We start from the raw sequence: 204,545 nt of genomic DNA, 5'->3' as shown, positions 1-204,545 counted from the left end.
TGTTTAAGTCCCATGAATTTTTGCAAAGGAAAACAGGGTAACGCTGAAGTAAAGTCTTACAGTTGTTAACAGGAGGATGAAAACAATGGGCTTTCTCTAGAGAAGATTGGCTTGGATTCTGTGGCTGGAGATCTCCTGAATTACAACTCATCTCCAGATGGCAGAGATCAGTTTCCCTGGAGAAAATGGCTACTTTGGAGGGTGGACTGTATGGCATTATAACTACTGAGGTCCCTCCCCTCCTAAACCTTGCCCTCTCTGGGATCCACCCTCAAAATCTTTAGAAGGGAATTGGTGAAAATTGTCCCCTCTTCTGTTAACAAAATTTTACCATGGGGTCCACAATGTGTACCTCTCCATGGATAGATATGTTCTTGGAGGACAAAACAAACTTATGTATTCAGATTTTCCTTTCAAATGGGGACTTTAAGTGGCTTACAGTATTGTTCTTCTCTTCTCCATTTTTCCTCATAATAATTCTGTGAGGTTAGGTCAGTGTGATGCGGTGGCAAAAAGGCTAATTCAGTCTTGGGTTGTATCAAAGGGGCCATAGCGTCGAAATCGCAGGAGGTCATAGCCCCTTTCTATACTGCCTTGGTCAGGCCACACCTGGAGTGTTGTGTGCAGTTCTGGAGGCCTCACTTCAAAAAAGGATGTGGCCAAAATCGAGAGGGTGCAGAGCAGAGCGACGAGAATGATCAGGGGTCTGGAGACTGAGCCCTACGAGGTAAGGCTGAGGGCCTTGGGAAAGTTTAGTTTGGAGAAGAGGAGGTTGAGGGGGGACATGATTGCTCTCTTTAAATATTTGAAAGACTGTCATTTGGAGGAGGGCAGGGAGCTGTTCCAGTTGGCAGCAGAGGGTAGGACCTGAAGCAATGGGCTTAAATTATATGCTCAAAGGTACCAGTTGGATATTAGGAAAAACTTTTTCACGGTCAGAGTAGTTCAAAAGTGGAATCAGCTGCCTAGGGAGGTGGTGAGCTCCCCCTCACTGGCAGTTTTCAAGAAGAGGCTGGATGAATACTTGTCAGACATGCTTTAGGCTGATCCTGCACTGGGCAGGGGGTTGGACTAGATGGTCTGTATGGCCCCTTCCAACTCTATGATTCTATGACTGTGTGTGTGTGTGTGTGTGTGTGTGTGTGTGTGTGTGTGTGAGAGAGAGAGAGAGAGAGAGAGAGAGAGAGAGAGAGAGAGAGAGAGAGAGAGACTGGACCAAGGTCAGTCATCTTGCTTCCATGGCAGAGGGGGGATTCAAACTTGGATCTAACCACTACACCATACAGATTGGTGACTGGTAATAATGAGAGATATTTTTCTGTAGAGTTTCTGGCAGCGTATGTTGGTTTTCTAATTTTTTGGGCTCAATGTTTGCCTAATGTGAACTACTTACTTCTGCCACTAGAAATATGGATTTGTTTGGTGGAATTTGCCTTGTGGTAATGAATATACCCCAAATGAAATTTGGGTATTTCACAGAACAGATGAAGGTTAAAGGAGATCTGTATACTTTCTATTCTGGTAGAGTTATACATAAGCAGTTACTGAATGAAGTGGACAGACAGCAAAGATTTCAATATAAAATATATATAAAATGCAGCTTCATGTGTTCAGCTTTCTTTGTCTGGGCTAATATAAGCAAACTGTATCTTGTGGCACCTTAAAGATGAAGAGACTGATGCAAGTGTCAGCTCTTATGGGCTAGTGTCCACTTCAAGCGATCCACATAGCTGATTCTCAATCAGCAGTTATAGATCTATAGCAGAGGAAAGAAAATAGGAAGAGAGGGATTAAAAGGCCAAAACCATGCAGGAAATTCTGTTTCTGCATTTCTATGGAAAACTTAAAAGATATGCAAGATCAGCAGAGGAATCATTCACAATAACAGTGTCAGGCCTTTTCTTCAGCTGGAACGTGGTGGAACGGAGTTCCGGAACCTCTTAAAAATGGTCACACGGCTGGTGGCCCCGCCCCCTGATCTCCAGACAGAGGGGAGCTTAGATTGCCCTCCGCGCCAGAGCGGCGCGGAGGGCAATCTCAACTCCCCTCTGTCTGGAGATCAGGGGGCGGGGCCACCAGCCATGTGACCATTTTCTCCGAGGGCAACCCACTGAGTTCCACCACCTCTTTTCCCAGAAAAAAAGCCCTGATAGTAATTGTTAATATCCAGCTACCCCAGCTCTGATAAGCAATTTAAAATCCTTAGTGGTATAGAAAGGTGTCAGGTATGTTTAACTTCTGCTGGATCCAATCAAACCAATTGATAAATTGACTAGTTTCTTCTTTGAGTTTCCCTTGGAATTTCATTTGTTGAAGAATAATGACTTTCAGGTTCCCAGCGGCGGGTCCAAGAAGACTGAAATGTTCCCCCGCAGGATTCTCAATGCTGCCATTCAGAAGTGGGCCCACAGAAGCGTCTGCTTCAACATACTGACTCTTCTCTAAGATACTACAAGACTCTATTTTGTTTCCCGCTGCAAAAGACTCTCACGGATTGATAATAGAAACAAATTGCTCTATGCTTATTTGGCATAATCACAAATTTGCATGTTCTTTTTGGCAGACCTTTATAAATGGTGCTCACATTGACGCAAAATCTCCTGACTGGTCATGTTGCTGACAGCAAATATTCCAAATTGTAGCCAACAGTGAACAAAAGCAGACAGATTTGGACCCCCCACCCCAATATTTGTGAAAGTTCTGCTACTAGTGTTTTGAACACTTATAATCACGGCTCAAGTCAAGACAGTTCTTCTGAGCTCAGTATCAAATTTGTATACAGCCCTTCAATGGGGGTGGGATATGATCCTCACAGTACAAGCCCATCCAACATTACTCCAGTTTAGCCACATTAATTTAAATGGTTTTAAACTGGAGTAATTCTGCATAAGACTGTACTTTTAGCCACATGATGGCCTTTCTAAGCTCTTCGTGGGTTCCCCTGTTATCTATGGCTTTGTTTGCAAGGATCTCTTCCCTCACTTTTACACTACAGTTGTAATCCTTTCCCCATTGTTGCACAATTCCAACAACTTTTTTTTTAAAAAAAAAGAAAAATTGAGAGCACAATATGGTGCAGAAAAGATTCATGCATTATTTTTTGAACTCTGATTTAAAAAGTGACACTATTTTAATAACAAAATATACACGATCATTTTCATAACTGAATGGTACATTAGTCTGCTTTCTCCCAGAAGCACTGAAAGAAGAACATTAAGTTCTGTGGTTATTATAGAATGCCTAGCCATTTAAATATATGTGCATAACAGTCCGATCTCTGCATATACATTGCAGTTGAAACTTGCATCTGACAAAGAGAATTGTGATTCTTGAAAGCTTATGCTACAATAAAGTTGGTTAGTCTTTAAGGTGCTACTGGACTCTTTTTGATTTTCCTTTTCAATGTTTCACAATAAATAAATGTTAGCATTTGTGATTACTTCTGAGAGTAATTATTAATCTTATTGAACAGCATTTTGATATTTTGATGCCATTATAAAAACACAGGAGCCTAGACTAGTATATTATTGTATGGGCAGCTTTTGACTTTCTTGCCCAACTGATTGCCCATTATGACCATTGCATTTTTCCTTCCTCCTTGCTAGGCGGTAATTAAGTGATAATCACAGATAAAGATTGCATGCCTGCTGCCACTTCAAAGACCCCCGCAGGTTCATTCATTCAACAGGCTTGCTTCATTTTAACCTGAAGGATGTGAACTGCATAGATTTGTATATTAAAACCCCAGATATTTGGACAATAAAGTGGTTTACAAATGAAGATCATGGGTTATATCATGATGCTTGGCTTTATGGAGACACTACTTGAGTGATGTATCTTGTGTGTCTATTCAACAGGGATTGAATCTACTGCAATCTTTGCTCCAAAGGTGTGTTAGGTGTCTCTTGACCTCCTTGTTTTCTGCTTGCTGATTCCTGGGAGAGGGGGCTGTGGCTCATTGGAAGAGCATCTGTTTGGCATGTAGAATGTCCCAGGTTCAGTCCAGTCAAACTGGTGTTTCCAGTTTTAAAAAAGGATCAAGAAGTAGGGGATGTGAAAGACCTCTATTGGAGACCTAGAGAGCAGCTGCCAGTGTGGGTAGACAATACTAAGCTTGATGGAGCAACAGTCTGACTCAGTATAAAGCAATTTAATGTACCAGATATATGCCTAAAAATCCAATACATTCTTCAAGCATGCACACATGTAATGTAATTTAACATCCTTCCAATCAAAGTGTGAAAAGTCTCTATCAAAAAGCACCATCCCAGGTAGGAAATTTCGGCTGTGGGCCATCTATGATGGTTTCTTCACACATGCAAATCAGACATATGCATTGTTAAATCTGCCCTTACTACATTTCAGTTTCAGTTTTCTGAATTGTTAATATTGTGTGTCTGTGTGCTGTCAAGTCACAGCTGACTTACAAAAGCCCTGTAGGGTTTTCAAGGCAAGAAATGTTGAGAAGTAGCTTGCCATTGTTTGCCACTGGCGTAGCAACCCTAGCCTTCCCTGGTGGTCTCCCATCCAATACTGACCAGGGCTAATCCTGTTTAGCTTCTGAGATCTGACACGATCCGGCTACCTGGGCCCTCCAGGTAAGCATCTTTAATATTAACAAATAACATTTTCCTTCATTGTAACAGAGCTCTTGTTGAATTTGAGTGCATGGGAGGGGGAGAGAAGAGCACTTAATTTGATTTTCACAAATGATATTGTGTTTCCCAACCTCTGACATTCTTATATTCACTAGAGCACACTTTAAAATTCAAACTGGTGCTCTTCCAATTTCTAGCCAGCCGTACAATTGACACCCATTTAGCAAATAATAACTTGTTATGTGTTACATCTGTCTGGGGTTTGAGGCACAGGCCCCAGACTTACCGGGAGGAGAGGACGGGAGGCAGCTGGGGGACAGCTACTCAGCTGCCCTGACAGACACCCAGGTCTCGAACAGGCCGGCAACAGAAGGGGGAAAAGAAGCAAGCTGCAGAGGGTCAGATGGGGCAGGTGGGAGCCAGCTAGCCCCACCCTCTGGTGGGAGCCCAGGAGCCCAGGCAGGAACCAGACCAGAGGGAGAAGGCATAGGAAGAGGGGACAGCCAGGCATCATCAGGCCAGCCAGCAACCTTACCGGCAGTGGAAGAAAGGCAGCACAGGGCCACACCCCAACCTGCAGGCAGGCTAGAAGGGGTTAGCAAGGACTAGGTGAGGCTGGGAGCAAAGCAACCACAGGTGGGGCTGCCTGAGGCAATCAGCAAAGAAAGCCCGGCAGCCAGCAAAGAAGGCACAGGTGTGGCTGCCTAGACCTCAGACCCCAGACAGAGAAAGAGAGAGAAAGAAGCAGAAAGGAGTGACGTCAAGAGATGAAGGACAAGAGGAAGAGCGAGCTTGGAGGAGACAAGGAGGACGGAGGCTCTGGAAGGTGAGGAGCAAGGGGAAGCAGCCGAGATTTTGTCAGGTTGAGCAGGCATGCGAGTGGACTGAGAGAGAGCAAGGGTGATGTATACCCTCCCTCCTTCCACAAAGCAAGAATCTGCAGTCCCTGATGGCTTCCCAGAATCGAGGTCAGGTATGCCAGCGCCCGATATAGCAGGGCCCATGGCAGAACCTGACAACATCTACTTTGAATCCTGCTGATTCCCTGAGGAGCTAAAAGTGTTGTATGTGGTTCTCTGCTCTGCTGTTTTATCTGCACAACAACCCAGTGAAGTAGGCTGGAGCAGATGGGAGACAGGAACTAACCCAACATGCTTAATGGGCTGAGTGGAGATTTGAACCTGGGCCTCCCCCGGCCAAGTTTGACATACTACCCACTAAACAACACTGCCTATGCTGTATGTAAGTATTTCAGTGCGTTTTTAGCAGTGGGTTTGGAAGGGTTGTTTGGAACAACAATTTGTGTTGCAATGTCCTGAATTTCCACACACAGTGAAACTCATGAGGAGATGGCCCTGATTCACATGAAGAGTTGCATTCAATGACAGGGCCAGGAAACTTGCTCTGGAGTGGCCAATCTTCTCTATAGTGTAACATCTGGAGATGCCAATCTCGTGTCTAGTGGGATGTCTGTGTAACTCCCATGAGCTAGTTGGTTTAGCCCAGCAGGGTGGAGTCAGCATCTGAAACCGAGCTATGAAGGAGAAGACTGCTTGCTGGAGGCTTGACAAAATGTGATGTGCTCTTATCATCTTGAATATGGTAATGGGAAAGGTGTTGTACGTGAGAAAACTAATGACTAAAAAGGAGGAGGAGTTAAATTTAGTTCGGTATTATTATTGGAATCATGCTATTGTTGCAGGGCTGTAATTTCTAAACTGAAGCCTGAAGCCTGGCTTCCAGTTTGTTCCTTTAATCAAGAGGACTGTGTCAAAAGACTGGCATTTGGTGGATCAGGAAAGCTTTTAAATTACCTTTGCTTTGCAAATTTTGTCTCCAATTTAACCCCATAGAACCTATACAGAAAGAGGTTGCATCTGCACCCGCTTTCTTAGCATCACTGGTAAAAATGCACTTGGTGCCCTTGCATGTTCCCAAAGGCTTTTCATACAATTTGGATTTTGCAGAGAGAGAGAGAGAGAGAGAGAGAGAGAGAGAGAGAGAGAGAGAGAGAGAGAATGTGGAAGTGGGGAAATGGCATCACAGCCTTCTCCCAGAGCCTCAAAACATCAACTTGTTCCTGATAGATTGGACTACTAATTCTTGGGCCTCTGAGCTACCCACCTCAAAGAGGACTACCATTCACAGCCTTAAAAGGCAATAGATCCAGAGGAGTTAGCCATGTTAGTCTGTAGTCACAAAATAGTAGTCCAGTAGCCAGGCCCGGCGTACCCATTGAGCGCTGAGGTGCTGAAGGGGGCACCGGAGGGGGCATTGGAGGCGGGGGCGCATGCCACGGAGCTGGCGTGCCTGGCCCACAGCTGCTGAAGCTGGCCAGCCCCGCACTGCCGCCGCCACTACCACACGCCCCCGGCTGGGCGCAACAGTCGCGGGCCAGGCACGGTAGGTGTCCGGGGCAGCATGCAGAGTGTGAGCAGCTTCCACGCACTGTCCCAGCCTCCTGCTGGCCAATGGGACCGGCTTTGCTGTGTGATGATGTCATCATGCAGTCTGGGGGCATGCACACACTCTGTGCACGTGCACGTAGGGGCAGCCACTGGCACCAGAAACCCTGGCGCCGCCTCTGCCAGTAGCACCTTTATGATGACTAACCAACTTTATTGTAGCATAAGCTTTTGAGAACCACAGTTCTCTTTGTCTCTTCGGCAGGGAAAAAGAGGAGTCTTTTGTAGGGTTGCTAGCTCCAGGTTGGGAATTTTCTGGAGATTTGGGGGTGGAGCATGGAAAAGGTAGGGTTTGGGAAGGGAGGGACTGCACTGGGGTAGAATGCCATGTAGTCCACCCTCCAAAGCAGCCATTTTTCCAGGGGAACTGATCTCTATGGCTTGGAGCTCAGTTGTCATTCTGGGAGATTTCCCGGCCCCACCTGAAGAAGGAAGCGCTCACTTGCGAAACTCTGACAATCTTGTTAGGCTCTAAGGTGCAAACCCTGCTGGCTCCACCAGAAGGTTGCCAACCGTGCCTTCGAGAGAGAAGCAAGTAGTGATCCAGAGAACGGCCCTCAGTGGGGTATAATGATATACAGTCCATTCTCCAAAGCCGCCATTTCTGCCAGGGGGACTGCTCCCTCTCTGCTCACTGAATGTCCTAACTGTGGTTCATTATTGTATGTTGCTCAGTGAATGTCCGGCTGTTGATTATATCGGATTTCCCTTGCATGGGTCTCAACTAGAAAGGAGGGCTGTATTGCAGGGAGGTGATCTCATATGATCTGCTAATGAGTTAGGAACCATAGACCTCGCCACTATTCTGTACTGGATTCCTACTAATGCTATGTCTTTGTGAACTTGTATCTTGTATCTATTTACCCTGTGGCATCGTTTATGGAAATGTTCCTGATACTGACTGTACTAATCTCACACTGTGTAATCCGCCTTGAGTCTTAGTGACAAAGTTGGACTATAAATGATATAAATAAATAAACAAATCCAACCCCGTGGTCTGGAGAGCAGTTGTCATTCCGAGAGATCTCCAGCCACCACCCCACGGTTGGCACCCCGGCGGTCTCGGCTGGCCCTGAATGAGCCCCGTCCGGGGAGCACCCGGTTGTTCCTTCACCCCCGCTGCGCCAGGAGCCACCAGGCAGGGCGCCGCTCAGTACAGAGGCCGGGCCGGGCCGGGCCAGGCGGGAGGCGGCGCGGCCCCGCGGCGCTTCCCAGCCCTGCCCGCCCCTCGGCTCACGCCCCTTCCCCGCTTTGCCCGCCGCGTCCCCGGCACAGACGCCGGCAGAGCCAGGCTGGGCGCGCCTTATGCGCAAGCGTGGGCCAGGCAGGGGCGGTCCGCCTTCCGCCAGCAGCCCCGTCCTCGCCGCGCTCCTCTCGCCTCCGCCGCCCCGAGAACTTCGCCGAGCGGCGGGCGAGCCTGGCCACCCTCCCCTCGGCGGGTCTCGCCAGCGGCAGCCCGGGCGAAGAAGGAGCGGGCGCCGCGCCGCGCCTCGCCGCCAGCCTCCTGCCCGAGCGGGGCTTCGCAGCCGCCTCTTCCCGGCCAGGCTAGCGGATGGGAGCCCTGCCCGAGACCCCGATGGTCGCCTGAGGGTGAGTCGCTTTCCCCGTCGGCCGGCGGCTCAGCTGCGCCCCCGCTTGGGATGCGCGGCTGGGCGAAGACTCGCTGGGCTGTCTGTTGTTGCCCGGATCCGGCCAAATCCGCTCGCCCAGCTGGCCGCTTTCTGCCAGCGAACTCGAGCCGGGGCTTAAGTTTCTGGCGAGCGATTGCAGAACTGCGTGCATGTGCGAGCGAGCTCTTCAGCTACGGCTCCAGCCTGGGGCAGCCGGGTGGGTCTGCAGGAGGAGAGCAAGATTCGGGTCCAGTAGCATCATCAAGACCCAACGGGAACCCCTGGGAAATCTAGCGGGACTTTAAGGTGCTACTGGGCTCGAATCTAGTCCATTTACTCCAAGGAGTGTGTGTGTGTGTGGGGGGGGTGCTTAGTGTCTGGCTGGTTGCTTACTACAGAGGCAAAAGAAAAAGGGAAGCGGATTTCGAGGCTGCAAAAAGACTCTGGCTTCCCTCCTGCCTGGCGTTCAGTTCCCTCCTCCCAAAGCACCCTGCAGCCTGTTGGGTCTGAAATGTGTTTGGACTTGCAGCTCCGTCTCCCGTTGCTTCCCTCCGAGTGCCTTTGAAGAGTGCACTGAGGCATGGATCTGGGGTGTATGAGAGGCTGTCTCCTTTCTTTGGATGCCCTCTTGTGGGGTGATGGGGGGGTAGTTGGGTTCTCCCCTCTCTGGGAGGAAAAACCACCCCCCAGAGAGCTCAGCAGAAAAGAAAACCTTCAGGCATGCCATAGCTGCTGAGTGGAGAAAAGCAGAGAAAAGCATCTCTGATATGTTGAACAGCAGGATTTGAGTCCAGCGGCACCGTAGGCACCAAGAAGATTTTCAGGGTGTAACTATTTGAGAGTCAAAGTTCCCTTCTTCAGATACCAGAGGAGAAGGAGGGAGCTTTGACTCTTGAAAGCTTGCACCCTGAAAATCTTGTTGGTTGCTAAGTCGCCGCTGGACTCAAATCCGTCTGTTCTGCTGCAGACCAAGACGGCCACTTACTTGAAACTGTCGGATACATTGGTGTGTATGGTGGGCATAGCTGGTTTTTCTGTGGAAAGACCTTCCAACCATGATGAAATGAGGGGGTATCATGGGCGATTTCGGAGGCATGTGGCAACAGTGGCGTGCATTTTGGAGAGAACAATTTGTTGACATCTGAATTCACAGGATCCTCATAGCTAAAACCTGTTTTTTTAAAAAATAGCATATTTAGGGGCACGGCCAGCTGGCAGGTGGTTGCTGGAAGATTTGTACGCCGCCTTGCCACAAAAGCTACTTGAGGCATTTTCATGACACAAACAATGATACTTTAAAAAAAACAAAGAATCCTATCAAATTAAATAGAACCCTGGTGCACACACACAGCTCAGAGGCCTAAGTAAGCCAAATGGCATAAAACTCTCAGCTAGCGTACAAACTGCAAAACATGTAAGAGGATATATAGAAGTGAATTGGGAGAATTTCAGTCAAAGCCTGCTCAAATAGAAATGTTCTGACCTGGCGCCTAATAGCTACTGGGTAAGTGGCTTGCAGGGCATTCTAAAGATGGTGAACCACCACTGCTAACGCCCTGTCTCTCTAGTTGTCATCTGCCTCACCTATGCAGAAGCATAGAGCAGGTATGGAGTAACTGCTGAGCAGTTGAGGAGAGCAGGGGATTTGGTCCTTGTTCAAGGAACCTGCATGGCCTCTCCTAAACAGTCCATTTCATTTGTGTCCTACTCTGGCTGCTAGGAGTCTAGCCTCCGTTTTTATTCTTACAGCAACACCGTGAGGTAGGTTGTAGGTAGGTTTTTTTTTTTTTAAGTTTGAGAGAGTGACTGACTCAAGATCACCCAGTGGGCTTAATGGCTGGGCGGAGTTTCGAACCTAGATCTCCCCAGTTCTAGTCTAACACACTAAACATTGAAGCACGCTGCCTCTTATTTTTTCCATAGGTTGTTGGTGCGTCGACTCCTTATCAGTATTTGTAGAGCTGCCAGAAAACACAGTCTCTGCCAGGTGGTTTCCTAGATCCCTTTGTGTCCCACTGGAGTTTTCAGAGTGGGTTCTAATACTCAGCGAGGGGGCAAAATGCATCGCCCCTGTTTTAAGGGGAGAGGATTCAGAAGAATTTTCTTCTATCAGATCTCATAGGCTAGGCTAGGGTAGCTTCTGTTTATCAGCTAGACTGCTGTTTCCCAACCTGGGGGCTGCAGACCCTGGAGGCCGGGGAATTATTGGAAGGGGTCCGTGAATCTAAATGCATGCCTAAGCATTGTCATTTTGACCTTTTTGTCATTATGTATTTTCTCAGTCAACGGATACTAATAGTGCAACTCCTATTGTGTAGGGCGTCTGTAAAAATCCTTGATGTTAAAAAGGGGTCCTCCCACTTGGAAAGGTTAGGAGCCACTCAGCTACACTTTCCTGTCTATTCCCTGTTCATTTAGGCACTTAGCAATATTGCAGAATGCTTTCCTCTCTATGCTTTGGTGGTTTCCTCAGTTTTTACTGGACATTGCATTCCAGCTTCTTGGAAATACTTCCAGGATTTTTAAAAGCTTTTCTGTACCCCTCCCCCACAGCATTCTACCGCACAAGTCTCAACTTTGGAGCCCTCCAGGCTTGCTTCAAGCTGGTCTGCTTGCAACTTCTCCACGTTCATTTTCGCATGGCAGAGCTGCAACGGTTGCTTGCCACATTGGCCAAGTTTCGATTCTTGGGGGAGTGTATTTTGGTCCAACTTTTTTTTTTGAGTATTTACACACATTTTTCATTTTAGTTCTGGACCATGTTTGTATGATCCCAGGAAGTGTGTTTTTTATTATCGGTGTTTTCATACATACTTACAATAGTGCAGCCAAGGAAATTGATGATTGCAAAGTAAATACAAAAAGTAAAGGCATGATTTTGGGAGGGGGTATTATTCTTGAAGCTGGTACATAGAAATCTGATGGATCGTGTCTGCTTTGGACATTCTACCAGCCTCTGTTGAGTGCCACAGTTGTTATGCCTACTTCTCCTATCATCTTCTGTACCCCTATTTCTTCCCACTGCTCAGAACTTACAATAACTTGCTCCTGCTTCTATAGCATTCCCTTCCTGCCCTGGTCTGTGTTAAGGAAGGTGAAGAGGATGTGTGTCTGCACCATTAACTGGAAGGAAATAAGGACTGCAACTTCCATTTGCATTGATAAAGGGGCACTGGGGATATATGCAGAACTCTGTGCCACCACCTTGCATTCCATCATAGGGGGAAAAGTGGTTTATAAAGTTTATAAATAAAATTGAGTTAATAAATGCATGAAGCTGCCCTATACCAGCTCAGACCACTGGTCTTTCAAGGATGGTATTGTCTGCTCTGGCTAGTAGCAGCTTTCCAGGGTTTCAGCCCTTTCACACCACTGACTTGGTTATCTTTTTAAATGGAAATGCCAGGGATTGAATTTTGGGTTTTACGTATCATAAATATATAAATACGAGTATGAAAAATATATATTCAAACAGTGTGAAAGTGCAACAGTGCATACAGGTATTTCAAATACATCAATTAGTTAATCCTCTGTACAGAAGTTAATAGTCCAATAAATAGAATGTCTATAAGCGGCATTGGTTCCGTCAAAAAACTGTCTAGGTACATCCAGTGAATAATTGAAACTGGCACACACAACATTGAGACGAGCCCTTGAAAAGGCACCCACGGTGTGAAACAAGCTGAGCTAGCTGCTTGTTGGGCGGAGCAGCGGCAGACAGCTTCCAGCGGGTAGAGCTGAAATTAAATAGAAAGAAAAGAGTTAGAAAGTTTATATATTCTGTACCTCTGTTCCGAATGGGAGCCTTTGACTGAGTTGGTTGCAGATTTAGAGAACAAGGAAAGTTCATAACGAATTGCATTGTATGCATGGAATTAACCTTTAAGAACTATTCTATCTTTTGGACGGATGTAATGCCGAGTCAACAGCATTTTTTACATGGATTATACCTTTAATATTTGTTGTTGTGGATTGTAAAAATTTCTGATAGACATTCTATTTATTGGACTATTAACTTCCGTATAGATGATTAACTAATTGCTGTATTTGAAATACTTGTATGCACTGTTGCACTTTTATACTGTTTGAGTATATATTTTTCATACTTGTATTTATATATTTATGATATTTATTGACTAGGGGGAATTTGTATGTCTAGATCAGAAGGAGAGTTTTAGATCCTGTTCCAGATATTAACTATGTGGATCAGTAGCTTGGCCGGGGTCGATCAAAGAAAGAGATGTGTTGCATGTTGTTTTTACCTTATATCTCTTGCTTTGGATTTGACATTAAGAATTTTAAATGGCAGCAAGTTGATAAACCATTTCAAAATATGCTTAACTTTGTGTTGTGTTCTGTCAAATGAGTTGCAGCACCGAAGGGAATTGTTTGCTAATGCTGTGAGGGTTTGGTTGTACTCTGAAATGGGTTATAAACTTGAAAAGTGTGTGGTTTAGTGGCATGTAGAAAATCCCAGGTTCAATCCTGGCACCTCTGGTTAGAAAGGATCATGTAACAGGTGATGTGAGTACCCTTGACTCAAGACTTTGCAGAGCTGCTACTAGCCAGAGTAGGCCAAGGGTCTGACTTGGTATGAGGCAGCTTTGTGTCTTCCGATAAAGGAGTGCCCAACGTGAGAGTGGTCTTATAAATGGGTAGGAAAGTGATTGGGTGTCTCTGAACTGAGCTGTTTGGTCTGAACTTTAACATATCAACTTATGTTCACCTCTTCAGGGTGGTGGTGGTGATTCCAGAGATGGCTTTGATGCCGTTAACTTGAACTGTCTGGTAGTGCAGTTCTCTGGTAATGGCACTGCATGTAGAAGGGCCCTTCATTCAGTCTGACTAAATAAAAGGTCTTGGGTGATAAGGCTGGGAAAGGTTTCTACTTAAGTTACTGAAGAACTATTACTGGTAGGAGTAGATGGACAAAATGGCCTGACTGTGTACAAGACATCTTGGATGTCTTGTAGGATGTTTCTGCCCAAGATAACAAATTTGCAGTCTTTCATTTAGAGCCTATAAAGACCTCTCCACTAAACAAGAGGTCAAGGATGAGTGAAAATAATACCATTAGACCAGGAAGCTCTCTTGCTCACATAATTCCTTTGGAATTATATAGTAAACCGTATTTATTTGGGGTTCAAATACTCATGCTTGGCAAAAGACCTGTGGCCTGTAAAGTTTGCATAGAGCTCATGAAGGTGCAATATACTGAGTCAAACTGTTGGTCTGTCAAGATCAGGACTGGCTACCCTGACTGGCAGCAGCAGATTTCCAGGGTTTCTAATGAAGGACTTCCTAATTAGAGATGGGCACGAACTGAAATACGAACCAAAGTTCATGATGAACCAGGCTGGTTCGTGGTTCGTGAATCGGCGGTTCGTCAGAGCCCATTTCTGATGAACCGCCACGAACTTTAGGCTGGTTCGTTTAGCTCAGTTTTTGGTTTATCACTGCAGACAGCCTGGTGCCAATCAATCAGTTTCCTACACAACAGGGGATGGACTTCCTGCAGACCTTCTGCTGGCCTGGAAGTGGCCTTCTGCTGACTTGGATGTGACATTTTCACGAACCAAACAAATTGGTTCGCGAACCAGGGCAGGTTCGTGAAAGTTCATGGTTCGTGAAATGTGATGAACCACGGACCGCACGGTTCGTTTCCCCCCCCGCTTTGTGCCCATCTCTATTCCTAATCACCTTCAATGTGATTCTATGATTGTCGAGTCCAGGGACGGAACCCGGGACCTTCTACATACAAAGCAGATGTTCTGCCATGGCCAATTTGCCATTGTTGTTGTTCATGTGACAACATCCAACCTGAACCTCCTACATCCTAATCGAGCCCTGGGCTTATTGTGCTACACTTGCATATCTCAACGATACTGGCTATAATTGGCTTCCATTGGGTTGAATGCATTGGGCTGTGTGCCTGCATCGGTGCCAAAATATCCCCTATATACAGGGCCATTGTTGATAGTGATAAGCCTTTTCTGACATTGGCTTGGATCCACGTTAGCATTTTCCTGGGATCAAGTCCATGTGCCTGCAGAATATGATTCCCACCCTGTCTTATTCGGGGGGAGGGTCCTCTCTGCCTTCAGAGCAGGGTTTGGGGAGGGTATTTTGGCCTCCTGCAAGGACTTCTGTGGAAATACTAGCATGGATCTGAACCATTAGCTTTGCAATACCAGAAAGATCCATATTGTGAACTCCTGCAGGAGGACCTATAGCTTCTTGCATTATCTTTGTGGCCTGTGCTGAAATGGCTGCCACTTTGCAAAGGTAATGTTTGACATGGTGCTGTAGAACTGTTCTATACATTATCTCAAGAAGTGGATTGGTTGCCCCACTGAATTAGAGCCAATTTATGTATTTTTCAGAATGGCAGTAGACTGGGGTAATTCACATGTTGCAAAGTCCTTGAGTCTCCCATATGCAAGATCAGCAGATGTGGTCTGGAAGTTCTGTGCTCAGAACTTAAATCCCAGGGGCACGCAGGTGGGAGATTTCACCCTGTGGCATTTTCATGATCTGAAATGGCCCAGGATAGCCACTGTTTGGCTCTTTGGAGAAACCTACACGCATTATCTGCACTCCCAGACCATGTTTGACTGGTGGGGCTTATGGGGGGGACATGAGAACTTTGTAACTTGAATTGGTATTTGTATGTTAAACCTTTCTCCCGTACTAGTTAATTGATTATGCGCAGAGCTTTTTTTTTAACCATGTGGGAGCATTCATAAATGATACCACCAAACTTACAACCTGCGATGAAGAATTCTACTATCTTGGTCTACTGCTTTGTTGTCTGTAACTGAGCTCTAATTTATTGGAACAACTGATCTATTTGTTGGGGACCAGAACTCTCAACATATGTATGGTTATGAGACACGACAGTGTTGTGAAGTGGTTGATGTGTTGGACTAGTATCTGGGAGATGCAGGTTTGAATCCCCACCTTGTCACAAAAGCTTTCTAGGTCACCTTGGGCCAGTCATACACCCTCAGCCTAAACTATCTAATAGGGTGGTGGTTGTAAGGATAAAATGAATGTATATATAAATGAAAATGAAATGTATATGTATGTATTTTAACATAAACATGTTAGGATGTTTATATATTTATAATTTTAAACTGTGTAAATTGTTAGATGTATTTCAAATGTATATAAATTGTAATCCGCCCTGAGCCTGCTGGTGTGGGGAGGGCGGAATATAAATCTAATAAATTAAATTAAGGAGAAGAGAATGGTGAGAGCTGTTTTGGGTCCCACTGTGGACAGAAGAAAGGTTTACATGAAATATATAGTAAGTAAATGAATGCATAAATAGTGTCACACCAGAATTCTGGTATTGGGGTCTAGCTTTTAATGTTCATTTGTATAAAACTCCCTGAAAATAGAAAACTAGCACAACAGCAAAAAAAGGGTGTAGAATCTTTTGCCTTGTGATCTACATTTCTGTTTGCAGGGAGTTATTCTCATAAGGAATCCTTCAAAATGTCATTCTCCACCTGCAGCCTGATCAGTCCCTTATGCCACTTCCTTCTCCTGCCTTTGTGAACCACATCTTAGTCTGTCCAGGACTAAAAGGTGTGTTAAGAGTATCATTTCACGCTTGAGAGGAAGACTGATAGTCTTGTGTCTTGTTTTAATACAGTTCAAGGTTGGCTGCAGAATGAAAGTGGCACAATCCCGAGGAAGTAGGCAGAATGGTACCACTTCACACTGCAGGAAAGGAATTAGATTTCTAAATGCTCTGTTACGCTAAAACATGAACACTCCACAAGTGGAAAGATAGCACAGCAGGGCATTGGCTGGGCTTGAAGCTTTCTCCCTCCTGGACTGGTTTTTTGCTTGCAAGGAGTCTTTTCCGTGGGTGGGCATGTTTTTATGGCACCCCTATCTGTAGTCCTAAGTGGTACACTCTGTTCTACTAGTGCGCTGTGCAGCCCTGATAGATTAGGCTTTTGGTAGGCCCAGGAAGTGGTAAACTTAGCAGTTGTCAAGGTTTATGACTAATTCGAGAGGTGGAAAGAGCTGCTTTCTTGAGATGTTTTTTTTGCCACTGGAGAGGGCGGGATTTAGAGTCCGTTATAACTCTGGGATGTGGGTAGATCATTGCCCAGAGTGATTTATAAGATGAAACCTGTTGGCCTCCCACAGGAGGTGTGTTCTTGCTTTAGGTTAAGTTTCTCAATCACCCCTCTGCATTTCTGACTTTGGGCTGGGTCTTGGAGCAAGTGTTGATGCTATCCATCTGCCACAGAGAGCCTTAGGCCTCTGAGCACGAGCACAGTGCGTCTCCTCTACCAGTCCAGAGGGTGTAAGATCCAGGCAAGCCAGGGTCTCTAGTAGTGACCACTGACCTGCCCCATTCTTCCTTCTGATGAGGGATGAGAGGGCTCCTTCCTCAAGTGCTTTGCTGAAACCAATTTGTCTTTACTCCGGGCAGACTGTTCCTTGGCCCCTGGTAGGGCTTTGTGTTTTAAAGCCATCCTGATTCCATTCCAAAGCAACCAGCATTGAGAAAAGTGTGATAGTGCAGTTGGACTAGGAATGGGGATTCTGGGGCTCAACTGTGCAGGGGTGTTATGAAGGTGAAATGGAGGAGGAGAGAATAATGTAGGTTGCTTGGTGGCTAAAGATGTTACAGAAGAGGATGGACTTTCATGACCTGCAGAAATGTATGCAAAGTATGCGCATTTTATTTTGAACAGGTTATTCTGTGATTTAGGGGGACACAACAGGGAGTTCAGAAAGGCCACGCAATCATGGGAAATCTTCATGAAACTTCTGTACTTTCTAGCCAATGGTTTGTCTAGCTCAGTGTTGCCTGCTTTGGGTGGCAATGGCTGTTTCAATATTTGAAACAGAAAGCACTTTTTCCTGGCCCAGCTGCGATGTTCTAACTGATAATGCCAGGTGTAGCCCTGAGACCTTCTGTGAGCAAGCCTGAGCCATCACCTGCCTCTTAATCACCACGTACAAAACTTTCATATTGCTTAATCTCAGTTAAAAACACAGTAGCTCTTGGCAGAGGCAGTTTCCAGAGCTATTTCTCTGGCTTATAGAATTCACCCGCTAAGCCTACAGGCTTCCAAGCATACTTCCCCAGCCATAAGGACTAGAAACTTGGTTTTTTTTAAAGATAGTTGAATGTTTAACCAACATCACATTTCGTGACCTTTCTAATGCTTCTGCAGAATCGCAGCGTACACAGTGTCCTAGTCTCGGAGAAGTTTTAATCTGTAATTGGTTTATTAAGCCAAGTCTGGTTTAAGTTGGCTTTATAATGCTATTTTACATTCCGTAAGGATTTTTCTTGTGAACTGAAATACCCAGCCCTGCCAGTTTTTTTTTTCAAAAGAAATATAGTCATTTAAATTTTTTCATATGTTTGGATGTTTCTTAAGGGCTTATTCAGACATGCCTTTGAATCCCTTGGACTCTCATTGGCAAAATATGCAAGACCTGGTTGTTCTCTTCCAAATTTGCGAATGATCTCTGGAAACGTCTTATGTTTTGAACTGGGCTTGAGTGATGTGAAATTTCACACATGCTAAAAATGCACTCTCAATCCACTTTAGCAATCATTTACGAGTGGATTTTCCTGTTTCACACCATAAAATCCACTTTGCAGCATTATTCAGCATGTGTGTTCTGTGTGAGATGATTGATTGACAGCAACTCATTCATACTATGAAGCCATCACTTGATCCTACTTGCCAACAAAGCATACTTATATATTTTTGTCTGAGATATTTCTTCCCAAGGGAGGCCCCAAAGAAGCTTACAGCATCATTCTTCCTTCTTCCACTTGTCCATTGGGACAACAATCATGTGAGGTAGGGTAGAGAGAGTGCCTGACAAGAGGTCACTCAGCGAGCTTCCGTGGCAGAATGAGGAAGTGAACCTCGTGCTGCCCAGATCCTGGTATGGCACTCCAGCCACAACAACATGCTGATTGTATGTATGAATCAACCCTTGGGTGCCGAATGCCCAAACAGTTTCCCACTGTTTTAGGGATGGTTTGGCCTTTTTTGCATTATCAGTACTTAGGGTTGCCAGGTCCCCCTGTACTCCCATGCACGCACACCCCCGGACCTGCGCAATGATGTCACTTCTGGGAAGTGTCATCATTACGCAGGCCATGGCTGCCCCAAGAGTGCTCCCGCACTCCACGGGGGGCCCAAATCGGCCTGCATTGGCCTGAAACAGGCTGCTGTCAGGCAGGGAAGCACTCCCCTGGCCAGCAGCAGCCCAATCCAAGCTGTTTTGGGCCCAAATTGGGCCGAATTGGGCCCAAAATGGCGTGAAATGGGCTGCTGTGGCATGGGGGTGCCTAAGCAGCCCACTATGGGCCGATTCAGACCCGATATGGGCCATTTTTGCTCATATCACACCCATGAGGCCTGTGCTGCCTCTGCCATCCTCCAGGTAAGCAGGGGCAGGGGGTGGAGGGTGGAAGCAGGGGATCCCCTGCTTCCAGGGGATGGCAATCCTATCAATATTGCCTCACAAGACTGTCAGGAATGCCAAAGAGATGCTCCTCCCTTCACCTACCTCTTCACCTCTTGACCACCTGAGATTCTACTGATGCAGTATCTCGCTTCTTCCTCTACTCTGCTGTTTTTCATATTTGTATCTTGACCTGTGTTGGAACAGACCAGCATCCTGTCATATCTGTTTCTCTCCTCTCCTCCCGGCTCACTAAATGGCAGAATCAGTCCTGGAGTCACCTGCTGTGTCCTAACAACGCTGGTTCTAGGTTCGCCCCTACTCTGCTTTCTACTAGACTAGTGAAATGTCACTGGATATGTGTGGCAAATTACAGGAACCACTGGAGTATACCTGTGTGATGCCTCTCCACTGGGCTGTCTCAGGTCTGTTGAGCATCGGAATGGTTAGACTGATTGCACTTCATTGCGGATGTGTCCCCTGAGTGCAGCTCCTTTTCTCTGTAAAAGCGAGTGGCAAGCCGTTACAGATACGGAAGTGAGCCAGAGGGTGAACTCAGAGCATCGGTGTGGTGGGAGTTAAACCTACACCGTGTCTCCTTCCCTGTGAGCCAAGAATCTGGGGCAACCCGCCTACCAGTCTTGTTCCGGTGTGCAACCCATTTACTTTGCACCATACACCGCAGCAGAAACCATTCAAAGCAGAATCGATCCTGCCTGCATAGCCAGTGCTCAGTTCCTTGGTCATGTCATGGTGTGACAGAATGTTTCTAAGATGTAGGCCATGTTCACATTGGGGAGAGGGGGAGGGAGGGGGGAGAGAGAGAGAGATTTCTCTCTCTCTAAAGACTTGAATGAAAATAAATTCGTCTGTCTCAGAATATACTGCATTTCCTCACGCTAATCCCTTATTAACCTGCCTTCTTAATTTCCTTCAACTCACCCCCCCCCGCCCATGCAACAACGAAGCAGGCCAAGCGTCTCCTGGCATGAAGGTAAAATGAGCAAGGAAAGGTGCCCGGTCTGTCAGCAGTTATAGGATGCTGTGATATGTAGTGATCTGCGTTGCTGTTTGTGTCCCCTTTGGAATGCTGAGTGTTGCGTGTGCTTGGCCATTTGTTGGTCCAACCCAGTGTGAAAATTCCTTATCAAGACCGAGCACAAGAAAAACCTGTTTGGTCTTCAAAAATAACTTTCTGTTTTTGGCTGAGGCGGGTTAATTGGACTCTGAAATTGATGTCCTTGAGAAGAATGCTGGAATTCCTGTATCTGAAAGCAATCTGTGAGTTGCTTTGTTTAGTCTGGAATGGAAGAACTTTGTCTATTATCCGAGGTGTCCTTTATATTAGTGGGATAGTGTCCAGCCATGGAATATTGTTTTGTTTTTTTAAAAACCTGTCTTATGAGACAATGTATAAATTGTCGATATAACAGAATTGGCATAAAACAATATAAGTAATTAAAAATGATGAATAGATGTGATAGGCATGCTGAAAGATAAGACGTTTACTTCCACGTGGATTCTCTATTTAGCTCTGTAATAGAAGCAGCACCTATATTTATTTAACTAATTATATCCCGTTTTAATAATGAATAGTATTAAATAGGATAAAAATAGCTTCGTCGTTCTCCTTTCTTCCATTTTATCCTCACAATCGCCGTAGCCTGGTTCACATGCTACAGCCATCTCATGTACAGCCTGCATGTGCGTGCGTATACCTGTGTGTGAGAAAGAGCCAACACATGTTCAGTCTGCAAATAAAGCCAGGCACCAGTACCTGGATAAATGTTGAGTTTGTATCGCACATTCATCTGTGTGTGCCTTTAACATAAAGTGAGAATTACTCAACGCATGTATAAAGAAAAATCAACCATACACTGTAAATGGATTGTCCGTGCATTCACTGTAACTTGTGAACAGGGCTCCTGTGAGGTAGGTTAGGCTGAGAGTGTGTGACTGGCCCAAAATCATGTGGCTGGCTTTCATGGCAGAGTGGGGATTCAAACCAGGGTCTCCCAGATGCTGATCAAAAAGGCTAGCCACTTCGCCACCTTGACCTCTCAGAATTTGTTGCTTTCCATGTTACTACTCCCAGTTTGTGAACTATGATGCACCTAGTCAGGGCTTTTTTTCTGGGAAAAGAGGTAGTGGAACTCAGTGGGTTGCCCTCTTTGAAAATGCCCTCTTTGTCCTCCACGCCGGAGGGCAATCTCAACTCCCCTCTGTCTGGAGATCAGGGGGCGGGGGCACCAGCCATGTGACCGTTTTCAAGAGGTTCCGGAACTCCGTTCCCCCGCGTTCCCCCTGAAAAAAAGCCCTGCACCTAGTTCAGATCTTACTTTTGCATGAGTTTTGTGGATGTCTTCAGGCTTGCCGCCATCTCCCTTATGAACCTGCCTTATTCTGCATCAGACCGTTGGCATGCCCAGCTTGGTGTTGCTTACACTGACTGGCAGTAGCTCTCCAGGGAAGCTGCTCCTGAGAACCTTTAGCTGGAGATGCCCAGGATCCAACCTGGGACCTCTGGGTGCAAAGCAGGTGTTCTACCACTGAGCTACATCCCTCTTTAGGAGCTGCTTGGGTCCTAAGAAATTGCTGTCTGGTGCTGTATGCCCGTCTTAGCCTTCCAAACTGTGGTATTGGTCTACTGGCCTTCTTTTTATTGACTGTTGTAAAGTTTACACAGTGATAACTTCGAGCATTAAAGGAAAAACACAGTGTAATTACTGTTTATATTAATCCCAGATACTCTCTGTAGCTGATTGCATGTAGGAAATTGACTTCATTATATAAACAATTTGTGGCAGTCGTCTGGCAAACCTTTCCATATTTTTAAAGCCCTGCATAACAGAGTTTCTCCTCTCTGGTTTGGTGACTGATTTTTGTTTTATAAATTGCCTTTGATCCAATTCCTGTTTTTATTTCTTCTTCCTGTATTCTGGGAATCGGTGAATATCAATTTTATTGAATCTGGTTATGGGTTCCGTATTGTGAGCCATTACTGTGTACATGTGAGGCAATTATCTGGGAAAGCATGCCAAGTGATAAGATTATCAAAAATTGGATAAAATAAACAGGAGACTTGTGGGACTTTTAAAGATCAGTAACATTTTATTCCAGAACAAGCTTTCACAAACTAGAGCCCTCTTCAGGTGCAGTGAGTGGATCCTTGCTATGTTGTCGTTGTATGTAGGTGGTATTTAAAAAATCACCCAGAGGATAGTCTTCGTTTTTCTTGATTGGATCTAAAGTTTGTTATTACATTTCACCTTCTACTTCCGACATTTCATGGCCCCTTGATCCTGCTGTTTATTTTTTTCACATCTGCTACATAAAATTTGTGCATAGTGAAGATCTGCTCGCTGCATCCATCAGGGAAGCTTATGGTGGGATATAAGCTTTGAGGTGCCACAGGACTCCTACTTATTTGTACAAAATACAAAATACAAGATAAGTGATAATTTGTAAAATTCAAATATAATTCAATTACAGAGACCGTTCATAACAGCATTGCTTTTGAAGAAGCAGCCTCTGGTCCTCCATGGAAGCTTAAGCAGGGATAGAACTTGGTCAGTCTTAAAGGTGCCAAAGGGTCCTGCGTATTTTTGATGCCACCTCAGGGAGTGTGCATGAATGAACAGTGGGTGGTCTTACCCATTTGCAGGGTGGCACTTTCAGGAGTTGGATGTTGCCTCGGAGGAAAATGGCGACCCTTGTTTTATTTGAAATGAGCGCAGAGATGGTTGTATTGAAATGAAGGACCAATTTTGTTTGCTTATTTCAGTGCTGTGGATTCTGGGCTCATTTATACTAAATCAAGAACAGCAGTTTTCTTCTAGGCTAGCTCAATTGCCAAACACGACTCCGTCCGTGAAGTCTTCTTAGCTTGGCTTCCATTGGGCTGTTAAGTACCACGTGTTTTAAGTTTATACAAATAAGAGTCAGTTAACTATTTATGTATGCATTTGCTTCGTTTATTCATCCCCTTGTCTCTGAGAGTCAGGGAATATCACACAATTAAAAACAAAGCAAGTAAGGACAGTGTGATATATATAACCAATAATGGAATAAAACTGGTTTACAAAGTTAAGAGTGCGACAAGAACAATGTGATACATACAACCAACAATGCAACAAAGCTGGTTTGAAAAATTATAGAACGCAATAAAACTGTATAACATATACAATATGCAAAGCAATTAAAATGCCCTAAAATTTTGAGTATGTAACTGCCTAAAATATATGAAGAGCCTGGGGGAAAGGAGTGTACTCATATTCCCGTTTCTCTGAGCCATTTCACAAGGTTTTGCCTTAAAAAAAAATTCAGTATCCTGAAGAGAACTGTTCACCTTTTGATCTCATTCCTATTTACTCATTTCATGTAGTGCTCACTGGGAACCCTCAAAACCACTAACAGTATAAATTACTAAAAGCACACACATATTAAACTGATAAAATGTTTCTTAAAGATTTCGCTTCTCAACTATTAAAGCCTATGCGGGCTGAAATATAACCTGGAAGGACTTGTTCAGCTGCCCCTTGAATGGAAACAATGGCCCTCCTGGAGCTCAACTGCTTCTGATCCTTCTCTTCTCTTTATGGTCTGAGAGCAATTAACAAATCATAGAAAACTCTACTCTTTTGTACAGATGCCACATCGACAAAACCATCTGGCTGTGTCTTCTGTTGGCAGCTAGACGCTCTCCTTTTATCCATGTGGCTGACCTTTTGGGTCATCTTCAGAAATGAACTGGCATTAATGTTTTACCAGTGGGTCCTTAGCTTATGGCTTCAGTGGAAAAAAAAGATCTCATGGGAATTTATGGGATCATCGCCTTCCTTGCCACAGTGTCTGGCTTTTTGGGATCTTGCTCCAGCTTGGAGGTTAGCCTTGGTACAGTGTGATCAAACAAAGATGAGTCAAGCTCTCAGGAAAGCCTTGAGCACTTTGCATCTGCCAATTTAGATGTGATGAAGCTGATTGTCATTACTTGGAAGTGAGGGAATAGTACTCTGTATAAACTAAAGGTAAGAACAGATCATAAGTCAGTTGCGGAGTTCATTATTTGCATACAGAAAGCCCTGAGTTCAGTTCCAGACGTGTCTTGGGTAACAGGACTAGAGTTAGGGTTGTGTCACTGAAGCCAGGGTTGTCCTGATAAGACATCCACTTGGCGTATTGCAGGAGAAAGATCATCTCATTGAGAAACCTCTGATAAACTTCAGAGGAACCCCAGGGATTTCCCAGAAGACAGTTTAGAAACCACCATTCTACTATGTCCTATATTGACTTTATCCTTGCATTCTGTTGGGGCCAGATTTTTTACAAAGGGATATTTTCTGGGTGAGAGGGAACTGATGACTTTTTAGGAGAAGATATGCTTTGCACTACCTAATGTTTCTAAAATGGTTGGGCAAAATGCCCATCGTGCAACTGTGATCCCAGCTAGTATCTGGGCCTCTTGCTGGCTTTGATCCATGGATGGCTGGACTTTCCCTAATCTGTAAGTTGAAAATGGGGCAGCTGTAGGATTAGGAAAGTCTTCTTCCTGAGACCTGAAAAGCAAGCACTAGTTGGAAGAGCTTTCTGCATCCCTGATGGTCCAGTGGCTTATTTTGGTATCAAGTCATCCCTCGTAGCTATAAGTCCTAGTTTGAAATCCTGGTTTGTTGAACTGCTAAAATAGTAGGTGCAAGTGTATAATAATCTCAGACCATTGTCAGCAGTCAGCAGAGTCCAAAACTGACATCAGAAGATCAAATTTTGATTGTTCTATTTTTGGTTCTTAGCCAAAAACTTTCTAGAATATCAAGTTTTAGCCCTTCAAAAATCCATCAAAACTTCTCAGAGAAGTTGGTTTCCACTATTACATATTATTTATTTATTTACGTCATTTATAGTCCGCCTTTCTCACTGAGACTCAAGGGGGATTACACAGTATGAGGTTAATAACAATCAAGTATCAAGTAAGTACATTTCAATACAATACCATAAGGTAAACATATACAAGTTTAAAGACATAGCATTAGCAAGCATCCAAGACACCCTACAATACAGCCCTCCCATTTGAGTAAAAAGCCTTTTTGAATAGTTCGGTTTTGCATCATTAACGGGAGTGGGGGCTCTTCTGACTTCCTCAGGCAGGTCATTCCACAGGATAGGGGCCACCACAGAGAAAGCCCTTGTATGGGCTGCTGCTGACTTCACCTGTGTGCAGCCTGGCACCTACAGGAGACCCTGGGACCTCTGGGTGCAAAGCAATAAGCCTTCCGTAGATTAGATTTGGGATCTACTGTGGGAAGCCGTAGGGAAAATCTAAACTCTGGATGTTGCCATCTTGCCCTCCCATCGCAAATCTAGAAGCTAAAAGTTACAAGAAAAGTGGTGTATTTTAACAGAACCTGCTGATAGAAAACTTGGTCTTGATTTTCTTCTCTTGTGGCACTCTAGGAAAGCAAGATGTCAACGAGGTGGATTAACATCTTCATTTATTTTCCTATGTGGTAAACTTTAATTTAGTATTTCATACCTTTGTAAACTGGACTTGGTTCTTCCTCTGGCAGGAAATGGCTTTATAAACTTGTTACCAGTACCCTATCACAATAACAGACTTCATTAGTTTAAGGGCCTGTTCTAACCCTGAAATCAGAACAAGTAATTCTTTTTGCTTTTGAGCTAAAGAAATAGGAAATGCAGAGACGTCACTGCTTTTGGTCTAGTTGCTGCTGGTTTTTGAAGATGTTTAGAATGTCTGGTGATCTGTGGTGATTTGGGGAACTGATTAATTCTTAGGGTTGCCCACTCCAGGTTGGGAAGTTCTTGGTGATTCGAGTGGTGGAGCCTGGAGAGAGTGGGGTTGGGGGAGGGGAGGAACCTCCCCAGGGTATATTGCCATAGAGCCTACCCTCCAAAACAGCCATTTTTTCCAGAGAAATGATTCATGTGATCTGGAGATCAGTTGTAATTCTGGAAGATCTCCAAACACTACCTAAAGGTTGGCAGCTCTATTAATTCTTCATGTTCGTGTAAAAGTGTGAAAAAATCCACTTCCATCCTCAAAAGAAAAGAAAAAATATCACTGTTTTACATGGAAAAATTGTTCACATTTGAGTCAGGGTAATGGTGTACAGATACCAAAAGCAGCTTAATTGCTTAGTTCTGGTTCCTGTACCTAATTTCCCCTGCCAGTTGTGACTTCTTAGAATGATACGTTCGTCAGCAGTTGGCTATGATAGGGTCTCATGTTTTCTATAATGCTACTTAAGAGTTGCTCTGTGGAGAGAGAATGTTGTAGACAGACAGTGCTTCACAAAAGAAGCTTTCTGTCTGTGAGATTCATACAGGAAATGCTGTGGTGAAATAAGAAACAGGATGAGGTAACGGTTAAAAGATGGTTTATTTTTCCCATGTTGTACACCACTTGGATACTAGGCAACCACAGTTGGTGGAACACACATGGATTCTGAAGGACTTCTAAGTGTGCTAGACTCTTGAAAATCTCTTCTGACATAGAGTATGTGGAGAAAACTGCGGCCCTACTTGGCTCGAAAACGCTTGAAGGTGGTCTGTCTGAGTGGTTCGAAAGCCACAAAGTGAATTTTAAAAAGCCTCAAATGTCTTCTGTTTTCAAATCTCACAGTTTCCAGTCTACTGTATGATTCTAAAGAGCTTGTCTCATGTGTTTAAAGAAATACCAAGCTTTTAGTTGTGGCCCAGAGCTGAAATGCATGACTAGTCAGAGGAAAATGCACATTTTCCAAAATGTCAGGAATTGTTTTGTGGAAGTAAATCGCCCCAGTAGGTACATGATCTTGGTTTGCCATTGTGAAAAGTGGAAAAAAGCTTTATTAAGCGAGGGCTCTGTTAATGGGGGAGAAGTGTTTGATCTTCTGGGAGGGTTCATAGCCTGTTATAGGACTTACCGCACCTTCTAGAAACAGCATCTTCTAGAAATGAGGCAATGGAAAAGCTGCACAGGAGGTGGGGTGAATTTTAAAGGAAGCAAAACATGGTAAAGGTACGTTTCCATTCTAACAAGTCTTTTGCAAGTAGACCGCGGGTAATGGAAAATGGGTCAGTGTTTACATGAGCAAAATTGGAGGTAAATCTGTAAAGGATATGTGGGCTAGATATATACAGTGTTTGATACGGTGCTGTTGGAATTGTTTGCCTCCTGAATGTTTGTACATTCACAGGAAAATCCAGGAGGAAAATTATTACAACGGTGCACTAACCAATGATCAGTGGATCCAACCATAAATTATAAACCTCCTGAGCTCAGCTCCTTTTCATGCCATTTTCTGAATTAAGGTGGGAGGAGTACTAAGAATGGAGGCCTTTTCCATTCTAGTGCCTCATCAATGCGATGTTCTCCCAGTACTTCTCCACTTGATGCTGAACTGGATTCTTTTTGGACACTCCTTATTTGCTTGTTAGTTCCCCCCCTCACTCCCCAGTTAGATAGAAATTTGCATTTTAATGCTTTGACCCTTGAAGTCTTTTTGTTGTTATGCTGTTGTCTCCCTTGATCCAAATCAACTTATACATTGGATCATATTTTTATTTTGGCTGTCTAGGGGTTTCCTCTGTTGTTTGCTGGTGGTGGTAGTCTTTTCCATTCTGCTACTATATATGGTCTGTATTTAGCTATTGGAAAACCACCTTGGAATTATAAAATAAGTGATCTGTGAACATGTTAAGTATCTAAAAAAAATGGGTATGGCATGAATTCGGGTCATGCTGCCCAGAGGTCTGGTGTTCCATCTTTGGAAAAACAAAGCACGTTCTCTTAAAGCTGTGTGCGATGCTTGCAAACAGCCTTAATTTTCTGTTCAGCTTATGTTCTGAACGGGCAGAAAGTTTGTGGTGCAGAAGAAGATGAAGAATCAGAACTGCCTCTAAACCTGTTAACACAGCTCCGCTCTGTGTGTGGAGGGTGGGGGTGGGGGGAGCATAAAGAAAGAAATAGATAGCAACTCCTTTGTATTAGTATGTGAGCATTGCTACCATAGCTGGATGAAGCCCAGGAAGAGGTGGCACTTGTCACAGTAGTGGTTCAAAAGCAGTAAAAACTCCTCCTCCCAGCAATGGCATTTCTATCATCATCACCATCTGTTTTGGTTGTTTGTTTTTTATTAGCTTGAACTTGTGAATAAGATAGGCTCTTTGTTAACCTTTCTACAAAATGTAACAAAATGGTTCAGAAAGATACTTGAGTAAAGGGTTAGGGACTGTTATCTGTACTACTGCATATAGCTCATAATGGCTGTTGCTGTAGGACCCTATAGTGTAATTTTTGCATCTTTTTAATACTCATGCTTTGCTTCATTTCTGTTCTCAGATTTCTGGTTGGTTCCAGATTTCTACCATCTAGATCCTATTGCACTGTTTATTGGATGTTCCAGCCTGTTGATTGTATTGACTTACAGTTTTGGACGTTCTGTGCTGGTCCTTGATTGTATTAATAAACTAACGATTGATTGACTTAGGCCGTTTCCACACATCTTACTGGCCTCCAGGAGTTTTGTGTGACATCATTTCTTCCTGCGAGAAGATGCTATCTTCCAGGTGTTTTGCACAATGTTCCAGAGGGGAAAAATGGGATCAGTTCAATCATGGAACTCCCTGAGCTCTTTGGAGAAAGGATGGGATCTGAATGTGCGTGAAGCATAACCGTAGTGGTTTCCCAACAGTGTTCTGGAGTTTCCCAGTAAGAAGATGGCAAAGGGAGTTTCTCCTTAATGATTGTTGCTCTTCTTCTTCCCGATTGCATGTTCTCAGTTCACTTGGCACAGACCCTAAAGGCCTGCATGCCTTAAAAGTGCCCCAAAGCCTTCACGGTGGTACATGTGAGCTGACGTTCTTCAGCAAATGAGCCAGAAGGTTGCAAAGAGTTCCCTGACAGGAAAAAGCTGAGAAATTAGACCTTCATTTCCAAGATGCTTTGCCCTGCAAAACAAAAAGCAACCGGGACCTTTTCAAAAATACTTTCTTTAGTCTTTTATCCCTTTACATGACAATAGAATTAGATTCCTTCTGTTCTCTCATCCTGTGTTACGCATCTGCCACCTGGGGCAGGTAAGGTTTTAAAACTTGCCTGTAATGCATTTGAGAAACTTAGTTAGAAAGTGTTGCTGAAGACCAAATTACTGAGTTGCCTGCTATGCTTCCTTCTTGAGCATTGATAGCAACTTTAACTTGCCTCTTAATTTGCATCCATCTTGGAGATAGTTTTGAAATGGAAAGTGCACTCATCAGAGGCCCAATCCTGGCCATTTAGGGACCAATTCTGGCTGTTTTGGGCCCGATTCTGGGCATTTTTTGCCCAGTCCAGGCCAAAACGGGCCCCAAATGGCCGAAAATCAGGTGGGCAGGGCTACCTGACTACCGGAACGGCATTTCTGTGCATTCCCCCTCAAAATGAGCCCTGCATGTAACTGCTTTATATGGAGTGAGATCATTGGCCCATGTAGCTTGGTATTGTGGCTCTCCAAGGTCTGTCTTTTTTCCCTCAGGTTGTCTTGTTAGCGTTCTTTATCTAGCAGTGCTGGGGACTGAACCCACGGCATTGTAAAGGTCCTCTGCTGCAAAGCTGCAGCACCTTGCAAGAGGCTTGCCATGTGGCCAGCTGAATTGCAGAAGCATCATCAGTGTGGTCAGGCCACTTCTCTGCTAGCCTTCCTTTCTTTGTTTATAATGTTGCTTAGCTCTGATTTGCTGATTTATCAGCCCCCTGCGGCCAATAATTCTGCAGCTTAAAAGATTGATCATTGTTGGTTTGTTCTTCCATTTAAATTACTAAGAGCAGCTCTCTTTAGGGTTCATATTGTGCTTCTTCTTGGGGGGTTTTGAATGCTACATGATACTTATTTTAGTTGTGTTGCAATTGGAGCCAGTGGCTATTTTTAATTTCTTGCTGTAGACTGACTTCAGAATGTTTTAGACTACTGCTTAGATTTGTTTTCAGGTATTGCCGTTTTTAGTATCGTCGCCTTTTTTTAAAAGAAATACTGTATGTTGCTTCAGATGTGATGTATTTCATTTCCCAGATTCTGCCCCTTTCTCATTATTTAAAGTCTGCCTCTCTCCCTGGGGCTCAAAGTGGATCACACTAGTCAATACAGTCAATACTATGGGGCATTCATCCAATGAACAATGCAAGAGGATTGTAGAAATCTGGAACTATCAGAAGGCTGAGAACAGAACCGAAGCAAAGCAAAAGTGTTAACATGATGTGTGAAATGATGCAAAAATTACATAGGAAGATCCTACAGCAGTTTCTCTGTGCAAAGCTGTTTTGGATTAGGGAAGAATCCCAAACCTGGTTGACTTAATCTACATTAGCAAGAGTGATAACTGGATTCCCATCACAAGGTCCTTTCCAGCAATGTGCTGTGATAGAAGGAGGTCTTATGAGTAAGTTAACAGTTTTCTCTGTATTACAAATGCTTCCCGTTCTATCAAGCTAAATAAAGAGCTCCAGGATAAGCCTTGCTTCCTCTCGAAGTGTTGACGCAGTGCTGAAAAGTAACTCTTTCCAGTGTTGGATATTTATGTTGTTTTGTTCTTTCCTTATCAAGTGACAGACTTCTTCGTCTGTATCCAACTGACAGGCAGCCCTTTTGCCTTTTAAAGGAAACTCGAGGAGAGAAAATAATTTAACATAGGCGGTGGCATCACTTGGATGAAGTTTAGCTATCTAATGAGGTATGGTTGGTATGCCCATTCTGCCCACGAAGGGGGTGGGGGAGCAGACGTGCAGTAAACTGTGAACTAAGTTTAGAATAGAATAACTTTATTTTTTACTTTCTTTTTCTAGATACTGTTCTTAAATGTAGGCTGTATTGTTTTATGATTCTGTGTTGGTATTTAGTAGTGAAATAAAACTTCTTTGCTTGTTAAAATGAAACAGGATTGCACACTGTGACCTCCCCATAGTTCTGAAGGCTCATGCTACACTTTTCTTCTGCCTTAGTGTTCCTCCAGGCACTAACGGGTTTTGAGGAGGGAAATAAGGGAAGGGGTGGCAACTGATCAACTTGGCAAACACAACTCTGGCAAGGGTTTGGAGGGTGGAGAATTAATCTCATGGGGAAGGCTAGGATTCATTGGTGTGACATCAGCTCTCTGGGCCAAGTGAGGGCTCTCCCAGCTCACTGACTTGTTGTAAGTGGCAGGAAAGGGAGAGAGAGAGAGAGAGAGAGAGAGAGAGAGAGAGAGAGAGACTCCATATGGCTGGAATGCTGCATATGCTAGTAACCAGGGCTTTTTTTCTGGGAAAAGAGGTGGTGGAACTCCGTGGTGGAACTCAGGACTGCACAATGACGTCACTTTGGGTCAGCTGGAACAAGGGGGGAGTTTTTTAAAGTTTAAATCGCCCTTGGCAAAAATGGTCACATAGCCAGTGTTCCCACCCCCTGATCTCCAGACAGAGGGGAGTTTAGATTGCCCTCGGAGGGCAATCTAAACGCCCCTCTGTCTGGAGATCAGGGGGTGGCACCACCGGCCATATGACCATTTTCAAGAGGTGCCGGAACTCCTTTCCACTGCGTTCCGGCTGAAAAAAGCCCTGATAGTAACTATCATTACACGGTAGGAGTTCCAGATTATTGCCTAGCCTTAGTGGGAGATTTGGGGAGCAGAGCAAGATATCACATGACATCACATCTGGCTGAAAAACTGGATGTGCTATCAGCACATGGGGGGGGGGGCGGTGTTCTGGCCATCCCAGAAAACTTCATGGCCAGAGTGTCTGCTGCACTCGACTAATGGTCTCTTGCCTTGACCAGGGCCCTGGAACTCTGTGACAACTCAGACCCAGGGAGCTTGCTGTCATTCTGACGGGCCTGTAAGACAGACATGTTCTTTCAGGCCTTTGGTGGTGGAGGCAAGTGGGTCTCCTATTCGGTCTTCTGCCAGAGGGGAGCCATGTCCCCTCCCTGGTCTTTGCTTTTTTCATCTGTTGACTGTCACCTGCCCCTGTGGGCCCAAAATGACCATATACAGTATTGTGCAATGTGCGCTGCTGAAGTTGGACTTGTGAAATTGTATTTGCTTCTTTTATGCTACCAGTTTTTACTTGCTTTTATGTCTTTTAAAATGATGTGATCTGCTCTGAGCCTGCTTAGCAGGGAGAATGGACTATAAGTCCAATAATATATAAATAAATAAATAAATGTGCTGACATCACATCTGGGTTTTTGGCCAGATGTGATGTCACATGACACCCTGTCCTCCCAGACATTTCTCCCATAGGCTTGGTGAGCAAGAGTGGGAGGGCAGGCCTGGCCAATGGTAGCCTTCCTGCTGCTAGTGGGTAAATGGCATTCCTGCTAAATCCACCAGCAATGAAGGCAACTCATTGAGTGGAGGTACTTTCTTTTTCTTAAGAAAGCTCAACGGCAGTGCCGTACGCCTTTAGGACTGTGTGGTTTGATCCAGACCTCAATTAATAATTGATATCAATATCTAACACTTGGCAGACTACAGCCAGGAGTATAAAACTACAGATTCAGGGAAACTTAATTTTAAAATGTTTCCTGTCAGGATTTTTACATAAAAGCCTTTTCAAAAAGAACGGCTTATACAAAAAAAGGTAAGAAGGAAACAACTCTCTCTTCATTTAAAACATTTCACCTTTCCATCCATGGGGATTCTACTAGGCAATGAAAAACAATACAAAACGAGCAGTTAGAATAGAACTGAATAATAAATATTTGTAAGAATAAGAAAGAAGAAAGCCACAAACAGTGGGTTGGATGCTGTGAACCATAAATGGAAGGAGTTCACAGAATGGGTCTTGCTCCCTATAGCGCCCCCCCCCCAGTTGCTTCTGAGGGTTGGGGACCCGGAGAATAATATGGTTGCAGGCTGAGGGAAAGAAAAGCAGTAAAAATAACCATTCTTTTGTCTTGCATGATCTCTTCCATGAATAGAACAAGAAAAGAAAAGGGGCAATTTCTGAATACTTGTGGTATATCATAACAGTAAGATCCAGGGGTTATTTCGTAGAAAAACAGCTGGAGGAACTCATTAGCATAACTCATTAGCATATGCCACACCCCTTCCCATCACCAGAAGTGGTTCATTAGCATAACTGATTTGCATATGCCACACATCCCTGGCATCACCTATCCTGGCTGTTTTGGACCCAATCCTGGCCATTCAGAGCCGGAATTGGGCCCAAAATGGCAAAAGGGGGCTGAAAATGGCCGAAAAGCGGCGCAAAATGGTCAGGATTGGGCCGCTGCTGAGTGGGAGAGTGATCCGCCACCCGTCAGAGGCCCGATCCATGCCGTTTCGGCCATAATCCAGGCTGAAACAAGCCCAAAATGGCCGAGAGTCAGGTGGGGGGAGCCACCTGACATGTGACCTCTTTGGGGAACTGCCGGAACTGCATTCCTGTGCGTTCCCCCTCGAAATGAGCCCTGGTAAGATCTATTACAGGAAGAATAGAAGTAATCCTAAAAACAGTGGCATGGAGCTTATATTAACTAAGCTCCACCTACCTTTTGATAGAAGCTGTGACCATTTTGCCATAGCAAAAATAAAGCCCTTTTGGAAAACCTACCTGTTGCACAGCAGGGAAATTGGGGGGGGGGGCGGAGAATGGCAATCCAAGGAGGAAAAGGATACAGAAAACTCCTTTGTGGACACTACGTTGTCAATGGGAATGCCTTTGCATTCTCAGTGGCAATGGATGTGGAACAGGTAAGTTTCAGAAATGGCTACATCGTCAGACAACAAAAAAAGGTTGTCTTTTTAGCATTCACTTACTGAATGAGGAAGGTGAGTGTTTTTTTGTCGGAAAAGACTACTGCGACCGCCCCTCTGGGGCAACTGCTTTCGTGAATAATTTTTCCTTGTCAGAAATACTGGCTCTAATGAGGTGTGAACTGCTACCCTGCAGCTCCAAGAACCATAATCTGAGCATTTGTTTATGCCACGGAAAGTCAATGTCCCAGTAACTACCAGCAAGGGTATCCCTGTCATGGTCTGAAATATATTTCCCCCCTTTCTTCCTTATCTTTTTGTACTGAACATCTGGCCCAATTAAGAATTCTGGAGAACTCAAAAGCGTGCATATTTTTGTGTGCTATTTTGGTTGATCCTAATGAAAGATATTGTGTGTCTTTTAGTTTGAGAATATAGCAGAGTTGTAGCTAGTGGTGCCTGCTTCTGGTGGTGAGGCTTAATTCGATGCTAAATGAACGTTGTAGTGGGGGTAGATGCCAGGACTGGGACTGGGTGGGGTCCTCTAAGTCACAGCAAACAGTGACAGCATTTGACTGGTGGAGTCTTTGTTTTTTTAAAAAAATATTTCCAGCTAATGGGGGTGAACAAACCATTTGAGTTTTGATTCTGAATGTGGCTATCTAGTACAAGCCCTCTCCGGGGAGACCTGATGAAGAGTTCATGTCTAGACTTTAAAGTGAGAGAACGCTGTAGTTTTGTTCATTCTCTCTCTCTCTCTCTTGGAAAAAGGAATGCAACGGCATGTATTTTGGCAATTCTGCTTACTGCTGAGACAAAGAGGGGGAGCCTAGGCCATGCAGGCAACCCCCTTTCACCCAGGGCCTTTTTATTCTGAGCTGCTGGGCACTTTCCACCACAATGCAAGCCTGAGCTCTTTGCCTAACTGATATCCATTCCACACAGTCACACTGAGAAAACGAGTCGGAAAAGATGACGGTAAGAGACCCAAAGTTGAGGCCTTCATCTCCCAAGTATCTGAGTGCACAGCCTTGCTCAGTTCTTGGGTGGAGTGCAGAGCGCGCAGAGTTGGGTGTGAATGTTTATACAAGCCTCCTGAGTCACGTGTAGCGTGAACTCATTCTCATTACGCTGTGTTCATTCAGATGGAGCAGCTGTCGTCCTTGGATTCTACTGTCTGTCTACTTGGAGATACAGATTAGAATCTCAGAGCGGAACTACAAGCGACAAAAGGCACAGATTGGACACTTGTCAGCTTCCTTCAAGTTTTGATGGGAAATGTAGGCGGCTTGGTGGAATGTTGGACAAGTGACAGTTGAAAAGTCCATTGGACAGCAGTCGGAGAGCCAAGCTGCAAGACCAGGACGCCTACATTTCCCATCAAAACTTGAGGGAAACTGACAAGTGTCCAATCTGTGCCTTTTGTCACTTGTAGTTCCGCTCTCAGTTTCTCTGATCCTTTCCTTCGGAGCTCCACTTCACTCACGTACTGTGAAATAGTAGTAAATCTCCTCATTCTCACTCTTGAACCATCTTGATTGTGAACAGGCTGGGAGGTTGGGCAAAATGACCTTGAGAACATGCTCCTGGATTGCACTGGAATACACTGGCAACTCAGACCCATCCAGAAATGCCCTTCCTGGGCACATAATTGGTTGTGTGTAATGGCTACTGCAATTGTATGCCTTTTCTGAAAAGTTTGGGTCATGGCAGTAGAGGTTGCTGTTCCACTTTTCTCGCTGTGTCTCAAGGCGGATTAAATGGTGTAAATAAACATGAAGAAAGGAATCAGTCAATGAGATTGTCTTGGGAGATTGTCTTTAATGATTTGTCTGCCGTTATTCTAGAATGTGGTAAATACCACGTCGAGTAGAGCCAAATCTCAGCTTTGAGTGTTGTAAATGGAGTCTTCGTGAAAGACGAGAAATTCTTCTTTCTGGCCAAGTCATGAATGAATTAACTGTACTGACTCACACTGTATGTAGTTCTCCTTGAGTCTCAGTGAGAACGGATATAAATAATATAAATAAATAAATGTGTGGGTGAAAACTGATTTTTTAAAAAAATAAAAAAGGAATCATTTGGGGGGATTCTAGTCAATTTGGAAAGGTTACACGTCATGGGATTTCCAGGGCATATGAGACAATCTTTTCTTCTCTTTCATTTGTGTAATGACTGATTTTATTCCGTACTTGTGATTTTTTGCATCCCATGACCTGTGAAGCCACGGGAGAGGATGGAATGAATAAAATTTGCAGCTGTATACAAACCTCTTTACTGTCACAGAGGTGTTCAATGTAAAATATGGATTGAAGAGTAGGCTCTTATTGAAAAGGGCAAACTTTGGGTGATAGTAAACTCCCTCAGGGAAGCTCTTGATATCCAGGGTGTACCCTAGCACCCCTCTAGCTTCTCATCCATGCTCTGCCTGTTTGTAACACTTATTAATAAAAGGTTTTTCATAGTACTTCAGAAGAAAAAAATATATCCTTTGAGCACAGACAGCTCTATAATGCCACCTTCAGTTGTCTTTTAAAACTAGAATCAGTCTTCGTTCTTTGAGGAGTGAAGAAGGTGGGGAATGGGGTTGTTGTAGGTCCTACATCATTCACAGTCAAGGCAATAAAGATTGAATTGCATACTGATACCTTGTTCTGACAGTTGCCATTTTGTAAGTATCCAGATGTCATTGAGCTGCTGTAGCATAGTGATTAAGTGGTTCAGTTGCAAATCAGCGCTCTGCTGGTTCAAATCCCACTACTGCCCTGAGCACAGCAAGCAGCCTCGGGTAAGCCAGTCTTCTCAGCCCCAACTGCATTGTGGGGATAATGATAACACTGATTTTGTTCAATTCTCTAAGTGGACACTAATTCGTCTGAAAGGGTGTTACATACGCACACTGTCGTTATTTATTGTTCTTATTCATTTTCCGGACACAGGAGTGCCTTTTGAGATGGCACAGAACATATCAATATGTTTGTCTGTTGTGCTGGAGAAAAAAATGTGTGTTGTGCTGAAGATAAACTTTGACCCGCCCCCCCCCCCGGTGGGAAAATCAGGCTTAGCCCTCGCCCCCTCAAGCTACTCACTTGAGTAGCTTTGGGGCAAGTTGCTGCACCTCACATGACCTACCTCACAGGGCTCTTATGAGGAGAAAGTAGTCAAGCACTCTGTACAGTGGGAAGTGCTAATGAAAATGATGAGATGGTTCCTGGAAGCAAAGGACCTTTTTATATATAAATAGCTTGCACTTGTATTGGAACAGCATTGTAAATGTAAAACTTGTATTAGCTGAAATGTGCTTACAGTTTTTCCCTGCATTTCCCCCTGTGCTGATGCCATTCATACATAGTGCAAATATCAGGCAGAGCGGGGACTCGAATCTGAGTCTGATACGCTAACCCCTACACTGCAGTCTATCCCATTGTGGTCTAAACCCTGAACAATTGATGAGGAAGTACTTAGTTGAGGTCTGCAGTAGAGCAGTAGACTGTCTCAGAGTCTCTCTACATGAGACATCTTACCCCAGGACGCTCAAATACAGGGAGATGCAATGTTTGCCAGGAAGCATAGTTTAAAAAGAGCCGCTGAGATCACTCCTCAAAGGGTTTGTTAATTTCATCTTTGTCTCCCAGAAGGCTCTGTCAATTTCACCTCCCCTTCGCAAGGCTGCAGTACTGAGGCCTGTGACCTAGATGGCTTCAATGGTCTTGACCAAGAATTACTTAGGAGAGGACCCTTTTTCTGTTTTGTATGGGCTTGTGAACCAGGGCTGCCTTGCGAACCAGGGCTGCTTTTCATCCATTAAGGGACTGGTTTTAATGTGCCTGAAGCAACACTTTCCCATTGCATCATGTAAAGTCCAGTTCTGTTGGAACGTCTTCAGTCTGGTCACCAAAAATGTGAGAACTGCTGATATTGAATGTAATGGCTAACGTTGCCAATGTTTCCTTTTGGAGAGAGTGAAGGGTGGGATGCCGGGGCTTGGGGCCAAGCCTGCCTTGGAAGTTTTGTCCCCTAGCCAGGTCGTCTACCTCATTGGTGAAGTCAGTAAACATTCTTGTAGCCTCAGGCTTTGCGAGTCAAGCGCACTGTTGCTACCTGACATGATCCAGGGCTGAAGAAGGCATTGAGAAAAGATCCCAGAGCTCAGCCCTAGCCCAAGATAAGTCCTGCGTAACTGCTGGGACACTAATGGAATTGGGAAGAGGAGAGTTGTGTGTGTGGGGGGGGGGATGGATATTTTACATTGTTACAAAATTGAGCTCTAAAATAAAAGAAACGATGGCCCTGCTTGCATTGTAGTAAATTCCTTTCTTCTGTTTCTCTTGAAACTTGTTAAACTGACAACATGACAGTAATCCTTGTATTTTTGCTCCAAATTAGTCATTTTATTTCGGGAGAATAGCTTTGCTTTCAATTTTGTGTGTTTGTTAAAGCTTACAGCTTCATTCCCCTTTCTAAAACTGTCTGTTTTAACCTGAGCTCACCATATTGGAATTCTATCCTCTGGATGGGTGAGGCCCTTTATACCATAATGATTAACATCTGTGGCTTTTCTTTGGATGCTCCTTTTGCAGAAATGTCTCTGTCCCCCCCCTCCCCACCTGTCAGCCCCACCTTTTGAGGGCACTATCCCAGAACGATGGCTTTCTTGTGAGAATTGGCCAAACCTCTTAGGGCAAGGGAAGGATGTGAGACATGAACTGTTCTTGCTTGAGAGACAGAGTGTGTGTGTGTGTGTGTGTGTGCAGGGTGGAGAACTATTACAATGAAGCAAACTCTTTTGCAGTAACTAACTTAGAGGAAGGGTCAGGATAGAGAGAAACTAATAAACCTGCAGGGTTTGAGTTCAGTGACACCTTAGAGACCAACCATATTTTCAGAGTTAGTCTCTAAGGTGCCCCTGGACTCAAATCTTGCTGTTCTACTGCAGACCAACACAGCTGCCCACCTGAAGATAATAAACCTATTCCCCCCCCACCCCATCCAGTTATGCCAAGTGGACAGCCAGTAAGACACACTGCAAGAGGAGGCAGTCATCTGATTAACTTTCTTGATTCTGAGCTGGCCACTTAATGTTCCCCAGGGCGCCAAATTTAGCCTCTGATTGCTATTCCTTAGTATAGGCTGCCATGGCTGTTGAGGAAGTAGAACGATCATATGATAGAGAGGGGCCATGTGATAGAGCATCTGCTTGGCATGCAGAAGGTCACAGGTTTGATCCTTGGCATGTCCAGTTTAGAGGGTTAAATAGTAAGTGATGTGATAGACGTCCACCTGAGACCCTGGAGTGCTGCAGCCGTTTCCCCCCCTCCCAATAGTACTGACTTAGATGGGCCAATGGTCTGATTCAGTATGGCAGCTCCATGTGTCCATGGGAATGTGGATGCTTGCGGTTTGAGGTTTTGCATGCAATCAGAGTTCAATTTTGCTCCCTGGAAAAAGGCATGCTAAAGTTACAGTCATGGGCCAATAGCGGGAATTCTATCAGGCGTGTTTGAGAGCTTGCTTTGCCTCTACACTCATCCCCAGCACTCGTGGCAAGAGAGACGTGTGCTTTATGGTTCAGTAGGAGCTCAGAAAAACCACAAAATATGGATATAGAATTGCTCTTCCTGAAAAATCCGTCTTCATAAAATTTTTTTTTAGCCCTTCTGTCTTCCAAAAATATATTTGTCAGTAGGAGCAAGGTGTAATCTTGGAAGCCATGGGATGGTGAAATAAAGTTTTCAAATACAGAGGGTGGAGTCCAGTGCACTGTGTCTAGATCTGGACCCCTCCCCTGACCATTGAAACTAGAATAAATTTTACCAAATAGGCATAACTTTCCTTATTTTCCTTATTTCTTTATAATCTGCACAGGACAGCACAGGCTTCTTGGGACTGTATTTTTCTTGCCGTGGAACTTGGATTGTCTGGGTGCAAAATTTTGCCCTGAGAGCTTCCATGTATAGAGGCAGTTCTGGCCACAGGGGAAGGTTGGTGCTTGTGGGCTCCTTAGAGATATCTGGGGAAACAGCTTGGATAACCCAGTAGGGCTTTTTATTTTTTAATGTGTGGCCTCTGACCCCTGAAATACATGCTGCATAGACATGCCATTAGTTTAGTGTGCAAGTGGTGTGGGGCTAAAACTGCAGCTGATCGTAGCCTTTCGCTGCAAGCTGCTATTGGCTTCTGTTCCTTCCTTGACTTTAGGTCCATCTGGCGCCACCCCCCCCTTCTCTTGGATCGTGTCTCATTTCTCATTTCTAAAGAGATTTATCATCACCTGCCAAAACAACACGCCAGGGTGGATGAGAAAGTTCTGGGCTCGGTTTCCGCATTGTTACAGAGACTGGATTCTTTAGCAGTAACCATTCGTTAGTGTTCCTTCCGTTTGCATTTTGCTCCTCTGGGTGTGCTGGAATCCAGACGGAGGTGGGTGGGGTTGATCGCCGGCCTCACAAATGGTCTTAATTGCTCTTAAAGTCTCCACTCTAAGAAGAAGCAGGACAGGTGCTCAGCTTTCCTTAGTTTCTCCATCTCTTTTATTTTCCACCCTGGAATTGTTTCAGTGGGCTTCATGTGCTGGACGCTTGCTAACCGTACTGCCTTGTACCTCTTTATACATTTGCATGGAGAAAAGAAGCAAGGCTTCTGTGTGTGACCTGAGCTAGCTTAGGAGTACTGTTGCAGGCAGAGTGAATTGGTAACTTTTCAAAGCCCTTCTATGGGGGAAAGAGCTTGCAGGAAGGGTGGATAGGCCCATGTTTACCAGTTCAGTTTTTTTGTTAATTTCACCCTCATACTTGCATTTTGTTGCCCTTTAACAAAGACTTAAGGGTAAATCCACAGATGGTCCTCTAGTCCGTAACATATTTTTACTAGTCTAACTTCCACTCATCTCTTCTAATTGTTGGTGACTGAAAAGGAAGAAAAAGCCAACTTCGGTGAAACTTTTATACCTGATTGCCCTGGGCAATTTTTTTTTTTGCTATTGGTGGTGGATAGTGGCTATCTACAAGTCTGTTTGGGTCACTGTAGTCATCCCAATAATCTAGCAAAAGCTAGGCTATAGATTAAACATGCTGAGAAAATGCAGTACGGTGTGATTGGTGGTCCTCACCAAGCATATCTTTTTATCTATTTATTTCTAGTACCATGTACTGGTTAGAATGTTGGGCTAGAATCTGGGAGACTCAAGTCTGAATCCCCATTGTGCAGTGGAACCTCGCTGGGTAGCCTTGGGCCAGTCATACTCTTTCAGCCTTGCCTACCTCACAAGGTTGTTGTGATGATAAAACAGAGGAAAGATGATGTAAGCCACTTTGAGTACCCCGCTAGAGAAAGACAAGATAGAAATGAAATGAATACATAAGCCAGTTTGGTGTAGTGGTTAAGAGCGTGAGACTCTAATATGGAGAATGGGGTTTGATTCCTCACTCCTCCACTTGAAGCCAGCTGGGTGACCTTGGGTCAGTCACAGCTTCTCGGATCTCTCTCAGCCCCATTGACCTCACAGGGTGATTGTTGGTGTGGGGATAATAATAACATACTTGAGTGTTAAGTCATCCTGAAGGGCGGTATATAAATCAAATGTTGTTGTTGTTGTTATTATTAATTTGGAAATTATGGATACTTTCACAAATGGTATAAAATGCCTTCCGGTCTAGAATGTGTCACGGATGGATTGTTATTGCTACCATTTAAAAAACAAAAGAAAAGAATTTTAAAGTCAAATGTACATTCTCTGCTGCTGTCAATTCCTCATTCACTTTTTAAATACTAGTGCTCTGATCCAGTGAGAAAATGGCTGATTCTGCACATGTTGGATAATGCACTTTCAATGCACTTTATCAATCGTTTGAGGTGGATTTTTTGTTCCGCACACAAAAAAATCCATTCCAAATGATCTATAAAGAGGATTGGAAGTGCATTATCCAACGTGTGCGGAATCACTCTTTGTTTCACTTGCTGACTGGAGATAAATCTAATGTACCATCCAAATATGTCCCCAGAATGAGCATATGACTACGGTTGCTGTCTGTTTACCCTGTACTGCTTTCAGCGGGATGCACCTTTGAATGTGAATGCCCCGTCCCCATTGTGGCACAGCTAATCATGCGCTGAGACTGGTGGTAGCTCAGTGGAGGAGCACCTGCTAGGTCTGCCAAAGGTCCCGGGTTTAGTCCCTGGCATCTCAGTTACAGGTTTCCAGATAGTCGGTGCTGGGAAAGCGCTTCTCATCTATGAAAGCAACAAGTGGGGCACCTGTGAGGGCTTTCAGGAAGCATCTCATTTCCCCCTGTATCCAACTCCCTACACTATTTCCTCTTTCCCTCCCCTGCCAGTCCCGAAGGCCTCTCCCCTTTCCCTGCTTCTTTCTCTCCCTCCCGCATAGTCAAGATTTCAGTGGGCATTAATCTCTTAAAGCTACAGATACTCATTCCATTATATGGGGCTGGGGGTTATTCCCACCATTTTTAAAAAATTATTTTGGAATGTTCTGCAAACATCAAGCTTTCAATGGACTTGGAAGGGTGTAACTCAGCTTACGAAGGAACTATTAATCACTCCATTTTAAACAATACTGCACCCCTCTTTGTAATGTTTTGTTGTATTGTTTCCCCTCTTTGTGACCCGCTTTATGGATGCTGTCTAAGCGTGTACATTCCTTGTTGCTACTTGAGCTCTAGGCTGCTTATAGTCCATGAAAATCTTTTATTTTAGAACTCCTTTCTGGGTTACAATTCTAGCCTTCATTCCCATTTGCCAGATGGAGATGTGTACATTCTCAGAAGACTGTTAAGTGGGCTAAGGAAATACACTGGAATTGAGATGCTTCTTGGGTTGCCAGCTGCCTGGAGAAAAAAAAATCCTGTCCTTTTAATAGAGGCTTTTAATAGGTTGTCGTTCACTGCATGACATCATTTACCTCTAAAAGATTCAGTTTGCCATTTCCCCAAATGAAGCCTCTATTAAAGGGAAAGGATATATTTTTTCCAGGCCAACTGGCAATCTCCGGCCCCACTTAAAAGCAACTCATATATGTATGTTTAATGACTGTAACCCCAAGAGGTGAAATGTGTGTGTGGATGACTCATGCCTCAGGCTCCACAGAAAGACTCTTCTTATTGCCTGACACTGCCTGTTGCCCAGTCAAATTCAGCAGAGTTGGTTCAGACATTCAGCTGTTAATCATCAAGTGGTTCCCATGTGTGTTTGAGCTAAGGAATCGGGAGAGCTTAACTTTTAAATGCATGTTTCCCCATTATCTAGAAATACATATAATTGTGTAGTTTTCATACCATAGATTTTTGTGTATATTCTTGCAGACAGGGCTTTTTTTCAGGGGGAATGCGGGGGAACGGAGTTCCGGCACCTCTTGAAAATGGTCACATGGCTGGTGGCCCCGCCCCCTGATCTCCAGACAGAGGGGAGTTGAGATTGCTCTCCGTGCTGCTCAGCTGCATGGAGGGCAATCTAAACTCCCCTCTGTCTGGAGATCAGGGGGCGGGGCCACCAGCCATGTGACCATTTTCTCTGAGGGCAACCCACTGAGTTCCACCACCTCTTTTCCCAGAAAAAAGCCCTGCTTGCAGATATGACTCAAGTCTAGTTCCTAAATAAATCATCGTCTGAATCTCCATATGTGCTAGCCAAGGGTGAGTCTGGCGCTGAAGTAAGAAAGAATGCCATTTTGTCAGATAGAGTATATAGAATTGGATGATGTACTGAGACGCGCTTGCAAACTGGCTCAGGGCTTGGCAGTCTTTATTCTGTTTTTCTCACTCAGATCACCTTGTGGGACAAGGTGCCGCTGATTCCATTAAACAGTTGTAGTTTTGAGGCAGGGACAGTATGGCTTGGCCTAGGCTGTGCGGCATGTTTGTGTGGCAGAGATGGAAGCTTGTCTTTAGACCTGCGCTTTAACTCTGTGTGTACTGGCAACAGAAGCACACAAAAAGGGTCTCACAGGTCTTGCTAGAGCTAATTGTCACTGCTAAATCTCTCAGCATAATGCTTACTAGCAAATAAAAATGCACACAAGTATCTAGTCCATGACAAGCTCCCTATCCCACCTGTCTCTGGAAAGCTCTATTAGACATTTGTTGCCTAAATGGCGAAGAAAACGAGTTTAAGAAAACATCCTTACCAGATTGCTAGGAAGCACATCTTTCTTGCCATGGAAGACCAGGGAAGCAACTAATTGCAAGTCTGCTGTTAGCAGGTCTGCTAGCAGGTCTAAATGGCAGCTTCTAGTGACAACAGAATGTAAAAAGTCCTGAAGAGCAGCATGTTGTTTTGCTCTCCACTGACTGCTCGTTTTCTTTTTGCAATCTATCCACTTTTGCCTAAAGTGGAATCCTTCCAGCCGGTTAATACTCGTCTCTCCTGCAGTGCGTGTTTGTTCTGTGTTTGCGCATCCTCTCCGTGAAGCACCCAGCATGCGGGACTGCAGTAAAGCCGAAGAAACTTTAGAGAGACAGCTGGAACCTGTTAAGAGCTGCAGTGTCCACCCTAGTGGCTGATGTACGCAGGAGACAAATACAGATGACTGGAGAAAAGAAATCTTGAGCACCTGCTTGAGGGGAATTACTTCTCCATTTCAAGCCCATTTAGTCTCTCGATGCTTGGAAGCCATAAGGGGCTTGGGGAGGGCCAATAAATTGAAGGGCAATCCAGATAAGAAAGAGGTGTTGTTGACTGATGGGGAGTTGCGGAGCCAGCTTATTCTGAAGGGGGTGTGAGTGACTCTTAAGGGGCTGGTTTGTAGTTTGGGGATAAGGTTTCCAGCCCAGCGCTGGCAGCTGACAGGAGCTTTAGGGGGGCTAGGACATGCAAATGGGTGGTGTGTCATGCCACAATGTCAGTTTTTCCATGAACCTGGATGTTAGCCCTTTGGTGCAATAAGATGAGGTAACTTCCAGGTTCACCCAGGAAGTGATGTTGTAGTGTTGACGCAATGCCTGCTCCCCTCTTCCCCCTGCACTGGGCCTGCCAGACAGGAGGTCTCCCCCTGTAACAGGGGTCATGGCCACCTTAGAATGCCATTATTTTATTTATTTACTTCATTATGGGTCTGCCTTTCTTGCTGAGATTATAGAGGTTAAAAACATACAAACAGTACAATAACCGGACTGCAAAATTAGATAATGCGCTAGAAAAATTCTATATATGACATAATAAAGCAGGAATGCAAAGAGTGAAGTAGAATATTAGTCCTTTGTAGAACCAGCTTTGGGGTTTGCACACTTTTTAGAGAGGTGTGATTTAACTACCATCACTTTATGCACTGATCATATTTAGGATGGACTACTGCAATGTGCTTTTTATGGGCCTGCCTTTGAAGACTAATTGTAAACATCAGACAGATGAAAAGGGGCAAGATTGCTTGCAGTGTTTTTATAATAAAAACCCTCTTTGTATTGAAATTCTCATAACGTTCTCCAGTTTAGGTTGTCCAAAGATAACTATATCCCTTAGTGATAAAACAGGATGTTACAATATAGCATGAGGTGACAAATTTCAGCAAATCAGTCAGATGTAGCAAGAACAGAGTAGTGTACAATGTATTCGTTATGTCACAGATGATGTACGTCACTGTGATGTACGTAGATCAAGATGGGTAGCCATGTTAGTCTGTCTGCGGCAGTAGAAAAGAGCAAGAGTCCAGTAGCACCTATAAGACTAACAAAATGAACTTTTGTATCTGAAGAAGTGAGTTGTGGCTCACGAAAGATCATACCTTACCACACATTTTGTTTGTCTTATGGGTGCTACTGGACTCTTGCTCTTTTCTACAGTAATGCACATAACATTATTGAAGACAAATAGGCTGAATATTTTGTCTCTTGGTCTGTCTTTCAGGGAATGTGCCAATTTTTTTGTGCTGCAGTTTTAGGAAAGGAATGAGTTTTAAGGACTGTATCTCACCAGCCTCTCTAGTTGTCTTTTAACTTTAATAGCCAGCAATTAAAAGTGCATATTATTATGTAGAAAGCCCTGAATTGTCTGGGATCAGGATTCTGGAAGAGTTGTTTTGTGATTCTGCCCCATATCTTCAGAGGACTTGCTCTGTGCACCCTTTCAAGATGGTAAGCCACCAGGGATTTCCCCACTGTGAAATGGTCAGTCATTTAGTCTCCAGGAAAAACATGTTTATTTTCAAAAAGTATCCACTCCATATGAAATTTTCATTTTGTTTTCCTTTGCTGGTTTTCATCTGGTGCAGTTGTTTCTGTGGTTAGGCTCTTCTGTTTGATGCTCCTATTAATAATTGTTTGTTCTGTTCTGCTTTTATGCCACTGGTTTTTGAAGGGGGCTGTTAAGAGTGTTATTTTTTAATTGGAAGCTTGCAATCTGTTTTGAGAATATTTTTATCAAGAGTGCAGGATATGAATATTTTAACTGTATAACAAATACATGAACTACCCTGTTGTCTGGGCTGCAGAGATGAGCAAATCTGAACTTCATTGTGGGGAGCCGGAACACACCCCCAGATCTTTCTCTTAACTGGTAGAAAATAATGTGTTATTTTTTGCATTTTCTCATTTTAATGCTAAACATATCTAAAAGCTGGACCTTGCTAAATTTTGCATCATTGGACCATTGAAATCTCTCCTCCCTTCTCTGTTTGAATCTGAAACAGGACACTGCTGTGATTCTTCTAATCCACCTCTTTCCCGCATCAGTGCCCAGAATGTCCCAATCTAACCTCAGTTGCAAAAGGATCAAAGAGAGGAAAATAAACATTTCTGTGTGTGTATAAAGCATCAGGGGAAACTGAAGCAACAATGACATCAGGTCTACAATTTTCCATGGCGTCTCAACCCTCTAAGCTCATGCTATCATTATGGAGGTGCTTATCAGCCAGTGGGCTAATCCGGCTGCTTTGATAGGCAGCAACTAGCAGTTAAGTACAGGCTGTGGCATCGTGCTGAAGGCTTAGCATTCATTGCGCATTTGATTGTGTGTGTGTGTGTTGTGCAGTTGATGTTTCTTGTTTGTTAGAAGTGGGGGAGGGATATTCTCTAGATGTGAAGCTATCTCTGGAGCCTCACCTGCCATTTTGCCAACCAGTCTCAGCCATAACATCAGTAATCTCTGCAGCTCCAAGAGAACGAGTGGTAAGGTTTTTGGATAGTGTACTGATGGATGGTAGGTGTGGCAGAACAGGGCCTTTCCTCCCAATGGTAGACCCCACTCTATCTACCCCTCCCTTTCTGCCTCTGGCCAGGCACCTGAAGGGGCTGTCTCCCTTTCCTGTCTCCGGGTAGTTGCTGCCACCACTGTCCCTGTATGGGGTCCTGGTTAGGTGGGACAGCCTCCTAACCTCTGCTAGTGGGCCCAAGCAGTTGGGGGACTATGTGGAACAGAAGAGCTTTCCTCCGTCATCAATTCCAAAACTCATTTATTGAACTGCTAACTATACACAGGTAAATAAACAGTGAACGGAAGGACTAATAAAACCTAAACAGAAACTCCTACTCTATCTCCCTCATGCCCTAATTAGATGTCGTGTAGGGCAGGCCCAGTCCTTTGATACCTGGAGTTACACTAGATCTCCCTCTCCTCTCAGAGCCATCTCTCCCTCAACTCTCCAGCCACCAACTGTCGACTTCCAACTTCCACTGACTCGCTCTCCCTCCAATCACATTCCACTCCAGAACTCCCCCCTCCCCTCTGCAGCCCATAGAAAGGTAACTCCAGAAACCACAAGGGTGTTTCTCCACAGTAGGAAAAGGCTGAAAGATATTTTCCTTTTGTGAGAAAGGGGCATCAAGGTGCCCCATAAAGATATTTCTTCCTGAATGCAAGACGTGGTGATAAATAATAACTATTCTGCTGCTTCTGAAGCCACTGATAACTGTGATCATAGAGTTACATCAATGGAGTGAATTGGGTGGATAGATGGGTTATGAGCTAGAATGGATTATGGCCCAGAATGCTGCTGGACAGAGTTAGCTGTGTTTGGAATTGGGCACTTGGACTAGGAACATTCACAGGTTATTTAAACAGCTCAGCTCATGGTCGGTTTCTGAAACCTCATTCTCCACCTTCCTTTTTTAAAACAGTTGTTCATCATTGCTTCACAAAAGTATGTTGGATATACTTGTAGGCTCTGGCATATCTTGAGTTTGATTAAGGAGTGAATGAAGAGAGTTTATTCAGGAACTACAACTTTGATAGAAAGCAGAGAAACAGAATAGTTACTAACTGCCTTACTAAACTGGGAGGGAGGGACTTCCGGGAAGAAGCAGAAAGTAGCCTAAGAATACCAATCTGGAGACATGCAAGAAGGACCAAAGAGTGGAGGAAAGAAGGATCTTATTTTGCTATCTGACTGTCAGATTTGCTGCCCCCTGCAGGAATTCTGTGTCTTCTGCCTTCTCTGCACATTGTATTTCCAACTATACTGATGTATGGGCCCAGTTGCTTGCTGGAGACAATCCAAGTATGAGGCGAGATGAGCTACTGACTTGGAGGGCAGTTCTGGGGGCGCCTTTGTAGGCCATGGAATATGAGGCATACAGGTCTGATTTGAATGGGACAATCTGTTGGGGTGTTCCTCTGTGCATTCCAGTTGAAACAAATGGAGGTTGCCCAAGAACTTTTCTGTGGAAACTTCCCAATGGATTATGTCTCATGTAAACAAGTGGAAGAAGTTGCCATGGGGATTTTAACCATTTTTAACCTGTTGCTCTCAGCAATTGAACCTTTTAAGCTATATTTTTTGTTTGCATTCATTTGTTCGGCTGTGTTCTATCCTTCCTTCAGGAAGGTCAGGGCAATTATCTGGGTGACAATTCCAAATAATTTTTTTCTTCTAGTTGTTGGCTGTATCTTTACCTTTGGTCAGTTTTTTAAAAAATTAACTCATATAAACAATACAAAGTAGAAGAAACTGTGAAACTGAAATACAGACATGAAAAAAAATCATAGAATTAAACAATAAAGGAAGTAATCAAAACAACACTCAGCAATCTGTTACAAACCCAAGAAGCACAATAAACAAGCATCTAAACTTGGTTGCATTGAGAGGATTACATCTTTAGCACATTAAAAATCCAGAACTGGTTTCCATATTTTATCAAACTCAAATAAAGGAACTACCATACGTAAGCCCCCCAAAAACGGATTATGCAGAATTCTTCCCATCAAATATTGCTCCCAGATTGTCTGGTACCATTTTTTTTTTTAAGCAATGATCCCATGAGGGATTTCCAGTTCCTAGCAATGACTAAGCGAGCAGAGGCAACCAATATCGAAACAAGAGATTTAGTATTTATATCCAGCAAAGAATCAGCCCAGAAATCCAATAACAAAAATTCCGGAGAGTATGGCAGTGAAAGACCCGCCATGTTGGATATCTTTTTATGAACCGCCCTCCAAAATTCTTGAACTAGATGGCATTCCCACCACATATGTAGGGCCTTCCTGCTTACAAGATCTCCAACTTAGTGGGCTCAAAGACCTGTTCATCTTCATCACCTTTGGTCATGAAGCTTCAGTCAGGTTCCATTAGACTGGTGGTCTTCAGTGCTTGCGTTGGGATTGTCAGGTGGGATCCTCCCAGACTAGGTCACGCCCCTATAGATCTGCCATTTTTGGAAGGTCTTGTTGAATAGAGAGCGGGGGTACCATGCTTCCTACTTCTCATTGCATGCACACTAAGAAGAAGAGCCGCAGTACAGGAAGGTGAGATCACACATTTCTGGAGGAGAGGATTCTTCCGTGGGTCTGACTGTTGGCATGTTCCTAATTATGATACACCCAAACTTCAGCCCTGACCTGGAAACATTCTTACTTATCTCTGGCTTCTGATTGTTCTGTTTGTTCTTTCTCTGGGTTTGGATAAAAACATTAAACTGTACTGGCAGGGAAGGAGAGCTTTTAAATTGAGCATTTTCATACTTGATTGTAACAGATGACCTCAAGCAGGGTCAGCACTAGAAATAGCCCAGGTTTGCATAATAGCTAAGAGACTGAATCATAACATCCCCATGTCAAAATCTTGCTCAGCCATGAAGTCACTAGAAGATGGCCTTACGAAAGCCTCTTGCACACTTCCTGGTTGGTTGGCATGGTTCGTCCTTGCACAGACGAGCCATTATATGAACTGAATCCTTGGAGTCATCTGCCTCCTTTTCCCTTTATCTATAATTCCAGTTAAAGATTTCCATGGCAAAGTTTGGCAAAGCATGTGAGCCGGTAGCCAGAGTTAAGGATCTTGATTTGGAGGGCAGAGAACAATCCATAGTTTTGTGGTTCAAATGTAATGACAAACAATGGTTTACCACAAAGCAGAAGTTTTTAATAAGGTCAGTGCATGCAAGGGGAAAAGGAGCATGCCAAGACAGCAGATTCCCTAGCCTTGGTCTCATAACCAATTTTGGTTTGTTGTTACTCCTGATGTGTGCCACAATCTTTCAATGTCTCGCCTCCCCATCTACTATGTCACTATTATTGTTACTTTTGTGGTTACTGTATAGGATTGTTAAAAGGCTTGTTGAGTTTTGGAGTAGCCTGGATCTCCACATTGGTATGTATATGCTAAAAGTTTGGGAAGGGAAGGAAGAGGATGCTATTTGGGTGGAAAGGTGACATAGAAATGTTTTAAATAAATTAAGTGCAAAGGTGAGGACAGCCTGACTCAGTGCCTGTTTGTGTGTGTGTGTGTGTTGAGGGGGGGGGGGGTGGCGGCATGCTAAATGGGAGTGAAGTTCCTGGTATTCTCCTTTGGTTCCCTAAAAATTACTGGTTGCAATCACATTTGGCCCACATTTTGCACATTTGTACCATCAGCTGTACATCGGGAATGTTCTAGCAGGTTTTAGCATATATATGTAGCCTGTAGAGATGGGCACGAATCAGATTCGGCCCCAAAAAATGCATGAACCAGGCTGGGTTTGCAGTTCGCGAACCAGTGGTTCGTGGAAGCTCGTTTCCACGAACTTCCACGAACTGGTCTACTGGTTTGTTTAGGTCATAAAGGGGCAATTTAAATAGCCATTTTCCCAGGGAAATGGCCATATAAACTTCCTGCGGCTTGCAAGCAGCAGGTCCCTTTAAACTATCAGCTGGCAGGCGGCGGGGGGGGATCCCCCCCTTGCTGCCTGCTAGCTGATAGTTTAAAGGGACCTGCCGCTGCAAGCCCCAGGGCCCTTTAAACCGCCCAAACCCCAGATTTGTTTAAAACTTTTATATATAAAAAGTGTGTATAAAACTTTTATATATGTGTCAATTCTAAGTGGCTTTTGGGATGGAACTGGCACTTAATAGCTTGATGTCTGAAAAGTCTGAAATATTTTTTTGACCCTAAAGAAGATAGTAGGGTGGGGGAAGTCCATGCTTTTCCTGCTGGCCCAGTCAAAATATACATACGCATGAAGTCATGAAGCTGCCTTATATTGAATCAGACCATTGGCCCATCAAAGTCAGCAGTGTCTACTCTGATGCGTAGTGGCTCTCCAAGTTCTCAGGCAGAGATCCTTCACATGTCCCCTTAACTGATCCTTTCAGCTGGAAATGCCAAGGATTGAACCTAGGACCTTCTGCATACCAGTCAGATGACCTACCATTGAGCCACAGTCTGTGTCAAGCCTCATCAAGCAACTGGCTGGGCCTGACTCGCGGTTTAAGCTGATTCCACCCAGAGTTTGTTTCCTCATTTATAATGGTAGTCTATATCCCTTGAAGACCTTGATGTTAACTCCCTGTGCCAGCAAGTGCTGGTGGGGAAGAAGATATTAAACCTTTTTTAAAAAAGAGAAAAAGAATAAATAAACAGAGGCAAGTCAGAGCTGTCTCATGGGACTGTGTTGAAGCCTGGCCAGGAGCGAAAAAGACAAAGCAAGTCTTTTTTTGGTATCAGCCGCATTATACTGGCAAGATACCCTTCTCTTCCCTTTTATGCTGTAGATAGAAAGCCTTCCACAATGTTGCTTGAAGTGGATAATTGATGCCCCTGTGCAGAGAGAGAGAAATTCTGCTTCACAAATAAGACTTCTTCTGAAAGGACACCATTTATCTTATGTTTATGACATTGCAAACAATTGTAATCCCTCTTTTCAATTCCAGAATTGGTCAGGATAGCAAAACAAACAAACAAACAACAAACAAAACCCTAACAACCCAATAAGGGCAATAACAACAGAAAAAGGAAGGAGGTGGAGGCATGAAACAAATCTGTTGTTCAGAGTTTAATCCGTTGCCTAACTATCAGTAAAACAGGTGCTGGACAAGTGTCAGGAAAGATATTCCATACTCGTGGTGCCACCACAAAAGAGACTCTGTCTTATTCCCTCGGATATTTCACGTGTTTTGTTTATCATGAGGATCAGTCCTGAACTGCCTGTTTGACAGCACTAGACACTACTGAATACCCTGCTCGGCCTCCCGCATGCTGTATTATTACTGTCTGCCTGTCCTCTGATTTAACAATCTTTCCCTAAAGATATAGCTGAAAAAGTAATTGCCCTACAGTAAGTTATCAATGGATTGAAATATACTTTGGCAACTGCAGTGTATGAAATGGTAGACTGTGCATTCCCTAATGCCTTAGCGTTCATGCACATGCATTTATATGCATGTGTATTAGAGAAAAGGTGCATGCGCAGGCACACTCATGTTCATATGCCGACCCTCATTTTTGAGGATGGTAAATGAGGACAGTTTGCTTGGCATTCATTGCTGGCAATGACACTGAATGGGGAGCTCATTTAAAGATTTTAATTGATGGACAGGTGTCTGTTCCATTATGGTCATCTGTTTGGCCAGCCCGCTGGTTCTACACAAGGAGTGGCTATTGTTATGGGTAATCAAATGACAATTTTTACAATGGCTTCTGCACTACGTAAGTGATGTCGCCATGGTTATTGGGAGGCAAAAAAAAAAGGAGTGGCTTGCAAATATCATCTTGCTCTCCTGAGGCAACTGGGCAGAGAAATTTCTGTAATGTTGAAGGAAGTCTGTACCTCTGTTCCTGTGGGCCATCAATGTACTGCAAATCATTATACAGAGCCATTATGAGGAACAGATAAGAGAGTTGGACTAGGACTGGGGAAGCCTGGATTAGAATTGGCCCAGACTTGAAGCTGACTGGGCCAATTTGGGGCCCGTCATGCTCTTTCAATGTACCATACCTGACAGGGTCCTTGTGGGAGTAAAAGAGGAGGGGGGCATATAACCATATTTGCCGCCATCAGGTCTTTGGAAAAAGGATGGGATAAAACTGTTACTCTAGTAGAAATAATTACATGCTGGTTAAGTAAATTGCCAGTTACTTAACTGGGTTTTAAAAGCAATTTTACAGCAACTTTTTTTTTTGGTTGAAACTGTTTTTGCCATTTGATCTTGAGTTTGTTCAAGAGACAGGGGCCTTTGTTTTGCCTTGCTCAGGGGGATCATGAAATCCGCTCACGCTTCTGAAACTAGGGTTGCCAGCGCCAGGGTTGGAAAGTTAGTGGAGATTTGGGGGAGAGGGGTGGAGCCTGGGGAGGGCAGGGCTTGGGGAGGTGAAGGACCTCAGTGGGGTATAATGCCGTAGAGTCCACCTTCCAAAACAGCCATTTTCTCTAGGGCAACTGATCTCTATCACCTGGAGATTACTTGCAATTCTGGGAGATCTACTACTTCCTGTAAATTGGCAACCCTATCCGAAATTGAATCCCTGGATCTTGTGTAGCCTTTGCAGTAGATCTCTCTTGCCCTCTTGCACACTCTCTCTCTGTTTATAACACCGTTTTAAAAAATCTGTACACTCAATCAAATCTCCAGTGGCTAGCAGATTTTTCTTACGCTTTGCAACCACTGATTGGCTTCCTTGAACATGAAACTTTCCAGTTAAACATGACCAAGGTACCTGCTGCTTAAATCCCAAACAATTTACGTGTGCTATTTTGAGATTTGCAAAAAAAACCCAACCACCCTCTGGATGCGTTTCTTTCTTTGCTTCGATGCAGGCAAGCCTTCTGTTGAAAGACAGCTTTAATTTTGTTTAGCATTTGGGAGAGGGGGAGGTGAGCTGTTTAAGACTTCTGGAATTATCATAGGACTGATTACAAGATCAAAAGCCCCACAGGGTTGGTCAGGTGGTTCTCTTTTCAATGTTGTGGGGGAGGAGGAGCACAGAGCAAAGGAAATGGCCACCGAAGAAGAGAAGGGGGAAAAATGATTTAAACTGGGTCAGCTGGAGTCTATTCATGTGAATGGGAGAGCTCCCTGCCCGTTCCGCCCCTCACCCTCCCAGCCTCTTCTAGCTCTCTGTACTGAAATGTGGCTGATAACAGATGACTTTGGAGAAAGCAGAGGAAGAAAGAAGGTTGGGGGGAGGGAGGAGGAAAAAAACCTGTTCTGATCAAGGCACGGAACTTGCTTGCTATACCGTTCCAGTGGGGAAGCTGTGTTAGTCTCTGGCAGCAAAACAAAACTGGACTTGCTGGATGACCCATGAATTAACAGGGGATGTGGGGCCATCCTGTGGGTTTCGCTTTTGGCCAGGAAAGCTGCAGATCTTAAAAGCTGTGTAAGAACAAGCTCGTCCTGAACCAGGGGCCTTGGGACTGGGGTGGGTGGGTGAGGGGGGGGTCATTGCTCCAGCAGCCGAGTGGCATGCTTGTTTTATGTGTTTGGTGGGTGATCGTCAACCTTTTCTGGATTGCAAGATTTTGGTCCAGCACCTGATTCTTGCTCTTCTACTTCAGACCAACATGGCTACCCACCTAAAACTTTTCTAAGCTGTAGCCCACCTTTAACTCAAGCCTGGAGTCTGGGCCTCCTTGTTAAAATCTATGTATATTGTCACCTCCTCTCTCTCCTCTCCTCTTCTTAAAACCTGTTTTTATTAAAAGGCAAAGATGGTGTAGGTAGGCACTATCCATCTTGGCCAGTAGAGTTGCAGCATCTATTGCTTGGTTTTCCATCCCTTATTGGGTGTGTGGAATCCCTAGCATCTGTTCAATTGGGGGGCGGGGTATGTGGGTAGGCATGTGCATGAAATGTTGGCATGGTTCCTCATCATGTTGGAAAATTGTCATCTAAATGTCACAGTGACAACCCATATAAACAGAGGTGGTTTGCCACTGTGATATTTTTTTCAATTTGAGCCAGATAAAGGAGACATGGAGGTAGGAGGACATTGCATCTCTTATGTTTAGATTTAACAATAACAATAACAATAATGATTACAATAATAATAGAGAGGCCTGAATGATTACATCTGTAGAAGTACAGAAAAATTTCTTCTAGCTGTGAAAACAGAGAACATATTAAAAACAACCAAAACAAAGGCTGAATACAAGAAGAAACAGTTTGAGAATAGATTAAATGGCTGGAAGAACAAACCCTTACGTGGGCAACATCTAAAAAATATTGAAGGAAAAAGTGACAACAGCCTAACTTGGGCATGGTTGAAGATGGGTACAACCAAGAAAGAAACTGAAGGTCTGATCTTCGCAGCACAAGAATAAGCATTGCAAACGAATGTTATGAAAGCCAAAATTAAGAAAATCAGTGGAAATCCAAAATGTCAACATTGCTGGGAAAAAGATGAAACTGTGTCCCACCTTACCTCTGAATGCAGCAAAATTGCACAGACGGACTACAAAGCTAGACATGACAGGGTCACAAAGCTGATTCATTGGTCATTGCGTAAAAAGTATAAATTGCCAGTATCAAAGAATTCATGGGAACATCAGGTGGAAAAAGTGCTAGAAAATGGCCAAGTCAAGATCTTGTGGGGTTTCAGGATTCAAACTGATCAGCACCTTGAACATAATACACCAGATATAACAGTCGTGGGAAATCGAAAAGTCTGGATAACCGACATTGCAATTCCTGGGGATGCCAGAGTCGAAGAAAAAGAACAAGAAAAAATGATTAAATATAGAGATCTGGCAATAGAAACCACCTGACAGTCCCCATTGTCATTGGGGCACTGGGAACCATCTCGAAAAACTTTGCAATTCATATGGAAAAACTGCAGCTTTCTGACATAACACAGAACTGCAAAAGACGGCACTACTTGGAACAGCGTACATATTACACCAATATCTGGTTGATACTTAGGTCTCCAGTGGAAACTTGTATCAGCTTAGCAAGGCCAATCAATAATAACATGTGACCTCTGCTTATTGTTGATTGTGTTTTGGATAATTTGAATAATAGTAGTAATAATAATAATAATAATAGATTTATATACCGCCCTTCAGGACAACTTAACATCTACTCAGAGTGGTTTACAAAGTATATTATTATTATACCCACAACAACAATCACGCTGTGAGGTGGGTGGGGCTAAGAGAGCTCTGGAGAGCTGTGACTGACCCAAGGTCACCCAGCTGGCTTCAAGCAGAGGAGTGAGGACTCAAACCTAGTTCTCCAGAGTAAAGACCTGCTGCTCTTAACCACTACACCAAACCAGCTCTCATTTTGCTCTCAAATGTCAGGAGATAGCTCTTTCTTCAAATATTCTTTCTGCGATGCTGTCCTCAGAGTATAAATTTTTCAGGGAATTTGCTGTGGCTGTGAGTAATAATAATAATTAATCATAACATTCAATTTATATACCACCCTTCAGGACAACTTAATGCCCACTCAGAATGGTTTACAAAGTATGTCATTATTATTATCCCCACAACAAAACACCCTGTGAGGTGGGTGGGGCTGAGAGTGCTCCTAGAAGCTGTGACTGACCCAAGGTCACCCAGCTGGCTTCAAGTGGAGGAGTGGGGAATCAAACCCAGCTCTCCAGATTAGAGTTCCGTGCTCTTAACCACTACACCAAACTGGCTCACTAAAAAGTCTGGCAGAAAACAGTTCAGGTGTTCATGTAGGCACATAGTCTGATCCCTCAGTATACAGCATCTATTTCTACTGCTTTGGGTACCAGTCTGGAGTCTGTCATTTATTACAGAGGGCAGCTCCTGGCCTATTGAAAACAGCTGGTTTCATGCAGCCTGTGCTTCTGAGCAATCGCTTGGATGTAGAATGCCGGGTTGGGGGTGGGGGGAGTAGTGGTAAAAGCAGGAAGTGGAAAGTTTTCTGTGATTGCAAAAGTTGGTCATACTGAATTGTTTTGTTCCAGTCTCTGAACTGTGCCCTTTTATGGACAAGGGTGCCCATGCTTCGGAAACTGCTAGCGCCACTGTCTGGTGCCCAACAATACATCTGTTGACATCCTGTGAACTGAAGCCGGGCAACATGTGGGCCACCCAGTGCTGTAATTGCTGATTTTTAAGTGGTGAATTGGCACTCTTAAAATGAACAGAGGCTATGAGGTTTGGTAACTGTTTGACACACAGAAATCAACACGTATTGCTTTCCCCCGTTGCTGCAAAGAGCTTTTGCCTGTCTGGATTCTTTTTCTCACACAGCAGTTGCAGGATCTCTGTGTTATAAGATGATGGTTCCCCTAGGATTGTGTCATGCTGCTTTATAGCCAAAATGTGCTATGCAGTGAAGCGAAAAATAAACTAGCAATGTTTGGAAGAGCAGCCAGGGACCCTTTCCTTGAGAGGCTGGGTCAGTGGGTACTCAAGGCACATGTGGATATGCGTGCTGTTAGAATCTCTGCAAAGCAAAGAAGAGAGTCAGGATGTAAAGGATCAATGCTAAAGAACCCTGCAGTTCTGCTTGATCCTGTAGAAAGTGCTTTTGCAACCTGCAAGTTCCTTCTTGAAGAATAATAGTAAAGAGTCCAGCGGAGACGAAGAGAGCTGTGGTTCTCGAAAGCTTATGCTACAATAAAGTTGGTTAGTCTTAAAGGTGCTACTGGACTCTTTACTATTTTGCAACTACAGACAAACACAGGTAACTCCTCTGATTCTTGAAGAACGAGGCTCTCTCTTTTTTACAAAGCCGTTTTCTAACCCTCGCTGCAATTCATTAAGGTATTGTATCCTGATATTTATACTCTGTTTTTCTCCCCGGTGGGAACCCTAAGTGGCCTGTAACTTCGTTAGGACATTTCTATCCTGTCCTTCCTCCAGGCAGTGCAGACTGGCAGATGTTATTCTCTCTGCCTTCATTTTCTCTTCACAACAATCCTGTGAGGAAGGAGAGCCAAGAGTATGACTGACCAAAGGTCACGCAGCAGACTCCCCTGACAGTCTGGGGATTTGAATTTGGGTCTTCCAGATCGGCGTCTGACTCTCTAACCACTATACCCTGCTGGGTCCCCTGACTGGGCTTGATAAACACAATGTATCTGTCGACTCTGCATTTCCCCCCTGACTGCTAAAAGGTTTCTTTTGCAAATCTATATGTACGTTGTATACAAATATTTCAGTAGTGCCTAGAACTGGCAGCCCATTTTGGCAACCTGTGGTTTTCAAATCTGGGAGATGGCCCAGGAGCCTTCTTGCAAACTTGAGTGTTGGGAAGAACACATTTTCCCTCTAGTTTATAGAGGAGAAAAAATCCTCTGCTGGGACACAAGACCGTTCTTTCCGGACCAGTCGCCCATTCTATAGCTTCCGTCTCTCACAATGGCTGCTTGGCACCATGCTGGTCCTGCGGCTGTTACACATGTTCAGCTCCCAAGTGGCTCATGCCTGTGTCACAATGGGATTAATGTGGCGGGATGCAGGAAGTGCACCGTGAAATTGATTTCATTGCGGGGGCTCAGATGCATGGGATCGGCGGGAGGCGCTGGCTGCTTCCATCCCTGATTTTGTATCCATGAGATTAAGCAATGTAGCCACGCAGGGCAGAGTTTCTTTAAGATGGGGGAAGCTGAGGAAGTAGTAAATGTATTGCTGCTACTTAAAATGCTACAGGTACTTTGTTGTCCATAGACTAGAAAGAGGGGAAGAGAGCAGGATGCAAATTCTAGCCAGTTTGATGTAGTGGTTAAGAGTGGCAGGGCTGTATCTGGAGAGCTGGGTTTGATTGCCCCACTCACCTCACAGGGTGATAGTTGTGAGGATAATAACCTACTTTGTAAACCACTCTGAGTGGGCATTAAGTTGGCCTGAAGGATGGTATATAAATCAAATGTTGTTAATGTTATGACACCCAAAGGAATGCAAATAAAGGGACATATCATAAAACAATACAGCAGGGGTTTCCCGTCCTTGTTAAGCCTGTGGATACTTTCGGCTTTTGAGAACGCATAGGAAGCGCCACCAGGAAATGTGGAGCCAACCAGTCACAAAAATGCTGGGAAGTTCCAAGCCAAGTGTCATTCTAGGATGGAGGCAGATATTTCAGAATTCCAGCTTTCTGTAGACGCAAAGGTGAAGCCTCCTGGGATTTCTCTGAAGCACTTCCTGCTCCAAAGAGGTGATGGAAAGCCAGAATCAGCTCTTGGCAGAGGAATGGGGCACCTGGGCACCTGTAGGCACCAGGACAGAGATCACTGCAATACAGTAACAAAGCAGCATGCCAGCCTAACAAAAATGCCCATCTGTGCAGACTTGTTAGGTGTAGGAGTGCATTTAGGAAGGTGTCCCGCAACTGTGGCACCCTACTGAGAGAGCTCTGCTCTGTGTTGACATGCTGGGCACAGGTACTCAAATCAATCTTACGTAAGCTTTGATTAGCACAAGTGCATTAATACCCTTATTACTGAGTCTGTCTACACGAGACATCTGACGTGAAGAATATGTGTCTGGAGATGCAACGGTAGCCAGGAGGGGTAGTATACCCTCTCTGGGCTCTGGAAGGCAGCTCCAGCCCATTTCCATTCCTTGCTGCCCTCTGGTTGCAATCTCACACCAATGTAGATGGGAGAGGTGAAATTGACAGAGCCTTGGGGGAGGCAAAGATTAAATTGACAAACCCTCTGAAGAAGGATCTCCTCTATCTCTTAAAACTACGCTTCCAAGCTAACTTTGCATCTCCCTGCACTTGACAGGCACGCACCAAGACGTCTAAGGTAGAGAGACTCTGAGAGTCAGGACTAACATTGGTATAAGAGGCCATTTAGAGCAGAAAAGGCTATGGGTGCATGAGATGTGCTTCTTTTTCTCCCTGCCTGCTGCTTTCCCCCTGCAGCTCCTCCCACCCCCACAGGTCCTTTCCCTCCAGACTGGTTTTAAGGTCAGCTTTCCCATCAAGCGGTTGAAAGAAGAATGGGTGCAGAAGTAATACAGGGAGAGCAGGAAGAGCCTCCTGCCTGCTGTGTTTCCCCTACAAATTACCCCTCCACACACACATACTGTGATTTGCACACTGGAGATGAGCACATACTGGATTCTGGCCCAATACCATCTGTAGGAAATGGTGTGGTATAGTAATTGAAATCCCCCTTGTAACATAAAGCTGGGCTACCTTAGGCAATTGCAGACTCTCCACTGATCTCGCAGGGTGATTATGAGGATAAAAGCGGTGGGAGGGGGGAGTGAGCTGGTGGGAGGAAGGGAAGGAGAGAAGTGTAATAAATTCTAAGTACAGAGCAGCAGTTTGCTTGCAAATCCATATATTCAGGAATTTCTCATAAGTAGATGTCAGCAACTGGCTAATACTCTTTTATTGGCACCAATGTAATAAGCAGCAGGCTTGAGCAATAAAGTGCTTTCTAAATAAATGCTGGCATCTTGAATATTGCTTAGAAACATGCAGAAGTCTAGAGAGAGAGAGAGTGTAAAGTGTTGTATTTTTATTTTAGAATAAGAAATGGAGGAACCGCTGCATGGCTTTCAGGGCAGAAATTGGCCCAGACTCAGACGTTCCTATGGGAACGATGATAGTGTCTGGTCTCATAGCTGTGCTAGAGCTAGGCTGTTCCTACTGAGCTTTCTTACTGCTTGGCTCAGACCTACAAGAGACAATGTACAATTTGTAAGTCTTGAATTATGGACAACTGAGTCTCAGCCGGCCCCTAAAAACTGGTATACAGCTGCCAGCCTTGCTCCTTTTTCCCCCTAAGTGGTCCAGAATCCTGGACTTCTGCAGACGGAGTAAGGCTAAGGCAAAGTTGGAAGGCCAGCAATTCCAGAACAATCACAGTGAGAAGTCGAGGCTTCTGTATTTTTTAAAAAAGATTTTCACTTGAAAGATGACATACGTCTCTACATCCAGACTTAACAAGATTTTTTTCTAGAGCAAACTTTTGAGAAGAATAGATCCCACTTCATCAGATGCGGTGCCATTATTGCTGTTGTGAACAGTTTCTGTACTGTCTTGATGATATTTTAATATGGCATAATTACATCTCAACATGTACTTAGTGCAGTAAAAATAATAATAAAAAATGAACAGCGGAACCTTCAGTCCTCATAAGTTTTCATTCAAGCATGATTTGCTTATTCGTAACATAAGTATTGCCTCCGTTGAAGTGGACCCTAGTCTACCCCTTAAGTTTCTAATGCTGGAATAAAACCTTGTTATAATCTTTACGATGCCACTGAATTTATGATTATCTCTTGCTAATTCACTTTACTACTTGAATCTGATATTACTGAAGACATATAACTTGACTAATTATGTTACCAGAGGCAGGTTGCAAGTTTTTTCAGGATGTGAATTAGAATGCTTCCTTCCAGCATCCCCCCCACCCCATCCATCAAAGCACGCAGGCATTCTGACTGCACCTTTTCAGCCAGCAGGTGAGGAGGCATAGAGTGTTAGCTGACCTGCAAAAGTGTTCCCAAATTGCTGTTTTAAAACTGGCCCATATTGCAGATGGAAATTTTGCCTGGTGCAGTAATTTCAGTATATCAGGAAGGCAAAAATTCGGTCAGACCAGTTTCCAACCAGTTGGGCAAACCTGGGTACCAACCTCTCCCTGGAGGGGGAAAGGCTTGCCTCCTTTTTGGGCATCTGTGGTTTAAAAGAACAGCTGTTCTATGTTATGTAGACTATAATGTTTGCTCAGATTAGCTTGTTGAATAATAATTTGGAAGGCTGGAAAACCTGAATATGTTACTCTTTGAAAGAGGAATGAGGTGAGAGAAATTCAGGTGTCATCCAATTCAATTCAATTCAGTTCCCTTTATTGGCATTAGAAATAATAATAGTCTACAATTAGAGATAGGGACAATCAGAGACAGGGATAGGCAGAAGCATAAACAAGCAATTAGTAACAGTTAATAATAAAATTAATAAACATTCAGCAATCTGGTGCGGCTATATGCTTGGATTTAACTTTATAAACTTCTGCTAGAAATTTTGCAACACTTAAAGTAACACAAGGGTTACGATCTTCTAAAAGGTAAACTAAAATTCCTCCTTTAATAGAATTATTATACTGAAGGTATTCAGTTAAAAATTGTTATAATGTGGGACAATGAGTCGAGGACTCCTAATTCGCAATGACATACCCTGTTTTGAAGGGGTTCTTGCCTGAACCTGCCAGAGAGCATCATTGATGGAAAGGCGTTTAAACGTGCTAAGGTAAATATTCGGCCCTGAGTTGGGATGTCCAGAGCGGAGAGATAATGTGGCGAGGTGTCCTCCTTTAGTAGCCTGGCTTTTTCATTTGACTTGTGTTTTCAGTGTGAAATCCAGTGAAAACAGTTTTTTTTCCCCAGGCAAGAGCAAAGTGTTTTTAGAAACTTAAGAATAAAAGCTGGGAGTTCTTAAGAGGTGATCTGGTTTAGTGTTGTGAATCCCAGACAGTGGATGTCTTTTCTCTCCCGTTTTCTCAGAAAGGTCACAAGGCGTATCTCCTGCTCAATAGCAGCTTTATAGATATTCATGGTGCACCATGAGCAGTTTTACAGTAGTCCTGTGAAGTTACACGATTATAAGGTCTCAATGATTTTATTGAGGCTGGGCTATCTCTGCAGATGATGGCATTGTTAGGGAGTTAAGTATGTACTTGAAGCATTTTTTCTCTTTCTTCCAAGAAAGTGCGGTGTTAAAATACTTGATGAATTTGTATATTGGTGGGAGTTGTTAAATCTGTTTTGCCATTTTATACTGTTTTGTCACCAGGCTTGTGCACATAGAGTGGGTGGTGATGTTGTTGCCAAATGCTGAAAATTATAAATAAAAAATAAAAAAGTGTCTTTAAGACAGTAGATCTCCTAGCAAAGAAAATCCATTTCCTATATGGCAAATGTGGGTCTGAATAAAGTTTCCAGTATCTGTTGAGTACATTTTTATCCCACTTCCTCCGGGGAACTCATGGTGGCCTACATGGGTCTTCCTTCCCATAATATCCTCACAACAACCCTGTGAGGTAAGTGACATCAAGATAGAGCGACTGACCCAGGAGCACCCAGCAAAAATAATGGTTCAGTGAGCATTTGAACATGAGTCTATCCTAGGTCGTTTCCTCACATCCCAGCTTAGCGCTAAACTCACGCAACGAGGGCGTCTTCCTGGAGCGATTTCTGACGTCAATGCGCCACAATCCCATTTTCGTGGTGTGACAACATCAGAAATCGTGCCAGGAAGACGCCCTCGTTGTGTGAGTTTAGCACTATACTGGGACGTGTGGAAACAGCTGCATTAACCACTATATAATACTGGCACTCACCTTGTAAAACAACGGTTTCTATTGTGTGTTCTTGGCTTTCCCTGAAAGTGTATTAGGGTTCCCCAGCAAACAGAAAAATAGCTTGACCGCCTTGCGAGGTGGCATTTCAAGGGGGCACTGCCCTCTTATTTCATGCAGAGCATCTCAGAAGCCTAGCCAGAGCCTTTCAGGAATTATGCATCCTAGTATGTGACCCAGGATTTTTTTTGCAGTTTGAGTGGTTTTTAAAATAGATGGCCAGGGGTTTCTCAGTGGGCAGGTTGATCTTGAACGAGTTCCATATGGGTAAGAAGTTTGAAAACCATTGGCAGAGTCCTTGTTGGTGGATACACTTAGGGAAACAGGGAGTGGGGAAGGGGCAAGGATTACCCTGATACAGATAAGGAGCATGTGAAATGGGTTGGATATCCAAGTTGCATGAAGCAGAGAAAGAATGTAAGGTTGAAGTGATGTATGAACATACACTTTTTTTAAAGAAAGAAAAAATAACCAAAATGATCAAAGGAAGACCTATTAGGTAGAATACTCAGGTATTCTTAAGTCTTATTTCAAATTTTTCAGCAGTTCAAATGGTCAGGAATAGAATGCATGCCGCTTTGAACGTCTTTGGGTACCTGGAAGTCATCCACGGCAGAACATCCAGCTGGGTAGGCAGTTTGCCTCTTAAGATCTTGGACAGTATTTGTTAAGTGTTTGCTTTCAAGAAAAATGATGAATGGCTGTGTGATTGCATGTTTGTTGTTGGTCAAGAAAGCTTAATGAAAATTAAATAAAAGTAATCAGTAGCAAAAAAGAAGAGAGAGAACTTAGAAGACGTGGCTTTGTGGACTGAGGAAGCAACTGTGAAGAAAGGTGGGGGAGAAGAGCCTTTGCTTATATACTTGTTTTCTCTCTTTGTTTAAAAAAAGTGACTGGTTCTGAGCTTTTTTTTAAAATGGGGAACTTGTCTAGAAGTGTTTTTAAAAATAAATCGACAAGGATGTATATCCCAAGCTTGCTTGAGTTTGTATGGTAATAGTTGAGAAAGGAATACTTGTGTGACACAACAATTCATCAACCAGCAAGTGCAGCAATCTTTTTTTTTTAAATAATTTTTTTAATTAAGCTTTATAACATACAACAAATAGAAATCAACGATGAACATCAACTGTAACACAACAACTAATCAATAATAGTTTACAAGTTTTGAAGAATATGAACAAGTGCAGCAATCTTCAAGGAGATTCTCTTTGGGAACTTCTTGTGTTTCCCTCCTAATTGGACCTGAAAGGCTTGAGGGAGCAGGTATTCCTGCAAGGTATTCTTTCTTTTCTTCATAGGAGCTTTTGTCTCATGGCCTGGCTATCCCCCCTCCTCTGTGACCCAGGTGACTGAAATGTGATGCCGGGGCTGACTTGGTGGCCCGGCTCGCCTTTCCTTCTGGCCTCTGGCTCCGTCACAGTGAACCTCTCTTTGGGGGTCTTGGCAATGTCCCTAGAACTTGCTCTGTTTGCCAGCAAAAGGTGAGAAGGAGGGGAGGTCATGCAGGGGGCACAAAAACGGTGTGTTCTGTTGCATTTGGTTTTGATGAAACATCCCTTTCTATGGCCTGTGCCACCCCACGCCAACCCTGGTACTCCCTCAGGGGCTGCAGGTCTCTTACCAAGAGCTCTGCAGGTCAGGCCCCACATCCCTTGTCTCTGCATGTCCGTTGAATAGAGAAGGGAATTGCAGTGGATTTTAGTTGTAGTATTAAGGGCCAAATTACATACACCCTGGAGTTCCATGGCTGGAACTCCTCATGTGTAGTTTGAGCCTAATAATCAGGTACAGTTAGGGATTCCATTCTCCCAGTGGGGGCAGGGGATTCCCCCACTTTCACCCTCTGCCCCCCGCCTCCACTTCCCTGGCCAGCAGGGGAGAGGAAGGCTCGGGAACAGGCCACCTGGGTATGCTCCCAGGGTAATGTATGATGTCACTCCTGGGAGTGACATCATCGCGTCACCCCGAGAGCGCTCCTGTGCTTTGCAGTAGGATGATTTTGGCCCCAAATGGCTTTGCACATGTGCGAGAAGCATCTTGAACACAGCAAAAAGGTAAGTGCCAGGTCCCCTGCCTCCCACTGGGAGGCTAAGGAGACCTGGCACCCTTAGCTGTAGTGTTTGTGTGTGTATATATATGTAATCTGGTTTAGCCACAGCATTGGGGGGACAGTATGAAGCTCAATCCATTGCTTCAGTGGAAAATCCATCCCCCTGCCATGTGAATTCAAGACAGATGTCTGTCTGCATTATGCCTCTTGTTCTCTACTGGAACTGAAAGAATCTTCCGGGCCTGTATTTCTGATAGTAGAAAGGGCTCTGGTGGGGAAGCGTTAACCCCCTTTTCCTTAGTGCCTCAGCCCCAGTCTAGATTACCCTCCAGGTCAGAACTTCTGATCACAGAACTCCTTTTATTGTTGGGCTGTAATACTACAGGGCAGAAGAACCTGGGTTTGAAGAGCTGTTTTTTCTAGTCTTTTGTATTTCTTCAGTTTTGACAACTGCGCTGAGGGCATTTTCCATGGTGTCTTCCTGTCACCTGTCTGTACTAGGTTGCCTCTTCAGCCAAGAACACTGATTCTTCCAGCATTTGGGCCTGGGCACCAAACTGATAAGCGGAGATTGTGAGCTGCTGGTGCAGTTCTTGTGGGGCTTTAAGGTCTCAGGAATTCTGACCACAACCAAGGCTTAAAAACAAAACAAAACATCCACGAGGGACCATTGCTGAGAAAGACAATCTCTTTGCCTAATCTGACTCCCATACTATACCAGGATTGCTATAATTTTCATAATATTTCCTTTTACTATATTGTTTTAAAAGAGAGCAGCAGTTTCCAAGCACGTATAGAAATGCTGTGGCAAAACAGATACTTAAGTTGTACCAATGATCATAGTTTCTTCTGCCCCCCTTTACCTCTCTGAAAAGGAAACTGTCATCTATGATGTAGCCCTTACTAATAAATTAGGCACTTCACATCAGTGCTAAGAGTTGTACCATAAACATATTCTGGAAATGCTGAGGAACAAAGTGTACCAAAACACCTGGAGATGAGTAGCAGGAGTCAAAACGTGTTACTAGTAAGCAGGACTTTTTTTCCGGTAAAGAGGTGGTGGAACTCAGTGGGTTGTCCTCAGAGAATATGGTCACATGGCTGGTGGCCCCACCCCGTGATCTCCAGACAGAGGGGAGTTTAGATTGCCCTCCACGCCGCTCAGCGGCGCGGAGGTCAATCTAAACTCCCCTCTGTCTGGAGATCAGGGGGCGGGGCCACCAGCCATGTGACCATTTTCAAGAGGTTCCGGAACTCCGTTCCCCTGCGTTCCCCCTGAAAAAAAGCCCTGCTAGTAAGCATCTTGCCTCATCAGGATAGCTGCAAAGTTGTGATCAGACATGTCTGTTTCCTCGCTGCTTTTTCCTTTGCTGGCTCAGACAGAATATGGTTTTTCATTTGGTCTGCAAAGACCGTGGTTGTCTGATTCTACATCTGCATGAAATTCTCCCTGTTTGTCTCCTGAGATGGATTGTGATTCTTTTATTCCCTTTTAATTTTGCTTAAAAGTTGTCTGTGCAGCCTGACAGCAGCTGTCTATAGAATCTGAAGTTGTAGTCTCTCCCTCTTGCTGTTTGGAAATGAACAAAGTTAATACAAATGCTCTTGAGGTGGCAGGACTGTGGCTAGCTTTTAAAGACAATTTGGAATAACCTCTAGAGTTATCGAGGAGCAGAAGTTTCTTGTTTGCGGTCAGGAGTGGGTGAAAATGTGAAGACACAGCTGCCAGACTTTTTATTCCCTTTATTTGGCTACGAGGTGTGATATTTTATTGTCATCTGCATGAATGCAAACCAGAGGGAAATCAAGTTCTGTGACAACAAAGAGTGTCGTTAGTACAACTGGGAAGTTTTTGAAAGCGCTGCATGAACAATCCAGTGTTGGATCTGTCTCTCTTAGACATTGAGATGAAACAAGGGGGAGAACTAGAACCAGCATGAAGGAAGTTTGGATTTTCCCAGTCCCATCAACAAAGCAGCCATTTCCCCTGCCCCATCCCCATTTCCCCCCTCCTGCCAGTGGGAGGCTTTTAAATTTTTTTAATCAGCAAATGAATATCACTCGAATGTTATAACAATCTGTACATTAGGCTCTGTGAATTCCCAGTTTTAATTTTTTAGAAAGTAAGTTTCTGGCTCCTTGACTTGCAGATATATAAAGAGAATGGTGCATCTCTGCAATTTTTTTAATGACAGCTGGGAATTCATAGAACCTGATGCTCAGATTTTTATTATACTGAATTGCTCATTAAAAAAAAAAATTATAAAAATGGTGGCATGGAGAATGGGGCTGGCCCCGTCAGGAGGGAATGCAGGATATCTTTCCGTGTGAAAGCTTTGATGCTGGTCACTGTATAGACAGCCACAGCAACAATGAGAAAACCACTCAAGCCTTTCCTTTTGTGGAAAACACTCAGGTCTGATGGACAGCGATGAGCAGGGCTTTCTTTCGGGGAAAAGAGGTGGTAGAACTCAGTGGGTTGCCCTCCGAGAAAATGGTCACATGGCTGTTGGCCCCGCCCCCTGATCTCCAGACAGAGGGGAGTTTAGATTGCCCCAGGGGCACAGAGGGCAATCTAAACTCCCCTCTGTCTGGAGATCAAGGGGCGGGGCCACCAGCCATGTGACCATTTTCAAGAGGTTCCGGAACTCCATTCCACCGTGTTCCAGCTGAAAAAAAGCCCTGGCGATGAGTGTATCCAAGTGACAGTGCTTGTTCAACCAAGGCCCAAAGGTTTGTACACGCTCTAAAGCCTCTGACTTCCTCCACGAGAAACGCTACTCCATTTTTTATTCATTTAATTAAAAAGATTAGGAGACCATTTCACTTATTTCAATAGTTGTACATGTTGAAAGTGAGAAATATGGATGATTATTCCAGTTACACTCACATCTTTACTACTCGGTAGATTCTGGAAACTTATTGTCGTTCCAGAAATGTAGATGCGTGTTGCTGTCCTGCAGGTGATGTCATTATCTGAGGCTTATGTTACTTACCTAAAAATCATACTGTAGACAGATTCATATCATCCATGATCCCTTGCTCTTCTTATGCGCTTGGCCTACTGAGTATTGAGTTTGTGATTTTGATAGCTTTTCATTCCCGGGAAATTATTGCTGGCCTGTTTGTGAATGGCAAATCTCTCCCGCTGTATTTTCGGAGATGGTTGCCATTTATCCCATGATTGCCGTAATATCTTTGATTCAAGCCATGATGGACTTTTTAGCATGTCAGGGCATTAGGTATTGATGAGGAAAGAAATCGATGACAATTTCACAGTCGTTTTCACAGCTGAGACAATAAGTTAAAATGGTGTCATCCTCCTCTGGATTTCATTTTTAAAAAATGACAGGAGTGAAAAGGGGTGGGGGGGGGAGAGGGAGCAAGTGTATGGGAGAGGAAAGATGGGAGTGACACCCCCTCCAACATCTGCTGTTTGAAACATCTGCTTTATTTTGTCTCATAATAGGAACCAGCCCTGGGAAGATTATTTTACTGGTGATGAATGGGTCACCAGCTGAAAGTATTCCTTTATTCCTGGTTAGATGCTGCAATGAATAGATGGTTACCCTTCCGCCAACAAACAAACAAACAACACTGCAGGTTTCTGGATTACCCAAAAAGCAAATTCTTTTTGTTGGCTTTACATTAGTGCTATGGTAATACTAGCCTTGATATAATGCAACATTCACTTTACACAATAGATAATACTCTGCAGGAATGATAGCTGTGCTGGAGAAACTTAACACTCGCCCCTCTTGCTGTGACGGCAGCTCCCGGTGCTGGTCATTTCATGTGAATGTTGTCATCTGGCTTAGATCACATGGTGCAGTGTGTGTGTGTGTGTGTGTGTGTGTGAGAGAGAGAGAGAGAGAGAGAGAGAAACTACCAGCACTGCAGTGAATTCATGTATCTTCCAACTTACCTTCTGCTTTGTTGTGATCTTTCCTACGCTTACTTTGCTACAACTTCTTTTTGGAAAGATTGCAATATTATTTTTATTTTTATTATTAGCTACAACAATGTGCTTATATACTGCTCTTCTAAACAGATTAGTGCCCCAGTCAGAGCAGTGAACAAAGTTAGTATTATTATTATTCCCACAATACAGCTGGGGAACTGAGGCAGAGAGGAGTAGGTTAGGAGCTCATGGCGGTGGTGGAATTTGAACCTGCAGATATGAACTGAGGTAGAGAGGAGTGCCTACAGAGCTCATGGCAGAGTGCAAATTTTCAACCAAACTACTTAACCACTATCTGGAGATCCGGGCCCTGTGGGACCTGTTACAGTTTCGCAGGGCCTGTAAAACGGAGATGTTCTGCCGGGCCTTTGGCTGAGTGCCAGCAGGTGTCCTCCTTCTTCCATCTAAGACCACCACTTCTTCTGGGGCTGCCCTCTGCTGTCTGCTTTGCTCATATACGGACTCCCAATATTTGTTTAAGTAGCCTGCTCCTGGACTATTTTAATGACTTTTTAAAAAATATTATTGATTTTGTTTGTGTAACTTTTAATGTATTTTTGAACGTTGTTAGCCGCCCTGAGCCCATCTCTGGGGAGGGTGGGGTATAAATGAAATCAAATCAATCAGTCAATAATAAATACGCTACAACAGCTGAACAGGAAAGTGCAGATTGTCACCAGTCCTGGTCACATCTGCCCCATTTCCCCTGCCCAAGCCCCTCACCATCTCCAGCCCTCCACGCCATCCTGAGAACTTTTCCAGGTTTTTTTCTTAATCCGAAATTGAGTTATCTCTGTAGCATTATAGCAGGTACTGTTTAAAAAAATCCTGAAAAAGGTCTCTGCTGGTGCTGGAGTGTGGGAATGAAAGCCACGGAGACTGGGCTGGAAAAGTGCAAGATGATTCACCGTGTGGATGCTTTGTTGCTGCTGCAACTGCCTGCCCATGCAGAGCAGCAACAAGAGCGGATGGAGAGCTGTTGCCATGTGGAAGCGGCTGTTGTTTCTGCTGCTGGCCCATAGTTAAGGTTCCTAACCTCCAGGGCCTGGACATCTTCCAGAATTACAACTGACCCCCAGACTACAGAGATCAGTTCCCTGAGAGGAAATGGGAGCTTCAGAGGGTGGACGCTATTACATTATACCCACTGAGGTCCCTCCCCTCTCCAAACTGCCCAGGTGCCACCTACAAATCTCCAGGAATTTCCCAAGCCAGAGCTGGCAACCCTGCCTGTAGACGCTGATTGTTTCCTGTTCCCTGCTGCTGAGCGGACTTTGTTGTGGTGAGGGAGAAATTCCCAAAAGATTGCTGGGTTATGCACAGGATATAAAGCAGTTGGCTAAGGTAATGCCTGCAGAAGTCTGTCACTGTCCTCGGAAGCTCTCTCTGGGAATTAGATCTCACCAAGTTGTGTGGTGGGTGCTGGCATGAGAAGGGTTTGTGTGTGTGTTTATATATAAATGACTCTAAATAAGTAAATATAGCTGGAATAAATTCTTTCCTTGCACACAAGGGATATGTCTCTTGCCTGTGCATAATTCTGTTTGTATCGGCAGACGCTTAAGCATCAAACTCTTTTTTACTTCTTGAATAGAATGTAGCTGGTTTGCCATTTTTGGTCTTGATTTTTCCTCTCGCTGTCTCTTGTAAATTCTAGGTTTCTCTAAGGGAGCGTTTGCAGGATGCTGAGATGAATGAAGCCAACAGGAGCAAATTTGATGCCGGTAGTTTTATTTCTCCTGTGGAGCAGATCCATTCCAAGGCTTCTGGACACTGCTTCAGTGTAGTGCAAAATAAATTGTGTGGAGTCCAATGCATCTAACCTCACTCCATCCCTGGTGGAGTGTGGACACCAGGTCAAATCTTCTTGGGGTTCCTTGATATTTTTTATTAACCATCTGCTATTTCAACTCCAATGTCTCTGTCGTCTTTTAAAAAATCTGATTGCTTGTGCTGAATCCCACCCCCCAGCAGAAGTTTTATCGATTGTATCTTAGCTGCTTTTAATTGTTGTGAGTTGTTTCACAATTTTGTTGTGCTAGCTGCCTAGTGGACTGTATCCGGCAGGGTATAAACATTTCAATAAGCGTTAATAAATAAATAGAAGATGTGGGAAGGAGCACCTTCTTTAGCAGTGTGCCAAATCAGCATCTTCACAGCCTAAGCCCGTTTGCCTCAGTCGCTTTATTTGAAGACAGAGTACTTTGAGGTTCGCCCAGTTGTGTGTTGTCAACAAGATTTTATTGCGGAGAAATACCGCAAGGCCCTCATTTGGCTTGGCTTTTGGTCTGACACTCTGTTTCCTATTGTAAAGCCAAAGTTAAGTGTCTGAAGCTCAGCCAAGGACAACTAAGATGCTAATGAACCAGCCATTTAATTGTGGCAGCCCTTGGAAGGAGATCGGTTCACTTGGCTCAGAGGTGCCCTGGCAGTTGGCTTTCGTGATCTGATGCCATTGGTCTGCAGCTGCGCCCTTCTTGCTTCTTGGAATTGTGGCCTAAAACACTTCTGAAAAAGTGCACCTGTATGCAGGCTCTCTCAGAGGCCCACGGAGGCCCAGGCCACTTCTAGTTTCGGAGGCACTTGGCCACAATAAAAATGATAAAGGCTGATGCAAGATGTGCCCAAAAACAAGTTGTAAAACTTATCAAATGTCACAAAAATCAAGAAGCGTCTACATTTGAGGACTGCTTTGAGCCTGAAGCTCAGGCCAAATGGCCTTTCTGCCCCTCCTTCTAATTGGCCCTGCCTAACTTGTGTCTAGGGATGCCAGATCTCCCAGCATCCGGGCTTGTTGCAGAAGGAAACTGGGTGGAAAGGAGCGTGTGATGGAGTTGCAGTGGCACCCTTATATCACGTCTGGTAAAATCTAGAAGTGACATGGGGACACTCTAGCATCTGCAGGCACAGACAGTCCTGGAATGCACAGGTTACACTTTTCTAGTTTTCCCCACCTTGGAGGACAAAAAGAATCCTTATTATTTAATTCTTTAAACATGGAATGTTTTATATCCCTAATCTAGGTTGATAGGATATAGTCAGGGCTCATTTCGAGGGGGAATGTACAGGAACGCAGTTCCAGCAGTTCCCCAAAGAGGTCACTTGTCAGGTGGCCCCGCCCACCTGACTCTCAGCCATTTTGGGCCCCTTTTCGTCCTGGATTGGGGTGGAAATGGCCCGGATCGGGCCTCTGATGGGTGGTGGATCACTCTCCTGTTCAGCAGCGGCCCGATCCTGACCATTTTGGGCCCCTTTTCGGCCATTTTCAGCCCCTTTTTGCCATTTTGGGCCCAATTTCTGTCCTGTGATGTCAGGGGGTGTGGCATATGCAAATCAGTCATGCTAATGACACATTCCCGGTGATGTCAAGGGGTGTGGTATATGCTAATGAGCTATGCTAATGAGCTATGCTAATGAGTTCCTCCAGCTCTTTTTCTACAAAATGACCCCTGGATATAGTTCTTCTAAGCAGCCCATGGCTTAGAACGGCAAGTCCCAGAGTGTCCTGGGGAAGCTAGGATAGGTCCGCAGTCAACCATATTGTAGGACAGAGTACCTTTTCCTTCCAAATGAGGCATGTCACTCACTCGTCTCACTCACTTTTTCCACTAGAAAACCTGCAAGCAATTTCTATGGTGGCACACGTTGTAGACTTTTTTTTGCTTGAAGGCGATTTGATGATTGCACAATCACTTGTGTTTTGCATGTGTTCTGCTGTGATGTGCCCTGTGGCTGAAATAATAAAGTGTTTTAATTCTTGTGGAATTCCCTACTGAAAGCTGTGGGGATGGCCACCAGCTTGAATGGCTTTTAAAAAAAAGGATTTGGCAATTTCAAGGAGGAAGAGCCTTATCCACAGCTGTTAGCCATGATAGCTAGAAAGGAACCAGATGTTGAGGACAGGCAGGGGAGAGCTGTTGCTTTTATCCCTTTTTTGTAAGCATCTGGATGGACAGTATTGAAAGAAAGATAGTAGACTTCATCAGCCTGACAAAGAACTATATGAAAGTTGCGAACCTGCTTGCCCACATATGACTGTGCTTAGTCATTTGGGTCATATTGACTCCATTATGTGAGTTAGATTAGGCTAGCCAATAAACATCTAAAAGATACTAGCCTACAGGAGTTTTTCTAACCTTCCCTCTGTGAATTCAAAACCCACTTTTAAGAAAAGGATCTCTAATCTCATACAACTGTATATCCCAGCCTGTGGGTTGAGAAGCCTGGGAAAGCGGGCCCCAGGAGTTTGCAGTTTTATTGATTTCTGCATGCTTTTTTATTTTTAAGGTGGGTCACTGTGCAAAGTAAATTTGGACTTGTGGGTCACCGTACCAAATGGTTCGGAACCGTTGCCTTAGAAAAGATTTTTTTAAAAAAACTGTTCTATGATATATTTTTAAGCCTAAAGGAGGAAAATGTACATGCAGAAAAAAATACATTTGCTGGATTCCCCTTTGGAGATTCTGACTGACTAGAGGCAAAACGTAAGTTCTTTTTGCCCCGACTGGTTCCCAGATGTCACAAAGCAGCACACACCCCTTTGTAGATGCTTCTCAGCTTCTTCCACTACCATCACCACTTCCACACGAACCACAGTTTTCTAGACTTCAGACAAGAACTTGTTGGTACCACTAGGGCTCAGTCCAACAAGAAACAAGTAACACGCTACTTCTTAAACTCATGGGTTAACTGTTTCCCGCTAAGGCACTTGGATGTTTCTGCCACCGTTTCTGCCAATGCAAATCGTGGTTTGATTCAGACTTCTCCCCAGCAATGATTCCCATCTCAGTGCAAGGAAGAAGGTAAATGAAGACGGAGCACGCTCTGAATGCCCTGGTTCACATCTCAATTTAAAAAGCTACAAAGAATGGAGTTTTCTGCAAGAAACTTTTGTAGAAAACATCTGTTGCCAAGAAAGCGGTTCCATTCAGTTCAGCAGACCATGCTGAATAGATTAATGTTGTATATATATTTAAAGGGCTGGGTTCATGCTACTGGGGGGAATGTGATACAAATTGGGAACTCAGAGGCATTATCTGGCCACGTGGGAACAATTTCTTGTCACCAAGGGCAACCAGGATCCCTGTTAATGGCAAGTTTGCTGGATGGACGCTTGTCAGATCCATTAAGGCCGCTCTTATGCTGCAGGGAATTTGGTATCAGATGCAGACTTTAGACCTCAGTGAATCACAGCTTTTATTTTAAATTTTCTAGCTTCTTGTTTTTGATAGGCTCAGTTAATTTCATGTATGCGCGCAGAGCAAATTGCTGTCTGCATCCGTGGTTTCAATTGCCAAGGCTGGTTGCGGATGACTCCTCCTGATTAGACATAGGCTTATTAGGATACTTCCACCTGGAAAGACCAGTTTTTCTGCAGTGCTTGCCAGCAAATATCTCTGGGTATCTGAGATAAATTAAAAAGAGGGTTTCATCTTCTTTCTTCCTCCCTCTATGCTTTCTTAGTTCTAGTCATGTAGGATGTCAGGTTCTGCCTTACCTGCAGTGTTCCTCTCGTCTTCAGAGCCCCATGGGTTTAGGAGAGATTAAAGTGCAGTAAGGTGAGTCTGTCCTTGATGTAAATAAGAGTTTCATCAGAGTGATGACCTTTTGGAATGCAACTAAACAAAACTCCTCTTGTAACAGGTATGTGGGACATTAGCATCAGGCATGCAAGCTTTCCTCCACACTCTTTTGTTCCCCCCTTGCTTTTCTAGTGAGTCCCTCTCTTGTTCTGTATTGGTTGGAGGTGGGAGTTCCATTCCGTCGTTTTTTTCAGAATCTGTAGCAAGAAAGGAAGATGATTGTATCTCTCCACCCTCCTCCTTTGGTGCTTACTTAGAAACCAGCTGTATTTAGATGTTGCATAATGTTAATTGAATTAGGACTGTGGACAGATGACTCCTTGGGAACTGCAAGGCCTGGTGCCTGTTCTATTGTGTATGGATATGGGGAATCACACCTATGCAGACTTCTAACAAGGCTCACTTCCCACATGTGATCATCACAGCTAATAACTTCATAGTCTCCTCCCCCCAGTGTACTATTTTCTGACATTCCAGCTAGAGCTGCTGTAACATAATGAAGTGGTTGGGTTGCGAGTCGCCACTCGGCTGGTTAGAATCCCACTACTGCCCTGAGATCAGCAGGTGGCCTTGGGTAAGCCACTCCTTTCAGCCCCAGCTCCCCAGCTGTATTGTGGGAATAATAATACACTGATTTTGTTCTCCTCTGTGAGTTGGGCACTAATCTGTCTAGAGTAACAGCATATATAAGCACAGTTGTTGCTGTTACTATTATTATGGCAGCAAATTTGCACTTCATGCAGGAGAATACTATCAACTGGGATCTACTGCCTGTTCTGACTCTTAGCATAAATGATGTCCATTGTGATACACTTCTTCAGTGCGTTACTAGTTTATATTTTTAGCTATGCTCTTATAACATTTTGTATGTGTTCTCTGCCTTTGGATAATGGAGTTCACAGATTTCTTAAGAGTGCGCCTCCTCTTCCAAATTCTAGAAGTTGTACTGACTCAGGAAGAAAACCCTTCCCACTTTCACCAGCTCCCTTTTGAAACACAAGGGTAATTTTGTGAACCTTAAAAGGTTTCTTTTTTTTTAATTGCTTAGTTAATGTTGGTAAACATTTATAAAAATCAGAAATACAATATGTAATAAAGCTTTGTTACATAATAGAAAAAGAAATGTCTGATGTGGACTTGTCACATTCTGGAGGAAAGGATTATTTTTTTTAAAAATTGAAACCGCATAAAATACAAAAATTCAAAGAACACTAGGAGTTGTAAAATGCCAATGACGAATGACAATGAAACAATACACAGCGCATTGAGTTACAAAAGTTTGTAGCTGGTCAATTACAGATTACAGAGAGAATGTGCTAAACAATAAACTTCCACCTTTAGTCTTGTGAGAGGCCAGTGTGGTAGTGAGTACTGAGTAAAGCCTGGGGCAGCTTGAGCTTTGACTCACTATGGGCAGAAGGATTTCTGCCCATGGAGTGTGACTTTCTCTTTCTTTTTAGAATGGAGCTGGTGAATAGTGTAAAAGGTTGAGGGCAAGAACATCTTGCCTTAAAGATAATTAATGAGTCCATGTCAGTCTATGGATAGCAGGTTACTCTGATTTCATCTCCCACCCCTTGCAGCAAGAAATCCAAGGTCTATTGAGTCAAAGGTTGTTTATTGAGAGAATATATATTCGGAAAGTACAAGTGTCCATAGAAAATCCAAAGGCTAAAATAAGCTTCTGGCTGTACACAGATCTCTTGTTGAGAATGACGTGTTAAGTGCTTGCTACAGTATATCACCCTTTTCGTCCAGCCCCCGCCCTCGGTGTCTACCCAACTAGTACAGAAGGTGGGAAAGCGAAAGGAGTTGTCTCTCAAGGTCTCTGTGGTGAGCCATCCTAGATAAGGCTGTCTCGGGAACCAGGCTGCTCCTGTGAATATAAACAGTACTGGAAAAATACATCAGGCAAGCAGTATGGAAGAGCTGTGGGTAACAGACCTGACAGTCCATAAGATTTGAATCAAGGAATTAGCAATTTAATTACTGTGCTACACTACCTTCTGTGGGAAAAAAGGGGAGGCATAGATATGGATACTGTATTGTTTTATCCGCTCAAGGAATGCCCAGTTGGTTGAGGCCTAAGGTTCATGAAGCCTGGGGAGGGGGGGAAGCCCAGTGTGGAATGGAAGAATTTTGCAGTGCCCCTCCCCTGTCCTTCCTGAGGCAGTCTGTATACCCTTGCAATCTGCAGCAGGGGGGGGAGTGGAATGCTTGCTTAAGAGCTGGATCTTCGGTTGCCAGAGGGAAATTCACCTCTTCTGCTTGGGTGGGTCTCTAAGAGAAAGGGATGCAGTGCCTGAAGTGAAGTGAGTATTACTGTTTTTGCTTTGTCCTTTGTCTTTGAGGGGCAGTGCATGTGTGTTTAATACTTGAGGTGGCACCGTCTTCTTATAGGGACTGTTCTGTCTATGGCCGAATCCACACGTCCATTGTTTTGCGTGTTTTTTTCGCCACTCTGGCAGTAAACTCACCGCTGCTCACACGCTGCTCATACATTTCGCAAAACTTCCGCCATCAATGCGCCATAATTGTGCTTCCATGCTGTCCCGCTTAAGAAGCCCTTGGCCTGTGGCGGCCATGGTCGCAGGTCTTCCTTTTCCTCCTGTTGCAGCCAGTGCCGTCACCACCTTTCCTCCGGTCTGCAGTCCCTCGTGGGCACGGAGCCCTGCTCCTACCTGGCCAGAGGGAACTTTTCCGGGAGGAGCAGCTGGCATGTGCTCGCGCTGCTGCTGCCCCTTCACCCTCGTGGGCGCAGAGCCCTGCTCATGCCCAGCTGGAGGGAACTTTCCTTGAAGGAGTGGCTGGTGCATGCACGCTCGCGCCACTCCTGCTCCCTCACCCTTCATGGGGTGCGGATCCCTGCTCATTCCCAGCTGGAGGGAAGAGGAACAGCGAAAGTAAAAGGCTCTGCCCAATATCACACTTTCCTCACGGGCATGTGGAGAACTGATAGTGCCATGAGGATGCTCTAAGAGCGTGAATGTGACTGTCCAATTCATGACAGCGGGATCAACCCGACTGCCATGAATGCGTGAGAAAAGCGGAAGGTGAGTGCGTGTGGATTCGGCCTATGTCTGCATATTTCCGAGCATGGGCTTGTCATTACTTTGGAAGTTCTCATGTGTAAACCTGTGACCCGTGCAAACGTTATCTTATAGAGGCAACCCTTCCTCCTGTTTGCACTCTTCAATGCCCTGCAGACCTGGCAAGAGTGATCCAACTGTCCTTGCCAATGCTCTTTTGAGTTGGTAAACTGCTGTCCAGATTCATCTTTAAACTCATCTCCACAAGTGACCCTTATCACTGATTCTCCAGATTGTGGGCGAGCCTTTCCACTTCTTTCTCCATACGCAATCGCTTGTTCAACCATATAATGTGCCTAAAGCAAAACATTGAGAAAACCATGAATCTGAAAAATTCTATGGAGTGGTAGGATACAGGCTGGAATTTGGGGAGTATCCTGAATTTCAGCTGATCTGGAAGTAATGGGTGTTTCAAACCCCGGTTAGTGCTATGGATATGTCAGACAGAAACAGGGAAGAAGAAATATTTCGTTTATAGGATACTGAGTGGATTTGCAAGGAGTATGCTGCCTACACTTGGCCTCAATTTTTCTCCCGGAGTCTACAAATGACCTGGGACTAAGGTATCTGAAGGATGACCGCTCATGGACATCATGAGCTGAGATCATTCTTTGGATGATCCCGGTATTGGCAGTGAATTGGGTTCCTGTTTGGACATGGGGCTTTCTCTATGGCTGTTCCCTGATCTCTAGGGAATGCTGTCCTTGAGCATATGTAATTGGCAATTTTTCTGATGGTAGGCAATACAGTGTGATACGTTCAGTAAAGATTTTAGAGGATTTAAATGCCATCCAGTGTAGTTTAACTTTACTTTAGATCTGCAGCTGGGTTTCATATACTTTTAAATGATACCACTGGGTGAACATTTGCACGCGAATCTTGTTTCCCATATATACTGGGCTGCCATGGGGAATTTTGTCCCTGGTTACTGGGAAAAAGCAAGCCACCCTAAAGTGGTGGTGGAGGAAAATGCCATCCACTTGCACATGAATTAAGGTGACCATGTAGGATTTTCAAAGCAAGAGAGGTTCAAAGGTGGTTTGCCATGATCTGCCTCTGCATAACAACTCCTGAATTCCTTGGTGGTCTTCCATCCAAGTACTAACCAGGATTAATCCTGCTTAGCTTTCAAGATCTGACAAGATGGGGTAGCCTTGGCCATCCAGGTTGGAGCAGTATGGGGATATACATATTTTAAACCATCCAATCAATATACAATCAGCTGCTGGTGAGACATACTGCATTTTCTACTTCTCCCCACTGTTTTTTTGTCTTGAAGCCAGAAGGGTTTACTTCCATGCCTGCCAGCATACTTTGGAGGCAGTTAACAGTTAAGCTCTTGAACATTAAGCATTCATATATCTGGCGCTGGCAAATAAACTGGTTGGATTTTCTCTTTGTGTAAACTAATTTACATAAAAATACTGTCCAGCTACTTGAAGCACAGAGGGTGACAGTTACGTCACCCTTAACTAACGCAGGTTCTATCTTCTCTGCAAAACTTACCTAGATTATTTTTTACAGCGGCAATAGCTGGATGTTTAGCTTGGGCTGAAAATTACATGCAGTAATTGTGTTCTGGGGTTACCGAAACGATCCTTTGGTGTTTCGATTTGAGCTTTGGGATGGGTGGGTAAGGAGATTTGTTTCTCTAGTTTTTATGACAGAAAGAAACTGCGCTGATCTTCTTTAGAGGGAGCTGTCTTCCAGAGTTAGATGAAGTGAGAGTTGTGTGCTTCAAACATTTTAACCAACGGCATCTTTGCCTGACCTGTTTTCTCAGACGTAGTTAATACAGTTGAAAAGATGCTCCTTCTCTTCTCCCCTTCCTCCACCTTGCATAAGAACAAAGGTTGCCTTTATATCAGGGCACTGGCCACCCATCCGCAGGAAGAAAAGTTGACAAGCATTCTCTGTTCAGTATCCTGAAACTCAGGCATTTCACCATCTCCCCAGTGAGTCCAGAGTGATTAGTCCAGCTTGGCCTATGTGAGGTAGGGCAATTACATGCATTGCCTAACGAGGCTGCAATTTATGATGTACTTTCTTTGTGTCGGTTCCAGAGTGATTGACCTGAATGAAGTGGGCCAGAATGGAGAGTTCCCTTGGCTTTTCTCCCAGCTCTTTTCATGACTAGCCCAACCACGAACTAATGGCCAGGAATCTGTTGGTGACAGGCGCCCTTGATGTCTCTGCTATGAATGTTGCCTAAGTGAGTTTGCTTTTTTTAAGGAGAGTACTTTAAAAAAAAAACACCTTCATTGGTTAAGTATTAAGTTTCAGCTGTTCTGTAGAAGGCCGACTTAAGATGGCAAAGACCCTGTGGCATTTAAAGGATTCTTCTTCTCCTTTTCATGATGAACTAAATGCTAAGCTACGTGGGGTGCTAAAGCTGATGGAATCCCCAGATAGCTAGGTGGTTTAGCTACAAAAAGTACCCAAGGAATGGAGGAAGATACGGATTGGCATCAAAGGGGGTTTAATAACCACTCTGTTAGAAATCCCCTTGCCCCGCCAGTTGTTTTAATCCCTGGGAGGGGAAAAAGGTGACAGTTATGGCCATCTTTTCGTAAGGGTCAAAAAACCAAGAAAGAAATCTGCGTTATTTAGTTCATGGTCCGGATTCATTCGTTCATTCGTTCATTTGTTCGTTCATTCATTTAACTTATATACCACCTCTCCACCATATTTAGCGCTCGTGATAATTTGTGTGCACCAATTTAATTCTTTTATAAAGGTGTCCGCCAAAGCTGGAGGCAGATACTTCATGCAACGCAAGCTGTTCTGAGCGTCTACTTGTAATGCTAGAATACTCTCCATCTGCAGCCGCCTATACTGTGCTGTTGTTTGCCTCTGCTCTTCTGACCTAGGCAGTGGTACAGAACAGGAGTTTCAGTCTAATTCTCTGCCAGGTGCACAGGTCCTTCAGCTCCTGTCCAGGGATGCCATAACATATGGGGCTGTGGCTAAGAGTGGTAGAGCACATGCTTTACACGTGAAAGGTCCCAGGCTAAATACCTGGCGTCCCTAATTAAAGGATCTCAAGGAGAAGGCAATGGTAACCTGGAGAGCGGCTGCCACTAGACTGTAGCCAGTAGCCACTCTCAGATGTGCTTAAGAGTACCCATCCTTGTGGCCTTTGCACCCAAAATGTGTCAGGCAGAGAGCACAAAGGACACGATTTAATTGTTGTATCCAAATTCACTCTCTCTCTCTCTTTTTTTTTTTTTAAAAATTACACACCAATGAGAGCATCTGGCTGTCACACTTCAGAGCAAGGAAATAAAATCGCCAGATGTTGGAAGCCTCTTCCTTCATTGGCTTTTTTGGGTCCGTTTTTTTGGGGGGGGGGAAGCATTAATTCAATACTGTTCACATTGGGTGGGACTCGTCTGAAAGGGAACCAGAGGCTTTTCGCTGAAGAATCAGATGGTTGGTTCAAAGCAGTGCAAAACGGAGCCTCGCTGTGACCCCTACTTTTGCTTGGTTCTCTTTGCCCCCTGCTTTTTGGGTCATGTTGTTGCAATCGCAGTAGAAGTAGTTCCAACTGGCAAAATTCCCTCGTCTGCATTTAGACTCTAAAAGCCAAAACAGATGTGATGCAAGAAGACCCCTCCTTGAATCTTCGCCGTGGTTTTTGAAGGCTAAAAGCTGCTCAGCAGGGCCCCAGTTCTGCCTCGTTTTGCAGTGCAAATGGAAAGTGATTTCCCTGTATGATTTCCTGATCATCCCCCCACGCTGATGTAAGTCATGGAAAAGATGAGCAAAGGAGGGGTGACTTTATCTCCCCTAGCCTTGAACTTATAAGAGAGTGGGTGGGGGGGATTCTGTTTTACAGTATTGATACAAATCTGAGTTCCACAAGATAGTTTTGAGCCTTTAGAAATAATTTGAAATATCGAGTCAATGTGGCATAGTGATTCATGTTGGATTAGTACCCGAGAGAGGCCGGTTTAAATCTCCACTCTGCCACAAAACTAACCGGGTGACTTGGTATTGTAAGAGTGCAGGATCAGCCTATTGCAGAATTTCCTGTAGCTTTGACACTGGTGCAAAACCTCCCTCCTTTGGTTGTAAAGCCTTGAGCCTTAGCATGTTATTAATAATGAATAAATACTTGGATTTCTGTTCAATGGATCTTTTCCTATTAATTGAAAGACTTCATAAAGAAAAAAACTACACGGGACAATTGTTGCTTGCACCCAGTACTCTTGGTCCTCTATTTTGTGCTCTCTGCTGCTCATCTCTCTTGATCTCAGGGTTCCTAACTGTTCTTCCAGGGACAAAACATATTTTTAAAAGTGCATTATTTATTTATTTAGAAAATTTCTCTGCTGCCTTTCCAGAGATCCTGAAGAAAGCCTCTGGCAGGGGTAAATTAAGATCTGCAAACTACCTTTCCTAGTTTCCTTCAAGAAATATAGCAGTGTCTGTTTTTAAAGAGTTGGATGTAAGAATACAGTGTCTCAGAGCATGTGTGGAGTACCTTTCACTCCTCTGGCAAGAAGAAGAAAATCAGGGTAAAGATAAGAGTGTTTCTGAGCCAGAGCAGAGTGCTAGTTCTGAAGAGGAAGGCTTGAATGCCTCTTATGTAAAGCCCAGGGATATCAACAAAAAAGTATGTCCTGTTATGGCAAATGGCTTGGAAAGTGAAATTTGTCTAGACCAGTAAAACTAGGCATAAGAGGTAGTGCTATCCCTCCCTGAACCTCTCTACATACTCTGCTGCCAGGGGAAAGAAGGAAATAAGTGCAAGGAGAAATCTGTGTCAATTGTTGTTCCAGAACTTCTAATAGCTTGAAACTGCTCCAGCCTCTCGCAGACGTCTGCTGTCCCCTTGGAATTCTCGGTGCGTGCAGCATTCTTTCTTAAATATTGTGAACTGTCACTTGAGCCCTCCACACCTGACCATGGAATCCAGGCTGTTAGCAGAAGGATCGTTAATTTGTTCTGACAAAAATGACAAACTCCAGCACGCTATGCACAGTCCCAGCCGAGCTGTGCCTGCAGTTGCTATGAAATTGGTCATTGAGCAGACGGCTATCTCTGTAACACTTTAGTTTCAATCATGCTCGAAGAGACCTTAATTTATTTCTCTGCAGCTTTTGGGTTTCAGAGAGGCTGCGTGTATCTTTGTGCACATGCACATTAAGTCCAGATCACACAAGTGGCCGTGTAGGGGTCTGGTAGGGAAGAGATCCTGGCAGCTTCCATGGTTGTCAGCGCCATCCTAAGCAGTTATACCCTTCTAAGCTCCTTATCTTCAATAGGCCTAGAAGGGCATAACTCTGCTTAAGATGGCACTGTTGTATTGCACAGATTTCCTGCCCTAGGAAAGCAGGATTAGAGGCCAGTGGCACCTTAGAGACCAATACGATTTTCACGGTGTAAGCTTTCAAGAATCAGAGTTCCAGATACTCTTTGCATCTGAAGAAGGAAGCTCTGACTTTTGAAAGCTTACATCCTGAAAACGTTGTTGATTTCCGAGGTGCTTCTGGACCCAAATCCTGCTGTTCTACTGCAGACCAATACAGCTGCCTATCTGAAACTGCCCCAGGGAGCAGTCTGGTGTGAAATTTTGCTATACGTACTTTCTTGCTGCAAGCCCTGCTCTGTGCCCCATCGTCTTTGATTCTGCCTTGCATACATTTTTGCCTCCATAATTTTTTGTGGGACTTTCTTTGCCTACTGGATCCCCGTTAGTGCCCTCTGCTCCCGAACAGCATTTTCACCTAACTATGTAAGCTGTGCTATGAGGAGTTCAGCCAAACCTCCACTGTTGTCCAGATCTCCGATAGTCCATTAACAATCATGCAAAGCTTGGAGAGGATTCCCAACAAGTGGCCATGCCTGCCTCATTCCAGTTTATTTATTTGCCACTTTTGTGTCTCATAGGATGATATAAGTATACGGTTCTCTTTCCTCTTCCATTTTATCTCCACAACAAACCTATGAGGTAGGCTGCTAGATAGAGAGAAGGTCTGACTCAAGGCCACCCAGTGAACTTTGTGGCAAGTGAAGATTTGAGCCCAGGTCTGTTCAGTTCCAATCCAGCACTCCGCTGTGTGATCCTTTTTGATCTCATGGAGGTAAAGAAAGTGTTTAAAAATATGCAGACATTGTCTGGGAAGGACTCCAAAGAAAAGCTAAGCTTATAGTGGCCAGGAAGTAAAGCTTTAGACTTATCAGCACCTTCCTATTCTCCAAACCAAGCTGGGATTTTTTTTTTGCTGTTCCTCTGTCAGTATTGGACATATAAACTAAGTTCCCCCCTCATTCACCCTTGAAAAAGTATTTCTAAAACATTTTTTTTGTCAACTTGCGTCTTTGAGTACATACGGAAGGAATAACGTATGCAATTGTACATTTGCAGTTCCTAAGTGGGGAAGCTGTTTGTGTATTTGTTCTTTATTTATTAGGGAACATATATCTTCCTTTTTTGCTTTGATGAAGGCGACTTACTCAAAATTAATTACCACAGAACACAGCATCCATTAAAAAAAAAAGATTAACCATAAATCAGATTTCAAAGCAGCTGGCAAGCGATACAGGCAGAAAACCTTAGGCCAGAAAATGTACAATTTATCCACTGCAAAGGCTCTCTGGATTCAGATAATACTGGAAGGATAAAAAAGCCCCCCCCCTCCCTGAACATTGTAGGAGCCAAGAGTTCTTGAGGGCCAATCAGCCTTGTCTCCCACAAAGCAGGTTCTCAAAGAGCAGAACCACAAGTGACAAAAGGCACAGATTGGACACTTGTCTGCTTCCCTCAAGTTTTGATGGGAAATGTAGGCATCCTGGTCTCGCAGCTTCGCTCTCTGACTGCTGTCCAATGGACTTTTCAACTGTCACTTGCCCAACATTCCGCCAAGCTGCCTACATTTCCCATCAAAACTTGAGGGAAGCTGACAAGTGTCCAATCTGTGCCTTTTGTCACTTGTGGTTCTGCTCAAAGAAGGGTATCAAATCCTGCGTATGTATGTTCAGAGGAGTGGAGGCTGTTGGTATTCCTTGACAGAAAAGCTGGAATTGATGATCGATGGATTTGGTGGAGAGCATGCAACCCGACTGGAATCTATTGAAATTTTAGATAAACCGGAGAATTTAAAAGGGGGGTTTCATGCATTGGTATTGGCTGGGGAATGTGAACCTCCTCAAGAGTGTCTGAGCACTTAATTTTTTTATGTATGCTGACCTTTGATCTGATGGAGAGTAACCATAAATGTGCAAGGTATTGTTTTCATCATTCTGTTGTGTGACCTGGCTCACTTGTTATGATGACGAGTGATTTGTTTTTTGAGCACCAGCTTGGCGGCCAGGTAAGAGAGCCTTTGCATGCAGTAGGCCCCAGAACCAGGGCCAGATCTAGCGTTCCCAGCGCCGGAGGCAATGCTTGTAGGTCCTTGCGAGTGCGCGCAGTGCGCGCACGCTCCCAACACGGCATGATGACGTCATTTTGGTGACATCATCGCGCCGGTGCCAGAGGCAGCGTGCGGGGCTGGGAAGCCGCCCGCGCCATTCGCTTCTCTGCAGGCAAATGGCGTGGGCGGTTTTGCAGCTCCCCATGCTGTCTTTCGCCTGCTCTGTGGGACACTGGGCGGCCGGCTGCCCCCTCTCCTGCAAGGCAAGCAAATGGCGTGGACGCCTGCGCTGCCTTTTGCCTGCCCTGCGGGACGGGGTGCGCGGCAAGCCGGCTGCCCCCTGTCCCACGGGGCAAGTGAAAGGCAGCACGGGAGCCTGTGAGGCTGCCCGCGCCATGCACCTGCCCCGCGGGACAGGGGGCGGCCGGCTGCCCCCTCTCCTGCGGGGCAAGCGAATGGCATGGACGCCTGCGCTGCCCTTTGCCTGCCCTGCAGGACAGGGGGTGCGCTGCAAGCTGGCCGCCCCCTGTCCTGCAGGGCAAGCAAAAGACAGCGCGGCTGCCCATGCTGCCGCCTGCGCGCTCCGGCAGCTGGGAGCTGCTCCCGGCGCCCCCTCCCTGGCGGCGCCCGGGGGCAGACTACCCCCCTGCCCCCCCTAGATCTGGCCCTACCCAGAACTGATCCCTTGCAACTTCAGTTAAGAAGGACCTTAGGTAGTAAGTATTACAAGAGAGCTTTCTTCCCTTGAAACTCCAGGGAACTGCTGCCAGCCAGAGTAGACAATGCTGACCTAGGCGGGCCAAGAGTCTCTGCATAAGAAGCTTTTTGTTCACTTTGGACCTGATCTCTCTCTCTCTGTTACTTCTTTCCATTGTCTGGGGCTTTCGCTGGTGGCCATGTTGGTCTTTTGAGTAGTACTCTTTTTCTCCTTACTTGCTCCTTTGCTTTGTACTGTGGTCTGAATACATAGGATGATCAGTGCTAGCAGATGAATAGTCCTGCCTCATGGGGAGGGTATGAAGGGGCTGAATTATGCCACGCTTATGTTTGGGGTCATGGTCAATAGTGCCTACGCTTGTCTGGAGAGGGCTTGGGATTTAGTCATTATGCTGAATTACAAGTCCAGCTTCTCTTCTTTGTTCATCCTCTTATCTCTGTGGGACACTCTCTTCATGTGCTTTCATTATTTAAAGATTAAGTGTTATCTCACCATTCCTCTAAGGGCAGCCCTCTAGATAACCTCTAGAATTTGGTCTTTCTCAGAAAGTTGTTTTGTGGATGAATGACCTGTCAAGAGAACTGGCTTTGTTTTAGTTGGATGGTTGTTGGTGGAGAAGGTTGTGTAACTTTGTGGTGATTACAGTCTCAGTCTGAAATCCATTGTTTTTAAAAGGCACTTTCTCAACTCTCACCTGGACCCAAAGATGTGGGGAGCAAATTATTAAACTTTGTTTTCAGTATTTGACAATTCCCTAAATTCTTAAAACTTAGGGGTCAGTCTCCAATTTAGGGATCTTTCACATGGAGGTTTCTTCATGGAGTATGAGCTGAACTACAGCATTTTTTTTCCACTGAGCGTCCTCCCAATATCGTTGTGTTTGGTATCTTTCAATGGATTCCTCATAGTTTCCTCATGCTTTCTCAGCCCCCCTTTGAGAAAGCGTGGAGGAATGATGCAGAAATCACAGAAACATAACAAATGGACAACAAAATCCTGAGAAAGCCAGGGGAGTGGCGGGGTGGTGGTGGTGGTACACCACTGCAATTTGGCACACAAGCTGGAAGAAAACCTCCTTCCTTAATGTAGTTAATTAATATTTGTTTCATGCCTGTAACATTTCATGATGACCACCGCTTTCTGTTCGTAACGCTCCATGCTGTATATTACAGCTTTGGAGTTATTCTTACTCAGTTTAAGTTGAAAGGCGCATAAAGGGTGACATTCAGAAAAAGATATGTTTTCTTATATTCCCCCTGGTGTCCTTCTTTCTGCTTTATTCCTGTACTGACAAAAGAAAGTATTTAATAAAGAACAATCTTTTTTTCTTTAAAGCTGCTATTTCATGCAACGTTGAGGCTTAAAAAGAATATTTTTATGACAGACTCCGGGATCTATTCAACTGTTACCCTGGATTAGTAAAACATAACTTTTATTCAGGCGAGAGGGGTCCAGGTGCAACTCCGCGCTAACATACTTGGATCGGTCTTCACATGTGCACAATTGCAGGAAAAAGAGTGGATTTTTCCATTTGTCTGAGGCTGATGTGGAGGATTTAATCTATATTAATCACAATCCGTAGAGGACCGGGAAGTATTATTTTCTATAGTAGCAACATCTTAAGAGGCTCTTGACTTTTTCCTAGCCATTACTTTTGTTTTGAAAACGCATGGAGTGGAAGCAGTGACTATAAATATGTTGTCTTTTCAACAAGTACTTAATCTGAATATGATGGTGCTTTTGCAAGGAAAACAAACCAGATATTCCAATTTTATTAAAAGACGCAATGAAATGTACATACTGTAATTGTAAGGTAAGAGAGAAGCTTGCTCATTGTGTTGGGGTCTTTTGTAAAGTTTTAGGTTAAAAAAACGAAAATGCAAACATGAAATTTAAGAATGTGAATATCAGTTTTAACTTTTTTTTTTGTAGTCCCCCCCCCAAACATTTGTCTATAGGTACACGTGGCATTGAATCGGAATTAGAAATGGGCTATCATATTGTTTTTATCTTTGAAGATTTATGCCACTCCACTCCAATGATCATTTTTATGAGAGAGTCTTATTCTATGTGAGAGATTTAAAGCATTTTAAAGCCATTGGTGTTTCTTAGCACTGAAGATTGGTTGGATGAGATGAAAAGGCCAGAAAAAAGGACACATTCATAAAAGGGCAGTTATCCATACTTTCAAAATGCAAACTAAGACTTAACCAAAGGAACCAACAGATGGCAAGTTGCAAGTGGATCACACAATTTGCAGTTGAACTTTGGAACTCATTGCTGCATAATGATTTTTTTTTTACTATGGACAGTATATTTATTGATAGTTACTGCTAAAATAAACCCTTCCTTCTCAGAGATGTTCTAACAGCTGGATGCTGGAGTTGAATGTTGGCATGGACAGAGGCATTGATCTCAAAGCCACCTGTGCCAGTCAATAGAACACAGGGCCAAGCTACAAGTGATGAATGACACTTGAACAGCAAGTGGATTGAGTGGGGTGCAAGAGAACAGGGAGAAATACACTTGCCATTCAAGTGTCATTCGTCACTTGTAGCTTTGCCCTAAGATAGGTTAGAACACATTGATTTAAACCAAGTGCTTATTATGAAACATGACTGTTCCATGAGCCAGACTGTTTCCTGATCCAGTGTCTTAACTAGAACAATAGCAAACTGGTACAATCAGGCTGACATTCAGATCTCTTTGGTCATTTCCATTTTCATGGTGGAATCTGGGTCTGCTTTGTATTGACAAGTGTACATTATGAAATGGAACAGGATAGTGCTGTATTCATTGGTGTTAGTGCCACTCTGTGATAAGGGAACAGTAAGTGGACCAAAGATGCTTCCCTTCATGCCATGTTTCCCTTCCCTTGTTCCTGTGTCAGTCCAAGCAGGGCCATGTGTACTGGCCCTTATTTTGGGGGGGGGGTGCTGCTCTTCCACCTTCTTCAACAGCCCTGAGAGAAAATCAAGCCACTTGAAAATGAATGGGCTGCAAGCACATACTTCCAGATGTTTGAGGCCCCAATTGGCCCACTGTGGAGCCGGGAGGCACGTTCCCCTGCCTTTCCCCCCTGCCAGCCAAGTAAGTGGTGGCAGGGGGTGGAGAGTTGGAGCGGGGTTTCCTCGTCCCTGGTGGAGGACTGGTAACCCTAATAGGAAATAAGGTAGAAGATACAGCAATAGGAAGCTTCATTTACAAAGATCATGCTCCAATTTATTTAGTTATGAGTTATCAAAACTTCTTTAAAAATGACATTTAAATAAAGAATTCATGAATAATTATAAAATAAAGGAGAAACTTTGTAAAGAGTTAGAAATCTTTTTTAAAATAAATATTCAATCTGAGAGTTCCCCAATTTGTCTTTGGGAAGCAGCAAAAACATATTTTAGAGGGATTGCCATGAGTTCCACTTCATACCTAAATAAATGGAGAGAGAGAGAGAGAGAGAGAGAGAGATTATTGTCATCTAAAGATACCCTCTCTAGACAATCGGTATAAAGAAAACAACAACAATATAATTTGATTTATATACTGCCCTTCAGAACAACGTAATGCCCACTCAGAACAGTTTACAAAGTATGTTATTATTTTCCCCACAACAAAACACCCTGTGAGGTGGGTGGGGCTGAGGGAGCTGCTAGAAGCTGTGACTGACCCAAGGTCACCCAGCTGGCTATAGGTGGAGGAATGGGGAATCAAACTCGGTTCTCCAGATTAGAGTCCTGCGCTCTTAACCACTACACCAAAAACCACTACACTACTTGAAGGCAATCAAGTTGGAGAAGAATAAAATTGACCAAATTGATGCATCCTCCCTTCATAAAAAAGATGCTTTATTCAAAGCAAAGATTTTTTGAGAAAGGCGATAAAGCTGGTAAATTATTAGCTGCAAAGTTAAGAAAGAAACATGCTAAAGAATCAGTTGCTGGGATAAAAATGAGAGATGGATCAATTACATCAAAGAACAGTTTAATTATTAAAGCCTTTACTGAGTATTATCAAAAACTACACAAAGCTAGGAATCCAAACAGATAGTGTTAGAAATTTTTAAAGTAAACTTAAGATACTTAAATTAACAGAGAAAGACAAAAAGTTAATGGATGAAAAAATTAACTTGCAAGAAGTAGTTATAGCAGTTCAAAAGCTTAAACTAAATAAAACACCTGGACCAGATGATCTAACTCCAGAGTTTTATAAAAATTTCTTCAAATAATAAAGTTACCTCTGTTACAAGTCATCCTACTATATATAATTCCCTTAGTGTCTTTCCGACGACACACATTTATGCTGGTGCACCTGCACGGGCGCGCCAGCATAAAAGGGCGCTGTGGAACCTGCCACCCCCTGCCATCCCTCCCTAGACTCCTCCTGCCTCTCCACCCTCTCCAAATCCCCATTGCCTCCCTACCTGCCATCCCTCTCCAGACCCCTCCTGCCTCTCCATCTTCCCCAAACCCCCATTGCCTCCCTACCTGCCATCCCTCTCCAGACCCCTCCTATCTCTGCACCCTCCCCAAACCCCCATTGCCTCCCTACCTGCCATCCCTCCCAGACCCCTCCTGCCTCTCCACCCCCAACCCCATTGCCTCCCTACCAACCATCCCTCACCAGACCCCTCCTGCTTCTCACCTCTCCCCAGATCCCCCCTTGCCCCCCACCTGCCAGCCCTTCCCAACCCCCCCCCCACTAGCCCTCTCCAGCCCCAGCTTTCTAGAGTCCATTGTATTTATTTGCACAACAGGCTCTGTTTCTGTTTAATAATATATTTGAGTCTAATGACTTACCTAAATCATGGGCAGAAAGTAAAATTATTGTGATCCTTAAACCCTCAAAAGATTCTACTGCCACTAGCTCCTACCAACATATTAGTCTCTTAAATATAGACTACAAAATTTTTACATCTATTTTAGCAAATTGATTGAAAGGTATAATCGGTAGGTACATATCATCTGATCAAACTGGCATTATACCTGGTCACCATATTACCACCAATATACAAAAAAAATATAAATCTTTTATATATTTTTTCAACCTTCTTGTTTTTGGATGCTGAAAAGGTATTTGATAGAGTGGAATATAGCTTTCTGATTGAATCTCCTGTAGCATTTGGCTTCAGAAATAATTTTTAAAAATTGACGTATTCACAATGTTTTGCCAGGGTAAGCATAAATAGGTGTCTGTCTTCACAAATAAATTTTTCTAGAGGTGTACATCAAGGCTGCCCTCTTTCTGTACTCCTTTTTGTGCTCTCCTTAGAATCACTAGCAATTTCAGTGAGGGAAGAACCAAAAATCCATAGGAGTGACTCCATATAAAATTGGACTTTATGCAGATGATATTGTTATTTTTAACAGACACTGAACAATCCAGTAAAAAATTAGAAAATGTTATTACATGGTATAGGAATATTTCTGGGTATAAATTGAATCCAGATAAATCAGAGATTATTTGTCTTAATACAAATTTAAATGATTGTAAAAAAATATAACTGGATTTTGGATATGAAGATTATTGACCAAATTACGTATCTTGGTATCTAGTTAAATAAGAATAACGATGGAATTTTAAATATTAATTTTGATCCAGTAATAGCTGAAATTAAAAAGGAAACTTTAAATCTCCTTGGATGTGTAAACATGATTAAAACGGTGATCCTTTGTAAATTAAATTTTTTATTTGGTAATCTCCCAGCTGAAACTCCAGAAAAGATGTTGAAAGAGTGGCAACTATCATTAAATGCTTTTATCTGGGATAAAAAAAAAAGAAACCTAGGATATGATGTAACAACATGTATGATGGCTTGGAGATACCTAATCTTGAATTATATTACCAGGCTGCCAGCCTTAATTGGTTGAAAGATTGGCTATCAGACACTGCTAAAAATACACTGCTACCCTTGAAGAACTGGCCTTGGATAAGGAAAGAAAGCAGGAAGAAATATTATAACAATGGTAACACCATCGTAAATGCAATACTTAACATATGGGGTCAAGTTAAATATAAACCGTCTCCAAGATTTTCTCCTCTAGCATCTGTTATTAGTGATATGGTTGATGAAAAGAGCCCAGAATTTCTACCATTGAGAAAGTGGGAATTTTCAGGATTTAGTAATTATAGAAACTTGATAACTGACAACCAAGTGATCCCATATAGTGATATTAAAGATAGTTTAGAACCTAACATGTCAGTATTTGAATATCTCCAAGTTAGAGGGTACCTTTGCAAACTGATACAAAAAAGAGTTATTTTAAGTTCCCAATATCAGGTTTACTGCACAATTTGGTTTAACAGCCACAGTGATAAGAGCACAGCCTATCAACAAAAGCCCACCCTGCACATTGCCAGATTTCATCAGAGGACCAGTGATAACAAATGAATGGCTTTAGGTTTAAGGTAGAGGATATTTCCCCTCACTATAAGACCCTGTAAGAAAGGAGGTGATACGGCTTGAGTCTAGCAACATTTTGTTTATTGACTTCATTTATACACCAACTTTTTCTCCAATGGGGACTCAAAAGTTCTCTCCTCCATTTTATCCTTACAACAGCCCTGTGAGGTAGCTTAGGCTGACAGAGAGTGTCTGGCCCAAGATAACCTAGAGAGGTTTTGTAAGAGAATGGGGATTGGAATCTGGGTCTCCCAGATGCTCGCCTGACACTCTTAACGGCTTCACCATATTGATATCTGACAAATTGTTACTCTTCCCTGCTTTTTTGGTCATAGAAGCACTCCCAAAATAGTTATTCCTATTCCCATGAGTGGGGACAGGAAATAGCCATACTGGAATTATATGAGTTGATTCTTGACTTGGGACACTCCAAGGGAGAGCTTCCAGCTACCAGGGAGTTGTGTGGAAACACCACAGTTGGATTTTGCAATTTTGGTGGCTGTGCTGGGGTGGCACTCCTTGTCTCTAATGGTCTGAGTTGTTGAGCTGTTGGCATGGCCAGTCTTGTCCATTGAACAACAGTTGTGATTAAGGGCCAAACGTCCTGTGTTGATGGAAGTTTCTTAAGAGTTTAACTGCAAACAGTCCGATGACGTAGAAAGAGGCGGTTTTGTAGTCTAATAGCAAAAAAGAAATGTATGGTTGAGTGGTATTGGACTTTCACTGATGCTGCTTCTGTCTCTACACTTCCCACCTGCTCCTTGCCAGAGTCAGTTGCTAGTTTGGTCCTGATGGTGATTGTAGAATTGCATAACCCTTTGTCACTGTGAACATCATCTTTTGACTCAGAGATGAAAAAGTAGGTTGCTAAACGAAGACAGCTAGGTCAAGCAGCCTGTCTGCAAACAGAGAAGGTACCCTGCCGCTAGATTGTTTGCAGTGAAGCTTGGGTGCATGCATGTTGCTTCTGTGAAGACATTTTCAGTTTGAAGCAAGTTTTTCAGTTGTGTGTGTGTTTGTGCAGATGCACTCTTAAAGTGATATATACGTTAGCTTTGTGAGATGGTTGGCTCCATGCATATAGCTTTAAGAGATGGAGGTGTAAACATTCCAGATGCTGATTGTCCTGCTGGTCTGTCAGATGTATGCTAGGCCTTTAGGCATCAAGATGTTGATGTCTTGGGATCACAGGCTATGCTTGCTTTTCCTTGCTGAATGCTAGGCTTCTCTGGTCTCCCACATGGTTCCTTATGATGGGATCTGAACACTCTTCCTTTCTCCCAGCTGTGCCTAATTTGCATCTCTCTATTTTCAGGCTGAGCCCAGCTTCCTTGTGTCCTGCAAGCTTCAGTATAGGTCTTCCTGGGCTTCTCAACGTCTCTGGTTCTTTTTGTGGGGGGAAGCTGAGGCTGGCTTAGCCCGATTCCAACCCTTCTAAACTATGCCTAATAAACTCTAGGCTCTCTCAATGTGTGTGACTTCTCTGACCACTTTTCGGTCTCCTTTCCCAGTTGTTTGGTCTAAATACAGATGTCTTTTGTACCCCCGTCTCGGTACTGGTGAGTCTGTCACTTCAGTGCATGATCTTCTCAAGTCCTTGTTGCTCCTAGCAATGAGGTCTGCAGCATTCCAGAAGCAAGATACCTCCTCACTCTGGTTAGTGGTATCTCTGAGTAAAAGATAAGTAAAGGATATTTGGAATGGGCTGCGTTATTGTTGGTGGTCTGACTGAGGAGTCTGCATGAAATTTGAGGTTAAAGCTTGCTGTTGACAAGAATTGTCTCAGGGCCAAGCTCAAGCGATGACTGACACTTGAATGGCAAGTGGATCAAGTGGAGCGTGAGTGGAGGGCAAGTGAACAGGGAGGAATACACTTGCCATTCAAGTGTCATTCTTCACTTGTAGTTTGGCCCTCAGTGGACTTCTGGGTGTGAGCCGACATGAGGCAGCTCCATATGGATTGTACAAGAACAATATGCCACATGGAGTTCTGCCACAAAAAGTGAGTTCATAGACAAGCATCCACACATTTCACAGAGCAGTTTGTTTATATTAATTGTTTGCTAAAATGACAAAGATCCCATCTTCCTCTTTAGGGGCTCCACATCAGCCACTGCATGAAACCTTCTGGGGCCCTGGACTTGGGTGCACTTGGCTATTCTTTCTGGCAGAAGGAGTTCCTCTTATGCTTGTGTCTCAGGGGAAAGACTTTCTCATTTACTTCTTTGAAGAACCTCCCCAGAGAACCTGCCAAAGCAGTATTTTTAGCTCAACTCCTCTTCCTAAAATGTACTCCTAAAATGTACTCCTCCTGCATCAGCCATCTGTCCCACGGTAGAGCATCCATGTAGCTTTGCTGAGTGCTTCAGCATCTTATTTTATGTTCGCCCCAGGGAGAGTTTTAGCCTCATTAGGGAATCCTATAATTCACAGCCCTTTAAATAAAAGGTTCCTTTGTTGCCAATAATTTTGATCCAACAGTATTTGAGTTTTTAGGAGATTAACTTGGCCACATCCGGGTTACTTTGTGTGTCACAGAATAACCTTATGCTCTTGCCTTTTGTTAACTGGATTTGCCGATGATGTGTTAAGCACCGAAATGGCTCCATCCTCCTCCCTGCTTTTTCCTCTGTGCAGTTTAATTCCAAGGCCTCGCCTTGAACTCCCAAGTAGAAAGGAGGATTGCCGTCCTTTTTTCAGGTATAATTTTAGCCTTAATTACAGTACTGAACATGCCATCCCTGTGGCTGTATTTATTTTTTGCATGTCAGTGGCATGCAAAATTTATTGAATTGTGACCCAGCCTATCCCTAAGGCTTAGGGCAGGTTCGAGTGCAAAAAAAGCACACAATAATCTCAATAAAGCTCATACCCCGCTAAATGAATCTATGTCCCAAGCCTCCTTCTGTATCCTATGATCTCTTTGTTTTTGCAGTCTTACCATCAAACTCTGACAGATTGCTTCTACTCCACTTCCTTTTGTGGTTGGCTGGTCTCTGATCACAGAGCATCCTCTGTGTGAAGGGTCATGTCCCCATTGCTCTTGGCTTAGCTTCTCTGCCTTGAATCAAGGTGTTGACTATTAAGAGGGATTTAGGATTCTCCAAGATCCTGAAACACAACATCAATACTACCTACGCTACAAGCGCTTTAATATGATTGGAAGGTTGTATGAAAAGGAAATGTTAACTGTATGTTACTAGAAAGGAAAATTGACAGTGCAATTCTGTGTAAGGTTACTCTGGTTAGTTTAATTCAGGCGTCTGTAACTCTCTGTGGAGAGTTAGGAGGCTAGAGGCCATCTGACAGCAATGCTGATTCTGTGAACCTGGGCAGATCATGAGAGGGAGAGCAGGGAGAGTTACATCAGTGCTTAGTTTTTGTGGCCTCCTTCTTACACGCCAAGGTAATGCCAATTGCCACTTTGGGGTCAGGAAACAATTTTCTCCAGGCTAGTTTGGCTAGGGATCCTGGAGGTGTTTTGCCATCTTCTGGGCATGGAGCAGGTGTCACGGGGTGTGTGGGAGGGAGGTAGTTGGGAATTTCCTGCATTGTGCAGGGGTTGGACTAGATGACCATTGAGATACCTTCCAGCTCTATGATTCTAAAGGCTCTAGAGCCAAATGTGGCTCAGTATATGGGTTTCATGTGTGACTTTTCCTAATAAAGCAGTTTCAACAACCACTATTTGGGCTGCAAAAACTTTATGCATTGTTAATCAATATGTCAATTTTCAGTAATGTTGACTTGTGTGTTTTTAGCATTGCAGACAGCTTTGTTACACTGGTTCTTTTGATCTCTTGCTCTGAATTTTGACGTTATTTGGTTCTTTAATTGTAAAAGGTTTGCAGACCTTTAGTTCAGTAGTCTTTGACTAGTACTCACATGTTCACTGAATGTTGCAAGGAGGTAAAGCAGATGCACTGGCCCCGCCTCCCCGTGATCTCTTGGTCCTCTGCAGGGGCAGCTCTCCCTCCCCATCATCAATGATATTCCAAAAGCAGAATTGCTCATCATAGAGAGGGGGCATACGCACAGACACTTCGTGCATCACACTCTGTGGGCAACCAGGTGACTGTGGAGGAAGAGAATGGGGCCAGCATGCTTGTGCACAATATCCCTCCCCTTCTCTGAGGTTTCAGTGAACCTATAGGGCTGTCATCTGCAACAGACTTCTAGTAACTGTGCATAGTATAGAACTGCATGACACCAACAGAGCGCAAAAGCTGTACTCCCTGAATGCTGGAGGATTCTCAGGATTTCTTAGAAAAATGTTCCCAAAGGGTTGCTGTCTGACAGTGGGGGCTAGGAACATAAAGAATTCTGCTCCAGATGCAAATTTGCAGCAGCTCTAGCAATATCAAGGAGTTCTTGTCAGATGCCCCAAAGCCCTTTAATTTCTGCGTCACAACATCTTGTTTATGCATATTGGTCTTAGAGGATATCTTCCATTTTTGTAGCTGCCCAAAAAATTAGAAATAATTATATGCATTCAATTGCAGTGTTATGGCTATAAAGAACATTTGGCCCAAGGAAATTCCACACTCAGTTCTGTAATTCTTGATTGTATCTAGGCAGGGTTCAAAAGTTGGTACTGACTGATAGTAAGTAGACTCTGGGGCTGATGTACGTAAAAGTTATTTCCTGAGAGAGAGGTGTGACGAAGCTTTTCTGTGAGACCTGTTCTGTGAAACCCTGTGGTTTTAAAGGCACAAAATAAAGCCAATGTGCTTTCAAGGATCAGTAGTAGCCATCCAAGGATCAGACCCAATCTCTTCTGTTGGTATCGGAAGAGTGAGTCATTCCTCTGATTGGCGCTATACTTGAGAGACCAGTTTATTACAAGGACCAGATGGAGCTGTGGGGGATTGGAAAGCACACGAGGAACTTCATTTGATTTGGGGGAAATGCCGTCTACTCATGAGTGGATCTGCAGGGATATGCCTTAATCATTTGGGTAAGAAACTTGCAATGTTTTGTGTAGAATAGTGGGGTGGGGTGAGGAGGGAAACTTGACGTTTTTTGTTCGCAATTCATCTGGAGTGGAGCGCAGCTGTGTTAGGGGAAGAATTGTCACATTGGATAAAGCTGTATATTTGAAATATGTACAAGAGTTTGCTGGAGTCCTATAACTAACTTGACTAAATAAAGCCATGTGGATGACAATCATGGTGACCCTTCTTCATGTGTTCCTCTCTAGTTAGCCCCCTCACAGCCTCCTTCTCTCCTGTCTGTCCTCTCTCCCTTCCGTAAGCAGCCCACAACTGTCAATTCTCTTCCTCAGTTTCTATCTCAACTCTGCCAGCTCCTCCTCAGTAGCTTCCCTCTGCTGTTTCCTTGTAGCCCTGCTCCCTTGTAGCTCTGTTTCCTTGTCGCTTTCCTCTGCTATTTCCTTGTATTTCTTAAAGCCTCCATCCGCTCTCTACCCACTGCTTGTTTCCTCTCTCCCACATTGTGACCCACGAACTTGGTGGGTTCCTGCATGCTGTATATCTTGGGATAAACGAGTCAAGGCTGAGAAATTCTGTAAACTGAAACATTGATGGCTTTGCTTTGTCCTTGTAGCCATCTGGAATGCTTAAAAGAAGTCATTCATTCAAGGTTCCACATCTTTCCATCATGTCTATATCTAAGAATATCCCTTTTTTATCTAGTCTTGGCTGGCACATGTAAGATTATAATGTCAGAGTTAGACTTGCTGATAATCTAGGTATTTTTCCTTAACAAACAGGCTCAGTGTGTGTAGGTGCGTAGGACTAATCTTTGTGTCACAAAGGATTTTTTTTTAAATCGCTGATTATTTGGTAGGAATCTTTAGAATTTGCTTTTCATTTCAGCAGTGATGTGTGTGTTCTGGAAAAATTCAAATGGAAAAAAATTCCAGAAAACTTCCCAGTGTTCTAAGTAGAAAATGAACCGATTTCTCATGTTTGTTTTGAAGTTTGTTTAATAAGTGTTTTGAAGTTTGTTTAATAAGCAAATTATACTACTATGTCCCAGTAGGAACAAATATTTGAATAGAAATACTTGATTAAGAAAAAGAGAACAAATCAAGTGTGGTTTAAATTCAGACAAATTCTAAGCTTTTTGTGGGAATTATGTTTTTTTATTGGAGTAATACTTATACAAACTTAAGACAGTATAAAATGTACTTCCTTTACATTATTTAGATTTAAGAATAATAACCAGAAGGAACTGAAAAGTGCTGACATGCTGATTTTAGCATACCCAAAGGAACTGGGCATGATATGCTATGGATGAAGTTGATTGCTTTTCTTTTTCGACAGAATTTAACTTTTGGCCATCGCTTGCATTAGTGGTTTGTTACACATCAGATGGTTGATTATATTATCCCTTCTGCTATGTGAGAGGAGCAAAATAATGACAATTTTAGCTTTGGCTTTCCATAATCAGGAAATTCATAACTTGATTTATGCTTGGATTCTTATATGTATTTGTAATTTTATTCCTACTCCCAATCATGTACTCTCTCACATAATTCCTAGGGATATCATCTGAAAAAATTACAACCTTGACACTGTCATGCTTGGGTAATGATGTATTGGCAATAGTATCCATTCGTTGTTGAATTTAGGAAACATTTAATTGTTGGAAATGGAAATTTTTCCACAGGGGAAAAAAGCCCTGGAAAATTTCTGGACAAATTCTGTGCAGTTTTATGTAGGGCTATCCCTGTCTGATAGTTTTCTCACCTACTTACTTCCCTGCTTCTGAAGTTCCTCCAGGCTTTATTGATTCTGTCCAAAAGTTTCCAGTACTGTATGTACTGTGTAATATCCAAACCCACATACCCCACTCCCCATTTTATGTCTGAAATTATTCACACCTGTTTTCGCTGCTAGAAACCTCAGTAGTGGAAATGTTCTACCACCTGGTTTTTTGTAGGGCTTTCACAGCAGATATACACCTATGTCCCTACCCCCTGGGTGGGGCACCAGCCTGTGGCCAGGAACTGTTGGGAGTCTTGGGGTGGGGTGGGGACATGATGGTGTCATGTCACTTCCAAGGAAAACCTGGAAGTGATGTTCTGCAGCTCTAGCAATCAATGGAATCTCTATGGCAAAACCATAGAGTTTCTGGAGATTTCTAGAGTGATGTTGCTTCTGGGGGAAACCAGCATAATGGCATCACACCAACAACAATTAATTTTTTTTCTTCTGTTGGCTAATGGGGTAGCAGGGGTTGCTGGTAGTGGCAGCCCTATCCCTTGGGCTTTGTCAGGGATTTGAGAGAAGACAGGTGAGGCTGAAAACTGGGCAGTGGTCCCTCCTTATGATTTTCATGTAGTAGTCTGAGCAGGGAAAGTGTGTGGTTGTGTGAGTCCTGCCTAACTCTTCAACTGTGTTGCTTCAGTGAGCCGCTCCCACCAATTGACCTTGCTGATTTTTCTTTGCCAGAAAATGACATTGTTTTCAAGAAGTTCTGAACTTTAAAAAGTTGAGAAATAGCATGTTGAGAGTATGAACTCCCCCTGAGGAACAGCAGGTGGTTTCTCCCATGAAATTACCAACAGGCATTGCCTCTCCTAGTGCTGCCACTTGAGGGTTGTGGTTTCAGAGAGGTGCGAAGCGGTTTCTGTGAATTGTTATGAAACTGATAAGTTCTGAGATAAGGATTATATTTGTCAAAAGTTACAGTGTTCCATACGACAAGAAAGCTTCCCCCTTACTGCAAATGGAAAACACTTCTTAATACAGATGATATCTGGCAAACTTTCTGTCCCTCAGTCATACTTTCCTCCCTCAGTTTTGTTTGTTTTGCTCTAATTCCCCTTCACATACTCCAGGCAGTTTCTGAGTTTCCCCCCACCTCCCTCCATGTCCTACTCTTTATGATCTTTTCAACCTTTCTATTTATTATTTATTTACTTCACTTTCCTCCCCAATAAGGACCCAAAGTAGCTTACCTCATCGTTTCCCCCTTTCCATCACAACAGTCCTGTGAGGTAGGTTAAGCTGAGCATTTTTGGCTCAGCTTCTGTGGCAGATTTGGACCTAGGTCTCCCACTCAGACGCTAGCCCGGCACTCTGATCACTACACCGCACCGGCAGAGACTTTTGGCTGGCATGAGAATTTTTAAGCCCGTTGAGCTTTGCGTGGTACCGGTAAGGGAGGTGGCAATCAAGCCAAACCAATCGTAGGCTTTGCTTTTAAGAATAACTTTGTCTTGTTTCCCCTGCTTCTGTTAGAAATATATAGGCAGGCAGCTTTGGTTAATGTATATCTGTGTCTGTTTTGTGTTCAGCTTTTTGAAAACAAAAGATGAAGCCAGCAATTTTAAAATAGGATTATGAAATCTCTTCCCCAATAAACTTGTTTTCAAATGGAGAATCTTGGAAAGCACATCTTTGCATAGAAGTTTTTTTTTAAAAAAAGCTTTCACAAGCTAGATAAAATCCAAGGCTTTGCTTGCAGAAGATTCAACTAGAAATCTCCAGTAACAAAGAATCTCTGGTAGGATGGCTCTGAAAGATTAAATAGCTCGAAGAGCTGTTTCTTGTTGGAGTAGAAAAAGTACTGGCCTAGGGCTGCATCCCCGCATCATTGGAGGTTGTGCTATTGTTGCACTGCGGCAGTCATTTGCAACTGGATTGTCTTGTCCACACAAATGATTGGTACAGTGCAAAGAGAGTCTAGTATCTAGTGATCTAAGGAAACAGTGTGGGTGGATTAATGTGACCGATATGTGAAGCAGCCTCTTCTCTCCGTATGTTCAGACATAAGGCTTCCTCCCACTCCACCCAAAGGTTGCCATTTCCTCTCTGCGTTGCGAAATAAGGGGAAAGGGAATTCTTACTCTTCCAATATGTCCTCCTCTGCAGCAGCTGTACAAATGGACTTGTGGTGTACGCGGAGACATCAGTAATATTCCCCACAATGTATTTGAACAGCTGAACAAACACGAGAAATCACCAGTTCCTGGTTCTTCCTAAATTCTGTAACATTGCCTACCAGACTTAGAAGTCTGCCTAACTGACATTAAACCTGGATGTGTTTGTTGCCAGGATCATGCACAAAAATCTTCCTCCTTCTCCCTCCCTCTTCTCTTTGCATGGAGAATCTCTGTATCTATGGCATTTTTATTTCCATCTTGCTTCCAAAGAGCTCAGAATCCTGTTTGGAGACCATCTCCACTGGCCCGTGATACGGATGCAGATAAATAGGTTAACCGGAGTTACTTTTGGGACCTTGCCAGAAGCACCAGTATTTATTTAAGACTAACAAAATCTGGCATGTAATTAACAGGATGTATTTTACAGGTTTTTACGGGTGGGGAGAATCTCATCATGTTCCTTTTTAAGAACAACTGATTTTGGCACAAAAGAAATGATACTTGGTTTTCTTTCCGAAACCAGTAATAAAACGAGTTTTATGTTTCTCCTCTGGGCGAAACAGCCTCTGTTTCAATCGTCTCCTTGCTAAGCCCCTGGTACGTTTCAATTTCACTTCTCCTACGCACCAGCAGACACACCGGCAGTGTGGGAGGCCTGAGTTGGAAAGATGGGGAAAGATGGGGATTGTGTGCTGACTTAGTTCTTGGAATCTGGGCCTTAGGAAGGTCACAACTGTTGAAGCAAGGCTTCCTATGCTGCAACTTCCTGACCGTAATGGGCACAAGTGCTTACCTGTTCAAGGCTGACCTGTTCTCTCTTTGTTTTGTCTTGCATTTTTTTTGAGATTTATTTGAACTTAAGATGCTGTAGCTTGTGCATGTTACATGCATTGGTGACCTCTACTGGAGAAGGACAAATAGCAGAGTTTACTGATAAATTCTCTGTTATTTATATGATTGAGGGTTCTTAATGTTGTTGACTAGATTATCATTTCAGTGACTACATCTAGAGACGGAAGTGGCATTGTCCACAGCCTTATGTTAACAAGCTAAGAAAATGGTCAGTCTAACATGGGAGCTGTTTTACACAGGCAATGAATAGGATTTAGGAGAAGAGGTTGAAAGTGTGTGGCTGGACATCTCTGGCTGCTTTGGTTCATATAGAATGGATCCTGTAACTAAATCTATGAAGCTGCCCTATACTGAGTCAGATCGTTGGTCCAGCTAGCTCTGTATTGTCTGTTCTGGCTGGCATCTCTTCAGTAAGGTGATTAAAAAAATTTTCCCCAACAACTTCTATTCGAGAGCTGGAGATCCGAAATACTGAACCTGGGAATGGCAGCACACAGAGCATGTGCTCTTATATTAAGAAGGATCTTAAATGGACCTCTCCGTGAACCTCAACAACTCTAACAGGGATAAGGTTGCCAGGCCCCCTCGACTTCCGGTGGGGAATTGGGGCCTAGCACTTTCCTGTTTGGGTGGGGTGTGTGCATGCGTCACTTCTGGGAAATGACATCATCACACAGCCCATGGGCGCGTGCCCACACTCCACAGGGGCCCAAAACGCGCCAGTTTTGGTTCAGATTGGGCTTGTTTGGGGCCCGTTTTGGCATGGATCGGGCCCATTTTGAGCCACTGTGGAGTGCGGGAGCACTCCTGCGCTCGACAACGGCCCGAAATGGGCCCAATTCAGGCAAAAATGGGCACATTTCGGGCTGCTGTGGAGCGCAGGAGCACTCCTGTGTGGCGGCTCAAAACGGGCCCGATCTGCACCAAAACGGGCCTGAAACAAGCCCGATCTGGGCTGAAACGGGTGCGTTTTGGGCTACTGTGGAGGGCAGGAGCGCTCCCGCACTCTGCAGCGGCCCTGATCCGGGCCAAAATGAGCCTGATCCGGGCGGCATCTCCTCAGGGGAGCGCGCATGGAAGGTATGCTCCCTCCACTGGCCAGGTAAGCAGGGATGGGGTGTCCCCCGCCCTCAGCGGGGGTCTGGTATCCCTAAGCAGGGAATAGGATTGGGCCAGGCCAGCCCTTCCGTGGTCTAATTGTAAGCCAAGCACAAAACAGCTTCAGGGGGCCATGGTTTGTTGTGATAACCTTATTGAGAAAATTCTCCAAAAATATTAATTTCTCTGCCTGTTGGTTCTCGAATTGCCTGGCACAGAATCATCGGGACCAAACATTACAGTACCTGAATGCTGATAAGCACAAAGTCTTTCCAGTAATGGAAATTGTAGCATCATAAACGTCTCTATAATGTTACATTGATCCCTAAAGGATTGAGAGCACCAAGGGCGAGAAAGCTCCATTATGGGTGTCAGTGGTGGATGAGCATTTTAAAAATCATGTAAATCACCAGAAAAGAAAATGACTTCGAGTGTAAAATAACAACAACAACAACAACAACAACAACAACAACAACATTTGATTTATATACCGCCCTTCAGGATGACTTAACACCCACTCAAAGCAGTTTACAAAGTATGTTATTATTATCCCCACAACAATCACCCTGTGAGGTGGGTGGGGCTGAGAGAGCTCTGAGAGCACTGTGACTGACCCAAGGTCACCCAGCTGGTTTCAAGTGTAGGAGTGGGGAATCAAACCCAGTTCTCCAGATTAGAGTCCCATGCTCTTAACCACTACATCAAACTGGCCCCTTAAAATAAAGGTTCATCGACGGTCTTCCTGTGCAGTCCCACATGGGACTGCGCACGCGCAGGCCTGCCGACTTCGGAGATTTTTACAGCTCAGAACCACTAGGGGGCACTCCCGCCTCCCAGCGCGCATGCGCAGCCGTCTTCCCGCCGAAAACGGCTCCTAAGAGGCGGGGCGCCCCCGACGTACCCTCAGTTCCTCTTTTGCCGCTGACTTGAGAGGTTCTTGGCTAGCTCTACTCCTTGGATTGGCATCACTTGTTTTTTCCAGGATGTCTGAGAAAGCTTTATTTAAGCGTTGCACAACGTGTGATAGAAAAATGACTAAATCGGATGGTCATTCCCAGTGTCTGTACTGCTTGGGCGAAACCCATAACCCGCAGACCTGTAAGTACTGCCGCACCTTCACTCCGAAGGCCAGGGCGGAACGGTCGGGTAGACTTCAGGCCTATTTGTGGCGACGCGCGATGGCGGTAACAGACCCACCTGCCTCGGGCAAATCCCCAGCGCTTGGGAAGTCCACTACCCCGACTTCAAGATCTGCGGAGAAATCGCCTAGCTCCCGCCATTCTCCCGCGCATACCGACTCGAGACCACTGACCCCGGTCAAGTTGGTGCGCAGCTCTTCGGATCCGGTTGCTACAACCTCTTCGGATCCGACATCGAGGTCGAGACCTGCCTCGGAACCATCGGACTCGCGGTCTGGAGATCGACCTGTGAGGGAAGCTTCTGTGCATCGCTCGGAACCTAGAACCCCTCGGAACGATTCGCAGTCTGATCGGCGTAGCGTCTCACAAAGGTCCTCGGAACCGAGGTCTTCGGATCCGGTGGGATCGGGTGTGGAGAAGAAGAAGAAGAAGCACCGGTCCTCTAAATCGGACACACAAGTGCTCGAGAGTGTCATTACTCCTCAGCGAGATGCTTTGGAATCGGAACCACCTACTAAGTGTCATCGAGGCTCGGGAGATGCTATCTCCCAGAAGACGACCCCTGTATCTGAGAGATCTCGTGAATCGGACGTGATTGTGATAGAGAAACTTCTGACTCCTTCGGGTGTACCTCGTTCCCCTTCCCGTGATTCCTGGTCCTCGCGTTCCTCCCGGGAGAGGGGTCGATCACGGCACCGGTCGGATAGGTATAGCCCGTATTCTTCCAGACACCATTACTACGAAGAAAGACCCTATGGTTCCGAGCATGGTTCCGGGAGACGGTCCCGTTCACCTTCAATGCGTGGTGTTTCTCCCAGGGGCTCCAGACGGACCCCTGTTTATTCGGATACCGAGTTTGATCTTCCTTTTGAGAGATCCTATGGTTCTCCCTCAGATTCACCTGAAACAGTCCTTGGCCCTTCGGAGGAGGCTTCCCCGACAGAGGATTTTTGAGCATACAATGATCTACTCCAGAGGATGGCAAAAGCGTTGGAGATTGAGGTTTCTTCCTCGGAACCGCGGTCCAAGGATAAAATTCTGAAGCATATGTATTCAGGTTCGACTCCGACGATTGCCTTCCCTATGATTGAGGGATTTGTGGAGCTTCTGACAGGATTGAATTTGAAACCTGCCTCCACTCCGGCGACCAATAAGAAGGTTGAAAACTTGTACAGGGTCAAGGATGACCAGTGTCCATTCCTGTCGCTTCACCCGCCTCCCTCTTCCTTAGTCACGGAAGATATGCAATCGAAGCCGAAGCAAGGATCCCTTTCGGTTCCGGCTGATAAGGATAGTAGGAAAATTGACTCTCTGGCAAGAAAGGCTTACGCCTCGTCTGCATTTAGTATTAAAATTGCTAATTATGCGGCGATGATGTCCACTTATCAGCTACTGTTGTGGACGAAAGTGGCAACATTTGTCCCTCAGCTTCCCGAAGACCAAAGAATCTTTCTTCGGGTTATCCAGGAAGAGGCTGTGCGCTTGTCACGCCACCAAATCACTGTTAGCAGGAATATGGCTGATTCATCTGCCAGAGCTCTTCTGTCTGCGCTTGTACTCCGTAGATTCGCGTGGTTGAGAACTACCGCTCTACCTCAAGACACCAGAAGCAAAGTGGAAGACCTCCCCTTTGAAGGGCAGAACTTGTTTTCCGACAGGACGGACGAATATTTGTCCAAGAAACGGAAGGACAGACTGACGGCCCGTTCGTATGGTGTCCTACATCAACAACAGCAGTCTACTCGAGCGCAGTACCGACCTTATGCTAGGAATCGCCAACAGCAGTTTCACCCTTATTATGGGTATGGGTTTCAATCTCAACGACGTTACCAAAGCCCACAAACTACCTTCCACAAGAGAAGGCAGAACAACAAGAGTAGACAGGGAAACAACCAACAACAACCCAAAGAACCGGGACATTCTTTAAAGCAGTTTTGACAATTACAGGGCCCTGCACCCTATTTTGGGGACAGACTCTCTCTATTTTTTGCTGAATGGCATGCCGTTACCTCGGATGCCTGGGTGTTACAGTTAGTTAAAGTTGGTTATAAAGTTGAGTTTGTTCAATGGCCTGGTCTCTGGCTCCCTGTTTTTTCCTCTCGGACACCCCAAGCTGGAGTAGTTTCTGAATTGTCCGCCCTCTTATCCAAAGGGGCTATTGAAGAGGTGACCCCCTCTGATTCCCCCTTGGGTTTCTATTCGAACCTTTTTGTCGTAGACAAGAAGGATGGGGGTTTGCGTCCCATTTTAGATCTCAGAGGGTTGAATAAGTTCATAAAAACTCAAAAGTTCAAGATGACTACCTTGCAGACAGTTTTGAATTTGTTACCTCTTGATTCCTGGTTTGGAATCTTGGATCTTAAGGACGCGTATTTGCATGTCTCTATTTTTCCTGAACATAGAAAGTTTTTGCGTTTTACCTATGGTACTAGGATATTTCAGTACCGGGTGCTCCCCTTTGGTTTATCCACAGCTCCTAGGGTATTCACCAAATGTGTGGCAGTAGTTATTGCTTTCCTTAGAACCCAAGGGTGCTGCATTTTTCCTTATCTCGATGACTGGCTGATCGTTGGCCAGTCAGAACAGGACGTTACCAATCAAGTGTCTCTGACCTTGGATACATGTTTAAAACTGGGGCTATTTATAAACCAGAAGAAATCTAAACTTACCCCATCTAAAGTGATTCAGTTTATTGGGGCTACTATTGATGGATCCCAAAATATGGGTTTTTTACCATCAGACAGGGCATGCAAGATTAAGGCCCTTATTAAAAGGTTTAAGAGGTGCAGGTTCCAACCTGCTAAACTTATCCAGGTTCTTTTAGGTCACATGGCTGCTACTACTGCTGTAATAGCTTTAGCGAGACTTCGGATGAGACCCTTACAACTTTGGTTCTCTAGAGTCTTTGTACCTGACAGGGATTCCCAGAAGAAGAGATTCAGTATCCCCCGTAGAGTTATCCTATCCTTAGACTGGTGGTTACTAGACTCCAATTTATTTGGGGGAATCAGCTTTGGTTATAGACAGCCGAATGTTTCAGTTACTACGGATGCATCTAACCTAGGATGGGGTGCTCACTGTGAGGGTTCATACGCCCATGGTTTGTGGGACGAATCGGAGTGCACAGAGCACATTAATTTTTTGGAGTTAAGGGCAGTTTATTACGCTTTAATTTCCTTTTCTGACTTAGTACAGAATAAGACAGTTCAGATCCTTACGGACAACACTACCACAATGTTTTATTTAAATAAACAAGGGGGGACTCTGTCTCCAGCCCTATGTGAGGAGACTATGAAGATTTGGGAATGGGCTATTCATCACTCTGTTTGGATAGTGGCTGTCCATATACCAGGTGTGGACAATGTAACTGCCGATCACCTTAGCAGGCTGGGAGGTGATACGCATGAATGGTCGCTTCACGACAAGTATTTAACTCCTGTCTTTTCAGAATGGGGGATTCCAGACTTAGATCTTTTCGCTACAGAGGAAAATCGCAAGATTCCCAGATACTGCTCCAGAGGAGGTGTCGGCCTCGAATCACTTGGGGACGCGTTTCAGTTAACATGGTCCAGTCGTCTCCATTACATGTTTCCCCCGTTCCCCCTGTTAGCCAGAGTGATCTCCAAGATCCAAATGGACAAAACATCTGCCATTCTCGTGACCCCCTACTGGCCAAGGCAACCATGGTTTCATGCTCTTCTGAGACTTCACTGTCGGATGTGCCAGTTCCCGGTACATCCAGATCTGCTATCCTTTTGGGGGGTGTTCCATCACAGAGTACATACACTCAGACTGACAGCATGGTTGATTCTGCAGGACGACCCCTTTCTGAAGGAGTGATGCATGTACTTCAGAATGCACGTCGCTTGTCCACTCGGCAGTCGTATTCCCTAAAATGGAATAGATTTTCTAATTGGTGTGTGGATAGGGGATTGGACCCATTGACCTCCCCTCTTTCTGAGGTTCTGGAGTTTTTGTGGGGACTAAAACAGTTGGGATTGTCAAACTCTTCTATAAAGGTTTATTTAGCTGCTATTTCCGCTTTCCACCCTCCAGTGGATCGGAAGACAATTTTTTCCCATTACACATCTAAGTTGTTTTTGAAAGGACTGAATAATTTGTTTCCTCCGATAAGGGTGATGGTGCCCCAATGGTCTCTTCCCCTGGTGTTGACCAAACTTATATCCAAACCGTTTGAACCTTTAGCTACTTGTCCCTTGAATTTTCTGTCGTTTAAGGTAGCGTTCTTGGTAGCTGTCACATCTGCCAGGAGGGTAGGTGAATTGGCGGCCCTGTCTTGCGAAGTTCCCTACTTGAATATCCATCCTGATAAGGTGGTTCTCAGAACTAAAGTAGAATTTTTACCTAAGGTGGTTTCCAAATTTCATTTGTCGCTAGAAATTTCTTTACCTGATTTTTCAAGGATTATTCTTCAGAAGCAGAAAGATCCCTTCATGCACTAGATGTTCGGAGGGCTCTTTTGTTTTATTTGGATAGGGTGAAACCTTTTAGGAAAGACTCTCACCTGCTTGTTTGCTTTGCAGGCCCGAAGAAGGGGTTGAGAGCCAATCCTCAAACTCTGGCTCGTTGGGTGGTACAAGCTATTTTGTTAAGTTACAAATGTGCTAACCTACCTTGTCCGTTAGAGGTGCATGCTCATTCCACTAGGTCGCAGGCGACTTCTGCAGCGCTCCTGAGAGGAGTTCCTTTGCAAGACATCTGTAAAGCAGCGACCTGGGCTTCTGCGGACACCTTCGTTAGACACTATGCTCTGGACGTGATGGACAGGAAGGAAGCGATAGTGGGCACGGCGGTCCTACAATCAATCTTCCTGTAATGAGATGTTCTTACCTACCACCCAGGTATTTAGCTATGTAATCTCCCATGTGGGACTGCACAGGAAGACCGTCGATGAAAAACAGTGTTTCATACCTGTAACTGTTGTTCATCTAGGTCTTCCGTGCAGGCACACATACCCTCCCTCCTTCCCCGCTAATTCTCTTGGTACTTACCTTGCAGTCGGCGGCGAAAGAGGACTGAGGGTACGTCGGGGGCGCCCCGCCTCTTAGGAGCCGTTTTCGGTGGGAAGACGGCTGCGCATGCGCGCTGGGAGGCGGGAGCGCCCCCTAGTGGTTCTGAGCTGTAAAAATCTCCGAAGTCGGCATGCCTGCGCGTGCGCAGTCCCATGTGTGCCTGCACGGAAGACCTAGATGAACAACAGTTACAGGTATGAAACACTGTTTTTATGTACAAAAGGTTTTTAAATTGCTGTACACACCTGTAATATGTACATGAATTTAAGACAACCTCTCTTTTTTCTTTCTGATGGCATACCAGAAAAAAAAGAAGATTCTTCATATCTGAAGAAGTGAGCTGTGACTCATGAAAGCTCATACCCTGCCACAAATTTTGTTAGTCTTATAGGTGATACTGGACTCTTGCTGTTTTTTACAGGAAAAAAACAAGTTTTCCTGTTTAGGATATTCTCCAAAAAGAGGTCAAAAGCAGTGTTAGTAACCCAAATTAGGCAGCATTTTCACACATACTAGATTAGCGGCTGCCTGTGGCTGTACCCTGTACCCTGCACTACCCCCTAAAATTGACTTCCGGAACCACTGAGAGGAATAAAAAAAATTAAAATGTTCCTTGGAGGCAAAATTCTCACCTGAGTTAGATCCAGGCAGAGTGGAGAGATGCTTGCTTCCCCTCCCTTTGATGGTTCCATTCATAAAAGCCGGAAGCTCACCAGGAGATTCTGCTGCTACTTAGCATTTTATAGTCCTTTCTTCAGAATGTTTTCTTTTATTAATAAGATTGAAAGCCCAGTAAAAAGGGCAGAGAGAGAGAAGAAAAAAATAAAGAAAAAAGAATAAAAAGAACAAAGCATGAAAATAACAAAAAATGTTTCATTTCCCATTTTTCTCTACACCTATCGTATTTTAACAAACATTATACTTTTAGTTTTAATATCTCCAAAAGTTACCTTTTCAGTACTGCCCCCTGTTTATTTCCCCCAAATTTATCTTCTTACAAATCAAAACCACAAATCATCAGTTAATTTTTCCTTGTCTCACGCAGAAAGTCAATAAGGAGTTTCCAGTATTTCATAGTCCTTTCAAAGCGCTTCTTGTATATTATCGCAGTAACCCTTACATAAGCCTTACAAGGTAAGTAAGCCACTTTGGTTCCCCATATTGCAGATGGGAGAACCGAAGCTGAGTAATGGATCTGTGTTTATCATTATTAGGGACTTTTTCAAAGACAAAGTAAAATTTGTTGCATAAGAACTTTATCTTATCTTTTTTGCAAGATTAGACATTACAGTTAAATGGAAAATTACCCTAACAGTACAATCCTAAGCAGAGTTACTCCAGTCTAAGACCACTGATTTCAATTGGCTTAGATTGGAGTACCTCTTCTTAGAATTGCACTGTAAGGTTTTGTTGTTGTTGTTGAATCCTGGCTCAAGGCAGTGTGGGGAGAAGTACTGATGGAGAAGTTAAGTTTTCCTTTATAATGTATGAATGGTTACTCTCAGTTTGAGAAGTAAATTGAAAAATGCTCAACATTTTTAGTCTAAGTTAATGAAACTCCTATCATGTGGCTTATTTAGAAGGTGAATTCTTTTGGGGCAGATACTGTCACTAGTTAATTGCAGGTCTTTTCTCTCTTTCTAATTTCATTATGGCTACATGCTTAGTTTATTTTGTGTGATTTATTGAGCAAGTGGATTAATATTCTTGTTGACCGAGGCATATAATTTTCTTTGGGAGAAACTGTCTTCATTTTTTGTGTTTCATGTTTGTGCTAGAAAATGATAACATGCTTTTAAAGAATTCAAAGCAAGGCTTTCCTTGTGAATTTGCGGCAGAGGGCGGAGGTTCAAACTGATAACCTGTGTCACTAATTCATTCACTTAGTTGGAATGGTAAATTCCTTTGCTTAGCCCCTGGGACTCACACACCTGAAACTCAATGGCTCAGGGGGCCTCTGAGTATAAGTGGTGGGCAGGTTTATATGCGAGCAGCTGGTCCTTCAAGCACCTTGATCCAAAATCATGGATGATTTTACAGGTGTCTGGAAGCAATTTGAGGGCCTGTAACCATGTTTACAGCTGAGGAGAGGTAGCCACTCACACCTACAAGCAGCCTTGCCATTGCATTGTGACCCATTCGAAGCTTCCAGAAAATGTTCAAAGGCAGCCCTAGGTAGAGCCCATTGTAGCAGTCTGACTTGAATATAATCAGCACATAGGTAACGAGGGCCGGATATATAAAACCTGTCAGGCTGCACAGGTTTGCTCCCTGAGTTGGAGGTCACTGGCAGCTGCCCCTGGGAGTGGGCCGTGACCCGATTTCCTGATGTGATGTCTGCCTCATTAGGGTGTCAGGATATGGATCCTGCTGAGCCTGTTTTTAAACCAGTTAAATGTAACAAATTGTGCCTTTTCTGAAGGAAAAGAAACAAAGCTCGGACAAGGTGACATTCCCTGCTTGTCATGCGATGTATAGCCCAGCTCAAGGATGGTTCTAATACAGCCGTAAGTGTAGTGACTTATTGTGAGTGAACTCTGCCCAAAGTATTTTAAATAAAGAAAGCTGTGTTAATTCCACCCCTCAGGCTTCAGAGAGTTCTTGTTTTCTGTGGGAAGAGCTGTATGACTCATTAGGAGAGAGGGAAATATGATGTTGTGTAGGCCAGTAGCTCTGAAGACAAAAGGGCTGAGGAGGAATTAGTTGGTAATCTAGACCATTGGGGGTTACAGAGTCAGCTTGATCTTTGAGGTGTCTGTCGTCCCCCCCCCCACCAAGCACCAGGTTTGCAGTTGGGGGGGGGGGGGCAGTTACTAGAGCTATGTCTATAGATGGAGGTTCGGGTCTCTTCCACCCTTTGTCAGCCTCAGTTGTCACACCACTGTGGACTTTCTCAAAGAAGCAGGAATTGGTTACCATTATCCATGCCCTCACATCCAGAGTAGATTAATCTGTGCCCTGTGTGGAAATGTATTTGAAGAGTGTCTGGAAACTCCAAAATTAGGGAGAAAGCAGCAACGAGGCAGTCACAGACCAGTGTGAGCAATAGTAAGTGCTGTCTGTTCTGAAAGGACATTGTGCACTCCTGGACCCAGATCAAATTATTCCAGATTTTCTGGGAGCAGGGTGCCAGATAGGCTGCTTTCTTCTCTACGACCCTCTCCACTAATTGTGATTGGCCCCTGAGGCTCTGCCCTGCATGCTGCCACATACTGGTAGGTGGTGACCAAACACAGACCCTCAGATCCTTTTCTGTGGTGGCGCCTCTCTAACGGAATGCTGGAATGCTGCTCCCACAGTGGCTTTCCTAGCGTCTTGTGCTGGTTGTTACCTGTAAAACCTTTCATGGCTTAGAAACCACATATCGACAACCACTTCTCCTGATATGTTTCATTAAGGCTGATCGATCCACACAACTGACCATTCGTTGCTGAATAATCCCATCTTACCATCAGTTTTGGTCTGTGTTGGTAAAAAATCGAGCTTTTTCTATGGTGGCTTCCACCTTACTGATTTTTCAGAGCCAAATGTAAGGGTGATATAGATCCAGAGGAGTTAGCCGTGTTAGTCTGTAGTAGCAAAAATAGCAAAGAGTCCAGTAGCACCTTTAAGACTAACCAACTTTACTGTAGGATAAGCTTTTGAGAATCACAGTTCTCTTCTTCAGATGCAAGGGTGAAATATTCTGCGAATATTTTGCTAATGAGCTGCATAGGGTATTGAGCCCAGAACATTTATAAGAATTCTAGGCTTGATCTGAGGTTGATGTCTTTAGCTGTTTTTTATTCTGTTTGTATTGTAAACTTGTTTGAGTTTTTCGTTAGAGACAGAAGATTTAAAAATACAATAAATAAATAAATAAACAGTGCAATCCTAAGAAGAGTTACTCCAGTCTAAGCCAATTGAAGTCAGCGGACATAGACTGGAGTAACTCTGGTTAGGATTGCTCTGATAGTTATTTAAATAAGTAAATATAACTTACAAGTTTGAGACACCAGGTGAATACTTTTTTATTTGTCCAAACATCCTCTTGATTTCTCCAGTGCTTCTAGAGTTCCACCCCCTCTTCAGATAGTTCTGTTGACAGTTGTGAGTTTGTTTTAAGGGAGGCTTATTTTTTGATTCCCCTAAACTGTTATCATTTATTTATTCAGCCATGTTGGCTTAAGTGGTTTCTACAATGGGCTTATGCTGTTGTTTGACTTTCACTTGCTGACTTTAATTTATTGTGATGTGCTTATTCGTTTTAGTGGCTTTAATGTATTTTAATTTTTTTAAATTCCTGCTTGTTGTAAGTCACATAGGAAAATGTTTGGGGGGGGAGTGTCTAATGAATGGCTTAAATAAATAAATAGCTGTGCCTCCCTCCTCATCAATGATGGAAGGTTGTTTCGGACTTTGCCCTGTTGTGGATGTTCCATGTCTCTTTCCAGAAAGCAAAGCTCTTGTTCTAAAGAGTAAATCTCTAGCCCTGAAGAGAGATCTAAAGAAAATGTGCAGACTCCAGTAGGCTTCCGGTGTTCTGGATCCATAAGTCCAGAGATTATGAACAAGCACTTGATAAAAAAATGTATTATTCAGTTGTATTTAAATTACATAATACGTAATTTAGGGGCATTCTGTGTGGCACCTTTAATTCATGTAGGGCTTGGCAAAACCTGAGGAAAAATTGCCTGTGATTGGCGCCAAGTATAGACAAGCTGAAACGTGTCCAGAGGAGGGCACTGAAGATAGTGAGGGGTCTGGAGACCAAGTCCTATGAGGAAAGGTTGAAGGAGCTCGATACGTTTAGCCTGGAGAGGAGATGACTGAGAGGTGATATGATAACCATCTTCAAGTACTTGAATGGTTATCATATAGAGGATGGTGTGGAGTTGTTTTCTGCTGCCCTAGAAGGTCGGACCAGAACCAATGGGTTGAAATAAAGTCAAGAGTTTTTGGCTAAACATTAGGAAGCTGTTCCTGACAGTTAGAGTGGTCCCTCAGTGGAACAAGCTTCCTCAGGAGGTGGTGGGCTATTCGTCTTTGGAAATTTCAAAGCAGGGGCTAGATGGCCATCTGACAGCAATGCCTATTCTGTGAACCTAGGCACATCATGAGAGGGAGGGCAAGAAGGGTTACATCAGTTCTCGAGGCCTCTTCTTAAATGCCCAGGGTAAGGCTGATCATAACCTTGGGGTCAGATAGCAATTTTCCCCAGGCCAGTTTGGCTAGGGATCCTGATGGACTTTTGCTATCTTCTGTGTGAGTGTGTGTGTGTGTGTGGGGGGGGGGGAGATATTTAGGAATTTCCTGCATTTTGCAGGGGGTTGGACTACATGACCCTAGAGGTCCCTTCCAACCCTGTGTGTGTGTGATTCTATGTGTGTGTGATTCTATGAAATAAGAAACAAATGAGCCATGGTCTCAACAATGATTGGGTCCTACCAACCTCCAGTATCCTTTCAGCTTATTTTGTACCAGGTGTGTCTTGTAAATAAAATACACATGCGCATACAAAGGCATGAATCAAGGTAGGTTATGTCAAAGTGTTACAGCAGATCTAGATTGACCAAAACCAACGCCTCCTGCCTGCTTGGGCACGCTGCATGCCACGCACAGAACTGGTGTCACCCTTCCACAATCACGACGTGTTCCCCAGAATCATCCTGTGTTTGCCTTAGTAGATTTGTAGAATGAATAAAAAAGCAAATTACTTTGGGGCTAGATTGTGGGAATAAAAAGAAACTGCTTGGGTGGGAGGGTTGCCGCCTTTTTTTCCTGGCTTTGCTTCTGTGCCTTTTGAGGGAAACTGACAAGAAGTTAAGTAGGGGTCTCTTTCTCCAGTAGTAAACAAAAATTAGGGAAGGGAAAAAGTCCCATCTGTTTCATTTCTGTGCGTCAGGGTGTTGTTGAAAGAGCAGGGATAGGGCTACTAAAACAAAAAGTTAACTGTAGCTAGTGGGTCCCCATTTGCCACCTTTTAACAAACGTTTTTTATCCCTGTTATAAGCTTTTTAGATTTCCTTGGACTTCTGTATAATGTTACCAAAATGCCTAATAATTTTCATAGGCGTTTGTGAGAATATGACCTTTTCTTAGCTCAGAGGCCATTTTATGGTTAAGCTAGCGAAGGCTTGCAACCTCCTTTCTTTGAAATGTGTAATATTGTTATTGGATCTGTGTTACAGATGGAGAACCAGAAGCACCGAGAGCCTAATCTTGTTCAAAGCTTCCCACTAGCCGAGCTGGAAAAGGAAACCAGAAGCCCTGCAGCTGCTAGACATCACTGCGCTGCGTAGCTTGCAAAGAGGGGTGAGTCATGTGTGTGTACGCAGTACTTGACATAGAACATGCTTTTTGGCTACGCCAACTGGATGGTGCCATCTGGATGTTTTGCTGTGTGTATTCTGGCTGCGTCTGAGTGTGATGTCTTTTAGGGTGTTGGTGGGAAAACCGAATGAAGCAGAAGAGAGAAATGTTTTATGATGCCTCTAGAAGCAGGACTTGGAACTAGCAATGGATGGCGTTGGGAGTTGGGACTGAGATGTTATTGGCTTCCTCAGTGGCTGGTGAAGCAGCTCTCTACTCATCACCCACACTGATGTTCAGTGATTTATTCTTATTTGCCTGCTTTAATGGATACCCATATTCCTCGCCAGGTGTATTTATTGTATCTTCTTATTAACGGGTCACCTTTCTCCAGGCAGAATCACCCTCAAAGTGGTACAGTAAGATTTGTTTCTTGTACATCTCCCCTAAACCAGCATAAAGAAAGGAAGGATAAAAAGCCTATTTCAAATAAACTAGGCAAGAAAATGGTGGCAACTTGTTTAATTAGCCAAGCGGCAAGAGAGCTTGCCAATGAAGGTGAGTTTTAACCTGCCAGCAGGAGAACAGATGTGGTTCCCAATTGTGGGGTGCCACCACAGTGAAAGCCCTGGCCTGCCTCTCCTATCATTCTTGCCTGCCTCTCCAGAAAGAAGCAACAAGGAACAAAGTTCTTAAGATATAGGGAGGAGATGCTCCCTAAGATACAGTTTACTATCCAGGAATAAACTGTAGTTTGTATATATAATAAATGGGAATAATTGGGTAAGCTCTGACTTAAGACTTGCTCTGACTTACTCAGGTTGAGACTTGAATCTAGAGGCCCTCAAGCTCCTATCAATCACTCCTAGGTGCTTGATCTTATGGCTAATTCATCCTTGGCAGGTTAGTTAGTTTCTCCAGATAGATGTTTCTGTCGGATGCTGCTAGGCTAAGTCTGTATTGACATGGGGTATTCTTCTACTGTGTCTGTAATTTTGAAGTTTTTTTTTTTAAAGCAAGGCACACTTTCACAGCATAGAGCAGGGGTCCCCAACCTGCGGCCCCCAAGCTCTTTCTGTGCAGCCCTCCAACCTGCTTGTTTGCTGTTAATCACCCTCAAGGCGTTTCCCCCTCAGACCCACACTATTCTTCCTGCTTCAAGAGGCACCACCTATTGCTGTTCTTCTTGTCCCTTTCTTGCAAAAAACACAATAGCAACATTGTTTCCTCTGGTCTCCATGGTTCCTTCTGCCAGCCCCCTCTTGGTCTTATTCTCTATACTAGCATTTTGACCATTTTGGGTGCTTTGCTGGCTACCCGTCCTGTTCAGCTTTTGCACTCCCCCTCTCCATGACTTACCATGTTGAAGACTATATATATGTGTACAAAGCAGCTGTGTGAAAGGGTACAGGAGATGTCTTTTGCAAAAAAAGGTGGGAAAAGGACAGTAAAAGGGCTGGTATTTTTGCAAAAAAAGGATACAAAGTGTTTTTCATGCTGAACATTTCTAGAGGCTCCAACCATCAAGGCTCTTCCAAGTAGCTTCCAAGGTTGCTGGTGAGGTTGCTGCTGCAGGCAAAAGCATTCTTCCTTCTTCAACAAGAGCTGGTTGCTCTGACTTTTTGCCTTGCTTGCTTCTGCCTCTCCTCCCCCACCCACTCCAGCTAGGAGTCTTCTCATGCATCTGTGATTGCAGGAGCTGGTGAGTGACCCCTTAGGTTCAGCAGAAAGGAGTACTCCCTTAGCGGGGAAGCTTATGAAATCCCCCTTCCCACATCTTCCTCTAGCCAAGTTCCCCTCTGCCCGACTGCCGTTTTGCTTCTCATGATTGAGGCTTGGCTGGCAGGCAGTGATGTGTATGTGCACCCCTCATATAATTTGAAACCAATTTAATGGCTTCTGCTCCAGGTGGGAGGCTGCCCTTTCATTCACTCTTTCTCACTATCTGCTCTTTTGTGGAGGACCCCCAAAGTATTAGCATGTGTAGATTTAAACCTCAAAGCAGTGTGTTTATTACGAAATAACTCTCATAGTATTTAATGTACTTAGGATTGCAACTCCACGTCTGGTAGGTCAGATTTCATAATCCATTTTTAAAAAATTCTTCCTGGCCTGTGCATATGGCCCCATGCTCCTAAGAACTGTAGAGGCAGGGGTCTCTTCTCCTCTTTATCATAGTCAGAATGAAAAACTCCAGCTAATAGCAGCTAGAGTGGGGTGAGTTAGAGTTAGACCCCTAAAACTATACTTTTCATCTTTTTATTTATTCAAGGATAATATTGAAACTCTGCAACTGCTGTTCGGCTAAAAATTCTGTAAGAAGATGTCTGCAAAACAAAGTGCTGTTTCAAAGAAATGAAAGATTGCAGATGAGCACCGTGTCTTTAATGACCAATGGACTACTGAGTATGTCTTTGTTTTAAACAAAGATAAAGCAGTTTGCCTGATATCTCTTGAAACTGTCTCAGTATTAAAGAGTACAATGTTAGAAGGTACTTTGAATCCTGCCACAAGAGCTACTCAGTATATTAAAGAGAGGTGTGAGCGAACAAGATAAATTCTCTTTTAAAAATCAATATTTTTGCAGCAAAATAGTTTTAGAAAGCACACTGAGGAGGGCCATCTATCATGTTGCTAAATGTATTGCTGAGAATGGTAGGCCATTCACTGATAGTGAATTTGTTAAAAAGTGCATGGTTAAAGTAATGGAGGAATTGTGCCCTGATAAGGTATCTTGTGTTAGTTGTGTCAGTTTATCGGCATCTACAATCACCAGGCATGTTGAAGAACTAAGAGAAGAGCTGCATATGTCACTGATTGCCAAGGCAAAAAGTTTTAATTTTTTTTATTTGGCATTAGATGAGAGCAATGACACTGCTCAACTACTAATATTTATCAGGGGGATAGATTCCAGCTTCAGAATTACTGCAGAGTTTGAAAGGCACTACAACTACAGAAAACATGTTCTTGAAGGTGTGAGAATCAGTAGATGCAGAGGAGTTAGCCGTGTTAGTCTGTAGTGGCAAAAATAGAAAAGAGTCCAGTAGCACCTTTAAGACTAACCAACTTTACTGTAGCATAAGCTTTCAAGAATCACAGTTCAGATGCATCTGAAGAAGAGAACTGCGATTCTCGAAAGTTTATGCTACTGTAAAGTTGGTTAGTCTTAAAGGTGCTACTGGACTCTTTTCTAATTTTGAATCAGTAGAAAATCTTGGTCTGAGTTGGGATAAATTGAAAAGCATCACTACTGATAGTGCAAGAAACATGGTGGGAAGTAAAACTGGTATAGATGCAAGACTCAATGGAGAGAGATTGAAATTAAATGGTACACTTCTCATGCAATTTCACTGCATGATCCATCAGCAAGCCTTGTGTAGTAAGATTCTTCAGTGGGAAAGTATGATGTGTATTGTTGTACTCAGCATTAATTATATCAGGTATCATGGCCTTACTCATTGTCAGTTTCAAAATTTTCTGTCAGAGATAGATGCAGACTATGGAGACATGCTGTACCATGCAGAAGTCAGGTGGCTTAGCAGAGTCAAAGTCCTCAAATGGTTTTTTTTCAGTCTTCACCATGAAGTCGATGTATTTCTCAAGGAGAAAGGAAAAGGTCAACAAGTACTTTCTGACCCTGAATGGATTTTTGATTTGGCTTTCTTATCTGAGATCACAGAGCATCTGAACATGTTGAATCTAAGGTTGCAGGGGCAAGAAAAGCTTGTGTGTAATATGTATCCCTGAACTGAAAGCTTTTGAAGCAAAACTAAACATTTTTGTGAAGCAAGTTAGTGAAAGTAACTTTTCAAACTTCTCATGCTGCAATGAGCTAAAATTTGAGAAAGACATGAATTTACAATTCCATGTTGAAGGACATGTCAAAGCACTGAATATGTCAAAGGTGGAATTCCAATTCACTGATTGCCATAAGCACAGAAAGGAAATAAGAATGTTTCAAAATGCATTTGAAGTAGCACCAGAAGATGTAAGTACCTTTTTTCAGATGGAACTAATTGATTTGCCAGCCAGTGATCATCTCAGAGACAATTACAAAGGAAATAGTCTGTTCAATTTCTATTGTGGCCTACCTGATACATTTATTAACCGAAAGATATTTTCTGCAGGCATGTTTATAGTCTTTGGTACTACATACATCTGTGAACAAACTTTTTCTAAGATGAAAATTGTGAAATCCCAGTGTAGCTCAAGGCTTACAGATGAACATTTACAGACTTGGACATTAATACTTTGTGGCTAACACAAAACAGCCACAAAATGTAGCTAGATAAAAGGATTTGACAGTAAAATATTGTTCCAAAATAGATTGCATTCAAAATAGATAACATTTCTTCATTGCCCTCTGAATGTTTACTGTTGATCTAAATAGGTAGGTTAATGCTTTTGCTACATTTTGATTTAAGCTGTGGCCCTCTTTAGGCATTGAGCACTCTAATGTGGCCCCCGTGTGCCAAAAGTTTGGGGACCTCTGGCATAGAGTATTTAACAATAGTTTTATTTAACTTTGCACCTGCTAAAGTCTGATGTCCATCCAGTTTTGTGGTTTTGTTTTTAGACAGTAGGATGAGAATTGTGTGGGTGTTCCCCATGTTGAAGAGGAAGACCCAGAATACTACAGCATCAGCTAAAGTAGTCATAGTGCTATGCTCCCTCAGGGTTAGGTGTGACTGGTGAGCACCTGTATGTGGTCACCCGTGTGTCCGCTAGCTGGCTGATATCTGTAAAGCTGTGCAAGAAGAATGAGTGTCCCATTAATCCTGTGGGCACAGTGGTCCTGTGGGAATTTAACCTTTCATCTTTCAGGACATTATTTTCTGAAGGCCGATACATTCCTTGTATGCTTGATATTTTTGTTTGTTTATCTGCTGCACCCGAGCTACCAGTTCTATCTGTATTGCCATGCCTTCTGTACAAAGTTTTTGGATTCACTTCGAAATGATACAACATAGGAGGCTGGAGGATTGTTGCCATTAGAAGTTAAATACACATGACATTTTTTTGTGATGCCTACCTAATCCACATTGGGTTGGGCATTTATAGAATGAGTCAAATATTCTTAGAAATTCTGTATTCTGACACCATTTAAAGGATTGATTGTGTGTATGAAAAAGGGAGGGACAGTGTTCTCTTACTAAAACAGCACAGCCTTCTGAACTTTAGGCCCTAAAACTAGCGGTACACACCCAAGAGTTCTGGTGTGAGCAATTGGCATCTGCTCATAGAGCAGAAATGACATATCTAGTATTACATTTCATAAGAAAAAAATGCAATCAGGTATATAAATTCTCCTCTTCAGACAAATTAAGTCAACTGGTTTCCAAGCTAAGTGCCAGAAAATAACTGGAAACGGGGAAGGAGTTGAAGTAATAGAGATGGGCACAGAAGTTAGGGATCCCTGTGAAAATTCAGAGAGGTGTCCCCAAAAACCCAGCTGTGGTCAGACTCACTTGGCAGTAGCAGTTTTCCATCACCACCACTTCCTTTCCCTGGGACCCTGAGAGCTGAAGTATAACAAAAGTTCAGATGCTCTGATAAAGTCACCATTTTCCTTCCTCCTGAACCAGGTAAAGCAGCAGCTGGTATGATTACAGCCATATAGAGTTATAGATTGTTATCTCGACAAAAACATTCCTGTTTCCTGTACAAAGAAGTCATTTATGCAATGGCTGCACTCGTCGCACAATGAAACCATAGTAAATGAAAGTCATTGAAGAGCAAACTTGAAAAAATGTTTTGTGGATGTACACAGTGAGCGCAAGCCGCCTTATGCATTTCTGAAGCACACTGAGTCCAGCGCACAGCTCTTTCAGTGTTTGAGGATGGGGGTGGTCTTAGAGTTGTGCTGCGGCTGTACACATGATATATTTGTTTTCCACATAGTTTTCTTGTTAACCCCCAAAGAATTGAGGCTGGTTAAGGAACCCGAGAGCAGTACATTTGAAGAGCCGGTTTGGTGTAGTGGTTAAGAGCGGCAGGACTCTAATCTGGAGAACCGGGTTTGATTCCCCACTCTTCCGCTTGAAGCCAGCTGGGTGACCTTGAATCAGTCACAGCTCTCTGGAGCTCTCTTAGTCCCACCCACCTCACAGGGTGATTGTTGTGAGGATAATAATGACACGCTTTGTAAACCTCTTTGAGTGTGGTATTAAGTTGTCTTGAAGGGTGGTATATAAATTGAATGTTATTATTGTTATTATTATTTCTAAGTCGGAAGAGTAAAGTTGCTTTTCTTTCTCACGTGCTGGCTTAGTATATCCAAAACTGATACTGACATCTTCCCTGTGGAGGAGATGCATGTACTGTCTCTGTGCCAGGAGCCCTTCCTTCAAGTAGGTTCTGTGTCAGTATGGGAAGAAGAAGTAGTTTCACTTGCATTTCTTGTCTCCTTGAACAGGAAGCTGTGTTCATATGAAGGGCTATGATGCCAAGCAGTATTATCTCATTATTCTCACGGGATGTGCATGGATTTGGGGCTGATCCTGAACAGGAGCTGTAATAAGATAATACTCAACTTTTCGTTCTTTTTTTAAAAACGTGTTTGCTTTTTTTATTCTGCAGAATAATGGGACTGTAGATCCTCATCCTGTAGAGGTGCCGCTGACTCGGTGTGGGGGGAACAGGGGAAGACTGTAAGTAACTTACCCTTTTACATTGCATTATGCAATGCCCCAGTGCTAAGAAGCATGAAGAGGTGTGCAATGGTCAATGAAGGGGATCTTGGGTGAAATGTGATTTCTCTTTCTTCAAGCTCCTTCCTCTCTTTTTTCACTTGGCACTGTGCCATTGAGCATGGTGTACTGGGATATCCTGAAGCACATCTCTCCATTGCAAAAATATGTTGAGCTCTGGCTCTCAACGGTAATAGGTTAGGATTGTTACAGTAACATTTAGCAACCTCCTTCTGAAGTGAGTATCATTCCGGAAGCTCTTTCCTGGGTTTCTGAAGTATTCTGTGGCAACGAGGAAATGCCAGGCCTAATTTTGCTACATTTCTGAGAGTTAAGTTTTGCTAAACTTATTAAATAAGATAGTTTTCTCTTTCATCAAAGGGGAAAACAAAATCTTGTATGTTGAAAGCAATCCTGTTCCTCTCTCACTTTCCAAATTCCAAACTTGCCAGAGCCAGCTGTGACCCTGTTTGGAATTAGCACGTGTTGGAATGCCTTCATCAACACAACTCACCTCCATGTCATCCATACAAAGCCCATTCTAAATCTGACTTGTTTTGTATATAGCTAGCATCTTTGGTAGCCAAGTTCAGCCGGAAGTAACCAATAGGTTTGGCTAGCTTTGGATGATATCACTAGCTGGGATTTCAGGGCCAACTAGCCAGAGGTATTTTGGTAACTAAGGTTGTTTGTGTGCATGTCTGTGTTGAAATGTTTATTGAATGGGTTAGAAACATCTGCTGTTCCTATTTGCCCCATTTGTACTGGGAACTTAATGCTCCCACACGTGTTTTTCCTCTTTTCCGTACATGCACACAAGAGTTCAAGCAGCTCAAAGGGGGGAAGAGCCTCTGTCAGAGGGTTGCTTCACAGTGTTTCTCAAGCTCACAGCACTGGCCGAGCTTTCAGCTAGCCAGTGCTGTGCCACTATAGCCCCAACCCTTCACTAAGAGGTCTGGAAGGATTCACCAACGTTTGAACCCTTAAGTTGCTCAGGATCCACATGTGTTTCTTTAGTGTGCCACTTGTGGCTCTTCTGAGCAATGGTCCCCACTTAGCATTTAAGGGTGGGACAGAAGTGATGTCGCCATAACTTTGGGTTATGTATCCGGAAGTGATGTTGTGGTGATGCTCTAGGAGTTTTCCAAATCTCTGTGATAAAACACTGCTTTTTACCTTTACTTTTGCTCCCACTGTTCCACTAAGCAGCAGTAGGAGCCTGGGCCACCACTCAATATGGTATCTGCCCCATGTTTTTGGAAGGTGTGCAAGGCCCTTGTCTAGTGGGACATGTTTTTAGCAGGTGGTTTCCATCTTGAAACAGCTGCTGCTGGAGGAACAGTGCCTCCTGTGAGCCTCCTGAGGTCCTTGTGGTAGGAGTGGAAGTAAATGGGCAATTGCTAACATGGCTGTCTTGAGCTTTGGAGTGAGTACCACTTCTTTAGAATCTCTGTTTCCCTCTTCAGTGGGCAGACCTGGCTGTTTGCAGTACTGTATGGTGTAGTGGTTAAGAGCAGCAGGACTCTAGTCTGGAGAACTGGGTTTGAGTCCCCACTCCTCCCCTTGAAGCCATCTGGGTGACCTTGGGTCGGTCACAGCTCTTTCAGAGCTCTCTCAGCCCCACCCACCTCAAGGGGTGATTGTCATGAGAATAACAACACACTTTGTAAACCACTCTGAGTGTGGCATTAAGTTGTCCTGAAGGGTGGTATATAAATCAACTGTTGTTGTTAATACAGCTACCTCACAGGGTGCCTGAAAATATCTTAGCAAAAAAGATTAGCTGTAAATAAATAAATAACTTTTAATGCTTAAAAAGTGTAACCCAAAGGAAATTAAGCACACTCAAGGGCCAGTGAATTCAGTGGATCTTCAGGCCATGCTTAGGCTCTGGGATCCAAAGGTCATCTTATCCAAACTCAAATCTGGAAAATTTTAAATATAGCCTTGATATTGCTACTTGCTGTTGGTTTCATTTATTTCTTCCTGTGCATGTATACCTGATTGCCCTTGTAAACCATGCTCATTTTTGACAGACTGCATCTCCTCTTATCCCAGCATTTCAGACATAGCCCAAAGCACACTGTTGATCAGGGATGCTTGGTCTATCTGCTCCCACCAAGAAATAAGAGCGTGCTTCAGAAGCCCTTCTGATACTACAGGGGCTTCTGGGATGATGTTCAGTTTCCTGATGGGAGAGACAGAAGCAGAGTGTGTTTCTTCCACATCCCTTTAAGCCTCTTTAATACCAACGGGGCTAAAAGAAATACGAAAAGTGTTGCATCTTTTTTCCTCCCTCAAGGAAATGGGAGGCTGGTTTAAAATATCCCATTTTCTGGTCAGAGAATATTGGAGGGAAAGGAGCAGTGACATTCTTTGGCTTGCTTTATCCCTGCTGACACCTGTTCCAGAGATTATGTAATAAGAGAAGCTCTTTTCTTCCCAATTCCTGAAGCATTCAAGGCTAGGGAAGGTAGTTGTGGTGACGAAAGGATGTGTTTGTGAGGATTAGATTGAGGAGAGCAGTTGGACCAGATGAGAACAAGGGGGGTGATGATGAGGGGGCAGTTGGGGGGCATCTTCCCCAAGGCCCTTTGAGTCCTGAAGCCAGCTCTGACATGGGGCACAGAGTTGAGATGGCAAGAAAGGACAGCCAACTGGATGCTTAAATATACTTGTCAGCAGTCGTTTTAAGGCTGAACTTGGCTTTACCATCTGTGATGTATTGGTCTCAGGGCCTCTAATGTATTCTGGCTCATCTTCCCCAGCCTATCTGCGAACAACAGGGTATTCCAAACTAAGGGGGGAGAGGTGTTGTGTACTGGGCCGAGCAAGGCCTCTAAAGTAGTTACTGTATTGATTGTAATGCACTATACTGTGTTGAGCTTGAGGTTCAGTCAAGGCTCCCAAAGCCTGCATTCTCATTGGTCCATAATCCCTGCAATATCACTGGTTACTTTCTCATGACAGCAGCCAATCGGTCCTCTATAATAAAGACCAATCAGTGGCCTGTCTACTTCAAACATTGTATATAGTTTATGCAGATGATGGTATTCTAAAATATGTATTCTCATTGGCTATCAGTTATTCTGGGGGTGGAGCTGCTGTATATATATTGAGGACTTCTGTTCAGTCTGTCAGAGTGTGTTGTGTTCCTGCTAAATAAAGAGCTATTGAATCACCTCGTGTCTGAACCCACTGACTGCTGGGCTTGAGCGGCTGGTTCTTGCCCTTGGAGCACAGGCGGTTGTAGGTGTCCCTGGAGACAATTGAGAGCGCTGACCCGGAGTCAACCTCCATGACACACAGTGTTCCCTCAATACAAACCGTGGTGTAGATCTTATCTTTGTTGCCTGCTTGTGTGTGCATGATGACAGTTGTGGTGTGGCATTCATTCAGCTGGCACTCTCTTCCTCCTGGCCTTTGGCAGCGCGGAGTGAGGCGAGGAGACTGCTGCGGAGAGCCTCCTTTCCTGACAGTTATGCAGGCCCGAGCGATGTGGCCCTTCTTTCCGCATGCCCGGCAGTTGGCATCCCGGAACCGGCATTTCCTTCTTTCGTGGTCTCCCCCACAACTAGAACAAGGGGAACCGTAGTATGGCTGCCTCTCAGAGTGCTGGGCTTGCACTGCATGGAATCTGTGCATACCGTCTTCTTCCTCAGAGCCACTGTCAAAATCCCCATAGTGGACTGGCTCCTCGTTCAGGGGCAGATCTGGACTCCGCCAACGTCGCACCTCCCGGGTGGACTGGTCTGCTGCTTCAGCTGCTAGTGCTTCTTTGAATGCTGTTTGGAAGTCGAGGTTCTTCTGCGTGAAAAGCCGGCGCTGTAGCTTCTCATCATGAAGGCCACACACCAGGCGATCACGTAGTGCCATCTCAAGGTCAGGGAAGTTACATTGTCTGGCTGCCTGTCGGAGGGCTGTGACAAATGCCGCTATCGATTCACCTTGCGCCTGGTCTCGGCTGTAGAACGCATGTCTGCAGGCTATCTCAGATGGCTGTGGTGAGAAGTGCTCCTTGAGTCTGTTTTTTATTGTGTTGAACGCTGTAGTTTGAAGCTGGGCTGGCGCCACTAGTGCCCGCGCTATATCAAACGTGGAATGCCCACACACGCTGAAGAACGTTGCTCTCGCGAGATCTGTGTCTTCAATCTTGTTCGCCTCAAGGTAGAAGTCGAAGCGGGTAATGTAGGATTCCCAGTCCTTGGCTGTTGAGTCAAATGGTTCGAAGTGGCCCTTAGCGGCCATGTCTGCCTTCTGGACGACGCGAGCGTATGTCGGATGGCGGAGGTGACAATTCCGCACGCTTAAGATTTCAGCTTAGGTCTCGGGGCTGCCTACCCAAGCACCTTGTTAGTGATTTCGCTCTGGTATTGGGGCTGCCTACCCAATCAGAGATCCCATCCTCGTCGCCAGTGTTAAATAGTGGGTTCAGACACGAGGTGATTCAATAGCTCTTTATTTAGCAGGAACACAACACACTCTGACAGACTGAACAGAAGTCCTCAATATATATACAGCAGCTCCACCCCCAGAATAACTGATAGCCAATGAGAATACATATTTTAGAATACCATCATCTGCATAAACTATATACAATGTTTGAAGTAGACAGGCCACTGATTGGTCTTTATTATAGAGGACCGATTGGCTGCTGTCATGAGAAAGTAACCAGTGATATTGCAGGGATTATGGACCAATGAGAATGCAGGCTTTGGGAGCCTTGACTGAACCTCAAGCTCAACACAGTATAGTGCATTACAATCAATACAGTAACTACTTTAGAGGCCTTGCTCGGCCCAGTACACAACACCATCTTATATGGGAATCAGAAAATTGGTTCTTCAGTGGACATTGTTGCTTTGTACTGGGGTCTTTCTTGGCCTGCGGCTTATTGAGCAGATGCTGGGATATTATCCACCCATGGAGAAAGGGTCAGTCTTTCCTTAATAGCTGTTAACCAGTTAATCTGCTCCTCTTTCTAAAATTCATAGTGTGGGAAGCAATATTCTGCCAACTAAAATAAATATACTTCACCGTAAATGGCAAAAGGCTCATACAATTGATGGAAAACTCCCGTAACTGTCTAGTTGAAGACAGGCAAGGAGAGGGAATGAGATGCTTCCTCCTGGATTCAGAATTTTAAGATTACATGAAGACTGAACTGGGCTTTTTTATTTTAGTTTATTTGGGACAGAAGGCTGCTTTGTGATGTAGAATTCTCGTTTGATGTCTTTTCTGCGGCGCTTTCAGGCATTTTGATTTCCTCAGGTTGGTTGCAAACACAAATTAAATGAATAAAAAAAATTCCACAAGCAAATTCTCCATTACATTGAAAACATTTGCAAAACTTTCGCCCAACTTTCATGTTTTCATTGTATTCTCAGCTATCGATGCTTTTTGGTTTAGAATGGCAAAGGTGTGACGGTGATGGGGAGCTCCCAAGATATAATGTACTGAATGTAACAACGGGATCGTTGTGGCCATGTTTTTCTTTTTTTCTTTTTAAATGAGGGTTAAGATTTCAGTTTTTAAGCGTCCTCAAAAGTTACATTTAAAAATAGGGAATGTGTTTGTGAAAAACAAGTTTCACACATGTATTTTAAAAGTTCGTTGGAGGTCAAACTTGTGAGAATTTCGAACCAGGGAATCCCTGATCCACAGCTCATTCACTGATTTCCCAGTATGCCCAAGTTTTTAGAAAGGATGCCATTAAAGTGTATTTTCCTTTCTACTTTACTTTTCACTTTCCCCTCTGGAACAGACATTGCAGCCAGCCCAGCCAGAGGCCCCATCGAGGCAACAAGGATAGGTATTCCCTGCCCCCATTGGGTTTCATACCATATATGTGATTATTCTTTAGTAGAGGTGGGCACGAACCAACATTCGTCACGAACTTGGCCAGTTCGTGGTTCACGAACTGGCAGTTCATCAGAGCCCGTTTCTGTCAAACCGCCACAAACTTTTAGGCCTGTTTGTTTGATTCATTTTTGGTTTGTCACTGCAGACAGCCTGGCACCAATCAATCAGTTTCCTAGGCAGCAGGGGGTGCGGTGGGCTTTCTGCAGCCCTGGAAGTGACCTGCTGCTGCCCCGGAAGTGACATTTTCATGAACCAAAGGAACCGGTTCACAATCCGGGGCTAGTTTGTAAAAGTTCATGGTTCGTGAAACATGACAAACCACAAACCGCATGGTTTGGTTTTTTCCCCAGTTTGTGCTCATCTCTATTCTTTAGTTGTTCAGTGCTAACTCAAAGATTCCATGTACTGAGAACCAAACTGGGTGAGATGCTGGAAGATCAATCAACGTTGCGGTGGCAGTGAAACATTTTCTTGGCTCATAAGCCTGCTGAATGTTGTCTGCTTTTTGATGGGGAAAAAGCTGTGTTGAGGGGGGATCAACTTCCTCATGCCATAGTTGCAATCTGAATGGATGGGGCACAACTGCTGTTTAGCAATAAAAAGGATTGGTTCCTGGATCTCCTAGCATCTTGTCTAGTTTGTCCCCAAGAGTCTGCTACAAATGAGCAAGTGGATCTATGAACCTGGCATATCCCTTACTTGAAAAGTATCAGTCTTTCCTACACTGATGACCATTGGGTTATTCTCATTGTTAAGTTAAAAGGCTTGTTTTATTCTTAGCATTTTACTGTTTCATTAGTTTTGTTGCTATAAATAAATAAAAATAACAAACGCAAGATAATGCAGGATATAAATATTTAAAATGAAAAATCCTTAGTGGCTAATGTTCGGCCAGTCTTAGATACCTTCTAGTTAAGAAAAAAAATACTTCAAAGCTCACCAGGTTTAGTACAAAGGAAAAGGGAAGTGGCAGAACTTTGTGGAAACAAGAGTTTTTCTAGAGTATTAAACTGATGTTCTTAACATACCGGGGTGGGGTTGACCAAGGTTGCAGAGGCCGGCAATGGCAAGCTATCTCTGTTAGTCTTTTACCTTGAGAACCCCAGCAGGGCTCACCATAAGTCAGCAAAAAAATTTTTTTACCGGGGTGGGGTGGGGTTGCAGTCTTGAATCTCTCCTATGTTAGACTTTTGGTTCTTGTTAAATCTTTCTTCTCTCTACTAAAATTTTTCTCCTCGTGCCCTTTTCTCTGAAATGGTGCCCAGGTGAGCCAGGCAGTATTGTGATTTCCGTCTGGTGCTGCAAGATAGAAGGATAGAAAAGAGTCCAATAGCACCTTTAAGACTAACCAACTCTATTGTAGCATAAGCTTTCGAGAACCACAGTTCTCAAAAGTTTATGCTACAGTAAAGTTGGTTAGTCTTAAAGGTGCTACTGGACTCTTTTCTATTTTGCTACTGCAGACTAACATGGCTAACTCCTCTGTATCTATGACAAGATAGAAGGTAGATGATGGCCCAGAATCTCTCATCTGTTTGCATATCTGTCATTCTAACAGGGCAACACTATAGACTTTTCTTGGGTTGCTCCTATACCACCCCATTTCCTTTTAATGAGATGATCAGTAACTACTCTTTTTTTTCTTGAAAAGGGAGGAGATGCAAGGATACCATAACAGCCCTGTGCTTGAAACTAATTGGACATTGCCATAAACCATTGGTCTGTTGTGCTTAGAGATGTAAAATATCCAGAGGTTTTGAAGCCATGGAAGAAAATTTCTTCCCCCGGGAGATAAAAAAATGTTAATTTGGGGAAAAATTGTAATACATACAATGAACTTATTTCGCAACATAAAATGCTTTATTTATACCTTTCGCTAACATGTAACATTGTACTGTTTGCTTTAGTTTTCTCCAAGGGAAATTGTGAGTACACGCAGCACTAAGAACATAAGAAGAGCCTTGCTGGATCTGACCAGTGATTCATCTGTCTCACACAATAGTCAGCTAGTTATTCTGGAGGGCCAACAACACGGTGTAGAGGTCAAGGCCTTCCCCTGATCTTGCCTCCTTTAGTCACCATAGCTAGTAGCCATTGATGGGTCTATCCTCCATGTAATTTATCTAATTTAATAGAGAGAGAGAAAACACAGGTTGCAAATCATGGCACATATACTGTACTGCAGTAGCATAGTAGTCAAGTGGCTGAGCTGTGAATCAGCACTCTACTGGTTCAAATCCCACTACTGCCATGAGCTCAGTAGGCAGTCTTGGGTAAGCCACTCCTCTCAGCCTCAGTTCCCCCACTGTATTGTGGGGATAATAATAACACTAACTTGTTCACTGCTCTGAGTGGGTGGGGCACTAATCTGGCTAGAAGAGCGGTAGATAAGTGCAATTAATATTTATGTACCTTAGTTTTTATGATTTGGTTTGTGAGGGAGGAGCCGAAAAGAGAAAACAAAAATTTTGAAGTAAAGAAAAGAAAATGTTGGCTACACCTCTGAAGATGCCAGCCACAGCTGCTGGCGAAACGTCAGGAACTACAATGCCAAGACCACGGCAATACAGCCCAGAAAACCCACAACAACCATCGTTCTCCGGCCGTGAAAGCCTTCGACAATACAAAAGAAAATGTGTTTGGACAGAAACACTTTTGTACAGTTTCAGTGTGGGCTAGCAGCACATTGGGATATTGAATTAAAATTTATAGCACTGAACTCTTCAGTAATGTCATCATCATTCACATTATCAATATTTTTAAATTAATGTTATGAATACCAGAATAATGTTTATTGCATGCAAGGCCCTCACAGTTGAGCAAATAAAACAGATAAGTAAAACATGAACAATAAACAATAAACTATGATAAAAACACGCAAAATACATTGAAACACCTTAGCACTTTCGTTATACACAGGTGAAGGAATCTCAACCGTTAAGTGCAGCTGGAGCCCAGATTTTCTTAAACATTACAAATACAGCACATGAAACTTACTACACATCAGAAGCCAAAATACCTTCAGAAATGCGCAAGTTCAAAGCCAGTCAGTAATGGGGAAGATCCATGTCTGTCTTCTGCTGAAATTGCTCTCTCTATTTTATTTTAATGTTGATATGACTGAAAAAACAAACTATAATTTTGGATGCAGAATAATGTCCTGTATTTAAACTGAAATTCCCAATGGCCAATGCTCTGTCATTCTTGAATGCCAACTAGATGGAAAGCCCGCTTTGAAGCCTATCACATCTGTTGCAAGGAGAAAGGACGTAAACAGGCCTTTGGGGTCTTCTTGGAAGCTGCAGCTTTTCAGGAATGTCCTGTAGTGGTTTCTTTCTTCCTTCCTTTTTTCTTTTTCTTTTTGGCTTATGGCAAGCTCTACCTGGAGCTTTTGTAATTCAGCCGCACCAGTTTATCAGTTTTAAGTTTGCAGACCTTTGGTTTACTGCGTCCCCAGATCTCTGGTCAGATACTACAGGTATTAGCATACCTCTGGCTGTTGCAAACATTTTGACAGTGGCGGTGTCTGCAAACTGCTTTTTTTTTGCAGTGCTGCTGTGAATATTTGTGCCTGAGTCCCTCGGCTGTGAATTTTTCCCCAGCTGATGACTCCCAGTACAAAGACTGCTGCTGTAAACAAGGCAACGCTGACAATACACAGGAGGGAGTTATCTAGCAAGGCTGTGAGTGTAGCTGTAGTGCCTGAAAGCACACCTGCCTGTTTGATTCTGTGCTACAGATTAAAAAGGGCACCGTCGTAGTATTAGTGCAGCAAGGGAGGCTTCAGGTAAGGTAAGAACTTGATTCTCTGACCCACTAATGTATTTGGGAGGTGCAAAGTTGGGAGATGATGCAGACTTTGTTAAAGAGAAAAGCTGGCCGGGTGCTTTACAATCAGGGAATTTGTGGGAATGGGGAAAATTTATGGGAATGGGGTAAAGCAGTTTGGGATTGCTGTACTGGTAATCAGGTGACCAAAGATGTCTGTTCCTGGGAGCCAGCCTATTCTCTGTGTCTGGAGTCCAGAAGTATGTTTTGCTGCACAAACTTTGTCCTCCCCCATAACTGGTAATAATAAAACTAGCTGTTGGGGTTTCAGTTATTTTACACCTGCACTCAGGCACAGCTGGGGTGTCACTAACAAAATCCAAAAGAGAACTAGAACTAGAACAATTAAAGTGTGGAATGCTTCTCCACCTTTCAGTACGGAAAAAGTTTTCCTTAGTGTGGGTAAATTTTTATTTACAATTTGGTAGGGTTGACGGGGACTAGGACTTTGGGGCAGGAGTTGGCCTGCCGGCTTCCAGTTTGCCTTTGCAAGTTCATGATGACTAAGCAACTCAGAGGCAGCAGGGTCTTGATCTTTCCTTTCTGGGGAAAAAAACACGGAAGGGCATTGCTGTCATGCTTTATACATGTGGTTGGGAAAATCCTACATTTGACCTATCAAAGCAAATGAAGACACACACACACACCCACGGCCTACTTCACGTAATGCAGTTAACCCAATTCCTTGATGATGTTTTGATGGATGTTCACTAGCATAAAAAGTATATAAATTCATGGAATATGAATCTGTTAATGCCTGTAAACCATCATAGCTAGGATCGAACTCATTGTACTGCTATTATTGCCATGTCCCCACTAGGGAGAAAACAGTAGGAGATGATGTGATAATACAATAATAGTTGTGTGATTATGACCTGTAAAGAGGTCTCTGTCACCACTTGTTTTGTTAAAAAAACCCTCTGTTGTGTGATGTGCGCCCAGTGACCAAACTGCACCGTCTGGATTCCTTCAAGTCCCTGTACATTTAAAGTTGAAATTACATACATTTTAGAGAGAAACTGTCATCCTCAGCTTGTAGTAAAATCTTATTGTGTGACATGCACAACTATGAACTAGAAGCAGGGTCTATCTTCCATGGCTTCTCCCAAAATATTCTCATGAACCGTAATCTTGCAAGAGCGCTGAGAATTCTTCTTGAGAAGGGAGACCCATGTGATCTAAATTAGTTTAGGCTTGGAGGATATCTTTTAGGATCATGTGAATTTCTTATTATTGCTTTTGACGATTATTTGCATGCTTACAAAAGCAATTCCAAGATCAAAACCTAGAAGATAGATGTCCATAAGTTAGTGTATGTGGGAACGTGCCACTGAGATGAAGCTGAATCATGACGACCCCAAAGGGTTTTCACAGCAAGGGACAAAGAGAGGTCGCTTGTCATTGCCTGCCTCTGCATAGCCACCTTGGACTTCTTTGGTGGTCTCCCATCCAAATACTAACCCGGGTCCGCCTTGCTTAGCTTCCTAGGTCATCCAGTTCAGGGCCTAATTAGTTTATAGAATCAGATAAATAGTAGGTGAAGTTGTAATATGTTTGTGCAGAGCGAGTGGAGGAAAAATCAACTTTGAGCAAAAGTAGAGAAGACATTGGAGAGCCATCATTGGAGTTCCCATTCATTAAATTTTTTTAGTAAGAGCAGTGACAGAGGGAGGAGGTTGGTTCAAGACCATGCTGCCAGGGAAGGGAAACTTTCCCCATTTAGTTTGCCCTGTATCAAGTCCTGCTGCAGTTCTCTTTCTCCCTCTGCCTCTATAGCTGTTGCAGGGATGTAAAGAGGTAAACATATATTCATGGATCTCCAGCATCTCTTCTAATGTCAACCTTTAAATTGCATATCCTTAATTATAAATTCCGTTCTTCCTTCTTGGCTTTTATGGGTTTGTCGTTGGTGACAGGGCCGCAATGTAATCTAAATAAGACGTGCTTAACAAACGTTGATTCTTTTTGCAACCTTAAATGATGGTGGTGGGAAAGCTCATTTCAGTGTGTTAGAGAACAATAATTTTAAAAAGCCTAATTAATCAAACAGGAGCCGCCACCTTCACATTCTGCTGGTGTAGTTTAGAATCCGGGGAAACGTTTGAAAACATGGAAGAGGCAGACGAAAATCACAGTGTTCTCGAGGTAAGAAGGTGCCTGTTTCTCAGGTCGTCACTTTTGTGCTCATGCTCAGGAAACGTGCAACAGTGCGGGGTCGATATTGCTGCTCAGGGCATTCTTGTTGGAATGGTTATTTTCTCCTTAGAGATTTAGTGAGAGTTAAAAGCCTCTAGGCCAGCTTAGTGCTAGATAATAAAAGTGGTAACCTTACCTGTGAGGGAACTTTGGAGATGGGGGGTGGGTGGGGACAGTAGAATACCAGAATTTCTGTGCTAAGGGTGTTCAACAGAGGGTGGGCAGCTGCAATGTTAAGACTGGCTATTAACTTGTTTCTCCGAAGCAGATGTCAGTAAACCCCAACTTACTGAGGTATATCATTTTGTCTCCACTGGGGGGGGGGTCTCACTAGCTAGGGCATTCTTAGGCTGTTTTCACACTGCTTACCAGCTGCGGAACATCGCACCAAGCTCCTGGAACGAAAGCATCTTCCTGGCGTGATTTCACGTGAGAATGGCAGTTCTCGCGTGAAATTGCGCCGGAAAGACACTGCCGTTCTGGGAGCTTGGCGTGATGTTGTTCTGAGGCCAGTAAGCAGTGTGAAAACAGCCTTAGACTCATATTCTCCAGATACACCCTCTGCAGCAATGGGTGCTGTCAGTCAAAGCTGTTACATTTAAAAAGGAGCTGGTAGAACCTCTCATAGTTTCCACTGTGATTTTAGTCAAAGCAAATACCTTTCCCACAGGAAAAAATGTGATTTTATCAGGGAAATCTGTTTTGAGAGCACAAGTTATGAGAGTGTTAGACCACTCTTTGTTTCTTACTCTCTTCTTCCTTGTAATGTCTAACTCATTTTTGTGCACTGTGCGTCACTCTAGCATGTGTGAGGCGGTGAGCAATATGAGGTCAAAGTAGGGCAGTGCACTGCACAGAATTTTGATGCCAAATTGTGTGTTTTGTGTTTTAGTCAATGCTATGAGGAAAAGAGGAAAAAGACCTGGAGTAGTGACATCTCTAAGTATCTCAGCTGTCTGCTTTGGATTTTTGACCATGGGTACAATGCATAGAGTCCTTAACTTCACAGCATCCCCTTTGTCTGTCAGGTTGAACATATGCATCTTTGGGCAATCTATATTTAGGATCATTATCTGGTGTATACCAGGGTCCTCCTAACTTGGGCAGCGCTTCATAAGCAGGAGGAATTAGCAAGACGCAGACAGGAAATAGTATACATTCACTTTTATTGGAGAAATACTGAAAAAATAAAGATGGTAAGAAATGGAATAAATACTAATGCAACATGCACACTCACACACAGACTGGCCAGCTAAGCGGGCTTCAGTGTCCATCATGGTCTTGAAGATGAGCCAATCTTACCATTTCTGAATGTGTTCAGTGCCTGGAGGGGAGAGTGCTTGGGACTCCTAATGTCTACTGCCTTGAGCTCTGTTGTGATGCAGCATGAGTACATCATGGATGGGGGGGGGAATGTGTTTTCTGAATATTTTGGGTTGGGCTTTTAAAAAAAATCCTTCCCCCCTCTTTTATGGCTTTTCATTCTTGGCATTACGGGCCCTTCGCCCTATCCTATCTTTATCCTGCTCTTCCTTGGTCAGGCCGCACCTGGAGTATTGTGTGCAGTTCTGGAGACCTCACTTCAAACAGGATGTGGACAAAATCGAGAGGGTGCAGAGGAGAGCGATGAGGATGATCAGGGGTCTGGAGACTGAGCCCTACGAGGAAAGGCTGAGGGCCTTGGGAATGTTTAGTTTGGAGAAGAGGAGAATGAGGGGGGACATGATCGCTCTCTTTAAGTATTTGAAAGGCTGTCATTTGGAGGAGGGCAGGGAGCTGTTCCAGTTGGCAGCAGAGGGTAGGACCCGAAACAATGGGCTTAAATGACATGCACAAAGGTACCGGTTGGATATTAGGAAGAACTTTTTCATGGTCAGAGTAGTTCAAAAGTGGAATCAGCTGCTTAGGGAGGTGGTGAGCTCCCCTTCACTGACAGTTTTCAAGAAGAGGCTGGATGAATATTTATCAGAGATGCTTTAGGCTGATCCTGCACTGGGCAGGGGGTTGGACTAGATGGTCTGTATGGCCCCTTCCAACTCTATGATTCTATCTATGATTCCTGCAGGAAGCATACCAGCTTCTCCCCTCCTTAGGCATGAGAGTGAGTGACCAACCCAAAGTCAGTGAGCATCATTGCTTAGTAGAGATTTGAGCATGGGTCTCTCCATTCCTCATCTGACGTGCTACTAACCATTGTGTCACACATGGTCTCAGTGCTCACCCTCCCCCCCCCGCCCAACTACCGAAAAGATATACACAAAGGAAAATGAAATGAACTTAAATTTCCATTATGCTGTATAATAGTCAGCCCAACCATGGTGACATTTCTGGCTGACTAGATGGCTTTTTGGGGGTGAAGAGTTTTCACTGCTTCAAAATCAGCATAGCAGCTCCCAAAATCACTTAAGAAGGCATTTTCACCCCTGAGAATGGGTCCGGTTTTTCTCATTCTGCCCCTTGTGTTCCTCCCTCCCTAGGTGATCAATGGCAGCAGCTTTACTCTACTGCCCTGATTCCAGAGGTCTTCAGAACAAAAATATAACCATGAAACCTGACTAAACACAAATCAATAGCGCTGTTTGACTGTATTGAATAATTTTTCTATTGGTAAAGTGATGATCTTATTACAGAGAATATACCTACAAAAGACCAAAGAGTCAAACTGTGTAAAGAATTACTGAGAGTGCTAATTGCCAGTATAGTTTGCATGGAGATGCTTTGGGAAGATTAGGTGCAGTCACGGCTTTAACAACAACAACAACAACAACAACAACAACGTTCGATTTATATACCTCTCTTCAGGACGACTTAACACCCATAAAGAGCAGTTTACAAAGTATGCCATTATTATCCCCACAACAACAAACACCCTGTGAGGTGGGTGGGGCTGAGAGAGCTCCCAGAAGCTGTGACTGACCCAAGGTCACCCATCTGACTGCAAGTGGAGGAGTGGGAAATCAAACCCAGCTCTCCAGATTAGAGTCCCGTGCTCTTAACCACTACACCAAACTGGCTCTTTGACAAAGAAATCTGGAAACAGGGCAGTCCAGCCAGCTCCCCATCAGCCACTTCTACAAGCCGCCCAAGATCTTGATGGTGTCTCTCTTTCATGAATTTTTGCTTCGCCTGCTACATCAAACGGAATGTTTCTTTGATTGAATATGCATTGTAAATGGACTTTTTTGGTTGGCAATGAGAATGAATGACAATTTAATACAATCAGCAATGTTTATTTGTAATTGAAAACTTCTTTCTCATGAGTTTGGATTCTTTTGGTGATATCAGCTGGATTTTTGTATAAACAGTGCTTAAAGGTATATAATGATAATGTACTGTTTTCCTACAGAGATGATGAAATATTTTTATATAGAGATGAAGAATTATTTTTGATATATGTGAAATTTGAATTTTTGACTGTTTGGTCCTTTGTAGGCATATTCTTTGTAATAAGATTATTACTTTGACAATAGAAAAATTATATAATACAGACATACAGAGTTACTGATTTGTGTTTAGTCAGGTTTAATGGTTGTATTTTTGTTTTGAGGACCTAGTTCCGTGATTCTCTCTTTCTACACTGATTCAGGAGGTAACAAAGATGGGATGGAGACGGGTCATTTTGCCTTATTGAGTCTTAATAGTGTGAATGTTCATTTACTTCGTTTGTACCCCACTTTTCTCCTTAATGGGGACAAGAAATGGCGTACAACATTCTCCCCCCTAAAACCAATGAGTTTGGCGGGAATAAAGGAAGTGTGGGGGGGGCTATCCTTGACTTCTGCCTAGGATCACCAAATCTTCCCTGTCTAGCACGGAATCTGCGTGCCAGTGTTGGTGTGGCACGAAGCTGACATAGCAGCGGTGGCGCTTCATGGCCTGCCTCTTTCTCTGCCTTCTGCTTGGCAGATGGCCTTGCCAAGTCATGTGGTTCTTGCAAGGTTAACGGGTTTTTTTTGCTATCAACGTGTCTGTTATTTTCGTTGAATCCACCTGGCAATTCTAGTTATGGGTACTCCTTGTTGGTTTAAAACAGCAACAGAAATTGAAGTCATATGTGCAACTCTGAAAAATGGATGCACGAGTTTTGCAAACTCTCTTGGTGTTTATATACCTTCACACATCATTAAAAAGACTCCCAGAATTCTGACATAGCCCAAGTATATAGTCTTATGCTTATGAATGAGTAATGAGGTCAGTTGTGTAATTGAGTGCTGAATGCAGGAATTGAGTGTGTTTGATCACTTACTGCTTACTATATAATATCATTGTACTGGATAATGGATTTTTGTGCTGTCCTGGATCTGTTCTTTGCCAATTTCCTACTACACAAGAGGCTCTTGAAGCCAAACTTTCAGTGTCCTTTTAAACAGAATTAGTTTGCAGCAGGTGTAGATACTAATTCATCTCTTGTTTGTCTTGAGAAGTGCCTCTTCACAAAGTGGCACTTTTGAAAAAAAAAAATACAGAGTGCATTAATTACAGCAGTGCAATAAATCAGACAAAGGGAATGATCTGTACAAATGAGGTGTCATGAAGTGATTGATTCTGTTCTGGGGAACTTTTTTTTATGAGAACATGTTCTGTAAAGTTTTCCAGATATATGTTCTGCCATGTCTTTGTCGAATAAGACTTTATGGTAAATATACTTTGTAAAGCCTGCTTGTTTGTATAGGTTAACCATTCCCCTATTATCACAAGCTGAAAATAGTAAATAGTAAATAATTTCTTTTTTAGCCCTTTGGAACAATCCATCCAGAGTGCTAGCCGTGTTCCCCATTTCAAGGTTCATAGCAACAGGGATGGCTATCTAAAATTGATTTTTTTTTAAATGAAAAGGTACTTGGGTGTATGGCTTGGATACGGCGCTGAACACTAAACATTGCTGAACCATGGATGAATCTCAGTGATACAGAAAAGGAGCAAGCCCAGCTTACTGTGAGGATAATGATATTAATTTGATGCCTAGAAGCTGGATTTGTCCCAATGAAAGGGGCACATGATTGGTTACCCTTTAGGCACTAAGGGGAAAGCTTTACTTGCCCAAGCAGTTTACCGAGATGCTTGTTTTTAGTGTGTTTGCCTTTTTCTGTGGATGTAGGTTGTTTTACTCACTGATTTCACTTGGTGTTGGTTCCATTTCAATCTTCTGTTTGAGTTCAGTGGTTTTCAACTCACGGAATGAGACCTACCTGCTGTGTAGCAATTCCTCATACATGTGTGAGAGAACAACCACATACCAGCACATGTGCCTCTCCCCGTCTTTGCACATGTGCTGAAGAGCAGGAGAGCAAGGTGAAGCCGCTCATTGGTGGAGAGGATTCTTTCGTGGCTCTGAGCCTTGGCTCCTTCCTCCTTACAGTATAACTCCAGATACTTGGCTTGTAAGGATGTGTAGTTTGGTTCAGAATTTGGATTAAAATACCAATTTTTGGCTGATTCAGTGAAATCCAGGTATTCCAAATAAAAAAAAAATTCAGAATTTTTACCAAACTAATTTGGTAAAATTTGGCCATTGCTTCCTATGGGAAAATCACTCTGGGAGCTATCCAGTGGGCTGGGGAGGGGTCATTTTCCAGCCAAACTTTACCCAATTTGGAAGAAACCTACTCCTGACTTTAAAGACTTCCATGAAGATTAAATCCCAGGGGCCAATTTTATGGACCCCCAAAGAAGGTTCTCCCAGTCACTCTCCATTATTCCCTATGGGGATAAATATCTGGAGGAGCTGGGGGTGGCATTTTTCAAGTAAAGTCCACCAAATTTGCTGGGGACCTACTTATGACAGTTTCAGGAAGACTGGACCCTGGGGTCCAATTCTATTGGCCCTTGAACAACGTACCCCCAGCCAGTCCACTGTTTCCTATGGGAAAAAGTCAAAGCTAATTCACACTGCAGAAACACACTGGGGCAGTTGGGAGTAGGTTCCCTACAAATCTGGTGAGGTTTTGTTGAAAAATGACCCCCGCACACCAGATAGTCCCAGAATGATTTCCTCATAGGGAAATGGCTGAATATTAACATTTTTTTGAAAATAGCCAAACAGAATTAGAGAATCAATTTGGTATTCAGGAAATTCTGGATTTTTTTCTTGGATTTGGTTAAAAAAATGGATTTACTGAAGTTTTTGGTGGGGGGGCACACACGTGGTTCCTTTGGCCCTTGACTCTCAACCCTCGTCTTGATACTGTCATGTGACTCTGCTGTCATGTGACTTCCTCATTCACGCTTGCAGCTCAGTAGGTCTCAGGTCAAGAAAGGTTTACACAGCTGTAGTAGTTGTTTTTAAAAAATAATCTTCTGCTTTTTAAAACTTCTGTTGTCTCTTGAAGTTTTGAAGCCCTGGATTGAACGGTTGCAGTCTACTTCTACCTTTTGTGTGAAGATTGCATCTTGTCAACAAAATCTAGCCACTGCTATTAAGAAATTAATTCTGAAATATACAATTCTGAATTGGTTCTGTTGGGTTATGCAGACCGCATTGGTAAGTGTGACCTGCTCTTGCTTGCTGTTCCTCAGTAAAAACTGAAAGCTGCCAGTCATTGAGGAATGAAGCCACATCAGCATTGTCAAGAAATGAAAACTTGATGCGAAGGTAGTGTTAAGAAATGGGTTAGATTACAGAAGGAAATGCTAAGCTTCGAAACCATCTGATTCCTGTAATGACAAACACACACTGGAGTAGCCCTAGATGTAAAACCACGAACGACCTTCTGGTGCACGTGTTCTTGTAAAATTATGAAAAGTTCTGGTGCTTTTGGAAAGTGTCCAAGTGTGTGTTAAGCAATCAGTCAAAAAGAGCTATGAAGACAATCCCCTTGTTACTGTAACAAGCGGTGTAGTTCCATATTTACATCCTTTTTTACAATAGTAAGGAGAGTGGCTTCACAGATCTCATTGACTGATCACTCACTGTAGGCCAGGAAAATTGAAGTAAGCGACCATCATTGTCACATCAAATATTCATGATGCAGTACAGGAATTAAATCAAAGAATTCTCTCCTACAAGGTCATGTTGTTGGCTAAGACCTAATAGCTTCAGGAGGTCATAGATCCAGAGGAGTTAGCCGTGTTAGTCTGTAGTAGCAAAATCAAAAAGAGTCCAGTAGCACCTTTAAGACTAACCAATTTTATTATAGCATAAGCTTTCAAGAATCAAGTTCTCTTCATCAGATGCCTGTATCTGCCCAGTTTTGATCAGGCATCTGATGAAGAGAACTTGATTCTCGAAAGCTTATGCTATAATAAAATTGGTTAGTCTTAAAGGTGCTACTGGACTCTTTTTGATTTAGCTTCAGGAGGGTATACCACGAACCCTGATGCTGTGGTGTAGGAGTAGTACCTGTCACCATCTGCAGGGCCTGCTCCAACTATTTCCTGCCCCAAGTGGGCTACATCCTACATTGCACTAGCAAGGTGCAGAGCAGTGGAGGCATGGATGGGGCAGGAGGAATGGTTCTTGGTGAGGGGAGCAGAGCCCTGCTTCAAGGCCTCATCAAATGTGGAGGTGTCCCTGCATGACAGTTACTGTAAACGTTTAGGAAAGCCTGAGAGGTGGTCCCTTTCTGCAAAACCTTTTGCTGACTGTTTGAATCTGGGCTTTGTGTTGTGAGTTGGTTTTTACAAAAGAGGAATAACAACATCATTTGATTTAAATACTGCCCTTCAGGACAACTTAATGCCATTCAGAGTGGTTTACAAAGTATGTTATTATTATCCCCACAACAAACACCCTGTGAGGTGGGTGGGGCTGAGAGAGCTCCAGAGAGCTGTGACTAAGCCAGAGAGCTGTGACTAGACCCAAAATGATGGATTAACTCAATAAAAGGAAGCTATGGCCTTCAGTTTGCAAGACCTGAGTAAGGCTTTCAGTGATAAGATGTTTTGGACATAGTTGATTCATAGGGTTACCATAAGTCTAAAATTACTTAATAGCTTGCTTTGACCTAGATAGCCTAGGCTAGCCCAATTTTCTTGGATCTTGGAAGCTAAGCAGAGCTGGCCTTGGTTAGTAATTGGATGGGAGACCATCAAGGAAGATGAAGGTTGCTATACAGAGGCAAGCAATGGAAACTACTTCTGTTAGTCTCTTGCCTTAAAAACTTCAGAAGGGGTCTCCATAAGTTAAATGTGACTTGACAGCACCACATACACAGCCAACACATACTGTGGTTGGCTTTCAGTATTGTTTTTAAACTTTATAGTCCTGTTTCCTGTGATAGCATTATATTATTGCTTTTATTGTTTTAAGGAACCTGTCATACATTCTTGAGATTTGGGAATGGTGGGTATAATGATTTTTTATTTTAGACCTTGCCTTTAATCTTTAATTGAGCTCCTTATGTTACCTTAAACTTTTACCTCAGGAAGGCCCTGGTCACAACCAACACTCCTTTTATTTCCACCCATACAGAGCTTCACATGTTCTCTTTTTTACGCCAGGTTTGAATCCCAATGCTAACCCACCTGTTGCATTTGCCCTGTGTATGTGACCTATCTATTGCTGCTTTCCAGAAGGTTTTTGCTGCCCTGATAGGCTTTCACTTTACATCTCTGCTGTTTAACTGGTATTATAGGAAGGCTTGTTATAGATGGTAGTTTGATAGAGCAGTCAGCATGTGAGGGTGGCTGTAAGGTAAAAAAAAGGATCCTTTTTTGGATTAACAAAAGTAGAAGTTACTTATAAGAAGATAAGTGCGATGGCTGCAGAGTTTTGATAAGTGTATTGGTTTCAGAAAAGGTTCATAAGCTTGGTGGCTTTAAAAATAGTTATATCTTCTTAAAGGTATATTCACAGACCCAGTCACAAAGACTTAATTTCCACTCAAATCTTATGTAACAGAATAAATGTTCCTTTTATCCATGCGGACATAAATTCAATCAGGTTTTTCCACATAGCTTGCTTGATCTAGATAGAATATCTCTGAGATAAAAAAAACTGACCCAGGCACACACGCAGGTTGCATGACTTAGACAGAATTTCTTAGAACGCCACACAAATTCTAGTGAGCTTAATAGAATGAAACCCCTTTTCGTCTTCCACACAGTTTGCCTGACTTAGTCAGAAAAAACACTTTTCTCTCAGCACTGACTAAAAATTCAAGATCATTCTGCCCCGAGGTACAGCACTCAGCCAATCAGCAACTCCACTCACCCATCCAGCCCCCCTCCTCACCTCAGAGGCCTGCACTTAAACTCACAGGGGTTACCAAAAGTCAGCTATAACTTTACGGCACTCTCCGCCACTCCAACAACAAATATAAAACACCTCATATTAACCAGCATAAATAAAACTTATTTATACAAAAACTTATTTACATGCAAACTGCCTTGACATTTGGGAATGATGGTCTATTAAGTATTTTAAGTAAATAACAAATACAAGCTGTTTTTTACAATTTGGCACCAAGTAATCATTTAAGTAAATAATTGTGCCAAATTTGGGGGAAAAATTTAAAAACCCCAAACTGGCTCAAATTAAGGTGCATGCAAAAATTTGTGTTGGACTCAGAGCCAGATGCATGAATCAGTAGAAGATTCCGGACCCGCTGGCCATTGGCAAGTCAGGCTCCGCGCACTCCGAGGGGCTCTGTGGGGGGGGGGGGGGCAGAGTCGCTGACACGACAACCCTGGTGGCCAGGTGCACATGCATGCACACAAGTGGGGCAGGCGGCGCCTGGCTGCCTTCAGTGGCTCGGAGGCAGTGGAGTGAGCCGGGCACCTGCTTACTGCCTGCCTGCCTGTCTGGCAGCTGGGACACAGTGGCATGGCTTTTCCCCTGCCTGCCTTCAGGCTGCCTTGCAGCGTTTCTCCATTGGCTTTCCAGCTCCTGAGTGGACAGCAGCCCGACAGCTATCCATTTCAGCCATGTGTGCACTAGCTTGGCCGCGGAAGGCAATGAGCAGTGCCGGGAACAACTCCCCCTTATCCCCACTAGGGGCACACTAATGCGCCTGCGCTCTGGAAGACAGGGTGAGTCGTCAGAAACCCACTTACTGAATGATGTAGTAAGATATATTGTGTGGTCTCTGTTTTTTATATTCTAATGTAATCCAAGATCCTTCTTTGGTTCAAAACAGGATTCTGATTTAGTGCATACACAGAAATGATACTAAAAGGAATTTGGAAGATCCCCCTGACAAAGCTATTGCAAAATGCATAGAGGTCATATAATTATTAAAGACTCTTTCCTTTGCGTCCTTTACCTTTTTTTCTTCATTTTGCTTTGGTGTGGCCCCCGCTTCTTTTCCATTTCCTGAGAACAAGTGATGTCAAAAGGTGTCCTTGTGCACGGGCATACGAAGCCATTTGCTAGCACTTTGTGCATGTTACGAGGTTCACCAGTGTCTAAAGAGCTGGTGAGGGTTGCAACCTGTATATTTGGTGATGGCAAGGAAAGGAGGGGACTATGGCCAGGAGGGAATGAGAAGCCCTCACCCTGGGTTGCAATACACGTTATCTTTGCAACAGCTCTGTGAGGTAAGTGAAAGTGACTGGCCCAAGGTCACTCAGTAAGCTTCATGGCAGAGTGGAGGTTTGAATGTACATCTTCCAAAACCTAGTCCCAACATTCTAACCACTACACCATACTGATTTAAATGTGACATCACGTAGGTCAGTTCTCGCTTGTTAGTCACAGTGCACATAGCTACGGATATGCAGCTATCTATACATAGCTGCAGATATCCAAGTTTAGAAGAATAGTAGGGAACCAAGGGAAGAGGAGTGGAAAGCGATGTTTAAAAAATGCATTCTGAAAGAAATCAGGCCCGACGCTCTGAGATGTTGGGACTTCATGGAAGCTGGGAGTAAAAACCTCTCCCTCGCTTAAAAAATTCAATAACTGGGACACAGAATGTTCAGTCTTCTGCTTTTGCACACCTTTGTTCATTCTGCGTAATTGTATTCCTCCAAATACCCTTTCCTACAAAATCTATACTGATCTTTAATACCTGAATTGTAGCATTTGAATTTCAGCCTGTATGGATGAGATTTTGAATGTCTCAGTCCCCGCAGGGATTTCAACCAGACCTTGCTGTCAGAACACCTGCTGTTTTATGTATCAGCCTAAAAAGTTCCCACCAGTTTTCTTTTCCTTATATTGCTCCAAGTTTGCCTCCACAGACAGTATGGTTAATTTGTTCTCATCCTTTGACACTCTCATTAAAAAATTTAAGTAACTCCGAAAGATCCTCATGCTCAAGTTGGCTCCCAGTATCTGCCAAGGCTGAAGCATATGATGAAATGTTACTTGTAATGTTGGCTAGTAGGGAAGGGAAAGGCTCATGCTGTTTGAAAGGGCAAGATGTTCTGTGGTTTGGATGGGAAGGCAGCCGAAGTACAAAAGCCTACTGCACCTACATAGCTATTTGCTCATAGCTGTGGTTTCCTTCTGCTGCTTCTGCTTCTGAGTTTTCAGCCTTCTTGCACACAGAAAACCTGTTGGCTTTGATTGCTGACAAGACTGGCTGGTGGTTCTTTGTTCCTTCTGTCTCACTTCTTGCAGCTTTAAAAAGGCCCAGCTGAACAAAATATCCAAGGATTTGTACAGGTTCATATAAACACAGCTTCTTCCCTCTTCCGGTTTGGCTTTCAGAGGTTGTCAAAATTGGACCCCTGAAGACCTAAAGAGCAGCTTCTGGGCTCAACTGGATTTTGTGTAACCATACAGCTTTTATTTTAATAGAAATTTTATTTATTTAAAAAGAAAAGATAAGATGTGACAATAGAAAGTGCGTAAAAAGAAGCCAATACAAACAGTACATTGAGATTAATTTGAGACTTGCGCTAACTTATACAAACAGTGCATCTAAGACTACAACTAGCGCTACATTTAAAATTGAATTAAACTTATTAAAAATACAGTCAGTTTTTTTAAATAACAGAACTTCATTGTGTAATAGCTCTCCTTCCCTCTCCTTGGCTACATATACTTATACAAACTTTAATATCAACTATTTTGATTAATCATTTCCCTGTGTTTAATCTTCTTATCTATATACTGAGTTGCCTTCAATAATCTTAGTTCTGGCCTAAATAGTCAAAGAAATCCTTCCATTCCACCCCAAATCCATCTATTGGTCTATTATGAACATAAGTAGTTAATTTGACCATTGATGCGTATTCATAGACCGTATCTATCCACTCTGACACCTCAGGGCACACATCTGCTTTCCATTCCGCACTCTTTCCATTCCGCACTCTTTCCGTTTAGCACTCTTCCCGTTTTGCACTCTTGCTGCTGTCTCCATGTCCCATGCAGCTTTTGTTGGCCAACTGAAGTGAGCATATTCAGAACATAACTGTGTCTCGGGTTCAAGAAGTAGGAAAGAGGCAAAATTCATTGCAATGTTTTAGCTGACACAAATCCTCTTGAGCCTTGTAATTTGCTAGTTTATTTTGTTTATAATATATTCAGCACTTTTTCTGAAGGAGCTCAGAGTTGTTTTGAAGACATAACATGTCCCAAAGCCCCATAAAAACGAAGATAACAAGTTAAATACTCAGCATAAACTGCTGTATGCATCCAGGTAACTAGTTTGCTGATAATTCATCTGCCTGTGATTTCCTTCTCCAGAGTAAGCGCACTGATTAGTTGAATTTGGGGCGGGGGTAGGAGAGAGAAGGAAGGGTCCTAGATATATATTATTTATTTTTATTTATAGTCTACCTTTCTAACTGGAACATTATGAGTATGCTAGAACTAAGCAGTCAATCAGCAAGCTGATTATAAAATATAATCTGTCAATGATAACGTTTGAATCAATGTTCCATGGACATAGTACAATGGAGCTATTCATTCAATCTGCAAGCAGATTATGAATTGCAACGTTTGAGTTTAACAGCAAGTATTCCTATTAAAACAACAGAATGAAGTGGGGTTGGGAACTTGAAGAATTATTACCTGTGTTCCTACTTCGGTAGCTGGTGTGAGAGCCGCATACAGCTGGACACCACATTCGGTCTCATGACTTGATTAGAGTTTGGTGCAAGTTCTTGTACATCCCTTAATGTTTCTCCCATGCTTGTGTTTATTTTTCTACCTGGTGCCTGCACGATGATAACATAGTTCTGCTTCTCAGGACAATGGTTACATTATAAAGCTTTTGTTCTGTGGTCACATGGCTGCTGCTGTTCTGGATCTCCCCAGCACCATCTAATAACCCCACCAACATCAAACTCCCTAGCCCACTCGTGACGTTGAGTAATTTCCCATTTCCATTCCCGTGTCCAGATTCATTGGTTGTCATTGGCAACAGATGGGAAAATGTTGAACCTAGTGTTGCTCCAAAAATTTATTTTATTAGGCCAGGTATGGTATATTGAGATTAACAGCTCTTTATTATAATAAACATCTTTATTTGAGACTGGAAGCAGACAGACTGACTACTCAGGCTCAACAGTAACCAATTTATACTTGTAGAAACCCCTCCCATTTTAACAATAATCAATACAATGTAAGCAGCTAGAATCCTTCATTTGCATGAAGTGTATACAAGTATCTACTTTTGAGCACAGCGACAGGACTACAAAGCAACAGTTCTGATTGGCCGTGCCGGCACCCAAACACCAATAGCTTTGTAGGCCTCAGTTCTACTCAGGCAATACATAACACCCCTCCCCCTAAGTTTGGGCTACCTCATCACAGACGAAGTCGCTAAGATAAGCCAGGGGATGGTAAGCCTGTTGAGACCTACGCAACCCTTCTGCTATAGACGGTCCTTGGACGGGTGGCTCAGCGGTAACAATGGCCTTTGCCCCGCTAGGAGAAATAGAGGAGTTCTCTGAACTCGATTGAGTTGCTGAACAGCTTTGTGCCACTGTACTATCTCCACTCTGTTTGGTCGCCACCGCTGATTCAGCCCTTGTGTCAGCGGTACAGGGTGAATAGTCTTTGTCCAATCCCCTGCGCCTGCTCCAGCCAGAGCTGCCATAACTGATCGGCGTGTCTCTGGAGTATCCTGCTGGTGGCATCAGCCACCTCGTAGGAGATCGGCCCTACGAGGTGGCTGATGCCACCAGCAGTATCTACTTTTGAGCACAGTGATTGGACTACAAAGCAACAGTTCTGATTTGCCGTGCTGGCACCCAAACACCAATAGCTTTGTAGGCCTCAGGAGCCTTCATTCTACTCAAGCAATATATAACACCACGGTTGAGCCATCACAAAATAGCTGACATAGGGGGCGTCCAATCACAAAATGGCTACTTGGAGGGGTTATCTCTTTGCTGTGGGGGAGAGAGGCTGATTTCAGTTTCCCAAGGAGAGGGTGGGGCTTGCTCTATGAACAGTCAAAAGAAGAAGTTGCCAAGGCCAGATCAAGGGTTCTCAGGTGAAACTTGTCAGCCTAGAATGAGCTCAGCACTTTTTTCCCCGTTCCATTCCAAGACCCCTTGGGTTTTATCTTTAAGACGAGGTCACCAGAAAACACAGAGATGGTTGATGTGGCTCTTACAGTCATCATGTGAGTAGCTGTACTAGACATTATCCGGAAGATCTGAGATTATATTATAATAACAATAACATTCTATTTATTCACAACAGTATAAAGTTTATTGCAGGGACGTTGAATTAGATACACTACATTGTTTGTATTGCAGTTAGTAAAATTCTGTAAAGATAAGCCCAAGTTCTCTACTTGCAGTTTGATAATGCCCACAGTTCAAGTAGAGAACTTGGGGGCTTATCTTTACAGAATTTTAATGCCCACAGTTCAAGTAGAGAACTTGAGCTTATCTTTACAGAATTTTACTAACTGCAATACAAATAATGTAGTATATCTAGTTCAATGTTCCTGCAATAAACTTTATATTGGTAATACAACTAGACCTGTAAAAATACGCATACAGGAACATCTTTCAAGTATACACCGTAAGATTACAGATACTCCCTTAGTTGAACATTATCTACCGGCAAAACTTGGTGAGAGAGATTTATGCTATATGATCATTTATGTAAGTAAGCAGAAAGATGTAGATTCTATATGAAGGGAGTTAAATCAGGAGGCGACCTGGTGAATTTTCAGACTTAATACCGCCAGTCCTTCTGGACTTAATATCAATATGGATTTATCATTGTATTTATGAGGGTGTGTAGTTTAGTATTACTGGCTCTTTAAGAATTACTGCTTATGTATCTTTAAAATGGAGAACTAAGCAATTTGCTGTACATGCTGAAAATGGAGGACGGCAGCTGATTGTATCTATAATACACTGATTGTTTGCTGTAGTTGTGAGTTTATTTATGTTAATTTAACTGTATTTAAATGAATTTTATATTATGTAATAACTATTATTGAATGTATTTTTGATGATTTTTTAAGGATCTATTTATAATATTATTAATAACTGCCTGGATGAAGAAATTATTTTGAAACGGGTTTATTTGCTGGCTTCCCATCGCAGCTATTACCAACAACTGTCCAACTGTCTGTGGATCCCTACAGAAGAATTTTCTACAAAACTATGTGTTATAAATTTTGATATAGACTTGATATATTTATATTTATATTGGAAGTGTCTGCACCGTTTGAGAAATATTTTTGGATTTACTGTTTGAAAGAATTGTGGTACTGTATTCTACGTTTGTTAGGAATAGACACTGGCACTTTGTATGAATACAGGAATATTATATGTTTACATGGCACTTTGCACTTTAACTATGGTTGCGTTAAAGTGATATTCACCTTTTTTTGATGCTTTGCCTTCCCGATGTAATTTTCTTCTGTAGATGTACCACTTTATACATTTTCTCCAAAATTAAGGACCATTGATATACTTCTGTATAAATGATTGCTGAATGATATCAATATAAAGATTCTACTTAGTTAGGTTGTCACGGCTATTTCTTTGTTTTTGGCCTTTTACCGTGATACTCTCTTTCATTTAGTATGTCTAAATCTTTTTAAAAAGGTGACATTGGCTGCATCCTTATGTAAGTTCTTTTTTTTTGAAAATTATTTTTATTTCAGTTATTAACAAAACTGTTTACAATATGAAACACAACATGGGTAAATTTTTGAAAACTACATAACAGAGAAAGGTAAAACATGGAAAGACAAATTCAGATTGAATGATCTGATATATTTTGGATTATAGATTCAGGATTGTTTGTTATATTTTATTGGGAGGATATAGATTTTCTTTAGAAATGTATTCAAAAAAGGGGAACCATTTTTCCATAAAATTTGTTGTTTGGGGGAAATTTCAGCTTGATAGATTCCATCGTTGATTTTTTCAAATAAAAAATGGTCCCATATTTTAGAGTACCAACTGGTAATTGTCGGTACAGTATGTGATTTCCATTTTAGAGCAATTGAATTTTTTGCTGCCATTAAGAAGATATTGATGAGGTCTCATCGAATTGGTGGGATCTCCATATCATCCCATTGAGCATGAGTTTGTCTCCATATATCAATCAAATTGTGATTTTTAATCAATGTTGCCAATTTAGTAGATTTTTTATTCTGATCTGTCTAATTTGTGAGTCATTATGAAATTAAAGTCTCTACCCACAATCAGTTCGCCTTCCTCAGATTTTTCTAGATTAATTAATAGTTCTTCTATAAAAGTTATTTGCCTTTGGTTAGGTGCATAGATGGATGCCACTGTAAGAAGTTGATTGCCTGCAGTTCCTTTTACAAATATATATCTACCCAGAGGACCAACCTTTGTAGCTTTATGAAAAAGGAGTATTTTCGGATATTATAATTGCAACCCCACGTGCTTTAGAAGTGCCATATGCATGGTATTGTGTCTGAATCCATCTGTCTTTCAGTGTTAAAGGATTACCAGCATGAATGTGTGTTTCTTGAAGTAGAGTGATATCTGATTTAAGTTTAGCTATATATGTGAGTATGTGTTTTCTCTTAATTGGATTCCCCAAACCTCGAACGTTATAAGAAATTATTTTTAGTTCAGAACACATACTGTAAATCTCTTATTGAAAGGATATTGCACAGCCATCTTTCTCCAGTGAGTTGTCAAAGCCTGAGCATCTTTGGAATGGTCATAGCACTCCATTGAGTTAGTATTTGGTGCTGGAGTTAGGGGCCGCTAAAGACAATGATGATGTTTTAATAAGTGTTTAGGCGAATCTGGTTATTTTATTTTACCTTGACTTTAAAAATATTTTTTCACATTGAAAATATAAGGCCTATGGTTTTTAAGGATATAAGCAATCAACTTTTTTTTTGCTTGAAGGTACATTAAAAAAATTGGATGTGGGATGATTCAATCTATTCTATCAACTAAGGATTCTCTCACCTCATTCTGCCACATATGGAGACCAGACCTCAGAGTAAGATCGAAGTGAGGTGGTAGTTCGAGTGTCTAAGAGAAGGAGACTGACTGACTGACTTTCTAGTGTGAAACACATCTTCCATGTGGTATACTAGTAGGATTAAGTGGAGTTATACTTTTCTAAGTACACAGAAGCCAATGGGCTTGGAAAGGCATAATTCTGTTTAGGATTGTACTGTAAGGCTTAATTTAAATGTGATGCTGGTTAGGCAAGAACACTTATGCCTGGGACTTTGTGTTTTCATGGCATCTTGTTTAAACTCGGGTGCTTGTTATGCAAAGTGATTAAGTGTGGCTGGTTAGTATGCCAGTGCAATATTTGGCTATGGATCGCCAATGTGCTAAATAAAATTGCAAGGGTCAGTGTTGTATAGTGGTTAGAGCACTGGGCTGGGCTGGGCTCTGGGAGACCCAAGTTAATATCTATACTCTGCCATGGAAACTTACTGAGTGACCTTGGGCCAGTCACACACACTCAGTCTAATCTAATTCACAAGGTTGTCGTCAGGATAAAGTGAAGAAAGGAAGAATGTTGTAAAACTCTTTGGACCTCCATCAGGGAAAAAAGGTATAAATGAAGTAAATAAATAGCAGCCCAGTTTGAACAAGAAAGTGCAAAGTGCTTTTGCTTTGCCAGGATCTCACATAAATCGGGTCATCAGAGAGGAAGGTCTGTGCAAAATTAATCACTCTTCCTGGCTTACTATGCAATGATGTTCTAGTTGTGAGAGAACATCCAAAAGTACAACTCTCTACCTACTTTCTGAAGAGGCGCAGTCCAAAATTCTACCTTCTCCTTTGGTGGAATGTGTACACAGTCTGTTATTTCTTACCATTAAATCTTCTTATCTTCCCCCCACTTATGCCACTGTAGTATATATGCTGTTTCTTCACTGGAACACACAATTTTGCAGCTCAGTTGTTCGAGGGAAACTTGCTGGCATCAGTAAACTGTATGAGCAAACTCGGAATGACCACAGCTGTAGCACTCAAATGTCAGTGGCATAGCTTTGCTTTCCGCCTGGTTTCAACAATTGAGAAGCTGAATATTATGAATCCTGAGTGAGAAATGAATCTTGAAATAAAATGACTCATTCTGAATTAACTTAGAAACGATCATCGACACAATGGTTTCCTTAGCAGTATCTTTAATCCGAGTTCCCCGTTCTAGTTTTATCCAAACCAGATGGCAAGACGTATATTTCTTTTCTTTCTACCTTTGCACCCCACCCAAATGTTCATTTGATTTGTGTATTCTAGCTCTGTTGCATAGTCAGCTTTCAGTAGTTAAGGTCTGAAGAATGAGGAATGTATAACAAGCCTGTGGTCTGAAGTGGTTTCAGTCCTTGGTTTGGAAGCAAACTATGGTTTCTACAATCCATGACTTGCCAAGTCTGGGAACTATGACAAATGATGTTTTTTCTCAAATTAAGGACAGGATGGAAGTATTCGGAGCTCACCAAGTGAGCACCTACAATGTGTTCCCAGTCATCCCAATTTATTTCAGTTGCTTCCAGTTCAGTGATCATACTCCTCCTGATGGCCCAAAGCGTAATTTGGAAATTTCCAGAATTCGTACTTCTGCATGGTTCCTTCAGGAGTATGTGCTTTCACATAACTGTAAAATTGGCCATGAGCAGCTCTTATTGGGAAGCTAGCTCACTGTTGCTAATTCAGGAATGGCTGAAAGCACAATATTAAATGCCTCTGGCAACTAGGAGTGGTAGTGCCTCTGTGTTTCGGGAAAAGCTGGCTGCATTGGATCTGACTCATTTCTCTCTGCAAGGTCCACCCTGGAGCAATAAATCTTTATAATTAGGATTGACAGCTCTCCACTTGATGCTTCCTGAATTGGAGAGCCTGGCAGGCAAGGTGGTTGAATTCAGGTATGAAGGGTGGAGTACTGTTTAGATTGCCAGTAGAGCAGGAAGTTTCACCTCCCCTGCCAAATGTTTTCTTTTTAAATCCATATTTGAGTTGCATAAGAGACGCAGAAGGTTTGGCTGTTCAGCTGTTTCTCATTTGATGGGGTACAAACTGGGAGCTGGTGTGAGAGAGGAAAAAAGGAAATGGCGTGAAATCAGAGGTTTGGCTTTCTCGGAGGTTGGAAGTAACAAGGCCGATGTGAGGATTAGTGACCTCTGTCCTCAGCTGTGTACTATAATTGGATATGTGTAGCGACAACCAAGACTGGTGTCTTCATGACAGTAGTTAGGGACAGCTTCATATTCAGATGGAAAGAGCAAGAGTCTAATAGCACCTATAAGACTAACAAAAGCTCATACCCTACAACAAATTTTGTTAGTCTTATAGGTGCTACTGGACTTTTGCTCTTTTCTACTGCTACAGACAGACTAACACGGCTACTAGAGATTGGCACGAACTAAATTATGAACCAAAGTTCATCATGAACCGGACCAGTTTCTGGTTCACGAACCAGCGGTACATGGGAGCTCATTTCTCATGAACCGCGACAAATTTTAGCCCGGTTTGTTTGGTTCATATTTCAGTTCAAGATTTAAGCTACAAATGCACAAGGCAACTCAAGGTGCCAATCAATCAGTTTCATAGGCAATGGGGGGGGGGATGGACTCTCTGCAGATCTTCTGCTGACCCTGAAGGTGATGTTTTCAGAACCGAATAAACCGGTTCATGAACTAGGGCAAGTTCATGAATGTTCGTGGTTGGTAAAACACGACGAACCATAAACTGCACAGTTCAGAATTTTTCTGGTTCTTGCCCATCTAACGGCTACCCATCTTGATCTATATTTGGATGGATTTGTCATGGCCACTTTATGTGGAAGATATCACTGCTGCGGATTCACTCATGTTTCCTGCATGAAAAATGTAATCTGCAGGCAGTGCCCCAGCTCCTGCAGATGGAGTTCATGCCAGGTGGCCCCAGTCCAATCCTGTTTCCTGAGCACTTGCACAATTGTTTAAAGATGTAGATTTGACCTCTATCACATATCTGTGGTGTGGTGCACTGGAGTACATGTAGCTGTCTTCTGCTGTATAAAATGCAAACCTGTCCTTAGAAGCACCAGAACAACTGTGAATTGTGAAACTTCGCTTCAAGGCACAGGTTTAGCATTTAAGTGCTAAAGACGTTGTCATCCTTGTTGGTTCATTCATGATTTGTGGTTGCAATAAGTTTCCAAATGCTGCTCTGATGCTCCAGATGTCTGTAGTGATAAATGCTGCATCTGCTGTGGCTTTTCCTTTTGAGGTCAAGCAGTATGCTATAATACAGCATGTGTGTACGCACCACCACCACTTTCTCTCTGCATATGACTATTCTCACAATTTCAGGTTTGATTTAAATGTGACACTGGCAGAGCAAAAGCCCTTTCTTGTGGAACTTTGCAGAGGCATAGTGCCTTGCTTAAACCAGGCTGCTATTTAGGCAGAGATAGCTACAAAGACAGAGTTTCATGGGAAAGGGCTTTCCCCTCCCCATTTAAATCAGCCATCCACTTCCTATAGCATCAAGTTTTAGAGGAGTTAAGGGACAGTTTTAAAAAATGAGAAGGAATAATTAATGGAATTAATTTTATTTAATATGGCTTCAGTACCATTTCAACCCCTCCAAGAATAATAAAAATGATTTCTATGCTAAAAAATAATTGCTGAAAGTATGTAACTCCAAATTGCAATAAAAGTCTGAAAAGCATTTAAAAAAACTTGTAGCACCTTCAAAATTAATGCATTTCTTGTGGCATAAGGTGTAGCAGGCCAGATCCTACTTCATCAAGCGTGGAAACCATTGGCTGGCAAAAATACACGTGTATGCACACACAGATACAAATAGAGGAGCAGGGGAGATGCAGAAGTTAAATACAAACACTTCCAAGAAGCAATGAACAGGATCTAGCCAACTTTTTATTGCCCAGTTCATCTCCATACATTGCGTTTGACCTGCAACATAGCCTCTTAGTTGGAGGTCAAAGAGAATCCCTCCTTCACTTTTCACCAGCAGAAAGTCTGGTCTGCATTTACCCCTCTGTGTTTCTTCTCTGCTATAATGTAAAAGCACTAAGCCCTTGAGATATCGCTGTTTTTAAGCCCTTGAGATATCACTATTTTCTTACTCTTCGATCCTTTTCTTTCCCCCCCACAAAGCTCATAGCAATGTTTTTACAAATTGTTTTCATAACAACTGTGAAAGGAAGATGAGACTAAGAAGACGACAAGTTACAACCAAAAATGTCCTCCTGCATGTGGAAGCTGTCTCATTCCCCTAGAAGTGCTGTTTTATACTTTGCCACAGAACATTTCTTGAAAATAACTGGAATTGAATTCCCAAGGTGTTCGTCCACTTGGGGAGAACTGACATAATCATTTGCACAAGCAGAAGCATGAGAACTTTTTATAGAACTTTCCCATTAGCAGACTGGGACCAGCATATCTACGGGACCGCCTCTTACCCTATGTTCCCTAGAGGATACTTAGATCAGTGGACAAGCATCACTTGGTGGTCCTGGGCCCCAAAGAGATCCACCTGGCCTCAACCAAGACCAAGGCCTTCTTGGCCCTGGTTCCCATCTGGTGGAATTCTCTGTCTGAGGAGACCCAGGCACAGCAGGAATTGTTGTCTTTCTACTGGGCCTATAAGACAGGGATGTTCCGCCAGGCATATGGTGGTTGAGGTGGATGGACCGTGAAACTGGCCTCATGAGGGAGTTTACCCCATGTTCTGTTAACAACTAATAGTTGGCCATTTGGCTCCATGGATTGCTGTTTGTGTTGTGCAATATGCATGCTCCTGTCTTTTAGAAATTGTATTATATATTTATTGATGTTTTAATTTGGTTTTAAATTAATATTTTTATGTATTTTATATATGTTGTATTCTCCTCTGAGCCCGCTCGCAGGTAGAATGGATTAGAAATAACCAGGGCTTTTTTTCAGCTGGAACGCAGTGAAACGGAGTTCTGGCACCTCTTGAAAATGGTCACGTGGCCGGTGGCCCTACCCCCTGATCTCCAGACAAAGGGAATTTAGATTGCCCTCTGTGCTGCTCTGCACGAAGGGCAATCTAAACTCCCCTCTGTCTGGAGATCAGGGGGCAGGGCCACCGGCCATGTGATCATTTTCGCCAAAGGCAATTTAAACTTAAAAAAACTCCTCCCTTGTTCCAGCTGACCCAAAGTGATGTCATTGCGTGGTCCTGAGTTCCACCACCTCTTTTCCCCAGAAGCCCTGGAGATAACAATAACAACAACAATAGAACTGCATGAATTCTTGTTCAAGTGTTTGCATTGCAGCTTTAGCAGCTGTCTGCTCATTGTTCTTTTTGGTTCAGTCTATGCCCAAGCAAATGTTGGGAAGACAACTAGTGGGTTGAGTACAATAGGAGAGAATCAGCTGAATAGAACTGGAGGCCTGACTTGGCAATAACTTGGTGGGAGGTTGACTGACTGGGATGTTTTAATCTGGCTTGACTGATAGGCCGCTGGCAAAGAATTCAATTGAGAGCTTCATCAGTTGTACAAAGCGGGGTGCACTATATCACTGCTAGCAGTTCAAGAGATGGTTGAATGCTAGCTGGCTTCATGTGCATGCTTGTGCCAGAGCCATTGGATGCATCGTACATCCCAGGTACAAATAAGCAACCAAATATTCCTGAAGACCTCCATGAACCGGCTTCTGATTTAGGAAGAGGTGGAACACTGTAAAAGCCAGGTTCCCAGTCATATAAAGCCAGCCTTACATATGCAGCTCATTTATTCTGAACATCAACAAAGTACATGGAGATCAAAAGCAAGAGAAATGCATGCAGTCCCACTGCCCTCCCCTCACACATGTACAGTGAACAACCGAAAGGGACCACCGACGAAGCTTTGCTCAGTTGTCAACGGAAAGGGCTTCTGGGGGTGGTCTTGCTCTCTTAGGGAAGACCTACCTCCCATTCTGTTCAAAGGCCGAGATTTAGGAGAATCCATCCATGCATGGATTTGTGCTGTACTACAAGGCACGGTTTCATTCTTGCTAATTGCCTTGTGTTTTTAAAATGTAACAACGGAGACTGACGCACTAGGGGAAAAATGTGAAGTTGTGGTTGCTAACACACCTACCAGTGCCTGCAGCTGCTGCTCATTAAGTTGATCAACATCTCGCTATTTCTTAGCATCCCTGGCAGGGAGGAGAGGGTGCTTTTTACAAAATTTGTATGTTCTTTGGCGGCGGTACATGCTTGTACAATCTGCGCATGAATGTTGGCTTTTACTTTGGAACTTTGAAGCTTGATCTCTTGAAAATCCCTGCATTTCTCAAACACTGTTGGGTATCCGCTTTTAAAACCTGGTTATTTAAACCTTGCAGGTTTTGGTGCTTCTGCGGACAATTTAGATATGGCACGTGCCCCATTTCTCTCATGGGTATGGAAACCTGACATTTCATCCTGCAATGGACTTGGCTCAGTGAGCTAAGATCTGTTCATGTCTCCTTCTTCCCATCTTTAATGTTGCAGTTAGAGAAGATACTTTTTTTGTACTTCTTGTGTCTGCTTGATCAAAAACTCATCAGCCCACAATAAAAACTGGAAAAGCATAATGCTGGGGGGGGGGGCGGGTTTCAGAAGTGTGGCCACCATTGTTTTATAATTGGGACGGGAGAATCTATGCCCCTTAAGTAAGAACCTGGGCTGGCCCCTCTGGCAACCATGGCGGATAACAGCGGATGATTGTTTAGCTTGTCACCTGGTCATTGCAGCTGGACACTGCTCACTCGTCATTCAGCTGACATTAATCAGGTGCCCTTTTTGTAGCCAGGGGATCAGCTTCATTGCCAGGGATTTTTCCAGCCACTAGGTCAGCTTTCCTACAGCGGGTCAGCTTTGGGTATAGCCAGAGGAAAAACATGGATAAAGATAATCCAAAGGGAGGAAATGTCTTGACTCAGGGAAGAGTCCCACCCTGGAATGCAGGGCCTTGGTCAAGCTAGGCGGTAGGTGCCAAAATAGGTGCTGTGGTCCCCTTCTGAGGCTTTGTTGCACAGCTGACCTGTGAAGAGGCAAGCTTTTATACAAGGATTTTTATACAAGGATGTATCAAACACTTCTAGGGACTAGTAATTTGAATTAAAATTCTGAATTGCATTGCAAATGAACTGTATTTGCAAGCTTTTTCTTAAAGAAAAAAGGCATTTTAGAGCATTCTACAGAACACTGACATTTATTGGAACAAAAGAGCTCTGCTAGAACAAAGGGCCATCTGGTCTACTATCCTGTTTCCCACAGTAACCAACAAGATGTCTCCAGGAAGCCTATAAGCAAGGCACAAAGTCCTCCCCGTGCCAATGGATGGAGCAGAGTCTACATGTCATGTGCCTGTTTACTTTGAGGCATCTGTTTACTTTGAGGCATAGGTTTACTGTTTACTTTGAGGCATATCTACAAGCTGCAGGGAAGGCCAGACAGTTACCTCTTTTCATACTCACCTTTCTTTTTGGGGAAACACCATGGCTTAGTGATGGAGCATCTGCTTTGCGCATAGAAGGTCTCAGGTTCTTGGCAACTCAAGTATCAAGTCCTGGGAAAGACCTTTCTTTGACTGAGACATGGGAAAGCCACTGCAATTCAGAGTAGACCCTACTCAGCTAGGTGGACCCAAGATTTCACTTGGTGAAAGGCATCCTCCTTTGTCTATCCATGTCCTTTTGTTCTTCTTGATCTTTTTGCACTTTCTTAAGTGCTCTGTTTTGCCCTGACGTTGGGATAATATATTTCCGTAAAAGACAAAGACAGACCAAGTATGCCATTTTGAGTGTAGATTTCACTCTTTGCCTTATCCAAAGATAATAACAGGAGAACATTGAGTTAACTTGTGCATTTGTAGCTTAAATCTTGAACGATGAATGGGTTTATGGCAATATTTTCATTGAAATGACACAATTGAATGCCCTGAGTACATATTAGACAAAACATGTACTTTCTCTGAGACCTCAAAAAATGGATGCAAAACCATGAGCAGAACTGAAAATCTTATGGCAGGTATAAAAAGGGAAGGGTCATACCCCACAACACAGTGCTGAAGTTCTGAGCTTGTTTTTAATCTATTCTTTCCTTGCAAGAGTCTAGTGATTTGAATCTGTTTAAGTAGGAATAATAACTGTGCTTATAGACTGCTCTTCTAGACAACTTGGTGCTCTATTCAGAGTGATGAGGAAGGTCAGTGTTATTATTATCCCCACAACACAGCTGGGGAGCTGGGGTTGAGAGGAGTGGCTTATGCAAGGCCACCTACAGAACTCAAGGTAGTAGTAGGATTTGAACCAGCAGAATGCAGATTTGCAATCCAATCGCTTAACCACTTTGCTACAGAAAATCTTGATACTGCTAACACCATACACACATTCACTTCAAAGTCAGTGTTATTATCCCACAATACAACTGGGAGGCTGGGGCTGTGAGGAGTGGCTTATGGAAGGCCACCTGCTGAGCTCGTGACAGTAGTGGGATTAAAACCAGCAGAATGCTGATTTGCAGCCCAACCACTTAACCAATATGCTACAGCAGCTCCCAGCATGTAATTGCTAGCTCTTCCCATAATAGGTTTCTATATGACTGTGGACAGGAACTGTCTCATCAGTTTGCCATGTGCTTCCCAGACCACATATTCAGTTATTTTTGATTTTATGGTCTTTTGTTACAAGGGAATATCCTAATTAGTGAATAGTGACTGGTATCCAATATCTGCATCTTTTCTTTAGAATGATAAGGTTGGAATACAAACCCTAGCAGTTTGTTTTTGATATAAAGGCCTGAGCTCTTCTTTGGTTCAGATTGTATACTGGGGTTGGGGGGAAAATTGCTCCTCCCTCCCAACACCTGGCAGTCAGTGGCTGCAGTAATCAGATGGATAGAAGTAGAGAATAATTATCTTCTGTCCTTCCTCCTTGATGCCACAGTGGGAGGGGGAGTGCCAGGTGATTCTTGAGGAATAACTTTCCAAGAGTGCCTGCCGTACTCGTATCATAATCTTGCCAGTCCTAGAGGCTTCTTTCTGTGCCAGTCCTAGAGGCTCCAAATGAATGATAATGTATAAGAATAAACAGCTTTCATATTTCATGCACATGCAATTGAACTTTGGTCAAGGCCCTGCTTTATACATGAAATTGTCATTGTGGAGAAGGGAGGGAAGAACATGCTGTTTCCTTTGCAGTGGAAAGACAAGCATTTGTTCATGGGAATGTGTGAACCAGGGTAGTATTTGACCGCGGCTGGAGTATCCTGTGGCTGGAAAGGCATTTATATCTGGTAAACCTTTCAGTGGTTTTGAAAAGGGATACAAGCACAATTTTGGAGAGGTCGCAAAGGGAAGAGAGCTCTACAGTTGTGGAGCAGTCACCAAGAATGACTCTTTGTTTGCCCTTTCCCAGGTAAGGCAATTTGTCTACCATTATGAATCCACAAAGGTATGCCAAAGTACGTGGCTCCACGTCTGATTGTTATCTCTGCGATTCGTTTTCGTTTTCTCGGCCATGTTGGACGCTCCTCTCCGCAGGTCCGGGAGGAAGCGCCCGAGCACCCTGACCGGGCGGCTGATCTGCGAAAATTAGCCCCCAGGACTCCCAGTGAGGGAGGCAGGGTCCGGAACGCTGCGGGAAGAGCCCCCTGAAAACCAATGTGGGGGGTAAATTGCCCGTTTGTTCCTATGGAGGCCGGCAGACGTGCGCGGCGCCTCGAGTGCGGCCGGGCCATGGAAAACGGCAAAGAACAGAACTAGGCGGAAGCCTGTAAGTAAGCAAATCCCTTCTGTTATTACAAGCGCACACGAAGGAGTGGTGGGATCTGAAGCTAAGAAGGCTCGTTCTTCCCCCTCGCTGAGTTTCAGAATTCGGTTGGCGGCCCCCCCCCCTAAAATGGCAGCGAAAAAACAGAGTCCCACTTTGGGCAAGTCAATTTCGGCTGCCCTACAGGGGAAAGGAGAGTCGGTCGAGGAATTGGTGAAGAGGTCGGTTATCGAAGCCATAAAACCTTTTGTTGACAAGCTGAATGAAACAGATCAAAGGGTGGGCTTAATTGAGAGCGAAGTGAAAACCATTAAGGAAGTAGCGGGGGGGGCAGAGAAGTCTGCTCAGGAAAATGCGTCACTCGTGAGGGCAACGAATAAAGAGTTAAAGCTGGTGGAGAACCAGCTGATCGGGCTACAAGTGGAACGAACACAGACAATTTTGCGCCTCCAGAACGTGAAAGAGGAGGAAAATGAGGATTTATGGGGTCTGGTCTCGGAACTATTGGCGACACCCGCGAAGGCAACTAAAGAAGAGGTAAAAAGCGCCATTTTGGAAGTCCGTCGGGCTTCTTCAAAATATGCAATGAAGCGTCAGCTGCCTCGCGAGATCATCATCGATCTTTCATCTAAAAGGATCCGAGACACTATCCTATACAACTCATACAATGCGGATCTGGACTTTTTGGGCAATAAAGTCAAGATACTGAAAGACGTCCCATTTTTAGTTCGGAAAAGAAGATTTAAGTATAAAAAGCTCGCAGCTCTTCTGAGGGAACGTGGAATAAAGTACAAATGGCTATTTCCGGAGGGTATTTGGTTCAGTTTCAAAGATCAAGCTTACAAGATAACATCAGAAGATCAACTAAGGGATTTTGAGGACAAAATCCGGAATTTCAGCAAGACACCAAGCAAGAAGAAAAGGCGAAGTCTGAAGGGGGGGGGGAGGAAATGAGCACTGCAGCTGCAGTTGCTCAGAGAGAATTGCATCCGGGGCCCAGGAGGGGGAGGAAGACTTAATTTGAATTGTAATTTGTATTTAGCAAGGTCAACCACTCCATCAATATCATACAAAGCTGTAATTTTTTTTTTAATAATGGTAGTATGAAGGGAAAGCATTCTGTGTAGTGTAGTGTTGTTATATGTTGCTGTTTTTTTTCTTTCCTTCCCCTGTCCCCTTTCTTTCCCTCTGTATCGTTAGTTAATGTAGTTAATAAAATAAATAAATAAAAAAGATTGTTATCTCTGCAATAATTTTCCAGACTTCAGCATGGCGGGAGGGGTGGGGTAGAACTTTGGCTACTGAGATATAAGTGCTCCATTTATCTGCAACAAGATATAAGGGCTCAGTTGAGCTTTGTTGCTTGTTGGAACAACACCAGCTTGTATATCAGAGCTGTCTGAGGTCCTGTTTCTTGCCTACTTGAGAGATCCTGCCACCTGATCTTAACCATGTGCAAATGCTGCTGACTTCTTCTGAAGTAAGCCCAACAGGGCTTTCTTTAGCAGTCTGTAGTCCAATTGAAATCCCATTCAGGAAGTTCTTTTGTTCTTAAATCTAGCCCGGGGAATTGCCTAGGATAGATAATTCTTCGTTGTGGCAAGGAGCTGCCATGGGCTGATGTGAAAAGAGGCCATCCTAAATTGGTCTTAGTTTTTTGCAGGTGGTGGGGAAAATGCCATCCCCCTGACAAGCTATTCTGCTGCTGCTATTTCCTTATTCAGTACTTCAACTTTTCTCCAGAACAACAGATGTGGAGTGCACAAGTGGCTTGATTGCTGATTTCCTCGGCATCTGTTGTAACTCTGACATCTTGCAAGCTGGAAGATTCCACGTAATTTCTCATCTGCTCTGAGTTAAGATTTAATCCTCTGGAGCTGAAGTAAAGGAAGAAGGATCAGCTATTGGGACCAGTATGTAGCTGAAGATAAATGTGAGTTAGAAGACCCTCAAAAACTTCCTTGCTGAAGGAAGCCCCCAGAGGTCACTTCAATAACATGGCTCGGAATACAGATTTTAGTTTATGATGGGTTGATACACCTCCAAATTGTAAAAAAAAGAAAAAAGGACAAAGTCTGTTTAGTGCACCAGTTTGCACAGTCTCTATAATTTATAGAATCCTATATAGTTGTTCACTTCCAAGTCCATAAAAACAAGAACTGTGTTTTATTTGTTGCTGTTGGTTCAGTTTGTTCATACAAAATGTTAATATCGATTCTCACATTTTCTTCCTTCTACCTGAAGGTTTCTATTAGTGCATAAGGGCTGTGTAACATGGGTGCCTTTAATCCCCTTTGTGCACTTTGTTATAGCCATGTAGCCCTAACCTGCATCCAGAACAGGTAATTCTACCACTTGTTTGGCATCATGTTCAGTCCTGTTGTCACTGTGTAACGGAATGCTTATCCAGGTCTCATTAAGACTTCCAACTTTTCACATTAAAGATTTTATCTTATATTCTGAGCAGTGTTCAGACCTTGAAGTGAGACTGAAAACAGCTTTCACTCTTTTTAGAGAAACTGTTTGTCGGTACTCTTTCCAACAAGACAGTACTTTTCTTGCAATACTCTTTCCACCAAGACTCCTCTTAAGAGTTTAATGATTTCTTTTATTAAAATAAACTCTAGTATTTTTAATAAAGCAAGATATCAAAATATAAATGCTTATTAAGTTAAAACCTACAAAGATGGTACAGATAAGGGCAACAATTAAATCTCCTAACATTTCTCGATCAAATCTAAGTTTAAATCAATCAGATCTATTATGAAATGCATTGAAAGATCCCCTAGATCTTTCTTCATGAGATTTCTTTCAGCCAAAACCCTGATCTGCTATCTGGGTTAGCACTTTTATATGTTATCTTATGCAGCTACTGAAGATCTTTTTCATGTAGATAAACTATGATTGGTTTGAGATTGAATTAATTATTCATATTTTCAATCATGTGACATTCTACTTAGCCAAATAGTGACACTATGTCCAGCTGCAAGATAAGAGATGTGTGTTATGTGCCGTCAAGTCATCTCCGACCTATGGCGACCCTATGAATGAAAGACTTCCAAAACGTCCTATCTTTAACAGATGAGAGAAGAGATATAAATCAGTAAAGATGACAGGAAAAGTTAAGTGAGCAGATCATCATCGGTCCATTCTAACAATTAAAGAACATTTATCTGATACTGTCCACTATTTTTAATTGGCATCTGTGTAGTTATACAACATGCTAGGGAAAAAAACTACAGTAAAGTTCATACAGAGTTCACTGGAATACACATGTATCACTAAGTATAATGTGCTCTAATCTATATTTCCATGACAACTGGATTAAGTATTGATATGTTTACCCTAATTCATTTTAGGAAGTCAATCAAGGGTAAAACCACCATATTTGTAAAGAGTAAATCAAGTTGTTTGTTATCAACATTCTGATGACGACCTGCTTGACCATTTCCAATGTCCTCTCCCTGTGGCTTCACAAAGATGTTTAAGAGCATGAGAAACTGAACAGACCTCTGGGAGGCCCCACAAGAGATCTCCCAGAAAAGCAACAGTCTCCCGTTACCCTGTTCTGTGCTCCCTTATTCAGCCTGTGCAGTTGATGCAGAGAGAGAGCGTATTGATTCTGAAAGCTGTTGAAAAGTCCAGAAAATTTAATACCTTTAAAGCATGTTGCATCACGATGTTGTACGGTATGATTTCTGAAGTATTTCCACTCACTTCAGTTGATATTACCTTAATGATGGGTGAAGGATTGCCTCTAGCCCTTCACATATAGGTGAAAGCAAAATAGCTTGTTCTTTGTCCTTAGCAATACTGGCTTCATTTAGTGTCAACAGAACAAGAAAAAAAAAATCTTTGAACAATTTCAAGAGCATTATTTGCTTCTCTTCACTGGAAACCACAAACTAAAGAGGGCATGTGAGAACAAAGCCAACCATGAAGAGATTCTGTCCTATTTGCCTTTCAACCTGATATGCTGGAAGTAACTGGGCAGAAAATGTAGAGAAATGGGTAATTTCCACAGTTGCATTGTAGTTCTTGAAGTCTTGTTGCTTCAATCATAATAGCTGAAGCAGCAGAACTGATTCTTCCTTAAGTACTGAGATACTCTTTTGAAATGTAACCAAGCATAGTGCGATCCTAAGCACTTTTCTCGACAGTAAGCCCCGGTAAATACAGAGTGACTGAGTAAACCTGCACAGGATTGTGGTGTAAGGAATCCCAGTATTGCAGTGTAAGGAGTCCTAGTAGAAAACATGGAAGTTCTGTATTGTTTTTCTGCTTTCTCCTACTCCTCCTTTATCCAAAGGAAGAGAGGAGTTAAATTAAGTAACGTGGGTTGTGGAAGTTTTAAGACCGATTTTTAAAAATCAGTAGTACACATATAAGTAGTACACTTGTAACCTATGGGTTGTGTCATCTATTAGTGTGTAGAGCCTTCCATGGTGAATCTGTATTCTTTGCCTACCCCTCAGATTTCTTTGGTTCCATAGTCATTAGATCTTTGCCCATTGGCTGATGTTCTGTGACATCATAATGGAGCTTTGTAGCTAGATGTGTCACATCCCTTCCAGCTAATATTTGCTCAGCTTCTCTGATCTCACAGGGGGCCTCCAGTTGAGTGTTTATGGTCATAATAGATTGGAGACCCTATAATTTGAAGTCCATGAATGTCTTTGTTAAACTCAACCACTTCCCTCATTGCTTGGATACCATGGGCTGCTCCATACTATGGAGAGACTGTGTCGTGTCGGCACCTTTTTGACAGAAGCATTGGTGATGTGCTCTTTTTATGTCTTTGACACTTCCAAAACATTAAGAAGTATATCTGAAGGACAATTAAAACATGTGAGAGGGCAACTTCCATCTGATTTAGTATTCCATATTTAAGATGACCAATTATTTTCCAGCATGTTTAAATTTTGGAGAGGCACAGCATATAGGCCAATTGTATTCAACCCCTTGACATTTACCTGTTTTGCACAATTTTATCCCACCTTTCCTCTGGGGAACCCAGACTAGTGTACATGGTTATCATCTATATTTCCCCCTTCCCTAGTTTATCCTCATGCCAATCCTGTAAATTAATTCAGGCTGAGAGGCACTGACTAGCCCAAAGACACCCAGCATACTTCCATGGCAGAGTAAAGGATTCGAACCTGGGTCTCCTACATCATAATCTAGCCTCTATATCATACCAGCTCTCCAATTAGCCAGTGGCAAGTATGTTAAAACACTGAGAAAGTCTCTGCAGCACTGAGGATTTTATATTTTTTTGGCAGAAGTATCATTCAAAAAGTGTCACTGCCAAACTTAATAAGACTTGGAACGTTTCCTTTCATCACCCTGCTTTTTTGGACCAAGAGACATGAATCTTAGGATACAGGTCTGCTGGAGTTGCTATTTTCAAAACAGCCATGCACAGTTCTAGCATTTGTCAAAACTGTGGCACTGGGGATGGGTGTGTGTGTGTCACTAACTCCTCCTCCTCCATGCAGTTTCCTCCTAAAACTGTCATTTAGCCATGCAGTGGGGCAAATGCAGCTTGTCCAGGGTGGTTCTTAAATTCATATGGAGATATCATCATCATCATCATCAACAACAACAACAACAACAACAACAACAACAACAACAACAACAACAACAACAACAACAACAACAACAACAACAACAACAACAACAACAACAGATTTATATGCCGCCCTTCAGGACAACTTAATGCCCACTCAGAGCGGTTTACAAAGTATGTCATTATTGTCCTCATGACAATCACCCTGTGAGGTGGGTGGGGCTGAGAGAGTTCTGAGAAGCTGTGACTGACTCATGGTCACCCAACTGGCTCCAGGTGGAGGGTTCAAGAGTTATGGCTTCCAGCATCTTATATACCTTGTCACTTTGATGCTGAGGAGAGAGCATACAGGGTTATTAAAACAGGGGAAACTGTGAGTTTCATCCTGACAGTCAAGTTCAATATATATGGTGGAAAGTGCCATCAGGTTGCAACCAACTTTTTGGCAACCCCATAGCATTTTCAAGGCAAGAGATGAATGTAGTTTGCTATTACCTGCCTCTACATAATGACCCTGGACTTCCTTGGTGGTCTCTCATCCAAGTATTAACCACGGCCGACTGTGCCTAGCTTCTGAGATCTGATGCTGTGCTGCTTCTGGTGAGCCAGTTGATATTGTTGCAGAGAAGGCAGAAAACAGTTGTTTGTCTTTACAGTTTGCAGCCTCTCTCTTACTAGTTTTCCTAGGCAGTTGCTAGGAATACTTCCAGGCCAGGGTTGTGTCTCTGCCTTGCAATAACCAGAATCTAGCCTTATCTGCTTTGACTGTCATGGGGCCTTCCAAAATCCTGCAAGCCATTAGAACATTACCTACTGTGGAACTTTACACATTTACTTGTATCATCATCATCATCATCATCATCATCATCATCATCACAACATTCGATTTATATACCGCCCTTCAGGACAACTTAATGCCCACTCAGAGCGGTTTACAAAGTGTCATTATTACCCCACAACAATCACCCTGTGAGGTGGGCGGGGCTGAGAGAGCTCCAGAGAACTGTGACTCGCCCAAGGTCACCCAGCTGGCTTTGTGGAGGAGTGGGGAATCAAACCCGGCTCTCCAGATTAGAGTCCCGCGCTCTGAACCACTACACCAAACTGGACTTACCTGTTCCTTCCACTTACCACATCCTTTTGTACAAGTGGAGGACTACACCTGTTGGACTTAAAAGACTATAAGGAGCGGCTTGCCTGCTGTTGATTTACATGTAATACTGTTTTTTGACTAATAGTTTTGACTAATTGATTATACATTAGAGTATTGATTTTTGTACTATTGGGTGCATTGACTATTTTCTACAGTCCACTTGTGATTATTCCGCCTTCTGACTTGCAACTTCAAGGTGGTGGCTGGAGATCTTCTAGAATTACAACTGATCTCCAGGTTGCAGAGATCAGTTCCCTTGGAGGATGGACTTTATGTTATTATACCCCACTGAGGTCCCTCCCCTCCCCAAACCCTGCACTCTCCAGGCTCCACCCCTGAAATCTTCAGGACCTGGTGCTGGCAACCCTAAACCCACTGCTGGGTTAATTCAGCCCAGTACAGTTTATGAAGAGAGCAGCTGCTCTGCGATGTTTCAGACAGAGGTTTGCCTTGCTTCCGCGGTTCTTTTCAAGTGATGAAGTGAGGATCTCAATCCGGGACCTTCTGCATGAAAAACTTGGTTCAGCCATGCAACGCTATGAACTGGCTGTATTTACAGTTGTCATATGAAATCCATCCCTTCATTTTTGCCTGGTTCTGGGAGCTGGTGCTCTCAGGAAGGTGTGCTGTCTCAGGGTGCCACCACTGTACTTGAGCATCTCCTTGAATCCAAAGACAGGCATGCTACTGTTGCTGTTTGCCTTGACTTCGGCATTACAGACAAAGCTTCCTTTTACCAAGACAGACTATTAACTTAAGAGCAGCTCTCCAGAGCCCTCAGAGAGAGGAAGGGGTTTGCCAACACTTGTTATTTGAGATCCTTTAAATGGAGATGTAAGGGCCTGAACCTTGGAACCTTCTGATTGGTGCTCCACCACTGAGCCACGGCCTGGTGAATAGCAAGCTGAGTGGTATTTCATGCTGCGTATGTATTAGATAACTTGGCTCACCTGCTGCACTGCACCAGGAAGAACTCCAGGGATTGATGAACTGCACTGAGTGAAAAGGGAAGTATGCCAACAGTTTGACAATAGAGGTCTTCACTCTTCAACCACCGGAGCTAGATCACATCAGACCATGGAAAAACGCAGATGCGGCTTTGAGTCGAGGCCCGGTGTTGATGCGGAAGGAACGTGATTCCCCAATGTGCACCTGTGACATGGCATATGAGTCCAGTGCCAATCCTTACCTTCCTGGTATTTCAGGAGTTTCTTCTGTATGTTTGTTGGCATGGTTTCTTTTTTTTCCAAACAGAGGAAGTTAGTGTTATACAGGCTTCAGTAACAGGCCCTTGTTGTCCAAGAAATTGGCAAGGCTGTAACCGTGCCTGATGTCATCGCTGCTTGAACTCGGCTCCTGGCAAAGCAGAGTAAGGTGATCCATCTTTGGGATCTACTTAGATGCTGCTGAAAATGCAAGAGCAGTCAGAAGACCCTCATACTAAGTAGCTTTTTTTGTAAAGAGGAGATACGTCGTATTTTGTTCCAAGCTATGGGGCCATGCTACAAACCCTAGAATTGAGGTTCCGCCCCATGAGGTCATTGGGCTTCAGCCTTTCCCCCGCACCCTTTTTCTGACCCAGAAAACCCAGGGAGAAACTATTTCAATACATGTGCAGCTCCCATATAGAGCCCTTGTTTCAGACCCCAGCAGTGTGACATGTGGCTGACAATGAGAGATTAGGGTGGGGAATTCAGACCCAGCCCATAAATACTTATTGTCACATATGCCCCTGCATAGCTGCCATGAAGGTATATGTGTTCTACCTCTGGCTTCTGAAAGTGTGGGGAGTTTTTTATTGCTCCATGCCAGTGGGTTATCTTAAAAATGTTTACTCTCTCTTTCTCACTCCGCTGAGCCAGTGTCCTTGACAGCCAGCCGAAGCTGGTTCGTAGTGTGCTACTCCTGACAACCAAAGATAAGTTCATCTTTCTCACTGTCTGCTCTAAAACAATGGATCACTACAACCCGCCCACCCTTAACGGTCCTCTTTCCTAAGGTGGGAAGATTCCCAATAACTAACATTGCTAGCCCCACATACGTCACTTCTGCCAATTTCAACTGTCGATGCACCTTGTACTGAATGGATCTCTAGTAAAGTTACTTCAATTGGAACACCTGTGTGTTAACTGTGGAGAACTTGGGGGCCCAACTGCCAGGGACTGACATTTATTGTCTAGCTTGGCTTTGAGGCAGTGCCCACAAAATCACCAAGTCATAAAGTACTCCTCTTGTTAAAACCGTACATCGGGCCATCTTCTTTCTCCCAAGAGCTAACCGAAATCGCAAATGGACATCTGGCAATCTTCTAAGACCCTCCTCTCATCCAAGGGTGGAATATTTCTGTGTCATTCTGGCCCTGATGTTTTGATTGCTGCTTTGGGAGCCTTTGTGAAAATAGCTAGTTGCTCTGAAAAGAATGTCTTGGCCAACCTTCTTCTTTGTCTTTGGGAGCAGAGAGATTTTTAAGCGTCATCGAAACAAACTATTTGCAGGCCACAAGCACTTTCTGATTTGAGCTGTCCTTTTCTGTCTCTTCATCAGGAGATCTAGCCTCAAGCACAACACAAGGAAATTCCACATTCTCAGTAATCCTCCCCAACAATGTAGTTGTACCTTTCAGCTGTCAAGCAAGTAGTGAGTCCAGTTTGCAGAATATGTGTGAGTGGCACAAGGGCTTAGTTTTCGCCTCCTTATTTTGTTTACCTGTACTGAAGTGGGTGGAGTCCCTGCCGTTGATATATGAGGAAGCCTTCAGCTCCAGGCAGCCGATTACTACAAGTGACACCAGGATTTTGTCTTCTTCTCTCCTTCTTGCTTCGGTCACCTGTGCTGGAAAGCATGGAGGCTGAAGGTAGGGTTCTACTCAAGGCAGCTGCCCAAATGTATTAACTGACCCTTGAGCAGGAGGGAGCCCTTTGGATGACGCTTTTATTATAAATCCCTTCATCTGATAAAAGTGTGTTAAGGTTTGTTTCAAGATGTAGAGGTTGTTTGTCAGTTCAAATAATCTCCTTACTTAGTAGCTCTACCTTTCTGCCAGGTGCCAGATTAGCCATCTGCAGTTACAGGACAACTGACAGCTGGAGCAGAATTCTTTGTGTCGCAGCAGGGGAGCTACGTTCTTTGCAGCTGTTCCTTCTCCAGCTGTTGACTCGGGACAGGGTGGTTCTTCTTCCCTGCCATTGTCTTCTTTCATGAAGGAGGTGGTGGCGTAGTTCCCCATGAATACCATTTTGTATTATTTTACAATTAAATAAGAGACACTTTTGTGTGGAGATGCTCTCATAGCAGCCAAGTGAGTGAAGTTTTGTGTGTGTGTATGTGAGTGTGGGGTGTATATTGGTCTTCTGAGGGGCTCCAAGATAATTTTACCATGCACAGGGACTGGATTTAACTGCAACTTTCACAGAATGGGGTCGCTAGCCTAATAAATAATAAGTCTACCCAAACCAATTGTATATAGGTAAAATGCTAGTTATCTATGTGTTAGGTACACCCTTGCCTTTCATTCATGTCTAATCAAAAAGAGTCCAGTAGCACCTTTAAGACTAACTAACTTTATTGTAGCATAAGCTTTCGGGAATCACAGTTCAGATGCATCTGACGAAGAGAACTGTGATTCTCAAAAGCTTATGCTACAATAAAGTTGGTTAGTCTTAAAGGTGCTACTGGACTCTTTTTGATTTTGCTACTACAGACTAACACGGCTAACTCCTCTGCATCTATGATTCATGTCTAAGTAGCTTAGTGTACCTACAAACACATATAAAGAGTTCCTTATATTGAGACAGACTTACAGTACATGTGAACTGTCATGGGAGGTAGACTTACATATTATGAAAAAATGGGGTACCCAATCATGCAGATTTCTCATAAAGCAAATGCACATTAATGGGTTCTTGCAGGATATGATTGATGGGGATGCTTTACCGTCCTCCATCCTGACATCGTCGTCCCATGTCTGCATTTTATGGTTCAATCTGCTATCTGCATTTTATGGTTTAATCACAGCCTCTGGTATATATATAAAAGGTAAAGGTAAGTCCCCTGTGCAAGCACTGAGTCATTAGTGACCCATGGGGGGACGTCGCATCACGACGTTTACTTGGCAGACTTTTTACGGGGTGGTTTGCCATTGCCTTCCCCAATCATCTACACTTTACCCACAGGAAAAATGGGTATATATACTGGCACCTTATTTATGTAGTCTTTGATTGTTTTTTATCTGTTTAAAATGAAATTTAAAATTTTTGTTTTTGTATGCCTGTTGTGAGCCACCCTGAGTTCGCTTGCGGGGAGGGCGGGATATAAATCTAATAATAAACATAAACATGTGATATACACACAGCTATTTTAAAATAAATACTCCTGCAGGTGGATCTAGAAATGGGCTTTGCTATGAGGGGGAAAAAATCAGGCTATGCACACGTATACATATTTGCAGGGGGAATCAAGTAGAAGAGTTAAGCTGACAACCTGACCTTTAAATGCTTCCTGCAAAAGCCTCTCATTATCCCAGCAACTTTTGAAACATGAATTTGCTGGGATAAGGTTTAGTACCATTCTGAGTGGTGGTTGTACTCCAGAATCATGGTCAGGGAGATCTTTGTAGGCTGGGGAGATGATAATGGTGGTTTTATTCCATAAACCAAAACCGCTCTTTGTAAACAGTGAGCTTGCCTCTTGAATGCTGGGAGTCAAGTAATATAAATTTGGGGGGAGGGGAAGAGTGGGTCATGGTGCCAGAGTTAAGACAAGCTCAGCCTCTGCTGAAATCCAATGAACTTTGAATCTAATGTGAGAAGACACCTAGCAAAGAAGTGGGGGAATTCTATGGAGGGATGCAGTCCCCACTGGCCGACAAAACTGTTGAAAGTCTGCAGAACCTGTCACATTCTTGTAAATAACTTTCCGGATCCAAGGTATAGTCTAATATAAGATGAAGTTTTATTAACTATTTACATAACTTAGGTATCAGTATTATAGAGAGCAGACCTAACCTACTACTTCAGCCATCTGCGTGCTTGTTTCACTTGCCCTGTAGGATATGTGTATCATGTTAAGCACTATCCACCTAAAGTCATGGTGTCATCACAGAGCCTAGTATGTTTACACGGCTATCCTATTCTATAAGTTTAGACCAGATAATCTTTAGGTTTCTTACAGTTCTTCAATTCCACAAATCCAAGGAACTTGGCTTTAATTTCCACCATAGGCCAAATTACTAAACTTTTGTATTATCTGTGTTCAACTCTCGCAGCTTCCATCTCTTAGATGGCAAAAACTAAGATAACATAGGCTGCAGTAGTTTGTAACTCTCTCTGGCTGTATTTACAATTTTGTTTGTTGAAAACTGCCAGTGTCATTCTGAGCAGGTAGTTTTAGGTAGGTAGCTGTGTTGGTTGGCAGTACAAGAGCAGAATTTGAGTCCAGTGACACCTTAGAGACCAACAAGATTTTCAGTATATAAGCTTTTGAGAGTCAAAGCTTGTTTGAAGAGAAGGAGCTTTGAGTCTCAAAAGCTTACACACTAAAAATCTTGCTGGTCTTTAAGGTACCTCTGGACTCCAATCCTGCTATTCTAAGCAGAGTCACACCCTTCTGAACCCACTAATTTCAATGGACCGAGAAGGGTGACTGTGCTTAGAATGACCAATTTTCAAGCAAAGTTACACCCTTCTACGCCCATTGAAGTCTCTGGGCTTGGAACGATAGTGTAAGATGTTTTATACTTCTATATTTCATGAATACATCAAATGTGCCAATTTTATATGCTAACTAAAATGAAAATGATGCATTTTATGTTGTTAAAGCAGCAAAATGAGTTTGGGCTTCATAAGAAAGTACATATCATCTGTTTGCCTTGAAATGTCCGTTTTTCCTGAGAAAAGAAACACCCCCCTCGGTCTTCAAAATTACCAGAATTTAACATCTCTAGGCAGCCGATAAATATCTGGAGACCCTCTTAGTGATTGGCTTCCAGCTTGTGAGCCAGATGACTGAGTCAGAACAATTGGATTCTTTCCCAGTCTGCACAGTCTGATCTGACGAATGGCTTTTAATACCTGCCTATTTGGCTTCTTTGTGATGGGTTAGTGCTGCAGCTGTTCTATGCGTTCCAAGCCCATCTGTGGTGTCTGGTGTAGGCTCAGGGGCTGGGCTGTCTATCTGAATCTTTGTATGCGTGACAGGCAGCACCTTTGAACAAGGTTTTGTTGAATGAATAAGTGAATATTTCTTCTTATTACACTTGTATGCTTCACAGCTTGGAAAATGAACACCCTTTGAATTTTGCAAATAAGCTTTGAAAAGTAAAGAGAGTCTCCCGCAATCAACCTAAAACTTTTATTTTCTTTTTTAAAAAATTACATAGAGTGAATGTAAATCAAAGTGCCTGAAGGAATTGCTGTATGGCTTGCAAAACGTAAGGACTAGGATGCTGTTATATATACCCTAATGATGAGCAATTGTGAAATATCGTGTTGTGAACATTTGATGTCTGGCAGCAAAAGTAATATTTTGCAAGTTCTGAACCAGCAAATTGACGTTATTTCTTTGACACTGTCTGATTATTTTAAAGTGTGGCATAAAAGTAGGGGGAATGAAAGTTCATTGCTATGGATCTTTTTGATTACTATACTTATTAAGTGATATGCTTAATTTCATATTAATATATATAGTCTACAGTATAAAAGCATGGGGTAGTGGTTGAAGTGCTGGAATAGGATGTGGGAGACTAGGGTTTGAATGCCAACCTGCCATGGAAGCTTGCTGGGTGACCTTGGGCCAGTCACAGAATTCAGCCTAATCTACCTCACAGGGTAGTTGTGAGGATAAAAGGGAGGAGAGGAGAATGATGTAAGCCTCTTTAGGTCCCCCCTGGGGGAAAAGGTGGTGTATAAATGAAGCAAATAATTAAATAAATGCAGGGCTTCTTTTCTGGGAAAAGAGGTGGTGGAACTCAGTGGGTTGCCCTTGGAGAAAGTGGTCACATGGCTGGTGGCCCCACCCCCTGATCTCCAGACAGAGGGGAGTTTAGATTGCCCTCCATGCTGCTCCAGTGGCGCGGAGGGCTATTTAAACTCCCCATGTCTGGAGATCAGGGGGTGGGGCCACCAGCCATGTGACCATTTTTAAGAGGTTCCGGAACTCCGTTCCACCGCGTTCCAGCTGAAAAAAGCCCTGAATAAATGCAAGTTTGAAAGGAGTGCAGAGTATTGGAGTATAAAAATACATCCTGCTTGAATCATTCCTCTTCCATTATTTGGAAATCTTTTTATACAGAAATGTGTGTGGGCGTCCATAGAGGAAAAAAGATAACTAGGCAGGAAATTTAATTTGTTCATTTAAAACATTGATGCTTCACTGTTCAAAAGAAAGTTCAGGCTGGCTGAGAACATGAATGAAACACAATTACTTTGCAATATATATAACAAAGAAAAGAAAGACTTGCCCACGATAAAAACAATTTACAAGGTCACCCTCATGGAAACCTCCATAGCTATACAGATATTACAACTCAAATTACATCTCAGTGTCCATTTACCAGCAGTAGTTGTCAGAAAACAGTCCTCTAGAATAGTCCGTCCTTGCAGGGATTTTTGAAGGTTAAGGAGGTGACATCTGGCATATTTTCTGTGGGTAGCTGTACCATAATGGGGGGGGGGCAGGGCTTTTTTTCAGCTGGAACGCGGTGGAACGGAGTTCCGGAACCTCTTGAAAATGGTCATGTGGCTGGTGGCCCCGCCCCCTGATCTCCAGATAGAAAAGCTGTCTCACCACAGCCTATTGTACTGATCAAGAAGAACGGGTCATCAGAAGAAATTGATGGATGGGCGTAGGTGTACACAGGGATCTATATAGACCAGTATGTACAGTTTTGAATTGTGTAGATAGGGCGGTTTGTTTTTGCTTCTGCCTTTAACACTAGAACCTGGGATTATCAAATAAAATTTATTGACAGTGGGATCAGGACCTAGGGGAGGGGAAAGTACTTTATACAATACATGATTTGCTTATGGAATTCACTATCACCTGAGGCATGAGAGAATGTCAAAAAGATTAGGCAGATTAACAGAAGGTAAGCTTATCAGTGGCTATTATTAGGCAGGGTAGCTAAACAAAACCTCCAGATTGCTGTGGGAGATGGGGACACCAGGGGAAGGCTGTGTCTCTTGGGCCCACTTATAGGCTTCTAGCTGGCCGCCATTGGAGGCAGGATGCTGAATCTTGGTCTAACCCATCAGTGCTCTTGGTGTGTATGTGCATATTTGGTAAAATTTTCAAAGTAGAAAGGTCGCATAAGAGAAAGAGAGAGTTATACATTCAAGCCAGAAATGGAATGTCTGATGCTTTCAAATATGATTCAGATGCAATATTTATAAAATATATTTAAAGCTAAGATCACACCTTTTGAGAAATGACATTTTGAGGAATCTACACAAATTTAAATGAGCAGGAGTTGTCTTCTGTTAGCTTTTAAATGAACATATACATGATTACGTGGTTTAAAAATTTAAACTAAGGCTCAGTTGAGAATCCCTCTGAAGACTGCTTTTCAATAAAAAGAATCAGCATCTGTTTTCTGGCACCTGTCTCTGGTACATCGTCATCTCTGCCTTTTGGAATACCTTACTAATGTTTTGTGACGCTGAATTGCCAGCTAGCGTTGTCGTTCCACTAGGTTCAAACCACTTTCTAGAATCTTTAGTGTTGGATGAATGTTCCTTGCCTCTAATGTACATGTATTTATTTTTTAATTAAAAAAAAATTATATAATTTTTCGAAATTCAAATTTACAACAAACCTGTTTAACAGCTTACTATACAGAAATTGGTCTTGTCGTGGAAAACAACAGTCGATAATAAGAATAACAATAAGAATACTTAACAATCTTTAACATAGCATATTAGGACAGTCCTATAAAACTGTATATAAATGGATTGAGAGCAACTGACTGTTTTGTGTTACATGTATAGTCTAGAAAAGGCAATCGTTGTTCGAGGGATGTTGACTGGTAGTGTGGATTGTCTAGGGTTTGAAGGTGGTCTGAGATTTCGTCCATAATAAAGAAATCTCAGTTTCACAAACCAGTTTGACAGATTTAGATTCAGATTAATTTATTTAGATGAATTCATGCGCATGGACACTGGGACGTTACCCCATGTGCATCCTGCCACTGTGAACGATAATACTACTGAAGAGTCTTTTGAGAAATGCTCTTAATGGCTGCTTCCACACACGTTGGATAATGCACTTTCACGTTGGATAATGCAGTGTTGGATAATGCACTGTTGACTTGAAGCAACAGGTGGTGAAGAGCGTTCAACAGAGCATCATTGTGACGTGGGCGGGATATGCCAAGTGATCCTTGGTATAAGAACACGTGTGTTCAAACATGTCTCTAGTTCCATCTGTGAAATGTGGGAGAGCTCTGAGCATTTCTGCTGTCACAATGCATTCCTAAGCAGTGTGGTACCCTTCTAGGTTGAGTCTAGGATTCCACTGTCCAGTGACACCTTCAAAATCAAACACAGTTTATTCCAGCAAAAATTGATGCCAGAATAAATTTTTGTTAAGTGTCTAGCATGCCGCTGGGATCTGTTTTAATTCTGCTCCACCAGACTAACATGGCTACCACTTTGGTGATTTGAGAGACCAGTTCCTTTTTCTTCTTCTTCTTCTAGGTGACAAATAGCAGTCGCGATGAGAGCAACGGCCGCAGGGCGATTTTTCATATGGTGATAAAGATGATCAACAAGTCTCGTAAGTGAAGGCACTTTGCCATTTCCTCCCACTCTGCTGCACACTTAATTATATGAAAAAGGTATACTTGGAAAGAGGAACAAAGAGTGATGGATGAGTGGGAAATTGCGTGGGGGGTACTTTCACTTTGGACTGGGTAGATTGATTTAAGCCCATACAATTTACAGTGCAATCCTATGCAGAGTTACGCTTATCTAAGTCCATTGATTTCAGTGCATTTATATTGGAGTAACTCTGCATAGGATCGCACTATTAATTCACAAAGAGAAAAGGCCAGTTTAAAATATTGATTTAAATCAAGCTACCCATTAGTGCTTTGTGTATTTCCTAAGCAATGATGTGTGTTAATTGGGTACTCTAACCCCTAAAATGTGAATTTACAGCAAAATAGAGCATTTATGCTATCTAGAAAGGATATACTTTTACACAAAATGCTCTTTTTACTAATTTTAGAAAATGCTGCTGAGTAGACAGCATAGAGAATGGATAATTTTGCTTAGTGCTTAGTGAAGTGCAATAAGATAGTTTGCAAGAAGGAAGCCACGTACACAAAACAGGGCATATATTTACTTAACTGACATTGGGGGGGAGGGGCATCAGACTTTCCCCAGGTGCACTTTTTTCAGAAAACTCAAAAGTTAGTGGCTCTATCACTTTATCCTTTAGGACATTGTCACTGGCAATTGTTACATGATAGTCCATTTTAAAATAATTATTATGGTTTTCTTTGCTGCAGAAAAACTGGATTTCCCCCTCTAGGATAACTTGGTACCCTGGCTTGTGTTAAGCATTGGTGTACAAAGTTACCTCAGTTCTTTCATTAGCAGTTTAGCAGGGGTTCAAAGTTATTTGAAATTATTTGTTCCTTTTTCAATAGTACCGTCACTATTATAATTTTATGAAAGAAAACACAGTGGTAATGAGTTATTATTGGTTTTCTGCTGTGCATGTACACCAAAAGGCATAGTTACATGTATGTGTGTTTATGTTCGTAGAGCATGTGGTGATATACAATGTATATTGTAACACATATAGACTTCTGTCATTAAATACAATTAAGTTCTGTTTGCATGTAAATGCCACAAAATCAAATGTGGGGCAATCAGTTATCCAAGAAGGAAGAAAAGGGGAGAAATTACTTCCTCTAGAATACTGCTTCACAAAGGAAAAAAGGAAGTATGCCAATATATACAAATACAACTATATTATTTATACAGCACTAATGGCTACTTAATATATCAACAGTCAGTCCAGTACACATGTAGGAAGAGAGAGGAGAAAAGTCCCAATATAATGTCCAGAATAAATCTCCCAGGCTTTGCTCATGACGCCAAACGGTGACGGTGCCAGCCAATTCCAGGGTTAACTGAATGGTGGCATCCAAGATTGTTGGAGGGAAAGGTGGCAACGAGCTACATCGGTCTTATTCCTTTCCGCTCGTTTCAGATGGGGTCCTTCGTCAGGCCACCAATATCAATTAGTCAGGCGACATCGTGTCAGTAATCATGTACAAAACAGTTTTGTCAGCTTCCATGTAAGACCCTTACATGGAAGCTGACAAAACTGTTTTGTACGAGCGGAAAGGAATAAGACCGGTGTAGCTCGTTGCCACCTTTCCCTCCAACAATCTTGGATGCCACCATTCAGTTAACCCTGGAATTGGCTGGCACCGTCACCGTTTGGCGTCGTGAGCAAAGCCTGGGAGATTTATTCTGGACATTATATTGGGACTTTTCTCCTCTCTCTTCCTACATGTGTACTGGACTGACTGTTGATATATTAAGTAGCCATTAGTGCTGTATAAATAATATAGTTGTATTTGTATATATTGGCATACTTCCTTTTTTCCTTTGTGAAGCAATCAGTTATCCCCCAAAGCAAAAAAAGTCCCCCTCCCTCTGTGATGAGACAAAGTTAACCTAAACAGTTTTAAATTTTGTATCAACCATTACGTAGTTTGTCTCATCCCAACATTTGTACATGTAGAAAGTGAGGTGTTGGCACTTTTTATGAGAGAGAATATTAAATCTTTCCTTCTATTGAGAAAGTAGTTTTTTGCTTGTATGCTTCAGCATCTTAAGGAGGAACCTATATAATATTTGTTACACAGGTGCAAGTTGAATGGTTATGAGGAATTGTGTGTGTTGGATAAATGGGAAATTACACCCCTCTTCCCATCTTGACTTGGTTCTCCCCTTCAGAATACTATAAGTCAGGGGTGGGCAAATTGCGGCCCGCAGGCCACATGCGGCCCGCTACAGAGCCACATGCGGCCCGCCAAGACAGTCACCTACCGGGCGCCTGGCACCGAAAGTTAACTAATGAATGCAATCATTTTAAAAGGTGCGGCCCTCCGCTAACCTCCACTCCCACAAAGTGGCCCCCGAGCCAAAACAATTGCCCACCCCTGCTATAAGTGATCATATTCAGCTGTCATTTGCCTGCAGTAACTCAGTAGAGGACGACACTATTAATTCTCAAAAGGAAAAAATGGGTGATTTAAATAACTGAATAAGTGAAGCGCCAATGGGAAACTTGATCAAGTTTACCATTGGTACATATTTCCTAAACTATGATTCTCACTAGTTAGGGTGACCAACCCCCATTGGTTGGGGAGGGGGAGGTAACGGCCTAATGATCTCCTAGAATTGCATTTCATCTCCAGACAGCAGAGATCAGTTGCCCTGGAAAAAATGGCAGCTTTTGGGGGGGGGGGTGGATTCTATGGCATTAAAGGCCACTGAGGTCCCTCTCCTCCCCAAACCCCACCTCCCCCAGGCTCCACCCCCAATTCTCCAGGAATTTCCTAATCCAGAGTTGGCAACCCTAATACTAGTTATGTACTGTAAGCACTAAAATATATATGTGTGTATGCGGGAGGTGGTGGTGGTAGGTTATATTTAAAAAAAATATTTTTTTTACAAAGTACTAAGTTTTCTGCGTATCTGGGAAGTCCTCCAAGTATGTAGAAATAGCTACGTTGTCTATGGGCAGTCTGGTTTTGCTGCTTTTGTGAATGGCACAAGCCACCCACTTCGCTGTGAGATGTAGTGATGGCATTTCATTGGCAAAAAGATCGATGAAAAATTGACGGTCCTTTAATGGGGTGTCATCCCTGCTTAGTAAATGCCAGCGTTGTAGAGTATTATCCATGTCTCTGGCAGCATCCACAGCAACTTCAGACTGCTCATGAGCTCACAGAATGCCAGGCAAAGATACCAGGGTAGGATCCACACACTATTGGATAATGTACTATCTTAAATGTTCATCTCCAGGATTTCATCCTCGTAGCTTTTGCTGCAGCCCAAAGTGCACCCTGAAATGCTATTTCAGGGGTGGTCACAGGACTCCTAGGAACAGTGTGTCAGAATTTAGAGCGTGCTCCTAGCTTACCTTAAAGAGTGAGTGTATCCTTGTGAATCCTGGCACAGATTAAACATTCCTCCCTTCCTTTTACTATTGTGTTCTGTGTCATAACATGGCTCTGTGTTACAATGTATTGTCTCTTCTCTTGTTCAGGATGGAAGATACTTGGAGTATTGGCAATATTTTTGGTGATGGTGGGGTATATAATATCCCGGGAGGAAAGGTACATACAGCTGTGAGTGTATTTCTTAAGAGAAAAAAAAGAAATTAAGTAGCTTTAAGAAGGTTATTGATCTTTTCCCCTGCCCCTGATTTTTCTAGAAGTAAATTTAGATTTTGAAGCTGATGCTGTCTCATCTGTGAAACAAGAGGCTGAGGCTGAATTCATTTCTTAATGCATTTGCTCCCTTCGTAGTCCTTCTTTCTCAGATCCAAAGCCAATTACAACATTAAAAAGCAATGCATACAAAACAGTACAATAAAACCACATAAATTAGAAAGCAAAGCAGTAAAGGCTGTCTGGATACATCACCGTCTCACCTGGGAAGCCCAACAGGGCCTTGTCAGAGGAAAGGGGATGATTTAACCCTGTTGACATGCACAAGGAGTGATAACCAGTAGGTTAGACTGAAATCACACATGTTGCAAAGCACAGGAAGGCTGAAATGTAATTATAAATTGACCAATCTGCGTGGATATTGAGCATTTCAGAAAAATGGTGCAAGCACATGCAGTGATGGAAAGTACCATCAAGTCATAGCTGACTTATTGCACCCCCTGGTGGGGTTTTCATGGCAAGAGACTAACAAAGATGGTTTGCCATTCCCTGCCTCTGCCTAGCAACCCTGGTCTTCTTTGGAGGTCTCCCATTCAATTACTAACCAAGGCTGACCCTGCTTAGCTTTTGAGAAGTAGGTTGTGAAAATTCTTTCTTCTCTGCTGTTTGATGCAGCTCCCTCCTTTCCTTTTGTGACATGTGAATTTGGCCTCATCGCATTGCTTTAAAGAAAGACAGATTCAGAGAAGAGTAGCTTATTAACAGCCATTGACCAGGGTAGCTGCATGGAAACTCCATATTCAGAGGCAGTATACTGCTGAGAATCTCTCTGGACGTTTAGTGCAAAATTGGATAACTCCTACTTTCATCCTCTCCTTCTATACTTTTAGAGGTATCTGCCTTGCACAAGAAGACAGGAAAAGTTGCCTGTTTTGCAATGCACAGCAGATCCGTGCTGAGCTGGTTCCTGGTGGCAACGGGGCTTCTACATGGGGCTTCCAAGCGGCAATCCAGAGCAGACCTTCCTGCTGTATCTCCCTAGAGGGTTGGATTGTACCATTCCCCACTTTGAGGGGAGATAGGGAAAGGGTCTATTCTGTGACTGTCCACTGTTGTACATGAGATTTAATCTGACTCAGGGTGGGAGAAAAACATGGCAATGCTTTTCTTTGCTCTGTGTCTTCCAGTTTTTATTTCCCTTTGCAAGATGACAAGATGACTTGTCCCCTGGGAGAGGTGGAAAGGAAAGCTGCACAACTGATAGCAAAGTAAGTAACTGGACTAGCAGGATGTGGGAGGAGTTGGGTCACTGCGGGTTCTCTTCTGCTGAATGAGGGCCTGGGAATAGGGAGGGCATTTGGGGCTTGCAGTGGGGGTGGATGGGGATAAGAAAGTCCCACCACCAATGGAAATCGTTCCATCCGCAGAAATGTTGCCGAGTGGATCCAAGGCAGTTGTCTGGTGGGAAAGGGAGAAACATTTTGTAGCATGCCAGATATATGTGACCTTTCCCTTTGCTGTCATTCCAGTTACACACGGGATCATCCACTATTTTTACAGCTAAAGGATTACTTCTGGGTAAAGACCCCATCACCGTATGAACTGCCATATGGTACTAAAGGAAGTGGTATGTAAACGAGTTCTCTGCTCTTTCTCTGCTCTGCTCTTTTCTTGTGAGACATATTTTTTTTTCTCCCTCAATATGTTTCATCTTTTCCACCTCTTTTTTCTCTTGGTTGGAGGATTTCTGCTTTGATCTGTTAATCATCCATTGGTTTTTTTCTGGAATATATAACCCCTGTGCTGGTTCTTTGTACAAAATGTGAGCCTGTCTTTCTCCAAGGACCTCAAAGCATCTTTCACTGGTCAGTCTGCCATCTAAGCAGTTAAAGGGGCCCAAAGCTGATGAGCAGTAGAATCTTGTCCTGTGTCTTTACGTCTAATTCTGGTTCTTATTGCCAGCTCATTAATTTTAGGATACATTCACATCATGTGGGTAGCTATCCCAGCCACATTCTTCAAGCACATGTTTATTTAACAGTGAAAGGTTCTTAAGGATCAATGGTAATAAATTGTGGCCTGTGTGGCACTTGATTGACAGGTAGTAATGAAAGTGGTAATGTTGGAAACAGCAAACAACGATAGAATTCTTAATTGATATAGATGCAGAGGAGTTAGCCGTGTTAGTCTGTAGTAGCAAAATCAAAAAGAGTCCAGTAGCACCTTTAAGACTAACCAACTTTATTGTAGCATAAGCTTTCGAAAATCACAGTTCTTTTTGTCAGATGCATCTGACGAAGAGAACTGTGATTCTCGAAAGCTTATGCTACATTAAAGTTGGTTAGTCTTAAAGGTGCTACTGGACTCTCTTTAATTGATATAGTTTGTGCCGTATATTTTCCCCTTTGTGCGCAATTGCACATCTTGGATCCTTGCTTGTTTGCTGTTATTTTTTTATTTTTGCTGAGAGCTCAGAGGTCCAATCACAATGGGTTTTTTAAATGGCATAGAAGCATATACACTCTTTTCCCTTATACTGGTTAGGTGGAAAATTTGGCCCACCCTTTCTCTCTTTATTGAGCTGCTTTGAAGCTTACAGGAACCATTTGATTTTGATCAATGTGCCCACAAATCTTTCCTCATTCTGTACCTCCTCTTTTTTCCCCCTCCAGTTGCCCTAAAGCAATGCTAGTTTGTTGCACATTTGGCAATTGGCCTTTTCAACATCATCTGTTTAGGAACAACAAACAAACCCAAACACAACCACAGTTAAGTCCTCATTAAAATGGGATGCAGCTAATACGTAAAACAGCTTGGCAGGCTTCTCTTATTTACATTTGCATTTCTGTGGCCTTATTGCTTAAATATGAGATAGGAGCCCTGAGCACACATTACAATGAATGAGCATACAGTAAAGTGTACAGTTTTTCTTTGTACATAGCCCTTTTTATATATTATGTTTTGGATATCTGTCTGCATGTATCTGCAGTGTATGTTATCCACTGTCCTCCTGATACATGAAGTTGCTTGTTGGCCACAAGCACCTCTGGAGAGGTGGTGTACAAATTTTCTAAATAAAGAAATAACTTTTATCTGAATAAAGCACCCTTCAGGGATTTGAGTAGCATGCATGACCCGGAAAATGTACTTGAGTTGGTACCCTATTTAGATGATATGCTGATTGTGTATATTGAAAGGATTATGGGTACCAGATTCTCCCAGTATGAATGGTTGGATACAACCAAATGTAACATCAGAAAAGGGCTTGTGTGATAAAGTAATTCTTATGTTCAGGGCTCATTTCAAGGGGGAATGCGCAGGAACGCAGTTCCGGCAGTTCCCGAAAGAGGTCACATGTCAGGTGGCCTCACCCACCTGACTCGGCCATTTTGGGCTCATTTCGTCCTGGATTGGGGCTGAAACGGCCCGGATCAGGCCTCTGACAGGTGGTAGATCACTCTCCTGCTCAGCAGCGGCCTGATCCTGACCATTTTGGGCCCCTTTTCGGCCATTTTCAGTCCCTTTTTGCCATTTTGGGCCCAATTTTGGCCCTGAATGGCCAAAATTGGCTCCAAAACAGCCAGGGTAGGCGATGTCAAGGGGTGTGGCATATGCAAATCAGTTATGCCAATGACACATTTCTGGTGATGTCAAGGGGCATGGCATATGCAAATAAGTTATGCTAATGAGTTCCTCCAGCTCTTTTTCTACGAAATGACCCCTGCTTATGTTACATTCAATGCATTTATAGCACAATGTACAATTTAAACCCCGCATTTATCCAGGTAATGGTCCTTGGTTTTATTTTTAAAGTGTATGTGTGTTAATTTTTTTTGTCAAACAGATATAATATGTACATTCAAGATGTATGCACGTTCTTTGCAACGTGTACAATACTAAAGTTAGGGTCTAGGTTAACCGCTATTCAACAGCTCTACGTAATAAAAACTAATTGTTCCCGGAAACCGGTATTCAAGATACTTTGACAGGCCTTAATTTTAGCTACAAGATCATCCAGCCATTTATGTCTTACAAAGGGATGCCAAAGTAATAATCCAAAGTTTCAACCGTGGTGGAGCCACAGAGATCATGTTTTGACTCTGGCCTTCCAAAACCTCTTGTGCATTATCTGGAATGTATAAAAGCTCTTTTCAGTTTAGTGGCCTTAAAAGATACTTTTAAAGACAAAACATTGTTTCCAGCATAACAGGAGAAATTAGTTGTAGACAGGGCTTTTTTTCTGGGAAAAGAGGTGGTGGAACTCAGTGGGTTGCCCTTGGAGAAAATGGTCACATGGCTGGTGGCCCCCACCCGCTGATCTCCAGACAGAGAGGAGTTTAGATTGCCCTCTGCACCGCTGAGCTAAACTCCCCTCTGTCTGGAGATCAGGGGGCGGGGCTACCAGCCATGTGACCATTTTCAAGAGGTTCCGGAACTCCATTCCACCACATTCCTGCTGAAAAAAAGCCCTGGTTGTAGATATTGCTGCCAGTTGAATCTAATTGATTGCTTCCATCATGATATTTTTAAAAAAACAACAACAACAACTCCGTACTGCTGTTGCTTGCAGATTTCCCCCAATGAAGGATACATTATGCTGCTCTGGGTTGTTGGATTCTGGTTATTAAACAATAAGGTCTTATCTGCATCCCTCTGCGGGTTGTTCTTGTATTGCTTTTAATTTTCTAAGCTGCTAGTGCATGACTGAGTGAAAGGCAACAAGACATTGTGTGTTTTGTTGCCTATTGTTATGACTGGATTGTTTAATATTTTTACAAATCAGTGGTAGAGTAGGGTAGGTGGACCCCTGATTCATTCTGGTTCCTGTTCAGCTTAGGCTGAGCTGACACAAACAGTAGATGGAATGATAATGGTGTTTCTGTAGTGAATCACTTTTAGGGGGGCAGGTGGGAGATTGCATGATGTTTTGATTACATTTCTTATATATTTATTAAAATATTTATACCCTGCCTTCCTTCCTGGTTCCTCCATATATATTTTAAAGCATTTCACCCTATGATATCCCACCACCCCCAGCAGTCTAAAAGGTAGCAGTCCAGGAATGATTTTACTATTTCATCAGCTCTTTTTTTTGTGCATGCAGATTCTAACATATTAACTTTTGGACTTTGAGGTGCATCCAGACATACATCCTTTTTAGCAGCCTGTCTAGTATAGAAATGCACTTGCCGTGTTCCCTCCGTGAATTGAGCAAAAGCCGCCTCTTCCTGTTTGCAGGAGAAGTGCTTGTGATGATTGGCTAGAAACTGGTGAAGTCACTAACTTGCTTCCCCTTCCTCTTCTCCAAAGCAGTTTTTAAAAATATGTATATTTCTTTACAATTATCCCATTTGGGAAAAAGGGAGAGAGATGAACCTCTATGTAATTGAATAAATGTACAGAAGATGCTTGCTGCCAAATGAGAGATCCATCTGTTTGCAAAAGCCACTTCTACACACATGTAGAGCTAGGGTGATGTAGCGGTTTTAAGTGTCAGACTAGGATCTGGGAGACCCCAGTTTGAATCTCCATTCAGCCATGGAAGCTCACTCAGTGACCTTGGGCTAGTCACACTTTTTCAGCCTAAACTACCTCACAGGGTTGTTGTGGGGATAAAATAGAGGCGAGGACAATGATGTAAGCCACTTTGGGTGCCCATTGGGGAGAAAGATGGGGTATAGATGAAGTAAATAAAATGTAGCTGGCAGCAAACCTTTATCTTTGCAAGGTGATGATGTTTAGGAAACTATTCCTGTCTCTATACTTCCTAGTCATAAGAATTCCTTTGGTGGGTCAGAATAATCACCATTATTTTTCCAATGCAGGGGCTAGCTAGATACCTCTGGAATCTTGCAAACAGGATGTGAAGGCAGTGGCTGTCCTCACCATCGGAAGTTCAGAGGAAAACTGCCTCTGCACATGGAGGTTCTATGTAGCTTGAATAGCTAATATCCACTGATAGATGTAGCTTCCATGAACTGATCTGATAGAATGCTTTAGTAGTTGACATGCCTGTGCCTCTAAGCCCTGTTTTACATAATAACTTATCTGTGGCAATGAACCCCCCCAAATAGTGGCCATTTCCACACACGTTGAATAATGTACTTTCAATGCACTTTAGCAATCCTTTGGAAGTGGATTTTTTGTTCCACACATGGAAAAGCAGTTCCAAATGTTCACTAAAGAGTATTGAAAGTGGATTATCCAACGTGTGTGGAAGCAGCCACTATCTCTACTCCAGGATTCTGAACCAGTCCTTGTAACATTAAAATAATAATAATAATAACATTTTATTTATATACCACCCTTCAGGACAACTTAATGCCCACTCAAACCAGTTTACAAAGTATGTTATTATTATCCCCACAACAATCACCCTGTGAGGTGGGTGGGGTTGAGAGAGCTCTGGAGAGCTGTGACTGACCCAAGTTCACACAGCTGGCTACAAGTGGAGGAGTGGGGAATCAGACTTGGTTCTCCATATTGTGATTAAAACCTCGGGCAAATCCAAGTAATTGTCGGCCCATGAAACTCCATTGGATGAGAGGGGATAAGCAAGCCTCCATTTAAAAAGGGGGAGAAAAACACTTCTCAGACAAGGTTTTGTTGGCTCAGGTCAAGAGAGTCAGATTAGCCAGGATTTTTATTTGATTTTTTAGGTAGGGTGTGTAGGCTTAGGGGAGAAAGCTTATTTTTAGATGATGAATAAGCACCTGGCAAAAGTCCGAAACATCAAAACCACCTGGGCAGTTTCTAATAGACAGGCTGTGTGAGGTGAAAGGAGAATGCCTGCACCTTTGAGAGTATCTGTGTTTTGGTAACCGGGTCTAGTAAACTTCCTCACCTTAGGTAAACTTATTGAGGAAAGGGAGCAAGAATTTCTTTTCAACATTTATTTGCTTTTGTTGAGCCCAGTTACAAAGTATTCAGCCTTGTGGGAGAAAGTTTGTTACTGCTGGGTTGTAGAGGAGAATCGCTCTACCCTTATAAACGTCCCACCCCTAACACTGTTGAATACCTCATTGTTTTCTGTTAAATAAATCGTGTTGTTTTGCCTTCACCTGCGTCTTATATGTCCAGTCAAATACATAGGAAAATGGATACTAAATTTACCTCACAAATACAACTAATCCTACTATATAAAAGGCAAGGTGTATTGGCGATGATTCACTTTTTATCCTCACGCAGGTGCATTCTTGATGTCTCTGGCCTTGAGGCTGCTGCGAAGCACCTGCTTGTCACCAGGAGAGGACCGGCTCAATCAGTTTTTTAGAGCCCATTGTATTTTTTCACACAATGGGCATTGTTTCTAGTGTTGTTAGAACAGTGTCTAAAAGAGAGACTTGTAGGGGCATGCAGTTTACGTGTTACTAACCCTTCATCATAAACTTGTGTCACCCATTTTGAGATTCTGGACAACTACAGAGGCTTTTTGAGGCATTTCAATACAACACAATCCTAAAATACAGTCTAGAGCCTAGAGTGCAGTTACCTCAGCTTTGTCCTAATCATTGCCTTCCTGTAAGCACCACAGTATCCAGATTGGTATGTTTAAGAGGAAGCCATTGGCAGTCATCACTCTTTGAGGCAGGGGTGTCAAAACTATAGTATACCAGCCCTTTCCATCCAGACCGTGAAGAAGAGGGGCTGTGGCATTGGTCAAAAGACAGTGCTAGAGATGCCTACCAGCCTCTTAAGCAGCAGAAAACCTACCTCTTACCCTAATCTGTAGAACTGGGTTTGATTTCCCACTTCTCCACTTGAAGCCAGCTGGGTGACCTTGGGTCAGTCACAGCTCTCTCAGAGCTCTCTCAGCCCCACCCACCTCACAGGGTGATTATTGTTGTGGGGATAATAGTGACATACTTTGTAAACTGCTCTGAGTGGACATTAAGTTGTCCTGAAAGATGGTATATAAATTGAATGTCGTTGTCAAGTCGTCATCATTGTCGTCGTCATCATCATCATCATCATCTCAGTGTGGCCCTCAGACCAAAAAGCGTGGCTGTCTCTTCTCTGAGGAGTATATTTCTTCAGCCACCTGTTTGTTACATTCACTTGTTTTAATTTTGCTGAATGCATACAAATGTAGAGGTCCATCTTGGTGTGTGCCTACTATACGAATACCTTATGAGTTCCACCTCTCCTTTTTGTTTTACTGGAACAATTGGCTACCATTACAGAGAGTAATGTGTGATTGAGTCCCATCCTTCCTCCCCACTTCTGATGCCTTAATGGCGGTCTGTTTTTTGGTTTTTTTAAATTACAATACTGGGGTCCTCAAAACAGCTGACAAAGTACTAAAAATAAAAGAAAAATAACATTAAACACACAGGCAGCAAATTAATGGTAACTCCAAGTGGCTCAAAAGCACCATCAGGAATAAATGCATCTAGTAAACGGGGGAAATTAGACACTATTCAAGTAAGAGCAGCATTTTGTCACCTGAAATTAAGTAGGGAAAGGGATCCAGAAAGCCTGTCCGAGATAGGAAATTTGACAATTTTGGGTATCACTGGCAAAAAGGCCTGTTTTATGCGTACTCATGTGCTGCCCTTCAGATAGAGGTGTTGAATGGGTCTAGATCTTGTCTAAGGATCTGAATATGAGAGTAGCAAGATTCAAATCCAGTGGCACCTTAAAGACTAACAAGATTTTCAAGCTTTTGAAAGTCAAAGCTCTCTTCATCAGATACCAGAATATGAAGGCAGGCTCTTTTGTGCAGAGAGTCCTTTGAGTTCAGTATGTATTCTTCCTCAGTGTAGTCTTAGACCCCCATCTCCTTTTCTCTGGCTTCCAGAATTTCTCTACATTTGAAACAAGAGTATTCAGGAAACATGAATATCTGCTCCCTAAAATATTTTCTTAGGAGTTACATATGTATTTTGCTCATGTTCCATGTCGAGTAAATCACTGTCTTTGCAGATAAAATGGTAATACAGAAAGCTGTTTTGTGGAGAGGCTCAATCAACTGTTTCATTTTTACCTCAGGTATTATGTTTGTGGTGTCAGCATGTGGAAACATCTGAACTTAACTGATGGAGACTAATGTTAAGTACCTATTCTCTTTGCAGAGGAAATTCTTCTTCGGGTTCTGGCAATTACAAGTTACTCTCTCCCTGAGAGCGTTCAGAGGTAAATATTCCATGCCTCCTTCTTCTCAAGTTATAAAATCTCATTCTTTCTCTCCATTATGTTTATATCCCCCTCTTTCCTCAAGGACCTCAGAGCAACATGCACAAAAGCAATGATAAAGCAATTAAACTTTCCCTCTGTCACACAACCAACTTCTGTAAGGAATCATGTATATGGATTATCTTCAGGGCCATTTCCATTTGCCCAGTAAACTTGTTCTATTATCTTCCCGTTGTCCTCATCCGCCCATTTATCCACACTAGCCACTCTTTGGCTTTCTTCTCTCTACCGCTACCTTCATACCCTTTACTGTGTTCCTTTCAATGCATATAATGCGTATGACATTTAAAGACTGCTGACACCCACTTTCTGTTTTGAGTCAACGACATTAAGAAGTGACATCTCGGGCAATCAAAAGTCCATTTATGAGACAGCCACTCTGGCTGCCTTAAATGAGTAATCACCAGAACCAGAATCCATAATTTGGAGACAGCAAGAATAGAAGAAGGTTAGGCAGCATGTGAGCTGAGAGAACCCACTAGGTTTATAAGGACTTGAACACTAATGAGAGATGGGACACAAGCTATGGGAGACAGTTGATGTAGAGTTAGGACCTTTGTGCCATGTTAGTTTGAGCAATGAATGGTCATTGATCTGAGATGCAATGTAAATCTGGCAGCTATCACTGAAATGTAACAGGAAATATCCGGTTGAAGAGGTAGAAATCCACCGAGGTATACTTCTAATTTTGTGACTTGCTTGTTATGACTCCCAGCTGGATTTTGGTTCTTCACTGAAACAATTTCAGTAGCTCATTGAAACAGTTACCTCCAAAACAGCTATAGCATAAAAGTTTTATTAGGAATGCTAGATTATTTTCTGTATTTTCAAAGGGTGAACATCTGCTTGTCCTCGTCTGTGAAGCCTTTGTTGTAAACCTGAGATCTTTTCCCACCAGTCTCACCTCATGAAGTCTGTGTAACAGTTCAGCCATTCCATTTTAAACTGTTATACACTTGAGCTTTCTGTCATGCTCAGCAATATCTGTTTCTCTCCTCCCTTTTCCCATTGCTGGTTGCACTTTGTCACCTGATCCCTTCTGGCCCAAGAGCTATAGAACCACTATTCTACTCTTCACAGCAGTGGTGGAGCAGCTTCACTAAGATCAAGTCAACAGTTGCTTCCCCTCGCAAGCTGCTGCTGAAGCATAGGGGAATCTGCCTTATGCTGGATCTTTGAGATGTTGTTAACCTCAGATAGGATATTTAGCATCCAAAGAAAAGGGTATAAGGAGCTCACTTGAGCACAGAAAGCTGTCTAAGCTATTGCTCAAAGTGGCTGCTGAGGACCCAACTATATGTTCCATATATGTTCCATTGTGTCCTCGTCTGCCGTGAGAACTTTATGTCAAGCAGAAGGAGGGCAACATGAATCAGGTCCACTGTACTCAGGGAGAAGGAGCTTATGCCTTCTCACATCCCATTTTCCTGACCTTAAATGGGGTCTGGGAGGCTGTTATTCCTATGTGTACCCCATTAGTACAAGTGGGGCCCCTAGTGTGGTAAATAGTCATTTCCCCAAGGCTGTTTCAACTTGGAGAAATGGTGCATGGTGTGTTTGGGGGGGGGGTGGAACTCCACATACTGCCGTCCCGATCTGAATCGGGCATCTGTGCACCTAGGAATTGAATTCCCAGTGGGGAACACATAGCACATGTCTGATAGAAAGTCCTTATGGCGGATCCAGACCTGGCATGAGGATTGTGTAGCTGAGAAGTTAAAGAATTTACAGAGAGAGAAGGAACAGTTAGCACTTGAGGTATAGCACAGTGGCAAAGCAGGTTCAGACTTCCAACATTTTGAGTTACAAGTAGAGAAGAGAAAGGCCTTTCTTAGCACAAAACCCAGAGTGTCTTTGGCAGTCAGAATAGTCAATACTGGACTAGACAGACTGCTTGTGTATAAATCAAGATGGGTAGCCATGTTGGTCTGTCTGTAGCAGTAGGAAAGAGCAAGAGTCCAGTAGCACCTGCAAGACTAACAAAATTTGTGGTAGGGTATGAGCTTCCATGGGCCACAGCTCACTTCTGCAGCTGTAGCTCACGAAAGCTCATACCCTACCACAAATTTTGTTAGTCTTATAGGTGCTACTGGACTCTTGCTCTTTCCTACTGCTTGTGTATAAGGCAGCTTCCTATGTTAAGATGCATCATTGCCCTTCTGAACAGGGGGAACATGACCGAAACGGCTTTCTCTCAGCCCTGGAACCAGGAGGTTGATGGCTGGTCTTTCTACATTAGTTCTCTTGATATCTTTGATAGTTTTGTAGATGAGGCAATTTCATGCCTCAGTGCAGCAGGGGTTTAGGAAGAAAAATCTGCTAGAATCCCTGTGTCTGTCAAGTTATTACTCTGGAGAGAGAATATTGCTTTCAAGCAAGCTGAAAGTCATTTATGAGATATTTTGCCTTCTTTGGTATATACGCAAATGTTTGTTTTGTCCCCCTGTTGCCTCTGGTCAAAGAGGCTTGTGGGGCTTTTTGAAGTAATGCAAAACCCTGCAAAGCCTGTTAGCCAAAGGCAAAGGTGCGATGAATATAGACAACCATGAGCACTGATTTTTTTCATTCAGTTTATCTTGAATTCTTTAGAGGAAAGAGCTTTTAATTCTGACTCCAGGCTAAAAAGAAGGGGCCCTCTTGCAATTTGGCTTGTGTTTATGGTACCTGCTAATCAAACTCTGCTTCTACTTGCCAAACTGTATTTGCTTCCAGCCCCCTCTTGAATTTCATTTCTTTGACTTCCGAAGATCAGGAACCGTTCCTTTTTTTTAAAATCAATATATTTTTATTAAAAAAATTATAACAATAAACTGTTAAACTATATACAATCATGAATTTGCAGTCATACAAGAAGTTACTAAAATTCGTTAATAAATACATCAAAATTAATAAACACATAACATGTCATAATAAGTAACAATTGAGTGCATTTTAAAGCAGTTTAGAGGGTTATATCTGAGCATCTATCTGAACAAATATAAGGAGAAAGTACTTGTAAATTCTAACATACTAAATTGACAGATTAGTTATATATTTGCATATGTATGAAAGAGTTTAAGACCAGGTAAGGAACTATTATTTTCAAGGTATTCAAAGAAAGGAAACCATTTCTCAATAAAGTTGGTTGTTCTTGGAAAATTTTCTACTTGGTACCGTTCCTGATGGCCAGACAGCTTTCATGCAGAAGCCTGCAGGAGACTCGGAAGAGGTTTCGTAGCTTTCCCATTCGTCAGGCTCCCTGACTGCTGATCTTAATCCAGCCTCTGACCCACAGTCCCCGACCTTCTCCAAGATATGAAATCATAGCACAGTCTCACAGACAGGAGCCTCTCTGTTTGTTTTAAAAGAGAGCATATCCGGTGGGTGGCGGTTATGGGAGGTAAAGCCAAAATGAAAGAAAAAGAAACAGAGGTGGTGATTTTGGCAGAAGTGTCAGAAGGGGAATCATTGTCAGTCAGCAGTGGCTTAGGTGAGGTCGCTGGAGGTGTGGAGGAATGTTCATGTTTATGGTTTCCTCTGCCAGTTCAAAGGCAAATGAGTCAAAGTGAGACAATACGTCTTGGATTACCAGATGGTGCTGACACACACACGTTCAATGTTGTTTCTTGATCCCACAAGGTATTAAACCAAAATGAAGATGGATGCATTGGAGGACTGATTTGTCCTCCAGTGCATGATTTGTTCATGCCCAATTCTCCAGTATTGCAGGACACAATGCCCATATTTTCTTAACTACTTTGTGCTGCTACGTCATATAGATCAATCTGAGGAGCTCGGCATTTAAGGGACTGGAAGTTTAAGATAGTTTTTCAGACAGCTTAAGAAGATGTTACGTTAACTTTTTGGTGTAGTGGTTAAGACCGCGGGACTCTCATCTGGAGAGCTGGGTTTGATTCCCCACTCCTCCCCTTGAAGCCAGCTAGGTGACCTTGGGTCAGTCACAGCTTCTCGGAACTCTCTCAGCCCCACCCACCTCACAGGGTGATTGTCATGAAGATAATAATAGCACACTTTGTAGACTGCTCTGAGTGGACGTTAAGTTGTTCTGAAGGGCGGTATATAAATCGAATGTTGTTATAACTTGAGTAAATACAGACCCAGTTATGTGTCAGCCACTTCTTTTCCCTTTGGTTCTGCAAAGAAATGGATTCTTTTGCCCCAAAGTTTTACGGAATAAACACTGGTGATAAATATTTGCACATTAAAAAAAAAAGAACAGCTAGGACAACATATTGGCTAACAGTTGTGAGCTAGAAATCCATTGTTCAGAGCACATTCAGCTCTGGGTAGTTTTAGGCCACCCTCTTTCATGTATCTGGAGATAATGGAAGTGGCAGCAATTATAATGATGGCTAAGAAAAAGTATGTGGAGCATTAGCCAGTATGGTTACTGAAGTTCCTTTCTCACGTTGGGCCAGAGAGAATCTTAGCCGTGAAGAATGGCAGTATGTTTTTGTTTATTTTCCTCCTAAATCTACATAATTGTCTACACTTACCGAGAAAAATACTTACATACTAGTTAAAGCTAGAATTAGTCATATTTAGTTCAGCAGCTGTGTGAAAGCCTTCTGTACAGCACCTCTAACCACTTAGAGAGAGTGTAATTTAAAGACCTAGGACATGCAATGATGTTAACTTTACTGTTCTCCCCCTACGTGCACAAACATTCTCCAGTCATCCCCGATTGTCAAGTAGTTGCATATATGGAGCTGTGTTTATTTCATCACATGGTTCCTCTCCCCTACATCCCCAGCTTTTGAGTTCAAATGTCATTTTTCTGTTTTGCAGTTTGAAGTGCCGAAGATGCGCAGTGGTAGGCAATGGACACCGGCTCAGAAACAGTTCCATGGGGGACACAATTAACAAATATGATGTTGTGATCAGGTAATGCACAGGCTTGTGATCTTACACTGCAGAAGAGTCAGTCTTCCATGAACCATGGGTTGGGTTTGGCGTGGCCAGTTTAGTTTCCTAGCCTGGGACTCCGTGTTATGGGAAAGATTGGGTTGCGGCTGAAAAAAAAAGTCCTGCATTGAATTCTCTCCTCTTTGTTTTTTAAAAATATTTTTTATTTTATCAATAACATTAAAAGCCCAATAGAAGAGCAGAGAAAAGAAAAAATAAAGAAAAAAAGAATAGAAAGAAATAAAAGAAAAAGAAAAGAACAAAAATTAAAGAAAGGAAAAACAAAGAAAAATAATACATATTTCATTTTCCATTTTCTTCTACAACACCTATCATATCTTTACCCACATTATACTTGTAGTTTTAGTACCTCTAAAATTTACATTTTCAATACTGTCCCCCTTCTATTTATTATTCCCGTTTATCTTAGAAATCAAATCTGCAAATCATCAATTCATTTTCTCTCCTCTTTGTGAGACATTGTAAAGTTTTGCTATGTAACCTGACATTGTCATATTATGTATTTCTGCTTTCTTGTCCCCACCAAATGTACACTACAGTGAGGAAATTCACAGTGTGATGACATCAGGAAGCTGGGTAACTTTTAGGGAGCAGAGCAGAATGCAGGGATGCCATTTTTGAGGGCAGCTCCGTGTTTCCACTTCTTCTTTTTCCTTTTTACAATGCATACCAGTTTCTTGGGGCAGAGTCTAAAACATTATTCATTTATTTTAAAACAGGACACTTTCCAACTGTATATGGTCCTCAGGGTAGCTTATCACAATGCATAAAAATACAGTGATACATATACAGCTGCTGGTAATACATATACAGTGCAATAGAAAAAGAACGAGCAACTGGAACCAGATTCTAGTGCAGCATACAGGCAGGTGTGGGTCTGCAGTAGAACAGTCCAGTGACACCCTGGAGGCCAACAAGATTATCAGGGTGTAAACCTTTGAAAGTCAAAGGTCTCTTCTTCAGTCTGAAGGAGGATGCTGAAAATCTTGTTGGTCTCCGAGGTTTCACTGGACCCAGATTATACAGGCAGGTGGTGGCTATCCTGGGATACAACTAATCTGCTGTGTTTCCTGTAAAAGGATGGGGCATCGACATGCCGCCTTGTCTTACACTCAAACTCTCCCTCTCCCCAGATTGAACAATGCACCAGTTCATGGTTATGAGCGTGATGTGGGCTCCAAGACCACTATGCGTCTCTTCTACCCAGAATCAGCACACTTCAATCCCAAAACTGAAAATAACCCCAACACCTTGTTGGTGCTGGTGGCATTCAAACCTATGGATTTCCAGTGGATGGAAACGATCCTCCATGACAAGAAGAGAGTAAGTTGCTGGGGACGGGGTGGGGAGAGAGTCACGGGTGTGACATCTAGTGCGTCCTCTTGGTAGCATTTTATTGGTGGGGAGATGCACCAGGGCACACGTCTGTCTGGAAACTGAGTCATTTTTGCCTGGGGACTTTCCCTTTAACATCAGAAGCATGGGAGATAGTTACCCAGTCCTTGTGTGGTCCTGCAGAAGTTGTGTTGGCTTTGGATCTGGAAGGCCAAAGTTCAAATGCTGCTTCTGCCGCGGCCACATTGGCCGGCCGTGGACAAGGAGTAATCTCTCTAGCTACCCTTCTCCACCTGTGAAATGAGCATGAGAATAATGCACATCATAGGGAGATTGCCTATGCAAGCGCATTAATGGCAGATGGGTCAGCACTGCGGGGCATGAGTGAGCACTGTGAATATGCGCAGAAGTACTTTCATCTGCAGGCGGCCAAGAGTTGCAGAGAGAGGCTCCCAATCAAACCATGGGAGGTTCAGGTTGTAGATATTACAGTGCAACATCAGAAAGCCCTTGCTTAGACTGAGTGGTGTCTCTGCATTGCTTTTTGGTTTTTCTCCCCATGAAACCTTCATGGCAGTTCTGATGCTTATCTGGAGGGTAAGAAGCCTGTGTTTTGACCTCTCCGTGGTTATTCCCGTCCCCCCGTAGATTCGGAAGGGCTTCTGGAAGCAGCCTCCATTAATCTGGGATGCAAATCCTGAGCAAGTGCGAATTCTCAACCCTTACTTTATGGAAATAACTGCTGCTAAGTTGCTTAATCTTCCAATGAAACATCTGCGGAAGATGAAACAGGTAAGAGAGGAAGAAATTTCCTTGGGTTGAAGTTTTGAGGTGAGCAAAAGGCATTCCTCTTCCGGAAATCCCTCAGAACGGGGTAAGGGGGAGACCTCTGCAGGCTGTGGAGCTGCCCTTTCTCTCTTCATCTGGCACCTATTTGACAAATAATCTTGTCTTGGGTTTTCACACAATCTGCTAAAATGTGTTTTTGGGGGGAAGGCAACATGTGAATGGTGGTGGGCTAGAAAGTGAATTTTAAATAAAATGTTCAGTAAATTAAAGGCTACTTTACATGGGCATGTTTGTTTTAGTTTGATTCATTGTCTGTTTACAGGATTATTTATATAGTGTTTTTTTCCCCTTTGTAAGCCATTCAGGGAGAAATCCAGTTCATAAATAAATAAACAAACTTCAGTGGTAGGAAATACAGAAAAAATTGGGAGGGGGGAAAGCATCATAGGTCAGTTCAGGTATGGTTTCAGAGACAAAATGAGAACATCCAAGGTTTTGTTGGATTTAGGTCACCGTAAATTGGTGACTCTGTATTTGGGGTGTATCACTTCAGACTGTTGGTGGGGGATCAAAGGAGAAAATTAACATGATGGCTTCAACTCTAGTCTTGACATGGTAGTTTTCTAGGTGTGGGGATTTTTGTGTGTGTGGAGGAACGTTCCATTGTGTGAAGTTTTACCAGCAGTCTGAAGTGGAACAGTCCACATATCTAGTCTACGGTGCACAGAAATCTAGGCTATGTTGTTAAATCTCCAGCCGACAGCTTCCTGATCAGAGACGTTTCATCTATGGCCATGTTTGGCCAAGGTCAGTGTCTCACTTTCAGTTCTTCCATGAGAACTTTGGAACCACTTTCTTTGGCTGGACACACCTGGGAAGTAGTTGTATAGTTGAAGTTCAAAAGATGAAGAGTTGCTCCCCTGACAAAAAGTATACTCGCTCTTCTAGATTCAAAATTCCTGCTCCAGGGTTTTGTTTTTGAAGCAGAACTGTGTTTGTTCCACAGCTCTGCCACTCCATGAATGCATACATAGAATTTGGAATCCAGATATTCTAAGCTTTCTTTGTGTTTTGTTTTTCAAAATGAGCGTCTGGTCCTTTAAGTGTGATTGAAAGTATGTGAGCAAATAGCTGGTAGAAAACTCAGAAGTCAAAGCAAAGCTTTCATGGGATCAGAGACCTTTGGTTCCTCTCCATATATAGTAGAAGCAAATGTAAACAAGCAAACCCAGTAAATTTATTTGTGCAACTTAATTGCAGTGTCTGTAGAAGCCATCTTCTCTTGGTGTGAAGTTTTGGTTACCTTGGAGCAGCAGTTTAACTTCTCTTATTTTTAGCAGGGTATTAAGTGACCCACCTGTTATGCTTTTTGGATAAATGAACCTTTTTTGGATGAATGACTTGAGGTTCACCTTCTCCTGCTTGTTAGCATAAACCCAGCAAGATATGTTTCAGGTTCAATGACAATCCAGGGGCTTGTTCACTGAGCCACTGCCACCCCGCCACCCCCCCTCGGGTCAAGGATTTCTACAACCAGAGGATAAGCTCATGGCCACCAGCCTTACTTTTGAACTCGGGGGTGGCTAGAAATGGAGACCTCCCCAAAAGGACTAAACTGGGTTTGGTCATCTGGGAGCAGTCAGAGTTTTTGGAACCATGAATAGGATGATGGTCATGTCTTGTTATTCTTTTCCCTGCTGGGGAAATGAGATTCCAGATGGGAGTAGAAGGAGGGAAATGAAATTATCAAGATGCCTACAGAGCTGAAATTTGTATATGCTGCCTGGGATTTGGGGCAGAGTTTGTGGTAGATCACGTGCTTGGAATGCAGAGGAGGCCCAGCTTTGGTCTCCGGCATCCTTCATTCAAACAATCTCAGGAAAAAGAGGTTGTCCAAGCAGCCCAGAGATACTGCTATAGCCAGAGAAACAGGAGTAAGAAACTAAACAGAGGAGGCACGTGAGAATAAAGTCTTGGGTTTATTTGGATCCAAGCTGATCTCCTTCTTAACTAACTGAATGGTTGAGTGGGACAGGATAGGGCAGGACTCTGGTTGAGCAGAAGACATCACCCATCATTGTTCTGTCTACCCCTAGAAACCAACCACAGGATTAGTGGCCATCACTTTAGCATTGCACTTCTGTGACTTGGTACATATTGCCGGCTTCGGATACCCAGATTCTGCCAATAAGAAGCAGACGATACACTACTATGAGCAAATCACGTTGAAGTCGATGGCTGTAAGTGAACCCTTTTTCCTCTTATTTCTTCCTCTCCCCTTTCTTCTTCTCCTTCACTCTCACTCTCTCTCTCTCTCTCCATTGCATTTTATAATTTAATGAAAGGTATATATAATTATACCTTTCAACTCCTAGATTATCAACAGCTTTCAATAAAAATGGCATAAAGGCCAGCTTCAGGACAGATAAAAGGAAATACTACTTTACTCAACAAGTAGTTGAATCATAGAAAAGAGCAAGAGTCCAGTAGCACCTATAAGACTAACAAAATTAATGGTACAAGGTATCTGAAGAAGTGAGCTGTGGCTCACGTAATCTCATACCCTACCACAAATTTCATTAGTCTTATCAATGCTACTGGACACTTGCTCTTTTCTGCTACAGACAGACGAACATGGCTACCCATCTTGATCTGGTTAAATTGTGAAATTCATTTGCTGTGGACATATGCTGCAAGCATAGATGGCTTTAAAGGAGGGGCGGGGTTAGACAGATTTGTGGAGGATAAGCCCATTTATGGCTACTAGCCATGGTAACTAAAGGGAACCTCCATGTTCAGGGGTGGTAAAGCTTTGAACACCAGTGCAAAATCAGGGGAAGGCCTTGGCCGCTATGACCAGTTCATTGCCCTCCAGGGCAACTTGTTGGCTACTGGGTGAAAAAAGATGCTGGACTAGGTGGACCACTTGTCTGACCGAGCAGTGCTCTTGCATGCTTAAAGATCCATTGCACATGCCTGCACCTCTGTGACTGCTGCCACGCTAATCTCAGTACCTGTAAAGTTCTCCCCCATTCTCAGGCCACGATGATCCATTTTTTGTTTTCCATTGTCTGTTTTGCAGAGTTCGGAGCACAATGTCTCCCATGAAGCACTAGCAATAAAAAAGATGCTTGAAATGGGACTCATCAAGAATCTCACTTACTTCTGATGGAGGCACGGGCGACAACTTCTGAGCTGGCTGCCAGGCCAATAAGAGGCCCACCATGAATGGCAGCCTGCCACCCACAGCTCTCCTTGCCCCCTGCCTCTGAGAGTGACTGCTGTAAAGATCTCACAACTTTGTTCCAATGACATGCAGAATGGGGTGGAAGATGTGTTGGCAGCTAGGGACCGAAAGGATCCTGGAAAAGGCAGATGGTGGTAGCGACGGCGTTAGGTGATTCTGCCATCTATGGTGTCCTCCTCTTTTGGACAGCTGTGGGATTTCCTCCGTATCGAACGGAGGCTCTTGGGAGTCGATGCTCCTGAAGTCTTTACTCCTGTGGCACGAATGCATCCTTTTTGGGGCCTGGGCCAGACCTGACTGTGGGTGTCCAGGGCAGTACAACAGACACTTCCATGGGATTTCCCCATCCCAGGACATGCTGCTACCTTAAATCACTTTTTGCCTTCCCACTCTGAGGTGCAGGCTGTTTACCAGGATATTTAAGTTATAACTGTATCAGGGTCTCTTGATGGAGCAGCAGGAGGAAACTCAATGAAGGATTATCAGCTGTCTACCCTCTTATTTTTTGTCCCCATTCGAATCGAGATGAGATGCAATGCAATGGTTTCCCCTGCAGGGGATGGGAGTGGAGGATAACGCTGCCCACTCGTTTTTTTCACCTATTTCTTTCTTTCTTTTGGACGATACGGCATACAGGGAGAACGCCCTACAGTATTTTGATAGTGGTTTTTATACTAAAATCAATGAAGCTGAACTGAACATTACTGGGTTTCTAGACTCTTGGTTGAAAGAGAATCCTCCTTCTGTGAAGGGTGTGTATGATTGTGTGTGTGTGTGTGTGTGTGTGTGTGTGTGTATTTGTATGTGTCCAGCCCAGTATCCCGAGTCTGTTCTTGGGAAGAACGTTCTAATTATAAGCTGTAGGTTTTTTTTCTCCAGCATGTGGGAGCCAGATCCCAGCTGGAATAAGACTACATTAAGAAAGGAAAGGGGGGGGGAGCCAAAGTTGAGACTTGAAGGAAGGGGAAAGAATTAGGGGACAGAGGAAACGTGTGTGTCAGTTGTGGGAAAAGAAGCAACCAGTCACATGTGGTTCCTCGTGCCTGGAACCAGCCCTTGTACAGCATCTTGCTCTGCCTTTTCCACTAAGGAAAGGGGGGTGGGGGGGTTCTTCAAGACGAAGGCTCTTCTCAAGGAGCCTAAGAAATGGGGTGAATGTCAAAGTAAGCTGTTGCATCAAACTGGTGGGGGAGGGATAGTCCGTACATTTCAGGAATGGATCCTTATTTGAACACATTTGTCTGGCGTGGAGCAGGAAATCCACGCTTTGGAAAAGAGTCTCACACAAAGAGTTCTGTGTGGGCATAAATATTTTAACTTCTTCTTCTTTTAAAATCTCAACTTGGTGACCAAAGTTTATTTATTTCCCTTAAGTCAAGTGAACTGGTTTAAAGGGGGTTTGACATCCGCCACCTTTGGTTTTGTCCACGGGGGAGAAAAAAAAAAACAAGAGAGATGATTATGTGAACTTTCCTCTGCACCTCTCCCACACCTTGCGATTACCAATGTGCCTTAGCCGTGGGTGGAAGAGTCCAACTTCTAGGGGCCCGCTGGGGCATTTAATCTCTAGTGGCCATTAGATCCATGGCCAAGAAGGGGAGCAATTGGTGTGGCCCCAGCAAACACCCAGGAGCCTTGGCAATTGACTTGGGAGCTGATTTGTCACCAAACCCAGACTGCTTCTTGGAGGAGATGACAGTTTTAATGAAAAGGTGTGTTCCCAAGGTGTGTGTGTGTGTGGCGTGGGGGGTGGGGGTGTTGCATCCTGCAGGCAATGTGGAAATGTCTTTTCTGACCAAGTGATAAATGCAGCTCAGTGTTAAGTATCAATAAATTTAATTTAAAACCAACCATGAATCATAAATGTTTTGTACAGAACAAGGTCAGTGGCTTTTTTCCCCTTCCCCTGACAAAGCTCCCTTGTAGTTTGAGTTGGGGGAACAGTTTTCTTCCATCCTATTTTGCGACGGAACCCTTTCTTTCCTGGACAATTAGGAGAGAAGGGGCTATTCCCGCTTCAGTTTCCAGCCATAGACTGGCAAAGAGTGATAAGCTGTTGAAGGCGTTGATGTTGGGTGTGCTTTTCCTTGTTCACAGAGAAGCAAAAAAATGACAAAAGGCAGCACAAGTCAAAACAGTGTTGACATGATGGGTACTCTGAGGACTCAATGGGGTCGTGACGAGTCCTCTATGTAGGGACCACAATAGCAATAGATTTGGGAGCGCCACCAGAGTATAGAGGAGAGCCCAAGCAATGAACAGAAAGAGGCACAGATCAACGGCACATGCACTGCAATATGTGTACCCAGGGCCAGTTCCAGTTTTTCATGGGCCCTGGGCAGTAAAGCATAACTAGGTCATCTTTCTCCTTTGGCACAGCTCCTTTATTCTCTAATCGTCTTCCATTTGCACCCCTCTCCTTCAGCTGTCCCTTTTCTTTAAACATACCCTTTTCTACTCTACATCCTACAATAGCCCTGCAGATTAGCATATCAAGCACCAATCCATATGCAAAAGAACCTCCTCAGGATACAGTGAAGCCTCCCTCCATTAGCCACACCCTGGGAAACTCTTACAGGATGACTCAGCCCAAACCCACCTTCCTGAGTAGATATAAATTACCTGCCAACATCTTCACACTGTGACACTGAGAGATCTCTGTCTTTTGGTGCTACACCTCTGAAGATGCCAGTCACAGCTGCTGGCGAAACATCAGGAACTACAATGCCAAGACCACGGCGATACAGCCTGGAAAATCCACAACAACCATACCCTTTTCTAGTTCAATTTGCTTACTCTAGTAAAGGAAAATGGTACAAAACTGGCAACAAAGCCCATTGTGGGGGAAAATACCACGGGCCCTAGAAAACTAGGCAGGCCCCTGCTGCAGGGCCTTGGGAGGGCAGCCTTTTCACTGCCTCCATGGCCCGCATTGGGTGGCTCCAGAGGCTGGGAGCACTGCTGGGGCCTTGGAGCACTCCTGTATCCTGCAACTTCCAAATTCAGCCCCGGTTCAGGCCAAATTGGGCAGCTGTGGAGGCTGGAGCTGTGGGGAGGCAGAAGGGCCCTGGCGTGCTCCTGCACCCTGCAGCCACCACCTGATTAGGCCCTGATTGGGGCTAAATCAGGTGGCTGCAGAGACAGGGTGTGCTGCCTGGGGGGGGGGGAGCTAGTGCCCTGGCGTCCTCCTGAAGCCAGCTGCAGAAGCAGGGAGTGCTGCATGTGGGGTGGAGGAGGGGGCCCTGGAGAGCTCCTGCACCCCACAGCTACCCAGATCAGCCTCAATTCAGGTGGCTGCAGAGGTGGGGAGCACTGCCAGGGGTGGGCGGAAAGGGCCCTGGAGCACCCCTGCACCCCACAGTTGCTCAATTTGGCTGCAGAGATGGGGAGTGCTGCCAGGGGTGGCGTCAAGCCTCCTGGGATGCCCCCATGCTTGGCAGCCGCTGGATTAGGCTCCACTGGGAGGTGAGTCATCGAGAACACGGCTTGCCTTTTATAGGTCTAGATTTTGCTTTCTTGCTTGCATGAAAGCAGCACAAAAAATCGTCACTCTATGGATGCAGCTGTAGGGTGTTTTGCTTCCACTGAAAAGCAGCTTAGCACAT

General features: G+C 43.3%; 1 protein-coding gene across 8 annotated transcripts; it reads left to right on the top strand.

Annotated features, from left to right (window-relative positions):
* Window positions 1-8,501: 8,501 nt before the first annotated feature.
* On the top strand, window positions 8,502-202,790 carry ST3GAL4 (ST3 beta-galactoside alpha-2,3-sialyltransferase 4). 8 transcript variants are annotated; one of them, XM_054997857.1, is made up of 14 exons: window positions 8,502-8,653; window positions 115,585-115,708; window positions 122,285-122,355; window positions 134,135-134,229; window positions 177,727-177,805; window positions 181,325-181,406; window positions 182,636-182,716; window positions 182,978-183,075; window positions 190,523-190,583; window positions 195,432-195,527; window positions 196,703-196,892; window positions 197,553-197,696; window positions 199,790-199,933; window positions 200,776-202,790. In XM_054997857.1, the coding sequence occupies exons 4-14, from the start codon at window positions 134,194-134,196 to the stop codon at window positions 200,860-200,862; spliced, it is 1,098 nt and encodes a 365-aa protein (XP_054853832.1). In that variant the 5' UTR covers window positions 8,502-8,653; window positions 115,585-115,708; window positions 122,285-122,355; window positions 134,135-134,193; the 3' UTR covers window positions 200,863-202,790. The 8 variants fall into 8 exon arrangements, with proteins under 8 accessions (XP_054853832.1, XP_054853836.1, XP_054853837.1 ...); XM_054997861.1 differs by lacking the exon at window positions 134,135-134,229; XM_054997862.1 differs by lacking the exons at window positions 122,285-122,355; window positions 134,135-134,229.
* The last annotated feature ends 1,755 nt before the right edge of the window (window positions 202,791-204,545 follow it).

This window comes from Eublepharis macularius, chromosome 14 (genome assembly GCF_028583425.1).
Source record: "Eublepharis macularius isolate TG4126 chromosome 14, MPM_Emac_v1.0, whole genome shotgun sequence".
NCBI classification, from domain to species: Eukaryota; Metazoa; Chordata; class Lepidosauria; order Squamata; family Eublepharidae; genus Eublepharis; species Eublepharis macularius.
Note: the sequence above shows the minus strand (reverse complement) of the source record. Positions and strands in the feature narration are given on the sequence as shown.

Coding starts and splice junctions, on each gene's coding strand:
- ST3GAL4 (XM_054997857.1), top strand. CDS start 134,194: ATGGAAGAGGCAGACGAAAATCACAGTGTTCTCGAG. Junction 183,076..190,522: donor ATATGGTACTAAAGGAAGTG/GTATGTAAACGA, acceptor TTCTCTTTGCAG/AGGAAATTCTTCTTCGGGTT. Junction 197,697..199,789: donor ATCTGCGGAAGATGAAACAG/GTAAGAGAGGAA, acceptor GTCTACCCCTAG/AAACCAACCACAGGATTAGT.